Source organism: Mustela erminea, chromosome 1 (assembly GCF_009829155.1).
Source record: "Mustela erminea isolate mMusErm1 chromosome 1, mMusErm1.Pri, whole genome shotgun sequence".
Lineage (NCBI taxonomy): Eukaryota > Metazoa > Chordata > Mammalia > Carnivora > Mustelidae > Mustela > Mustela erminea.
In genome coordinates this window covers 7,379,247-7,635,500 of record NC_045614.1, presented here as the reverse complement: position 1 = coordinate 7,635,500, position 256,254 = coordinate 7,379,247, and the positions used below count along the sequence as shown (strand labels likewise).

Genomic DNA, 256,254 nt, shown 5'->3' with positions numbered 1-256,254 from the left:
CATGTGTCTGCTTTTCTGTTATTCAGAGGCAAAGTGTAAAGGTCCTCCCTACCCCCAGATCAGAAACTAGTGCTTTCTTCCGTATTTCTATGGCCCCTCGTTATTTGTTTTATTTTGTTTTGTTTGGCCCCTCAGTTTTTTGTTTTGTTTTTTTTTAAGATTGTACTTATTTATTTGACAGAGATCACAAGTAGGCAGAGAGGCAGGCGGGGGTGGGGGGCAAAGCAGGCTCCCTGCTGAGCAGAGAGCCTGATGTGGGGCTCGATCCCAGGACCCTGAGATCATAACACGAGCTGAAGGCAGAGGCTTAACCCACTGAGCCACCCAGGCGCCCCAGGTCCCTCGGTTTTAATGTTGCTTCTGTAAGGATGAAAATAAACACCTCAGCTTATTTACTGACCAGGTAACAAATGCACGTGGTGAACACAACAGCTTGGTAAAGTTCCCCCATCAGATTTTATTTCCTGTCAGACCTTCAGTTTGCCCACCTAATTTTCTTTTTTTTTCTTTTTTTACACTAAAAATTAATTTAGAAAGTATATTGTGAGGGGCGCCTGGGTGGCTCAGTTGGTTAAGCATCTTGATCTTGGCTGAGCTCCTGATCTCAGGGTCCTGGGATTGAACCCCGTGTCAGGACACACTGAGCGGGGAGTCTGCATCAGGATTCTCTTTCTCCCTCTGTCCCCCTCTTAAAAAAAGGAAAAAGAAGTATATTGTGAGTAGAGTGAAGTATGTTAAACCTTTTTCCCCATTCCTAAACCCTTTGATCAAGACAATAGAATCCTTACCTCCCGAAGTCCTGCTCTGCCCAAGTACAGCGTGTGCATTTTATTTTTTCCTGCTACGAACAGTAACATTGACTGGAACTACACTTCGAAAGCTATTCTACCTGTGCATGTCTTGCTGGGCCCCTGGTCTGGTTCTGTCTTCATTCTGTCGAGGTCCAATAGGAAACCAGTCCTGAACATACAGCTTGTATTTTGATAAATGAACCCACATCCCTTTTACTACTCTTTTTGCTTTTTTTTTTAAAGATTTTATTTGGGGCACCTGGGAGGCTCATACAGTTGAGCATGTGCCTTTGGCTCAGGTCATGATCCCAGGGTCCCAGGATTGAACCCCGCTTCAGACTCCGTGCTCAGCAGGGAGTCTGCTTTTCCCTCTCCCACTCCCCCTGCTTGTGTTCCCTCTCTCGCCGAGTCTCTCTCTGTCAAATAAGTAAATAAAATCTTAAAAAAAAAAAAAAAAAAAACTTTAGATTTGGCATATCTTCTAAAAAACCTTTGGGTATTTTTATAGTGATCCCATTAAATGTACAGACTTCTGGGGGAGACTGAGCTAATGACAACCCTGCCTTTCTAAGAATAGGGTCTGCCCTGGTTACAGATATTTTTATCCGTCAACATTTCAGTCTTAACATAAACACTGCAGATCCTTTTTTAAGGTTTTTTTGGTTTTTTTTTTTAAGATTTTATTTATTTGAGAGAGAGAGTGTGTGGTGGGGGGGGCGGGGGGAGGAAAGAGGGAAAGAATCCCAAGCCACCTCTGCGCTAAGTGCAGAGCCTGAGGTGGGGTTGGAACTCAGGATCCCAGATCATGACCTGAGCCGAAATCAAGCCCCCTGGCACTTATCCAACCGAGCTATCTAGGCGCCCTGATACTGCAGATTTCTTAACTTGATTCCTAGGTATTTAATCCTTCCATCATCAACATAAATGGGATTTCTTTTTTGTTTTTTGTTTTTTGTTTTTTTTTTGAGGGGTGGGGAGGGGAAGGATGTTATTTTCTAAGTAGTAGTCCTTTGCCTCTATAGAAAGATTGACTTGTATTGATTTTTATTTTTTTTAAATTTATTTATTTGACAGAGAGATACAGTGAGAGGGGGAACACAAGCAGGGGGAGAGGGAGAAGCAGGCTGCCTGCTGAGCATGGAGCCCGATGCGGGGCTCGATCCCAGCACTCTGGGATCATGACCCGAGCAGAAGGTAGATGGTTAACGAATGAGCCACCTGGGCACCCTTTGTATTGATTATTATTTTTTATTTATTGGACAGACATAGATCACAAGTAGTCAGACAGGTAGCCAGAGGGGGAGGGGGAAGCAGGCTCCCGGCTATGCAGAGAGCCCAACATGGGGCTCAATCCCAGGACCCTGAGATCATGACCTGAGCCGAAGCAGAGTGTTAACCCACTGAGCCACCCAGGCACCCCTTGTATTGATTATTGACTTTGTATACTGTGTGGGGTTTTTTTGTTGTTACTTTTTTTTAATCTAGCCAACCTGCTGATTTCCCTTATTATCATACTTTTCCAGCTGAAGTCTTTGCTTCAGGTATACAACTCAATACCAAGAACAATGTGAAGAATCACTTTTTTTTTTTTTTTTAAGATTTTATTGATTTGGGCGCCTGGGTGGCTCAGTGGGTTAAGCCGCTGCCTTCGGCTCAGGTCATGATCTCAGGGTCCTGGGATCGAGTCCCGCATCGGGTTCTCTGCTCCGCGGGGAGCCTGCTTCCTCCTCTCTCTCTCTCTGCCTGCCTCTCTGCCTACTTGTGATCTCTCTGTGTCAAATGAATAAATAAAATCTTAAAAAAAAAAAAAGATTTTATTGATTTATTTGACAGACAGAAATCACAAGTAGGCAGAGAGGCAGGCGGGGGATGGGGGAAGCAGGCTCCCGGCTGATCAGAGAGCCCGATTCGGGGCTCGATCCCAGGACCCTGGGATCATGACCTGAGCCAAAGGCAGAGGCTTTAAAGCCACTGAGCCACCCAGGCGCCCCTGAAGATTCACTTTAGCGTGAGGCATAGAAACTGTTTTGTGCTCTGGCTTGGCGATGGGGTCTGAGCTGGGCAGTGGCCTGTCCCTCCGGGGTGGCCTAAGGGTGTGGTTGCCTGTCAGGTACATCTGCCTTCGTGTACCCCAAGAGCACCGGTCTGAGCCAGGCTGTGGACCACACTCCTGTGGCACTCCTGGGGCTGAGGGAGGGGACATGGCTTCCAGCAACTTCTACCTCTCGGGCTGCCTGGCAGGGAATCTTCCATCAGAGTTCAACTCAGCCTTCTCCCAGGAAGAAAAACCTCGTGGACTTGGAGAATTGACAAGAACACGGGTTGTAGTAGATTTTAGTGTGCCTCTAATCAATGAAATCCACGGGTGGCTCAGAGTCTCGTTACCATTTGAGGTGACTGTTAAACAGGATCATGTACTTCGAAATCATTAAAAGGGGGGAAATCAGGCCTTTCTGGCAAGAACTATATTTAATGAGAAGCTGGTGGTGCCCGCTGGTGAGAAAGCTCCTGTCTCCAACAGAATGGCCGTTAGTAAATCAGCTGAAAGAATAGATTTAGATGCTCATTTTTGTAACCCCTAATCTAATTTATTCAATCAAGAATCTTCGCTGGGTTTGGGGTTTTTTTTTAACGTGGTTTTTGTTTGCTTGTTTTTTTTTATAAAGCATTTAAAGTGTATTATTCAGTTCCCATTTAACTGCATTCACACTGTTGTGCAACCCTCACTGCACTTTCCAGCACATTTTTATCCCAAACAGAGTCGTTAAACACTAACTCCTTATCTGCCAACCCCCTCTACTCTCCTTTCTGTCCGAGCTTGTGCTCTCCCGGCACCTCCCATTGGAATCCTGTATTCGTCCTTTTGTATCTGGTTTCTTTCACTGAGCATGGTTTTGCTTTTTTTATGGCTTTATTTATTAAATCTTACATTTAATGAAGTCTTAAATTTATTAGAGCAGGGGAAGGGACAGAGGGAGGGGGGAAAGAGATTCTCAAGCAGACGCCCCCGCTGAGCACGGAGCCAAATGCGGGGATCAATCCCAGGACCCCGAGATCATGACCTGAGCCAAAATCAAGAGTTGGACACTTAACCGACTGAGTGACCCAGGCGTCCCTCACTTAGCATGTTTTCGACATTCATTCATGTTGTGGCAAGTGCCAGACATTCATTATCTTTTAGGCTGAATAACACCTCATTGTCCGACACACCACACGTTCCTGTGTCCATCAGGGAACTCTTGGTGGTTTCCATGGGCTATTGTGGGCAATGGCCCCGTGAGCACTGGTGTAGGGGGACCCGAGTCCCTTCTCTCAATTTTTTTTAAAGATTTTATTTATTGGGGCGCCTGGGTGGCTCAGTGGGTTAAAGCCTCTGCCTTCGCCTCAGGTCGTGATCCCAGGGTCCTGGGATCGAGCCCCGCGTCGGACTCTCCGCTCGGCGGAGAGCCTGCTTCCTCCTCTCTCTCTCTCTGCCTGCCTCTCTGCCTACTTGTGCTCTGTCAAATAAATAAATAAAATCTAAAAAACAAAACAAAACAAAACACATTTCCACAGTTGTGCAGCCATCCCCACCATCTGTCTCCAGAACTTTCTCATCTTCCCAAACAGAACTTCTGCCCCATGAAACACCTGACTGCCCATCCCCCTCCCCCAACCCTGGCTCCCACCACCTGCTTCCTGTCTCGGTGAACTTGACTCTAGAGAGCCCCTATAAGTGGAATCCTGCAGTTTTTGTCCTTTTGTGACTGGCTTGGTTCACTGAGCACAGTGGCCTTAAGGTTCTTCTGGGTCTTAGCAGGTGTCCGAAAGTCCTTCCTTTTTAAGGCTGAATAACGGTCCATTGGCTGGATGGACCATGTTTTATGTGCCCATTCATCTGTCAACAGACACTGGGGCTGCTTCTGCTTTTTGCCAAAGTGTTCCCTGCTACTTTGGGCACAGGTACAAATATCCGTGTGTGTCCCTGCTTTCAACTCCTTTGAGGGTGTGCCCAGAAGTGGGATCGCTGGATCACGTGCTGATTCTGTGTGGTTTTTTGTAGCAACTTCCCTGCTGTTTCCCACCGCATGACATAATGACAAATGACATAATGACATAAACATGCAAGGCACCGCTATAACCCTTTTGTGTGCCTCCCAGATCCCCCTCTGTGACTTCCCCAGACATAACCACTAGGAGAGCGTTGCTTGCCGTGTCTTCTTCCTGTCCAAGTTTTTCCACCGCTCCCGCATTTGTGAGTCCATAAACCTCATGTGCTCTAGGTCTTTAAAAATATTTGGTTAGTGCTATCTTACCGCACATAGCTATCTGCAACCTGCTTTTCTCTCTCAAGCATGTTTGTAGGGGGGTTTTTTATTGTTTTGTGTTTTTTTTTTTTAATTTTAAAGATTATTTATTTATTTATTTGACAGACAGAGATCACAGGTAGGCAGAGAGGCAGGCAGAGAGAGAGAAGGGGGAAGCAGGCTCCCTGCTGAGCAGAGAGCCCGATGCGGGGCTCGATCCCAGAACCCTGGGTTCATGACCTGAGCCAACAGCAGAGGCTTTAACCCACTGAGCCACCCAGGTGCCCCTTATTGTATTTTTTTTTAAATATTTCTTTATTTAACAGAGAGCTAGAGAGCACGAGCAGGCAGAGGGAGAAGCAGGCTCTCCACCAAGCAGGGAGCCCGACGTGGGGCTCGATCCCAGGACCCAAACCGAAGGCAGCCGCCCAACCCACTGAGCCACCCAGGCGCCCCATGTTTGGAGTTTTTGAAGAAAGGCAAGCTATAGAAAAAATGCAGTGCATCCCAGAATCACCAGAATGGATGGTGAGCATCTGTTTCCCTTTTTAAGTCGTGACGATGCTCCACATCCTGCCGCCATCTGTCAGCTTCGTCCACATTCTCACGTGGTCATCTGTGACTAGAAAACTTAGGTAGATAGTGTCCTACAACTGCTGGCTGCACACCGACTCTATTCCAGACCCGGTGCCTCGTCTGGGCACATGGTGGGATGATAAACCAACAGTGTCCCTTCCTGCTCTGAGACCAAACCAGGCAGACAAAATCCACAACGAACAAGGTGATTTTTTTTTTTTAAGATTTTATGTATTTATTTGACAGATAGAGATCACAAGTAGGCAGAGAGGCAGGCGGTGGGGAGAGGGGGGAAGCAGGCTCCCGGCCGAGCAGAGAGCCCGATGCGGGGCTCCATCCCAGAACCCTGAGATCATGACCTGAGCCAAAGGCAGAGGCTTTAACCCACTGAGCCACCCAGGTGCCCCAACAAGGCGATTTTTAAAGAGAGAAAAGTGCTTTGGATAGAACTGAGATGGAGTGAACAAACCTTGCTTTGTTCCTCTCCAGATTTCATTAAAGGGTACAGATCTTATAGGTGTACAGTTGGATTGCCTTTTACACCTGCTGGTGTCCTCCATGGCTCAGATGGACTTGTAGGAGATTCCCATCACCCTGGAAGGTGCTGGCACCTCTCCACCCTCAGAGCTCATCTCAGTTCTGATTTCATTATCGTTTGGTCTTGCCTGTTTGAGAATTTCCCACAAACGGTACCCTGTGGAATAGTTTCTTTTGTGTCTGGGATACGCACCCCTGTCATTGTGGGTGTTAGTTCGCTCCTTTTTGGCTATATTGTACCTCACTGGAGAGACGGACCACAGCTTATCTTTGACGATCCATTCACATGTGGGTAGACTTCTGAGTTGTGCCATGGGCTGAATTGTGTGGCCCTGAAATTCATGTTTAAGCCTGAACCCAAGGACCTCAGAATGTGAGTGTATTTGGAGATCAGACCTTTACAGAAATAATGATTAAAATAAGGTCATACAGGGAGACCCTAATCCCATATGACTGGATGACTGGTGTCCTTCTGTAGGGACCATGTGAAAACAGAGGGCCAAGATGGCTGCCTACAAAACCAAGGAGAAAGGCCTCAGAAAGACCCTGTCCACTCAGCACCTTGATCTCAGACTTCTGGCCTGTGGGCCTGTGAGAGAACACATTCCTGTGGTTTGAACCCCCTTCTCCCCACCCCACCCTACCCCCCGCCACCCATCTGTGTCCATATTCTAACACCTGGGTTTGTTCGTTTTTTTTTTTTTTTTAAAGATTTTATTTATTTATTTGTCAGAGAGCGAGCGAGCAGGAGCACAGGCAGACAGAGTGGAAGGCAGAGTCAGAGGGAGAAGCAGGCTCCCTGCGGAGCAAGGAGCCGGATGTGGGACTCGGTCCCAGGATGCTGGGATCATGACCTGAGCCGAAGGCAGCTGCTTAACCAACTGAGCCACCCAGGCGTCCCACACCTGGGTTTTTGTAGACAGGAAAATTCGTTTCTTCTGGAAAATACCAGGAAGTTGAATTCTACACCGTGAGATCTGGTGAACGGCCCTAGAGCTGCCAGAGTTTCTGGGCGGATGGCCTACCGGCCTACTGTACATGTCCCTGCAGCCCTCCTCGTGTGCTGGGCGCAGCTGGTTGGGCTCTTGTCCTGGCGGCTGTCTGGTAGAGATTCCGGATGTGGGAAGGATGTTCGTGCTACAAAGAAGAGCTGGAGGAGAGGGACTCACGGGCTTTTTTTTTTTTTCCATCCACCCTTGGACTCCAGCTTCTCCCCACATCCTGTGCTCCCTTGAGACCTCTTCGTTTTCCCTGGGAAATACCTGACTTTTTGTAAAAGTGATATGTGCCTGATGTTTATTTTTTTTAAAGATTTTATTTATTTATTTGACAGACACAAATAAAGAGATCACAAGTAGGCAGAGGGGCAGGCAGAGAGAGAGAAGAGAAAGCAGGCTTCCTGCTGAGCAGAGCGCCCGATGCGGGACTCGATTCCAGGACCCTGGGATCATGACCTGGGCTGAAGGCAGAGGCTTTAACCCACTCAGCCACCCAGGTGCCCTGTGCCTGATGTTTAAAGACAAAAAAGTATTCTATAGAGAAAAATGCCAGAAAGGAAGTAAAGATGAAGCCAGATGGAAATGCCCAGAAGCGTCGGTCTTTAGTGGTTAACGTCCTGTGGGCACCCACAAAAGCGTGGTTTCTCTCCAGGGATTGTGGTTGCCCAGATGGGGCGACAGGTAGCTAATCCGTTGTTCAGGATGCTTGTGCCGTTTTCAGCTTTCCAATCCCTTAAGCCACACTGTGCTGGACCCTTTTTACAGACAGTTTAATGCACTTGGACATGATCTTCCTTAGGCCAATCCTAGAAGAGGGAATGCAGGGTAGTGGGTGTGCAAAACACACTAAAATACATTTATATGTTGCATCTCACGTATATTACACATTTCCGATTTATATATAATGTGCATAATTGGAATGCCTGGGTGACTCAGTCGTTAAGTGTCTGCCTTCGGCTCGGGTCATGATCCCAGCGTCGTGGGATCGAGACCCGAATCAGGCTCCATGCTCAGCAGGAAGCCTGCTTCTCCCTCTGCCTGCTGCTCCCCCTGCTTGTGGTCTCTCTCTCTCTCTGACAAGTAAATAAAATCTTTAAAAAAATTAAGTGCATAATGTTATATGTATATGTATACTTATATTTAAACCAAAATAATGTATACACATAGTAAAAAAATTTTTAAATATAGCAGAAAACTCAAAAAACAAGCTTTCCTCTCCTGATGTCTTCCTCTTGAAACATCCCTCAGAAAGTCTGAAATAGGGGCACCTGGGTGGCTCAGTGGGTTAAAGCCTCTGCCTTTGGCTCAGGTCATGATCTCAGGGTCCTGGGATTGAGCCCTACATTGGGCTCCCTGCTTGGCAGGTAGTGTGCTTCCTCCTCTCTCTCTGCCTGCCTCTCTGCCTACTTGTGATCTCTGTCTGTCAAATAAATAAAATAAAAATCTTAAAAAAAAAAGAAAAAAAGAAAGTTTGATTTTTTTAAAAAAAGATTTTATTTATTTGAGAGAGAGCATGAGCAGGGGGAGGGGCGGAGGGAGAAGCAGACTCCTCACTGAGCAGGGAGCCTGACGTGGGGCTCAATCCCAGAATCCCAGGATCACGACAAGAGCTGAAGGCAGACACTCAACAGACTGAGCCATCTAGGTGCCCCCAGTTTGATATTTCATTTCAGATAATAGTTTGCATATATCTACATATATGTGCACTTTTAAAAAAAAGATTTTATTCATTTATTTGACAGACAGAGATAACAAGTGGGCAGAGAGTCAGGCAAAGAGAGAGAGAGGAGGAAGCACGCTACCTGCCAAGTAGGGAGCCCAATGTAGGGCTCAATCCCAGGAGCCTGAGGTCATGACATGAGCCGAAGGCAGAGGCTTTAACCCACTGAGCCACCCAGGCACCCTTACATATATGTGCTTTTTTTTTTTTAATATTTTATTTATTTGTCAGAGAGAGAGGGAGAGAGAGCGAGCACAGGCAGACAGAATGGCAGACAGAGGCAGAGGGAGAAGCAGGCTCCCTGCCAAGCAAGGAGCCCGATGTGGGACTCGATCCCAGGACGCTGGGATCATGACCTGAGCCGAAGGCAGCGGCTTAACCCACTGAGCCACCCAGGCGTCCCTTTTTTTTTTTTTTATTTGACAGATCACAAGTAGGCAGAGAGGCAGGCAGAGAGAGAGGGGGAAGCAGGCTCCCCGCGGAGCAGAAAGCCCGATGTGGGACTCGATCCCAGGACCCTGAGATCATGACTTGAGCTGAAGGCAGCGGCTAAACCCACTGAGCCACTCAGGCGCCCCCATATATGTGCTTTTTTAAAAAAAGATTTTATTCATTTATTTGAAAGAGAGCGTGAACTAGGGAGCACAAACAGGGGAAGCAGCAAAGGCAGAGGGAGAAGCAGGCTTCCCACTGAGCAGGGACCCCGACCATGGGGCTCGATCCCAGGATCCTGAGATCATGACCTGAGCCAAAAACAGCCGTTTAACCAACTGAACCACCCAGGCGCCCCCATATGTGTGCTATTAAATTTTTCCACGGATCGGTCCCTATAATCTATGCCATTTTTACATTTTGCTTCCTCCTAGTATTTTGGGAGATATTTTTTTTAACATAACCACAAATGGAGATCTATTTCCTTAATCACATAGATTGTGGCATAGCATACCGTAATCTATTTAACCTGTAATGGACAGCTAGGCCTGTACAGTTTTTGCTCTCATGAACAGTACTGCACAATGATTCTTTTTTTTTTTTTAATTTTTATTTATTTGGCAGACAGAGATCACTAGCAGGCAGAGAGAGAGGGGAAAGCAGGCTCCCCGCTGAGCAGAGAGCCCGATGCGGGGCTTGATCCCAGAAAGCAGAGGTTTCAACCCACTGAGCCACCCAGGCGCCCCCTGCACAATGATTCTTACATCGTTCACATACATGTTTACATTTTTCTCACAGGTGGAACTACTGGCTTGCTCAAAGGAAAACAGATACGGGTGAATCAGATGAAGGGGATTAAGAGGTACAAACTCCCAGTTATTTAAAAAAAAACAACAACAGGTCATGGTGGGGAAGAGTACCACATAGGGATTCTAGTCAATAATATAGTCAATAATATTGTGAGCCACCTGGGTGGCTCAGTGGGTTAAGCCGCTGCCTTTGGCTCAGGTCATGATCTCAGGGTCCTGGGATCGAGTCCCACATCAGGCTAAGCCTGTGCCACCATAAAACAAAATACATATGTTCATTTTCAGTTTTACTGAATGTCAAATTTCCATCCAAAGTGTCTGTGTAATCTCACGCATTAATGCGTGTATGAGAGCCTCTTTTTCTACATCTTTGCTACCGTTGGGTAATATCACATTTTTAAAGTTTTGCCCATCTGCTATGTTGCTAAGATTTTGCATTTCTTGGAGTAAATTTGAGTAAGTTTGCCCAAATGTTTATTGGCCCCTTGTACAAACTTTGTATCTTCGTTCTTACTGCCAAAACGCTCTTCTTTGCTTGTTTTCCCAGGCTCCTTTCTCATCTGCTAATTCATTTCTTACCATTCTACCCTCTACAGGCTTCCAGAACAATCTTTCTCGCAAGAAAATGTGGTCGCAATGGGTCACCATTCAAAAGATGTACGTGACCTCAGCCATACAACCTACAGGATAAAGAGCTACACTCCTTAGCTTGGTTTAAAAAGCCCTTTATGGGGACGCCTGGGTGGCTCAGTTGGTTAAGCAGCTGCCTTCGGCTCGGGTCATGATCCCAGGGTCCTGGGATCGAGTCCCACATCAGGCTCCTTGCTCGGCAGGGAGCCTGCTTCTCCCTCTGCCTCTGCCTGCCTCTCTGTCTGCCTGTGCTCGCTCGCGCTCTCTCCCTCTGTCTCTGAAAAATAAATAAAATCTTTAAAAAAAATAAAAATAAAAAAATAAAAAAAAATAAAAAGCCCTTTATAATTCAGTTCCCACCTTGCCCCAAATGCCCATTAATGGAGCACTTAGCATGGGAAGACCACCCCCTGCCCATAGATGCTGGGCACCCAAGAGGCAAACAAAGCAGGGAAATGTCTGCTTTCTGACCTCCTACACAGGGTTTCTCAACCTTTTTACGTTATCGCCCCTCTAAAGGAAAAAAGTGATTAACTTTCAATGTAATTATTTTTTTTCTTTTTTAAAAATATTTTTATTTATTTATTTGACAGAGTGAGAGAGTGGAGAAGTAGGCAGAGCAGCAGGCAGAGGGAGAGGGAGAATCAGGCTCTCCGCTGAGGAGGGAGCCGGATGTGGGACTCGATCCCAGGACCCTGAGATCATGACCTGAGCTGAAGGCAGAGGCTTTAACCCACTGAGCTACCCAGGCACCCCTGTAATTTAATTTCAACCTAATTAATTCAAATTTCTCCCTGACGATGTAAATTAAATATGTAGGAGTAAGATTTTGGAGGGTCACAAGCCATGGTAAAATCCAAGGTGTTTTGCTACCTAAGAATTCATTCTGGCCTCCTTGGGAGCCAAGTGTGTTCCTCTGAGAATAATACTCTTAAAAAAAAAAAAAAGATTTTATTTATTTATTTGACAGGATGAGAGAGATCACAAGTAGGCAGAGAGGCAGGCAGAGAGAGAGGGGGAAGCAGGCTCCCTGCTGAGTAGAGAACCCAACATAGGGCTCAATCCCAGGACCCTGAGATCATGACCTGAGCCCAAGGCAGAGACTTAACCCACTGAGCCACCCAGGCGCCCCGAGATTAATACTCTTAAGGGAGAGCTGGTCAATAAGTAAGTGGAAAAGATTCTATCAGAGAGGGTTGCCTGTGTGGCTCAGTCGGTTAATTGCAGTTGGCTGGGATTGAGTCCCATGCGGGGCTCCCTGCTCAGCGGGGAGCCGGCTCCTCTCTCGTCCTCTGCCTGCTCCTCCTTTTCCCTCTGCCTGCCTCTCCCCCTGCTTGTGCTCTCTCCCTCTCTTTGTCTGTCAAATAAATAAATAAAACCTTAAAAAAAAAAAAAAAAAAGGAAAACTCTTCCCAGACTAGGAAGACCAGCCTTGATTTCTTCAGCTGCAAAACGAAAATGATAATATCCTCCTCGCAGCGCCTGGCATACAGCAAACTCTCAATAAGTGAGCTTTATTGTTACTAGTACATTTTACATTTTTCTAAAAGGTAAATGGAATTGAGGCTCTGTTCAGCCTGAGCGCCAGCGCCCAGCCGCCCCCCCCAGCCGGCACCTCCACCTCCGTCCGCAGGGGGCGCTGTGGGCGCTGGTGACGGGCTGCTCTAGGCGGCGGCACAGGAAGTCTCATCCTCCCCTCACTTCCGCTCTCTGGCCCGGGCTTGTGCTGCGTGGGAAAGGTTTGGAAATGCCGACTGGAGATTTTGAGTGAGTCGGGGGTCGCGGGGCGGACCCTGGGGGGTGGTTTGGGGGTCCTGGGGAGTATCGTGGGGCCTGGTGCGTCGGGCCGGCGGGGGCCTGGCCTCGCTGACTCAGCCTTCCCCTCCGCAAACTTGTCTTTGCAGTTCGAAGCCCAGCTGGGCCGACCAGGTGGAGGAGGAGGGCGAGGACGGTGAGTATGCCGGGTCGTCCCAGGTCACCGCAGCCAGGTCCCCAGGCCGGTCACTGCCGCCTGCTCCAACCCTGGCACCTCCGTCCGATCCCACATCCCTCTTCACGGCCACCCTCTGCCGCGCGCTGTCCTCCCTCCGGGCCCGCCTGTCGCCGATTCCAGATAGTCCCTGGCCAGTCCCTCCTCCTCGCATGCCACCGCCCAGTGCTCAGACCTGCTCCGGGGAGGAAGTAGTAACAGCCTGCCTCCTGCCTTTATACTGGCGCCGGGTATCTTTATGGGCTGCCCCTCCAGTGGCTTTCATCCTAGTCACTGCTCGGGGTTACCAGGGCTCCACGTCCTGGCACGGCTATCCCAGGGCACTTCTTTGCCAGTTCCCAGCCCTTGGTCCCGCCCTCCTCGGCCCCTGATGATGATCCTCGGCATCATCCCAAAGGTCCCTTCATTTTTAGCTTGGGAGCTCCCACTCCTCCAGCTCAGCCCTCCTCCCCACACTCCCTTTCCTAGACAAATGTGTCACCAGCGAGCTCCTCAAGGGGATCCCTCTGGCCACTGGCGACACCAGCCCAGAACCTGAGTTACTGCCGGGAGGTGAGTGATGACATGTGCTCCATTGGGGGCTGCCTCTTCTCAGCGGCATTCCCTCCTGGTCCCCAGCGCGCCATTCCCTCACCTCTTCTCTCTCCCAGCTCCACTGCCGCCTCCCAAGGAGGTCATCAATGGAAACATCAAGACCGTGACAGAGTACAAGATAGATGAGGATGGCAAGAAGTTCAAGGTGAGGCTGGGGGAAGAGGTGGGTGCCCCTGGGCTTGGGGGCATTTGGGCTGGGAGGGGATGGCGTGCAGGTTGGGTTGGGTGGCCCCAGGACCCCCGAGACCCAGAAAGTCCCAAGCTCTCCCCTCCCATCCACAGATTGTCCGCACATTCAGAATTGAGACGCGGAAGGCCTCAAAGGCTGTCGCAAGGAGAAAGGTGAGACCCTTCTCCCCTTGTCTTGGGGGCTGTCCCAGAGCTGACTCAGAGGAATTAGGAATCCTTTTTCTGATACCTTTATTTTTAGACGTGGGGTTTAGCTCTTTGCCCCTATGGTGTTGGAGCAGAACTGAGGTCAAGGGGTGTTTGTGCTCTGTGGGGGTACTGAGAAGTCCAGGGTGCAGAAGGTGGGTGGGCTTAGATTCTTAACTCCTTTCGGCCCGTTTGCGAAGAGGAACAGAGGCAAGCCCTCCTCATGTGGTCATAGCAGCTCCCATTTAACTGGGTTGTGTGCTTAGAAGAAATGATAGTCATAAATTTTCTGTTCACTTCCTCTGTGCCAGACTGCGGTGCCAAGCGCTTTGCAGGAAGTGGTCTCTCTTCCATCCCCCTTGCTGTCCTGGGAGGTGGGGAGCATTTGTGGTCCTCACTTTATAGAGGAGGAAGCTGAGGCTTAGGTTGTTTAGCTGATGGCCCTCACAGTCTGGGTGACCTCTGTGCACCCCTGGACATGACTTCCTTGTGGGAGCTGGCCCCCCAGGAATGATGAACTGTGGGGCTGTTTCCCCCTAGGCCTTCGTTCTCTCTTCTGGAACTTGGGGCCAAAAGCTGTCCCTGCCTCCTGAGCTGGTATGAAGCTAGGAGCTGGCATATGCTAGGAGTGGGACCCACTAGGAAACAGGAACTGTCATTGTCACACAATGGGGGGCTTTTCAGGAGGGTGAAGAATGTGGTTCAAGGGCCAGGCACCCTGAAGGAGGCTACTGTAGGTCTGGGGTGCCAGTGGAGGGGGTCCCACTTGCCCTTACCTGTCCCCCATCCTGCCCTGAGCTCAGAACTGGAAGAAGTTTGGGAACTCAGAGTTTGACCCACCAGGGCCCAATGTGGCCACCACTACGGTCAGCGACGATGTATCCATGACGTTCATCACGAGCAAAGAGGTGAGTGGGGCAACAGGGCAGGCCTGGTGGCCATGATGGTGGTGGCTGGGGTGTGGCAGCCTCGCTCTGACCCCCATTGATTGCTCGGCCAGGATCTGAACTGCCAGGAAGAGGAGGACCCGATGAACAAACTCAAGGGCCAGAAGATCGTGTCCTGCCGCATCTGCAAGGGCGACCACTGGACGACCCGCTGCCCCTACAAGGACACGCTGGGACCCATGCAGAAGGAGTTGGCTGAGCAGCTGGGCCTGTCCACCGGGGAGAAGGAGAAGCTGCCTGGAGGTGCCCGGGCCTGGGATGCGGCTTGGCAAGCTGTGGGGTGGGGAGAGTCATGTGCACCCCTGGGAGAGACCTTGGTCTTGTGCTGTGACTGGGGCTGTCCCCGTTGGGAAGTTGTCATCTCTCACTTCAGCACCAGCACTATAGGTCTGTGGCTGTGACCTATGTTTGTGTGAGAGAGACCGGCTGGGCTGGTGCTGTGACTGCTGGTAGTGTCACCCATCGTTCTTATTGGGGTCTGGTGGACCATTCCTTTGCATGCCCGTTTGTCTACACCGCGTGCACTTGAGACTTGCCAGATTGTGCTGCAGGCTATGACCAGACTTGAGCGCGCTGTGTCCATCTGCCACCGGTGTGCCCACACATCCGTCCACATGGATGTGTGTGTGTGTTGGGGAGGGGTGGCAGGTATGTGTGTGCACCCGTGCAGACTGACACGTGACTGGGGTCCAAGTCTTTTGGTGTGGTTTGCTGATAGTGGGTGAGTTTGGACGGTTCTACACTGTGACTAGGTGTGCAGCACGCCTGTCTTCTGTCCCTGTGGTGTTCTTGTGTGTCGTGAAGCTGAGCAGACCACAGTCCTGTGTTGCCTTGGAACTCCTGTGGGTTCTTGCTCTGACTTTCTGGATGTGATCTTCATGTCACTGCCGCCAGCGGGCCTTGGAACCACCAGGTGTCGGTGGCTTGATAGATGGTGCCGGGGCTGGCTCAGGGTCACAGCATCCTGGGGGTCGTGTGCCTCCTCTGTGCCAGGGTGAGGCTTGACCCGGCTGCTTTGGTCTCCAGAGCTGGAGCCTGTGCAGGCTGCCCAGAACAAGACAGGGAAGTACGTGCCGCCGAGCCTGCGGGATGGGGCCAGCCGCCGCGGGGAGTCCATGCAGCCCAACCGCAGAGGTGAGTGGCAGGTGGCCCCTCTTAGTCTCGTGATTATCCTTCATTCAGGGCCTGGTTAGGGCTCTCCTCTACAAGTTGTTGTCCCTTGCCTATCTAGCCGACGACAATGCCACTATCCGTGTCACCAACCTGTCAGAGGACACTCGTGAGACTGACCTCCAGGAGCTCTTCCGGCCCTTTGGCTCCATCTCTCGCATCTACTTGGCAAAGGACAAGACCACTGGCCAGTCCAAGGTGGGCTGGTGGCCATGGGGGTTGTGGAAGGGGTCACCTGTCCTGGTTGTTCCCTGAGCGCCCCGGACTCCATACCCCTCCCCCAGGGCTTTGCCTTCATCAGCTTCCACCGCCGTGAGGATGCTGCACGAGCCATTGCTGGGGTGTCCGGCTTTGGATACGACCACCTCATCCTCAACGTTGAGTGGGCCAAGTAAGACTTCTGCCACACCCCCGCCTCCCCCTACCTTTCCCAGCCAATACTTGGGTTGACTGTGGGTCCCACCTAGTCCCTAGGCCTGTTCTGAGCTACGGGTTTACTGTCTTTTCCTTCTCGAGGGGCCCACTGCTCATCTGACTGTGTCGTACCCCCCCACCCCCACCCCACTGTCATGGAGGCCCCACGTGTGTGTGGCAAGGGGTCTTGGAATTCCCTTCAGGGCCTGGAGCCCTCCCACTTGCTGTCCTCACCTCCGGTCTCTCTCTCTAGGCCATCAACCAACTAAGCCAGTTGCCACCTTTGCTGCTGCTTCTCGGCCCTGGCCCCAGGACCTCATGGCCCTAGAAGGTAGCCCCCGAGAGCCCGGGGCTCCCGGCAATAAAAAGGCTCCAGTTGTGATATTCTGTCTCGTTTATTCACAGCTGCCACCTGCTCTGTGGCTAGCAGGGCCAACCCTCCCTAAGATCAGTGCTGTAGGCAGAAATCTCCCACTCTGGCTTGAGCACTTGCTGGTCCCCCGCAGCGGGTCTTTCTGTAGGGGAGGAAGCGGTGGTTTGGGGTGGCTCGGGGCTGGGGGCCTCCCAGGCTCTTGGCTCCCATTCTGCTGCTAGTCTCAGTGCCTTGTGGTGAGAAGGTGGCAGCTCAAAATAGGTCATGGGCCAAGCTCAGAGGATTAGGGCCCCAAGGTGTGGGGAGTGGCTGTGGTCTTGAGGGGCAGGACTTGGCCAGAGCTCCCAGCATCCTCCTCCGGCGTTTGGCTCCCCGTGCAGCTGAGGCAGCTCTGGGGGCAGCAGCCCAGGCTGGGTGCCACGGCCATGTAGAGCAGTGGGTGGAGGCAGATGGCCAAGGGCATGAGGCCCCGTGTGACCTGGTGGCTCACGTAGGTCCTCCAGTCCAGTGCTGCCCGGGCCTCAGCCTCGTTGGCGAAGGTCGGGCAGCGGGCCCTCCAGCGCTGCCGCGCGTGCACGTTGAGCACCTGTGTGATGTAGTAGGGCACATAGGAGCAGGCATAGAGGGCTAGGCCGCTGGCCACCAGCACCACCACGCGCAGCTTCTCGGCCGCTGTCATGCCGTGGCTGCGCAGCACTGCCCGCCCGAGGGCTCCGTAGGCTGCCAGAGTGAGCAGCAGGGGCAGGCCACAGCCCAGCACCGCCAGCGCCATGCTGTAGGCTGCGTAGGCCTCCAGGTGGAGGTCCCCTGCCGTCCCCATGCACCTGGTGCAGGCCATGGGCTGGGCCGCTGTGCAGCTGCCTGCCTCCAGCGGCCGCTTCAGGTGGGAGAAGCCGAGCGTCGGCGCAGCCAGCAGGGCTGCCAGGGCCCAGCCTGCGGCACTGACCGCCCAGGCGTGCTTGGGCCGCAAGCTGCTGCGGACGAAGAAGGGGTGGACGATGCCCAGGTAGCGGTTCAGGCTGATGCAGGCGAGGAAGAGGACACTGCCCAGCAGGTTGCAGGTGAAGAGGAAGCGCTCCAGGCGGCAGGCCAGCTCCCCGTATTGCCAGTTTTTGGGCGGGTAGAAGTAAGCGGCCAGCGGGAGCAGCGTCAGGGCATAGAGCAGGTCACTGACGGCCAGCTGGGCTGAAAAGACCACGGCGGGGTGCCACGGGCGCTGCTCCCGTGTGCTGAAGCGGTAGAGGGCCAGGCCGTTGCTGGCCACGGCCACCAGGAACTCACCCACCAGCAGGGGCCACAGAAAGTTTTCCTGGAAGCCGCTGAGAACAAGATCAATGGCAGCTGAGAAGTTGGCTGGGCAGGGCCGCGCACCTGTGGGCAGATGGGGTCCCCCTGTGAGCACTGTCCCTCCTGGTGTGGCTCTCGCTGCCTCTGCCCTGTGCCTGGTCACGTAAGCCCCCTAGGGACACGCTTTCTCAGTCCTTTCCCTGCCCAGGAGCCACCTGCCAGTTTACAGAGGAAACGCGCCCAGAAGTTCAGAAGCCAAAGTCTTCTCCTTTGATAATGACTAAGCTTGCTCTGGGTCCTAAACCCTCAAGAAGGGGCGTGGTCACTGCCTTTGCAGGACACGTGTAAGCCAGGAGCGATAACTCAGACGCACCAGGCTGGGGGGGTGCCCCAGTGCCTCCTCTAAGACTTGGTGCATCAGCAGGTCTCGCTGCCGCCATCTTCAGAATATGGCTCAGCCTCCCAGCTCCTGACCTCATCCCAACCCATTCTCCCCACAGCCTCCCGAGGGTGCCTGTGGACACCCGGGGCAGGTCACATTCCTCTGCTCAGCGCCCTCTTAGCTTCCTCCTCACCAGCAGGAAAACGCAGTGCTCGCTTCTTCCACTGAAGGGCCCCAGGAGCAAAGGCTCCCTCTCCGCAGCCTGCTCTCTCAGGCTCTCGAGGACTCACTCCTGACAGTCCTTCCCACACCACCTTTCAGGCTCTTCTGTAAGGCACATTCCACCTCAGGGCCTTTGCATGGAGTCTCTTTGGCTGACTCACCAGCCCCCACTTATCTCCAGGTCTCTAACCCCAAGAGGCCCCTTCTGACTCTTAACATTGTGAAGGCATCGTGTCCCCCGGATTTCTGCAAAGCCCATACGTCCACCTGACCACTGTTAAGAAAGCCCCAGAACATCTCCTGAGGTCAGGGAGTGCCCTGCCCCTGGCTTCCCGGTGCCCAGAACAAGGCCTGGGACTCAGCGGTGCAGGGAAGGATTCTCTTCCACATACCAACTCTGCATCAGGGTTGGGCAAACAGCCGGTTCCTGGTCTCTCTAGCCAACTCCGTGCCCCTGGCTCCCTGCTCGATGCATGCACCCCTCCCTTGCCTGACTGCTGGCCCAGCCACATTTCTGCCTCCCGGTCCAATCTCTGCTCTGGGAGGAAGTCCCTGTCCAGACGTGATTGACTCAGCTCCCTCCACCTCCCAGGAGCCAGCCGCCCCTACCCTCCATCCTGGGCTGAGGTGCCAGCCGGCAGGACCCAGGACCTCTCTGATGGGCTCAACCAACCCAGCAGCGTCTGCTCCTCACCTGAGGTGGTGGCAGCCATGGCCTGCGTGCCGGCTGCCCTCGCTGTGCTAGTCCCCAGTCCGAGTTAGCAGCGCTGCGGCTGGCCCCTCCCTTCCCTGCAGCTCCACCCACGGCCGGTTCCAGTCCTTCCACCGCCCCCTGGTTTCCTTCCTCTTCACACCCTGCCCTCCAGAGCGGGCCCCTTAACAAGCTTGCAAGTAATCCTGGGGGTGCTGGGGGTAGTGGGGCGGGGGGGGGGGGGGGGGGGCGGCGAGAGGCCCATCAGCTTCACCTGTGCCAGCGGCCCACACTCCCGCTGCTCAGCGTGGGGGGAAAAGAACGCAGGTTTGGGGCAGAATCCCATCCAATTCCCAGACTCCTGGCCGTGACCCCTTGGTTTTATACACAGAACTCCCAAGTTTCTCCATTGCAAATGCAGACTCAGACTTATGGGAAATGAGTCATTTACCACAGTGGGAGGTTGGGGAAATGTCTCCTTTATGAAAGGAAACCCAGGACTACACCAGCCCAAGGCAGAGTCTTGTGGGCCCCAATTTGGGGCATTCCATCTGGCGTTCCAGTTTGGCCTCAGACCACTTTCTTAGGTGGCCGTGGTTGGCCTCGCCTGCGGTCCCAGGGAGCTCCTCTGCGTCCCAGCTTGGTCTGGCCCCGCTGGGGCCTGCTGCCCTTGGCCTTTGGAGGCCTAGAGTCAGTGCCTTGACCAGGCCTCCGCTCCTTTCCTTGCTGCTTCTTGCCTGGAGGCCCAGCAGGCCGTCTTCGTTTGGCTGCCTTTGGGAACATGTCTGTGGGAAGAAAACAGCGTCAAGGCCACCACAGCACAGGGACAAGCCTAAGGTGCCCAGCTGTGACGACCCCAGCCACATACCCTCATCGGGCTCCTCTCCCACTGCCTGGCGGAAATACTCGGCTTCGTCCTCCTCTTCCTCTGGCTGGCCAGCCCCCTCTGACTCTGGGGGGACACCGGGGTCCTCAGCATCACTATCCCCATCGGCCCCTGCTCGTGCCCGCTTCATGCCTGCCAGGCTCTTCTTCCTGCAAAGGGGTGGCACCGAGGGTGGCAACCTGCACCTGGGACCCTGCCCCCCCAGCACAACCCACTGCCACACACTTGTGTGCCTCCCGCTGCTCCCGCTTGCGCTGGATGTTCTGGGCCTGCTGGTCCTGCCTCTGGGTCTTGAGCCGCAACTTCTCTTCCTTGGCTGCCAGAATGGCCTGTAGCTCCTCCTCGGTCTTGTGCACTGGGCAGGAAGAGACAGGTCACCACGATCCAAGTGTGTCCGGTGCACCCCGTGACCCACCTCGGAGGGCCTCAGACTCCCAGCCCCATGGTCGCCAGCCCCGTTCTCACCGAAACTGTGGAAGAGCACATTGCCCTCCCCTACACCCTCCTGGATTTTGATGAGCTGCAGCGTCATCCGAGGCCCGATCTGGAGAGACAAGGGGGAAGAGTCAGTTCTCCCTCAGGGCTAGGGGCTGCCAGTGAAGTTACCTCTGCCCCTAGTCCTGCCCTGGGGCCGGGCCTCACCTCAGTGAGCCTCACAGCGCTCTGCTGGGCCCGCATGTTGCCTCGGCCCGCCACTGCCTGGGGCAGCTCTGTAATGTTGTGCTCGCCATCCGGCTCCGCCTCGCTCTCCGACAGCCCCGCGCCCCTGTGCAAAGGACATGCCAAGGTCAGCAGGGGACGGCAGGCCCCCGGGGACAGCAGGTCCCCAGGACTGAAGTGATCTCCCACCCAGCGCCCTCCTCACGTGGCCAACAGCTCGCTGATGTCCTGCAGACGGCTCATGTTAGGGAACTTCTCCTGTAGAAGCTTCTTCATCCCACGACTTGCGCCCACAGGAACGACTTTGATGCTACTGCAGGAGCCAGGGAGTGAGAAGGGGAGAGCCAGGAGTCAAGAGACGGACTGAAGGTCAGCTCCACCCGCCTACCCTTTCCGCAGTGCGTCAGAGCGTTTACTTTGAGACTGAGCAATCACAGCGCCTCAGCCGCAGCGTGGTCATCAGCCGCACGTGAGGCCCCGCCTACCCCTCGCAGTACTCACTAATGACGGAAATCCAGCTCCTGGGAGTCGGGATTGTAATTGATGAGAAGGCAGCGCTTGATGGTGTTTAGGTTCACCTGTTGGGGGGGCACATGGAACCACGTGAACCACCCATAGGCTTCCCTGTATGGTCCATCAAGCCCAGGCCACGGCCACTCCAGAAATCCCCAGCAAGGGTGCATGGGGCGCTGCTAGCGCTGAGGGCCCTAATGGACTGGCTGGGCTGCTGGCTTGAAATCCTGGTTCTGAGGCCCACTTAAGCTGTGCACACCAGACTCACTGATGATCAGCATCTAACAGCCCAGTCTGAAACCTGCTGGTACCAGACATTAGGAGCTGGGGCCCTGGAACCAAATAAGTTAAAAAATCCAGTCCTGGGGTGCCTGGGTGTCCAAACGTCTGCCTCTGGCTCAGGGCATGATCCCAGGCTCCCTGTTCAGTGGGGAGCCTGCTTCTCTCTCTCCCTTTGCCCCTCCCCCAACTCCTACTCTCTCTGTTAAACAAATTTTAAAAATCTTATTTAAGGGGAGCCTGGGTGGCTCAGTGGGTTAACCTTCTGTCTTCGGCTCAGGTCACGATCTCAGGGTCCTGGGTTCGAGTTCCGCATCAAGCTCTCTGCTCAGCAGGAAGCCTGTTTCCTCCTCTCTCTCTGCCTGCCTCTCTATTTGCAATTGCTGTCAAATAAATACATAAAAAAATACTTTTTAAAAATCGTATTTAAAAAAGAAAGCATTCACTTCTTTTTTTTTTTTTTTTTAAGATTTTATTTATTTATTTGACAAAGAGAAACATCACAAGTAGGCAGAGAAAGGGGAAAGCAGGCTCCCTGCCAAGCAGAGAGCCAGATGCAGGGCTCGATCCCAGGACCCTGAGATTATGACCTGAGCCGAAGGCAGAGGCTTAACCTAACCCACTGAGCCACCCAGGCGCCCCTCAAACTATTTTCCTATTTTAAGATGGAGTCACAACACCTACCACACTGCTCAGCCCAACACTCAATACACATCCGAGAAATAAAGGATGGTCAGCATCATTTTCCATCTTCCGGACAGTAAGGCAGCTCCTGAGGGAGCCTCTTACCCCGGTGTCACAGAACACAAGGGTGAGACTGGACCTCAGGACCTGGATCTCTCAGCCTCAATGCTGGGAGGTGAGGACTGAGCGAAAACCCCAGGGCCTATGTGTGGTACCTTCTGTACTGTCTGCCCATCCACTCTTACCTGCCACCACACCAGGATCCGCTCACCTTGTGCACATTGATGGAGGGGAACAGGTTCTGGAACATGGTGGCCATGAGCTTCACGTGCATGCCATGGGGACCGAAACTGTTGAGGACCAGGAGGGGCGGGTGGGCAAATTGTTGCTCGTGCATGCGGTGCCGGCGCAAGGAGGAGACGACGTCTCGCACTAACGTGTACTGCAGGACAGGGCGAGGAGTGGGTGCCTGCCGACCACATGCGGCTGGCACCACCCCAAACCCATCCTCTACTCAACATGGCCCTCCTACCACCTCCAAACCTTACCTTGTTGATCCGGAAGGTCAAGGTGGGGCCTCCCGGGAGCCGCATCAGCTTCTACAGAAAAAACACTTGGTGAGAGTCGAAGCGTTCAGCTAGGGAGCAGGGAGTGGAAAGCTCTGCTTAACTCTTCAGAGCGTTTACTTTGAAGCTAGAATCATGGCATCTCAGAGGCGTATGGGTTCATCATGAGAGTTGGGGGAGGCACAGGACAGGGCGAAGATGAGGGCTGTGGGTATTAACTCACAAAGTAGATGTTGGTCTCCGTTTTACTCAAGATCAGGAAGTGTGTGACCCCAAGGGGCCCAGCCACTGCCACACAATCCTTCAGAGTGTTTTTCTTGCGTATCTGAGAATTGCAAAAACAAATTGGAAGCATCACAAATCTCTCTTCTGGAGCAAAGACAGTAAGCTGAAGCGGTTATACCCTTCCTTGCATTTAATTTGTCCGAGAAAGAGAAGAAAGGAGTGGAATGCGCTCGACCTCTATAACTAATCAGACTTGAATTCGTCCCTTGTATACTGCCCAGTCCGCAGATGATCCAACTGGGCCGTGCGACGTTAACTTCCCCAGACCTTTTAAGAGAGGCCGTTTCCATCCGAGTCCCTAAACCACCAGCCTTAGGCATTCAGGCAAGCCCCAGCTGAGCGCGTTCATCCGCTGCCCCACACATCCCTGAGTGGCTGAGACGATGCTCCCTCCCCACAGAGCTCCCTTTCTCCACCCGAGACTGAAGCCACGCGGGGTTCCGCGGTTGAAGCCACCTCCGCAGCCGCGAAGACCGGGCCCGTGGCTGATGTAGGCGGGGTGGGTGGTGCAGACCTGCAGGCGGGTGGCGGTCAGGGGCTCCATGACCCTACGCAGATCCAGGCTGAGCTGCCGGACGCCGCGGCCTGCGCGACCCCGCGCGAACACGAACGAGTGTGGCTGCGCGGCGTAGGCCTCGAGGTTGCGGAGCTGCGCCTGGGCGCGCGCACGCTTCTGGTGCCGGGACTGCGGGGGTGAAAGGCGAGCGGTCAACGCCACGGCCGCCGGGGGGACCCCGCCAGCCCCACCCGCTCCCCCGGCCGCAGCGTCTCACCCGCCCCGACTGCCCCATGCCGCCAACTCCTCCAGCAGGATCCTTCTGCCTTGTGCTTCCGGCGCTGCGCCGCTTACTTCCGCCGCCGGCGTGGTGATCACGTGGGGGCGGCACGCGCGATGCAGACGGGCATGCGCACCAGGTAGCAGCAGGCAGGAATCCGCGGAGGGGTTGCTATGGAGACACCCGGTGCTTGTTTCTACGGAAACCGGGCGGGGCTAGTGTCTCGGGGAAGCAGCTTGGGTTGCGGGGAAATGAACCCTGGGTTCGAATCCTTCCTCGGCCCATTTACACCAGCTGGGTGAATTTGAGAGCCAGTTTATCCACTCCAAGGCTCCCTCAAGTGTCCTAAAGTGAGGATGGTGATCACTTCTCCTCTGACCCATTTAAAAAGATGATGTATGCACAATGCTTGGCACGCCAGCACCAGGCCCTTGGGGAACAACCAGAGAAATGGGTAGAGCGTGACAGTTAGACATGTGGGCCTCAGCTCCTGAGGGCCAGCTGTCTTCCCCGGAGGCCCTGTCTGTGGCTAAGAGATGGAAACTCCACATCACCTTCTGGAAACTTAGGGCAAGGCGGGAGCTTTGTGAATAACTCACCTCCTCCTGGTTTCCGCTCAAAGCCCCAGTCTTGGCCTCAGGCCTCTGGCTTCTACCCCAGAACCTTGGGGTGGGGGAAAGGGACGCCCCCAACGTCTCTTTCCCTGCCCCATTGGTTTCCTTCCCCCATAAGCTTCCCCTCCCTCAGCTGTCTCCCCTCCCCCATTTGCTTCCCTATCCTGGTTCTCCTCCCCAATTCTTTCCCCTCTTCTCTTCTGTCTTTCCCTTCCCACCCCTGTCTTCTTCCTAACTCTGTCTGCCTCTGCCCCAGCTTTGTCTCTGCCATTAGTTGTCTCTCATTGCCTTCAAGTTTTGATCTCTCCTGTCTCTGTCTCTATTCCCTTTCCTCTCTTCACACCCCTCTTCCTGACTCCCCCAGTCTCTGTCCATCCCCCCCATGACTCTCTCCTCCTCTGTCTCTTGGACTCTCTCTCCCTTCTGTCAGTCCCTCTCTATGACTTATGAGGTTTCTTCTTTGCCGCCAATGGAGGAAGCTGGAGGGGACTGCGGGTGGGGGGCCATGGGGCCCAGTGTGGGGGGGCCCCAGCCCAGGCCTGGAGCCCAGCCTGGCAGCCTCTCTCAGATCTGGGACGACCATTTCCTCTTTCAGCCCGGGAGTCCACTCGGGTTACGAGTTTGGGACGGTAGGAACTGGGTGAAGAGGACTGCTTCCTGAGACTGTGTCTGCAGGTCGGTGAGGCCTTTGTGCAGGTGGGAGACCCTAGTCCAGGCTCTGGGGGGCCTATACGTGAGTCTCTTTGTACCTCTGAGAAAAGACTGCATGCTTCCTTTTGCCTGTTTTGTCCCTGCATGATTTGGCCTGAGGATGTGACGCTGTGTGTGGGAGACCAATGGGAACATGTTCACTGTGGCGGGCAGGTGGGCGGGTGCCAGGGGTTCACTGTACACCTAGTTAGCACCTCTGCGCTTGCCAGCGTGAGACCCTGTGTGCCTGGGTGTGTATGTGTTTGACACAGAACAGATGTACTCCACCCACAGGGGATTTTCCTTTAAGTCGTGGTGTGTGTGTGTGTGTGTGTGTGTGTGTGTGTTTGTGACTATATTTTGGACACACAGTTGCTGCTGGAATCTGTGCTGTGTTTCCAGGTGTGTCTTGGTATGTGCCCATGCCAGGCAAATCCGCAGACACACACACACACACACACACAGAGATTCCATCTGTCTTTGTGGCTCTGTGCAGGGGTCCCCATGTCTCGTTGGATATCCGTGTGTCTTTGTGTCTGCACTCTTACAGGCGCCTGGGTGTGTGTGAGGGTTGTGGTTATTCGTGTGTGAATGCTGCAGCCAAGTTACTGAGTCCCATCATTCTCCAGCTGTGTGGCTGCAGACAAGTCACTCACCCTCTTGCACACTCAGTTTTCCCTGTTGTAAAATGCGCCTGCCTACAGAAGAGACCAGCGCTGGTTTTGGAAGACTGAGATTAAAGGTGTGGAGTCGAGAGTCGTGTCTGATGCAGCAGGTGCTGCTGATCTGATGTCTGCTGTCGTCGTCTTTCTCTGTGGCGTGTGCGTGTCGGAGGTTGGAATCCCGCTAGCCTCCCGGGGCCTGCAGCCTCCCACGCTCTGTGCTCTGCTGTGGGGGAACGTCCGGAACGCTGACCTGTGTTATCAGGCTCTGGTGGCCTGGGCAGGGGGAGCTGGCAGTTCTGCCTCGGTTCTCATGAGGGAAATGCTAAATATTTACACTTGCAACTCCCGGGCTCAGCACCACAGCTCTCACCCCAGGCTCTGGGGCGACCAGCCTCCTCCCTCCTGCTCTCCCACCAGCCTCTCCCCTTCCTCACTTAGGCGCTCCTGTTGCACCCTCAGCTGCTCCTGGGTCTCCTTGTGCCTGCTTCGAGCCTTGCCAGACGCAGGGTCTTGGTCCTGAGAGGTGAGAGGGCAGAGGGCAGAGGGCAGGAGGGCAGGTGGAGGCTGATTTTGTCTGTTGGGAGACCTGGGCTTCCCTAGGTCTCCCGCTTACCCCGGGGGTTGAGATCCTGGAAGGCGGGATATGCAATCTGGCTCCAAGGGGGGTGGTCCATCCCTGTTGTGGGGGGCCTGGTGTCTTCAAGGAGGGGGCAAGGAGAGCTCCTGTTTGGTGTGCGACTATGAGGGTGAGGAAGCCTTTCTCCAGCTCAAAACCCTCTGGGGTTCCCAACTCATTCAGGGAAAAAGCCCAGGTCCTCTTGAGGCCCACAAAGCCCTGCCGATTTTGCCCCGTTCCCTCCCTGCCCTCACCTCCTCCTGCTCTACCCCTTGCTTACTCTGTTCCAGTCTTACAGGCCTCCCTGGTGTTCCTTGGGCACATCAAGCAAGGTCCTAGCTCAGGGCCTTTGCACTTGCTGTCCCTCTGCCAGGAATGTTCTTACCCTTCTCTCTTTCTACCGGTCTTTCCTCAAGTGGCATCTTCTTTTTTATTTTTTCCTTTTAAGATTATTTATTTATTTATTTGACAGACAGAGATCACAAGTAGGCAGAGCAGCGGGCAGAGGGAGAGAGAGGAGGAAGCAGGCTCCCTCCTAAGCAGAGAGCCTGATGCGGGGCTCGATCCCAGGACTGTGGGATCATGACCTGAGCCGAAGGCAGAGGCTTTTAACCCACTGAGCCACCCAGGCACCCCTCAAGTGGCATACTCTTAGGGAGTCCTGACCCCGTTTAAAATGGGCCCTCATCCGGGGACTCCCACCCCCTTCCTTGAGTGTTCTCCTAAACACTTATCACCCTCTGCCCTACCCCCATCTGCCTTCCCCACTGCGATGTTGGTAGGCATTTTTGTGTGTGTCTGTATTGGTCATGGCTGTGTTCCCAATGCCTGGAATAGCTATCAGCACACAGCAGGCATTAAAGGAGTGCTTGGTCAATGTGTGAACAAGGCAATGTGTGTGACAATGAAGACCCCAGGGCACGAGCCTGTGTGACCGCCAGGATGTCTGGCTTTGGACATAGTGGGACTTGGGAAATACGGGGGTGATGTGTGGACACCTGTGACATGTTCTGAGTGTGGGCAAGTGCATGCGGGAGGCACTGTAGTCTGAGAGGCTGTAGGTAAGTGAATCCCAAGAATGAAGGCCACGGGGGCCAGGCTAGGAGGCCTCCGTGCATGCCCTCAAGGGAAGATACTTACAGGAGCTCACCGATGTGAGCCAGGGAACACGTGGGATGATGTAGCTGACCTGGGGCTTGTGGGTGCCGACGGGTGTGTAGGTGGCACAAGGCACGGGACAAAACCCAGACTCAGCCTCTGAGAGCTGATGTTTTGGTGGAGGAATTCAGATCATAAACAATGGCAAACGAATGAGGCAATTTCAGAGTGACAAATGCTGAAATGAAAAAGTTGGACTGTGACAGGGAGCGCCCAGGAGGAGCAGTGCTAAATGGGGTTGTCGGGGAGGGCTTCTGAGGAGGGGACATGTGAGCTAAGACCCAAATAAGTTAAGAGGGGGAGCCATGTGAAAATTCTAGGAAGAATGTTCTAGAGTGAGGAAATAGCAAAGGCCCTGAGGCAGGACCATCCTTGTTGTGTTTCAGAAGCAGCAAGGAGGTCAGTGTGCCTGGAACAGAGTGAGTGAGGGGTGAGTGGGAGGGAGAAGAGGGCGGGGACCGGATAGGAAGAGGGTGCAGGGCTTTGTGGGGCACAGGACTTTTGCTCTGAGTGAGCTGGGGACCACGAGGGGTTCTAGGAAAGGGAGACACATGGCCTGACTCTGGCAGCTGTGGGAGAAACAGACCAGAGGTTGATGACAGACAACTGGAGGCCTGGGGGGGCAGCTGCTATAAGGAAATCCAGATGGAGTCTTGAGCTGGGATCATGTTGGAGGGTGATGACTGTGTGGGACGTGGAGGAATTCAGGGCCTAAACAGAAGAGCTGACAGGCCTGGCTGATAGGTTGGATCTGCTGTGAAGAGAGAGGAGACAGGGATGATTCTGGGGTTTTGGTCTGAGGACGTGGGAGATGGGGTGTCTGCTACTAGTCTGAGTTAGTGAGACTTAACCTCTCACCCCACCTCACCTCCTCCCACCCATTCTCCCTCTGCTTCTGCTCCAGCCTCCCAGGAACAGTCTAACCTCAGGGCCTTTGCATTTGCTGTTCCCCCTGGCAGGGATGATCTTCATCCTCAGACATCCTCATTACTTTCTCCCTCACTTCCTTCAGGTGTTTGTTCAAATGTCACCTCCTCCAGGAGGTCTTCCCTCCTTTCACACTGCCGGGGCCAGATCCCCACATCTCTCCACTATTTACTGCTATCTTAGCACCATCTAATACACTGTATTAATTCCTATAGTTTATTGACCTTGTTTTTTGCCCAAGAGGGCAAGACTTTTTGTGTTTTGTTCCCTACCGTATTCCTTAGAACGGAGGCTGGCACACAGCAAGCACTCAGTGAACGCTTGTTGAATGAACGCACGACATGCTGTCCCGCAGGGCGCCTGGAACTCAATGGAGAGCCGGGGGTGGGATCCCATTTGGGCATTTCCAGCCAGGTGGCGGGTGGGGGGCTGCGGAGGGGCTCGGCGGGGAGACGAGCCTGCGTGGACCTGGAGCAAAGCAGGTTCGGCCCAGCCGGAGAGCTGGGGGCCCAAGCTAGGCTCCGGGGGCTGCCCTCCTTCCCGTTCGTCCTCTGCCTGCAGGTCTGCCATGTCGGCGCCTCCGCTGCGCACGCTGCAGCTGCTGCTCCTGCTGGGTGCGACGTGGGCGCGGGCAGGTGCCCCGCGCTGCACCTACACCTTCGTGCTGCCCCAGCAGAAGTTCACGGGAGCCGTGTGCTGGAGCGGGCCGTCCGCCGCGCGCCCGGCCGCGGAGGCCGTGAACGCCAGCGAGGTGGCGGCGCTGCGCATGCGCGTGGGCCGCCACGAGGAACTGCTGCGCGAACTTCAGCGACTGGCCGCGGCCGACGGCGCCGTGGCGGGAGAGGTGCGCGCGCTCCGCAAAGAGAGCCGCGGCCTGAGCGCGCGCCTGGGCCAGTTGCGCGCGCAGCTGCAGCACGAGGCGGGCCCGGGGGCGGGGCCAGGCCCGGGGGCGGAGCCCGCTGCGCTGCTGGCGCTGCTTGGGGAGCGCGTGCTCAACGTGTCAGCAGAGGCGCAGCGCGCCGCCGCCCGCTTCCATCAGCTGGATGTCAAGTTCCGGGAGCTGGCGCAGCTGGTCACCCAGCAGAGTGGCCTCATCGCCCGCCTGGAGCGCCTGTGCCCGGGGGGCACGGGCGGGCAGCAGCAGGTAACCTCTAAGCTCGCCAGGAGTCGTAGCCACTTCCTGTGTGCAACATTTGTAAGACGGGGCTCCTGCGACCCCACGCGCGATCTTTGATCCGCAGCTTTGAAATCCGAAAAGCTCCCCAAATCGAATTCCGACCTCTCCTCCCACAACTCATTTGGGTCAGAACGCGACTGTGGCCACTTAATATCATTATTTATCCACTTACTATAGATATTCGTAGAGTCTGTAATCAAGCATATTATTAGGTAAAGACTAAAGACCATGTTATGGAGGTGTTATGCGATTAGACGTCTGTCCTGTGTTACTCTTTCTAAATGCTACCATACTATCGTTAGTTCTGGAACATGGCTGGTCCCAATTTTGAGTAAGATTGTTGCTCTGTGACAACCCACACCTTACAGGGCTGTTGGGAGGATTCCAAGTTAATACTCATTATTGGAGGTACTCAACTCATTGTCTCTACTTTGCAGAAAAGGAGCGTCAGAGGCACAGATCAGTTCAGCTGTGAATTTAGGCCCAGCTCTACTCTTGAAAGCTAGAGTTAGGCTTTGGGGAGTATCAGTTCTAGGGCTGGGACATGCCCCTGCCTGATCTCCCACCTATCTGGGTGTTGGGGGATTTAGGGCCCCAGTATCTTTTCAACTGAAGGCTACTGCAGTCACATCTGAGTCTCTTGGTCATCCCAGGTCCTGCCGCCACCCCTGGTGCCTGTGGTTCCTGTCAGTCTGGTGGGTGGCACTAACAACACCAGCAGAAGGCTAGACCCAGCTCCTGAGCCCCAGAGAGACCAGACCCTGAGACAGCAGGGCCCCTTGGCCTCTCCCATGCCCGCAGGGCACCCTGCTGTCCCCACCAAACCAACAGGTAAGATGAGGGCAGGGCTGTTGAGGGTGTGAGGAGCTAGGGGATTCCAGTGCAGTGGATAGAGGGAAATAGGAGCCAGAATTTTAGTGGCCGATTTCTCTCATGGTAAGGAGACCAGAGGAAACGATGCTTTTATTCTGGTGATGGAACAAGGAGCTATGACTCTCATTCTGATAAAGACCAAAATTCTTACCGTGGTATGAAAACAGGGAAGGAGGTACTCTTCCTTTGATGAGAGGACAGGGAATTTAGGACTGCCCATTGGTGAGCATTTAAGCTAGTTCTGAGTGTCATGTTCAGGATTTCTATTCTAGTGAGACTGTAGAACCAGGATTTAAGTACCTCAGGCTCCGTATTTGCTGTAGTGAGAAAAGAATGAATTAGAGTTTTAACTCAGGTAAGGAAATGGATATTGGGGCTTTTATTTTGGTCAGGGAATGGAAGAGGCAGGACTGCTATTCTGGTGAGGGGATGAGGTAAGAATCAGGACTCATCCCAGTAAGGGGTTGGTTGGTCCGGGCACTGCCTTCCCCGATCTCTGTACCCACAGGTCCATGGCAGGATTGTGCAGAGGCCCACCAGGCGGGCCACAGGCAGAGTGGCGTGTATGAGCTGCGACTGGGCCGGCATGTAGTGTCAGTCTGGTGTGAGCAACAGCTGGAGGGCGGAGGCTGGACGGTGATCCAAAGGCGGCAAGACGGCTCTGTCAATTTCTTCACCACCTGGCAGCACTACAAGGTGGGCGCAGGCAGGTAGGGGGAGGGCTGGGCAGAGGGTGGGGGACCTCTTTCTGACCTTCTGACTTCCCTATCCTGCCAGGTGGGCTTTGGGCAGCCTGATGGGGAATACTGGCTGGGCCTGGAACCTGTGCATCAGCTGACCAGCCGTGGGGACCACGAGTTGCTGGTGCTCCTGGAGGATTGGGGAGGGCGTGGGGCACGAGCCCGTTATGATGGTTTCTCCTTGGAGCCTGAGAGTGACCACTATCGCCTTCGGCTTGGCCAGTACTATGGAGATGCTGGAGACTCTCTTTCCTGGCACAATGACAAGCCTTTCAGCACCGTCGATAGGGACCGAGACTCCTATTCTGGTAAGGAGAGCTCTTATTCTGGTGGGGAGTGGGGACGGGAGGTGGGACTCCTAGGGAGGAAATGAATGAAAAGTGGGGTGAAACTTTCCTCTGATAAGGATCAGGGTAAGCAGGAGAACAGAGAGTACTTTTATTCTGGTGAGGGCATGGAAAGCCTTGATTCCTTCTTTGATGAGGCAAATTCTTTCCTAATAAGAGTCAAGATTCCTGTTCTGGTGAAAGGCAGGGAGTGAGAGCTAGAGAAAGGAAGTAGTTGATTCCCCCCCCCCCCCCCCCCCCGCAATAAAGGTAGAGCTCCTGGTTTCCAGAAAAGGGTGGAAAAGTGTAACCTGTGCTTTGGTAGGGTGATAGGGAAGGAATTAAAGATATTACTCTTTTTAAAAAAGAAAATGCGGGCCAAGGTTCTTACTTTGGGGAGGAGAGAGAGGACCTCAGGTTTGTAATCAGTAAGAGTGAGGAAGGCCAGGGGACACCTGACGGAAGCCTTGCACTAGTGAGGTAGTGGAAGCAACTTTTATTTTGGTGACAGGATATGCGGTTTCTCTCCTCAGGTAACTGTGCCCTGTACCAGCGGGGAGGCTGGTGGTACCATGCCTGTGCCCACTCGAACCTCAATGGCGTGTGGCACCGCGGTGGCCATTACCGCAGTCGCTACCAAGATGGTGTCTACTGGGCTGAGTTTCGTGGTGGGGCTTACTCTCTCAAGAAGGCCGCCATGCTGATCCGGCCCCTGAGGCTGTGACCATCTGTCCATCTGTCCTCTGGGTCCCAGGGAATGTTTGTCAGCAGGAGCCCACATTGTCCTGGCCACACTTGCTTTGTGACTTGGCGTGGGCCACATCCCATAGTCCGCCCTGGTGTGGATTTGCTCCCCCAGCCCTGAAAACGGGACCCAGGAATCCCCCTGCCCATCTCTCAGACCCAAATGGCTCCCCGAGGGCGTTTAGATCTCATATTTTATAACAACACAAAATCTCCACCGAGTGTGTCTGGTTTGCATCTGCCCCTCGTCTGGGGTCACTCCCTAGGCCCACCTTCCCCCCCGTCGTCGTCCTCGCCGTCTTCCTGCTCCTCCTTTAGGTCCTCCAGGATGAGGTTGTCCAGGTCTTCTAGGAGGCCCCCCTGGCTCAGGCAGGTGGCCACCGTGGAACCACTGCTGATGTGGGGGTTGCTGGGGTGCAGGACTTTGGGTAGATGGTTCTGCTTCCGGCTCTTGGGGTGCGCGCAGGACGTCCCAGGCATGTGGGGCTCTGGGGAGGGAAAGGTTCTGAGGCCATGGAGCCTGAGGCCACCCAAGAGTTTGGGGGGCAAAGGGGCCATAGCCATGGGGCGCTCAGGACGGGGAGGGGCCTGGGCCAGAGCCATAGGAAACTCAGAAATGAAAGTCACAGGTATTGAAGCCACAACAGACCCAGGGACATGGGCATTACCTGAGACTACAGGACACAAAACGGGAACCAAGAACACAGACCACAGGGGCAGAGGCTGAGGTCATGAACAGGGTGAAACCACTGAGCCTCAGGGGCAAGACCACAGAATGTGGCTGATGGCTATTAGGAGGATCAGGGTCTTGGGTGGCCTGGTGTTGGGAGGCCACGGAGAAGGGGGGTGGCCATGGAAGATGTGAAAGGAGGGGCCGATGCCATGGGATGCGCTAAGTGGCTCTGGGAATGGAGGCCTTAGGAGGCACATGGAAGCAGCAGGCAGGCACCTTGGTACTAAGGCCCCAGAGGTGGATGTCCCAGGAGTCAAGGTCAAGTAGACTGCCCTGAGTGGAGGGAGGTCATGGGGGACATGCTGGGCCCTCACCTCGCCGGTTGTAGCAATCGGCAGCCGAGCAGGAGTGGGTGTGGGTGCTGCGGCGATCCGTGTCCCGGTCCCAGCGCGGAGGGAGGATCCGTGTTGGATACACAGGGAAGCCACACCCATAGCAGGGGGATGAGGACCCCATTTGTGCCCAGCCCCTGGGGGGGGGGCAGGCAGGGTCATTTGGGTCTAAAGGTAAGGCCGGGGGCAGGGTGGGACCAGGGCAGGGCTGGCGGGGGGTGGGGGGGTGCAGGGAGGGGTGAAGCTGGGGGTTGGGTGGGGGTCAGCACCCTTACCGGAAGTTGTGCCGACATCTCGGGCAGTGGAACTCAGCCACACCCCACATCTTGTCACCGGGCACCGGCTCATAGCGCTTTCGACACTTCCTGCACCGGGACACCTGGGCATGTAGAGTGGGGAGCAGGCTCTTGTCAGAGGGGCGCCCCTGGAACTTGATACTGGCCGCAGTGGGAATAGGTACCCCATGGAAACTGACAAATGCTACAAATCTGGGGTTCTCCCCCCACCTCCCTGCACTAGCTGGGCTACTAAGCATTTACCAGAAGCACACCACTGATCAGGGGTTCCAAATCCAGACTGGGATTGTGGTTTTGGGGTCAGGTTTGATTTCGGTGGCAGCTGTCAAAACTGTGGAGCCAGAGGTCGGGCTCTGCGGTAGGGGTGGAGCTGGAGGGCCGGAGGGATGGGGTCTGAGATGGAGGCTGAGCTCCAAGATTGTGGGTGAGGGATTGGGCTCTTGGGGTTGATACTCTCAAGTCAGAAGTATGGGTACCGAGAAGGGGGGACTGGATCATCACCTCCTTCCGCTGTGGTACGCGCCGCCACCAAACGTGGTCACAGGAGGAGCAGGCGAACTGCCGATCCACGGCGGGAATGAGGTCTTCCTGGGCTCGCTGGAACATGCGGAGGTTGGCTTCCGTCAGGGGCAGGAGGGAGGTCGCCACAGCCTGCAGGATGGGGACAAAAGGGAGGTCATGCCTCACTGTGAACCTAAACACACATCAGCCCTCTTCCCTCTATATACATGTCTCCCTCTCCTCATGCACGGATGCCCTCCACTCTCCCCGCCTGTGGATGTCCTCCTCCACTCTACCTACTGCTGTCCCATACCCTGGACTCACCTGGATGTCCTGGTCCTGCTTCATGTCCTCCGGTAGGTCCTGGGTGGAGACATCAGGGGCAGCAAATGGGGACGCAGCTTGGACCTCTTTTTACCATTATTTGTTGGGGCGGAGTGGCCAGGTTCTGGCCCCATATGAGTAGGGAATCCCTAACTCGGGAGGAGCTTAGAGAAGGTCAGGTGCATGACCTTAGTTATCCTCATAGTCGCCTTGAGTGGGGACACACCTACCACCCCCACTGCCGAGATAAAGAAACAGAGTCTCTGAGCTGGGAGAGGGGTTGCCTGAGATCACCCTGAGTGCGCATGGCCCAGCAGGCCCGGACCCCATGCTCCACACTTGGTGGCGCTGTGACCTGTTGCCTTTTTGAGTCCATGCGGCTCTAGGCTAAGTGCTTGGGCTCTGGATTCAGAGAGATGCAGGTTCCAATCCTGACTCCAGCGTTTCCAGCTGTGGGAGTGGAGCCAAACCACTAATGAGGGGCATCTCAGAGCGCCATGGCTGACATTCCAACTGCCACCTGCTTGCTGTGTGAACCGGCAAGTGACGCCATCACTATCCATCCCGTTCCATCATCTGTAGCACGGACGTGATAACGGGACCGTCTCAGTGGCTCAGTATGGGGATGAAATTCAAGAAAACCCTACTGCAGGGGGAGCACTCACTTTCCTATTATCATTTCTTTTTTATTTGAAGTAGGCTTCATGCCCAATGTGGGGCTTGAACTCGTGACCCTGAGAAAGAGTCTGCATACTCCCCTCCACCGCACCGAGCCAGCCAGGTGCTCCTCTTATTATTTTTATCATACCGTTTACATGAGTAAATGTAAATACAATACGTACCTTATTACACTCTAACACCCAGGGGGGTGCTTTCAGGCAACCAAAGTCATTTAAGGGGTAAAGGAGCCACACTGCACCTGTGCCTCGAAGCCTTTCATTCATTCATTCATTCATTCATTCATCACATGGTGTCCTCTGCCCCTCTCTCCTCCCCCATTTCTGTTTATCCTAGCCTGTCCGCCTGCTGCTCATTCTGTTGCCTCTTCCAGGAAGACCCTTTCCAACCACCCCACTTTCCAGGATCACTATTCCTCACACCCCTTCCAGAAAGCATTTTCTGACCTCCAGGGTCCTCTACAATGACACTAATCCTGATTTGCTTCACTGCCTAGTTTCGTCTCTCTCTCCCACTCAATGCCATCACCATGTAATGAGCGCCTAGTTTGCACACTCCCTGGTTGGACCTGTGTGTGGCTGGAAAGCTAAGTCTATGTGGATCCATGAACTGGGGACTGGTGGTGCACAGAAGGGGCTCATGGATACGCCAGGTTCCTTCGGTTCCCCCTCCTCAGATACCCCATCCTTTGATTGGGGGGGGACAGTTTACCTGGGCATCCAGGTCATTACTCAGTTCCTGTCCATCTTGCTGCTTTACCCCTGGTGGCAAGAGTAAGTGTAAGTAAAAGGTCCTTGAAGGATCTTGTGGGAGTTTCAGGGTCCCCCAGGGGCCCAGTACAGACCCTTCTCAGAAGATCATCTCAGCGCCTTTTCCTACCCTTAAACCAGATCACACCTCTCTTGCGCGCTCCCAGCTCCCAACCCCTACCAGGTTCGGGACCCCAACCGGCTCACCGTACACGATGGAGCGCCCCACTCCCGTGTGGTCGCTGGCAAATCTCCTCATCAGAGTCCCCGCCTTCCTGGAGGATACCTTCCCATGAAACTTCTCCCGGAGGCGCCGGACGCTTTTCTCCAGCTTGGGGGGGCAAAGGGGGGTCCCGATCGCGTAAGGAGAGGAGCGACTGACCCTCCTCCATCTCTAGGCATCCTTCTTCCAGCCTGAACTTGACCCTTGGTTTTGGTCCCCCCCCCCCCCGCCCTGCCATCCCTCTACGGCATTTCCTGGAAAAAGCCAAAGTCCCCACAGGGCACTGGGGGAGGGAGCGGACTGGGGCCAGCGTCCCAGGATAAGGGAGGAGGCTGGCCAGGTAACCCCTGGCCTCTCACCCTTGACCCTGCAGCCCCCGCTTTTCCTTGAGGAGGCCTCATCTCACCCGCGGGATGTGGCGGTCATTCTTTCCGGGGGAGGGGGGACGAGTGCCAGCCAGGCGGTAGGTCTGGGCTTCGGATGGAGTCCCCAGAAACTGCGAAGCCCCCTCCGCGCCCCCGGCCCCTCCTCGGCGCCTCTCGAGAGCCCCCCGGCCCAGCCGTAGCCATCTCCTACCTCCACACCTTCTTGAGACATGGTGGCGCCGGCGCAGGTTCCCGCGAGGGTCCGCACTGCGCGCTCGGAGCCCCCCTACCTGGGCGCGCCCCCGGGTCCAGCAGCCGCGCAGGGCAGGGGGCGGGGCCTCCGGACGGCCCCGCCCTTCCTCCCCGGCCCCCTCTTTCGCTTTCGATTACTGGGGGTGACGGGGTAGACGGGGCGCTCTGGCTCCTCCCCGGCTCCGCCTCTGCTCTTGCGCCCCGGACCCGGGCGGGCGCCAGGGGTCTGCACCCTGCGGCGGAGCGCGCGGACCTCGGGCGGTGGAGGCGGCGCGGCCTCTGCAATCGGTCACATGTCCCCACGCTGCGCGGGGTCCGCGTCTTCACGTCCCTCGTGGGGGCGGGGCCGCATCGGAAGGCCGCCGCGAATCTCCGTGCCCCCTTCAGCTCTCGCTCCCCCCACTTCATCGCTCGCTCTCCTCCCCTCCCTCAGGAATGAGGACCTGGGCCCCGTGCTCGCTCGCTCTGAGTGTCTTAAACGGGGCCGTGTCTTCTTTCCGAACCTCAGTTTACTCCTCTGTAAAATGGGGATGATACAGTGGCTACGTCTTGGTTGTGTGTGTCTGCCAGGATTCGAGACCCGGGGTAGAGCGCGTAGTAGCACCTGGGGTAGGCGAACTCATCACTGGGCCACCTACTGTGTACCGAGAAGATGCTTGTTAAAAACAGAGGTTACTGGTCTCTAACAGTCTGGCGGCAGCAGCCTGTAGTCTAGGGGTTCCTGGGAATCTGTACCGTAAATTGGAAGGTGAAGAATCTTTTCGGCTAGCACTTTCTTTTCCCCTAAAGTAGGCTCCACACCCAAGGTGGGGCTTGAACTCGTGACCCTGAGAGCAGGAGTCACATGCTCCACCCACCTAGCCAGCCCGGGGCCTCTATTACATAAAGATATTCTTTAACAAACGCACCAAAGATGGAGATTTAAAAAATATAGATATTCTAATGTTTTCTCCTTGACCTCCAAAGCTTTGTTTGTGGGTCTGTGCACCCCATCTGGAGCCAATTAGTGAACAGAAACAGTTGACGGTTCTTTGTGGCTGAATGTGGAATTTCCAGCAGGGAGGGGAGCCTGGAGGCAGAGAGTACCTGGGATTTTATCCTGAAGGAAGGGGGGAGGTGTGGAGGGGAATCTCTTGTTCTAAAGGTATAGGATATATAATATATAGTATGTAATTACTACTTATCTAGTGGAGAAGGAGGCTGTAGCCAGGGTGGGTGACAAGCAGGCAGGGAACAGGTGGGAGACCGATCCAGCTCTAACATGAACCAGGTCTGCTAGATCCTTTTTTTTTTAAAGAGATGGAGAGAGAGAGACAGTGAGAGAGAGAGAGCTTGCGCCTGTGGAGCACGCCTGGGAGGGGCGGGAGGGGATGCACAGGGAAGTGGGGAAAGACTCTTAAGCAAGTTCCGTGTCCAATATGAGCCCAACGCGGGGCTAGATCTCACAACCCTGAGATCATGTCCCGAGAGGAAACCAAGAGTTGGACGCCTAACTGACTGAGCCACCCAGGCGCCCCCAGATCTGCTAGATTCTCATAATAACGGTCATCATATCGAGCTCTTACTCTGTGCCAGGAACTGTTCTGGGCACTGAGCATTGAACAGTCTCATAGAGTTTTTGTGCATCAGGAATCTAGAAATGGTTCTGCCGGACTTTCTGGCTCAGGGTCTCTAGCAAATATTGATCACCATGTTGGCGGGAGCTGCAGTCACCTGAATATCTGACTGGGTCGGAAGGGTCCTCTTCCAAGATGGCTCATTCAGTGTGATGGGCAGGTGGTTGCTGTTGGTGGGACGGCTCAATTCCTCCCTCCTTGGGTGCTTGAGGCCAGCTTGGCAGTTGGCCTCCCTAGAGCAGGGGATCCAACAAGAGAAGAAAGGCCAGGTGGGAGTTGCATCTTTTATAACTAGTGTTGGAAGTCACACAGCATCACTTCCACCATGACCTTTTGTATGTTAAAATCAAGTCACCAAATCTGGCTTGTGTTCAGGGAGAGGAGAAGCAAGACCCCTCCTTCTGCCGGCTCCCATCTTCCCATCTCCTGCTGGAGCCTCTCACTGGTTGCACCAGACGGCAGGGAGAGCCAGGGAGCCAGCCCCGCGGTCAGCCTCTCAGAGCAGTGGATTCGGAAGGACAAACAGAAGATAGAAGCAGAGTATTGCATTTTGGCCACGGTGGATGGACAGAGGAGCAAGCATTTCCACTGATCACATGGGGGCGCTGCCTACCCACCAACAGTTTTCCGACTTTGTGGCCATCTTGGCCTGGTGGAGTGTGGCTCGTAGGTGCGCCAGTAGTCGGTTGGGAGTATTACTGCATTTTATCTTTTGTCTTTATGGAAAGGTGTGGCTAGGGAGAAAAGAGATGTGCTGATAACAGCGATAAGAACTAGTCCCAGGGCGTCGAGGTGGCTCAGTGGGTTAAGCAGCCCAGTCCTGACTGCGGCTCCAGTCCTGGTCTCAGGATTGCAAGATCGAACCCCAAGGTGGGCTGCGCGCCCAGTGGAGTATCTGCTTGACATGCTCCCTCATCTTCTCCCTCTGCCCTTCCCCCACCAAATAAATAAATCTTAAAAAAAGAAGTATAGCCTCTGACATATTGGTTAGTTGAGTCAAAGAATGAACCCTTACTGATCTATCCATTTGATGTGGTTTTGGGATGTAGGTGAGGTTTGGGGGAGGGGGTGAAGTCCAGAGCCGATGGCCAAGAAAGAATTCTTGAAACATCTGGTGAAAATGGCAGTTTTATTAACCACGGGTACAGGACCTGTGGGCAGAAAGGGTGGCAGGGGGGTTGTGAGGAGGAATTGATTCCATACCAAGCTGCTGAGGGAGGTCAGGACAAAGGGAGGTGTCCAAAAGGTCCTTCATATGCTAAAGAAGATCCTCAGGCTCCTGGAGGCCTTCTTATTATCAAGCTAAGTACGTTTTCCCCTCTAGCAAAGCATTAAGTAAGTTGGAAGTTTCCTGGAGGTAGGTCACACACATTGAACAGTCTCATAGAGTTTTTGTGCATCAGGAATCTAGAAATGGTTCTGCCGGACTTTCTGGCTCAGGGTCTCTAGCAAATATTGATCACCATGTTGGCGGGAGCTGCAGTCACCTGAATATCTGACTGGGTCGGAAGGGTCCTCTTCCAAGATGGCTCATTCAGTGTGATGGGCAGGTGGTTGCTGTTGGTGGGACGGCTCAATTCCTCCCTCCTTGGGTGCTTGAGGCCAGCTTGGCAGTTGGCCTCCCTAGAGCAGGGGATCCAACAAGAGAAGAAAGGCCAGGTGGGAGTTGCATCTTTTATAACTAGTGTTGGAAGTCACACAGCATCACTTCCACCATGACCTTTTGTATGTTAAAATCAAGTCACCAAATCTGGCTTGTGTTCAGGGAGAGGAGAAGCAAGACCCCTCCTTCTGCCGGCTCCCATCTTCCCATCTCCTGCTGGAGCCTCTCACTGGTTGCACCAGACGGCAGGGAGAGCCAGGGAGCCAGCCCCGCGGTCAGCCTCTCAGAGCAGTGGATTCGGAAGGACAAACAGAAGATAGAAGCAGAGTATTGCATTTTGGCCACGGTGGATGGACAGAGGAGCAAGCATTTCCACTGATCACATGGGGGCGCTGCCTACCCACCAACAGTTTTCCGACTTTGTGGCCATCTTGGCCTGGTGGAGTGTGGCTCGTAGGTGCGCCAGTAGTCGGTTGGGAGTATTACTGCATTTTATCTTTTGTCTTTATGGAAAGGTGTGGCTAGGGAGAAAAGAGATGTGCTGATAACAGCGATAAGAACTAGTCCCAGGGCGTCGAGGTGGCTCAGTGGGTTAAGCAGCCCAGTCCTGACTGCGGCTCCAGTCCTGGTCTCAGGATTGCAAGATCGAACCCCAAGGTGGGCTGCGCGCCCAGTGGAGTATCTGCTTGACATGCTCCCTCATCTTCTCCCTCTGCCCTTCCCCCACCAAATAAATAAATCTTAAAAAAAGAAGTATAGCCTCTGACATATTGGTTAGTTGAGTCAAAGAATGAACCCTTACTGATCTATCCATTTGATGTGGTTTTGGGATGTAGGTGAGGTTTGGGGGAGGGGGTGAAGTCCAGAGCCGATGGCCAAGAAAGAATTCTTGAAACATCTGGTGAAAATGGCAGTTTTATTAACCACGGGTACAGGACCTGTGGGCAGAAAGGGTGGCAGGGGGGTTGTGAGGAGGAATTGATTCCATACCAAGCTGCTGAGGGAGGTCAGGACAAAGGGAGGTGTCCAAAAGGTCCTTCATATGCTAAAGAAGATCCTCAGGCTCCTGGAGGCCTTCTTATTATCAAGCTAAGTACGTTTTCCCCTCTAGCAAAGCATTAAGTAAGTTGGAAGTTTCCTGGAGGTAGGTCACACATATTGGGGGGGGGGGGTGCGAGTGTCAGCTTGTGCTTGGTCCTCAGCCAGGCTTCTGCTCCCTCATCACATCCGTTAATTTGATGGACAGGTGTCAAGTGCATCCTTTGGCAGCGGGTGTGGAGCTGGGTACCATTTCTGCCCTTCTCGCGCTCATGGTCTTAATGGTAAAGAGAAGCACAAAGCAGATGATATCACAAGTAATTATTATATTCGATGTAGGAAAGAACGCTAGGATTTGAAGCCGAGGGCTAAGAAAGAATTCTTGATACGTCTTTGGTGCAAAAAGGTGGTTTTATTCAAGCACGAGGACAGGACCCGTGGACAGAAGGAACTGTACTGGGGTCAGGAGGAGTGGCCCATTATCCACATTCAAGTTGGGAGGGGTTTGGTGATAGCATAAGTCTCTAAAGAATTTCGGAAGCAAGGTTTCCTGGACCTTGAGGGGGCTAGCTGTTGCTGGGAGAAGGTCACTTATTACTGCGTAATAAAACCCTGGTCATGAGACTCCTCAGATATCTATCCGTGCGCCATATGCTTGGGCGATGATTGCCAACCTGTACTATCTTGGGGGGTTTAGAGATAAAGGAAGAAGCTTTCAAAAGAATTTTTACTAAAGTAGGCTTACAGGATGGGGGTTGGGGGGTGGGCTAAGATTGCCTTTTGCCCTTAAGCAAAGTTCAACAACGAGGCAGTTGAGTCCCGAGAGGAAGGTCACTTTGCCTGTTTCAAGGACTTGTTAATGGGTTGTGGGTAGCAAGGACTTTTAATTATTTTTCTTCTGCCTTTGTTTCTCACATTGAATATATGATATATACCCCCCAAAAGTCATTGAGGGGTCTGTGAAAAAGGATAACACATGGGAATCCTGACCTGGGCAGGGTGGCCAAGGAGGGCTTCCTGGAGGAGGTGACCCTCGAGCTGAAATCCTAACACTGTGAAACACTGTACCAAGTGGTTGAAACTCTGTATTTCGTATGATCCTCATAGCACCCCACAAAGGTGGTGAGGTTATTACAAATGGGAAAACAGGTTTGGGAACTTACTCTAGGTCTCTCTGAAAGAAAGAATTAGAGTTTCCTAGTCGAAGAGGCCCAGCCTGTGCACTTGAGGTGGGAAGCGGTTTGGTCCATCACAGGAAGCTAAAGGCCACTGGGGGTGGGGGCAAGTGGACGGAAGGGAAGCTCAGGTCGAAAGAAGCCAATCTTTTAGCCGGATCCTTGGAGGCTTAAGCTGAGTGACGGGTTTAATTGTGGAGGCAGTGGACACAATCGCAGCATGTGTGTGCCTCTCATAATTTAGTCAATTTCCCCTGAATTTAACCAAATGAAGAAAACTTGGGAATGCCCAGAGTTGGAGGTTTGGGGAAGCAGGAAATCTCCAAACAGTGAAGGCATCTCTTGGTAGAACGGTTGGGGAAGGCAACTTGGCAAAACCTACGAAAGCAGTCTGCATGGTATTTGAACCATTTCTTTCATGTTCTGGATTCTGATGCTTTGACATCTTGGCGGGATGGCCCCTCCTTGGGCACACACACCAACCATTTGTGTGTGTTTCTGCCTGGGATCTCCATACTACCTTTACTTTCTGCACTGCATATTTCTCTAACAATTGGATTTTTTTTTTTTAAAGATTTTATTTATTTATTTGACAGACAGATCACAAGTAGGCGGAGAGGCAGACAGAGAGACAGGAAGGGGAAACAGGCTCCCCGCTGAGCAGAGAGCCTCATGTGGGGCTCGATGCCAGGACCCTGGGATCATGACCTGAGCTGAAGGCACAGGCTTTAACCCACTGAGCCACCCAGTCGCCCCTAACTACTGAATTTTTTGTTGCAACAAGCACCCATCACTTTTATCAATGGGACCAAAAAAATACATAGTAAGATAAACCCAATTACTTCTAAAAATAATAGGTATGAAATCCTGGAAATACGTCTTGGAGCATGACACCTAAGAGACGAAAAGTAGCTTGGGGTTTCATACTTGGCCTAGTCCTTAGTAAACGGAATGTTCTTCACGGCACAGAAATCTATTGTTTGAGTTTTGCGAAATCGGCTTCAAACACATTTCCAGGAATGCATTATGTGCAAAGGTTGGGTAACATCTTTGGGGCTCTGCTTAAATAAATTCAGTAAGTGGAAAAATTTACAGCGGCTACAATACCTGGAGTGTATCCAGGGCTCCCTGTGTGGGGTGTCCTCGGGGCTTTGGGGTCATTCATTCATTCCTCTGCCTTCTGGCTTCCGTGTCACTGTCGCTTTTTCAGATGATGAATCTGAGTTTCAGAGTGATTAAGCGAAGTACGCAGGGCACCCCGCTTATAAGCAACGTCATTGGGTTTGAGTCAGTTGCTAACTCTTGCTTAAACTTCCTGGGCCTCAGTTTTCCCATCTCTGAAATGGGAATAGAGTTGTGCCGTTTCCATGAGTTCATAGAGATGAGCCACGTCGACCTGTGCTGTCTGACGGGGAAGCCAGCCACTGGCCACATGTGGCATTAGAGCTCTTGAAATGTGACAGGTCCTAATTCAGATGTGCTGTCAGTGTCAAACGCTCCCGGATTTTGAAAATTTAGGTAACACGTCACTGGCTTTTTTATGTTATTGCATGTCGAAATGATAATATTTGGGATATACTGGGCTAAATAAAATTATCATAATTAATTTCACTGCTTTCTTTTTTAAATTTGAGACACAGAGAGAGAGGGAGAGCACAGGGAGGGAAGGGAGAGGCAGAGGGAAAGGGAGACGCGGACGCCCCACGGAGCGCAGAGCTAGGTGGTGGGCTTGATCCCCGGACCCTGAGATCCTGACCTGAGTGGAAATCAGATGCTTAACCCCCTGAGCCACCCAGGCGCGTCTCACCAGTTTCTTTTTGCCCCATTCATGCGACGACTAGAAAATGTAAAATTTCATATGCAGTTTGTCTTATAATTTTATGGGATTGTGCTGACTTAGAGGATACAAAGCAAACAGTAGCCTTCCGAGGAGCATGTAGCTGTTTCTATCATCATATCCCCTTGGTTTATGTTGCTTTTCCTAATGCGTGGCCCTGTGGGAGGACAGTCCTCTGCTCCAGTCCTGGGCAGGGTGGCCTGTGTTCCGGCGGCAGAAACACGCCATTAATCATTAACCCTGTGTTCCAGAAAGCTCACAGGCAAAGTATCAGGAAAGCGCGTGTGAGGTACCTGCACCAGATCCCGAGCTCTAGGCCAACCCACATGACCTCACCTCTTTACAGTTTGAAATTTCGATATTTTTACATTTGGAAATTTCGAAGATGGTGGATGACTCTCTGCCTCGGAGCAGGACTCTGCCTTTTCTTCTTTCCGATTACAAAAGTATAGTGTGCTTGTACCAAAAAGGAAAAAAAGTTAAACGTTAAGAAATGTTTGGTTTAGAAAGAGGAAGTCTGTACACATAGGAAAACAAAACCTTAAGTTATGGTTTTGTCCGAGACCACTGGCGTGTCCACAAACATGGGGGAAACGGGGGCAGGGTACGAGAAAGCAAACTGTAGATGGTTCTGGTTCGTGGAGAGGGGAAGCGGGTGGGGGCTCGAGATGGGGGGAGGGCGTCACATTTTCTTTTCTATACGTCAGCTTTTTGGGGAATCTCTTTGCTAGGGTGTCCTCATGTAGCATTCATAATAATAATAATAATAATACTCGAAGGGACAGTAACTCCTCATTGCCCTGGGATAAACCCCCATTAAATATGATGGATATTTTTTCCAGAGCTTTGTCCTCTGCTTATTCTATTCTACTCTATTCTACTTTTTATTTTTTTAATTTATTTTTATTTTTTATGATTTTATTTATTTATTTGTCAGAGTGAGCACAGGCAGACAGAGTGGCAGGCAGAGGCAGACGGAGCAGGCTCCCGCTGAGCAAGGAGCCCGATGTGGGACTCGATCCGAGCACGCTGGGATCACGACCTGAGCCGAAGGCAGTGGCTTAACCAACTGAGCCATCCAGGCGTCCCTTATTTTACTTTTTTTTTTTTTTTTTAAGATTTTATTTATTTATTTGACAGACAGAGAGCACAAGTAGGCAGAGAGGCAGGCAGAGAGAGAGAGAAGGAAGCAGGCTCCCCGCTGAGCAGAGAGATGATGCGGGCTCGATCCCAGGACCCTGAGATCATGACCTGAGCCGAAGGCAGAGGCTTTAACCCACTGAGCCACCCAGGTGCCCCCCTTATTTTACTTTTTAAATAAGCTCTGCTTCCAGCATGAAGCCCAAGGCAGGGTTTCAACTCACAACCCTGAGATCAGCCCAGATGCCCCTTGAGATCTTTGTCCTTTGAACTACCTCTTTTTTTTTTTTTTTTTAAGATTTTTAAAAGTTTATTTATTGGAGAAAGTGAGAGGGAGAGAGAGTGAGAGAGAGACAAGAGAGAATGCACATGGGTGGGGGAAGGGGCAGAGGAGGAAGCAGACTCCCTCTGTCCAAGGAGCCCTATGTAGGACTTGCTTTAGGACCCCTAGGATCATGACCTGAGCCAAAGGCAGATGCTTAACCAACTGGGCCACCCAGGTGTCCCAAGAATGACTTATTTTTCTACCTGACTTCATCATGGTGACATTCAAAGAAAAACAAGAATTTAAAAAATATATGTCCAGATTTCTGAACCAATAGGGCTTGGGATCAAAAGAGGAACTTTATGGGCGCCTGGGTGGCTCAGTGGGTTAAACTGCTGCCTTCTGCTCAGGTCATGATCTCAGGGTCCTGGGATCAAGTCCTGCATCGGGCTCTTTGCTCAGTGGGGAGCCTGCTTCCTCCTCTCTCTCTCTCTCTATGCCTGCCTCTCTGCCTACTTGTGATCTCTCTCTGTCAAATAAATAAATAAAATCTTTAAAAAAAAAAAAAACAAAAGAGGAACTTTGTTATCAGGGACTCTGGGAAGGTACACTTAGCACTTCTGTCCTCTCACTTACAAAATGGGAAGAAAACAGTCCCCATCTCAAAGAGTTGCCGGGAGAAGAAAAGGCGTTCATGGGTGAGCAGAGCTTAGACCAGAGCCTGCCCGTAACAAGTGTTCAGTGTTTGCTTTGACTTTATTTTTTTTAAGATTTTATTTATTTGAAAGAGATCACAATTCGGCAGAGAGGCAGGCAGAGAGAGGGAGCCAAACACGGGGCTGGATCCCAGGAACCTGAGATCATGACCTGAGCTGAAGGCAGAGGCTTAACCCACTGAGCCACCCAGGCGCCCCTGTTTTGACTCTTGCCACATGATGTGGTCTCAGACCAGAATGTGGTCTCTCTCTGCCGCTTATCCATGGGGGACCCCAAACCCATGGTTGAACCTCCTGAAGCCCTTTCTTTGCTCATCCACGAAATGGGGAAACAGCACTTGTGCCTATTGTAGCGTTAAACGAGAGAATGAGACACACTGGAGATACCCGCTCTGGCTTCAAAGGGTCCCTAGGGGCTTCAGGAAAGAACCATAATGTTCCATATGTATATCCAGGCAGGCAGAGGAGGGAGCGTCTGGCTGTTGTTCCAGAAGGAGGTGGTATGTGGGATGCTACAAGCTACAGGCATGGAATTGGGTGGGAGAAGGAGGAAGAGCTGAACTGGTTCTCGAACCTCCCAGAACACCAGAAGCCTCACTCGTTAAAAGGCAACTTTCCGGTGCCCACTCCGGATCTGCTGGAGATGCTCCCGCACCTTACCGGGTCTTAGCTATCCAACAGATGCTGAGTGCCAAGTGTTGCTCTGCTCATGAGGAAAACAGACAAAAATCTCTGTCCTGAAGCAGGCTTCTATCTTTTGTCCCCCTGGGGGAGTTTTCCACCAGCACTTCTTCAAACATCTTTTTCTGTACTACGATTCTTCTCTTTCTCTGGGATTCTGATGAGAGGAGCATTGGACCTCTTCCTAGTATGCTACAGCGCCGGCATAGAGATCGGATAATTTCTCTTGCTCTCTCCTCAAGTTCACTGCCTCTTTCCTTTTCGATCTCCATTCTGCTACTTAGCTCATCCAGTGAACTATTAATTTTGGTTATTGTATATTTCAGTTCCAAAACGTCCATGTGGTTCTTTCTTTTTTTTTTTTTTTAAGATTTTATTTACTTATTTGAGAGAGGGAGAGGGTGAAAGAAAGCATGAGCATGGAGGGCTGGGGGGCGGAAGGAGAGGGAGAAGTTGATACCCCTCTGAGAAGGGAGCGGACTCGGGGCTCGATCCCAGAACCCCAGGACCACAACATGAGCCAAGGCAGGTGCTTAACCGACTGAGCCACTCAGGTTTCCCATGTGTGGTTCTTTTTCTAAACAACTTTATTTTTCTATTGAGGTTTTCTTTGTTCCCATTAGTTCAAAAGTGTTTGCTCTTACTTCTTGGGCATAGTTATAATACCTGGTTTATAGTTGATGGGGCGCTGCGTGGCCAGTCCATTAAGTGGCATGATCTCAGAGTCCTGGGATCAGCCCTGCGTCAGGCTCTGTTTGTCTCTCTTTCTCTCTCCCTGCCTCTCCCCCTGCTCATGCTCACTCTCTCTGTCAAATATATAAATAAAATCTTTTCAAAAAATTTTTTTAAAGATTTTATTTATTTATTTATTTGACAGAGATCACAAGTAGGCAGAGCAGCAGGCAGAAAGAGAAGGTGGGGAAGCAGGTTCCCTCCCGAGCAGAGAGCCCGATGCAGGGCTCGATCCCAGGACCCTGAGGTCATGACCTGAGCCGAAGGCAGCGGCTTAACCCACTGAGCCACCCAGGAGCCCAATAAATAAAATTTTTTAAAAATTAAATATTTGATGATTCTAACATCTGCTTTATGTTAGGGCTGGTATATGATGATTTTCCTTCCTTTGTGAGTGTCTGGGAATATCCTACTTCTTCATACATTGAGTAATTCTGGATTGTATTCGTGAAAATTTGAATATTCTATATAACACAATGTTCAATTGTGATATCCTGGGTTTTGTTTATTTTTTATTTTTCTTATTTTATTTTTTAAAAACAGTTTATTTGAGAGAGAGAGTGAGTGAGAGCACATGAGCTAGGGGAGGGGCAGAAAAGCAGACTGTAGCAGGGAGCTTGATGCAGGGCTTGACCTCAGGACCCTGAGGTCATGACCCCCGCCAAAGGCAGATGCTCAACCGACTGAGCCACCCCAGCACCCTGGGTTTCCTTCAGATCCTAAGGAGAATGCTGTTTTGTTTTGGCAGGAAGCCAGGCAATCAACTCAGTTCGGGTTGCAAGTCACAACCCACTTTCTCCAGGATATGGTTCTGTATCAGTTCAGTTTTCTAGGACGTTGCGGTGCTATTTGGATCTGTCCCGTGCGATCTCTCTATGACCCATAGCTCTTCCCTTCCTGCTCTTCAGACCAGAGTTTTTTGTTTTTTTGTTTTTATTTTGTTTTTTAAGAGTTCTTTTTGTTTTCACCTAGTGAGTGGTGCTGAGTTTCGGGCTGCCTTTAAGTCTAGGCTTGGAAATACCAGAGGAAAAATAATGACAAAGTCCTTGTTGGTTTGGTGACAGTTTGAGTTACGGTTTCCTTCCTCAATCAGACTGCTACCATGTACTTAAAAAAAAAAAAAAAAAAGACTTGGGGTGCCCGGGTGGCTCAGTTTGTTAAGCAGCCCTTTTTTTTTTTTTTTTTTTAAGATTTCATTTATTTTTTTGACAGAGAGAAAGAGATCACAAGTAGGCAGAGAGGCAGAGAGAGAGGAGGAAGCAGGCTCCCCGCTGAGCAGAGAGCCCAATAGGAGACTCGATCCCAGGACCAGGACCCCAGCCGAAGGCAGAGGGTTTAACCCACTGAGCCACCCAGGCGCCCAAGCAGCCAACTTTTGACGTCAGCTCAGGTGTTGATCTCAGGGTGATGAGATTGAGCCCAGCCCCTCACTGGGCTCCACACTCTGCAGGGAGTCTGCTTCTCCCCCTCTGTCCCTCCCTCCACTCATGCTCTCTTTCTCTCTCAAATAAATAAATCCTAAAAAAAAAAAAAAAGGATATACAATAAACATTTGTATGCAGGTGGACGTAATTTTTCAGCTTACTTGGGAAATACTTATGAGCGCAATTGCTAGATTGCACGGTAAGACTATGTTTAGCTCTGTGGGAAACTGCCAAACTGTCTTCCAAAGTGGTTATAGCATCTTGAATTCCCAATTCCCAATGAATGAACGTTTCTGTTGTGCCACAGCCTTGCCAGAATTTCATACTCTGTGTGTGTGTGTGTGTGTGTGTGTGTGTGTGTGTGTGTGTGTGTGTGTTTAAGCCCTGCTCTGCTGAGCTGGAGCCCGATGCAGGGTTTGATCCTAGGACACGGGTATTACGACCTGAGCTGAAGGCAGATGCTTAACTGACAGCCACCCAGGTGCCCCCCCCTTTTTTTCTTAAAGATTTTATTTATTTATTTGACAGACAGAGATCACAAGTAGGCAGAGAGGCAGGCAGAGAGAGAGGAGGAAGCAGGCTCCCCGCTTAGCAGAGAGCCCGATGCAGGGCTCGATCCCAGGACCCTGAGATCATGACCTGAGCTGAAGGCCGAGGCTTTAACCCACTGAGCCCCCAGGCACCCCCCCGGGTGCCCCTTTAAAAAATATTTTATGATTTAAAAATAAATAAATAAATAAATAAATAAAAATATTTTATGTATGTATATATGTATAGAATATCTCAACAAGCTCTTTTTTTTTTTAATGGTTTTACTTTTTTAAGTAATCTCTGCACCCAACTTGGAGCCTGAATTTAGAACCCCAAGATCAAGAGTTGCACGTTCTAACGACTGAACCACACAGATACGCTGATAGTGTCGGTGTTTCGGATTTTGGCTGTTTGAATAGGTATGTGGTAGTAGCTCAGTATTGTTTTAGTTTGCAATTTCCTTATGATGTATACGTTGGGCATATTTTCATATGATTGTTGACTGTTTATATACCTTATGTGGTGACTTTTCAGCTCTTTTGCTGATTTTCAAATCTGGTTGTTTTTCCCTCATTGGATTTTTAGAATTCTTTGATTTTTTTGTGTATTTTGGATACAAGTCCTTTATTGGATTTGAGCTTTGCAAATATTTTCTCCCATTCGTGGCTTGTGTTTATATTCTCTTAATCCATTTACTTTTCAGAGTCTTCCGAGAACTGCTCTGGCACTCCTGGGAGGGACAGGATGGAAGGAGCTTTTCCCATCTTGATGGGAACCAGAACCTCTAGGCAGGAATATTTTATTTTATTATTATTATTATTTTTAAAGATTTTATTTATTTATTTGACAGACAGAGACCACAAGTAGGCAGAGCGGCAGGCAGAGAGAGAGGAGGAAGCAGCCTTCACGCTGAGCAGAGAGCCAGATGCAGGGCTCGATCCCAGAACCCGGGGCTCATGACCTGAGCAAAAGACAGAGGCTTTAACCCGCTGAACCAACCAGGCGCCCCTTATTATTTTTTTTTCTTAAGTTTTTATTTATGGGCTGCCTAGGTGGCCCAGTAAGTCAAAGCTTCTGCCTTTAGCTCAGGTCATGATCCCAGGGTCTTGGGATCGAGCCCCACATCAGGCTCTCTGCTCCTCAGGGAGCCTGCTTCCTCTTCCCTCTCTCTGCCTACTTCTCTGCCTACTTATGATCGCTGTCTGTCAAATAAGTAAATAAAATCTTTTTTAAAAAGTGGGATGCATTTAAAAAAAAGATTTTATTTATTTATTTGACAGAGTGAGGGAGAGAGAGAACAAGAAGGGGGAGCGGCAGGCAGAGGCAGAGGGAGAAGCAGGTTCCCAGTGGAGCAGAGAGCCCCATGTGGGGCTCTATCCTAGGACCTGGGATCATGATCTGACCTGAAGGCAGACACTCAACCGACTGAGCCACCCAGATGCCCAAAGGCGGGAGTAGAAAATCCAAGGCATCCTATAATTTTACCTGTCAATATTTCCCATGTTTCTCTAACAGATAAGGACTTTAAAAAAGGCGTGCTCACAATATCATTATCACACACAAGCAAATAACAGTAATTCTTTAATATCTCACACTGAATCAACAGTCAGGTTTTCTAAAGGTGTTTTATTTCCAAAATGTCTTATTTTTGGTTAATTCATTTAAACCAGAATCCAAATAAGTTCTACACATATCATGTGGTAGATGGTTCTCTCAAATGTTTTTTAATATATAATAGCCCTCCTTGCTTTAAAAAATGCCTGTTAAGGCATCTCGGTGGCTCAGTTGGTTAAGCACCTGTCTGCCTTCAGCACAGGTCATGATCCCAGGGTCCTGGAATCGAGCCCCACCTCTGGCTCCTGGCTCAGCAGGGAGCCTGCTTCTCCCTCTGTCTCTACCCCTTCCCCCTGCTCATGTGCTTTCTCTCTCTCAAATAAATACATAAATAAATAAAATCTTTTTTTTTCTACTTTTTTCTACTTTTTTTTCTACTTTTTTCTATTTTATTTATTTATTTGACACAGAGAGAGATCACAAGTAAGCAGAGAGGCAGGTGGGGGTGGGGGGAGCAGGCTCCCTGCTGAGCAGAGAGCCCAATGTGGGGCTCAATCCCAGGACCCTGAGGTCATGACCTGAGCCGAAGGCAGAGACTTAACCCACTGAGCCACCCAGGCACCCCAATATATAAAATCTTTTTTTTTTTTTTAAAGATTTTATTTATTCATTTGACACAGAGAGATCATAAGTAGGCAGAGAGGCAGGCAGAGAGAGAGAGAGGAGGAAGCAGGCTCCCCGCGGAGCAGAGAACCCGATGCGGGACTCGATCCCAGGACCCCGAGATCATGACCCGAGCCGAAGGCAGCGGCTTAACCCACTGAGCCACCCAGGCGCCCCCAATATATAAAATCTTAAAAAAAATTAAAAATGCCCTTTTTTTAATGGAACCCATGGATTTTATGACAGTGGTACCTGTAGAGAAAGCATGCCCACTCTTGACTGCCTGAATCAGGAGGGGCATATCTCTTCTGCTCACTCGATCAGCCAGGCCCCATGTGATGGGAGAGGACTCTGGGAGTCCATGGCCATCAGCCATGGCCTCACTCCACCTGCCCAGGAGTCTGGGACATGTCATTTAATAGAGCGATCAGAAAGCAAGGATACATAGCGCTGTTTCTGCCAGACCTCCTCCTGCCTCCCAGAACCAGCTCCTAACTTTGCATCAAAGGCCATGATGGGAAGGAGAGACCACACGGAAGCCAACCAGTGATGGACAGTAGTAGCAAGATGCAGTTTTCTGAGGCTGCTGGGGCAGTGGGTCTGGCAATAGATCAGGGTCCACTATTAGTTGTGGTTCAACCCAATGGCCATGACGGTTGTATCTTCTTCAGAACTGGTTCTGTATCTTTGAGACCTGGAGCCTTATTTTCCCCTCTCCTGGAAACTCGTTAAGTACCCAAAGACTGTTTTTGAATCTGGTTTATTGAGGTGAGTTTTACATATCACAAAATCATCCTTTTTTTTTTTTTTAAAGATTTTATTTATTCATTTGACACAGAGAGATCACAAGTAGGCAGAGAGGCAGGCAGAGGCAGAGGGAGAAGCAGGCTTCCTGCTGAGCAAGGGGCCAGATGCGGGACTCGATCCCAGGACGCTGAGATCATGACCTGAGCCAAAGTCATAGGCTTAACACACTGAGCCACCCAGGTGCCCCACAAAATCATCCTTTTTCAAGTATACATTTCAATGATTTTTTAAAAAAGATTTTGATTTGGAGCTCCTGGGTGGCTCAGTCAGTTAAGTGTCTGCATTCGGCTCAGGTCAGGATCCCTGGGTCCTGGGATCAAGCCCCATGTCGGGCTCCGCATTCAGCTGAGAGCCTGCTTCTCTCTCTCCCTCTGCCTGCCACTCTGCCTACTTGTGCTCTCTCTCTCTCTCTGTCAAATAAAGAAATAAAGAAATAAGCTCTTTAAAACAACAGCAATAACAAAGAGATTTTATTTATTTGAGAGAGAGAGAGAGAGAGTGCGGGTGGGGGGTTGGTTAGCAGAGGGGGAGAAGCAGACTCCCCACTGAGCAGAGAGCCGTTTCAGGGCTCAATCCCAGGACCCTGAAATCAGGACCTGAGCTGAAGTCAGACACTTAACTAACTGAGCCACCTAGATGTCTCCTCAATGATTTTTTAATAATTTTTCTCAGTCGTGAAACCATCGCTGCAATTCAGGGTTAGAACGTTTCTGTCTCTCCAGGAAGTGTCCTTGCGTCTGTTTGGGTAATTCCCATTCTCACTCCAGCCTCGAGCCACCAGTAACTTCTATTGATTTGCCTTTTCTAGACATTTCATAGAAATGGAATCATACAGAGTGTGAAGGCTTGTGTGTCTGGCTTATTTCACTCACCACTGTTTTGAGGTTCATCTGTGTTGTAGCCCGTGTCAGGACTGCAAGATTTTTGTTTGTTTGTTTTAAGATTTTATTTTTTTGACAGCGAGAGAACACAAGCAGGGGGAACAGTAGAAGGAGAGGGAAAAGTAGGCTTCCCCCAGGGCAGGGAGCCCGATGCGGGGCTCGATCCTGGGACCCTGGGATCACGACCTGGGCAGAAGATGGACACTTAAACATCTGAGTCACCCAGGCGCCCCAGGACAGCAAATTATTATTATTACTATTTTTTTTTTTAAAGATTTTATTTATTTATCAGAGAGAGAAGGGGAGAGGGCGAGCACAGGCAGACAGATTGGCAGGCAGAGGCCGAGGGAGAAGCAGGCTCCCTGCTGAGCAAGGAGCCCGATGTGGGACTCGATTCCAGGACGCTGGGATCATGACCTGAGCCGAAGGCAGCTGCTTAACCAACTGAGCCACCCAGGCGTCCCTTATTATTACTATTTTTACTGCCCAATAATATTCCACTGTATGGATATTTTGTCTATTGCTCCCCAGTTTTGTTTTTGGTTTGTTTGCTTGTTTGTTTTATTTTTTGTTTTTTGTCTGTTTCTCATTTTTGTTTTCCGTCCAGGTTTTAACTATTTCAGTGATGGTAGTAGTCATGTCACAGGGCGGGAGGCGCTGCCTTGGGCATCAGCAGCTTTACTGGGGGCTTTTCCCTCTGCCACCATGCGCTGCTTCTGCCGCAAAGTGGTAATCGTGGTCCCGGGAGGCCTTGGCCAAGAGAGGGGAACGGCTCCAGCTCCTGGGACAGCTCTGCCTGCAGCTGTCGCCGTCCCTCTGGTGACAGGCTTTCAGCCTCTCGTGGATACTGTTGATGATTTTGCGACCGATTTGATGGTTGCTGCCCACTCTGCCGCAAACACGCACGAGATGGCCTTTTGCTACCATTCAGTGACGCAGCTCGCGACAGAATCCCCAGCGGGAAGAGGAACCCTTGTTCTGTGCGCGCTGCTGCTCCGTGAACTCCTGAGGGTCTCAGCCGTCCACAAGGAAGTCAAAGGCCTTCATCAAGGAGGTGATGAGGTTGGGCAGCGAGGTCTGCAGCGAGAGGGCGCTGGGTTCTTGTTCTTTGTCCTTTCCCAGTTGGGCAGGGCAGTGGCCTGCGGGTTGGCCTCCACCCGGATCTTCTGCCTAGTTTGCCTGCTCCTGCTCCTAAATGTTTTTTTTTTTTCTTTCTTTTTAAAAGATCTTGCTTTATTTTATTATTATTTTTAGAGAGGGAGCGAGAGAGGGAGGGTGTGGCAGGGGAGGGGCAGAGGGAGGGAGAGAATCTTGAGCAGCCTCTACCTGGGCACGGAGCCCAGATCCCAGGGAGGGCCCCGTCTCACCTGAGATCATGACCTGAGCCGAAATCAAGAGTCAGCTGCTTAACCTACTGAGCCACCCAGGCGCCTCTAAAATATTTCATCTTTTAAAAGAATTTTTTTTAACGATTTTTATTTTTATTTTTTTGACAGAGAGAGACACAGCGAAAGAAGGAACAGAAGCAGGGGGAGTGGGAGAGGGAGAAGCAGGCTTCCCACTGAGCAGGGAGCCGGATTCGGGGCTCCATCCCAGCACCTTGGGACATGACCTGAGTCAAAGGCAGAGGCTTAACCAACTAAGCCACCCTAGTGCCCCTTATTTATTTTTATTTTAGAGAGAAAGGGGCAGCAGGAGAGGGAGAGAGAATCTCAAGCAGACTCCAAGTGGAGTGGGACCCCTCGTGGGGTGGGATCCCAGGCCCCTGACCTGAGTGGGAACCAAGAGTCAGGCACGTAACTGACCTCACCACCCAGATGCTCCCACTCTTAAGCTTTTTATAAACTTTTTTGGTTAAATTAGCCAGAGTCGGTCGGGTTCTGTGATTAAGCTAATAACCTTTACTAATTTTTTTTAAAGATTTTATTTATTTATTTGACAGAGATCACAAGGAGGCAGAGAGGTAGGCAGGGAGAGCGGGGAGAAGCAGGCTCCCTGCTGAGCAGAGAGCCCGATGCGGGGCTCGATCCCAGGACCCTGGGATCATGACCTGAGCCGAAGTCAGAGGCTTAACCCACTGAGCCACCCAGGCGCCCCAACCTTTACTAATTTTTAAAACTTTCTATTTTGTTCATGTGTGACTGATGTGAGTGGAGAGTGAACAAATGTATAGAGAAGTAGGATTGGAACATCGTGCAGCCTCAGAGAGAGGAATTGTGCATTTACATGCACACATGGGTAGATATGTGTAACGTGTCTATGTTGTATCTGTATGTGTAACCTCCTGGTGCCCTGCTTTCCATCTCCTTGGCCTCCCTGGATTCCAGCTGGACCTGCCAGAGACATTTCCATGCAATGCACATCCTACCTCAAGAAGGCACACACAGGGGCGCCTGGGTGGCTCAGTGGGTTGAGCCGCTGCCTTCGGCTCGGGTCATGATCTCAGGGTCCTGGGATCGAGTCCCGCATCGGGCTCTCTGCTCCACGGGGAGTCTGCTTCCCTCTCTCTCTCTCTCTGCCTGCCTCTCCATCTACTTGTGATTTCTCTCTGTCAAATAAATAAATAAAATCTTTAAAAAAAAAAAAAAAAAAAAAAAAGGCACACACATTTTTCTGTTCTCTTCTTCAGCGTTGCCTTGATTCTCAGCGTGCACAGCTATTAATGCCCTTTGGGGCAACCCTCAACCAGGAGCTGGTAGGTAACCAGGAGAAGAGCTAGCAGATAAATAACACTAGCAAACCAAATCTGACAGCACGTTAAATAGATTGTACACCGTGGCCAAGCGGCAGTTCTCTCAGGACATGTTCAGGGAAGGCTCAAATAGGTATTTGTACACCCATGTTCATAGCAGTCTTATTTACAGTAGTCAAAAGGTGGAAATGACCCAAATGTCTAAGGACACATGAATGGATAAACAAAATATGGTGTATCCGTACAATGGAATATTGTTCAGCCATAAAGGAAACAAAGAACAAAGAACATGCTTCAACGTTGATGAATCTTGAAAATATGCCAAGTGAAAGAAGCTAGAGATAAAGAGTCACATATTGCCCGATTCTTTTTATTCTTTTTTTTTTTTTTTTAAGATTTTATTTATTTATTTGACAGAGAACACAAGTAGGCAGAGGGGCAGGCAGAGAGCCCGATGCGGGGCTCCATCCCAGGACCCTGAGATCATGACCTGAGCCGAAGGCAGAGGCTTTAACCCACTGAGCCACCCAGGTGCCCCATGATTCTTTTTATTCTCAAAAATTATTTTATTTATTTATTTAATTATTTGAGAGAAAGAGAGAGCATGACTGGGGGAGAGGGGCAAAGGGAGAAGGAGAGAGAATCTCAGGCAGACTCTGGGCTGAGTGTGGAGCCTGTCTGGGGCACAGTCTCAAGACACTGAGATCATAACCCGAGCTGAACTCAGTAGTTGGATGCTCAGCTGACTGAGCCATCCAGGCGCCCCGTTGCCTGATTTCTTTTCATGATATAGGCAAATCCATAGAGACGGAAAGCAGATTAAAGTGGTTACCAGGGCTGGGAGGTAGAGGGAAGTGGGGAGTGATTACTTAATGGAGACAGAGTGTTTTTCTGGAGTGAGGAAACAATTTTGGAACTCAAGAGAGGTGCTGGTGGCCTAATATTTTAAATATATTAAGAGCAACTGAATTGTGCACTTTAAAGTGATTAATTTTATGTTACATGAATTTCATCTCAAGAAAAAAGAAAAACCTCAGTTTATGGTGCAGTGAGAATATAAACTTCCAACTCTATTAGGATCTAATTCATTATTTTATTTTTATTTTTTTAAAGGTTTTATTTAGGGCGCCTGGGTGGCTCAGTGGGTTAAGCCGCTGCCTTTGGCTCAGGTCATGATCTCAGGGTCCTGGGATCGAGTCCCGCATCGGGCTCTCTGCTCATCAGGGAGCCTGCTTCCTCCTCTCTCTCTCTGCCTGCCTCTCTGCCTACTTGTAATCTCTCTCTGTCAAATAAATAAATAAAATTTTTTTAAAAAAAGGTTTTATTTATCTATTTGACAGACAGAGATCACAAGTAGACAGAGAGGCAGGCAGAGAGAGGGGGGTAGGCAGGCTCCCTGCTGAGCAGAGAGCCCGATGTGGGGTTGACCCGAGCCGAAGGCAGAGGCTTTAACCCACTGAGCCACCCAGGCGCTCCTAGGATCTAATTTAGTAGTACACACCTACAAGGAGCCCACTGAAAGAGCTCCCATTGGCTAAAGAAAATGATTTGAGCAACAAGGTCAAGTAATATTGAGCTACACTCCAATTAATACGATTAGTGATTAAATAGGTTAATATATGGGGGAGAAGAGTCTAGTGTCCTGTGCAGAAGAATTCCAAGTAATTCATGAAACTATTCTGCCACGAAGGAAGGGAAACATAACTCCCCCTCGGTATGAACTGTACAGAGAGACTTCTTTCTGAAGAGTGCACTGTGCAAAAGGGAACAGAGATAGTAATGTTATGGTGGGGGACCTGACAGACACTACTTCAGTCAGTTGATCAAGGTCAATATCAGTAGTCATGAATCATGCTGATTTATATATTCTTGGTATAATATGGAGATGTCATCTTACTTCTGCAATATTCCTTTTCTAAACCTATAACCCCACAAGTGTAATCATGAAAGAACATCAGATAAATCCCAATAAAAGGTCATCCTGCAATATCCCTGGCCAGGATTCCTCGAAACTGCTGGAGACATAAAAAAACAAGAAGCCTGGGCAATTGTCACAGACTAAATATAATATGATGTCCTGGGCGAGATCCTGGAACAGGAAAAGGACGATTAGGTGAAAACTGAGGAAATCTCAAGTGTGGATTTCAGGGAACAAAATGTATCAATATTAGTTTGTGGGGCACCTGGGTGGTTCAGTAGGTTTAGCGACTGCCTTCAGCTCAGGTCATGATCCTGGAGTCCCAGGATCAAGTCCCGCATCGGGCTCCCTGCTCAGCGGGGAGTCTGCTTCTCCCTCTGACCCTCTCCCTTCTCATGCTCTCTCTCACTCTCTCTCTCTTTCAAGTACATTAATAAAATATTAAAAAATATATTGGTTTGCCACTTCTAGCAAATGTATCATGGTGATGTAAGATGTTGATATTAGGGAAACTGCAGAGTTTCCCTATGGAAACTCTCTCTGTACCCTCTTCTCAGTGTTTCTGTAAATTTAAAACTTATCTAAAAAATGAGGTCTGTTTTACAAGTGTGCCCACCCTTTGCCACTGAGAGACATATGTACTTGGTACTGAATGCAGACTCTGGAGCGAGATTGCTTGGGTTCAGATACCAAACTCTGCCACTAAACTGTGGTTGGTAGCCTTCAAGACAGCCTCCAGGGATCCCTGCCTCCTGACCGTCATGCCCTGTATAGTCCTTGTCCTCACTGAATCAGGCAGGCTCATGAGACCAATAGAGTCGTGGAAATGATGCTGTGTCATTCTTTTTCTTTCTTTCTTTTTTTTTTTTTTAAAGATTTTTATTTATTTATTTGACAGACAGAGATCACAAGTAGGCAGAGAGGCAGGCAGAGAGAGAGAGGAGGAGGAAGCAGGCTCCCTGCAGAGCAGAGAGCCCGATGTGGGGCTTGATCCCAGGACCCCAGGATCATGACCTGAGCCAAAGGCGGAGGCTTTAACCCACTGAGCCACCCAGGCGCTGTGTCATTTCTGAGTCTAGCTCTTAAAAGGCACTGTGATTTCCTCCTTGCTTTTTCTCTTCGATTGCTCACTTTAGGGAAAGCCAGCTGTCATATCATAAGGACATGAAGGAATGCTTTGGAGAGGTTCACACGGTAGGGAATTGGATCCTCCACTAATAATCCCCACCAGCTTGCCCGCCATGTTGGGGAGCTACCTTGGAGGGGGCTTCTCCAGCCTCAGTCGAGCTTTCAGATGAAAGCAGCCCCAGCTGACATTTAACTGTAATCTTGTGAGAGACCCCTGAGCCCAAACCGTGCAGTTCAGCGGCTCCCTGTGGATTCCCAACCCACTAAAACTGTAAATGATAATACTTACTGCTTCAAACCTCTAAGTTTTGCGGTAATCTGTTTCATAGCAATAGATAAAACTAAGTCAGTAATTCAGGGATAGGCAGGTTTTTTTTTTCTCCCATAAAAGACAAGGTAATAAATATTTTAGGCTTTTCAGGTCACACCCAGTCTCTGTTACATACTCTTCTTTTAAAAATTCTTTTATTTTTTATTTTTTAAAAAGATTTATTCATTTATTTGACAGAGAGAGAGATCACAAGTAGGTAGAGATGCAGGCAGAGAGAGAGAGAGAGAGAGAAGCAGGCTCCCCACTGAGTGGAGAGCCAGATGTGGGGCTCGATCCCAGGACCCTGAGATCATGACCTGAGCTGAAGGCAGAGGCTTAACCCACTGAGCCACCCAGGCACCCCTAAACTCTTCTAAAATGTAACAAAACAAAACAAAAACAGGGGTGCCTGGGTGGCTTAGTGGGTTAAGCCTCTGCCTTCAGCTTGGGTTGTGATCTCTGGGTCCTGGGATCGAGCCCCGCATCTGGCTCTCCGCTCAGCGGGGATCCTACTTCCCCCACCCTCTGCCTGCTGCTCTGCCTACTTGTGATCTCTCTCTCTCTGTCAAGCAAATAAAGTCTTTAACAAAAATGTAAAAAAAAACCAAAACATTCTTAGCTTGAGGGCTGTGAGCCCCTCTCCCCCTCTGCTGCTGGCTTCTTTCCTTTCCTTTCCGTTCCCTTCTCTCTTTCTCCTCTCCCTGTCTTCTCTTTCATTTACTCCATCATTAATTCAGCAAAATGAACACCTACTGTGTGCCAGGCCCTGAGTGGGCTGCTGCAGTTGTAACTGTGACTAAATTGTCTTTCTTCCTAGCCGTATGGGAGACAGACAGCAAAGCTGTGAGTAAAGGACCAAGCATGTCACATGCTCTATAGCATGTTCTCTGAAGGAAACAAGCAGGTTGCAGGGAGAGAAAAGGGTCCAGGACATCTGGCTGGGGTGGCTGGAGAAGGTGTCTCTTGAGTAGAGATTGGAGGGATGAAGAGTAAGCAATCATGGGAAAAGTGTTCTGGGCAGAGGGAACAGCTTATGCAATAGCCCAGAGGCTAGAAAGAGCTAGAAGTTTCTGGGAACTGTGGAGGACAGTGTGGCTGCAGTGAGGTGGAGAGTGGGGGGCCATAGGATCAGAGAGGTGACGGGGCCACAGTGCAGGGCCTTGAGGGATGTGGCATTGGAGCAACAGGTGTTGGGAGGGCTTTGAGCAGGATTTGTTAACCTGATTTTTTTCTCTGACCTGTAGATTCTAGCAATTCTGCTCTCTCCCATGGCCTTTGACAAAAGGCCTCATTGGAAGGCCGGTGAGGATTTACTGAAAATTTACTGTATGCTGGCACTCATAATTACTCTCTGAGGGAAGTAATGGTAAAGAGGAGGAAACCAAAGCACAGAGAGGTGACAAACTGGCCAAGGTCACACAGCCAGGAGGAGGTGGAGGCGGAATCTGAACTCAGCAGTGGCTGCCGCGCTATTCTTGTGGCCCCACAGCTCCAGCCTCCTCCCCGGGTCTCCTGCCATCAACTCCGCTCTCATCCATCAACCAGCTGGGCCTTCTACCTCAGGGCTGGTCAGCAACTCTCTTGGTCAAACGTCTTCCATGGCTCCCTGCTGCCCTTGATAATGACTAAGTCCTCTAGCCTGGGATTCAAAACCTTTTATGAAGTCAGAGCCAACCCAGCAGCCTCCCTGCCCCATCTTTCTCTTTCTCCGTCTTACCTCGGTCCCTCATTAAGACCCCAAGATCAAGCCATCCTGGGTGCCTTGCAGTCCCTTGGCAGTTGGGGTTTCCTGGAGACACTGAGTTTCTGCCTTGGCACGGCGGCTCTCCCACTCCCAACCCAGGATGAAACTCATTCACTTTCCCTTGGCCCCTGTCTCAGCTCCCCAGTTGCCGGGGGTTCCCTATCAAATATTCCCTCAGGACCCAGTGCAGGGCACCAAATTCATTCATAATTTATTCATTCAACAATCATTTCCTGAGCACCTACTGTGTACCAGCCCCCTGCTGTGTGAACTGAGAACATATGCAGTGAACAAGACAGACATGGCCCCTGGTTTTAAGAAGCCGACATTGTAAAGGCAGGAGAAATGTCTATTTAACAATCAGACCGAAAATATCATATACAATGTATTTATAAGTGTTATTGAGAGAATAAAGTGGGGTAAGGGGAGAGGGTGAAGGAAGGGGGATCTCTTTTAGATACGTTATTCAATTCCCGAATATTATTCAGCCATGAGGACAAAGAAAGTCCAGATAAGGGAAGGGCTCAACCCATGCATATATCTGGAGGAAGGGTATACTTGGTAGAGGGAACAGTGTGTGTGCAAAGGTCCTGAGGTAGGAATCAACTTGGGTCTTGGATGGCCACAAAGGAGGCCAGTGTAATTGAAATGCAGTAGGAGGGAGAGGGAGGAGGCACATCCTTGCGATGTCAGGGCCCTTGATGAATGTTGGAGCAGGGACAAATGTACGGACTTTGGGTATGATACTCCATGCTCATCATTTGGAGTCAAGGCCAGTGCCCTGTGCCTGCTTGGAAACAACCTCCCGAGGGCGGTAGAGACCTCAGAGTCTCAGGACTCACAGCCATGAGTGCTCATATATTCTGAAAATCTCTCTAGCTGGTCCAGCAATTCCTTCTTGTCCACATCCCCATCAGCCGGCCATTGCATGAGGAATGTCTTCTGGCCCAGGACGTAGATGTAACTGTGGGTGAGACACGGCAAGGAGGTTGAGAGCCCCGGGACCTGGAAGCATGGAGCCCTCCCTGCCATGCTCCTCTGCCCTGATAGGCAGCCTCCCAGAGCCATAGCCTGTCATGTTCACTCCACCAGGACATTTTGGGTCCCCCAGCATGTAGCCCGCATGGCTGGGGATTAGAAAAGGCTCCCCTTCCTCTGATTCTTTACCTCCTTTTGTTGGAAAACCAAATTTCTATCTACAACATCTACATGCAAATGGAGTCCCACTCACCCCCAACCCGCCAGCTGGAGTTGAGCAGTGCGTAGCCTACACCTCCCTTCAGGGCAGCCCTGAAACCTGAGACTTCTGCTGATAGGTGACAGGTGTTGATAGGAATTGTTGACACTAGGGACTGGACTTGGGTAGGGAAGGGGGGCCCCCCGCCTGAGTCCTGGGACAGCAGGAGCCCCCACGCACGCAGATTTGACTTTCCACAGGTCCAGTGCGTGGCCCATGATGAGGTAGGTCTCCTGTTCCTGCAGCCCCAGGGAGTTCCGGCAGGTGGCGTGAGAGATGAACTTCTTCCTGGTGAGGGACACGGCAGAGTCTGTACCTGGAGGAGAGGAGACCCAGCGTGTGAGTGTACAGAAGTCTGGCCCTTTTGCACATTGGGATCCCCAGGGTAGAACCCCGCGCTGCCTCTTCGGCCCCCTCAGACGTACCCCTCTTGATGATGTCTTCGAGTTTCATGTTGTAATAGATGTACGGATTGGAGGCGGAGGACTGCACAGACTCCAGCCTGACCTTGTACACTGGGAAAGCAGGGGCAGGAGGGTGTCCTGTTGGCATGTGGCCTGCAGGCAGACCTCTTCCCCCGCCGACCACTTCCCACACTCACCGAAGTCCACGCCTGTCTCACAGGCTGCTGCCTGGAGCTCCTCCTGCCGCAGTCCAGCGGTGTTCTTCCTCGGAGATGGGCATTGTTCTGGGGGGTCAGGAAGGAGCTGCTCTGGCTGTGCTGAGGGAGGGGGCTTCCTCCCATCTCATCCCCATCTGGCCCCAGGCCAGCCACCTCTGGATCTCTGAGTCAGGGTCCTTTCTCATTTCCTCCATGTCTCTTTTGGTCTCTTTCTCCCCTCCAAGTCTCTTTACGTCTCCCTCCATTTCTGGCTGTGTCATTCTGTCTCTGGGTCTCCTTTTTTGTTTCTCTTTGTCTCTGTCTTCCCGTTTCACTGCCTCTCTCTGTCTAAACTCAGCCTAGACGACAGCCAGGAGCTGATGAAGGGCTCCTGGATTCCCCGCATGGCAACCCCGGTCTCTCGGTCCCCATGACCTCACCTTCCGCACATCTGCAGACATCTTTGTGACAGATCTTCCGCAGGGAAGAGTGTTCTGCGGGCAGGTTGTAGACGGAGCTGCACCTTCGGGCTGAGAGAGGGGCCAGTGCCTGGGGAGGGCTTGGGCCAGCGTCCCTGCGGGCTGGGGCACCCCTGGCTCCGCCCCCGAAGACTCTCCCCCTTGAAGACTCGGTTTTTCCTGCCGCAGGCCGCGCCCAGTCACATCTCCCTCCCCCCCCCCCTTCCAGACTCCCCACAACTTCGACCGGCCGGGAAGGCCACGCCCCTTATCACCACGCCGGTGTCGGTCCCTTTCAGCACCATTCTACCCTTCTTCCCCGCTTCCCCTTGCCCAGGCCCCTCTCAGCCACGCCTCAGTCCTCCTTCCTGGCCCCGCCCCTCATCTCTCCCTCCTGGCCCAGTGCTTCACAGTCCCCTCTCTGGATACCCTTCCACCCCCAACCCCTACCCATGCTTACAAGGCTCATAGTAGTCATATATGGTGACCTGGGCGGCCTGCAGGAACTCCACCTGCAGCATTCGGTGGATCCGGAAGCCCAGCACGGTGTCTTCCCTGTGGGAGAGCTGGGGAGACGGAATCCTGTCTGAGCTGACCAGGGCCACTGACCACGGGGCACTGACCACAGGGCCTTGGCCATAACACTGACAACGTGTCCTTGCAGCCTGGGGAGCTGACCTCAGACCCTGTGGGTCTTTGGCAACACTGTCCAAGGTGCTGACTGTGGATTCTCTGCTCGCGGGGCTACCCATAGGCCTCTGGAGGAGGACGGCCAGCCTTCCTTACCTTATCCAGGTAGAGGACAATGGTGTTGTCAGTGGAATTCATCTTGATCTCATAGTGGAAGGCATACATCTCCATAGTACTTGTAAGCTGGGGCAGAGGGTGAAGATTGCAGGTTGTCAGAGACCCCCCGCTGAGGTCCCCAGCTCTAGGAGCTCTGGTCAGTGTGAAGTAACTCTCAAGCTCCCAGCCTTTGTCCCATCAACACCAGTGTCGGGGAAACTGAGGCACAATCAGGACAAGAATTTGTCTAAGGTCATGGAGGGAGGCAATCAGGTGTGATCATGGCTACGGACCATGGGGCATTAATCTGGGGGTGTAGATCGCCATGCTCACACGGGGAATGTGGGATGTTGCTAGGGCATCCCCACCCTGCTCAGGAGTAGGCAGGTGGGACCTACATTACCTGTTTGAGGTCATTCTCGTTGGGGTAGAAGCCGGTGAGTAGGGAGACTTCTATGATGCTCATTGTGGCCTCTCGATCTCCCAGGAACCTGGGGATTTCACAGCTCCATTATCTCTTCCCACTTTCCTCCTGCGTCTCCCCCAGTGCTCCTCCTGCCATCATCTATCTCATGCCTGGATGAAGGCAGTCAGCAGCCTCCTCCTGGATCTCCCCGTTACTCCTCTGCCCCCAGCAAACTTACAGATTTAGCAAGCAGGAATCTGATGGGTTGCTTCCTTGCTTAACAGCCTTTACCAGGTGTCTTGTCTCACCCTTCCACTTTCCCTCCTCTCAGCCCAGCCTTCATGTGATTGCTTCTAAGTGTCTCTCTCCTGCACTGGACCTTGGCACATGCTGTCCTCTCAGCCTGGAGTCCTCACTCCTCTTTCTGCCCTGAAACATGCTTGCATCTTTGCAATTTCCACTGATCCATCACTCCCTCTGGGAAGCCTTCTCCTGCCCAGGCACCAGGTCGTTCTCTAATTTGCTCTCCTTTGGTTCCTTGGGTCTCTCCTTTGCCATATTTAGTCACAGTTGTCATTTTACATCGATCCTGGGTGATTATTTTGTTATTGTCTCTCTTCCTGATAGGCTGTGAGCTCCACCAGGCAGAGGAGAGCTTCCTGGCTCACAGCTGTGCCCTCAGTTCTTAGAACGGAGCCTGGCATTCAGTAGATGCTCAACACATGTTTTTATCTGGGGCAGACCTGGGTGAAGGCATCTGGGAGACAAAGCAGAACTGGGATGAGGGGTGGGATGTCTTGAGAAGAGGAGGGCAGAGAGAGCGGTGGGCTTGGAATCAGTCCTGGACATCTGGGACATGGAGCAGGTTTGCCATGATGGAGCCTACCAAGACAGGCAGGTTGAGGGACAGGACTGGGGAGCAGGATGGCAGACAAGCATGGGAAGGCAGGGGAAGAGGCCAGGGGGGATGGGCAGGGGAGGGCAGGATGAGTGGTAGAATGAAGGGGCAAGCATGGAGAAGGGAGCTCGGCTGATTCCCACCCTCCATTCAAGACGTAAGGAAAGCTGGTAAGGAGTCTGGATACCAGGAAGGGAGGACTTCCTCCTGCCCAGCCCAAGATCCGGGTGCCCTAACCTTGTCTCCATCCGGAGCTGGAAGGTCTCTTCCCCCTTTTTATTATCTGCAGAGAGAAGGCAGGAGTTTAGAGGCTGGGGAACACAGCTTCCTGTGTTCAATTCCTGGCTCTGCTGTGTGACTTTGGGCAAGTTCCTTAAACTCTCTATGTTTTAGTTACCTAATCGGTAAATGGGGAGCATAATATTCCCAACCCAGCAGAGTTGTAGGATTAACTGAGTTAATTCAATAAAGCACTAATGTAGTGCCTTATTGGTACTTTATAGCTGTCAATTACTCTTACTACCATTACTACTACTACCACCACCACCACCTCTACTACTACTACTATTATTATTATTTAGAAATGCAATCCAAGCCAAAACCTGCAAGTCTTGGGGCTGGTGAGGCTTATTCCCTTCATCCCTACAGTGAGCTCCCAATGGCAGAGTCCTGTCTCTTCTTCCTTGGCACCCCAGACCAGGAACTCTAGAATCTCTTTTTTTATGATCTCTACAGCTCCTTATCCCAGTTCAGCCCCCATCATCGCCTGCAAGACCAGTGTCGTCACCTCCTCCCTGGTCTCCCAGCTTCTGCCCTTATCCTCTACAGTCTGTGCAAACTGTGCTAGGTCATACCCCTCCTTTGCTTAGAGCCCTCTATAGCTCCCGCTTCACTCTAAGCAAAACCCAAAGTTCTCACTATGGCCCATGAACCCCTGCACTGTCTGCCCCCATCATCTCTCCAACTCTTTTTCCTAAAACCCTACCCCTTGCTCCTCTCTGGCTACAATGGCTTCTTCAAACCAGGTAAGCTCATTCTTGTCTCCAGACCTCTGCACCTGCTGTTCTGCCTGCCTGGAATGCTATTCCCTTAGCTCCTTCCTGGCCCATTCTCCACTTTTTTCATGTCTGAGCTCAAATGCCACCTCCTCAGAGAGCTTTCCCTGGACTTCCTCCACATGTGTATCACCTTTTCTGCTTTGTTTTTTTGTGGTACTTATCATCACCTACTACTGTGCTATATATTTATTTTTTTATAATGCAGATTGTTGTCAGTAAATAGCAGTAGGAGTATAATGTATTTATTGTTATATTATTGTTTGTCTCCCCCTACTAGAATGTGTGGGGGGGTATTTTTTCTTGTTCATGCCTGTGTTCCAGGGTCCAGAAACAGGGCAAGACAGAGTCAATGCTCAATAAATACTTGCTGAAGAGTCGAATAAGGCAATACATGTGCTTACTGAATGAAACCTAAAATAAAGTAATAAAAAAAGAAGGTCTGGGAATCTTTGGGTCTAGGCTCACCTTTCAAGGTATTATGGAGAGTCACATTCAGTTGGTACAGGTTGCAGGTGCCCTCCTCGGACTCTGGGGACCTGTGGTACATGGTCAGGATCTGCCAGGGAAGGAAAGTTGTCAAGAGACCATTTCCACCTACTCCCTTCCTCCTCACTCCAGTCCTTGCCTATCCAGGTTCTGTCCCTGTGGATAATTCACAGCAGAGTCTGCATGATCCCAAATTCCTGGGTGCAGTGACTAGAAGACTTTTTAGAGTCTAGACCACCTCCTTGCAGGAGGGCATTCTGTAGTAATCGAAGTAGATTCTCCCTGTGCTCTCTATATGGTAGCAACTGGCCATACGTCGCTACTGAGCACTTGATATGTGGCTAGCACAACTGAGGAACTGAATTTTTACTTTCATTTAATTCAGATTTAACAGCAGCTCATGGGGAGTATGACATGCCTAAAGTCACACAACAAAGGCAGAGATTCAACTGTGACTCCATTGCCAGAAATATGCAAACAGGTTGCTCAAATTCAGTGAACAAGAGCTCTGTTCTCCTGGGCCACAGGCTATGGAGCCAGAAGACATAGCAGAGGGGAAGTGTGGAGTCATTCTCTGGGCATTGGAGGGCATGCTGGAGGGACAATCTTCCTTTTGGGGGAGGGAAGAAAGAAACATCCCTTCAGGGACTCAGCATGGAAGGGGCAAACAGGTCCAAAGACCCCTGGCCTCTGCCTCTCCTGACTCTTGAATTATAACAAGTGAAGATTTTTCTGAGTCTCTATTTCCCCACCTGTTAAATGGAGTCCATATTTTTACCAACTTTCTAGGGGCAGGTTTTGAGATGTCCTTAACTTTGTTCCTAGTAAATAGTATTGCCCTACATGGTAGCTAAAAGTATTGCTGATTTCAATCTTGTCTTGCAATAAACTGCCTCTATTCCCACCAACAAGGGGGATGGTGGTCGTACATGAGGTCTTCCAGCTAAGGACCTCATGGTGGGACACCAGACTTACTGAGATTGTGCCTCTCCCACTGCCACTGGCTTTGATCTCTAGGTCATCCTGGGCAGAGAACTGAAAGGAAGCAAGAAGAGGATTTGAGCAAACAAGAAGCAGCAAAACATGGCTCAATGCAATGGGTTTGGGGAGGAAAACATGCATGGGCAATGAGGCCTCAGTGATTTCCCTTACTTGGGGTCTAGTGACTCACTGCCTCCCTCACTCCACATAGATGATTTTACTTTTTCTTTTTGATAGAGCATTTGTGGTGTCTACACTGTCACAGGTCAACTACTACTGCCAACCCAGGCTGTGTTCTAATGTACATCTGTTCAATCCATCCACTTTACAGTGTCTGCAGAGTTTCTTGTGCATGGAGCCACCACGAGATTCTTCTCCTTGGCATCTATGCATTTACTCTTGTTTCCATCATACATTTCCTTTATCAACCAGAGAAAAATGTTACAAATTCACATCTATTCCCATCACCTCTGCTTAAGCCCCATTGCTATTCTTGGGATGCTTCTGCTTCAGGGCCTTTGCACCTGCTATTTCCTCTGCTTAGATACCCACAAGCCTTACTTCTTCCTTTCCTTAAGGTCTTTGCTCAAATATTACCATCTTGGAGAGAACTTCCCTGCCCCTCCTATCAAAAATTGCAACTCCTTAATGTTCCCATCCCCCCTTTCTGCTTAATTTTTAGCTATAGCCCTTTCCACCATATAACACACTACATATTCTACTTCCTCACATCTCTTTATTGTCTGTCTCACCTATTAAAACATAAAATTCTACATGGAAAGGGATTTTTAATATGTCTTATTCATGGCTATATTCCCAGTTCCTACAATAGTTCCTGGCATACAGTGAGTGCTCAGTAAAGATGAGTCAAAGGATTGGAGGTAAATATCTCTTCCTCCATGGAGTAAGATCATGATTACCTCCTTCCTCACACCCAGGGTATTTTCCCCTTTACACATTATTTCTTTTCTGTATGTCCAGAAAGCTTAAAATAGTTTTTGTCTTAGTTTCTTTCTATGCTATAAGTTTCCTGTGAACAGAGGCTTCATAATGCATCCCCCTTGCCCAGGAAAGTGACTGACACACAACAGATGCTCAAGAAATGGTGGAATAGGGGCACCTGGGTGGCTCAGTGGGTTAAGCCTCTGCCTTCAGTTTGGGTCATGGTTCCAGGGTCCTGGGATCTAGCCCTGCATCGGGTTCTCTGCTCAGTGGGGAGTCTGCTTCTCCTCTCCCCCTCTGCCTGCCTCTCTACCTATTTGTGATCTCTCTCTCTGTCAGATAAATAAATAAAATCTTAAAAAAAAAAAGAAATGGTGGAATAAATGAGTCAATACATTGACAATATAGACACTGGTTGTGAGATAATCTTAGAGAGGGACACTGGCAGGAACATGACTCTTGGCCTCACCCCCAGTGCCACCTCTGTATGACCTTCCTGTCAACCCCTCCATGCCCTACCTTTGCTGACCGGAGTTGGTAGGCGTTGCTCTGATCGATGACCCAATCAAAGTTCACAGCCTTCTTGGGCACTCTTATCTGGATCCGGAGATCCTGGCCACCATCGTGAGGGACAGCTTCGCGGAAGAGAGTGAGGGCCTCAAGGGCCACCACAGTGGTCTAGGTGTTGGGTTGGGGCCTCACATCAGCACCACTGACAGTGTCCCCGTACTGCGCCTGGCAGCAAATCAGCACCATGGGAAGCTCCTATCAGTGGGCTGGCCTTGTCAGCACCTCGGCTAGCGTCCCTCCCCCAACCCCCTCTTTCCGTGGCCCCGGGTCACCTGGGTGGACTTGAAGCCTCCGCCTAGCTCCCGCTTCTCCAGTAGCCACTTGGCAATGGCGTGCGTCTCATTGTGCCGACCCAACACCACCTTCTGCATCAGCGCATAGGCCGTGGCCTCAATGGTGTACAGGGAGTTCCTGTCCACTTTGTTTTGGGGCCAGTGGGTTTTATCTAGGAGATGGATGACCACTTTGTCTTCCCAAACTGGGCCCATTCACCAAAACCTGTCCTCTCCTGTGTTATCTGGCCCCAATTTTCTCATCCACTGTTTTACTGAGCACTTACTTTATATGAAACTCTTTGAGGAAGCATATGGACATTCTATTTTTGGAACAGATGTCTCCTAGATGTCTAGGAGACAGGGACTCTAATTATTTAGAGATGGGGAAATTAAGGTTCAAGGGTCTCCAAGTCCCACCATTTCCACTGCAAGTGAGTTTTCCTAACTCCATTCCTCTTGACTTGGAGGACGATGGGATAAGGATCCTTGGGCAGGCCAAGGGAGGCAGACCCTCTCAGTTAACCACATTTTATGATCTTATTTCCATCTTTGACCATGTCAAGCACTTTCCCAATTCAGGGCATTTGCACATGCCATTCTCCTAGCTTGGAATGTCTTTGGCCTTTCACACAGGTGGGCCTTCTTATCTTTTACTCCAGCTATAGAGTTAGTTCTTTTTTTGGAGAGGCCTTGGCAGTTCTCCAATCCATACTCCTCTTTCCTCTCCATCTCTCCCACCCATCTTATATGTTATCATCTCTGTGCTTATCTCAGTTTGTAGTTGATCTGTTTGTCTTTTGGCTGATCACCTAGAGTAGTAGGACCTCTGAGAGCAAGGACCATATTAGTGTTGTCCACCTTGATTTCTCAGAGTCTGAACTCAAGAGTTGGCACACCATAGATGCCCAATAAATGCAAAGTGATGAATCACACATTGCTGAATTTTAAATCACACAATTCCCCTCCCCTGCCCCCATGACTATGGTTCACACACAGCTGATTAAGAAGTGGCCCACACTCACCACGGCTGGCGAAGCTGTCCAGGCGGTCATTGGCTCGGGGGCTATTGGTGAGGGCCAGAGCATAGGAGACTATGGCTATGGCAAATGTTGTATTAATTTTGGGAAGGCGTTCCTCCAGGAAGCTACGGGCTCGTTCCATGCTGGCAGGCAAATTCTAGAAAGTTAGAGAGAGCTAACTAGAAGGGGGGCAATTAGAGGGAAATGATCTAGGAGTTGGAAGAGAGGGATGCATGGGGAGGGACATGAGGATGGGGGAACTTCCTTTGGGCAGAGGATCTAGAGGGCTGGGCTCTGCAGAGCCTGCACTCCCCTTTGGGTCTTACCGGTATCTCCTGGTGGCACAAGTCCTTCCCCTCATCTAGGGCAATCAGAACAAGAGCTGTGAGGGATATGTCTGCTTCAGAACCTCGGTAGCCGCCCTGTGGAAGCAGGATCACACCATGATCCCCCTAGTGTCTTAGAAAGACTTTCCCCAACCTCTCCGGTGTAACCTTGAAAAGCTCTCCTGTGTGACCTTGAAAAGCTCCCAGGTGCTCAGCTCTGGGCTGGAGGATGCCAAAAGCAGGATGGGGAGAGAGAGAGAGAAGGAGGAGGAGGAACCACCTCAAGATTTGCCTGTGTAGGGTCTGTATTACCAACCAAAGCCAACACTGTCGAAGGTGATGTGTTAAACTCTACACTATCTCAAAGCATTCTTTCAGCAGCTCCCTTTTGCCGATGAGGGAAGTCGTGGTCAGAGAGGTGGTCTTTCCATTGGTTGAATAATGTCCCCCGCCCCCAAAAAATTCGTGTCCACTCAGAATCTCTGATCTTACCTGGAAATAGGGTCTTTGCAGATGTAATTAGTTAAATTAGTAGGAGGTCATACTGATTAGAGTGGGCCCTACTTGGTGACTCCTGTCTTAAAAGGAGGCCATGGGAAGATTCAGAGAAGGAAGGAAGGCAAATGAAGATGAGGACAGAGGCTGGAGTGGTGCAGCTAGAAGTTCAGGAATGCTAAGGACTGCCCAGAGGCCATCAAGTCATAAGAGACAAGGAAATATTCCCCGCTAGAGCCTTCAGAAGGAGCATGGCCCTGCTGACACTTTGATCTGGGACTTCTAGCTTCCAGAACTGTGACAAAATAAATACATTTCTGTTGTTTTGAGCCATCCTGTTTGTGGTACTTTTTACAAGAGCCCCAAAGAATTAATTCGCACCTCACAGTCTCTTCTTCCCACGGTGGCCAATGAAGCCTGTAAACTCTTGAATCGAGTTGCGTCCCTCCTTGGTTCAGAACCCTCCATGGCTCCCATCTCAGAGGAAAAGCTCAAGCCCTCCCTGAAGCCCAAAGGCCCTGCACCATCTGTCCCACCCCCTCCCTCAGCTCTCCTCCTCCTCCTGTCCTCCAGGGTTGCTCACTCTGTCCCAGCCTCCTCGCTGTTCCTCAAACATAGTGGACACTTCTGGTCTCAGGGCCTTTGCACATGGTGTTTCTTCCGCTTGGAACACTCTTTCTCTGATTACCCAAGTGACTTGCTCCCTCGCCTCCTCAGGTGTCTAACAAACATCATCTCTTCATGAAGCCTCCCCAGATGACACCCCATCACCTTGATTCCCCTCTCCCTGCATCTTTCCCCATGTCACTTCTGCCATGCATGCCACACCATTTAGGTTTCTCTCATGCCCATTGCCTGTCCTTCACAAAAACATCCACCCCACATGAGAAGGGTCCGCAGTGCTTAAAGCAGTGCCTGGCATGTTGTAGGTGCCTGATAAGTGTTTGTTGGTAGGAAGAAACTCCTTTCTGTGAATCTGTGAACCCTGTTTGTAATGCCTCTCTGTGCCACTGTCCTGTACAGCATCTGGCTCCTGCCAGACAGGCCTCCCAACCCCTTAACTCCTCCCTTCATCTGGGGTTGCAATCTGTCTTTTCTAGGTTTATGCACTCAACCAGAGTTTTATTCAGCAAACATTTGCCAGCTATGATGAATCAGGCCTGCTTCCCCCAACTGGAAGGACTCATAGTGCAGGGAAAGCAAACTTGGAGCAGACTATTTCAAATCTTCACCAAGGTGAAGACTTTCAGCAGCAGGTTTTTTTTTTTTTTTTTTTAAAGATTTATTTATTTATTTATTTGACAGAGAGAGAGATCACAAGTAGACAGAGAGGCAGGCAGAGAGAGAGAGAGAGAGGAGGAAGCAGGCTCCCTGCTGAGCAAAGAGCCCGATGTGGGACTCGATCCCAGGACCCTGAGATCATGACCTGAGCCGAAGGCAGCGGCTTAACCCACTGAGCCACCCAGGCGCCCCTCAGCAGCAGGTTTTAGGGCCTGGCATCTCTCTTCCCTTTCAGCCTCAGGACAGGCTACCTGCTTTCCCATCTTTGGGCCTGCCGAAGCCTCAGCACTTTTGCATGTACTGATCCCTTTGCCTGGAGCTCTCTTTTCCATTCTTCCTCTACTATGTCTATCCCTTCTTCAGGTTGCTCCTTTGTTGTCTCTTTGGCGGTTCCCTGACCAGGCATGGTCCCTATTAAATAGTTTCTCCTATTATTTCTTTCCCATGGAACTCAGCACAGTTGTCATGTAAACAATCATTCGTTGTAATTACTTGGCTCACTTCCATCTTCCTCCTACACCCCAGCTTGTGAGTACTACAAGACAGGGGCTGTAGGTGTCTTGTTGACTGCTGTGTCTCCCCTCTGTCTGGGACAAGGCCTGGTACAGAGCAGTTGCTGGATAGATGTCTGTTGAATGAGTGAATGACACCCCTACTGTGGTAGGTACAATAATAGAGACAAGCACAGGGCTGGCATTCAGGGGAGACCCCAGGAGGAGGTGGGTTTGAGCTTAAATCAAAAGAGAAAACACAATCTGGCCAGCCAAGGAAAAGCAAAAGGGATGGGGCTTGGCTATTCCGTGCAGAGAGAGCAGCTTAAGCAAAGACAGTGAATTGGAGGAATCCGTGATCAGGGAGTAGTGAGGGGTAAGTCTTGGGGGAGATACAGAAGAGAGAGAGATACTGTCATAGACAACTGTGAGCCATAGAAGGTGTTTGAACAGGGGAGAGACATCCCACAGTGTTTGAAAGCTATTTCTGGAGGCTGATGTGCAGGAATATTTGGTAAGGATGGCTGTGTTGGCCGGGGGGTTTGAGAAGACTCAGCTCAGAGGGAAGAGAACCAGGACTGGAGCCTGCTCGAAGTGGGAGTGAGAGAGGTACGGGGTCCCAGATGTGCCCAGCCTCTCTGACATTGTAACAGAGCTCGGAGAGGTCCAGAGCAGGGAGATATGATGCTGGATGCTGGGCCCTGGCTTTTTCCTGTTCTCATTTTACCTGCAAACAGGTCAGGGGTCTGAGGTTCCCGCTAACAGTGCACAGAGCCCTGGGTTTGAATAGCCCAGGAACAGGGAGGGCAGTGGTCACCTGCATCGATGCCATGATCACGGGGCCATTCTCCAAGAAGTGCCCGTCCTCTGCCTGCCTCTTGGTGATGATCCAGTTGGCAGTGGCACAAAGAGACCGCAGATCAAGCGTGCTGGTCGTCATGATGGAATAGGCCAGGGAAAAGACCCGGAACACGTAGCTCGTGAGCCTGTCCAGGGATAGATGCGATGGGTGATGACTGGGAATGGCAGCCAAGGGGATTCAAGGGCAGGGGCGTCTACACTAAGGGGAGTCCACACCTGCTGCTCCAGACTGTTCCAGACTGACCGTTCATTTGCTGCTCTCCAGGTGGGCTGGCATGGACACCAACCCCTCTCTCTGACATTCAGACACCAACTCTCTATTCAGGTGCTCTCAACAATAACCCCTAGGTAACCCCCGGACACTATCACCCCCACAGTTACCCCCGAACCATAAACTCCTGGGTAATCCTTCAGGTAAAACCCAAGTAGCAATCCTTCTGGCCCAAAGGCTGCCTGCCCCGAGCCCCTGCTGCGTGGGCGCCCCTGGGGTCATCAGGCCCCAGGTTGGCCCTTGGGCTTCATTCAGGGTGGCGGTGGCAGGCCTGTCAACATCCTCGTCCTCACCAGGTGCTGCCCGGGTGTCCGTTGCTGATGTGGTAGGTGCCGTGCGCGCTCCGGTGGGTCAGCATGTGGGTGTAACCTGGGGAGATGGGTGGAGGAAGGCTTTCTGGGAGATTTGGCATTTGGGTGTGGCCGTAAAGGGGAGTCGGTCATCAGGTATGGACATGGGTGGGGCAAGATGTGGGTGTGGCTTGGGGGCTCCTCCTATCAAGGCGTAACCATAGGAGGGGACTTGTCTAGGTGTATCAGGAGGTGGCTGCGGGGCCCAGGTGTGACCATGGGAGCCAGTGTCCAGGGTCATCTGCGAGTAACCTGTGAGAAGGGTATGACTAGGAATTTCTGCTCAGACGGATCATGGAAGATGGAACCCAGGAAAGGGGGTACTTTGGGGGCCACTACCTGGCAGTTTCCTTGGGGGTTGTTTCTTGGTTGTAAATTAGGGGTATCACTGTGTCTGTGTGGCTTAGGGGAAGCTACTCCTGGGGATACCTCTCAGGTGTGTTCTGAGTGTTGCTACTCAAGTATGACCTGAAAGTTGCCTGGGAGATTACCGTTTGGGAGTAACTTTGGGGGCGATAGTGTCAAGGTGTTACCCGAGGGTTATGGCTGAGAGCACCTGGAGGGAGAGATGGTGTCTGAGTGCAACTGGGAAGAAGGGTCAGTGCCCTGATGAACCTGAGGGTCTCTGTCTGGGTAGAACTAGGACTGCATCTCTGGTTGTTACCGGGAGGTGTGGATATAGCCTGGAAAGGTGTAATGGGTGTGAGACCACCACCTGGGGTTATCCTGGAGCTGTCTGTTTGGGGGTTCTGTAGGGGTATAACCCAAGGCATATCCCTGGGTGTACCCTAGGACAGTGTCTGGATATAATAGAACTTGGGGGCTCCTGCTTTGGGGGTAAACCAGGGTGTTTGTTGTCAGACTGTAGCCTGTGAGAGGGGTCCAGATGAAGGGGTACCGGTGGGACTTGGTACCAGTTTGCATCCTGGGAGATGAGTCAGAGTATGAATGCTGTTGTCAGGGAGAGTCCCATGGGGTCCACACCCAACCCTCGGGGTACCCCAGCTACCTTTCCAGAGAGTCCCAGGAAGAAACCCCTCTCACCTCTGACAATGTTCTGTATCACCTGCTCCCTGAGCTCCACTCCAACCTTGCCCCACTGGCCAGCAGCGTCCAAATAGCGGGTCAGGATGACCGCAGGTACCAGTTTGCTTAGTGTCTGCTCAGGGCAACCAGTCGGCACCCTCAGCAGCTGCCATTTTTCTCCAGGTGTCAGGGTGCCCAGGATCGTCTCGCCAAGGATGTCCCCTATCAGATGAACAGAATCATCTCAGGAATGGCATAAGCCACTATGGCTCTCGGCTCCCCCAACATGGACACCCCAGCCCCTCCTCCCCGTGTGCCCAGGCAGGCGTTGGGGGAGCCAGCTCCCCGGTCTCCCGATCCCTTCCCCCAGGGGTCGTCTCTGTTCCAAGCACCTTGGACACTGACAAACACTTCTGCTTCTGTATTGGGCACCATGTTGAAAAAGTTCTGTCTTGGCACCACTTCAATCTGGGTTTGACCTAGGTTAAGCCGACACAACCTTCTGTGACAAGCAGATTCTGGGGTTGGGGAACTCAGGGTGTGCAGACCCCAGAGGAGCTCGTACTGCCCACCTGGCTGGACCCCCTCATTTCAGCTCCTCCCTCCCTCCTGATGTGGCCCTAGGATCCCACATGCTCCCTGCAGACCCCACAAACCTTGGGGGTTCAGGAGGATGCTATGGGACCTTTGCTGTATCTGCCCTTCTGCCTGTGAGAGGCAATGATGAAACAAGTTAAAAACAACAGCAGTAACAGTAATGATGACAATCACAATGACAGTAGGAGGAGGCATTGGTTAGCTGTAGAGAGCACAGACTCTGGATCCCAAATATCTGGGTTCAAATCCCAACCCTTCTATGTTCTAGCTGTGTGACCTTGGGCAAATTACTTAACCTCTCTGTGCCTCAGTTTTCTCATCCATAAAAGGTTCCTACTTCACATGGTTGTTCTGATGGCTCAACGAGTTACTATTCTTACAGAGTTTATATCATAAGCGCTGAACATGTGTTTGTTAAGTAAATAAGTTAAGTAAATAAGAGAAGTAAATAAAGTATTATTGATGGGTTGTGCACAACCAGATATGAGATATAATTTTCACAGCTTTCTGATTATTACTCATGGCTGTGGGTGTGATGATTATCACACCTTGCAAATAAGGAAACAAAGGCTCAGAAAAGTTAAGTAAATTGTCCAAGGTCACACAGCAGAGACAAGGCTTGAACCCACTGTGACAACAAAGTCCCATAGTGGAGGCTCTGTGATTGAACTTTCTTTCTTTTTTTTTTTTTTTTTAAATTTTTATTTATTTATTTATTTATTTGACAGAGAGAGAGAGAGATCACAAGTAGGCAGAGAGGCAGGCAGAGAGAGAGGGAGAAGCACACTCCCCGCTGAGCAGAGAGCCCGACATGGGGCTTGATCTCAGGACCCTGAGATCATGACCTGAGCCGAAGGCAGAGGCTCAACCCTCTGAGCTACCCAGGTGCCCCTGTGATTGAACTTTCAAATCCATTCTCTTGCCCCTCACTCCCATCTGAGAGCTCTGTTTGTTGATCCTGGGCATACCTGTCGGTCCTGTGATCACAGCTGGGGACCCCCGGGGAAGCCCCACTGTCTGCACCAGTAACAAGAGGTGGGGGCCCCCATTACCTTGACCAGAAGTGTCTTCCTTATGTGGTCCACAGCCTCACTTGTCCTGATCCTGACCTCCACATCCACTTTGCCTATCTCAAGTGGGAGAAGCACAAAGGGCACCATCTTGGAGGAGGTGGGAGGCAAGATCACGACCTGGCGGGATGGGGCTCCTGGCTTTGATGCACTGCACAGTGGCTCCTTGTAGGGGAACTCCACGTGGACCTGGGCAGGGTGGGCAATTAGGGGGTCCTGATGCATGGGGTCGTCTAGGACCCTAGTCACAATTACCTCCCTCTCCTCACCCTGAAAATCCCAAGGAGGTGACAGCACAGCATAGTGGCTGAGAGCAAAGGCCTGTCTGCCACTTATGGGCTGTGTGACCTCAGGAAAGCCCCTTCACCTCTTTGTGCCTCAGTTTCCTAACATGTACACCAAAAGCAATGATAGCAGCCATCTGCTGGGATTATTGTGCATTTTAAATGAGAAAATACCACAGGATCTTTTCAAAAGGGCAACCACTTGGCTGACCCCTTTGAATAATGGACACACTCCAACCCCTTTATGAAACACACTGATGGATAGTTTGAGAGGAGGGGAGGGCTCAGGCTTCACCTTGACCTGATCCGTCCTGAAATTGTACAGCATGGCTTGGATCTGGACCTGCTCATTCCTGATCACGGCGGAGGGCAACTTGAGATCCACAAAGAGTGATTTCATAACTATCAGCTCAAAGGGGTCTGAGATGCAGAGACCTAGAGCCCGGGGGTATGTGGGCATTAAGTAGAGGCCAGCTGTCCCGGGGCTGGGCAGGACCACCATTCTCCCATCTTCTCAGCCCTGGGCTTGTGGGGTCACCTTTTCCAGGCTTGAGGCTGACAGCCACTAACTCCCACGTGGTGATGGAATCTGGCACGTTCACAGAAAAACTGTATTGGGAGATGCCTCTGGAAGTGGTGAGGGAAGGGGGGGGGCATAGGGGAGTTTGTGGTCAGAGCCTCTGCCCTGGGGAGTCACTGTCCAGGGGTCAGTGGGTCACCTTATCAGAGACATCATCACTAGAGGGTCGTCCTTGGAGGGGGGGAACCACTGGGATTTCTATCCCCCTCCAGGGAGGTTGTAGTGACTATACTGAGCTCAGTGTCACCATTGGGGGCACCGGCTATGACTGACGTCCACTGATGCCTGGAAGGGCCAGGGACCAGATGCCGCCAGGGACGAGGGGGCTGTGGTCCTACCTGGATGTACTTTTCGGCAGTTCAAACTTTGTCCAGAGCCAACTCTCGGGGAACCAGGTTCGGATAGGCTGGTCCTCCAGGAGGATGTCACCTAAGTCCTCATCTCCATCCGCTGCAAGGAGAGGATGTGGGGCGGTGTCTCCGGTGCAGCTTCCCACCCCGTCCCCTCGGGGCCCATATCTCCCCATGACTTGTCCCACAGGACTTCATGCCCCTCAGGCAAGCCCCAACCCCCACCCCCTCACCCCCCACCACAGCCTCCTCACATGTCCCCAAAAGCAGCTGCTCCTCCCGAGCCTCCTGACTCAGGGCCTCAGACAGACGGCAACAGCTCAGGAAAGCAGCGACACACGTTGGCCCGTGGCGGACATGCCGTTTCCTCTCTTCACATGACAGCCCGATGGGGCTCTCCTGGAGCCCAGCCTCGCAGCACTTTCGCTCCAGCTCTGTCTCAAACTTGTTCACTGTGGGCCAGAGGTAGAGGGACAGAGGAGGGGCTGAGAGGAACTAGAGGAAACTTGGACTCATCTACCTCAATGCCACGGACACCTGGTCTCTATTTACCCATAACCCTGGCAGATGCTGGTCCCAGCACTTTGCCTGTATCTTCCTCTCGAAGCTTCACATTGAACCCATATGCTGGGTTCTGAAGAGGAAGCTAAGCAACAGAGAGGCTAATTCATTGGCCCGTGGTCACACAGCTCCCAAGTGGCAGAGCCGGAACTAGAATCCATGCTGCCGCTGCTTCTCATTTCCCCCTCCTCCTCCTGTCCCTTCTTCTTCTTCTTCTTCATTTTTTTTTTTTAAGATTTTTAAAAAATTTATTTGCCAGACAGAGATCACAAGTAGGCAGAGAGGCAGGCAGAGAGAGAGGAGGAAGCAGGCTCCCCGCTGAGCAGAGAGCCCGACGCGGGGCTCGATCCCAGGACTCCGGGATTATGACCTGAGCCGAAAGCAGAGGCTTAACCCACTGAGCCACCCAGGCGCCCCTCTCCTGTCCCTTCTTGACAGGATTGGTAATGCCATGTTTGCATATTAGAGATGCCATTTCAACTTCTATTTTTTTTTTTAAGATTTTATTTATTAGAGAGAGAGAGAGCACACAAGCAGGCGGAGGGGCAGAGGGAGAGGGAGAAGCAAACTCCCCACTGAGCAGGGAGCCCAATGTGGGGCTCGATCCCAGGACCATGGGATCATGACTTGAGCTGAAGGCAGAGGTTTAACCAACTGAGCCACCCAGGTGCCCTAACATTTCAACTTCTGATTTCCATCATGTGGTTTTTTAAAAAAATCAAAACATAAGCCATGTTATAAAGCATGATGTCAAGTTGAATGCTTCTAAGTTAGGAAACTGAAGGAATACACTTAAAGGTAAAAATATTCAGGGGACCTGGATGGCTCAGTTGGTCAAGGGTCTGACTCCTGGTTTCAGCTCAGCTCATGATCTCAGGCTCATGGGATTGAGCCCTGCATGGGGCTCCGCACTCAGCATAAAGCCTGTTTGAGATTCTTTTCCTTTTTCTCTCCCTCTGCTCTTCCCCTTGCTCACACTTGCTCTCTCCTGAAAATAATAAATAAATGAATAAATAAATATATATATAATATATAGCAATTAAAAACTCTTATTGTTTACTATTAACATAATTATAGTTAAATTTTATAACTCATCATTATCATAAATAAAACAAGAGTTTATATTATGAACTTTTCCCAGGGGGTTAGCACAATTTAATACCAAAATTAGAGTCAAGGTTTTACCTCAATTTCTATTAGGTTTCACTTACTTTCTCTTTATTTAGATTCACAAAGTCATGAGCATTGCTCTAGGAGACAGAAAAATCTAGTATTTGCAAAACCCATGCTTCCAACACCACTCAGTGCTGCCTCCCATCTTCCCTTTACCCCAGGCTCAGAGCTTCTTATTCTGGTCCACACCCTGGCCTTGGGGATGGCAGGTTTGTTATTATCTGTGGGCACCCAGCACCCATCTCTCCTTTTGTCTACGTTCGTTTTTGTATCACAGAGCCTACATAGCTTGAAGCTGCATTTCCCAGACTCCCTTGCCGCTAGGGTTCTAGATGAGATAAGGTTCTGCCACCGAGACACTCTTGTGTAGGATCTGGAGGGTGGAAGAGGTGGAGGCCATTTTCCCTGGCAGTGGTAGCTGAAGGGTGAACCCCAGTCTATGTGTGTTTTTGTAATGGGCACATTTCTGCACTTCATTACTGACCCACCAGCATCGCACGAGATATGGGCAGCAGTTTCCTGAGATGTCACACATTACAAAGCTGCAGTGAGGTGATTTTTGAATCCCAGCAAGCAGCCACTCCTACAGACTCTCTAATGACTTTGAAAGCACCAAACTCCCATCATTAAATCCCTCCCTTTCTGCCTGAAGTACCTAGAGCGGTTTCAGTTTTTCTCTTCTAAGCTCTTATGAATACAGTAGGTTAGGAAGCCAGGAGGGACATGTCCAGCTTTAGCTCTGACCTGCATTCCTTTTGGTCTCCAGCCTCTTCAGAGAGCGGCGGCGGCGGCGGCTGGCAGGGGGACTCTGAGGGCACTGCCAGTCTGAGGGTCAGAAGAATGAGGGGGTCGCTGTCATCAAGATCATTATCAACATCCCTGATATTTATTGGGTGCCGACAGAATGCCCCGTGCTTTCTAAGCATCATTTCTTTTAATCCTGTAACCTCCTCATGTTCATGATTCACCACTTAAAAGCTGTGCAATCTTCAGCAAGTCGCTTAACCTCTCTGGGCATTAATTTCTCCAGCCATGTAAATTGGCATAATCCTAGGTCTATCAATGAGATCATTCATATGAAAGTACTTAGCACAGTGTCCAGCTTGTAGTAAATAGAAACTGTTACTGATATCATTATTTCTGGCTGAAAGAAGACACTCCTAGTTGTCCCTAGTATTCACTCTCCCCCTTCATCCATGGGTACTAAACCTCCCTCTTTTGCATATCACTCTAGAATGAAGACTACATTTCCCAGCCTCCCTTGCACCTAGGCAGGGCTGCATGACTGAGTTCCAGCAAATGAAATTTGGGAAAATATCTCCCCTTCCCACTTCCCTTCATACTCTTGCCTGGCAGGAGGACCTGACGAGGTGCCATCTTGTAGCAGAGCAACAAGCTAGAAGGAGCTTGAGCTCCAGAATGACCTCAGAACTCTTACTGAGTGAGGAATAAACTTCTACCTTGTTTAAGCTATGTTAGTTTGTATCTCTGATACCCATGGCCAAACCTATATCTTAACTAAGACATAGAGTCACTTCTGTTATTATCCCCATTTTACGGACTGAGAAATTGAGCCTCAGAGAGGAAATGTAACTGACTCATGATAAGTAGGATGCTTCTAGATTTTAGCAGGTCTGACATCAGACCTCATGTTCTTAACCACTAGACAGCACTGCCCCCCGCCACCCTGCCCCTGGCATGTTCCTTCCTGTACCTGAGCTTGTCAGGGTATGCATCCCTGTGCTCATCTTCAGGTCCAAGCCAGCATCCTTGAACACAGCAAGTCCATCTTTCCCACTGCCCGATGTACAGCCAATGTCATGTTCCTCCACCACATCCCAGACCTGGGGGTTTAAGATAGGAACCTAGCTTTGGAGCCTGGGTGACCTTTTCAGGGAAGGAGCAATGGTGCACTGAAATTGCTGGGTCAAATAATAATTCTCACACCGCCTCCCATTTACTGAGCTCTTATCACCTTCTAATCTCTAGCTGTGCACTAGCTCCTTGAATCCTTGAATCCTTGCAACCATCAATGTTGCCCACTTTACAGCTGAAGAAGCTGAAGCACCAGTTTTAGAACCTCTAGGCAACCTCCTGGCCCAAAGCCCATGTATTCTTACCTTCTTCTGTGTGAGCTTGTGTTTACTGTTCAAGACATAAACAGCCTTGTCCACGGCCACCAACCCCACTGTGGCCTCTTCATCACCCGTCACCTTTAATTCCACATCGCTATTGGGTTTCAAAATCTGGGAGTGTCTTTCTTTCTTTAAATCAACCTTCAGCTGACCCAGGAAAAAGAGAGATGTCAGTAAAAGGCCCTCATATGCTACCAAGGGATTTCCCCAAGTCCACTTTCAAGTTTATGCTCCTTATGGGTCTGATGAAGCATCTAGGAACTTCACCAGGCCAATCCCAACTCCACACATTTGTTTGCATAGTCTCCATGCCCTAGGCTGAGCTTTTTATTTATTTATTTATTTTAAAGATCTTATTTATTTGACAGAGAGGGACCAGAAGTAGGCAGAGAGGCAGGCAGAGAGAGAAGGGGAAGCAGGCTCCCTGCTGAGCGAGAGCCCGATGTGGGGCTCGATCCCAAGACCCTGAGATCATGACCCGAGCCGAAGGCAGAGGCTTAATCCACTGAGCCACCCAGGTGCCCCACCTAGGCTGAGCATTTAAGGGCACATCTCCTCTTCCTCTCCCCGCCCCTAGACTTGGAGCCCTTCAACTTGGACAGACGTTTCTGCCCATCCAAGCTTTATGATGTAATGTACAACTTCAAGGAATTTGGCTCACCATCCCCATGCATCTGTCTTTCACGTCAACCCATACGGAGTCAGCCACCAGTTCAGGATCCTGACCTGTTCCCCTGGGCAGTATATAAAAGGCCAGGATGCGGAAGGAGGGCAGCATCTCTGAAGTAACATCAATAGTGGCTACTGTGTGGTCACTTTTTAACTGATGTTTGACATCCACAATCCGGCCCTTACTCAGAACCTTGGAGATAAGAGAAGACAAGAATGAGAAGGGTCGGGTCAACCTTTTCCGGAGACCATCTCAGCTCACAAGGGAGACTCACAGTTCTTTTGTTTCAGCTCCTTAGTCTGAGGCCACCCCAAATGGTTCCCACCCTCACACCATTGTTCAAAGTTTCTCCAAACCAGCTAGCCAAGGATGTTCCAGGGAAATCATTCCTTGGCTTAAGTATTAGTCCTAGCCAACTCACCAGGATGGTGAAGTGAGTGATCTGTTTCTTGGTTTCATGATTCTGATGTCCTGTGACAAGGCTCAGGTAGATGCTGCTGCCTACCTCTGCGACTGTGTTCACCTCAATGTGCAACAAGTTTCCTGACCCACCCTGAGTCGAGTAGGGCCAAGCCGTCATATTGGCTGAAGCTTGCTCTTCTGGCTGGAGAGGTTCTTCAGTTTCTACCTGGAGAGAGTGATGGGCAAGTAAACTTCCAGCTCTTCTAGCTCACAGTGCTCCACCATCCCTGCCCCATTAGGTTGGTACCAGGATAGGGAGCTTCTCCTGATTATTTGCATTTGTGTTGATGGTCAAAATGGCCTCTCCACTGGCTGAGGTTCGGTCTCGTTTGTCTTGGCATCGGACAAGGACTCCAGAGGCTGGGGACCCATCAGGATTTGAGACAAAGACCTGAGGTGGAATAGGGGTGAGATGAAAGACAGGCCTGGTGGTGGCCTGGTATGAGAAGTGGGTACTGGGAATCTGATATGGACAGGACTGCCTTGTATAGCTGTACAAGTTGTGCACTGAACAACACTGGGGGAACTATACATATTAGAGTTTTGCAGTGTGCAGTCATATGTGGTGGCCCTGGGGGTTGGTGTGCTGGGGTAATGGGGGTGGAAGGGATTAGAATGGAGAGATGAGGAGGGCTTGGGGAAGTCTTTAGTAGGACTGGCACCAAAGGATGTCTCTGGTTTTCCTAATGTCCATCAGACTTCTCAAAGTCACCTCAAATGAATGTATGTAAAACCAGCATTCTTGCTGTGCAAATGTAGCCTAAAGATGACTCCCTGTGCACCACCTTCTAGCCTGACTGTGACCACTAAGCCCCCCACAGAGAAATTATGGAACCATCACAGTGCTTTGGGGCAACTTGGGTTGAGACTTGAGAGAGACTTGGGATTGGCCTGAGAGGCATGATGGATTCAGTTCTCAAACAGATGTATTGTGGGGGACAGATGAGCCCAGTGTGTTTTTTTGTCTCCTGAGAGGGGTCTGTTAGGGGAAGTGAGCTCCGAGTCCCTGGGTGGAATGAAGTCAGACTCTGACCTTAACGTGGAAGGGCATCCCAGGCTTGAAATACTGGGGAGTCCTGATGAACTTGATGTTGTATGGGCTCCGGACAATCTTCACCCCTGGGGTCTCAGCCTGGACCATCTCACCCCCTGGAGAGACAGGGGACGGTGAGGTCTGCAGAGGACGTTCAGTTTCTTGGGAGAATGACAGAGCTGCTGGTATGGGAAGCCTGTCCTGGTGAGGACATGGAAAGATAGTAACACAATCTTAGCTCCTTCCACCCTTTCTGGCATTTTTGCATTTCTCTGATGAGGAAACAGGCTGGGAGGTGGCCCGTGGTCACACGGGTGGCATGTCTAGTTTGGGTAAGGACACTGTCCTGACTTCAGCCAGGAGATTGGGTAAAGGTGGCACCTGAAGAGAACACGGTGACATTGACAAAGATAGAGGCCCCAATGAAGTCCTCTTCTGGGCCTTGGAATGTGGACATCAGTGTGTTCTTCTGGAGGGATACGTGACCCAGGCCTTCAGAAATCTGCTCTCAGGGTGAGAGAGAGAAGAGGAGACGGTTTCTTGGGGAGTAGAAAAGATTTGGTGGAGGGGGAAGTTAGGTGAGGGTGAGGTCAAGACTCAGTTACCTCCACTTTCTGCAGGGAGCTTTGGATGATCATCCGACGGGAATGCAGCTTCACCCCGAAGATGGCCAGAGCCTGTCCATTCACTGGCTCTTTGAATACATAACTGCGGGTGTGTGGAGGGTCATTGCACTGGGCTCTGAATCACCTATACAACCTCATGTGGTTGCAGAGATGTCCTGTATGACCTCATGAGGCTGCTTGGATGGTGCTAAAACTTTGGGAGGGGCAGAGGTGGCCCCTGGAAACTCAGATGGTTTCACTGCTTACCTACACAACCCTGGGAAGTGATATATGTGTTCCATAAAGCTTTGTGTTGGGTTGCAGATGTGGCCTGTGCAACCTCACAAGATGGTGGAGGTAGCCCTTAAAACCTCATCAGGCAGACTAGGGGGCATGCATAGCAAGCTATAGGGATGGTCTGCAAAGTGTTAAGAAGTGGCAGATAGGGCCCTTACAACCTCAGGTGGACAAATGGTCTGTACGACCTCATAGTACTGTGGAGATGGCTTGAACAAATTCATAAGATGACAAATGTGCCTGTGCAGCCTTGTGGACCTTCAGAGATGGTCTGAGCTGTGAGACATGGCATGACTTTATTTGGTGGACAAGATGTCCTATACAACCCCAGAGACCAGAAGGAATGATCTGTACTACTTACATGTGGCAGATGTGGTCTGGACAACCTCACAAAACAATGTAGGTTTCCAGGAATACCTCATGGGTGGCAGTGAGTACCTCTACCATACCTTAAATGCCATAGAAGTAATCTGCTTCTCTACCCATTCAGTTTCTTGGCATTCCTGGTCCTCTGGCCAGGCTGGGGACAAGGGGACTTACCAAGCCTCGATGTCCACACCCAGAGCCTCATCGTTGAGGTGGAAGAAAGTCTTGTTTGGCTTCAGCTGGACCTCAAATGATGGGAGCACTGGGTGGGGTAAAGGCAGTGGACACCCTCCATATTTTGCTGTCCCCCTCTATGTCCCCTCCCTGTTCACTATTTCCTCAGTGACTCTTGCAATCCCCAAGGATTGGAACACATGGTTCTGTTCACCAGCACCCAGCTTAGGTCCTAGCACACAGTAGGTGCACCACGATCCCTCTTTTCCACTTCCAACCCTGTGTCTTGCATATCCCACCGCGCCCTGCCCATCACACCCTACTCACCATAATCCCTGACTTCAAAGGTTGCCTTGAACTTCTGCTTCGCTGCACTTTGGTAACTGGCTTCGATGCTCCAGGTCCCAAAACTGAGACGCAGAGAATTAGAAGAGATGGAGACTGAGGAAAGCCTCCAACCCTCCTTCCACAGGGCTCCCAGCAGAGCACCTGACAATCTGTGGGAGTTTAAAGGATTTTGCGAAGAAACCGTCCTTGGCTAGCAGATCCTGGCTGATCACAGTGATCCCTTCCGGGTTCTGTGGGGACAAGGGGTGTAATTCATGCCCCAGGCCTTCAGACCATGATAGAACCTCATGGGTCTACCCAGTAGGATCCACCCTCCCATCAGGAGAGGCCACCTTGATGTCCAGAGTGAATATCCTTTGGGCAGGATCCATCTTGTGGTCCATAGCAAACACCCGGTATTGAACTGGAGGAAGAGGAAAGACTCTGAGTTCTGGGTAGAATCTGAAGAGGAGGTAGTCGTTAGGATCTTGGGCATTAGGATATAGGGGTCTTTGGGCAGAGGGTGACCTTGGGATATGACAGGCACTGGGGGAGGTGGGGAATGAGAGTCAGCGTCTGCCCGAGGCCAAGTGCCTGGGCTCTCTACCCAAGTGTTCCGGGGTGTAGAGAGGCTTGTCTGTCTGGATGAAGATGTAGCCAGCATGGGGAGCCACTGGGACTATCCTCTCCATGGATGAAGTGGTCAAGGTGGATGCCCAGTTTGCCCGGATGATGACATGCTGCTGTCCAGGTTGTGGGGGGTATATCAGGCTCTCGGGAATCTGGGGAGAGAGGTCCACACTCTTCAGGCTCTGCAGAGGTCCCCATCCCTGGGAGCAAAACCCTGAGCCAGATCTTGGGAGAAACAACTGAATGGGGGCCCTCTGGCTCTGGGGCTGGGAGCAAGGTGGCCTTGCAGCTTGCTCCTACACAAGAGCGTCCCGCCAAAGTGGGACTGCAATCCAGTCCACAGTCCGGCTCCCAAGCCACCAGCAGAGGGCGCCGCTTATTAATTCTCCCAGAGATCTCTTACGGGCTAATCGCTGCCCTTCTTGGAGCCCGGATTCAGGGGACTTTGGATTTCTAGACTGCACAGGACAGAAGAGGAGCGGTAAGTATATCCAAACCCTGCCTCGATTCTCCAGTGCTCCTCGTGGGGAGTCCCTCTGGAGTCTGCCCCTCTCCATCCCCGCCGCTGACCCAGAGCCTCCCTCTGCCGCCACCCATCCCATCCTGGCCTGTAACCTACCGTCACAGACGCCTGTTTCATAAAGTTGTTTGCTTCTGAGAGAAGGAGGTGGCTCTTAGCCACCACTGTCTTCTTCATGGGGAAGTCCCATACGGTGAGGTTCACCTCGAGGGTCCCTTTGAGGGACTGCTGGGAGTCCGAGTGAGCCTGTACGTGGATGGTCTCAGGGCTGCCGACCCGCAGGGCGCGGGGGGTCACCAGGATGTACCTGCCAGTAGACAAACGCAGGAGCATGGGGGCGGTGGGACTCCAGTTGGGGAAGCAGCTTCGGAAAGCAGGCGCACGCGTAGGGAATCACTCAGGCAGCGGCTGAGTGCCCTCTGTCTCCCAAACTCACAGCGGCTCAGCATGGCCAAGAGGGGTCCCCAGGAGGAGCAGAATCAACCCCACAGGCCAGGGCACGTCCATGGCAGTAGGGGGGTGATGTGCAGCTCCAGGCCACGGACACCTGTCCTCTTGTCTACTCTGTTTGCTTTGGCCTCTTCTGGCTCAGTTAATATCTAAACAGGCGTGGGGAGGGAATCCCCATAACTCCAATGGGGGAAGAGGGAGCTTCTCCTCCCTTCTCAGCCCATCCTCCACGGGAGGCCGGGGACAGCTGCACTAGGAAGTATCCCAGGTGCCCCCTTGGAGGCCAGAGTGGTGGACGGGGGGGGGGTTTGTCCTTTCCATGACCCATAAGGTCTTACCTGGAAGCCTTCCCCTCTACCAGCAAGAAGCCTAGGGTTGGGAGACTTGGCTCAGAGCTTGGTTTGGGACTGACCCAGAGGGGCAAGAAGAAACAGAATTGTTCCCACCTCTGCCCTTGTGAAATTGGTGAGTTTCAGGGGGTAGCTGCTCAAACGGGGGCAGCCCAGGGATTATATCTTCATTTCCCCAATCACAGAGCATGAGCAGCCATGGCATAGAGCCATCCGGCCCCGGGACCCGCCATAATGGAACCTTCTCAAAAAGGCACAGGTCGAATCCTCTTGCTGGGCTCCAGATCTTTCTGCATAATTATGCTTGGTAAATTGTGACCATTGTTCATTGTTCCTAAATCACGCCAAGCTCCCTGGGCTCCTTTTCCAGAAGGCAAATTATACATATTAAACCAGGGACAAAAACACATCTTGCTTGAGGCAATCCTGGAAGAAGGCTTTCTCTGTCCCGAAATAATTTTCACTGCCTGTTTAATATGCCCTTTAAAGATGTTGGACCCACTTTGTGGTGTCTGCCTCTTAGAAGCAGACAAGTTTGTCTGGTTCTTTTTTTTTTTTTTCCAGTTTTTTTTTTCACTGCCAATCTGGACAGTCTTGCTTATTGGAAAGCACCAGATCTCCCCGAAACAATGATAAAATACATGTATTCCACAAAGATTCATTAAGTATGTGTTATGAGCCCAGCCCTCCTAAGCATGCTGGGAACACAGCAGTGTCCACCTTCGCCAAAATCCCTGCCCCTGTGGAGTGGACATTTAATGAGGACTTACTAAGGGCTTAAGGTACATTTCTGCCCTAAACCTCATAGCCTCTTGTTAATTAGGTTCAACCTGTGCCTTCTTTCCAGACTCTATCTTTGTAGAGAGCTCTAAAACCAGTGTGGATCTAGTCATTTATTCCTCACTGTGTGCGAGATGCTGTTCTACGTGCTCTGTCTGCACTGACAGAAGAACCATAAATGCCCCTTTATGCTAAAGTAAGAGTTCCCACCTATTATTTATTTATTTATTTGACAGAGAGATCACAAGTAGACAGAGAGGCAGGCAGAGAGAGAGAGAAGCAGGCTCCCTGCTGAGCAGAGAGCCTGACATGGGACTCGATCCCAGGACCCAGAGATCATGACCTGAGCCGAAGGCAGCGGCTTTTCCCACTGAGCCACCCAGGCACCCAGAATTCCCACCTATTGTACAGATAAGGAAACTGAGGCCTGGTGAGTGAAGGCAACTTGCCCTGGGTTGGGCAGGGGAGCCGTGAGGCTCCAGGTGATGCTCTAGAGTCCAAGGTCAACAGTCCCTTGTGAAGCAAAGAATTGGCAGAATCAAATTAAGACCTGGATCGGGGAAGCAGGGGAGACCTAATTTGGAAAGTTCTAGAACATTGGTGTCCACGTTGCTGGTGTATTCCACTGTTGTCCCGTGCCCTCAGGGAATCCCTGCTGGTTCTGTTCAGCCCTGTCTCAGCTGGGTGTGAGCTCTCTCCTTCACATCTTGGTCCCCACGTGAGGTGTCCACATCCCCCCGCTCTGTCCCAGGGACTCCTAGGTGTCCAGAACAAGGCGCGGTCCAAAGGTGAGGGATTCTCAGTCCCTCCCACCTTCTGTCCAGTCTGGGCTCCCGCTCACTGTGCCAGTGTCTCTGTCTCCCCAGTGGGAAACCTGGTCAGGGAAGCCTATCTGAGGCTTTTGAAACATGCTCAAGCCTGCAGCTTCCTTGAGTTTTGGTTTTGTCTTGGGGGTGGGCCCAGGAAGGGAAAAACAGAGGAGGTGGGAACTACTTTGAAAACAAGGTGATACAGCTTTATCATCCGATGAACAAATGCATGGAGGTGGAAGTGGGTGAATGAGTGACAGGAGCTCACTCCTCATACCTCTGTCCCCTCCTCCCCACCCAGCCTCAGGTCCCTTAAACGAAGAGGCAGCATTTGTTCAATAACTAATACAGAAAATAACCGGGAGCACCATTTGCATGCCTGTCCTTGCTGTAGGTGCTGGGGACACAGCAGTGAAGAGGACCGAAACCCCTTCCCCTTAGGGAGTGGGTGTCTACTGTAGCTGCCTTCACCTGGACCGTCCCTTCTCAGCCTCTCGGCATTCTCATTAGAATTCCCATTGACCCACTGTGCAGATGGAAAAAACCTAACTGTGTCGTTAGGAAACGGAGGCACAGGGAGGTTAAGTGACTTGCCTCAGATCACACGTCAAGTTAAGCGAACCTGTGTGGAGAGGGAGCTCCAGGAGGGTAGGGGGTCGCAGACCCGCTGTGGGATCCACCCAGGACGGCTACAGCAAGTTAATGGTCAAGTTCAACCTTTCGCACTTGGCCGCGAGAGGGCGCGAGCGAGCCTCCAGCCGGACTGAGGAGCGCTCGGCCTCCTCCCGCAGGAATGCGGGCGGTGGAGGGAGGGGACGTGGGCCCGACGCCCGGAGCAGCTGCTACCGCCGCTCCGATCCCGCCCGCCTTCCCCTCCCTGGGACCCCGGGTTTGCAGGGCGGGAGGGACGACTTTGCAGGGATGTGTGGCCTCTGTTTTCGCTCCCTCCTTCTCCAGGCTTCCAGCCCAAAGCTTCCCGGGAAAGGCCGGGCAGGATCCAGGAGGCTGGGAGTGATGCCCAGAACAACATGGCCGTGAATGGCTGTCACTTCTGAAACACCTAAGTTCCCGCACTTAGTAGGGACGTTCTCCCCAGCAACCCTTCCATTTTACAGGCGAGGAAACCGACGCTCAGAAAGGTGACATTTCTTGCTCCGGTAGGAGGTATCAGGAGCGTCTTAACGTCTTACCCTGCTGGCTCACTTCCTGTCTCAGCTCAGGCTCCTCCGGTCGTGGTCATTTCTTGGTCCCTGAGGGCTTCTGATCATGCACTTGTTTTCCCCAAGGCTTCAGGAACTGGCCTTGCTTCCTGGTCCCGAAGGGCATCCATCCCATGCCTCCCGTCCTGGTCCAAGGAGGTCTGACTCGCAGGGAGAATTTTCAGGGGGAGCTTGTTGCTTGCTGTGGGAGGAAAGGGAAGAATACAGCAGTCACGTTCGGGGTTGATTACTGGGTCTGAAAGCGGTGTGATAGGTGCCACAACAGAACTGACAGCCTGATCAGGGAAAACTGTCCCAGAATAAGCAGTTACGAGGGTCCAGAGAAACCTCCTAACCCTACCAGGCTGGAGAGTCAAAGAAGGCATCCTGGAGGAAGTGGTATTTAGGCTGACACTCGAAGTCTAGAAAAGTAAAGATAACCCCGGGAAAGGATTAGGGGAGGGAGACAGCAAGATGGTTTTGCTTTGGGGGAGGGAACAGCCCAGGCAGAGATCGGGAAAGGAGGTGATCTGAGGAGTAGTAAGGAACGGGTCTCGAAATCCTTCTTAGGCCATGGAGAGTCTCATTTGGATGCATTCGTTTATCCACTCATTCTTTCCTTTGTCAAATATGTGGATATCTACCTTGTGCTGCATTCTCTTGTAGGTGCTAGGGATGTAGGTGAGCCAAGTCTCCTCCCCATGGAGCTGACTTCTAGTGAGTTCTTGTTTCAAGCAAAAACCAAATAACTAACATATGTCAGGTGATGAGAAATAAAGCAGGTTCAGGGGACGGAGGGACAGGGTACTGTCTTGTGGCCTCTCTGAGAAGGTGAACTGAAGGAAGGAGCCATGTGGCTGTCTGGGAAAAGGGTTCTAGCAGATGGGGCAGCAAGTACAAAGGCCCTGAAGTAGGATGTGCATGGAGGGTGCCCGGGAGGCCCAGTCATTAAATGTCTGCCTTCGGCTCAGGTCATGATCCCAGGGTCCTGGGATCAAGCCCTGTGTAGGGCTCCCTGCTCACTGGGAAGCCTTCTTCCCCCTGTCCCACTGCCCCTGGTTGTGTTCCCTTTCTCGCTGTCTCTCTCTCTCTCTCTCTCTCTCTGCCAAATAAATAAATAAATAAAATCTTAAAAAAAAAAAAAAAAGGGAATGTGCACGGAGTATTTAAGAAACAGTAAGGAGGTCAGTGTTCTAGAACGAAGTCGGTGAAGTGGAAAGAGTGGGAGATAATTTGAGATTAATATCAAGGATCAGATCATGTAGGAGGCCTCATAGTTGTGGATTTGAATCTAAGTAAGGGGTGAACCGTTGGAGAATTTTGAAAAGAAGAGTGACATCATTTTTCTGTTTTAACAGAATCGGTGGGGTAGGTCCTTTGTTACTCTGACTTGGAATTCAAAGGTAACAACAATAAGAAGGACAGATAATTCCGTGACATGAAAATAAGGCCAAAGGCACCACAGAAAAGTTGAAAAATTAGGGGGAAAGTGCACTTCATATTACAGTCTCCCTAATCTCCATAATATGTAAAGAGTTTCTAGGGATTACTAATAAAAATATAAACAATCCAACAGAAAAACTTGAGCAAAACGCGCAGTCAGAATGTTCACAAAAAATGAAATACAAAAGGCTCTTTGTTACGTGAAAAGATAGTCAACCTCACTCATAATAAGAGAAATCCAAGTTTAAATAAGAGAAATAGGAGATAGTAATTTTTACCCATTAGAATGGCCAAAATGTAGGAGACTAATCATGTGCAGTGTGGTGAGGCTGTGGGGAAGTGACCGTGCTAACATATGGACATCAGTTTTTCCCAATAGAGTTGAATTTGATAATGTTCATAAAAATAACAAATGCATAGTTCTTTGGCCAAGTAATCCCATGACAGAAACACTTGCACATGTGTGAAATAATATATGCACACAAGGTTATTCATTGCAGCCGTTTATATAATAGGAAAAGATTGGAGAGAGCCTAAAGATTCATCAGTACAGGACCAGTTCCATAAATCATTGTCCATGTACACAACAGGATATATCACAGCTGTGCAAAAGAATGAGGATGTCTGCTTGGGCTGATATGGGAACACTTCTAAGACATATTATTCAAGGAAAACTGAAGTTCGCATTTAGGTGTAAAGTATGCTGATTTCTGTGAAAAGTTTAATAAATATATATATACGTTTATACACATGTGTAGGTACCTATATATTCTGTTTTTCCATTAGAATACTCCATATTCGTTTTTTAAATTGTGGTAAAATCTGAACACCACGAAACTTACCATTTTCATCATTTTCAAATGTGCAGAGAATGCTGTCAAACGCATTCACATCACTGTGCAACCGTCCCCACCACCCATCTCTAGAATGTTCCATCTTCCCAGACTGAAACTCCGTCCCCATAAAACACTTACTTCCCACTTCCCACCCCCGCCAAGCTTCTGTTAACCATTGTTTTACTTTTTGTCTACAAATTTGCATATTCTATGTACCTTAAATAAACGGAATCCTGTAATGTATTTGTCCTTTCGTGTCTGGCTTATATCACTGGGCATAATGCCTTCATGTTTCATTCCTGTTGTAACACGTGCCAGAATCTTCTTCCTTTTTAAGGCCGAATAACATTCCTTTGTATGTATCTGCTGCGGTTTGCTTATCCATTTATCAGGTTTTTCCCCCCTGGTATAATCAGAAGGAAAATCTGGATAGGTAACTTGAGGTTGGGGGTGTTTATCAGGAATTAGGCAGTTGAGGGAAAGAGGAGGCTGGCAGAATTGCTTTTATTTTATTTTTTTATTTTTATTTTTATTTTTTTAAAGATTTTATTTATTTATTTGACAGAGAGAGACACAGCGAGAGAGGAAACACAAGCAGGGGGAGTGAGAGAGGGAGAAGCAGGCTTCCTGCCAAGCAGCGAGCCCGGTGCGGGGCTTGATCCCAGGACCCTGGGATCATGACCTGAGCCGTAAGCAGACGCTTAACGACTGGGCCACCCAGGTTCTGAACTTATAAAATATTGCTTTTAAAATATTCTTTTATATGTACATAGACACATACGTATTGATTTTTAAAAGCACTGAGATTTTATCAATTCAGAAGGTGTTTTTAAAGGGTCTTCTGGGCTGTGGTGTGGGGAATGGATTGCAGGGAGCAGCAAGAGTAGGAGGTGGGAGTGGGGAGGGGACTGCTGCAATTCTCCAGCTGAAAAACGATGGTGGTTGGGGCACCTGAGGGGCTCAGATGGTTAGGCATCTGCCTTTGGCTCAGGTCATGATCCCAGGGTCCTGGGATGGAGCCCCCCATCAGACTCCCTGCTCGGCGGGGAGCCTGCTTCTACCTCTCTTTCTCCCCACTGTTCCCCCTGCTTATGCTCTCTCACTCTCTCTGTCAAATAAGTAAATAATTCTTTAAAAAAAAAAATGATGGTGGTTGGATTCGGGTGGGGACCCAGAAGGTGTTGCGAAATGGTCGGTTCTGAATATATTTTGCAGGTCCAGTGAACAAGATCTGATTAGCTGTGAGGTATGAGAGAGAGGAAGTAGAGATGACTCCAGGATTTTTGGCATGAACAACTAAAACAGACTTATCTTTGCTAAGACGGGGAGGACCTAGGGGCAGGTGGGACTGTAGAAATCAACAAGGGTTTGTGCGTCTTCAGCCCCTTCTGAACGTTGGCCAGTTTCTGCTGGTCGGCAGTGGCATCCCGCTAGACCATAATAACATTTCTTCCTCCTCCGCTGAATTTGCTTTTATGTTGCCATCTGGATTGGTGATGATTCTTCCTTATATGCAACTGAAGCTGACTCAGGGTGATTTAAGCTGCAAAGGAATTTATTGGGTGGATATTGGTGGCTAATGAAATCACCAGCCCTCGAAGACGGAAGGGGCAAAGGAAGGGCGCAGGCCAGCAGCTAAGACCAGCCGGCAGCTCTGGCTTTCGCTGACGGCCCTGGACATTTGCAATGCCCCTGTCCCTTCTGCTACCTCCCTTTCCTGATCTCTCCTCCTTTGGGTGGTGGTTCTCAAATCTAACTTTGTACCTGAGTGGAATCAGGGTGACAGCCTCACTCCCTAGTTGCAAGACAATCTGGGAGAGAAGGCCAATCTGAGAGAGATGTATTTTCCTGCACCAAGAGCCTATGAGTATAGGATTTGGAATATTGTACGCCCCGCCTGTAAATACCGAATTTGGCCTCACTTATGGTGACTATGATGGCTTTTCCTTCTTGGGAAGAAGATAACTTATCTTTTTTATTTTTTTAAGATTTTATTTATTTATGTAGGGACGTCTGGGTGGCTCAAGTGGTTAAGCATCTGCCTTCGGCTCAGGTTGTGTTCCCAGGGTCCTGGGATCGAGTCCCACATTGGGCTCCATGCTCAGCGGGGAGCCCGCTTCTCCCTCTGCCTGCTGCTTCCCCTGCTTGTGTTCTCTTTCACTCACTCTCATTCTCTGACAAATAAATAAAATACAAAAAAACCTTAAAAAATATTTTATTTATTTATTTGAGAGAGAGAGCATGAGTTGGGGGAGAGGCAGAGGGAGAAGCAGACTCCTCACTGAACAGGGAGGGAGCCCCATGATGGTCCCCCAAGGGGCTCAATCCCAGAACCCTGGGATCATGACCTGAGCAGAAGTCAGCCGCTTAACCGACTGAGCCATCCAGGCATCCCAAATTAGTCACTTGTAATAATTTATTTAAGGGAGTTTCTTGAAAAACAAGATAATGTTGCACTTAGAAATCGGGATGGCGGAGACCTTCGGGGTAAGGCAGGCAGTAAATATCCGTACCGTTCTAATGGTGGAGTCTGACGGTGAGCTAGTGTGCATGCGTTTTGCTCCCCGGCTCTTTCACACACATACACTGGGTCTGTCAGAGTCCCGGATGGAAAAAGAGAATATATTCAAAGTGGGTAATTTGGAGGTCAGTGAAGACAGGGACAATCGTAAAGGTGAAGACAGAAGGTGTGTATCCCTAGGGAAGATAGTGCAGTGTCATCCTGATGGCAATAGTGGGGGTCCCAACACCATCACTGGCTGGAGGGGGCGTAGGGAGGGCCTTGGGTGGATGGAGAGATGCTGCTAATACATGAGACCCCCATGGAATACTCTGGTCTTTCTCCTCCCTGCCTCTCAGCTCGTGCTGAGGCCTCCTACCGGCACTCCAAAGACCTCTCGCACATGTGTGCTTCATATATTCCTTCAAAAGAATGTATTTAATTTTAAAATTGAGATATAATTCATATACCATAAAATTTGCCATTTTAAAGTGCACGATTCAGTGGTTCTGGTATAGTCACAAGGCTGGGCAACCATCGTCATGATCTATTTTCATATATTCTTTTTAACATTTTTTTTTTTTTTAAGATTTTATTTGTCAGATAGAGAGAGAGAGCATAAGCAGGGCGAGCAGTAGGAGGGAGAAGCAGGCTCCCTGCTGAGCAAGTAGCCCGGGCTCCGTCCCAGGACTCTGGGATCGTGACCTGAGCTGAAGGCAGATGCTTAACCAACTGAGCCCCCCAGGGACCCCATTTTCATGTACTCTTTTCCGTATTCCAGCACAACTTCAAAAATCCAGTGTCGGGGAAGAGAACGGAGGGGTTCATTTGACCAAAAATATTAAGTGGCCCCAGTATATGTGCACTGACTCAAAGAGACCTCTTTCACGGGCCCTGGACTCAGTTTCTCTTGTCCTAGAAGAGGTTACTAGAGACCCTTAAGGCCCAGCATACACTGAGCTGGACAGACCTAGGCTTGAGTCCTGCCCTCCCCTCTGCTCTGGACAACCTCAGTTTCCTCATTTATGGACCGGGCTGGTTCCGAGAGCCTCTATCTAACAAGGCTGCAAGAGCAGACATTAATTAAAACACCTTCACCCCGAGCCTGGCATTCCAAGGAGACAGCTAAACAGGAGCCACACCAAAAGCTCCAAGCGAAATGGAACACAGTGCAGGGTGCTTCTCCTGTCATTTCACTGCCATTATTGTTAGCTCCCAGGATGACACCAGGAAGTCACCTGCCCAGGGTCACCCGGTGAACAAGAGACAAGGTCAACCTTTATATCCAGAGTCCATTTGCTTCCAAACTCTCCACACGAGGGCCAAGAAACTTGGACCCCAGTTGCTTTTTAAAAACATTTAATTGTGATAAAATGTACAAAACACACAATTTATCATCTTGACCATTTCTGAGCGTACACATCATTAGTACTGAGGCCACTCGCGTGGCCGTGCAGCCATGACTGCCGTCCAACCACAGAACTCTTTGTCTTGCAAAATTGCAACTCTCTCCCCACTCAACGTTGACTCCATGCCCCACCCTGCCTGGCTCCCCCCATCTCTACCTTCTGTCTCCGTGGATTGGACTCCTCTAGGGACTACATCTAAGTGGGATCAGACAGTATCTGTCCTTTTTCTGTCTGGCTTATTTCACTGAGCATAAGGTCCTCAAGGTTTACTCACGTTGCAGTAGGTGTTGGAATTCACCTCCTTTTTAAGGCTGGATAATATTCCATCTTGTGGATGTCCTCATTGAGTTTATCCAGTCTTCTGTTGATGGACCCATGGATGGAATGGCTTCCACCTTTTGGCCATTGTGAATAAAGCTGCTATGAACACGGGTGTGCAAATATGGGCTTTGAGACCCTGCTTTCAATTTGTTTGGTTAATACCCAGAAATGGGATTTGTTGGGTCACGTGATAATTCTGTTTCTTTCTTTCTTTTTTTTTTTTTTTGAGGAACTACTATATTCTTTTCCACAGTGACTGCACCATTTTACATTCTCAGCATCAGTGCCTAAGGGCTCTAATTTCTCCATATCCTCACCAACACTGGTTATTTTGCTTGGTTTACTTATAGTAGCCTTCTAATGTGTTTGAAGTGAAACTTATTTTTAAAAATTTTTTTATTTTAGACACAAGAAATTGAGCTTTATTAAATATTTAATATAGTGATTACTCATGGATATAAATACATATTTTATGAAAAAAATATACTTGCACTATTGGTGAGTGTACAAACATTTTGTTGACAGAGTGTGTGACCAGAAAAGTCCAAAGACCCGTTAGTCAACTCAGTTCTATGTGGAAGGGGTTTTAGATCACCCTTATATTCCCAGGCCCAAGATAATAAAGTCCAGAGGTTGAATGAGGCAGTCTATCTCATCTTTCAAGGTCCAGCAACAGTGTTGCCTCCTCCAGGAAGCCTCCCAGGAAGGCTCTGCTCACCGGGGCCATATTCGGAAGCGGAGGCAGCCACAGGCCAGACATCGAAGGCCAAGGTTGAGAAGGCGTGTCCAGCGGAAGAGCAGGCAGTGGGTGATGCGTACATACAGGCTGCCTGAGGGGTCCACAGTCTTGAGCACAATCAGTGGGGTGTAGCGGGCGTTGGTCTGTCGGCGCAGGGGTGGTCTGGTGGAGCTGATGACCTTGACAATGACCTATGGGGTGGAGCCCTGAGCTCTTGGATTCAGGGAGGGGGGGTTTGCAGGGTGGGTACCCTCACGTATCTGAGCCATGTCTTGGGACTCTGGGTTCCCCACTCACCTGGGCTACATCCTGTGGGCTCTGTCCTACAGAATGAAAGAGCTCCCTGGAGGCAGGGAGGTAGAAATCCCGGAAGTAGTGCAAGGTGTCGGGGTCAGTGTCTGGGAACTCGGCTGTGGAAACCTGCTCCAAGAGCTTCCCCTCAAAGTTAGTGACCACTGGGCCAGGTTCCACCAGGGTGATGCTGGAGATATCCGTAGGGGTAGGGGGTCTGGTAACCCAACCCACTCTCAGCCCCATCACGGTCCCTCTTCTCCTCTCTCCCCCGATTTTTCTCAACATTACTTCATCCTTCCTGGTTCCCCCAGCTTCTCCTCTGCCCATCCCCCATCCAGCTTCTCCTCTGCCCATCCCCCAAACTCCTCCACTGCCTTCCGGTAACTCCCTTGCCCTCATTCCTGATTCCACGTTCTCACTGCTGCCCTGTTTTCCCACCATCTCGGCCTTCCCAGCCCACGCCCTCTCACCGCCTCCCCTTCCCTCATCTTTCTCCACCGCTGCCTCCCGTTCCTCCCCCTTCACGACCCAAACGCCCGCCTCACAAGATGTTGAACTGCAGCAGCTGGACAGCCAGACTTTCGAAGAATCCCTCCAGGGCAAACTTGGAGGCTGCATAGGCTTCATTGAACACCACACCTGAGAGGATTGGAGGAGGTTGGGCCCTTTGGGGTCTGGGCGACAGGCTTGTGGGTCCAGAGGGACATGGGGTCTTCGGGAGACTGAGCGAAGAGGGTTTAAAGATCAGAATGTGGGGGGGGGGATATCTAAGGCCAACAGGATGAGTGTACGTATGTATGATGGGAGCATATGTTGAAGGATGAACCCATATGCTTAGGATGAGATTGTCTTGGGGTGTCACGTGCTGCCTCTTCCCTGTGCTCCATTTGCCCTTGGCCCTGGAAAACCCTCCTTCCGTCCATCCTCTAAACCTCTGGGCCCCTTGAGCATAGAGTTGCCAGGTACTATTCAGCAGCTTTCTTATCTGTCCTTATTGAGAGTGAATGTGGCTCCTGAGGTCAGGAGCTACAGCTGGAAGAGGGGCCAAAGGGATGGGACTGATGGGTAGTTATAGTTTCCCCATGGTGGGGTAACAAATAAGGTAGATTCTTAAAACAAACAAACAAACAAACAAACAAAACCAAATACTGTGGATTCTTCAGGAGGCTGCTGAGGAGGTTAAGGGCAGATCCCAGGGAATTTCCAGGGAGAGGAAGGGCATCTAGAGGGGATCAAGGAAGAAAGACCCAGGAGCATGGATGGCAAATAAGTGGCCTCCATAGTAGGCTCACGGCAGATGTTGCTAAACAATCACTGCTCTCTTTTTCTGCAGAACCTCAGAGCTCCAAAGCTAGGCATCTCTGGGGCTTGGTTAGAGGTGTTTGACCAAAAATGTCACAGGAAAGGAGTTCTGGGGCACCTGGGGGGCTCAGTTGCTTAAGCGTCCGGCTGTGGATCACAGCACAAGTGTTGATCTCAGGGTTGTGAGTTCGAGCCCTGCCTTGGGCTTAGAGGTGTCCAGAAGTAGCACTGATGCTGGATGGGGATGGCCGTTGCAGCACTTACAACACTACCGCTTAGCTCTCGCAGCATGGCCGACATAATCTAATCTGCAAATGTTTTTCCTCTAGAGCTTCAGAATCCTTCTCAACACAGGCTCATTTGGAATATGAGCTAAAACCTATTTGCCATTCTTCTAGCCTGGGGAGGGTCAGATGCGAGGAGATTCCAAGGGGTGGGTCCCCAGGGCTTACCCTGCAGCCCCATGACACTGCTGACCACCACAATGTGGCCCTTTCGCCTTCTCTTCATGCCAGGAAGGACAGCTCTGACCAGACGGACAGCCCCGAAAAAGTTGGTATCAAAGACGTTCTGCATGGCAGCTAGGCTGAGCCCCTCCAGGGGCCCCACCAGGCCCACTCCAGCATTATTCACTAAGGAGGAGACTGAAGGTTACTTGGAAGTCCCCCCAACCCTTCTAGTGTCACTCCTCTAGGGACACTCCCTGAATTATCCCACCCCTTACTCCAAATTCAGGGCCAGTCCAGAGTATCCTGAGTGGACAATTGTGGAACCCTGATGATCTTTACATATAGTTTAGCATTTGTTATGAGGACCCTGAACTCCAGGTGGGGGGAAGGGTTGCTGGGAGCAGCCTCCCCTTAATGCAAGAGCAATTCAGCTCTGACCCCAATTTGCATCAAAACAGCCACACCCACCTTCATTCGAAGGTCTTTGAGAGATCATGTGTTGCTTCTACATCATGCTCCGTTCCCCAAATAACTCATCAAAGTAACTTTTCCAAGTTTTCCAATATATGGTTTTTGGAGAAAAACCAAATGTAACAGAACACCATATGGTGTTCTTCTATTCAGTAAAATCTACCCTACCCCCGGGACTCAGTTTATTTCTTGTAACCCTAATAAACTGGTACCCTGGGCTTTTAGCCATCTTGCCTACCCCTTCTGTCCAGGGATAGAGGTTGCTGGTGAAGCAAGAAGGCTCGTGCTCAGACATTGGAGAGGATTCACTACAATGAGGACGTGTGCTTAGGTCAGGGAAGTGGGGGGGTGACCCCAGGGGCTGTTCAGTCTCACCCAGCACATCCACTTCCCCTCCTTGGATGCCGCTGAGACACTGGGCCACTGACTCGTCGCTGCACACGTCCAGCTGGGCCACGGTGAGGGTCTGCCCCAGGGCTTCCCCGGCAGCTGCCTCCAGTGTCCCCTTCTTTCCCAAGTCCCTCATGGTGGCCACCACTGGGGACAGAAAGCAGAGGGTTGAGGCAAGCACTGGGTTCCTTTCGCCTGTGCATTCACTTACATATCTCCATGATATTGCATGAGCCGTCACAGAGGGATGGAGACCCACAGGTTTACACCCCTGTTTTACTATACAACCCCAAATGCATACAGTGTGAGTACATTTACATGTACTTTCATCACTCCAGCCCTCCAAGCCTCCATCCAACATTTACTGAGCATGGACTTAGTACACATTATGCTCTATTCTTGGTGCTGAGACGACTGCATGAAATAAGATAGACAAAGTCCCTGACTTCACGGCATTGATAGTCCAGTGAGTAAGGAAATAAAATAAATAGAGAACACACTGCCTTGAGAAAAGAAATGCATGCATATTTAGGGTCAATATATGTGCGTTGTGCATACATGGAAATACAAATAGCCACATCTACATCAGCCACAGAACTGGCGATTTATTGAATATCTACTATGTGCCAAACACTGTGCTACACACTTTTATAAGCATTGTCTCTACTCCTCACGAGAACCCCATGATAAGGTAACGGGCTTATTTTCAAAGGTGGCCACAGCATCTTTCATCGTATATGCTCTTTGAGAATTTTGCTGTTCCCCCTCAAGACATTTCCCTCTCCTCATTTCCCTCATTTCCCTCTGGTGTCTAGCTGGTGTCTAGCTGGGCGCTAACAGAACACGGTGAAAGTGACATTGTGTGGCTTCTGGGATTAGGTCAGAAAAGGTATTGCAGTTTCTGCTCTGTTTGCTTTAATGTTCATTCTTTTTCTTTCCCCCCCCCCAAGATTTTATTTATTTATTCATGAGAGACACAGAGAGAGAGAAAGAGAGAGAGGCAGAGGGAGAAGCAGGCTCCCCACTGAGCAGGGACCCCAATGCGGGGCTTGATCCCAGGACCCCAGGATCATGACCTGAGCTGAAGACAGATGCTTAACCATCTGAGCCACCCAGGAGCTCCATTCTTTTTCTTTTTAAAAAGATTTTATTTATTTATTTATTTGAGAGAGACTGAGAGAGCAGGAGTAGGGGGAGCGGCAGAGGGAGAGGGAGAGAGAGAATCCCAAGCTGACTTCGCTCTGAGTACGGAGCCTGATGCAGGGCTCAAGCTTATGACACTGAGACCATGACATGAGCCGAAATCAGGAGTTGGATGCTCAATTGACTGAGCCACCCAGGCAGCCCTGTAATCTTCACTCTTAAAATCCTCGGCCACGGGACGCCTGGGTGGCTCAATGGGTTAAGCCGCTGCCTTCGGCTCTGGTCATGATCTCAGGATCCTGGGATCGAGTCCCACATTGGGCTCTCAGCTCAGCAGGGAACCTGCTTCCCTCTCCCTCTCTCTCTGCCTGCCTCTCTGCCTACTTGTGATCTCTGTCAAATAAATAAATAAAAGCTTAAAAAAAAAATCCTTGGCCACTTTGTAGCAGCCCAGCTATCCTGAGGCCACCATGCTGGGAGGAAGCCCCAAGCTAGCCAGACAGAGGAGCCACATGAAGAAGACCTGACATTATTAGAAGGAGGAGAGATGCCTGCCCAGAGCTGTGACTAGTCCCCACTGTTCCAGTTGTAGCCTTTGACCCTGAGCAAGAATCACCTAGCTGCCCCCTTCCAAATTTATGGCTTTTGTAAACCAAAAACCATGGTTTTACAAAACCATGCGTTTTGTAAACTATGACTTTTGTAAACCGTGACTACCATTGTCCTATTACACCAGAAATTTTGGAATGATTTGTTCTTTAGCAATAGTAGCCAGAATAAGTAGGTAAAGTTACTGTCCCTATCAGAGATCAACACACTGAGGCTAAGAAAATGAAGTTCCTTGCCTGTCCCACCACTAGTAAGTGTTCGAACTGGGATTTGAACCTCGGTTTGTTGGGAGTGCTGAGCTCAAACCCCTGTATACATGTTGTATCCTTCATGCGTGTACCCATGATCATGCATGCACAGCGCCGGGAGCCGTGTTCATATAGTCTGTGGGCCTGTGTGACTCATGGGTGTCGCACAGATGAATGGGAGCACATACATCTCCATACAGTGACAACTGTGGTCCCAGGGTCTGGGTTGCCTGGGCTCAAATCCAGGCTCTGCCACTTTCCAGCGGGGCGACTTTGGGCGAGAATCTTTGGCACTCTGTGTCCCAGTTTCCTCATTTCTAAGGTGGGGCTAATGTTAGTGGCCACCTCATAGGGGTGATGGGGGAATTAAATGACTTACTAGATGCACGACACTTAGATCAGAACCTGGCACATTGTAAGCACTCCACAAACATCTTTCAGTTTTATACATTCATCTGCCTGTCCAGGGCTGTGACTAGTGTCCCAGGGACAAAGGGACACACACAGCACAACTACTTCCCTGCGCACTGGCACTTGGTCTGTCCCATCCAAGCCTGTGTGTGTCTCTAAGACAGAGGGCAGAGGGTTGGGAGAAGCTGCTCTGCCAACTGGGGCAATGCCCTCGCCCCCTGCAACCTTCTTGTAAGTAGCAGCCCTTTGCCCACTTCAGCTGCAGCCTGCTCTGGGTCAGAGGTTCCCATGGGTGGAGTGCAGACGGAGGCATTTTTAGAGGCCCCCTTTAAGCCCCCAAGGTCAGGGTCGCTTAAGAGGCTTATCTTGGAGCAGTAATCTGGGGAGGGGTGGGGGAAGGGAGTCCTAGGGAATGCCCAAGAGGAACCTTAGGGAAGCCCTCCCCACCAGCCCTTTAAAAAAATCACCTGCTCCCCCCCAACTTCCTACCATATACCACGCTTACTTTGCTTCTTAGCACTTATGAGCATTAGATATATTATACAATTTTTTAAAAGTCTGTTTATTGTCTGTCCTTGCTCTGCTCCCTCCTTACACTGAGGACAGAGATTTTTGTCTGTTTTGTTCACAGCTGTGGTTCCAGCACCTAGAACAGTGCCTGGCACCCAGTAGGTGCACAAGAAATATTTGTTGGATGAGGGGATAATTCCTGAGCAGAGGTGGGAAAGGGGCTTCCATGTGTCCTCGGTCCTCCTCAAGCCCATACATACAGCTGACGGGATAGGCTAGTGGAAATGGTGCCAGGAGGGCTGAAGGTCCTCAGAATGCCCACCCCTGCCCCTCCCAGCCCCAACCTGGGCCTCTAACCTTGGTAGCGGTGCCTGTGGTCATGAGCCAGCTGCACTGCAAGCTCCAGGCCAATTCCCGAGGAGCAGCCTGAGATCAGTACAGTCCGGGGTGCGTCGGCCATGTTGATCCCTCCCGGGATGGGTGACCTCTGCTGGCCAGCACCTGACTCCTGCCACCCATCCTAGCCTCATCCCCCCTACCTCCTAGACACCCTCCCATCTTTCCCCTGCAAGGTGAAGGGGCCCCAGAAGACACCAATTCTGAACTGACCCTGGGCAGGCAGCTGGGCGGGGGAAATCTTTCAACCTCAAAATAGCCTCTTTCTTTTATCTGTTAAAAATCTCTTCTCACTGCTACACTCACAACTAGGGTCTTTTTATTATGACTATAAATCATCCGGGGGTGGGGGAATCAGCAGGGGCATTCTCTTCCTGTCGATTCTGGGCAAAGAATCTCTGATGCGAGGGAGAGAGTGAGAGAAAGTGGCAGAGCGTGTGGTCCCAGAAGGCTCCTCTCAAAGACGAGAATGGGTGTAGATATGTCACATGATTGGGGAAGACTAGGAAGAACTTCCCAGCAAGGCAGGGCTGGGCACTCGATGAGAATTTTTAGCAGGAGAAGTCTTAGTCTCTGAGGTCCCTGAGGAGGGAGAAGCAGCAGCTTGGGGAAATTCCCTTTCTTCTCCCCACCCCACTGCCCCCTTTTCACCCTTAGGCCAGATGGGGTTCCACCCCTCCTCTCTAGGGAGACAGACACTCTTTGTCTGAAGAACCAGAGGCTGGGAGGGAGACACTGCCGGCTTCTCCCTCTTCCCCGTGGTGGGGCAGTTCTGGGCCCGAGGATACGCGCCTTAGGTTTCTCCCTGCAGAAGCTCCCTCAGATCCCACAAGTCTGTGCTTGTTCAATTGCACAGACAGCTCCATGTGACCCCCTGGGGGGGGGATGAGGGAGCTTCACAGTGGGGGGTCCCAGTAGGGTGAAGGGTAGCTCTACCTCGCCCCAAGAATGGCAAGTATCCACCTCTCCCTAAGGCAGTGCCCTGCTTTGAAGTAGGGCCAGACTTCCCCCACTTAATGCGGGCATATGTGAAGATTTGGAACTGGGGCTAAGACATCTATTTGGGGACCTGAATCATGGAGAGGGGAGGAGAGGGCTAGGATGGAAATGGGACCCTTTATTTGAAGATTAAGAGTTTGGGAGAAATTGAGGACTGTGTTTTGGAATCTGTGTCAAAGGTTTGGTGGGTGAGGCCAGGACATCCAATTCTGGAATTTGGGTGGAGAAATGAGGGTTTGGGGTAAGGCTGGGAACGCCATTTTGTAATCTGGTATGAGGCTGGAGGTGGGATGAGGTTTCTTTATTTAGACACCCAAAGGGAAGGCCTGGGATGAAGCTGGTACCTTCCATTGTGTCTAAGCCACTGGGATAAAGCAAGTGGGTGAAAATTTGGCATCAGGCTGGGACCCCTTCTGGGGGCCTGGGTGAGACAGAAAATATTTGATATAAAAAAGCTGCATAAAGCCTTAACTCCAGGGCCTGGGTGGAGGCTGATGGAGGCTGAAGGTTTGAATGGGGCTAACATCTGTTTTGAGGGGGCCTGTTAGGAGGAAAGGGTTTGGGGTACGTTTGGGACCCCGAATTCTAAGGCTGGGTAGGAGTGACCCTTTTCCTCCACTGTGGGGTGGGGCAAGAAGAGCCCCAGCTCCCGGCTCAGGGCTCCAGCCCTAGCCGGCCAATCAGCACTCGGCACAAACTTTCCCAACTCCCCCACCAGCTGTCAGCCACCCCCCCCCCCTCCTCCAGCGAGCCCCGCCCGGCCGGGCGCGGGAGAGCAGGGCGAGGCCAGGGCGGGGTCTCCTGCAGTCTCCTGCCGTTGCGAGTGGAGCCGGCCGCGGCGAGCGAGTGCCCGGAGCCCGAGGAGTCGCCGCGCCCCGTAGACGCCCCGGCCGGTCCCCGCCTTGCGTGTGGGCCCCGCCGGGATGGGGAGTCGCGGAGGCCTGGGCCAGCCGCGGGCCGGCCTCTGTCTGCTTTTGGCCTCGCTGCAGCTTCTTCTCCGGACGCAGGCGGGTGAGCCGGAAAGAAGGAGATAGGAGTAGGATCCAGAGGGCAGGATCTAGCGAGCTCCCAAAAGATGGGGTGGAGTCAGGAATGGGGGGCGTGCGAGGGGGGCGTGAGTGTAGCAAGTGGCTGGGGTGCTCTGTTTGGGCGCGCGTATCCGACTCTGGGCAATTTGTGGGTGTGACAGCTGGGGGGAGGGGGGATACGTGTGACCGAGTTTTACTGGTGGATGCCTTGGAGTGAATGCAATTTGTAGGTGTGTGTGTAGCAGTGTGTGTGAGGCCATTTGAAGTGAAATTGTGTGTGGGAGTTGACGATTATGGTGTATGAATATGTGTGATGGGTGATCCCTGGCCAAGTGTGTGATTGTGAGTTGTGGGTGTGTCTGTGTAGGGCTGACTTAGAGAATAACCGTGTTACGCGTGTGATTGTCTTTGGGTGACCCGATGAGGGGTTTGGTTGTGATTTGGGGGTGTAAAAAGTGGTCCATGAGGACGCGAGCGGATGATTCTGGGGGTGATGCTGAGTGGGGACGAGTATGGAGGGGGCTAATCGGGGATTCAAAGTTTCCTTTGCATCGCCCCTAAAGTCTTCATCGTATTCTTCCTCTTCCTCCTCTGTCTCCAATTGGCGCGCCCCCACCTCCTCTGCCCCCACTTCTCCCCTCCCCCACCCTGCTCTCCCCAGAGCCGCGATCAGCACCATGGACAGGGCCTCGGGAGGGCCGCGGTGAGGGGCGAGGCGGGGCGGGGCGCGGGGCGGGGCGAGGCGGAGCGCGGGCGGGGGCGGAAGTGGAAGTTCCCCCCCCACCCCCAGCTGAGCGAGCCGCGGGTGTTTTTCCTGAGGAATTTCTCAGGGGCCTCAAGGGGTCCCGGGGGCCGTCGGACGAGTGAGTCAGCGCTGACGCACGCCCAGCTGCGCGCTTCTGGCTGGACGCCGCGCTCCGCCCCAAAGGGTTCTGGGTTGGGGGCGCCCAAGGGTTTGGGAAGGTCATGGTTCTTCAAGTGGCATCCCTGGTCTGAGAGAGGCTGGGCTTAGGCACTTCTGGAAGTCCCTCCCTAATGTTAACTCAGCTCCCAACACACACACACACACACACACACACACACACACACACACACACACAACGTCCTACACTTTCTCACTTTCTCTGGAGTCCAGGGAGGTGCCTTTTCACGTGGATTGTCCCAAACTGGCCCATGTCCCATTCCCATGCTCACACATCCCCACAGTCATGCAATCTTAGGCATCCATTCAGAATATAAGCCCTCGGGGACACCAGGAATTTTTAAACACCGGTGCCCACGCCCCAGGCAACCCCAGCAGCCACCCGCCACAGGGTCACAGCCTTTGTCACCCTCCTACGCCTTGCAGCCCTGGCACAGGCTTCCACTGGTATCCACGCAACCCTGTCAGCATTCACAGCCAGTCAACCGCTTGCCGAGGTGGCCATACTCTCACGTATAACCACATTCCCTCATCTCCGGTCTCATCTGTTACAATCACAGACTCACTTGCTCACTGACAGGACCCGAGCCCACATGCCTGTCCAGTCACTCACCGAACACCCGCACCTAATCTCCCCACTGGAGGCCAGATACTCGGCACACACCACACATCCACAGATCGCATGCTCAGCCATTCCCTGTTCCATATAGAGTCAGGGACACACTTGCACAATCTCATGTACTTGTACAATGGCACATACACTCACTCCTATGCTCTCCTACCTTTCTGAGGAGATGCCAACCTAGGGCCTGCCTGCCTCCCTTCATATCCTAGACCCCATCCAACATCTCCCTGGGGCCCTGACCAACACAGGGGAGAGTGTGGGGGAAGGTCAGGCTGGGTCCCTGGCCGACCCCCACCCTCTGGGCCTGCAGGCAGGACTCAATGCCTCTTGTGTGTCTTCTTGTCACAAAGCCAGCCATGAAAAGAAAGGGCAGTCAGTTTCTGAAAGGTCATTACAGAGGAGATACAAGATTGAAGCAGGAGACATTTGGGTTAGGTGATGGGAAGGACTTTTTCAATGTGAATGAGCAGCTGGGCGAGAGGCTACCCCTTCCCACAGCATGGGGACAGGGGTCTGGGTGAGGGGAGAGCCACACTGCATGGGGTCATGGATCTCAGCTGTCCGCTGGGCTGCAGCCTGGAGAGGGGGCAGCTGGGATGATCATTCTGTGGGGGAGTGACCCTTGTGGTTGACAGAGCCTGGGAGCTCAGATCTTAGTCCCAGGGGACTGTAACCCAAATACCTCTTAATAACAGCCCAGCCAGAGAACAGGCAATTAGAGTGGGGGCTGGTGGCGGCGGCAAAATTGGGGGGGCGTGGATGGAGAGAGAGAGAGAGAGTGAGGGATGGGAGAGTAATCTACACAGATATATATATATGAAATACCAATAGACAGAGAGTTAGGAAGTAAGAGAGAAAGAGAGACACTGATTCAGAGTTGGACGCAGAGAGGAGCCTGGAAAGACCAGCAGAGAAAGTGGGACAGAGAGTGAGGGCAGGGAGGGGGAGAGAAGAAAGAAAGAACAGGAGGTTGGGGGCAGGAGTGAGCTGAGGCTGGAATAGGTGTGTGTAAGTTTTGGAGAATGAAGGATCGGACCCAGGAGGAGCTGGATGGGGGTCCCTCATCCAAGCCCCTATCTCCCCCAAGTCTGGCCCCCCACCCTGACTCCCAATGGTGAGATCAGCAGAAACTTCCCCCAGATGAGGTCATGGGTGGATTTGACAGAACTGGCTTCTGCCAAGAGGTTGGGTCAGGGGGTCAGTGGGACAGTCTGCTGGGGGGAGGGGAGAGCAGGCAGGGGCTTTGGGCCCAGGGGAAGCCCCCACCCTCCCCGCTCAAACCATGTGGTTCCACTTAGCACTGGCCCGCTCTGTGGGGTGGGGCTGGTAGGATGGCCTGGTTTCGGATCTGGTTGGGCCAGACCAGTTCCTTTCCTGGGACGAGAGTAATAGGGTCAGAGGGAGGAGGTCAGGAGGTCATTAGCCAGAGGTGGTCATAAGGAGGAGGCTAGAGAGGGTGATAAAATGGGGAGGTCACAGGTCAGATAGAGGGGACTGGGATAGGCAGAAGGAGGAGGTCATGGGTGATAGTGATCAAGGGGGAGGTCAGAAGGAAGAAGTCAGGAGAGGTCGTGGTCAAAGGGCGCAGATCACGGGTGATGGTGGTCAGGGAGGAGGCGTTCAGAGGAAGTGGTGGTCCAAGGAGGAGGTTGGAGGCAGAAAGTGGAGGAAAAACACACCGCACTGGGAGCCCCTCCTCTCCAAGTGGGTTTTCCGTGGCAGGGGGCTTCAGGCTGGGGAAGAAGCCCCAGGGAGTCAGTGGGTGTGTGGGAGCACAGAGAAGGGGACAGTCTGGCTCCGGGGCTCAGGCCAGGAAGCCTTGATTCATCCCAGAAGTAGGTCAGCATTTTTTTTTTTTTTCCCTCACCAAAAAACCAAGGGGGAGGGGGGAAACCAACCCAAACAGGAGTCAACAGGCTGATGAAGCTCGAACAGCTGTGGGGTGGTGAGATGGGTGCAGGTCCCAGGCCTGCTCCTTCTCCCGGACCCACAAACACAGCGGGAGGCTGAGTTCCCCAAATCTGAGCTACTCACTTGAAGTGCTGGGTCTGTTTTAACTGCCCTGCACCCTGGCTTCTCTCTACAGCAGGCCCTGTGGATGTGCTGAAGGCCCTGGGCGTGCTAGGGGGCCAGGCTGGGGTCCTTGAGGGGCCTGGCCTCTGCCCCCAGAGGGCCCCAGAGGGTGATCGGGCATTCAGGGTTGGCAAGGCCAGTACACTTGGCATCCCCACGTGGGAGCTCTTTCCAGGTGAGTCAGGGCAGGAGGGGTGGGAAGGGGTCATTCTGGGAGCATGGGTCACTGCTAGACCATCTGAGATGCCCCTTTCCCTCTGCCCCTTCAGATGGGCCGTTTCCTGAGAATTTTTCCATGCTGATCACCCTGCGGGGCCAGCCAGCCAACCAGTCTGTCCTTCTCTCCATTTATGATGAGGGTGGTGCTCGGCAGTTGGGCCTGGCTCTGGGGCCAGCTCTGAGCCTCCTAGGGGACTCCTTCAGTCCCCTCCCCCAGCAAGTCAATCTCATGGATGGCGGGTGAGTATAGGGAAAGTTGGGGTCCAGAGAGAAGTGGGGTGAGAAGCACCGCCCACTGAGACTGTCCCCTTGCAGGTGGCACCGTGTGGCAGTCAGTGTGGATGGCAGGATGGTGACTCTGGTGGCTGACTGTGAGCCTCAGCCCCCCGTGTTGGGCCAGGGGCCTCGATTCATTAGCACAGCTGGACTCACTGTGCTGGGGACCCAAGACCTCGGGGAGGAGACTTTTGAGGTAGGGCTTCAGTGATCGGGGAAACCGAGGCAGAGGATGGGTGGGAGTTTTGTCCACAGCCTGAATGTGGAGCAGATAGGAGAAGGGAGCTGTCCAGTGTGCATCTTCATGGTGTGCGAGATTGTAGAGTCACAGAATGATAATGCATGATGGCGCATACTTGACTTGTGGGGGGAGAGTAAGCTGGGGACACGGACGGCTCTGGTTGTTATGTGTAACTGTGTGTGGGTGGTTATGATGCTGGGTGCTGGCAAGGCGTGCTGTTGGGTGGCTGGTGACAGAGGTGTTTTTGGTGTGGTGACTGTGCTGTGTGTGGTTGTGATACGTGTCCCCTCCCGTGTGGCCAGGGCCACATCTGTCCTGTTCTTCTCCTTAACCCCAAAGCCGGGAAGGGCACCTGGCATGTATTAAGGGTCACCATGTGCCTGAGAGCAAAGGAATAATGTGCCTCTGATGAGACAGATGTCGTGGGGTGTGGTTTGCCGTTGTGATTTGGTGTGACCTTGATAGACTCTTCCTACTCTCACTTTTGACAGGCAGAGGGATTGCCACCCCCTCCTTGTACTTAGGCCGCTCTGGTTAGAGGGAGCCTTGGTGCTTGGGATGGGGTGTCCGAGTCAGCCTGTGTCTCCCTTCCCTGACCCGCATCCTCTCCCCAGGGAGATATTCAGGAGTTGCTGATAAGTCCGGATCCCCAGGCTGCCTTCCAGGCCTGTGAGCGATACCTTCCTGGCTGTGACAGCCCGGACCCTACCACCACAGGGGTGAGTGAGGCACTTGTTCTGAGGTCACAGGCTGAGTCATCCCTGGCTCCAGGTCCCAGGAACGAGTGAATTCTGACCCCTGCCCTCAGAAAGATCCTAGGCATGAGAGACACTGACCCAGGTCACATAACAGTGATTCCAAGCCCCAGATCATATGATTGACCTTAGGTCACAGGGCTGAGTGAGCCCTGGCTTCAAAGCATAGGACCAATGGGCCATGTGCCAGCATGGTCCCAGACGACAGAGTAATGGAGCCTCCACTGTGGGGCTCTGGACCTGATGGGGGTCATCTTCCCAGATTCCCCAGGGCGAGCCAGAAACTCCTCCTCCTCGACGGAAGGGAAAGGGAAAAGGGAAGAAAAAAGGGCGAGGTCGGAAGGGGAAGGGCAGGAAGAAGAAGAACAAGGAAAACTTGACCCCAAGCCCACCTCCTGGCTCCCTGGAGAAAGAGGTAAGGGATCTGCGGTTACTCACCTCTGCTTTTTGCCTGACCTCTGGTCTCTGATTTGCACTGATTGCTGGTGCCTAATCCAAGCTCTCTGCCTTTGGTCTCCAGTCCCTGGCCTTGACTCTTCTCAGCTGACTCATAACTCTGTGTGTGTGTGTGTGTGTGTGTGTGTGTGTGTGTGTGTGTGTGTGTGGTGGGGGCTGGTACTGTCCTATGAGTTTTCCCATATCTGACCCCCAACATCCAGTTTTAGGGGCTGGAGGAAGGGGACATACCCAGATGAGTACCTTATTGTTAAGGGGTTCTTGATGAAGGTTACTAAGGGCAGCCATTAGCTGGGGTGAATAATGGGTTCATTAGTTAGAGCATCATTGTTTGGGGTTGACTCATTGGGACCACTGGTGAGGGTTATTCATTGGGGGAGTCTAGTGTGGGGGCATTATTTGGCTTCAGTGAAAGAGATTGCTGCTTGGGGGGTCACCATAGGGATGTTGATTGAGGTCGATGTTTGGGAGGTTCCTAGGTGAAGGTCATTGTTGGAAGTCATTGATAGAGACCACGGTTGGTGTTACTGGTATCACTGATTTATGGTTAATGGTAGGAGGTCATTGCTAGGTATCATCAATTGGGAAGGTAGGTCATCCGTAGGGGACCACTGATTAAAAGGCGTTTCTGGGGTCACCAACTGGAATCATCAGTTGAAGGGATGATTTTCAAGGGGTCCTGGTTGAGATAATAGGTTTGGGAGTCCTTGGTGAGTTATTAGTTGGGAAGTCATTGATGGGTCATTGGTTAGTGAAATTACTGTTTGGGGGTCTTTGGTTGGGGAGTAAGAGTTGGGCTCACTCATGGGTGTTCATTGTTAGAGGATCGCTGGTTGGGGAATAATCAATTAAGGGGTCACTAGTGGGGCTTATTAGTTGAGGGGCCACTAGTTAGTGCTTATTATGGAGGAGGTCACTGGTTGGGGTCATTAGTTGGGGAGGTCACTGGATGGGAGAATAACTGGTTGGGGCCATTGACTGGGGGACCTCGGGTGGGTCACTGGTTATGGGAGCAACTGCTGTGTGGTCAGTGATATGAGTTATTAGTTGGAGGGGTGTTTGGTTAGGTCCTTTAGTGGGGATCATTAGTCAGGGGTTATTGATGGGGGTCATTAATTGGAGTTATTGGAGTTAATAATGGGTCACTGGTTGTAGGAATAATTGGAGGCCATTAATAGGGGCTTGTTAGCTGGTGGGTCATCCTTGGTGCAGGCCATTGGCTGAGGTCCAGGCTGGGGAGAGTCATTGGTTGCACTACATCTGTTCTCAGCATCAGTGGAGAGAAAGAAATGACCACTCAGGCCCAGAAAAAGAACCCCTCCCCAACTCCTTCCTTAGTCCCAGCCCCTCACCTGGGCCTCTCCTACCCTCTTTGTGCCCTTGACCAAATTCCTCTGCAGCTGTCCAGGCTTCTCTGATTGAGGCCTGCCTGCTGACCACTGAGATCTGCCTTGGGAGAAGACATATAGCATCTGCGTCCAGGAGTCTGGCCCTGAGTACTAGACCTTGACTCTGATCTCCGGGCTCTGGAGCCAGTCCTACTCTGCCTTCCAGGTCTCCAGACCTAGCTCCCCCTTGCTCCTCTTCCACACTAGAAGCCTCCCCCTGCTGGCTCTTCTGGTCTAGTCAGCACACATTTGCCTCCACTGGGCAGCCCCCTACCTTATACCTCTCTGGTGTTTTCTGGGGAATCCTTTGTTCCCCTCCCCAGACTCGGCACTCCTAGGGGGCAGAGCCTGTCTCCTCTTTTTGTCTTTATTGGACTGAACCCCAGAACTGATACCCCTGTTCCTGTTGCAGACCTCCAGCGACAGCCCCAAAACAGAGACACCAGCTTCAACTCTGCCTCCGACTCCCACACCTTTGGTCATCACCACCACTGTGACCATTGGCCACAATGTCACCATACCAGAGGTCAGTGGGAAGTGGACAGGGCTGGAAGGGAAAGTCCTGGGGCAGTGGTGGTGGTGGACAATGAGGAGGCCAGGGGCAAACTTTGGTCTGTTTCAATGTCCTCAGGGGGACCTGGACCCTGACAATGGAACTGAACTAAGAACACTGGAGGCTAAGTTAGCCAAAGAGGACAAAGAAGGAGATGGCCCCACCATGGGCCCTGACTTCCAGGCAGCAGAACTGCCATCACAGCCTCAGTTCCACATCTTTCCTGTGAGTCTGAGGATTTGGGCTGTGGGGGGATGGGAATTGTTAGGGAGTCCTGCCTGGAGCTGCCTCCCACATTTTCTCTTCTGCTTTCTTGTTGTTTTGCCTAGAATGCCTTCCCACCACCCCACTGTAGTCAACAAATATTAGCACGATGCTAATGTGACAGGAGCTGTGCTAACGGATGGCTCTGTGGGTAGGATGGCACATTTGGCTTTCAGTCCAAGCAAGATGAGAAGTCACTTGAAAGGGAGCATGATCTGATCTGGAGCTTTCAATTCCTTCCGGCTGCTGAACAGCATATGGACTGTAGGGGGAGCCAGAGGGGCAGCAGGGAAACCAGTGGTCTATGCAACAACAGCCTGGGGACCTGGATGAGGGTGGTGGCAGTGGGGATAGAGAGAAGTGGACAGACTTGGACCATGCTCCATTTTGGTCTTGCTACTGGAGATGAAGAAAGATGCAAGGATGACTTGGTAGATGCATGGTGGCGCCTTTTAGTAAAATGGAGAAGCCTAAAGGAAAAGCGAGTGCGGGGGGAGAGAAATCTTAAGAATCTCGTTTTGGGTGGGCTAAATTGGCAGCCCCTGCTTGGCACCCAAATGGAGATGTCAAGTGGGTGATAGCTTAGAAGATTCGGGAGTTCAAGGGACATGATCCAGGCTGGAGATAAGACTTGGAAATCAACACCAGAGTGATGCTGCCTTTAGCCAAGGGATTGGATAAGATTGCTTAGGAAAACAGTGCAGACAGGGAAGGAGCCAAGTTCTAGCCTTGACGTTGGACAGGAGAGGAAGGGAATAATCATAGCCAACTCACCCTGAGTGCTTGTTATGTCCTAACCATTGTTTTAATTTATTCTTCTTCCAATGGGATATATACAGTTATCATTCACCTACTGACTCTACAGGTGAGGCCATAGGAGTTGAATAAGTTGCTCCCCATCATCCAGGTAGTGAGAGGCAGCTCCAGGATTAGGACCCTGCAGGATGTTCCAAAGTCCACACTCTCCTCCTTGGTGATGGCCAGGACTCACATCGTTTTTTCTCTTTATTCCCTTGCCTCAGAGTGCTGGAGAGAAAGGAACAAAAGGCGAACCAGCAGTGATTGAACAGGTGAGGGGTCTGGGGCTAGGAGGAGGTGGAGGGGTCTGGGCTAGGGCGGGGATCACACTCATTTCTCCCCCAGGGACAGCAGTTTGAGGGACCTCCAGGAGCTCCAGGACCCCGAGTGAGTCATGGCTGCACTCTGCCCCTTTCCTTTCTCTTCTAGTTGGGGTGTTTGAGCCCCTGGGGTAAAGGGCTGGGGTATAATGTTGCCATATCATTAAAAGATTATTACATGTTTGAAGCTCACAGGATGAGTCAAAATAGGGGTTGGGATGTAAAGTGGGGGTAGATGTGGGTCAGTATAGTTTTGAGGGGTCAGAGAATGGCTCAGTGATGGGTAAGGAGGTGTGTATGGGGTCAGGGTCGATGGTGGGTTAGAAGTTGGCTTGGCTCAAGCTTTGCATTTCTTACGACTTTGGTTCCTTTGTCCTCAACAGGGGGTGGTTGGCCCCTCAGGTCCCCCTGGTCCCCCAGGATTCCCTGGAGACCGTGGTCTACCGGTAAGAAACACCCTCTGGATTATATCCTTCTGGGAGGAGTGAGGTTTCAGGCTGTGAAGTGGAAATTGGGAACTCGCATATCTGAACGTGGATCTGAGAGTCAGGGACTGAGGACATGAGGTCATGCTGAAGATGGCATTGACCTAACCCACTCATCTCTCTCCCCGTCTGTGAATTGTCACCCATCTTCTTTCTCTGGGGGCCTTCCCCTGCTTTTCTGTTCCATCTGTCTCTATCCTTGCGTGTCTTTCATCTTTTTCTCCCCATGTCTCTGTCTTTCTCTCCTGTCTCCATCCCTCTGCCTCCCCATCTTTCTCTCCTCCCTCTGTCTTTGTCTTTCCCTGTCCCCTTTTCTCCATCTTTCTACCTCGGTCTTCTGTCTCTCCATCTCGGCCACTTTTTATGACTCTCCCTCCTTCTCTCTGTCTTTCTCTTGCCTACGCTCTTTCTTGCTCTCCCTGCCTCTGTCTTTCTCCATCTTGCTCCCCTCTCCCCCTCCAACTCTCTTATCTCTGTCTATGCCCATCTCTCTCCCTCCATCCCCCGTTGTGTCTCTCCCTCTCTCAGGGTCCGGCTGGCCTCCCAGGAATCCCTGGCATTGATGGGATCCGGGGTCTACCAGGCACTGTGATCATGATGCCGGTAAGAGGGAGATAGGGTGGCACATCCTTGGGGGTTTAGTCCTGACCCGGGATGGGACCTCTCCTTGGGCTTCCCTCACGACTAGCTGCCCCCTAGTTCCAGTTTGCAAGCAGCTCCCTCAAAGGACCCCCAGTCTCCTTCCAGCAAGCCCAGGCTCAGGCAGTACTGCAACAAGCTCAGGTGAGTAGAGGAGAATCAGGGACCAACAGGGGCTAATGGGAGGACATTGAGAGAGTGACAGGTTGGGAATAATGAAGGCTAGCCAGGAAGCAGGGGGGTATTTTTCTCCTGAAGATGCTTTTTGGAAGGGTGTTGGTATTTTTGGGAGACCTGATATTCTGTTCCCCTCCATCTTTCCAGCTGTCTATGAAAGGTCCTCCTGGCCCAGTAGGGCTCACTGGGCGCCCAGGCCCAGTGGTGAGTAAGGAGTCTTTATGGAGGAGGGGGGAATACCTCAGTGGAGGGGGAACCCTCCTTCTAACTCCATTACCTCATCTCTCTTCCTCCAAGGGTCTCCCTGGGTATCCTGGTCAGAAAGGAGAGATGGGAGAAATGGGGCCACAGGTGAGATTGGTGGGGATGGGGACAGGATTGGATGGGAAGGACCTTCTCCCAGAGAAGTGCTATTTGAGGACAGTGATAAAGGGGCTGAGGATACCTTTGTAATTATTGCCCTTCCTAGAGAATGATTTAAAGTAAGTCCTTCCTCTCCTTTTTCTTCCTCCTTTTTTTCTCTCCTAGGGTCCCCGAGGCCTTCAGGGACCTCTTGGGCCCCCTGGCCGGGAGGGAAAGATGGTGAGTAACTTGTAGGTCTTTAGGTCATCCCTCATCCGTCCCTCAACACCCAATGTAAGCCTTGGCTCCTCGCCCCCAGGGTCTGTTGGTGTCATTGGTGGGATAAGGGCTCTGAGAACAGAGAATAGCAGCTCTACTGAGTGTGTCACAAGGTATCTGGCCAGGACACAGAGTCAAGGAGGACTTTCTAGAAGGAATGGTGCTTGAACTGAGATCTGAGGTATAACCAGGTAAATAGGAGAAAAAGGGTATTCTAAGTAGAGGGAAGAGCACGTGCAGAGGAAAAGACTGGTGCACTGAGGGAGATGATGAACAAGATAATTCCAGACAGTTTTAAATGCAATGAGGAACACAGAGCTGGACACTTAATGGAGACGGAAGATTTTAATTTTTGTGATGGTGGTGACATGGACTAGAGCAAAGACAGGTTCGAGATGTATTTGGGATGTTAAACTGGTACACAGAGAATCCCCCAGGATTCTGCAGGAGGAAAGTACTCAACAAACAGTGATAGGTATCTTGATGCTGTCACCTCCCTGATAGGGCCGCTCTGGAGCAGATGGTGCTCGGGGCCTCCCAGGGGACACAGGACCTAAGGTAGGTGATAAGGTCAGGACTGGGATGGGGAGGGACTGTCAGATCAGGGATTCAGGGCTCAGGTGGTGTCTCTTTGTGCAGGGTGATCGGGGTTTTGATGGCTTGCCAGGGCTGCCTGGAGAGAAGGGCCAAAGGGTGAGTGTGTGAGGTCCCTCCACCATACCAGGCCTCCCGATATCCATGGTACCCTCTCCACCCCCAGTATCAGAGGCTCCATCGCTGTGGGTGGGCTCTCATCCCATCCTTTCCTGGACCAGCTCCACGTTTCCACTCTGAACTCCCTCTGTTCTCAACTCCAGGGCGACTTTGGCCATGTGGGGCAACCTGGCCCCCCAGGAGAGGACGGTGAGAAGGTAAGTTTGGAGGAGACAGAATGGTCTAGAAGCTAGAAGGCCAGAATGAAGGTCAGAGAGAAATAGAATATTCAGGGGACAGGGTGAGAGGCGTGTGTCATTAGCCTCGGTGGGGCTCCAAAAGGTACATGGAGAGCTGGGGGCTGGTACCAGAGTTAGTAGGGGAGACTCAGGATTGCAGGTACAGGATTGGGGTCAGGGGCCTGGACTGAATCCCATGTGCTCATTCTGTTGGTCACTGCCTCACGCGCTGACTCTGGGGTGCCTTGGAAGAGTCTCCCCAGACAAGGGAAGGTGGTTTTCTGAGTGTTTCTCTTCCCCCCTCAGCAAGTGATGAATGCTTTCTTGCAGGGAGCAGAAGGACCTCCGGGGCCCACTGGCCAGGCTGGGGAGCCCGTGAGTATCAGGGACCTCTGGATCCTTTGCCTGGCACAGGGGAAGAAGTCACGATTCATGGGGCGTCGGGGCAGTGATGCTGGAATAATGCTCCTACCTCCTTGCAGGGCCCCCGAGGACTGATCGGCCCTAGAGGCTCCCCTGGTCCCCTGGGACGGCCGGTGAGAATGTCACTTTCTGTCCTCATCCCTGCTTGTCCTTTTCTCACCTCTGTCCCCTCTGCATGTCCATTTCTGTTGCCTGGTTTCTCTGCCCGCTCATCTTTCCACCTGTGCCTCTCGGTGTCTCAGACTCAGGCTCCTGTGTGGTATCTGCCCGGGTCTCACACCCTCTCCTCCCCCAGGGTGTAGTTGGAATTGATGGCGCTCCAGGAGCCAAAGGAAATGTGGTACGTGTTCTGCCTTCTGACACTTCTGATGCCCTGACTCCACGATCATCCAAACGTATCCCTGTCCACTCTCATGACCCCTATTTCAACTTCACTGACACTTCAACACCATGACCCCTTCCGGCTTCACAGCACCTCCCCTTTCTCTGCAGGGTCCTCCGGGAGAACCAGGCCCTCCAGGACAGCAGGGAAATCCCGGGTCCCAGGTTTGAGCTATCATTTTCAATAATTAGGGGTGGCAGTAGTCAGCTAAGGTCATAGACCACTCTCAGCCTTTCCACTTCCCAGCTCACTACCCATTTTTGCCTTCCTTTACCCTTTTTTTTTTTTTTTAAAGAGAGAGAGCAAGAGGTGGAGGGACACAGAGAGAGAAAATCTTAAGTAGGCTCCATGCTTAGCATGGGACTCAATCCCACAACCCTGAGATCATGACCCAAGCTGAAATCAAGAGTCAGACACTCAACAAACTGAGCCACCCAGGTGCCCCACCTTTACCTCTTTTTTTTTTTTTTTTTAAGATTTTATTTATTTGAGAGTTGGAGAGAGAACACAAGTAGGCAGAGAGGCAGGCAGGCGGAGAGGGAGAAGCAGGGTTCCCGTCAAGCAGGGAGCCTGATGTGGGGCTCGATCCCAGGACCCTGGGATCATGACCTGAGCCAAAAGCAGAGGCTTAGCCCACTGAGCCACCTGGGTGCCCTCACCTTTACCTTCTTTTTTTATGTCCCTAGGGACTCCCTGGCCCTCAGGGACCTATTGGCACTCCTGGGGAGAAGGTGAGTGACAGCCCCACCCACCATCACCCTTTCCTGTCTTCTTCCTTCAACTCTGTCTGCAGGAAAAGCTCCCCCACTAGGACCCTTTTATTAGCCCTGGTTAATGATAAATTGTAACTTTCCTTAAACAAGCCCAGAGTTTAAAAAATATTGTTGGGGGGAAGGGTTGGTTGGGAGAAACAGAAATCCACCAAAGCTAGATCACATAAGGGGATATTCTCAGAATTTAGGGGAACCCACAGATGCCAGTCATCACAAATATTAGTAAGACCCAGGGGCCAGGAGAGTCCTTTCTCTGGGGTTCTGTGGTGTCATCTTATTCCTGTGCACATCTGTTCCATCTCCCCCAGCAGACAGGCTTCTTTCTCCACATATCTTAGTCTGTCCTCACTCCCAGGTTCTATTTCTACACAATTTAGTTCTGCTTTAATCACAATTTCCGCCCCTAGCTCCTTCTGACCTTACAGTTTCTTTACCCAAATCCATCTGATTGTAGTTTCTATAAAGTGAGGTGTTGCTTACCTCAAAATTTCGGAAGAAAATCTAATTGGCTTAGTTGGGCCAAGGGGCCGACTTCTGGACCTATTCACTATTTGTAGAACATAGGGGGTCGCCCCATGCCTTCCTGGGCTCACCTCTCATCAGATGAAGGCACTTCTAAAGAAAAGGATGTGGCTAAGGAGCCTCCCCCCACTATTTGTTTGTTTTTTACCCGTCCACACTGTTTTTACCTCCCTTGTCTAAACTCTCCCAGAGATGGAGGATTCCTGAGGCTCAGAGAGGGAAGGGGACTTACCCAGGGTCACACAGCAAGTCTGAGCAGAGCTAGGAAGAAATTTCCTAGCCTGTGGGATATGCTTGTTCTGTTACCTTGAGTAGCTGCAGGTCTGAGTAAGGTTGTTCCTGGTGAGATGCCAGACTCTCCATACTGTTCATTTTCTTTCAGGGTCCCCCTGGGAACCCAGGAATCCCAGGCATTCCAGGATCTGATGGCCCTCCGGTGAGAACTGGGTGCAGGCAAAAGGAGGGAGAAGAAGGAGGCTTGGGAATTTGAATGGCAAATCTGTCTCTGATGAATTCTTTCCCCAGGGTCACCCAGGCCATGAGGGCCCCACGGGAGAGAAAGGGGCCCAGGTGAGTGGCCTGTAGAGAGACTGGGTTGGGGATGAGCTTGATAGGCAAGACTCATGAGGAGAGAGATGAGGGCACCGGGACCATGGAGCGGGGGAAGAACAGGCTGGCACTGATCTTATCTCCATCTCAGGGTCCACAAGGGTCTGCAGGACCCCCGGGCTATCCTGGACCTCGGGGTGTGAAGGTACGTGATACTTGGTGCCTGCAAGTAGGGATGGGTCATTGGCATTGGGTCTGGGGAACCAGCTTCATGGGAAACGTGTGCACGTGTGGTGAGAGGTATCAGTCGGCCAGGAGAGGTGTGGTAGGAGTCGGGTTTCAATCTGAGTGACAATAGGTAGAATTATGTGCATTACTTGGAGCTGAACAGCCAGGGAAGTATTGCAATGTAGCTGTTGCCCTGTAGTTGAGAATAGCTAGGCCTGTCTGAGGCTGGACCCATTTCACTGTAAACACAGTCCAGGTCAGCACACCGTAGTGAAGCAGACAGTTGGGATTTAATGCAAGCCCAGGGCCATGCAATCCTCAAGCACAGAAATAGCTCTACTATTGACCAAGGGCGGGGACATTGGAATCATATCTAATATAAATTTAGTTACATTGTAGCAAGATTGGTACCTGTGGTCTAACAACAGAGTTTGGTGGTAGCCAAGAGGCAACTCATCACATTGTGGCTTTGTAGGCAAGCTCAGTTATACTATAACCAAGGAAGTGGCTCTATTATAGTCAGCCACAGTGTCCTGTGGGTTGCCAAACTAAGAGTTACATTGTAACCAGGCATAATTATATATAGTTAAAGACTATGTTGTAACTGAGTCTAGTAGCTACATTGTAGCCAGGGTGGCCTAAGGTTGGTTGGATACATGGTGGTCAAGTGAATCCCCTTGTGACTGGAGATAGTCATGCTATTGTCAAAAGAGTTATATTGTATTTAAGTACAACTTCATTATAGACATTGAGCTCAGTTACATTGTGTCTCTCTGTGGCTGGAAACAGTCGTTCTATTGTCAAAACACAGTTATGTTGTATCCAAGTGCAATTTCATGATAGTCTCTGAGCTCAATTACATTGTATCTCTCTGTGGCTAGAGACAATCACGCTATTGTCAAAACACAGTTACGTTGTATCCAAGTGCAATTTCATGATAGTCTCTGAGCTCAGTTACATTGTATCTCTCTGTGGCTAGAGACAATCACGTTATTGTCAAAACACAATTATGTTGTATCCAAGTGCAATTTCATGATAGTGTCTGAGCTCAGTCACATTGTAACCAAGTGCAATTTTCATTGCAACCCAAGCTCAGGGTTTGGGCACCTGGGCTTGAACAGAGCAGCCTTGCTGTAGCTAAGCACAGAGTCGCCTTGTTGCCAGGCACAGAGTCTCATTGTAGCCAGCACAATGGGGAACATTCCTTTGCCTTTAGAATGAGACTGGGGCCTGGAATGTTCATCCTCTTTCTCCTGCCAGAAGGAACTGTGGACACAGTGTCCCCGGGAGATTGGAATCAATTACTCGGAAATTTGGCCTTCCCTGCACACCCCCACACAGATGACCCTGGGAGGCTGCCAGTGGGAAGAGGGGTGGAGAGCCAGCCTCTTGCACACCACACTAGCAGGCTTTGGAGAAAGGTCATTTCCTCTAAGGCTGCCCCCTTCCGCTCTTGTCCAGTATCCTTTTGGGCCTGTCCTGACTTGTTTTGGGGCAGGGGACTGAGTTGGAGGGCCCTTCTTAAGCAGGGGAGGGACTTGAGATCTTTTTTATTTTTCAGGGTACCTCTGGCAACCGGGGCCTCCAGGGGGAGAAAGGAGAGAAGGTGAGAAGGGAGGGGGTTCCTGGTTGGGGGGAGCCCTAATAATGGAGCTCTTGTAGTATCCCTTCCCTGAAGCCCTGACCTCTGACCTCTGCACTTCCTCCCACCCAGGGAGAAGATGGCTACCCAGGCTTCAAGGGTGATGGGGGGCTTAAAGGAGATCGGGTAAGATGCCTTCCAGATGAGGGATTCAGTGGTTCTGGGGCGCTTGGGGAAGCCAGTGAGGTGGGAGGATGCTAGGGCTAAGATAGGGGGCTGGAGGGACCAGGAGCAACACAGGGTCTAATTCCTCCTTTCTATTCCAGGGGCTCCCCGGACCCCCTGGACCCCGGGGAGAGGATGGTCCAGAAGGACAAAAGGGGCAGGAGGGGCTGCCTGGCGAGGAGGGTCCCCCAGGCTCAGCTGGGGAGAAGGTGACTGGACCTTGGTCACCCTCTCCAGTCTACTCACAGCTTCCCGTCCTGCAGCCAAGATACTCCCTGGCCCTTTGCCTTCTACCCTTGGCTCTTTTATCTCCAGCCTCAGGAGGCTGCTACCACACTTACCATCTCTAATTTCTTAACTCAGCGTTACAGAGCAATTTCATGCACAGTATCTGATTTTATCCCCATAACCACCACAGGCAACAGGCATTTTTATCCCCATTTTACAGACAAGGAAACTAAGATTTGGAATAGAATAGAATAGAATAGAATAGAATAGAATAGAATAGAATAGAATGTGTTGCCCAGAGACATGCTCCTAGCAGGCAGGAGCCAAGATTTGAACTCACGTTTCCCTGAATCTCACCCTATTGCCCCGTCACCATGTTCTAGCCATTCTGTCCTTTCTTTTCTGACCTTGAGGTTGCAATTTCTGACCTTTGTCCCATAACTTCTCTGCAGGGCAAGCTTGGGGTGCCGGGTCTCCCAGGTTATCCGGGACGTCCAGGCCCTAAGGTAAGAAGCTAAGGGGTTGGGAGTAGGCAAAGGCAACATTCAGATATTCAGGGCCAGGTTGTGGTCTAGGGGAGTGAGCTATCCACCCCTTGGGTCACTAAGAGACAGCAAAAGATGTGAGCTTTGGTATCAGATTTGGATTCAAATACCCACTCCTTACCTGCCTAGTGACCGTGGGCAAGTCTCTTGAGCATATTTACTTCTTTGTAAAATGGAGATCCCAGTAGTCTTTATCTCATCAGTTTGATTATAATGACATTGATAATTTTGATAATAAAACTCTAGGATCCTTCTTATCTGGTGTGATTGAGGCTGGTTCAAACCAAGCCAGTAAGGAGGAGAATCACAAAAAAATACATATCTTGCAATACTGAATTATAACTTACAATAAAATGCACTTATATAAAAAGATACATTTGTCTGCCAATTTTTTAATGGATGAGGCTGCTGATTAGACAGGTCTTTCTGCCTAAGCCACACCCACATTACATCACTGAAGATTTATAGTTTGGGTTTATATAAAGTGGAACAGAAACTTGGACACTTGGGAAGGAATCCGAGCGCCAAGTCCTTCCAGAGTTCCACACTTTTGTCATCTCCATCTGGCAGTTATCTTGTGCATGCCTCATCTGACGTGACTTTTTTTAGTGACTTCCCTTTTTATTGAGTCTTTTCCATTTAACTTAGATTTGGTAGACATCTTTCTTTTCCTTTCTGCATCCCATCAGTTCTGTACACTTTCCTTAAGTCACATGACTCCAGTAGCAAGGGCAACTGACAAACAGATTGGGGAGTAAACTCAAGGCACCATACCTAAGAATAGAACTCAACCGACTGGAGCAGGAGTTCATGGGAGTTAGAGCAGAGCCTCTTCGCCAAGACCAGTCCATGTGTTTTGGACAGCGAGCAACACACGACAGAAGGCATGATGTGTTGTTTAAGTTGAGGTTGTTGTCTTAGCTGTTATAACAAAAATACTTTAGACAGCGTGGCCTAGACAACAGAAATTTATTTCTCACTCTTTTGGATGTTGGGAGTCTGAGATCAGAGTGCTAGCGTGGTTGGATTCTGGAGAGGACTCTCTGGTTTGCAGACAGCTGTCTTCTCTCTGTGTCCTCGAATGGTGGGGTTGGGGCGGGAGAGGAGGACAGAGGGAGAAAGAGAGACAGGGAGAAAGAGATGGGGGCAGGGGAGGAGGGAAAGAGAGAGAGAGAGAGATCTAGTCTCCTTTTCTTTCTTTCTTTCTTTATTTTTTTAAAAGATTTTATTTATTTGACAGACAGAGACCACAAGCAGGCAGAGAAGCAGGTTGTGGGGGAGGGAAGCAGGCTCCCTGCTGAGCAGAGAGCCCAATGTGGGGCTGAATCCCAGAACCCCAGGATCATGACCTGAGCCAAAGGCAGAGGCTTTAACCCACTGAGCCACCCAGGCACCCTGAGTCTCCTTTTCTTATAAAGACACAGATCTGGGGTGCCTGGGTGGCTCCGTTGGTTGAGTGTCCTCCTTTAGCTCAGGCTGTGATCCCGGAGTCCAAGGATCGAGCCCCATGTCGGGCTCCCTGCTTAGCAGGGAGTCTGGTTTTTTGTCTCCCTCTGGTCCTACCCCCTGTTCATGCTCTCTCTCTGTCTTCCAATCACTCTATTTCAAGTAAATAAGTAAAAAAAAAACAAAACTTTTTAAAGACACTGATCCATTTCATGAGGGTTCCACTGTCACCACCTACTTACCTCCCAAAGGTCCCACCTCCAAATGCCATTCTTCAGCATAGGGCTTCGACATATGAATTTGAGGGGACACAAATATTTGGTCCATAGCAGTCAGTAATAATCGGCCTGAAGAATGACAATTAACGTGCCATAAACACTGTATGCCACACGCCACGTATACTTTCTATACGTTATCCTAGTTAAGCCTCACTAAAACCTTGTGAGGGAGGTATTATTGGTATCCTCAGGCTACAAGTAAGGAAACTGATGCCCAGAGAGGGTAAGCCATTTGTCCAGGGCCACACAGCTAGTCTAGTGATAGGTCTGGGATTCAAAACATGGTGAGGGGTGGGAGGAGATAGCAGAGCCTGTGATGTCCTCCCCTGGGTGGATGGATGGTGCCTCCAAGATGGGCAGGACAGCATGGGCTGCAGCCAGTTAGTTAACAAATATCAAGTAAGCTCTGACTATGTACCAGGTTGAGGGGAATAAGACTTGAGCAGCATATCCTAGCAGAAAAACCAGACAATGAGTAAGTAGGCAAGTGAATGAGGTTTTTTTTTTTTTTAAGATTTTATTTATTTATTTGACACACAGAGAGAGAGATCACAAGTAGGCAGAGCAGCAGCAGGCAGAGAGAGAGGGGGAAGCAGACTCCCTGCTGAGCAGAGAACCCTATGCGGGGCTTGATCTCAGGACCCTGAGATCATTACCTGACCTGAAGGCAGAGGCTTAACTCACTGAGCTACCCAGGCGCCCTGAACAAGGTTGTTTCAATATAAATATTTTGGGAAAACAAAATAGGACAATGTAATAGACGGCAAGTGACTTGGAGGGTGTGGTGGTCAGGACGGTGGCTCAAGGCTTCTCTAAGGAGCTGACATCTAAATGAAACCCAAAGGATGAAGAATAGCTCCGTCTATGGGGGCCTGAGAGAAGAGCAGTTTAGGCAAAGGAAAGAGCCAGTGCAAAGGCCCAGAGGCAGGAGTGAACCAGTGTCTCTGAAAGCATGGAGGGGCCAGTGTGGCGGGAGTGGAATGAGCAAGGGCTGAGGCTAGGGAAAGAGGAAGCCTTGGAGGAGGATGGGGCTGGAAGGACCAAAGAAGCTTCTGGAAAGGATGGAGTGGCTGAAGGGTGAGGGGTCAGCTTTACTCACCACCCACTTTTTACCCACAACTTTTCTCTCTGATTCTCTCAACTCAGGGATCTACTGGCTTTCCTGGGCCTCTGGGACCATTAGGAGAAAAAGGGAAGCGGGTGAGTCGTGATCCAGGGGTCAGGGGAGAGGGTAGGGCTTGGCGAGGAGAATGACATGTGTGGCTCTGCGGGACAATGGGGAGGCCCCTGGGTGGCTGCATGTAAGCCTAGAAACACTTTTCTGCACACATACCCGCATACACGGTGCAGGGCCCATGTAGGTGACCCCACCTGGCATCCCTGCCCACATGCTTGCGTGTGCCAGTGGGCACACGCCTCACAGTGTGGATCAGATGGGGTCTGGGGGCTGCAGCCTGTGGGCCTGCGGTCAGCAAGGACACGGGCCTGCATGCACGTGTGTGGCCGCAGACGTAAATGTGTGTGTGCGAGGGTGGGGACATGCTCACAGGTGCCCGTGTGTCTGCGGACATGGCGTGCAGACACGTGCATGGTGGGTGTGTGGCCACTGTGTCTGCGGACACCGTGTCTACACACAAGAATCTGCGTGTACGGCTGTGCTTATAAGGACCGTGTCCTCCTGTGAATCCGTGTGTGCGTGCGTTTATGTTGAGTGTGCACATGTGCAAGGAACAGATTGCACGGGGAGCTCCAGGTGTCGATCCGAGGCTGTGGGTCACCCAACGTGTGCTGCTGCGGCATGAAGTCTGGGATAAGTGGGTGTCCTTCCGGGCGGACACACCTGTGTTTGGACCCTGTCGATGCATTCACAGGTGTAACTGGGTGTCTGTGATCTTCGCACGGTGTGTGTGTGAGTGTGTGTGTGTGTGAGAGAGAGGAGAGAGAAAGGCTTGTGAATAAGCGTGCAGCAGACCTCTCTCTGGGAGTGTGTGTCAGGTCTGCAGCGTCGCTGTCTTCCGCTTCCCCCTCACCTGATTTATTTTCCAGGGGAAGGCGGGGCAGCCAGGCCTGGAAGGAGAGCGGGGACCACCAGTAAGAAGATGGCTCCCCCATTCTGCCTGGCCTGGGGGAGGGGGCGGGGCTGGAGGGAGGGGCTGCAGGAGGAGAGGCGAGGGTGGGGGTGGGGTGAGGGGGGGAGGTTCTGCAGGCAGGCAGGGGAGAGGGTTAGGGTTCTGTTGGTGTCCCTGGGAGGGCAAGAAGGGATCCCAGAGGGAGGGGCCCAGAGCACTCGGGTTCACCTCCTAGCTTCCCCCACCCTCTCGCTTCTAATCTTTGCTTCTTTTCTACTCAGGGCTCCCGCGGAGAGAGGGGGCAGCCGGGTGCCACCGGGCAACCAGGCCCCAAGGTATGGGCTGGCGGGTGATCAGGCCCCCACGTGGGCCCCCTCACCCAGGCTTCCCAATGTCCTCCGGAAGCCCTCCCAGTTGGGTTTGTCCTGCAGCCTGAATCTTATGCACTGTGTCCTAGGGCGATGTGGGCCAGGATGGGGCCGCTGGGTTCCCAGGAGAAAAGGTGAGTGTGGGTGTTTCTGGATGGGAGACAAACCCAGGAGGGAGGGAGGCTTTGTGACACGGTGGAAGGAACAGCCTCTAAAGTTGGGAGCTGTGAGTTTAAGTTCCAGCTCTGCCACTTGCCTGCTGTGTGACTTTGGGGAAGTCACTCAGCCTCTCTGGGCCTTGTTTTCTCCCTCTATGAAATGGGAATAAACGCAGTCCCCGCCGCAAAGGGCTGCGGTGACACGGGAAATGACTGAGTGTGTGTCACGGGTCTGGCTCCATGCCCGGTGTGCACAAAGTGTTCAGTATGCTTGTCCTAATGCGGGGCTCAGACGGCCAGGCAGGAGGGGTGAGGCTGTGGTTTCTGGTTCCATTTCAGGGCCTCCCGGGTCTGCAAGGCCCTCCTGGATTTCCTGGGCCAAAGGGTCCCCCTGTAAGTGAGTGCATCTTGATTAGGGGTGGCCTGGAGGGAAGCCAGGGGGTGGGAAGACTGCTTAGTCATGGCTTGTCTCTGTCCTACCTTGTTCCCAGGGCCCCCAGGGGAAAGATGGGCGTCCTGGGCACCCTGGTCAGAGAGGAGACTTGGTGCGTAGCCTCTGGACTTCTGACCCCTGACTCTGTTAGGCTCTCTAGTTCTTCCTCCCATGGGACACCCCTTTTAATTTTTCTCCCCAGGGCTTCCAAGGTCAGACAGGCCCACCTGGACCGGCTGGTGTCGTGGGTCCTCAGGTCAGAATGGACCCCACAGGTCTTCCCAGTTTTGCACCAGTTGGGAGATATCTGGGAGGAAGCGCATCTCCGACAGCCCCCTCCCCCATGCTGGGCCACCTCCGTTCAAGATAAGCTTATCTTCCTTCCTCTTCAGGGGAAGACAGGAGACGCAGGACCTCTGGGGGAGAGGGGCCCCCCAGGCCCTCCTGGACCTCCTGGTGAACAAGGTCTTCCAGGCCTGGAAGGCAGAGAGGGTGTCAAGGTGGGACGCTACCCCCTGGAAAATCTCAAGTTGAATGGCCCCAAAGGTCTCCCAATGGCCCCATGCCACCCCAAGGCTCAGAATCACCCCCAGATTCACAGACTAGGAGGAAACACCCCTTCTCTGGAGCCTGACCTTCCTCCTCTGCCCTCCTGCAGGGGGACCTGGGGCCACCGGGACCTCTTGGGAAGGAAGGACCACCTGGTCCCAGGGGCTTCCCCGGCCCCCAAGGAGCCCCTGGGGATCCAGTGAGTATCCTTTGCGCGCGCCCCCCCCCCCCCCCCACACAAATGTACCTGGCTGGACTCTGAAGCAGAAAAGGAGAAGGGTGCTCTGGGGAGGGACATGGTGGTGGCATCCTGGGTGGGGACAACCATGAAAGTAAAGGAATGACAGCAGGCGGGACCTGGAGGAGATAGACCCCTGACCTTCAGTGCCCAGGAAGAAGTGGAGAACTGTGAGCCCCCAGAAGGAAGACAGGACCTGGGCACACCCTTGGGCATCTCTTAACTGAATCATCTCCTCCCTCAGGGACCTATTGGCTTAAAGGGTGACAAAGGCCCCCCGGGCCCTGTTGGAGCAAATGTAAGTATAAGCCCATCTGCTGGGTGGGAAACAGGGTGGCGGTGCCTTGGGGCAGCTAGGGAGCTGGACATTGCCATGATTAAGTCCCCTGTCCTGGGTGTCAAACAGGCTCACACCCATGACCTCAGTTTTCTCACCTGTGACATGGCCCCATCCATGAGATGATCCATCCCACACTTACTTACCTGCATGCCAGACATCAACAGATTAAAGACCTCCTTTCTCCTGGAGCTTATTTCTAGTTGGGGAGATAAGGAATCAGTGGCACGAATTGCACGGAGAAGGCGGGTAGGGAGAGAGCTGCTGAAATGAGCTGCTCAAGGAAGGCCTCCTGAGAAGGTGATATTGGAGCTGAGACCTGAGGGAGGTTTGGGAGGAGCCGTGTGGGTATATAGGGGAAGAGCGTTCCAGGCAGTGGGACTAGCATGTGCAAAGGCCCTGGGGCTGGAGTGTGCGCAGCATGCTGGAGGCAACGGTGGGACCTGTGTGGCTGGAAGGAAAGGAGCGAGGCGGTCAATAGGAGGCAGAGAGGGCAGGAGGTAATGGGGCAGGTTGTGCAAGGCCTGGGGGCTACCAGGAGGATTTCCCATTTCGTGAGTGAGCTGGAAGCTGTGGAGGGTGGTGAGCAGGGGGATGTGTGTGCCCTGACTCAGGTGTCCCTCTGGCTGCTGTGGGGAAGGGCACAGAGTGGCCAAGACAGCAGTATTGACCTGACTCAATGCCAGGCAGCTTGAAAGGCCTCTATCAGTGAGAACTACTTTTGCTATTTTTCCTGACCCTTTACCCCTGTTTTCAGGGCTCCCCGGGGGAGCGGGGTCCACTGGGCCCAGCAGGAGGCATTGGGCTTCCTGGCCAAAGCGGAGGCCAAGGCCCTGTTGGCCCTGCAGGCGAGAAGGGGTCCCCGGTGAGTGCCTGCCCGCTACATTCCTCAAGCATCCTCAGGACTCCACATACCAGGACCTTTCCTCTGCCCTGACTCCTGACATACCCCCATCTACTCCCCCATCAGGGCGAGCGTGGCTCCCCTGGCCCCACAGGCAAAGATGGGATCCCAGGCCCCCTGGGGCTTCCCGGACCCCCTGGAGCTGTTGGTCCTTCTGGCGAGGATGGGGACAAGGTAAGCGTTCACGGAGCGGGCAGGACTCAGGGGCTCAGGGTACGGAGAGTCCAAGTTGGTCCCCCTCATGCTCTTTCCCCTGCAGGGGGAAGTGGGTGCCCCTGGTAACAAAGGGAGCAAAGGCGACAAAGGGGATGCGGTGAGTGTGGGGCCCCAGGGAAGGAGGTGGTGCTGGGGGAAGGCAGAGGGATGGGGAGGATGGGGGGGTAGCTGGGATCTCGAGAGCTTGGGGAGGGAGCTGAGGTGGTTACCTCCTCCTCTCCCTTTCCTTGATGGCATCATTCTCTCTGTCTGTGACTCTGGGAGGCTCTGAGGCATCACAGTCCAGCTTCCCCCAGGACTTCAGCCACAGTGCCTACTGTCTGTCTGTGAGCCAGCTCAGTCCCTGGAGGGACTTCTGGGGAAAAGTCCTGATGAGCCAAGCTCAGGATGATGTCTGTGTCTGACCCCATCAGTTGATGGCTAGGAAGACAGGGCTGTGGGGGAAGCAGCTGTTGCTTCCTGGTGGGTGGAGAGGGAGGGAGTGATTGTCATCTTGAGGGTTCTCCTAATCTTGAACTTGAGATTTTTTTTTGGCTGTGTCCCCTCCCCCAGGGCCCACCTGGACCGACAGGAGTACGGGGTCCTGTGGGACACCCAGGCTCCCCGGTGAGTGCTCCTGGCTTTGTGACCATCTCCTGGATCGCAGGTGGGAATGGACAGTGTCCTCCACCATGACCCAGACCCAAACTCAACCCCAAACTCAACATCCAATAGGAACTCACGCCGGAATCTGGCTCAATCCCAATCTCAACCTGAATCCTGAAGGCCTTCACAGGCCCAGTCTTAACCCTATCCATGACCTTAACGTCAACCCTAACTCAAACTTTATCTTTAAATCTGAACCTTGACCCCATCCTACCCCTAACCCCAAATCTGACCCACCCTCCAATGCTGACCCCAAACCTGAACTCAAACTTTGAATCTGACCTCAGCCCCAATCTCAAACCCAACCCTAAATTCCATCTCAGCCATATCATGACCTTGACCTCAACTTACCACCCAATGCCCATTCACCACCCAATGCCCATGTGAAAACTTTGACTCAGCTCTTGACTTAATTCCCAAAATCTGGCCCTTAACCTGCACCCCCGATGCCAAGTCCAACCCTGACCCTTTCCAAACTTAAGCCCAACCCTGACTGTAATTGTTAACCTCGGTCCTGACTTTGACCCAGAGCCTATCTCCAACTCTTCACTCAGACCCCACTTGTACCCTGCTTCTGTCCTTCTCCAGGGAGCAGATGGGGCTCAGGGACGCCGGGGACCACCAGGCCTCTTTGGGCAGAAAGGAGATGATGGAGTGAGAGGCTTCGTGGGGGTGATTGGCCCTCCTGGCCTGCAGGTGGGTGTCTGAGTTTGGGGATGTGGCCTCTTTCCCTGCACTCTGTGCTCCAATCTTTCTTCTTTTTTCCACAGGGGCTGCCAGGCCCTCCTGGAGAGAAAGGGGAGGTTGGAGATGTAGGGTCCATGGTATGGACAACCTGGGGAAGGTGGGAGGGAGAAAAGGATGGGTCATTGGTGGCCATTAAGGATGGTGTTTGTGGCTAGTGGTGCCTTTGGGGAGTCATGAGGTCACTGGATGCTATTCTGACTGTCCCACAGGGTCCCCATGGAGCTCCAGGGCCTAGGGGTCCCCATGGCCCCAGTGGATCAGAGGTGAAGACTTGCTGGGGGGTGGGTGGGGCAGGATGTCTGAGAGGTGGGGACCTCCATTTCCCCAAAAGGGGCTGTTGGGATCCCACAGTCCCACTTCTACTGCTTGCTGTCTCTCCAGGGCCCTCCAGGGCTGCCTGGGGGAGTTGGTCAGCCAGGCGCTGTGGGCGAGAAGGTGAGAGAGAGGGGGTAGGGGGCTGCCTAGGGTAGGGGAGGCACAGCCAGTCTGGCTTGGGGATGGCTGTTCTGGGGAGCTCCTCCCTGTCCTTCATAATCAGAGCTCTCCCTACCCTGACTTTGCCTCCTGCAGGGTGAGCCAGGGGAGGCTGGAGATCCAGGCCCCCCAGGAGCCCCAGGCATCCCTGTGAGTGACTGTGTTCTATACCCCTGCACACGTCTCAGGGAATCCCTGACCTCTGGGCATCTAGGGCCACCTTCACGAAATCTGGGCAGGCCTGAGTCAGACCTATAGGTATCCCTAAGCCCCGGAAGGTCTCAGATAGGGCTGCTACCGAGAGTTCTTCAGCTTGTACACCTACAGGGTGCAGGTGGGGGCTTGGGTCCAAACCATAAACCCTACTGTGGGGTTCATGTGGGGGTTCGTGCGGGGGATGAACTTCCCGGAGGGATCCCCTTTCCTAATTCACTCCAGCATGGCGTGTGGGCTAGACCAGCCTTGGTTATGATCTCTGAGCAACTGGACCATCCCGGCCCCTGACTCGAATAAACCCTAGATGCCTTCGACATCTGACCCTTGGACAGTCTAGGCTCTTCTGACCCCTGACCCCAGGAAAGTCCCAGACCACTCTCGATTCCTGAGTCCAGGGAAGCTAACCCTTGACTTCTGAAGAGTCCCGGCTGACTCTGACCTCTGACCTCTGACTCTTTCTGCAAAGGGGCCCAAGGGAGAAATTGGTGAAAAGGGGGACTCAGGCCCATCTGGGGCTGCTGGACCCCCAGGCAAGAAAGGCCCCCCTGGAGAGGATGGAGCCAAAGGGAGCGTGGTGAGTCCCGGGAGAAGTGGAGGGAGAGATCGGGGAGGGGCACTTGCATCCTCTTGAACCTGCTCCCCAACTTCTATCGAGGGGTTCCTCCTCCAGTGTGCTGATTCCCCAGGCAATCCAGAACATGACTGAATACTGACAAATGATGGTTATAGCTCACTGTATGGGTGCAACTTGCTTCTACACAGAATCATTCTGGAAGCGTTGGAACTGCTGAGATAGATGCCCAGAGTTGGGGCTGATGTGGGATTTGGCCTTAGGGTGGAGGTTGAGACCCTCCTACCATCATGGTGGGGCTTGGGCTGGGCTGGGAGGGCAGTGAGGACCTTCAGGGTCTGCGGAACCTCAAGTTGGATCTGACCCCTTTCCGGAGGGTCAGTCCTACCTGTGAGTCCCGAGCTGGGAGGCGCCTGGAGGACGGAGTGAGGTGATGTGTGTCATGGGTTTAGCTCAGCACCTGTACACCTTAGACTCTAAAATGTTCACCCTATGGGGGGGGGGCTTTGTGTTTTGTTCACAAGCATATCCTCAGCAACCCAGGCTGTGGGGACAGTTCATGTGGCAAATAAATGAATGAATGCCCGATAATTCAGAGAGGTGCTTTGTCCTTGTTCTGTCTTCCAGGGCCCCACTGGGCTCCCAGGAGATCTAGGACCCCCCGGAGACCCTGGAGTTTCGGTGGGTATGAGCCCTACTCCCCCATAAGCCCCCATATAGTCCTATTTCTGTCCCCATATCTCCACCCTCCATAGACTTAGGCAAGGTCTGTGGAGCAAGTAACCCTCACGTTTCCCCGTGTTTCACCCCTAAATCCTTAAGTGCCTCCACAACCCCTGCCTACCCCACAGGGTATCGATGGCTCCCCGGGAGAGAAGGGAGACCCTGGTGATGTTGGTGGACCGGTGAGTGGCGGAGCAGAGGATGTGGTGCTGGTGCTGGTGGGGGGGTTGGGAGGGTGAATGGGTGAACTGGAGTGAACTGGGGGACAGAGAAGTGGGTGGATGAGATGCCTAGGGCCCTGTCGATGCCCTTGCCTCGCCTCTCTGGGGCTTCCCCAGGAACACGAGCGACTCCAGTGCGGAGGCGGGAGATGGCAGCTGTTGGCGTGGTGTATGGGGGAGGCCGTCTGGTCAGAGGCGTCCTGAAACCTCGTCACGCTCGACCAACATGAGCTAATACTATCCTGGTGCTGTTCTGTATTCGTAGGGTCCGCCTGGGGCTTCTGGGGAACCTGGCCCCCCTGGGCCTCCTGGCAAGAGGGTGAGTGAGACCCGCCTCCTGGCTCTCCTGGGCCCACCCATGCCCCGCCCATCTCCACTGGCCTCCCTTCACTCCCACAGGCCCCCCTAAACCCCCACAGACCCCTGTCACCCCAACAGGCTCCCTTTACCCCTAAAGCTCCCCTCCCCCACATCCTGTTTCCCTCCTCAGGGTCCTTCTGGCCGCATGGGTCGGGAAGGCAGAGAAGGGGAGAAAGGGGCCAAGGTGAGTACTCCCCAACCAGGGAAGGGTCCCTGTGCTGATGCCTGACCCACAGCTGGGCCATCAACGGCCATCAACACAGGAGGTCAGGGGGAAGATTCCCTCTGACTTTTTTGGCCCTTCCCTTGCCCTGTTCTGTTAGGGGGAGCCAGGTCCTGATGGTCCCCCAGGGATGACAGGCCCAGTCGGGGCTCGAGGACCCCCTGGTCGTGTGGGGCCTGAGGGTCTTCGAGGGATCCCCGGCCCTGTGGTGAGTTGGGTGGGAATAGGGTTGGGGTGGGGTGGGGTCAGCTCCTCCCTTATAGTTTCTCACCACAATCTGGAGCAACTGACCCTGGCTGGGGGTGGGCGTCGGGGGTGTGTGTGGAGGCCAGGGCACTCACACCGAGTTCTGGCCGAGGGCAGCGTCCCCATGTTTGGCTTCATCCTAGGGTGAACCAGGCCTCCTGGGACCACCTGGACAGATGGGCCCTCCTGGACCCCTGGTAAGAGACTTCTTTGTCCCTGATGTCCTGGCACTGAGAACCACACTGGGTGTCCTGGGACCGTCTAGCGACTGTGGGTGCTGGTGGTGCAAGCTGACTCCTCACTGACTACCCATCCTACAGTCCACCGTGACCATCTGTACTAACCATCTCTCTGATCACTTATCTGGATGGTCTACACTGACCACCCACACTGACCCTCCATCTTGGTGGTTCATACTGTCCACAGTGACCTTCCATCTTGATAGGTCAAACTGACCCTCTATCTTGCTAGTCTACCCTGACCTTCCACACTGATCCTCACCACTGACTGTTCCTATTTACCGCGCTCCAACCCCTTCCTTATCCCTTGTCACCCCTCCTCTCTCCTGACCATCCCCATAATCGCATCCCTGGTAGTTCCCACTTGAAATCCGAGTAATTTCCCATTTGTCTCTCCCCTAATTACCCACATGAACCTTGAGATTTCCTGTTTGAGACTCACTAACTGAGCCTCCCCTTCCTTCCAGGGGCCCTCTGGTCTTCCAGGATTGAAGGGAGATGCTGGCCTCAAGGGGGAAAAGGTAAGGATACGACCTTCCATTATTCTGCCCCAATCACCTCCATGTCCTCCACCTTCACCTGCCTCCCTGGCCAGAGGGCTGGCAGGTTGGGGTCTCCTCTGCTCCCACACCCACAACCCCAAGGCTCTAGAAGCATCCCCCCCCACCATATTTTTTTCCCCATATGTGCCTCTTTTGTCTTACAGGGCCACATTGGATTAATTGGGCTCATCGGCCCTCCCGGGGAAGCTGGTGAGAAAGGGGATCAGGGGTTGCCAGGCGTGCAGGGCCCCCCTGGCCCCCAGGGAGAACCTGTGAGTTCTGTCCCAAGCGGGAAGAGTGTGTTCAGAGGACGGGGTGGGTGGGGAGGCAGAACTGGGGCTCATTTGGAGAGCGCACATTTGGGAAGCTGGGGTCTAGAATGAAAGGGGTCGTGTCTGGGGAAAATGGGGGCCTCTATCTGGGGATTTACAAGTCAGAGGCTGTGTCTGTGGCTTGTTCTCTTGAGGGGACTAGAGGCTTGTCTGGGGGATATGCCTGGATCATAGGGGTGAACCCCATCCGTGATAACCTCGATGTTCCTTTCTCCAGGGTCTCCCTGGTCCCATCGGCTCTCTGGGCCACCCTGGGCCCCCAGGCGTGGCGGTGAGTAAGAGGGGTTTGTGGGGTGGGGTCACCATGGTGGCCCAGCTGGGACTCCAGCCCTCCCTGTCTCTACCCCATAGGGTCCTCTGGGACAGAAAGGCTCCAAGGGGTCCCCGGTGAGTATATGCTGTCCCTTGGGCCCCTACATCCTGGCTTCCCACCCCCTTTCAACATCACCGCACCTCGGTGCCTTTGCATTCGTTTGTTTGTTCATTCAATCACACATTCACTGAATATTTATCCAACACTTACCGTTGTATTTTATCAAGTCTAAGATGCCATCAATTTTAACAGGAGCCATTATTTTAGAAACTACTATGAGCGAAAGCAGTTTTGACAAGGAAACTGAGATTTGCCAAAGATGTTAAGATGTTGCTTTCAGAGATGTTAAGATACGGAAAGAAAATGTGCGTGTTATACTTGGTGCTAAGCAGTGCACGTCCCTCCCCCGGTACTGCGCGTGCGAGTGTGAGACTGCGTGCGTGTGAGAGCGTGTATGTGTGTTGGCAGGAAGGGGTCTCCACAGACAGAGCTCACTCCCCAGTGACTTCTCCCTACAGGGATCCTTTGGTCCCCGTGGTGACACTGGCCCCCCAGGTCCCCCTGGCCCCCCGGTAAGTTCCCCAGGGAGTATGTTAGAGGGTTCCCCTGGGTCCCCCAGCGCCCAGAACTGGGTGGAGCCCACAGCAGGTGTTTGTGGCATGCAGGTGGGGAGGAAGGTGCCTTGAAAGCCGGAGGGGGGTCTGGGCTGTGTTGGGGGTTTAGGGGGATACCCCTGGGGGCCCTGATGGGTCTCGTCTTGCTTGGCTCGGTCTCCCCGTCCATCTCTGTCTCCCTGTCTCTCTCCACCTCCTGGCCTTTTACTGTCTCTATTCCAAATTCTTGTTCCCCTGTTTTGTCTCTGTTTCTCTCTCCTTCCCGCTCCCTCTCTGTCTCCGCTTTCCTTACACCCCCTGTGAATCTCTCTTTCATTGTGTTATTACTTCGGCTTTTCCCCAACTCTGGGTCTTTCTATCTCTCCCTCCCGTTTATCTCTCTCTGTCTCTGTCGGCCTGTCTCCTCGGCCCCTTCTCCCCTTTCTTATCGCTCGCCACAACCCGTGTCTCTTTACCTCCCGTGACTCTCTCATCTTTGCTGTGACTCTCTCATCTTTGCTTGTCCCTCTTCCTGTCTCTCCCGCCTCTCCGCTCACCTCTCCTCCATCCCCCGCCCCTGCTCAGGGTCCCCGAGCTGAGCTGCACGGGCTGCGCAGGCGCCGGCGCTCTCTCCCAGGCCCAGGGGAGCTGGAGAGCGGCCTGGAGGAGGTGTTGGCCTCACTCACATCGCTGAGCTTAGAGCTGGAGCAGATGCAGCGCCCTCCGGGCACGGCTGAGCGCCCGGGCCTCGTGTGCAGTGAGCTACACCGCAACCACCCACACCTGCCTGATGGTGAGGTCCCTCCCTGGCGGGGCGGGCGGTAAGCCTATGGGGTCCTGGCCATGCACACTCACCGGCCTGGCTCTGCGGCAGGGGAATACTGGATTGACCCCAACCAGGGCTGTGCGAGGGACTCGCTCAGGGTTTTCTGCAACTTCACTGCGGGAGGGGAGACCTGCCTCTATCCCGACAAGAAGTTTGAGATGGTGAGTGCCTGGAGGAGGAGGGTTGCCGGGGAGAAGGGGGGCTTCGGAAACCACCTCAACCCCTCCCCCACCATCAAAGCTGTATCCCCTATCTCCCTTCCCTGCCCAACGCACACACCAGACTTTGGATCCTTATCCTTCCTTCAGCCAACATTTATTGAGCACCCGCTGTATGCCAAGTCCTGTGAAGGGCTGGGACTACAGCAGAGAATAAAAAACCAAACAAAACTCTGCTTTTATGGGGCTCACCGTCCGTGAGAAAAGATAGACCAAAAAAACCTGATTAAGAAAACAGAAATGGTGGAAGCCTTTAAATAGGGGATAAATGTGCCAGACTGTTCCGAGCACTTAGCTGCGTTTGCACTGAGTCCCAGCCACCTGGTGTGGGGTGTGGGGGCCATCATCCCCAGAGAGGGAAACTAAGGCAGAGAAACTAAGGTAATCCCTTGTGGGATTACCCCAAGGCAGGCTGGCTCCAGAGACACAGCCCTTAACCACCATCTCTCGACCTGCTATTTCATAGGCCCGCAGATTCATTGCCCTCTGTGGGTTGGGAGGGGAGACCACCTGGTTCCCCAGGAATACTGGGGTGCTCCATCAGGAGCCCTCAGCCTCCCAGCCCCAGCACCGGGCTGAGCAGCGGAGGGCAGCGGGCCAGCTGCCCCTGCTCTAGAACGCTGGGTTGGGAGAGAGGTGTCACCTCAGTTGTTTTTATCTGTAAAATGGGATTCAAGACAGTATCTGCCTCAGGATGGTTGTACCATCGGGGTGTTGACGGACGTGTCAGGCTCAGTGATGAGATACACGTGGGCCTGTGCTAATGCCTCCTCCACGGCCGGTAAGATCTGCAGCCAGCACAGAGCCTGCAGAAAGGCATGGCCATGTCCTTCTTGTTGCTTATTTTTGACTAGTCAGAGCCCTGGTTTGGTAGGAGCTCAACCCCCCCATCCCGATGGGAATTTAGACAAGCTCAGGACCCCCAAGTCATGTAGGGCTTGACCTCTAAATGGTTGCTGGTCCCTGAGACCTGAGCCGTTCCCACCAGCTCACCTTCCCTGCCCAAAGGGACTGGGGAGGGGACTGAGGAATGATCCAGAGTTGGTTCCCCAGACACAGACCCTGAGACAAGGATTTGAGGGCAGGTCATTGATTTAGAAGGACATCTCAGGAGGCACCAGGAGAGAAGGAAGGGGGGGGGCGGGTCTGGGGGAGGTGGCCAATGAGGATTAAAATGTCACTCTTGGGCACTAAAAGCTCAGTTCTACTGGGGGACATGGGGAGACTGCATTGTCCCACACAGGGGGAGAGGGAGAGGGAGCAGGAGCGGGCATTTAGCCACCAATCTTGTCAGTCATGGGTTGTGGGCTGCTTCAGAGGGCGTTCAGAGGGCAGGGACCCCTGGTCCCTTGGGCTGCCCTATGCACCAGCCAAGCTCACCTCCATGGCGAGAGAACAGCCCAAGAGTCCTGGCTATACAGGCTGCAACTTTCAGTGTGGGGTAAATGCAGGAAAGACCTCGCGTGCACCCAGGGCATCTACGCTCACTACACCCCTCTTGTCCCCAGGTAAAAATGGCCTCCTGGTCCAAGGAAAAGCCAGGAAACTGGTATAGCACATTCCGTCGAGGGAAGAAGGTGAGTTGCTGGAGGCCAAGCGGGCGATAGTATGAAAACTGGTGGGAACTGGTGCAGGGGGAGTTGGAGGAGAGGCTATGAGAACTGAAAGGAAGAGGGAAGACTCACCCCTGCCTTCATGGTGATTGCAGGCTTAGTGGGGGTGGCAGATGGGGCAGGGGCAGCACTAGATGTGTGATGGAGGGGATGCAGAGTATGGCGGAAATCCAGACACAGTGCTGGAAGTACTAGAGGCTTCCTGGTAGCAGTCACAGATCAGTGGAAGCCTAAACAATGAGTTGGGTCAGCAAGTTAGGGAGGACAAGGAAAAGTGTTGCAGGCAGAGGGAACAGCATACACGAAGGCCCAGAGTTTAAAAAAAGAGAGTCTGGTGAGGCTCAGTGGGTTAAAGCCTGTACCTTCAGCTCAGGTCATGATCCCGGGGTCCTGGGATCGAGCCCCGCATCGGGCTGTCTGCTCAGCGGGGAGCCTGCTTCCTCCTCTCTCTCTGCCTGCCTCTCTGCCTGCTTGTGATCTCTGTCAAATAAATAAACAAAATATTAAAAAAAAACAAAAAGAAAGGATTGAGAAAGGAGGTGGAGTAGGAAGGTGAGGGTTAGGCTTACCACCCCCCAGAAAGACCTGTGAGGCAAAGGGAGCCATAGAATGTGTTTAAGTGAAGGAAGGACCCAAATCTAATCTCTGTTATAAGAGTGCCTCCGGGACTAGTAAGGGTGGAGTGGGTGGAGGGGACTGGTCTGTTGGTCTGGGAGAGTGAAGAGGTGGTCCAGGCTGGAGCTTCTGCTATTGGGGGTGGGGAGGAGGGCATGGCCTGGAACTTCTGGAAGGGAAGTCAATGGGATCTAGTCATTGCTGAGATGGAGGGCAGGGAGGAGAGTGTTGGTGGGCGCGTGCCTGGGAGGGAGTCTGAGATATGTAAATGAGAGGAAGAACAGCCTTGACGGGCGGGGGGAACTTGGGTTCAGTTTGGGATTTGTTTATGTAACATACATGTATGTGCTAAGCACTGGAAATGTGGCAGCAAATAAAACACGGCTCCTGACTTCATGAAGCTGAACAAGGAAACAGGCAGACAATAACCAAAGAAACAAAGCTCTAATATAGCGTGGGGGTACTTTGGTTTGGGTTCCCTCAAAAGAGACCCTTCAACAAAGACTCAGTTGCAAGTACTTTACCTGGGATAGGATTCCAGAAAACATCAGTCGGGGAACTCGGAAGTGATACAGAGAAGACAGGGAAGCCAGAAGAAACGGATTGACCAGCCAGTTATCTCAAGCCCATGACACGCTAATAATATATTTTATTTGACCCAGTGCATCTAAAAGAGTGTCATATCAATATAAAGGTTACTGAGGCATTTTAAATTCCTTCCCTCCGAGTTCTGCAGAGTCTGATGCGTATTTTACATTTATAGCACGTCGTAATTTGGATACTAAATTTCCTTGGAAGCTCTTGATCCGTACTTAGATTTCATAAAATCTGCAGTTGAAAAGGTAGATTCGTATATACTCAAGCTGTTCCACACCCAAGTTTTCTGATAACTGGATTGAGCCTCAGTTATTAGTCATGAATCAAGTACAGTAAAACAAAATCATTAAATAATGTAAAATCCAACAATGAATTAACATTTTAAGCAGTTTCCTCCTCATCGGGTGCATTTCAAGTGCTCAGCAGACCCGCGTGAGTGCCTCGGGGCTCGCCAGGCACCCGTGGGTGCTGGATGGCTGGTGGGCCCACCCAGAGAAGGGGCGAGGCAGAGGGGCAGGTCGGTCGGGGGATGGAGAGCCTGAGAGGTAGGTTCCTTAGAAAGAAAGTAGGGGTCAATGGAGCACTCTCACCTCCTGCTTGGTCCCACCCCCAGTTCTCCTATGTGGACGCTGATGGGTCCCCGGTGAGCGTGGTTCAGATGACCTTCCTAAAGTTGCTGAGTGCCACAGCCCGCCAGAGTTTCACCTACTCCTGCCAGAATTCTGCCGGCTGGCTGGACGAAGCTGCAGGCGATCACAGCCGCTCCGTCCGCTTCCTCGGAGCCAACGGGGAGGAGCTGTCTTTCAACCAGATGGCAGCGGCCACCATCACTGTCCCCTATGATGGCTGCCGGGTAAGGGGAGGAGCAGGGGCTGGCCGCAGTGGGGAGGGACCTTGGCTGCCTTCCTGCTCACCCGCCATTCTGTCTTCCCCGCGGTCAGCTCCGGAAGGGACAGACGAAGACCCTCTTGGAGTTGAGCTCTTCGCGAGTGGGCTTTCTGCCTCTGTTGGACATGGCGGCTACTGACTTTGGCCAGACGAACCAGAAGTTTGGGTTTGAACTGGGCCCTGTCTGCTTTAGCAGCTGAGAGTTCTTGGGGTGGGAGGGACAATGAGGGAGCCCCCGATGGGGTACTTTTGGTGCTGAGGCCTTGAAGCCATCATATTTATCGTATCCTGTGACTGTGGAGCCCGGGGAGAGTCTGCTCCTCACGGTCAAGCAATATCCCTTCTCCATTCCAGGCGGCTGGGGGCTGCACACCCCTGGCCCAAGGGTCCGGCTTCCTCCTCACTGCACCGTAGCTGACATACTGTAGTCTGGCTCTTTCTCCCTTCTGTGCCCGCCCATCCCTCAACTCCCCACCCCCGGTGCCCCATGCAAGGAACTTCCAACTCACAGCTGACGAACGCCCCCCACACCTGCCTCCCCATCCCCTGGGCAGTGCTCTCAACACCCTGTGGTGCTACCCTTTCCCATAGTTAAGCACTGGATGTCTCCTGATCCCAGGCTGGGACCCCTTCACTCATTCCTGTTTTCAGGTGGGTTCACAGTGAAGGAACTAAAGTCAGACCACAGGGGGAAGTGAGACTTCCCTGGACTGAGCTGGGTGCTCCTTCTGCTGCCTCTGCACAGCTCTGAATACCGCCCCCCACCCATATCTCCCCAAATGCACCTTGCCATGCCAGGTGGGATAGGAGCCAAGATGGTGGGGGTGAATCAGGATCCTAATGGTGCTGCCCTATTTATACCTGGGTCTGGATGAAAAGGGAAATTCCCCTCTGTTGTATATTTAATCTGCTTCCTCCTTAGGGAGGGCTGGGATATGATGAGACGGATTCTAGCATGTTCCCCTCCCCTCCAGGGCCATAGGGCATATTTGGCATCTCAAGTCTGAGAATAAACCAGTGAACTGTGTCCCTGTGCCTTTCATCTAGTGCTGGCTACATCCTTCTTAAGGTCAGGCTCTTGGGTCACCTGCGGTATCTGCCCCCACCTTCTTAATTGGGTCTTTGGGTACAGGTGGCTTTGGGAGCTGGGGAGCATCTGATTATAATGGCACTCCCTGGAGATGTTGGATCTGTTTACCAATGCAGGTCCCTAGAAGAAAAGTTGGAAGTGGCCGGATCTCTAAGAGAGATCGTAAATGTTTTCACCATAAAAAAGAAATGCTAATTATGTGATGTGACCCAGGTGTTAGCTAATGCTATCATGGTAATCATTTTGCAATATACAAGTGTACCAGATCAACAGGTTGTATGTCGTAGACTTACACAATATCGTATGTCATCAATTTTGTGTCCATAAAGCTGGAAAAAATGGTGAACTTATTAGGAAGACCTCAAACTTTGAAGAAGAAAGAGGAGGGGAAGGAGGGAGAAGAAAGAGGGAGAGAGGATAGCTAGATCTCCACGTTGACCTTGATTAGTCCTGGAGTCGCTGGCTGAACTGAGGGTGTGGGAATGGATCAAGAGGGGACGTGGGATGTGGTTTGGGTTTGAGATAAAAATGACTAGAGGTGAGGGATGCCTGGGTGGCTCAGTTGGTTGGACGACTGCCTTCGGCTCAGGTCATGATCCTGGAGTTCCGGGATCGAGTCCCACATCAGGCTCCCAGCTCCACGGGGAGTCTGCTTCTCTCTCTGACCTTCTCGTCGCTCATGCTCTCTCTCACTGTCTCTCTCTCAAATAAATAAATAAAATCTTAAAAAAAAAATGACTAGAGGTGAAACATCTGGGTGGCCATTCAGGAGCTGAGTTGAGGGTAGAGAGGATTGAATTAGAAGAGGAGCTTTGAGGTGTGCTGGATACTGGGGGGTAGGGGTTGGGTGAGATATGTTGAAAATGGTTTGAAGATCAGTCTAATAGGTTGGTTTGGAGTGAGTTGAATGAGTCTGAGGTTGTGGATTGATGATGGAATCTGCTGAATTGGAGGTAGGGCAATCAGCGGATTGAAGTTAGGGTTTGGAATTAGATGTTGGATTGACATGAATGAGGGTCAATTTGGGAAGTAGGATGAACGGAGTAGAGGTAAGTAGGGATTGCTATGAATGGGGACTGGGGATTGGCAGTTTGGGAAGTCAAGACAGCATCAGTTAAGATGAGAGTTGGGTTTGAGGTAGCTTGAATTGGGGGTTAGATGTTGGGTTGAGGTTTTCTTTCAAATAGATTTATTGAGATGTAATTCACTTACCATATAATTCACCCATTTAAAGTATACAATTAAATGGTTTTCAGTATATTCACGGACTTGTGCAACCATCACCACAATCAATTTTAGAACATCTTCATCACCTCAAAAACAAATCGCATATCCATTAGCAGTCACTTTCCATTTCCCCCAAACGTCTCAGTGGTAGGCAACCGCTAATCTTTCTGTCTTTATGGATTTGCCTGTTCCGGACATTTCATATAAATGGAATCATATAGTATGTGGCCCTTTGGATCTGTCTGCTCTCATTGAGCATAATGATTCAATGTTCATGTTGCAGTGCATATTGGTACTCCATTCCTGTTTATTGTTGAACCATATTCCGTTGTCTGGCTATATCACATTTTGTTTATCCATTCATCAGTTGTTGGACATTGCCAAATTGAGTTGAGTTAGGAGTGATGGAGGGCTGGTGTGAGTTGAGTTGGGTCAGGTGGGCTTGCGTAGTTATGGGTTTTAGGTTGGGGTGAATTGTCTCTCCAAAAGCCAGGGTAAGCCCTGCCACCTAGGTCCCATAAAGCCATCTGAACGCGTGTCCTGGATTCCCTCAGGCATTCAATAAACATTACTGATGCTATGAAGAATATTGGGGTTCAGGAGTTGACTGATGAGTTTATTTTCCATTCACTTACTCATTCACTTGTTTCATTCTCTTGATGGTTTACTCGGTGCCACACGCTGTTCCAAATGCTGGGGTAGAAGAAAGATGCGGCGTCTGAGGGATCTTACTGCTGAGGGAGACAGAGTAGACAAACATATAGCTATGTAGTGTGATTTCAGGAAAATCAAACAAGATGCAGAGTGATGGAGTGGTGGCTATTTGAAAGAAGGTGGTTAGGAGAGATCTCACTGAAGAGGTAACATTGGAGCAGAGAGACCTGAAGGATGAGGAGTAAAGCCATGTGAAATTTGAGGAAGTATCCTCTACACAGCGAAGAGTCCAGAAACCCTAAAATACCGATGCTGACTCTTGAAGGGATGGTGTTCCCTTGGTTACCTCTTCTCCCGATTTGTTGCTTTTGCTGATTTTTTCACACTGTTCTATCAACCCAAATGTACACCCAGGCCTGCTTCCCATTTAGTTCCTCTCCCAAACATTCTTAACTCAGTGCACATGGTAACATAACACCAAGGCTATGTGTTGTTTTCCTCTTCCTGAGCACTCCTAATTGGGAACACATTTCCCAGCTTTCCTTGCAGTTAGGTTGGGGCACGAGCCTGGGTTTTGGCCAGTGGGGATGTGGGTAACCATAAAACCTCCCGCTGGATCTTCTGAGCGCTTTCGGTCTGTGATGACCTTGGAGATCACAGTAAGTAAGTAAGTAAGTAAGATGGGAGTGTCTCCTATGGAACTAGAAAGGGGCCAACTTCTCTGAGCTACTGCTTGGAGGAATGCTACAGGGGAATTCCATCAAACAAGTAACTTGATTGCATTAAGCCCTTGAGATGTTTAAGAATTGCTTGTTACAGCAGCTATGATTAATTATCCTGACTAATATAGCAAACGAGCCCAATTTTTACTGAAGATCAGCATGTAAGCATGTGTGCAAACCGGGAGGTCCCACTGTAGCAACATTGACAGATTAGAATTTAATATTGAATATCCTTGTCCTTAAAAGTCCCTGGTGTCACTGGTGGTATCTGGATTTCCCATGATTCTGCTTGCCGTCTGCCATCTTTCCCTCCCTAATGCCTCCTCTTGCCTTCTCTCCTCATTCCCTTCCTCTAAGACTGCACACTTAGATCGAATTTATCTCACTTTCTTACGAAGAACCATGCACGACATTTCTTATACACCAAATCTTAAGATTTATTTATTTGACAGACAGAGATCACAAGTAGGCAGAGAGGCAGACAGAGAGGAGGAAGCAGGCCCCCCCACATTGAGCAGAGAGCCCAACATGGGGCTTGATCCCAGGACCCTGGAATCATGGCCTGAGCCAAAGGCAGAGGCTTTAACCCGCTGAGCCACCCAGGCGCCCCCTTATACACCAAATCTTCATCCCCATGCAATCCATGATTAGTTCAACTGACACTGTTAATAACAAAGACTACTGATTGAGCATCTACCTGCCAGGTCTTGTTCATCAAACATTTTCCCTAGATGAGTTAATTTATTCTTTATTACAACACTTGAGGAAGGTTCTGTTATTATCCCCATTTGCAGGTAAGGGAACTGAGGAACAGAGAGGTAAAGTAACTTGCCCAGAGTCTAGAGCTAGAGCTCTAGTCTAGAGCTCAACAAAAAGCCATTATCTTTTAGAGGAATTTTTTCCATCGTTTTAAAAAAAAACTACATTTAGGGATGCCTGGGTGGCTCAGTCGGTGAAGCGTCTGACTCTTGATTTTGGCTCAGGTCATGATCTCAGGGTCGTGAGATTGAACCCTACGTCGGGCTTTGCATGGGGTATAGAGCCTGCTTGGGATTCTCTCGCTCCTTCTCCCTCTGCCCCTCCCCCCCCATCCCACTCAAAGCTGTGTGCTTGCATGCGTACGCTGTCTCTCTCTCTCTCTTTCTCCCAAATAAATAAATAAAAATCATTACATCTCTACACAGCCCAGGATTTTATAAATGCAGGTCCACTGGGCTCTGCTTTTGCAACTGGTGCAGGTATTTTAGAGGGGAGGAACAATAAATAGGGTAATGAGTACTCTTTAATTAACTAAAAGCTGGTTAAAGTGTTGGACTCTCGGCCCTACTGAATTAAGGTAATTGACAAAGGTGTAAGAAGGGAGCTCTGGGCCTCACGCTCAGCTCTGTGTATTTACCCAGCATCATTGCCGGCACCCAGGCGGCTGCAGGGGGAAAACCCCCAGCTGATTTGCATATCCAGTGGCCATAATTAATCCCACCACTTGTGCTTCCTGAGCAATTACACCTTCTGTGAACTGGGGTTGGGGCACGGGCAGCCGGTGTGGGAGCCGCCTGTGGCTTCATTCAGGGCTGTAGGAGGTGGGTGGAGTAGCAAATTTTGCACACACAGGCAGCCTCACTGGGGACAATCAGGTTCAGCGACATACATCGACCAACAGCCCAGAGAATGAGACCCTCATTGTGTCACATCCCAGATCCACAGGCGGTCTCAGAGAGGCAGACCCGTGTTACACACACCCATTCACCTTCAGCCAGATCCAGACACGCTGACGCGCATAGCAGCCCACACACACAGTTGTGCACACCCAGTTGTGCCTGGACACGCACCCAAAGCCACCCTCACACGGCCACATAGCCATGTTCATAAACCCACACTCAGATGTGCTGGCACACCCAAGACCCCCATTGTCACACCAAGAACTGCTGCATCCTGGGGTCTGGTACATGCTAGGCAGGCAGAGGGACACACAGCCCCACCCAGACAGACATGCCACCAACATACAACCTACACACACAGGCTCAGGTAAACTGATGTCATTGATGTTTCTAAGATCCCCTCCCCGACTCCGCACATTCAACCATTCATTCAATCAGCAAATATTTATAAAACACCTACTTGAGCCAGGCACTGTTATAGGGTCTGGGGATCCAGCAGTGAATCAAACAAGGATCTCTGTCCTCGTGGAGTTCACACTCAGGTGGGGCCGACAGGCAGTAAGCAAGTATGTATATGACGTGTCGCATGGTGCTATGATGAAAAATAAGACAGAGGAGGACAAGAAAGGTGTTCTTTGAGACAGTGTGGTCAGGGAAGCCTGCCTGGAGGAGTCATCCTTGAAGAACAGGCTCATTCAGAGAGAGGGAAGGTGCAGTATGACTTCTCACACAGCCAGACCCAAGACAACAAGCTCCGGGCTCAAACAGGTACAGACCACACAAGCTTACAAAGGCCTGTCCCCATGAGAGCGCATGTGTGCCCTGTGTCTAGAGTGCTCTGCACACCAGAGTTTCCTTTTAAGAGGGTGGGCCTGGGGCGCCTGGGTGGCTCAGTGGGTTAAAGCCTCTGCCTTCAGCTCAGGTCATCATCCCAGGGTCCTGGGATCGAACCCCACATCGGGCTCTCTGCTCAGCAGGGAGCCTGCTTCCTCCTCTCTCTCTGTCTGCCTCTCTGCCTACTTGTGATCTCTGGCTGTCAAATAAATAAATAAAATATTAAAAAAAAGAGGGTGGGCCTGTACCCTAAAAGGGCAGTGGGGATACTGGGGAGACAAGGGACCCTGAGCAGAGAGAGGACCAAACCGATCTTGAGAGGCTGTTCTACCTCTTATTTGATGCTGGTCTTGTCTTTCCATAGGCTTTCCCTGCTCTTGGTAGATCTCTTTTATTATTTTATTTAATCTTATTTTTGTGGTAAAAAGCATATAACAACATTTACCATCTTAATCATTTTAAGTAGTACACTTCATTAGTGTTAAGTAGATACACATTGTGCAACAGATCTCTAGAACTTTTAAAAAAAGATTTATTTATTAATAATAAATTAATAATAATTTATTTATTAATCCCCAGCAGACTCCCCATTGAGCGAGGAGCCTGACACGGGGCTCCCACAACCCTGAGCTCATGACCCGAGCCGAAATCAAGCGCCCCATGCTTAACCAACTGAACCATCCAGGCGCTGCTCTCTAGAACTTTTTTACATTGCAAACCTGTATCTCTGTCCTCAGTGAACAATTCGCCATTCCCTCTCCCCCAGCCCCTGGCACCCACCATCTATTTTCTGTCTCTGTGAATTCAACTCTTCTAGGGACCTCATATAAGTAGAATTGCACGGTGTTCGTCTTTTGTGATTGGCTTATTTCACTGAGCATAATATCCTCAAGGGTCATCCATCGTGTAGTGTCAGAGCTCCTCTCCCTTTTAAGGCTGAATGCTACCCCGCCTAGCCTGTACCCCACATCTTGGCTCTCCTCTTACCCCGTCAACAGACCTGGGTTGCTCCCAACTCTTGGCCGTCGTGAAAAATGCTGCCGTGAATGCAGGTGTGCAGGTATCTCTTACAGACCCTGCTTTCCGTTCTTTGGGACCTATACTCAGAAGTGGGATTGCTGGAGCCGGTATATTTCTTTTTAAACATTTGTTTGCACGGATCTTCAGGGTTCCGTTTGATGAGTTTTGACAAATGTCTACATATCCTAAACAAGATGCAGACTTGTTTCCAGCACCCCAGAAATTCCTCATGTCCCTTCCCACGCCCCCTCCAAGACACCACCTCTTCTTGGATCCATTTCTAGTGTTACAAAGCCGATGAATGAAATATGGAAGGTGTATGGAGGCGGTGTGCTATCCCGGCTAGAGCCAAGCCATCTGGTCCAGTACCAGCTCCTCTGCGGGGGCAAGTGTGACTTTCACTGTTGTGAACCACGGTCTCCACCATGAATGACAGCACCTAAGCACTGGGTTGTGTGAGGGTTAAATTCCTTAAAATAGGTCACTTAGAACAATGTCTGCCATGTGGTAAAATGCTAAAAGACTATTATTATAAAAAATACATATAATGCGGGGGCACCTGGGTGGCTCAGTTGGTTAAGCGTCAGACTCTTGATTTCAGCTCTGGTCACGATCTCAGGGTCATGAGATCGAGCCCCGCCTTGGGCTCCACTGGGCGTGGAGCCTGCTTAAGAGTTTCTCTAGGGGTGCCTGGATGGCTCAGTGGGTTAAAGTCTCTGCCTTCGGCTCAGGTCATGATCCCAGAGTCCCGGGATCAAGCCACGCATCAGGCTCTCTGCTCAGCAGGGAGCCTGCTTCCTCCTCTCTCTGCCTGACTCTCTGCCTACTTGTGATCTCTGTCTGTCAAATAAATAAATAAATAAATAAATCTTTAAAAAAATAAAAAGAAGGGTTTATCTGTCTCCCTCTGCCCCACCAGCTCGTGTGTGTGTGTATGCCTGTGCGTGCACACTCTCAAAAAAAAAGAAAAAAAGAAAAAATACATATAGCAAGAACTTTATAATAAACATGTGCCCACCACCCCGCCTAAAAGACAAAGCATCACACACACATTTGATGCCCCTGTATACATTTCTGCCATAGACTGCTTTTCCTTTCCTCACTATGGGTAAAAGAGTATGAACTCAAATTTTTAAAAATTTATTTATTTATTTATTTTAAAAGATTTTATTTCTTTATTTGACAGACAGAGATCACAAGTAGGCAGAGCAGCAGGCAGAGAGAGAGGGGGAAGCAAGCTCCCCGCTGAGCAGGGAGCCCAATGCGGGGCTCGATCCCAGGACCCTGGGACCATGACCTGAACCGAAGGCAGGGGCTTAACCCACTGAGCCACCCAGGTGCCCCATAAAATTTATTTTTATTTTTTAAAAGATTTTATTTATTTATTTGACAGCCAGAGATCACAAGTAGGCAGAGAGGCAGGCAGATAGAGGGGGGGAAGCAGGCTCCCCGCAGAACAGAGAGCCTGATGCAGGGCTCGATCCTAGGGCCCTGAGATCATGACCTGAACCGAAGGCAGGGGCTTTAATCCAATGAGCCACCCAGGTGCCTCTCAATTTTTTTTTGAAATTGAGATAAAATATACCTCACATAAAACTTACCACATAGCCATTTTTAAGTGTCTAGTTTGGTGGCCTTGGGTACATTCCCATTGTTGTGCATTCATGACCACCGTCTGTCTTTGGGACTGTGTCATTTTCCCGAACTGAAACTCCATAGCCATTAAACACGATTCCCGCTTTCTCTCTTCCCTTGAACATGGGAACTTCTGTCCTTGGAGTATTTCTCCATGTTTACTGCATCCCGGGGGCCCATATCCATGGGTGACGCACATAGTTTGGCAAGTTCTTGAACTGTCTCTAACTGGTACAACATTGAACATGTCTTTGGCAACTTGCCTTGCGAGCGAATCCTGTCATTTTAAATGCTTACCTCAGCATAGCTGTCTGTTGTACTCATGAACTTTTAGGTGCTTTCCATTTTGTTCCGTTTACACATGCTGGCATGTGTCTTTGTGCACATGGATACATGTCTCTGGGGTGTATGAATATAGGCGAATGGAAATTCAGGGTTATGGGGAAGACACATCCTTAGCTGTCCTGGGTGCAGGCTTCATGCTAGTTGGCCAAACAACACCATTCCCCTTCCCGCTCACCACTCTCCCAAGCTTCCAGGACTCCCTGTCAGGCCCCAAGTCTTTCTGTCTGGCAGCTCTGGCCTCACTTGTCATCATCCCTCAACAGGCGAGCAAACCTCTTGCACTCTGCAGCCTCAGGGCCTTTGCATCTGCTCTTCCCTCTGCCCACTGAGCCCTGCCAACTCTTACTCAATTTTTGGTCCTGACTTGCCCTGCCCCCAGGCTAGATCAGGGCTCTCCAAACACGCTCAGGGTTCAGAGAGAACTCTGTCCATCTGTGCATACTCCATACTCTCAATTACTTGAGGGCAGAGGCTTTCTTACTCATAGTCACAAATCCAGGGCAGGCTGGACCTGGAGCGAGTGCCTTGTCTCTACTTGTGGATGAACGGGGGAGTCTTGTGTCTACTACGGGGCTTGAGTCAGGGCCGCCCAGAGACCTGAATTCCAATCCTAGCTCCACCACCTCCTAGCTGTGTGACCTCAGGCAAGTGGCTTAACCTCTCTGCGTCCCTCACTTTCCTCTCCTATGAAACCCTTCCCCGGACTGCTACAGGGGTTGAAGGGAATCCCAGCCAGGTCTGGCTCAGGCTCGACCCTTCTTGGTTGGAGCTGCTGTGATTCCGAGCCAAGTTCCGGGCCTGTAACCTCGATTAGGGCCTCGCTCCTTCCTGGCTTGGCAGGGCTGGGAAGCGATGCTGGGTCTCCTTGTCCCGCCAACTCATCCCTCAATTCCCAGGCCGGTAATGGGAACCACATGTGCTGGATGCAAGCCTACCCTCCCTCCTGCTCCCCCCCTTCCCCCAGAGAGGCCTCCTTAGTCATTCTGTCCCCCTCCCCCTTCCCACAGCCTCATTCCCACGCTGCCCTGGCCTGGGCTTTGCGTGTCAGAGGGTGTGTGTGGATCCCCTATGGGTCCGTGTGTGTGTGTGTGTGTGTATGAACTGTGTGCCTTGTACCATGCATCTGGGCGTGTGACTGGGTCTGAATCACAGGTCACTGGGTGTTTCGGGTGCCAACCATGTTTCTCTTTTGTGTGCTTGTGTAGGAAGTGCCTGCCTTTCGTGTATGACTGTCCTGGAGCCTGGTATATGTGTTTGTGTAGGAGCTATGTGCTGTCCATATGGGATGGTGTGTTCATGTGGGGTTTCTCTGTACGGTGTGAACTCTGTGTCCACACTGGGGATCTGTGTGCATGTGCGCTATGTGGCCAGATTGTGGGTTTGTGCATTTTTTTGGGTTGGGTGGGTCTGTGTGTGTTGGACCTACTGTATTCATGAGTGCCAGGTCTTGGGTAATTATGGCTGTTTTGCCTCTGATGTTCTTCTACTGTCGGATCTTGCGTGTGCATTTCTGGGCGCCCTCGGGCCTGGGAGGTGTGTATTGGGTTGTGAGTCGCATGTGCTTTTGTGTGCCAGTTCCAAACACCACTACTTTATCCTGGTGTGGTGTGGTGCCCCTGGGTGACTGTGTGTCCGTGGTGTGTGTGTGTGTGTGTGTGTGTGTGTGTGTGCGTGTGAGAGAGAGAGAGAGAGAGAGAGAGAGAGAGAAACCCTGAAGGGAGGGAGTCCCAGGGGTGGCTGCAGTTCCACAGTGAGTAACGGCCCAGAGAAGGAGAGAATGGGGCTGAACAATGGAGACAATCTGCGGGGAGCTCCCAGGGTTGAGCATGGAACTTGGGAACCTTCTGGGACATGGAAGGGGGGCTGAGCTCCCATTCTGTGGGAGCACGTGGGGGTGTGGAGTTGGGAGCCCTGGACCTGGAGCGCACTGGAACGATGCCCGTGGAGACGCATGGGCTTGGGAGGCATAGAGGTGATGCTCGGTAAGCTGAGCAGCCGGGCCTTCTCAGTGCCGTGACCACCACCGGGTCTGGTCCAGCTATTCCCCTGCAAACACAGCATTAAAACTCTCATGTCTGGAGTCAGACATGAACCAAATTACGGTCTCAGCTGTGCTGTACATCCTCTCTGTGGCCTTCAGCCGGTGTCTTAAGCTCTCTGAACCTCAATGTCTCCAACTGAAAAATGGGACAAAGGCAGATGAGGTCAGTGCCTTGCCCACATCCCTTTGGCCTTCACACATTCCTGTGCATACTTCTTCCTACCTGAGGGCTATCTCAGTTCACCCACTGGACAGGCTAGAAATGCTAAAGAGTGGGCACCCCCAGGGAAGGGCCCTCCCTCAACGACATGTAGGACCTGGAGAAGAAGCACCCACCTCCCTCGCCCTCAGGTGGGGCAATGGGAAGGTTCTACCCTCTCTTGAGACCAAGGGTGCTTGGCAGGACTGACCCTCATTTGCCCATGTGGATTTGACAAGAAAGGAAAGATGTGCAACAAATAACCCAGTACAATGCTTTAGAGACAAGAAATGGAGAAAGAATCTGGATGGTATAACAGGAGCCCTGGATCCAACCATGCCTGAATTCCGTTACCCCTGAAATTTTTTTTTCAGTTACATGAGCTGATATTATTATTATTTTTTGTTAAGACAGTTCTAGTTGCCTTTCTTCCACTTGCTACCAAAGGCTCTCTGAATAATACACAGAGGGACCCACATGAGCAAAAGCATGAGTAGGCATGTGTGGCATTGATTCATTCACTCATTAAACTCCTTTTGGTCATCTCTGTGTGGGCCCTGTTCAGAGGATGGGAAAACAAAGGCCTGGATGTGTCTTCCTCTGGCTAGACCCGGGAAGGGGTCACAGGAGAGTAAAGTCAATGGCTGCCCAAGCACTAATTAGGAAAAGCCAATGGTGAGCTGGTGAGAGCTGGCGGGGACCCAATGATCCTCTGTCCTGCCTTCACACATTGTGGAGATCTAAAGATCTCTCTTTAGAGATGGTCCGGAATTCTGACCACTACATTAACCATGGAGGAAGGGAGACCTGTGCTCATCACAGCTCTGGTGGTAGTGCTGTCCTTGAGGCTAACAACAGCACAACCAGGACTCTGGGTAGACCCTGATCGCGGTGTGACCTGACCGTAATTTTGGCCATACCACGGCCAGGTCACCCTGACCACTGCATGACAGGACAGTGATTGTGGCTCTGAGCACATCAAAGCCAAGAAACTGACCAGCACGCGGATCCCAACACCACCAAGAATGACCCATGGAGACCACAAAACTGACCACTCTGCTGACCCCAGTAGAACCAGGATGCTGATGGTTAGCACAGATCGCACATCCACAGGACACTGACCACAGCGTGACTGGGACACAAATTATTACTGACCATGGCTGTGGTCTTGACCACAGCACAGAGTGTATTGGCCAGGATCCAGTTAGGAAAACAAAACTCACACCGGGTGGTTCCGCAGCAAAATCTCCTATGGGGATTTAGCCATAGAGATGTTAGTTGAGCTTTAAGAATACATGGGAGAGGGCATCTGGGCGCCTGGGTGGCTCAGATGGTTAAGTGCCTGCCTTAGACTCAGATCATGATCCTGGGGTCCTGGGATCGAGCCCCGCATAAGGCTCCCTGCTCAGCAAGGAGTCCGCTTCTCCCTCTCCCTCTGCCTGCCACTCCCCCTGCTTGTGCTCTGTCAAATAAATAAATAAATAAAATCTTTTTTTTTTAAATAAATAAAATCTTAAGAAAAAAAAGAGAATATATGGGAGAAGGTGAATTGACTCTAGAGTGAGTAGCCAACCACCATCTTCCCGAGAGCTGGTGACGCTGAAGAGAGGAGGGACTTACCGGAGTCCAGAGCCTGCCGCCCCTTGTCAGGACCTGAACCACAGTGGGGACTCCCATCCCAGGGTGCTGAGACTACAGAGGAGCCTCAGCTGCCACTGCCAAAGTGGAAGGAGAGGGAGAAACACTCTGGCTTCTCCCCACTCCCCACCCCAACCTCTCTTCAGGCCTCCCTCCGGCTCATTCTAACTGGATGCAAGGGAGCCTGGGAAATGTAGTTTGCAGGGGCCCCACCCCTGAAACAGAGCCGAGCTGGGGAAGGATGCGGCACGGACCTAAGGGCACACTGACCACTGTCAACCGCGTAACACAGGCCATGTTGGACCATGACAATGACCATCTCAGGGCGCAGAGGGTATTGTTCGTGGTCCTGAGACACAGCTGTAACAAGGGTGCTGCTCTGTGATAAACAGACATGGTGAGAGTTGGCAGGGACACCCCCTGCCTACCCCCCCAGTGCTGACCACAGCTCACACTTGGCCAAAAGCTTCTGGTTCAGACCAGCCAACATAACGTCCCTTCCTAACTCTACACCTACTTGGGGCTGGGTCCGAGGAGTCAGCAAAGGACCATCTTCCATCTGGGGAGAGGACGTTGAGGGATGAAGGAGATGCCTCCCCCGGCTCAGATTCTGTTCTGTGTCCCGCATCCCATGGCACGTCTCAGCTCCATGCCTCACTGTGGTGACTGAGCGCTGGTTGGGTGCCCTATTTGCTCGAGGCTCACACATGTCTCCGGACCCTCCCAGAACAAGGACGCCCTTCACCTGCAGACGGTTCTCCTTAGAGAGGGTGTTAATATTTTGATCCTCTGGAGGTCTGGTCTCCCAGCTGGTTGAACCCGGAGTGAGAAACTGTCTCAGGTGTGGCGGGGGAGGGCGGACTTGGAGGAAGAGGAGCCTGGAGAATGGGGTGGGAGAGGGAAAACAAGGTAGCCCCGAGCCGGGCCCACCCAGCTGGCCCTCCCTCTCGGTCGCTGGTATCTCACTTCTCGTTCCATCTCCGTCCGACCTCCCTTGTCCCAGCGCTGACCCCCTTCCCTCAACGTCCCATTTTAGAAGCTCTGCCTCAGTTTCTCTGTTGACTCTTGAGTTCTTTTAGGAGGGGGCCTCTCCATTTCTCTTCCACGTTACCAGGTCTTCCTCCTACTCTCCCTGCCCCTTGACCCTCATCCCACCCCCATTTCCAACGTGGGAAAGATCCTGGGAGGGTGAAATTTACAAACACGTGACGGAACCCCCTCCCCCATCTCCGTGACCCGTCCCCATAGGGCCTAGGGAACTGCCGGGCCTGGTCCCCAGCTCTCCTCCCGCGTGCCAGCTCCTCCCCCTTCCCCGCCCCCAGACCCAAGCGGGGTCCGCGCCCGCAGACGAGCTGGGGGCGGGGCGGGGGGCGGAGCCCGTAACAAAGACTGGGAGCGCGCGAGGGGGGCGGGGGTGGGGCGGAATCCCAGCCGCCGGCGAGGCGGGGGAGGCGGCGGCGAGGGTCGCCCCGGCCGGGCGGGCGGGGTCGCGCAAGGTGGCGGTCCCCGCGCCCAGGCGCCGCTAGGGCGGGCGGGGGGACGGGAAGCCGGGCCGGGGGCGCGTCATGTGGCCGCTCACAGTCCCGCCGCTGCTGCTGCTGCTGCTGCTGTGTTCAGGCCTCGCCGGACAGGTAGGGGCCCGGCGGGCAGGTGCAGACGCAAGGGGCTCCAGGAGGGGAGAGGGTCTTAGGGGGTCCCGACGGAAAGGCGGTTTGGGGCTTCATAAGCGCCCCGGGGCTGAGAGGGGCGGGGGTCGCAGCGGGGGAGGGGCTGGGACATCTACCCTGGTTTTGGGGAAAGAAAGGGGGCTTCACATCCAGCCCCGAGCTGAGATGGTTTGGGGGACAGTCTGACCCCAGCTTCGGGGTTCTCATCCTCTCGGTGACCCGGAGCCCACACCCGCCATCTCACTGAAGCTGAGTGGGGTTGCGGGGGCAACTTCAGGGGGGCCTGGGGTGTTGCTTACCCTTCACTCCCCCCCCATTATGGCAGGAGGTGCCCAAATTTTGCAGCCCCCCTCTCCTTACCTGCACCCCTAGTGTGGGGAAGGGGGCGGGACTCACGTGTGAGTGACTGATGGGAACGTGTGTGAGGTGCTGGAGGGGTGCTGGGTAAATGTGTGTGTGTCTGTGTCACGGCTGGGTGTGACTGAGAGTTTGTGTGTTCGGCTTTGAGTTGGGGTGTGATGGGAGAGGGTGTTTGTGCGTGAGGGAGAGCCTGTGTGTGACAGTGGGAGGTTGTGGCTGGAGGGGTGATGTGACAGTGCCAGGCTTGTGAGCCTGCCACCTGGAGTTGTGTGTCTGTGTGGCTGGTGGTGTGACAGTGAGTGAGGATTGTGTTAATCCCGGCCGTGTGTGGGCAACTGAAGCCGTGTGTATAAAGGTCTGTGTATACACATCTGTGTGTGTCCCCATGATTCTTTCCGTCTGTCTGGGCGTTGTACAAAATGTGCATGACCAGGTGTGTGGCTGTGTGAGAGTTTGGGGTGACTGTGTGCTATTCTGTGCCTTTGAGTAAATCGCTTTGAAAGGGAGGGGGAAGACCAGGAGCTGTGTGTGCAAACGGGTACATCCATGCATGTGTGTGTGCGTGTACGTGTGTGTTGGTGCCTCGTACGCCCCATTCATGCTTTCCCAGAAACAAGTCTTCCTCTTCATAGTTCCCCCATCTCTTGGGCAGGCTTGGGGGGCCTTGTAGAATGGGAGGGGGTGTCCCAGTTTTCTTCAGCTGTTGGGAAACCTCTTTTCTCCTCCATCTTGGAGGCGGGAGCCCCCTCAATTCCCAGATCTGTAGGAGCTCAGAGGGAAGCTGGAGTCTAAAATAATAATTATAATACAGCTAACATGTATTAAGTGCTCATTATGTGCTGGGCGCCGTTTGGAGCACACAACCAGAAAGAAGGCCCTCCTGGCACCCGCCCGTGGGCGTGACTTTTCCCTTCATTTTGCAGACGAAGAAACGGAGGCACAGAAAAGTTAAGTCGCTTGTCAAGCTGAGACAGCTCAGGAGTGGCAAGACAGAATTGAACAAAGGCAGTCCCGTGCCTGAGCCCACGCATTTACCTTCTTGTTAAATAATCCACTCCGTGGGTGTGGACAGTGCCTGTGTAGAAACTAGAAGAGTGTTTTAGGTAAACTGTCCTGGCACCTTCTCTTTCCCGGTCAAGAGAAGAAATGCCCACCGCAGGGGGCCATGGGAGGGCTGGAGGTCCGACTTTAAACAGACCTCCAGGCCATAGGGAGAGAGGTTGTGGGGCCCCAGCCCTCACTTCTTGGTTTCCCATCTCAGGACCCACATCCTGGCTGGGATGGGGAGTGTGACCAGTGCCTGGCATCAGGCCGCACACAGGAGACGCTCAATTGAGATGCCAGCCAGAGAGAAGTAAAGAGAGACCAAAAGAGGAAGAAGGTTGAGAGAACGCTGGCACAAAAATGAACCAGGAGGGAAGGTGAATTTGGCTTCCAAGAAGGACCCTTGGGAATCACCACCTCTGGATTCTCCTCCACCCCTGCTAGCCCTCGAGATTGGCTAGTGGTACTGGAGAGTGCAGAGAAAGGTGGGCGGGGGTGGGGGGGGTGGGGTGGTGGGGGGGGTGTGAGTTTATGGACCCCCTGAGGCCAAGGGAGTTACTTGGGGGGCGGGACTAAACTAGGTTAGGAAGGCGGGGCTAAACTGGGGTGGTCAGTTGGAGGTGGCGGCGTCCTATAACTAGCTGCAGTGCCTCCAGGCGGCCACCACGGGAACTACAGCGTCCTAAACTGGCCTCAGCACCTAGCAGGCCCACCCAGTCTGGCGCTCCAGAGAAGGAAAGACTCTGAAGAATGAATGCTCTGTCCTTTGTCCAACCCTCATCTGGTCCCAGAGTCCTCTTCTTAGTCCCTGATGGGTCCTGGGCTCCACCAGCGGTCCTTGCTGGAAATCCTTTATTTGTCCATTTGAACAACAGATGTGGTTAAGCACTGGGGAGATCAAGTTATCAAATCCCCGCCCTCTTGTGTGTGTGGGGGGGAGACAGGCAAGACCTGAGTAAATGTGTAATACAGTGTCAGCAACAAAATGAATGTATAATACAGTGCAGGTGGCGTGAAGAATAAAAACCAGGGGATTAAAGAGGGATAGTGGTGGTGTGGGCAGCTATTCTAACAGGTGTGGCCAGAGATGATGTCTCTAAGGAGGTGGTATTTGAGGTGACCCCTGAAGGAGGTCAGAGAGGATAACTTCTGAGGATCCCGGGGAAGAGCATTTAAGGCAGAGGGAAGACAAGTGCAAAGGCCCTGAGGTGCAAGCATCTTGGCATTTTTGACGAGCAGATAAGGAGGCTGGTGTGTCTGGAGAGGAGTGAGGGGAGGGGACATTGCCGAGAGATGAGGCCAGGGAAGCCAGCAGGGGCCAGATGCAGTGGGAACTTGTGGGCTATAGATGGGAGTTTGGATTTGACCCTGAGAACAGGGAGTAGCACCTGTCCAAGGAGTCATCCATCCATCTCTCCATCCAGGGTTTGTGTCAGATGTTCTGGGTCTGGCCTGTGACTGCCTTGGAGACTACCAGATAGCTTTCCCTGAGTGAAAGAGGCCCACTTCCTGATTACTGGGCAGTCCTCCCTAAGATCTAGCTATAGATCTGGACTGGCCACTCTGTGGATCTGACATCATCTCTTCCCTGGGATCCCCACAGGATGGGAGGGAAGAATAATTCAGTTTGTACTGCATACCTCGGGGCCTTTGCACTTGCCATTCCTTCTGATTGGGACACTGTTCCCTCCCTCTCCTTCTACTTCAGTGACACCTCCTCCAGGAGACCCACCCTGACTAGCCTTCTAAAATGACCTCCCCACAGCCACTCTCTGAGCTCTCACTCTGTTGTTTTTCTTCATAGCCTGTCACTACTTCTCCACAATTTGTTTATTCATTCATTGTCTGACTCCCCATAGAGTGGCAGCTCCTCAGGGTCCGGTGGACTTTGAGCCAGGCACCCAGTAGGTGCTCAACAAGCATCTGTTAAAATAAAAACTTCAATGAATGAATGAATCTCCCTCCTCCTCCCACAGAGTTTCTTTCTTTCTCAAACAGTGGGACTCTTGTACCAAAGGAGGAAGGAGGGAACAACTGTCCCCTTGGGCCATCCCCTACCCATTTCAACTCAACCTCCGCTCTTGGATGGGAGGCATCAGGAAACCCCACCTTCTTCATTTGTGCCTCAAATCCCACCATTATAGGGCACCACTCTTTGGGGTTAACACCCTCTTCGCTTGGGCTCCTTTAGAAAATGTAAATGTCCCAGGGGGAAGGAAGTAAAAGGAAATCTTGAGGACACTCAGATAAGTGAATTGGACATTTTCTTCCTAGGGAAGGGGGAGGGGGGCCGGGAGTCAAACCCAGGCTCAAGATGAAAGAGCTGGGGTGACACCTAGTGGTAAAATGAGGTTTGTGCAGGGGTGGTGTGTGTCCGCGCGTGGCTCTCCTGAAGGTGTGCAGGCAGAAAGTGTGTCAATGCCCCGGGCCAGGGTGAGGTAACTGAGGCACTAACCTCAGGTGCAAAATTGAAGGGGATGACCAAAAAAAAAAAAAAGTTAGAAACTAAGATAAATAATATTTTAAGAAAATCAAAATTAATACAAAAAAAATCTGTGATACAAAATATCAAAATTTTAAATAAACCCTGGAACTCTTTCTGCCCTTGAATGACTCATATCACTTGCCTCACGACCCTTGGCCCTACAGGAGCTCATCTGTGCTGTGCACGGGGGTGTGCATATGTTTCAGGACCCTGTACTTGGCATTGACAGAGCTGGGCACAGGGGCATGTGTGTGCCATAATCATGTACGTGGGTAGGTGTCCACAGTGACTATCTTCATATGGTTTGACCACGTGCTTGTGGATGGGTTTCTTACGAGCCTGGCAACTGGTCTGGGCAATGACTTTTGTCCCCAGAACTCAGCATCAGCACCCGGGAGGCGGTAACTTGCTGTTTTCACTTATTTAGAAAGTGCTCATTGGGAATCTTCTGTGTTTTGAGCCTCACACCAGACACCAAGGTCTGGGTGAGGACGTGAGCCCTCAAGGGTGGGATGGTAGATTGCCCTTCTCTGAAGCTGAGTCTGGCTGTGCTGGGAAGAAGGGGGTTGTGACAGGAGTGGGAGAGCTTGTTACCCACTTTTCGGGAACTCTCGCTTGAGAACACGGATATGTCTTTGTGCTGTGTGGAAGGCCCGTGCATCTCACAGCGAGCTTCATCCGTCTCGGGCTCAGCCACAAACCAAGGAGAAACCAGGAAGAACAGAGAGGAGTCAGAACAGAATCTATGAAGTCTGTGTCCATTGCTTCTGGGAGTCCCCGTAGGCTTTCTCCGGGCCTGTTTACTCTCACTTACGCATAGCTCTGGACATCCTGGACAGCTCGCATCTCAGCCCTGCTTAGTAGACGAGAAGACGGGGGCACCTGGGTGGCTCAGTGGGTTAAGCCTCTGCCTTCGGCTCAGGTCATGATCCCAGGGTCCTGGGATTGAGCCCCTCGTTGGGCTCTCTGCTCAGCAGGGAACCTGCTTCCCCCTCCCCCCCTGCCTACTTGTGATCTCTCTCTCTCTCCCCCATCAAGTAAATAAATAAAATGTTAAAAAAAAATTGATGAGAAGACAGGGAGTCACAGCGGGAGAAGCAAGAAACCACAAGGCAAAGTCCGTTAAAGCCACTGGATGAAATTGGCAAATAGCTCCTCCCCTTTTTGGCCCTCAGAAAGTCCCGGTTATTCCCCCCAAAATATGTGATGAACACATGGTAAACTGGATTCTTTGTCTTCCTCATGTCTCTAGTCATTTCTATGTGAAACACACCAAGTGAGGACTTAGAAGTGTGTGATGCAGCCCACCGTGCAGTAGTTCTCAGGACTAAGGAGGGCATGTGTGTGCGTGTATGTGTGTTTAAAGAAGATTTTTTAGGGGTGCCTGGGTGGCTCAGTGGGTTAAACCTCTGCCTTCAGCTCAGGTCATGATCTCAGGGTCCTGGGATCGAGCCCCGCCTCGGGCTCTCTGCTCAGCAGGGAGCCTGCTTCCTCCTCCCTCTCTGCCTGCCTCTCTGCCTACTTGTGATCTCTCTCTCTGTCAAATAAATAAATAAAACCTTTAAAACGAAAAAGAAGATTTTTTAAAATTGTGGCAAAATACACGTAACAAAATCTACCATCTTAGCCATTTTTAAATGTACAATTCGCCGGGGCTCCTGGATGGCTCAGTCCTTTAAGCGGCTGCCTCCGGTTCCAGGCATGATCCCAGTGTCCTGGGATCGAGCTCCACATTAGGCTCCTTGCTCAGTGGGGAGCCTGCTGCTCCCCCTGCCTGCTGCTCCCCCTGCTTGTGCCCACTCTCCCCGCCCCACACAATAGCTAAAAGGCGGAAGCAACCCAGATGTCCACTGAAGGATGATGGGATAAGCAGAATGTGGAGCAATTGTGAATAACGCCGCTGGGGACAGGAGGCGGGAATAGCTCTTGGAGACCTGGTGTCCAACTCTTTTGGGCGTGTGCCCGCAAGTGGGGTTGCCTCCTGGCTGTTCCCCACAGCGGCTGCACCAGGTCACACTCCCACCACCTGCGCCCGTGGGCTCCACTTCTCTGCGTCTCGCCGGCAGTGTTGTTACTCCTTGGCTTTTTGACTTGAGCCCACGGGTGTGACGTCATCTCTCGCTGTGGTTTTGATGTGCACTTTGCGAAGAGATGGTGATGCCGCGCTTCTTCTTACGTGTTTATTGTTGCTTGTGTGTCTTCTTCCGAAATACGTCAAGTCTTCTGTCCATTTTTAAATCAGGTTGTTTGTTTCTCTGTTGCTTAAGGAAAAGGCGAGAGAGTGGACGGGGAAGGGCAGAAGGAGAGGGAGAGAGAGAAGCTTTTTTTTTTTTTTTAAGATTTTATTTATTTATTTGACAGAGATCACATGTAGTCAGTCAGTAGGCAGGCAGAGAGAGAGGGGGAAGCAGGCTCTCCCCTGAGCAGAGAGCCCAATGCAGGGCTAGATCCCAGTATCCTGAGATCAAAACCTGAGCTGAACGCAGAGGCTTAACCCACTGAGCCACCCAGGCACCTGAAAGAATCTTTTTTTTAAAAGACTCTATTTATTTGTCAGAGAGAGAGAGAGAGGGCACGTGCAAGCGAGCACAGGCAGGCAGAGTGGCAGGCAGAGGCAGAGGGTGAGGCAGGCTTCCTGCCAAGCTAGGAGCCCAGTGTGGGACTCGATCCCAGGACACTGGGATCATGACCTGAGCCGAAGGCAGCCGCTTAACCAACTAAGTCACCCAGGTGTCCCAACGGAAAGAATCTTAAGCAGGCTCCACTGTGAGCACAGTCAGGGGGCTTGATCTCACCACCCTGAGATCATGACCTGAGCCAAAATCAAGAGCTGGACGCTTAACCTACTGAGTCACCCAAGTGCCCCTAAGTAAGAGATTTTAAAGCCCAGAATGAGACCTGGTTGGATTTGGGTGAGGGCCAGAGCCTCTGGCTGTAACACGGAAAGACATTGTAGTTGGGAGAGTGAAGGCAAAGAGACAGGATTACCGCAGGAGCTGGCAGTCCTGGGGCAAATTGGTGGCAGCCAGTGGCCTAGCAGGACTAACATTTGGGGCATGGAAGGAGCGAACCTCTCTGTTCGAACCTCTGTCTGGGATCCTTAACAAGGACAACTGTCTCCTTCCCAGCCTCCTCCTGGAATTCGGAGCCAGGCAGGAAAGCAGAGATGACAGGCGGGGTGTGGGGTCTGAGACTTTCGGGGAGACGGAAGCGAGATGTGTTTCCACACCAGTTCCAAACACTTGCTGTCGCCAAGCAAAACGCAGAAAGCAGGCTCGGGCCAGGAGAGTAACGCCATTTGTGTTCTGAGGCGCGCCAAGCTGTGTGTGTGTGTGTGTGTGTGTGTGTGTGTACATGAATTCATGACTTCCTTATGTGTGAATAAGGGAGGCCACAGGGCTTCTTGCAGAGGACACTTAGTTTCGCTTGCTTTGTGTTTTGTTTTTGTATTTTGTTTTCTTTCGGGTTTGTGTTTCTCAGCTTTTCTGCCGGCAAGTTCCATCGTTTTTACCTGCTGCACATCAAACAGGGAAGGAACTTAACACCTGAATTCATATATCGAGTCAATTTTCTTATTGACGTGAAACCTATCTACCGAGAAGTGTGCAGATCATAAAGGTGCAGCTTGAGAAATTGTCTTGAAGTGACATGGTGTTACCAGTCCCCGGTAAAGAAACAGAATTTTTCACATATCCAGAAGGCCCCCTCGTGCCCCGTCTAGTTAGCACCTGCTCCCCACGAGTTAGCTCTAAGCTAACATCTCTCACCATGCACGGGTTGGGCCAGCTTTGTAACTTCGTGAAGTCAGGAGGTATGTTGTTCTGGGGACCCAGCTGGTCTCACTTAACATTATGTTTGTAAGATGCCTCCAAAAATATTACCGTTTTGTGGTCTTTGTCTGTTGTCACCACTTTATGGCTTTCCATGGTGTGACTCTACCGTGATATATTTGTTCTACTCTTTCTGGGCATTCGGGTTGGTGAAGCTTGCGGCTGACACAGACAGTGCTGGTATAAATATTCTGACACTCCGTCTTCAGCAAATGCTTGTTTGCATTTCTGTTGGGTTTTCGCGAGTACCGACTGAGACTGATGGCGTGGGATCAAAGCGGGGTTAGAGTTCTGTAAGCCTCTGGTTGCATATTTTGTTGACCAAACAGGATGCCACCTAGTTTTATGTATGTTTCTGCTTAAAAAACACCTTATTTAATATGTACTGTTGGTCGATTAACATCAGACTCATGGCCAAAGGCATTATAACTCAAGCCTGAACGAAGCTTATTGACAAGATGTGTTTTCTTCCAAGACATGTCACAGCTTGTGTGTACTTTGTAACACGACAGAGCAGTTAGCACTCTGCTTGGTGGCCATTTAAAATAGTGAAGTCACTGGGCACCTGGGTGACCCAGTTGGTTAAGCGACTGCGTTTGGCTCAGGTCATGATTCTGGAGTCCCAGGATCGAGTCCCCATCGGGCTCTCTGCACAGCAGGGAGTCTGCTTCTTCCTTCTACCCTCCCCGCTCTCATGCTCTCTCCCTCTCTCTCTCAAATAAATAATAAAAATCTTAAAAAAAAATAGTGAAATCACCAATGATAATGAAAAGTACACCAAAAAAATGAAAACCTTGGCACCAAATAACCAGTGAAAAAAATGCTTGTTGGGGTGCCTGGGTGGCTCAGTAGGTTAAAGCCTCTGCCTTCGGCTCAGGTCATGATCCCAGGGTTCTGGGATCGAACCCCACATCAGGCTCTCTGCTAGGTGGGGAGCCTGCTTCCTCCTCTCTCTCTGCCTGCCTCTCTGCCTACTTGTGATCTCTGTCTGTCAAATAAATAAATAAAATCTTTTTTTAAAAAACGCTTGTTGGGCGCCTGGGTGGCTCAGTGGGTTAAGCCGCTGCCTTCGGCTCAGGTCATGATCTCAGGGTCCTGGGATCGAGTCCCACATCGGGCTCTCTGCTCGGCAGGGGGCCTGCTTCCCTTCCTCTCTCTGCCTGACTCTCTGCCTACTTGTGATCTCTCTCCGTCAAATAAATAAATAAAATCTAAAACAAAACAAAACAAACAAACAAAAACGCTTGTTTACAGTTTTAAGAGTTGAAGCAAGAAGGCAGAGTATGTCTGTGTTGGACTTCAGTTGGGAACCTGCGGGTTGGTGACTCTATATATTTTTTATTTTTTGGTGCCCCTGTATGCATGTCCAGGAATGACCACAAAAGCCCCATGAGTATTGACTTTGGGGTTACACATAAATCGTAGCACGTTGGTGAGTTTGCCAGTAGGGAATCCGCAAATAATGAGACTCCACTGTATACATCAAGGAGCAGAGCGCCGAGCTGGAGGGAGGAATATATGGAGCTTTAGGAAATGCTGCCATTCCTCCAAAGTCTCAAAGACTCTTCAGTCTTTCCATTTACTCTTAGGATTTGAGCAATCCAGCTGCTTCGCATTGTCCGCAGCACTTGGTGGTGTCTCTCCTTTTTCCTTTAGCTGTTCCGGTGGGTGTGGAGCGGTAACATGTTTTGGATTTAATTTACATTTCTTGATGATTAATTTTAAATACCTTTTCACATGTTTATGGACCACTCAGTGTTCCCTTTTGTGAAATGCTCTATTCCGCTGCCTGCCTTTTTCTTACTGATTTGTAGGAATCTATGTGTCCCTGTGTATCCAGATTTTAGATATGGATCTGTATTTATCTATACGGACCTCATAGAGATTAAATAAGATATGAGTCTCTGTCGGACGTAAGGATTGCAGACATCTTCTCCCACTCTGTGGCTTGTCTTTTCATTCTCTTAATGGAGTCTTTGATCAATAGAACTTCTTAATTTTAATGTAGTTCAGATAATATTTGTCCCCTTTTAAGGTTAGTGCTTGTTAGTGTCCGGTTTTAGAAATCTTTGCCTACCCTCAGAGTAATGAAGATGTTCTTCTGTATTTTCTTCTAAAAGATTTATTGTTTGACTTTCACATTTAGATACACAATCCATTTGGAATTGATCTTTGCATAGGATATGAGGTAGGGATCAACATTTTTTCTTTCCCCTGTGAATAGACCTAGTTGACCAAGCACCATGTAGACTTGGGAGCCTTACCGTCTGGGATCGTATCCTGGGGGCCTTCAGGAAGTCTCTTAGCATCTCTGTGCCTCTGTTTCCCCATTTTATTTTATTATTTTATTATTTTTAAGGTTTTATTTTGTTTATTTGACATAGAGAGAGAGACAGTGAGAAGGGGAATACAAGCAGGGGGAGTGGGAGAGGGAGAAGCAGGCTTCCCACCGAGCAGGGGGCCTGATGCGGGGTTCGATCTTAGGACCCTGGGACCGTGCCCTGAGCCGAAGGCAGCTGCTTAATGACTGAACCACCCAGGTGCCCCTGTTTCCTCATTTTAAAAATAGGAATTGTAGTCCTATCTACCTCTGAGGGCTAAGTGAATTATTACACGTACATTGCTGCCTATGATACCTAGCATGGAATTCGTACTCAGTAAACCTTAGCAACCATGGTAATTATTTCCGACAGTTGTCAACTTGTTCCCTCCGGAGAATTTTCAGGTCAGGGGAAAAACATTTCTTTTTTTTTTTTTTTTTAAAGATTTTATTTATTTACTTGACAGAGAGAAATCACAGGTAGATGGAGAGGCAGGCAGAGAGAGAGAGAGAGGGAAGCAGGCTCCCCGCTGAGCAGAGAGCCCGACGCGGGACTCCATCCCAGGACCCTGAGATCATGACCTGAGCCGAAGGCAGCAGCTTAACCCACTGAGCCACCCAGGAGCCCCAGGGGAAAAACATTTCTTGACGTGGCTCCTGGTCCCAGTGCATTCAGTTTGCTCTAACAGAATACCATGGATTGAGTGACTCATAAACAATAAAGATGCATTTCCCACAGTTCTGGAGGCTGGGAAGTCCAAGATCAAAGTGCTGGCAGATTGGGTGTTTTCTCTCTGTTTTCTTATATGGTGGAAGGGAGACAGAGCTCTCTGGAGCTCTCTTTCTTAAGGACACTAATGCTTTCAGCCACTGTCATGACCTAATCACCTCCCAAAGGCCTCATCTCCAAATACCATCACATTATGGGGATTAGGTCTCAATATAGGAACTGGGGGGTGGGCCACAAACATTCAACCTAAGGCACTCCCCACCACAGTGCTTAGAGTGATGGTGGTGATAGGGAAGAAGGGATACATTCTTGGGGCGCCTGCCTGGCTCAGTTGGAGGAGCATGTGACTCTTGATCTCAGGGTCATGAGTTTGAGCCCCACATTGGGTGTAGAGATGACTTAAATAAATAAATATCAGGGGTGCCTTGGGAGGGCGCAGTCGGTGAAGCATCACACCCTTGGTTTCGTCTCAGTATGTGATCTCAGGGTTGTGAGATCAAGCCCTGTGTCAGGCTCCAAGCTCAGCATGGAGTCTGCTTAAGACTTTCTCACCCTATTCCCCTCCCCACCTCTGTAAAATAAAAAAAAAAAAAAAATCTTATATATATATAAAGAAAGAGAAAGAGAAAAGGAGAGAGATAGAGAGAGAGAGGAAGGAAGGATCGTTTCTGGAGACATTTCTGCATCAAGATCAGTGAGCGTTGGTTTGAATGGAGTAGGGGAGGAGAAGGAAAGATATGGGCGCAGTCCGTAGCTTCTAACCGAGGTAACATCTGGGCCAGGACCATGGCGGAGCAAGCAAGGAAACGGGGCACAAAATGTAAGGACTCCTCACATCAGTGCAATTGCAGGGCACATCAGGGGAGGGGGCTTGAAGGGACAATTTAAGAATGCTCCCCCTGAACAGTTTTGTGGAGGTGTAATTTACATGCCAAAAAATCGACCTGTTTAAGTGTGCAATTCAGTGACTTTTTAGTAAATTTTCAGAGTTGTTCAAATATCACCCCAGTCCAGTTTTAGGACATTCCATCACTCCCAGAAGATCCCTCATACCCATGTGCAGTCCATCCCCACACCCACCTTTAGTTCCACGCAATCACTAATCTAATTTCTATCTCTATTGGTTTGCCTTTTCTGGACATTTTGTATAGATGGAATCACACAAAATGTGGCCTTTTTTTTTTTTAAGATTTTATTTATTTCACAGAGAGAGAGAGAGACAGAGAGGTCATAAGTAGGCAGAGAGGCAGGCAGAGAAAGAGGGGGAAGCAGGCTCCCTGCTGAGCAGAGAGCCCAACATGGGCTCGATCCCAGGAGCCTGGGATCATGACCCAAGCTAAAGCCAGAGGCTTTAACCCACTGACCCACCCAGATGCCCCAACCTTCTTTTTTTTTTTTTTAAGATTTTATTTATTTGGGAGAGAGAGAGAGGGCAGGAGCCAGAGGAGGGGCAGAGGGTGAGGGAGAGGGAGAAACCGACTCCCCCCTGAGCAGGGAGCCCAATGTGGGGCTTGAACCCAGGACCCTGGGATCATGACCTGAGCTGAAGGCAGATCCTTAACTGACTGAGCCACCCAGGTGTCCCAAAATGTGGCCTTTTGTATCTGGTTTCTTTCACTTGGTGAAATATTCTCAAGGTTTGTCCATGTTGTAGCACATGTTTGTTCTTTGTTTCTTTTTATTGTTGAGTGACGTTTCCTGTATGGATGTACCACAGTTTGTTTATCCATTTGCTACTTGATGGGCGTTTGGATGGTCTCCTTCATGATGAAAAATGTTGGCATGAATATTCACATACAAGTCTTGGAATGGACTTATTTCTCTCAGGTATATGGTATTGTTGGGTCTTGTGGTAAGTTTCTGTTTAACTTTCTTAAAAAAAAAAAAAGATTATTTATTTATTTATTTTAGAGAGAGAGTGCAAGGAGAGAGTGCAAGCAGGGGCTTGGTGGGGGAGGGAGGAGGAAGAAGAAAAGAGGGAAAGAATCTCAAGCAGACTCCACACTGAGCTCATGACCCTGAGACCATGACTTGACCCAAAACCAAGAGTCCAATGCTCAACGGACTGAACCCCTACGCACCCCTGTGTAACTCTTTAGGAAAGGGCTAGATTATTTCTCAAAGTGGCTGCAACATTTTATATTCTCCGTAACAACAGGTTCCCATATCTCTACATCATCAGCAGCACTGCCCGTCTTTCTGACTGAGGTTGTTCTGGTGGGCGTCATGTGCTATAGTCTTGTGAAACACAGGTGAGAATGTTCAAGAAGCAGATGGGCATAGCGTCTGAACTCCAGCTGAAGATCTGAGCTGTAGATATACCTTTGGGAGCCTTAGCTATAGATTCATTTAGTCAGTCAATCAACAACACTTTTTTTGAGCACCTACTATGTGCCAAGCACTATTCTAAGCCCTGGGGTTTCAGTTGTGAAAAATACGGCTAGGTAGGTACCCTTGTGAAACTGAAAGTCTGGTGGAGGAGACAGACCATAAACAAAAATCATATCACATGGGGATAAATGCTATATGAGAAAATAAAGAAGAGTAGGGGACAGAGTGTGGTGAGGGCTGTTATCGTCAATGAAGTGGTCAGGGAAGGTCCTTCAGACATGATGGCCATATCACTCAGACTTCAGCTGGGGAAACAAACCACTCTAGGTGTTTTAAGGAGAGGGAATTTAATACAGGGAATTGGTTAAGTGTAAGATGAAGAGTTGAGAAGCCAAACTGATGGGGTTGATCAGGGCGTCCAGCAATAGACCAGAGTACAAAACTGCTTGAGGGACCTGACAGATGGGTGTTGTGATGAGAAGGGGGCTCTTCTGTGGGAGCTGGGACCATGGTGGGGGATGTAGCCCCCACCGGAAAGCACCACAACCCCAAGCAGAAAGAGCAGGGAGAAATACCCTGGCTTCTCCCTCCCTTCCACCCTCCAGTCTCCTTCCAGTGCCTCCCATTGGATAAGCCTAACAGGAAGCCAGTGTGTAAGGGAACCTGGGAAATGTAGTTTTCTGGAGAAAGGTAGGGCATGCCTCTGACCTACACAATGATAAAGCAGAGATATAAATAAAGGAACAGCTAAATGTGTATCTGTGGTAATAGTTCTGGGGGGCACCTGGGTGGCTCAGTCAGTTAAGCATCTGGCTCTTGGTTTTGGCTCAGGGCATGATTGCAGGGTGCTTGGCTGCAGCCCTAGTCTCTGAGTTCTGTGGGGAGTTGGCTTGAGGATTCTCTCTCTCTCTCTCCCTCTGCTGCCCCCACTCGCATGCATGCTGTCTCTCAAGTAAATTAATAAATCTTAAAAAAAAAGTGTTCTGGGTAGAGTGGACAACAATGCACAGCAAGTACAAAGGTCCTGAGGTGGGAGTGTACCAGACAGAACCAAAACTTTGGAAGTGGGTGTGATGGTCCAGGCACCCTACACAGAATGAGATGAGTGGGGACCCAGGACAAAACCCTGGGAGACATAGACATTTAGGGAAAAGGCAGGAGACAGTAATGATGCAGCCAGAGAGGGGAGAGTGGCACTAGGAAATGATAAGGTGTTTGTGAAGTCAAAAGAGAAATTACTTTTAAGAAAGAAGGAATGAGGGGTGCCTGGGTGGCTCAGTGGGTTAAGCCTCTGCCTTCAGCCCAGGTCATGATCTCAGCGTCCTGGGATCAAGCCCCACATTGGGCTCTCTGCTCGGCGGGGAGCCTGCTTCCCCTCCTCTCTCTGCCTGCTGCTCTGCCTACTTGTGATCTCTCTCCCTCTGTCAAATAAATAAATAAAAATCTAAAAAAAAAAAAAAAAGAAAAAGAAAGAAAGAAAAAAGGAAGAGGGAATGATCCATGAAGACTAACCTATGGGATAACTAAATAAGGGCTCATGTGAGGCTGTGGGATGGGCAGATTGGAAGGCCACTCCTGCCTTTGGTGAGAGGAGTTTGGGAGCATTCAGGAGGCAGGAGCTGAGGCAGTAGAGACAGCAAAAGCAGCTGTGAGGGTAGACCACTCCTTGGAAGAGCCTGACGGGAAGAGCTATAGGGCATGTTCCCACAGCACCAGTGGTGAGTGAGAGAATGTCAGTGGGTTCCAAATTCTCTAGGCGGGGAGACCTTGGAGGCCAGAGTCTGAAATCAGACAGGCCTGGATTAAAATCTTGAGCCCCTGTTTACCTGCGGGGTCGCCTCAAGTTGGTCCCCTCTCTTCTTCAAGCCCAGTTTCCTCACCTGCAAATAGGGATGTTGCTGTACTTTTCCTGGGAGGTTGCAACTGGGGCTCAGCCAGCACATTTGCTAAGTGTTCAGCACTTGTAAATGCAAGCTGTAGTGCAAGGAGGCTAGGACACATCTCAGTTTTTAAAGTTTATCATTAGTTGCAAATAATAATAAAGGCAGCTGCTACTTATTAAATGCTTGGCACGGCCCAGACACACTGCAAAGTACTTTACAAGCACAGCACCCACTCCCCTAGACACACACACACATGCTCTCCCAGCTCACTCTGCTCCAACCACACTGGCCTTTCCTTGAAGTTATCTTAGTACCTCAGGGCCTTTGCACTTGCTGTTTTCTTTGTAACTCTTCCCTCAGGTATCCAAATGGCTTCCTCCCTTACGTTTTTCAGGTCTCTGCCCAAATATCACTCTCCAACCATCCTGACTAAAGTTTACTCTCCTGTTTTGACTGGATGTTCCTTCCTCCCCTTACCCTACCTATTTTACTTTTTCTTCCTCCTCCCCCTCCTACCTCTTGTCTACCTTGCCCCATACAGTGTTTAGCTCCACAAAGGCATTTTTTATCTGTTGTTCGCAGTTCCTTGCACATAGTAGATGTTCAGTAAATCTTTAATTTGATTCTCAGGACAGCTGAGCCCTTTACACATATTAGGTACATGGGTCCTCACAACCACCCCCATTGCAGTTGCAGATGAGGAAACTGAGGCGGAGGGGTCTTTGCTGGGGGTCACCAGGGCTCAGCACCTGCCTCGGAGTTAAGCTCAGAAAAAAGGGCAGTTCAAGACCCCTACCGCCGTGTTGAGTGCTTCTCCCTCGGCGAGCCCTCGGCTAGCGGCCACGGCCCGGAAAGGCCTGAGTCATCGCCGCCTCCAGACGGCGGCGGCGGCGGGCTGCGGGCGACGGCGGCGGCGGCCGGGGCGGCAGCGCGAGGTGATGCGGGGACGCCGGGAGGGGGCGTGAGTGCAGGGAAAACAGAGGAAATTAAAACCCGCCGGGTGCTCCTCCCGGCCGCCTTGCCGCCCCCGCCGCCGGCTGGTGCGTGGGTGGGTTGGGGACCGCTCTGCACTCCCCCGGCGTGGAAGGGGCGGATCCCCGAGCCCCGAGCCCTGGGGCCTGGAGGAAGGTCCCAAGTGTCAGTTTCCCGCCCCCACCCCAAGTTCGAGTTGTGAGTGGAGACCCGCCTGGGACTAGTCTGCAAAAGGCTGGCTCCTCTGTCTCAGCCGCCCCCGGTTACGATGCGCCCCTCGGTGTAGTGGGAAATCCTCCGGGCTGCCCGGGTGACCCCCTACTGCCGCACCGTCATCCAAGCGGTCGCGTCCACTGGCTCTAGACCTACCACTCTGGGCTTCCCTGGTCCCGAATCCACCGAGGGGTCCCCAGAGTGGTACCGGGGAAGCCCCTTCCCCGAGGGAAAGGAGACCCTGTGCTGCCCGGTTCAGGGGCGCGCACGGGTCTCGCCTCCACGGCCCGCGACGCCTGCGCTCCCGGGTTCCAGAGAGCCGGGGTCGGTGTTCTAACCGTAGGAGGGTGGGGGCTTGCGACTCCGGGCCCCTGCCAGCTTCGGGTGGTCCGCGTGGGGCAGCTGCCCACTGAGCCCAGGGGTTGGGGGGGACGGTCGAGCCCCGAGGGCTCCGAAAGGGACTGTGCGCGGAGGGTAGCCCGGGAGTGCCGGGGGCTGGGGTGGGGGGCGGGAACACCAATGGGGGGGCGGGGCTGGGAATGCCGCGGCGGTGGGGGTGGGGCAGGTGGGGAACACCGCTGCAGGGGGCCTTCACCCGGGGGGGCGGTCCCGGCGGGGCGGCGCCGGGGTCTGGGGAGTGGGGGCAGTCTGGGCGCCCCCCGCCCCCGCCGGGCTCCGGGCCGGAGCCGTGACGTCACGGCGGCTGGAAGTGCCCGGCGCGGAGGCGCGGGAGGGGGTGGGGGGCCGAGCCGGCGCTTTATAAGCGGAGCCCGCCAGGCGCGCAGAGCCGCAGCCGGCGTCCGCGAGCCCCCCGGCCGGCCCCGGCCCCGGCCCCCAGCTCGCGCTCGCGCCCCCGGGGCGGCTGGGTGGCGAGGGACCGAGCTCCAGGCGGCGGGCCGGAGAAGGGACGCGCGGCGGGCGGCCGCGGGGCATGAGGCGGGGGCGCGATGTCGGTGCCGCTGCTCAAGATCGGGGCCGTGCTGAGCACCATGGCCATGGTCACCAACTGGATGTCGCAGACGCTGCCCTCGCTCGTGGGGCTCAACGGCACCGTGTCCCGCGCGGGCGCCTCGGAGAAAATCGTGAGTGGCCGCCGCGCGGGGGGCACTCCCGGGGGGCGTGGTGCCCGCGCCGGCGCCGCCGCAGCCCCCGGGGGCCCCCGCCCCCCAGCTTCCCAGAGCCCCCGGCCTGGGGGCGCCCTCCCGGGGCTGGGGGCTGGGAGCTGGATGCGGAGGAGCCCCGGGACCCCGAGCCCCCCACCCCGCACCGTTTATTCTTGTTATTATTATTACTGCTTCTCATTATTAGTGAGCAGTGTCCGAGTGGCAACAACGTACTAGGCTCGCTCCGCTCCCCGCGCAGGCGGCAAGGGCTGCGCAACTGAGCCGGGTCCGGCCGAGTGGGGCGGAGCGGGAGGGTAGATTCGGGGGGCTGGGAGGGACCTTGCCTCCGAGTGGGGGAACCACGGGGTCTCCGAGCGTCTCCACCTTCAGGATTGCTGCCTGTTTCTGAGTCGTCCCGTCTCCTTCTCTGTCTTTTTCTCTCTGTCTCTATCTATTCTTTCCCCTCTGGTTTGCTTCTCACTGTCTCTCCCTGTCTTTGTCTCTATCTCTTTTGCTCTGTCTCTGACTTTGTATCTCTTTTTGTCTGTCTTTTTCTTTCCCCTGCACCCCCTACCCCCACCGCAGCATCTCCTTCCTGGTTATCTGCTTCACCATGTGCCGAATATTTATTCCCAGAACTTGCTCTCTCTAGGAGGCAGATGGCTCTCAAGACTGGGGTAGGGGCAGGGGCTGGCACAGCCCCCAGAAGCACAGGTTGGCCCTTCCCTCAGCCCATCCTGTCCTGCTCCATCACCTTCATTCTCCAGCTTCCCTTGCCACAGAGGTTTTTTTGGGGGAAGGGGCTGGGAGGTTCAGTGGTGATCAGTAACCGTGTTCCTGGTGTCCTGGGGAGGGGGAGAAGGCACCCTCCGCTGCAAACTTACCTCGGAGTCCTCCAGATATGGCCTCCCCCTCCCACCGCCTCCCCTCTTCAGTCTGTTTGTGGGACTCCTCCCAGTAGGTGGAACTGGAGCTCCCTCTCCTGCCCAGTATTTCCCTAACTTCACCAGCTCCCTGGTTCAGCCCCCCAGCGGCCACCCCCCCCCACTTCTTTCTTTCTCCTTGCTGAAAGGAAAAGAAGTCTTTGCTCCCAAGGGTTGAAGGCAAGTTGGGGGGGGTGGGTTGTTGGTGACCCCAAACACTGTGCCCAGGCTTTGTCCCACCCCTGGGGGGAAATGAGATCGGGCTTGGCACGGGTGAGGGCTTTCAGTCCAAATTCTCAGACTTGAAGCTAATGTGTGAAACAATGTCTTTATTTGTGTCTGTCACATCCCGTGGTATGATTCAAGTATATCCTGGTGTGTTTATTTCGGCATGAGTTTCGGTGTGTGAGTGGGGTTGGGGGGGAATCAAGGGAGAAAGTTTAGGAGCTTTGCCAACGTGAGGGTCCAGGTGTGTCTTCCTGTGTGTGAAGGTGTGTCCCAGGATGAGCGTGTCCCTCATTGTGTGTCCCTGAATGTGGCTGGGTGTGGATGTGTCTAAGTGTGTGTCTGCAGTTCTGTGTCCCTGACTGTGGGTTTGCATGTGTTCCACGATTGCATGTGCATGTAGGGATTTGTGACAGCCTTCTTGCTCTTGCCTTCTGAGGGGGAAGAGAGATGGGTCTCACTGAAATCGGAAGCTGCTTCCCCCCCCTCACTCTGACAGAGTGTGAGTCTGTGTAAATGTGTGCGTGTAATATGTCTAGCATATGGTGTGTGAGGCAAGTGTGCATAAGTGTGGAAGAGTATGTCTCTGAGTTATGATTTTGTCTGTGCTAATATGTATGTGTGTGTGTGCGTGTAAGTGTAGACATGTGTCTTTAGAAGGGTGTGCATATGTGTGTGTATGAATGGTGTGTGTGCCTACCTTGTATGCATGTGAGCAGATTCCTGTGTGAACCATGGGTTTTCTATAAGTGTGTGTACATGTATGTGTACCCAAATAGAACTGGTCTTCATTCTGACCTATCTGTAGCTAATAGGACCACAGTCTAGTGCTTCCATGAAGTTACCGTCGGAAAGTATTACTCCCATCCCTGATCCCCACCCCATCCCTCAGTCCCACTGAGCCTGGCACAAGGCTCTCTAGAGTGGGATGCCAGGAGACTTAGGATAGGACCTGAAGGGGGACTGTGACAAGACAGTGCTCTAGAAAGGGTTTTGGGAGTCTGGTAGGCTAAGGTTGGAATCCACTCTCCCCCATCTTGCTCTATGACTTGTTCTTGACTCTAGGCACCAGTGAGTTCATGATTCCGAGTTGTGGCTTCTTCATATATAAAATGGGATGATAACTCCTACCTCACAGAACTCTTGTGGGTAACAGATCTATAGCCCAGCTCCCCGCCCGCCCACCCACCCACCCACCCCTCCATCATCTCTCCATCTGACCGTCTCTTTATCCACCCTTACATCTCTCCATCCACCTGTCTCTTCAGCCAGCCGTTGTCCATCATCTGTCTCTCCATCTCTCCTTCCATGCGTCCATCCCTCCATCCATCCATCTCTGTCCGTGTATCCAGCCAGCCTTCTCTCCGTCCATCATGCAGCCATCTCTTCATCTATTCTCTATACACCCACCCTTCCATCCATTTTGTTTATTCAGCAAAACTATTGACTTGCCTCCTCTGTGTCAAGCATGTTTATGCTTAAAATCTCCAGCTCAGTGCCTGACATAGTAGATGCTCAGTTAGTGATAGGGCTCTAAGTCATACATACCTGTATCTGAATCCTGGCCCTGCGCTTTACTAGCAGTATGCCCGTGGGGAAGTTATTTAATCTCTCTAAGATTCATTATCTTCATTAGTCAAGGAGAGTTTAGAGTCCCCATTAGACTATGGGATCCATGAGAAACCACAGAGGACTCCTGTGCTTTGCTCGTTACCAAACCCTAAGACCTGATGCATAGGAATGCTACAATAAATATTTGCCAAGTGACTGAACCAACATCAGATCTTCATAAAGTTTCATGGATCTCACCTTCACGTGGAAGCCAATGGCCAGGAGCATAGTAGGTGTTCAGTAAGAAGGAATTGCTTTGTTTGCTGTGATAGCCAAGTGCATAGTAGGCACAGAAGAACTATCTGTCAAGTGTCTAAATCAAGAATCTGCCCTCCTGGGGCTCCTGGCCGGCTCGGTCAGTGGAGCATGTGACTCTTGATCACGGGGTTGTGAGTTCGAGCCCCATGTAGGGTGTAGAGATGACTTAAAAATAAAATGCTAAAAAAAAAAAAAAAAAAAAAAGAATGCACTTTCCAAGGGTTGGGGAGAACAAATGGAAATTACTAGGCACATCCGAGGTGCTCAGTAAGGAGTTGTAGAAGAGTCTAGTCCACGAATATGGGTTAATGGAGGGGTTTAGGGACTGAGGTAGCAAGAATTCCCAGTCATAGGGCAGAAGATTGGATGCCGGTGTTTGACTTAATAAAGGGGTTCCGTGCTGAGGTGGGGGTGAGCCCAGACCCTCTGGACATTCTTGTCTCAGGATTTCCCTCCCTGATTCAATCTAGAGAAGCAGCTTAGCATTCTAGGAGATTCTAAGAATGCTATTTTGGGCCGTCTCTGGAAAGGAATGGGGAAGAAGCTTCCACCGCTTCTACCTTTGTCCAGTGCTCAGCCATAAACCATCCCTGTGGGGTGGGAGCCCTCGGCGGAATGGCTCCTCACCTGGGCGTCATAAATCCAGAACCAGACTAAAAGCTGTCAGCCCCTTGCTAGTGGCTGCTGTCATTACAGCGACCGAGGAGAATTACCTGCATCTTGTACGTTATGCCCTTGCCCATCCACTCACCCTTCCTTAAAGGCTAGAAAAAGGAAGGGGAGATGAACAAGAGGTATTCCGTTTCGGAGGACTCTTTTCCTCATGGGAGGAATGGGGGGGAGGGTCTGAGCAGCTATGTGCAGATTCCATGTCTTTTCTTGGCAGTTTCCTGGGCGGGGTAGGGGTGGGGGTGGAGGTGGGGGTTGGGGTGGAAGGCACCAGAGACTCCATATCCGTCAAGAGAGATCAAGGTACACAGGGTACCATGTGGTTTAACACAACACAGGTTCGTTTCTCCCTTGCACTTTATATCCATTGTTGGCTGGAGAACTTTATCCACAGTAGTCATTCAGGGACTCGGGAGGATGGAGGCTGTGTGGCGAATGATCACTGAAACAGAAAAGGGAGAGGCACAGCAAATCCTGCATCAGTTCCTAAGGCTCTACCCTGGAATGTTACTTTGTCACATTTCCTTGGTTCACACAAGCCACATGGCATGCCTAACCTCAAAGAGGGCGAGAAGTGTGGTTCTACCTTGACCTGAACAGAGAGAGGGGTGGCCAGATCCTTGTGAACAGCCCTAAACAGCACCCTACTCTGCTGATCCCTCCCCCTCTTATCTGAATTAACAAGAGCTCTCTTGGAGCATATCTCCACTTATTCATTCACTCATTTATTCAACAAATTCTTAACGACCACATACTTTATGCGTGTCAACTATTCTAGGGACCAGGGGCAAAACAGTGAACAAAACGGACAAATACCCTTATCCTCAGGGAGCTGACATTCTAGAGCGGGGATAGGGAGAAATAAATAACCATATAGATAAATCTATAATATTTTAGATGGTGATGCATGTACAGTGAAGAAGCATAAGAGCAGAGTAAGGGGAGTGGAGAGTGAGGAGGGATTATTTTAGATTGAGTGGCCCCTCTGAGCAGGTGACATTTGGCCAGAGATCTGAAGGAAGCGAGAGGGGGCTCGTATCTAAAGGAAGAGAGTTACAAATAGAGGGAAGAGAAAGTGCAAAGGCCCTGAGGTGGGAACATGCCTGAAATTTTGGAGAAACTGAGGAAACTAGTGGCCAAAGCAGAGTGAGAGAAGGGAGGAAAGCAGTTGGAGATGAGGACAGGGAGGTGGTAGGGGAGCTGCGTCATGTTCAGGGATGGGACAACCTTGTAGGGATGTTAGTTATTTTTTATTTTTTTAAATTTTTTATTTTTTAAAGATTTTATTTATTATCTGACAGAGAGAGAGACACACATGATGAGAGAGGGAACACAAGCAGGGGGAGTGGGAGAGGAAGAAGCAGGCTGCCCACTGAGTAGGGAGCCCAATGCAGGGCTTGATCCAAGTACCCTGGGATCATGACCTGAGGTGAAGGCAGATGCTTAATGATTGAGCCATCCAGGCGCCCCGGGATTTTAGTTTTTAACCTGGAACTGCTCATGCTTTCCATTCCTCCTTGCAACCTTCTAAGATCCTCTGGACAGTCCATTGTTTATCCTGCTACCTGGTTCACTCCCGCTATAATGTCAGCTCCACGAGGGCAGGGCTTTTTAAAAATTTAATTGAATGTTGTGGCCCTAGTGCCTGGCTTAGGGCCTAGGAATAGTAGGTGCTCAGTAAATACTTGTTGAGTGAATAAGTGGAATTCCAGGGAAGGTTCTGAGCAGAAGAGGGATAGGACTTGGCTCAGATGTTCAGTTTCCTGCTGGCCCCCATGAGGAGGGCAGACTGGGGCGGGGGGGGGGGGAAGCGTATGAGGGCGGGAGCCAGAAGACCAGGGAGGAGGCCACTGTGCTGGTCCAGGTGAGTGATGATGGGAGCTGGACCAAGGTGCGGGGCCAAGGGAGTGGAGATAAGTAGGCAAACAGTGGGTTTGAGCCCCCACCTACCGTATTTACCTGCTCCTAAATTGTGAACTTCCAGCTTTTGCTCAAACACTTCAAAGCAGGAGGAAACATTTATTGAGCACCTACTTTGTACCGGGAAGGGTTCTGGACTATGGGACATAGAGATGAATAACATCCCCGACTTCAGTCAGATTGCAGCCTTTTCAACAGTGACGTGACATGGTATGTGTGAGAGTAAGCATATGTCTGGAGTGTTATAGGGGTGCAGAGGAGGACACTGAAACTAGCCAGGGTGCGGCTGAGGTTTCCTGGAGGTGATGGTACTCACACCAAGTCTTACAGTTGAGAAGGAATTGGCCAGGCAAAGACAGAGCAAGAAGGAACAGAATGAACAAAGGCTCAGAGGCAAGGGGCATCCTGGTGTGCACAGAGAGACCAAGCAGTTCAGAGTTCCTGGAGATCTATGTTTTATGCTGGGAGGAGTGTGGGAGTGGCCTGAGGCACCACAGGGGTCCGTGTCATGAAAGGATTTGGTTGGAGAAACCTGCACATCATTCTGAGTGTCAAAGGATGGCAGATTTGGAGGGATTGGGAGCAGAAAAGGAATATGAAGTTGCCTGTTGCCTTTTTTTAAAAAAAAATTATTTCCTTATTTTAGAGAAAGAGAGTGAGCATGAGTGGGAGCGGCAGGGGGAGAGGGAGAGAGAATCTCAAGCAGACACTGCACTGAGTGTGGAGCCTGTCACGGGGCTCTATCTCACCACCCTAAGATCACAACCTGAGCTGAAACCAAGAGTCAGCCCTCAACTGACTGTGCCACCCTGGCGCCCCTTCCTGTTGCATTTTTAAAGAGCCCTCTAGTTGTTAGAAAATCCTTCTAGATTGTGAGTGTGAAATTTGCCTCCTTTGAACTTATGCCTACCTTACTTGAACCAAATCTAAACTGCTGATGCTGGTCCAACTTACTAAGCCTCAGTTTCTTTATCTGTGAAGTGGGGATAATGGTAGAATGTTCCATGTAACACTGTGCTTAGCAGTGTACCTGACACATGGAAGGTGCCTATAAAGGTTAACAATTTTAATTATTATTGCTGTTATTATTTCAAGACCCTACCTACCTGAGTCTCAGGTCTTGGACCACTCTTCCATCCCTCCTCTTATTCCTGTCACCTCTGGAACTTTGCATTTGCTTTGCCATCTCGGGGAATGTCTTCTAGCCTTCTCCTTCTCACCACGCAGGTCCCAACTCAAATGTTACCTCCTCAAAGAGACCTCCTTTGACCACCCCAGCTAGAATGTCCCCACACTGTTATTTGGACCTGTTCTATTTTCTGCCCAGCACTCATAATTATCTGAAATCATCTTGATAATTATTTGCCACCAACAGAATAGAAGTGCCATGCAAGCACTTTGTCCCTTTTGTTTATTACTGGGATTTTCTCCTTTAGGGCAGTAGGTGTGTCCTCAATGGTCTCAGTTCTTTCTTCCCCCATGAGACTACTTCCCCTTCTTCCTCCTGATGGCACCTCTGAACTTTGAAGAGTATTTCTGTGATTTCTGAATCTTTTCCTATGGATCAGAAGTGTCTGTTTTTCTTTCTTTCTTCCTTCCTGCCTGCCTCCCTTCCTTCCTTCCTTCCTTCTTTTTAAAGATTTATTTATATTTAGAGAGAAAGAGAGAGAGAGAGAGAGAAAGCGGGAGGAGGGGCAGAGGGGGAGGGAGAGAGAATCTTGAGCAGGTTCCCCACTGAATGCAGAGCCTGGTGTAGGGCTCAACATGGGGCTCAGTCTCCCAACCCTGAGACCATAACCTGAGCTGAAATCAAGAGTTGGACGCTTAACAAATTTGAGCCACCCAGGCATCCCAGAAGCATCTGTTTCTTCAAGCTTCTTTTCATGTGCCCTTGTTTTTCAATCCTTCTCTGTTTGAACGGATGTCTGACGATGTGCACTTTGCCAACTTCCCACATCAAGGCATGGAGTAGTCTTGCCATCAGAGAGCAGAGTCATTCCCACCCCGCAATCACTGAGTCCCTCCATATGCCAAGTCCTGTGCTAGGGACTGGAAATAGAGCAGTGAAAAGGGAGACTGTCTCTTCCCTCTTAGAGCTTCATAGGGAGACATAGTGAATGTGGAATTGTGCAAATGGCTATATAATCACAGTTTGGTAGGGGCCACGGAGGAGAAGATATGTAGCCGAGATTGCAAAGGGGTGGTCAGGGAAGGCTTCCCTGAAGAGGTGACATTTGCCCTGAGATATGAAGATTCAGTAAGAGTTGGGCAGAGACGGAGCTGGTGAGGTGGAGGGAGGGAGGCCGAGAGAACAGGGTATGGGAAGGTGTTGAGGTGGGATGGCAGGTGGTGTGTCTGAGGAGCTGGTGAGTAGGTAGCGACCTGAGCCCAAAGGGTGTTCCTGACTACCTAGGTCTTGTGCACCCCAAGTTTGATGCCAACATAAGAAATGGCTTGAGGTGCAGCCTGTCTCTACAGTCAGCACCATGGACAGCCACAAAGGGATGGTGGTCTAGGCTTTAGGGCCACTCGCGTGTGGCTAAAACTGTCGTCTTTCTCTTCCAGAGGGAGGATCTGGTTTCTGTTTCTTGGTGTCTTTCATGCCCCCAGCATCCTTCTCCCCTCTGACTCTGGATGGCTGACACCTCTTTGTGCAGTACCAGTGGGGAGCAGCCACAAAGCTGGGCGAGGAAGAAAAGCAGCCATCTGGGGGAGCCCCAGGCGCTTTAAGAGAGTTTGATGTGGGCTCGGGTCTTTCTGTGTGTGGGAGGGAAGAGGCTGCCACAGGGAGACCTCAGGGGGCAGGCTGGTTCCCAATCTTGTCTCTCTCTGCCTCACCCTGGATACTTCACTGTTTTTAAATTCTGTCTTTTGAATCTCTGTTTCTGTCCATCTTTTTCTCACATTTTTGTCTCAGCCATATTCTCCTCTCTTTGTCTTCACTGTGTATTTACAACACATGGTTGACATTCAGTAACTGTTTGTTAAGTGAATGTTGGTGATTATCTCTGTCTGCCTGTGTCTCAGTGTCTGCCTCTCTTTCTCATACTCTCTGTCTTCTCTCTATGTTTCTGTCTGTCCCTAAGTCCTCTCTGTGTGTCTCTGTCTTCGCCTCTCTGTTTCCCTTCTGTCTCTGATGCTGTCATCTCTGCCTCTTGGTGTCTCTGTCTCTATATCTGTTTCATTCTTATCTCTAGGTCTATGTCTGTCTATCTGTGTGTCTGTCTGTCTCTGGGATCCTATGTTACCATAGTTGCTGTATCACAGTCCAGGTCTCTTACAGGGGTCGGGGGAGAAACCGGAATTCTCAGACCTGAGAGGGCTCTTGAGACAGGACAGAGCCAGAACCCGTGGTGGGTGTTGGCAGGATTCAGTGAATGGGACAGGAGGAGCCAGACCAGTGTGAGCCCATGAAGGCCCTAGAGGGGGCCTGGGATATCTGGACCCCCAGGGGTCCCCGGGGATTAGAGCCAAGCTTTCATGGGCTCTCACGGTGAGGTGTGGGTGGGCGCCTGAGCTCCAGGTGAGCCCCTTTCCTCCACCCCCCATTCCCCCTCCCCTGCTGCCACCTAGGAAGGCCTCCCTCTAGGACCCAGCCATCAGGCCCCAGCCATCAGGCCCCAGCACTGGCTCCAAGATGGAACAGCTGTCTGGGCTGCAGCTGCAGAAGCTCATTTTGAACAAGGGAGATGATTGCAGGGGTGATTGGGGGAGGGAGAGAGAAGAGGAGAGTAGCAGGGGCCAAAGAGGAATCAGGCTTGATTGTTGCTGCTGCTGCAGTGGCTAGTTTGCCCAAGAGATGAGGAGACCAGGTGAGGCAGGAAAAGGCAGAGGAGCTGTGGTCCATCTGTCCCCACTTCTGGTCTCCCTGTTGTGAAGTTTCTCCTCCTGTCTCTGGCGGCCTCTCCCCCTTCCCTCATTTTGGGGCCTGCATCCTGACTCTGCTGGCATCTTGTGACCCCCCCCTGTTGCCTGCTGTGCTGTCTCCTGCCCTGTGTTGTTTCCCCATCTCTCTCCACCCATATCTCTTGGTCTCTCCGCCGCAATTCCGCCTGGATCTCTGTCTCTCCGAGCCTCCCTGTCTGTCCCTCGGCGCTGCTGTCATTGTCAGAAGCACGGCTAGGGTTCAAGCAGCCCTTTGGATTGCTCTTTCTTTTCTTGTCCTTTCTGCGATACTCAGGGGCTAGAGATGGAGACAGCAAATTCCCATGAAACAATGGGTTCATGTCCTTCAATAAAGGGATATTTACAAAGATATCTCAATTAGGACTAATTAATTAAATGAGCCACTTCCCCTGCCCTCTTCCCCACCCTGTGGTCCCGCAGCCTCCTGGGAGAGAACCAGCCAATGAACAGATAGCAGGAGTCTGGTGCTCAGGCGGTGTCTCAATGTTTAATTTATAACCGCCTTCTCCCTGCTGCCCCATCCATCCATCTGGAAGGGCAAGGTGGCCACAGGCGTGTGGCCTCAGGGGTGGAAGCTGGAGACCTGCCAGCTCCCCCCGAGCCTGCTGGAGCACATGGATGTCTGTTGGAGACTGCCCTGCATGCTGTTATGTGTCCTAGCGTGTTTGAACGTGTCAGGGCATGTCTTCATGGCAGGCATGCCCCTTTGTAGAAGGAGAATCTGACGGCGGCCGGGCATGTCTGAGCCCATGGGACGTGTTGGAGCAGGGCGGAGCGTGTCTCTCATGTGGGAACGTCTGAGCATAGCACGCCTGAGTGTGTCGGGGTTCCCCAGGACACATGGAGCCCAGCAGAGGATGTGGCTCATGCCAGGGCCTGTCGTAGCATGCACGCTCACATGCCGTGCTCTGGAGCTCTGCACTGGCAGGCGAGGCGTCTGTCCTCGAAGGCAGGACAAGATGTGTCTTGCAGACCTCGGTGGCAGGAATAGCGGAGGCATGACGGTATCTATGGCTTCCAGGAGGAACTAGTCAGGCAGCCCTGCAGCTACACACTCGGAATTTCCCCAGCGCCTCCAGCATCGCTGGGCCAGCAGGGTTGAATTCCAGCCCTCGAAGTACCATGTGCTCCTCTGTCTGCAGCAGCTTCCCTTCCCCAGTGCATCGCTTCAGGATCCCTGGTTCCCCCACTGCTGTGGTCCTACCGGTTCCCTTAGGATTACTTCTCAGCCTTACTCAGAGGAGTTATCAAAGCAAAGGGAAAAAGTTGCTTCTCGAGTTTTATTTTCTGGCTAGTAAGCTCCTCAGTATAATGCTCATCAGCCTGGGATTGGGGCCCTCAGTGTTCCGACCGAAAGGATGAGGCCATCTTCACGTATAAAGACAGGTTTGATGATGTAGCCCTCAGTGTAATGCCCGACAAGGTAATGCAGCCCACAGTATAATGACCCATCTGTTGATGCAGCCCTCAGTGGAGCACTCTGATGGGTAGTGCAGTCTTCTGTACCATGACAGCTCTGGAGATGCACCCCTTTCTGCAATTCCGTGGTGGTTTGGGGGCTGTAAACATCTCAACAGGCAGCGGCTGGGACGCCTTGGTGCAGTGAGAAGGAAGAAGAGTTTGCTCATTACGGTGAGTGCATTCTCTGGCTCTTCCAGGAGGCCAGGATTCCCCAACCCTGCTGGCTGAGGCCGGCTCTATTAGCCCTCGCAAGTGCCATGTGACCTCAGCAGGACATCAGGCTTATTAGTAAAGCATAGATTCTGCAGGAATATTTCAGGACTGACTGCAATGCTAATGAGTTAGTCAGGGAGACCTAAGAGCGCCACTGACAGAATGTGCACAGATGTCAGTTCCTCTCAGTTCCTGAGAGAAGGGTGCGAATGTTCGTGGATGCAGGTAGACACAGAAGGACATCGAGAATTATACGTGCGAAAGCGTGACTCTTCTTCTTTAACGTTTAATTCCAGTGAATTCACCTGTTTCACCTGGTTTTCTTGGATGGATGCAGATCTATGACATGTTCGTGGCTTCTGGGGAGACATGCATGTGGGGTCACGTAGAGGGTCATGGGTATCTTATAAGGAGGCATTCACATGCGTGATCACACATGGTGGTGGAACTGGTTGTGGGAATAGGCAACATGCATTTATGGACGTGGATCTAGAGCCGCGCGTGGACACAGACGCGGACACTCAGGGAGAAGGCAGGAAACACAAACATATGTGTCTGTGCACACATGAAGACCGATTATGCAGATTGACTTGGGGGCTTGTGAATTGTGCTCAGAGCATATGGGAATAGAACGCTGATGACCGTTTCAGAGTGAAGGGAATGTTCATGGCCAGTCGGCGACAGTGTGAGACACACACACTTGCACTTGTCCACTGAGGCACATCAGGCTTTGCCTGGGTTTACACGAGTGTGCACCTGTAGACGTGGCTGGTCACAGATGAGCCTGGATGTTCTGAACACAGATGCTCACCGGTCCCTGTAGATAAACACGGATGTCTACACAGTCAGAACTCCTGTGTACCCCAGTGTCCACAAGCTACTTAAAAAAAAAAAGATTTTATTTATTTATTTGACAGACAGAGATCACAAGTAGGCAGAGAGAGAAGGGGGGGAGGCAGGCTCCTTGTGGAGCAGAGAGCCTGACCTGGGGCTCGATCCCAGGGCCCTGAAATCATGACCTGAGCTGAAGGCAGAGGCTTAACCCACTGAGCCTCCCAGGTGCCCTCCTCCTTTTTTTTTTTTTTTTTTTTTAAAGATTTTTATTTATTTATTTGTCAGAGAGTGAGCACCAGCAGGGGGGATGGCAGGCAGAGGGAGAAGCAGGCTCCTCTCTGAGCAAGGATTCCCAGCTCAGGACTTGATCCCAGGACCCTAGGATCATAATCTAAGTGGAAGGCAGATGCTTAACTGACTGAGCCACCCAGGTGTCCCTCCACATGCTACTCTTTTGGGAAGTGAATGACCAAGATCTCCTCCCCTCAGTTTCTTGGATTCCTGGCAAAGTGAGATCTCAAAGCCAATAGGAATGGCCGTGGAGTCCCCAGGTCCTTTTCAGAAGAACAGGGAGGGGAAATCTAAAGTCACCTGGGGACCTTGGTGGCCCAGTGACACCATCCAGGAATATAGTGTCCTGAGCCCAGCCTCACTCCCCAGACTGTCTCAGTTGAGATTCTCCCCTATCGATGCCCTCCTCCCATCAGAGCTAATTATGGTGGCCAGTGCTGGCAAATGGTTGGAGTGCTTGGCACAAGGAAGAGCCCAGTGAATGTTAGGGACCATAATTATCACTGAGCAGCATCATTATTACCATTATGAATATTCTCCTTGAAATGCAAAGAGATCCTTGTCCTTTGTGTCTTGTTTTCCAGCCTTTTCTCTCATGCCCCCGATGGTCCTGTCCTGGCACCCAGCGCAGCGTCCCTCAGGGCTTCCAGCTTTGTCTGTTTCTCTCCTGCTCTCGCTTGAGACAATCAGTCCTTGAAGGCCATGGTTTCCTTTCTCGTTGGTTGGTTCTTCCCTGACATCCCTCTTTGTTCTCATTTGCCTCTAAGCATCACAGTCTGGTCTGTCTGCCTCGGTTTGGGTGGGTGTCAGAATGTGTTTGGAATAGAAAGCCCCCTAAAATGGCCTGGTTTAAGAGGAGCTTTAGATAAGGAATCCAGGGAGTCTCACAAAACCCAGTGCCCAGGGCTCCAGGACCTTGGAAAGCCATCGCTCACACACTCACTTCAATTCAGTAGCAAATGCTTACTGCGCACCTACTATGCACCAGGTAGAAAGAGAAACAAGACGCTTGCTCTCGTGGAGCTTGCATTTTAGTGGTAACGGGGAGAAGTTATAATCCTGTAATAGCACTGTGCCAAGAGTTAAACCTGGGCAAGGCATGGTGGCAGAGGTCGGGAAGCTTTGGATTCAGGAATGAATCCCTTCTCTCCTATCCCCCTCCACTCTGGGTGCCCCTCAGTCCAGCAGCCCCTGATCCCCTTCAATGCCACAATCCCACATCTTTTAATTGCCTTGACCTTCACGTTCTAAACCCATCTCCCTGGAATAGAGAATTTGCCTGTTTCAATGTGTATCAGGAATCAACTTGTCCAATTCGCTGAGACTGGATACCTTGGGTACCAGGAAACATGTTGTTATGGAGGTCTCTTTCTCAGTAGGGATTTACAGGTAGGAGCCTTCTCTTGGAAGGGGACCTGGGAGGGGGGAGGCAGTGATAGACACCCATCTTTTACTCATGCATTCATTCATTCACTGGACAAGCTGATTGGACATACCTAGAGTCCCAGATGCTATTGTAGATGCTGAGACACAGCTGCGAATATGATGGATCTGTTTCAGTCTTGCAATGTGTATTTTATACTGGACACAAACTAAACATGTAAGCAAATAAATATAAACAGGTTCATTTCAGATAGATAAGCGCTGTAAAGACAACAAGGAGATGGGGAAGAAAGTAGCCAGGAGGCTTGTTTTGTCAGGACATCTGGGCAGACTCTCTGGGGAGGTGACATGTTTTTCCGTCTTCATTGAGATGTAACTGGCATCTAACATTGTGCAAGTTTAAGGTGTACGATAACATGATTTGATACACATATATATTGTGAAATGATTACCACAATAGGGTTAGTTAACATCTCCATCACATAATTACCTGTGTGTGTGTATATGTGTGTGTAGTGACAACTGAAGATCCACTTACTTAGCAACTTTAAAAAAAAAAGATTTTATTTATTTATTTGAGAGAGAGACCGTGCACAAGCAGGAGGGGAGGGTCAGAGGGAGAGGGAGAAGCAGACTCCCCGCTGAGCAAAGAGCCCAAGCGGGGCTGTGCCTGGTCCTGGGATCATGACCTGAGCTGGAGGCAGACGCCCAACCAACTGAGCCACCCAGGAGTCTGAGTTGTTGGTTTTTATTCTAAGTGCAACCAGAAGTTGCTGGACCAGTTGCAGTGGGGAAGAGTGCCATGATCTGACTGACTCACATTGTTGGAAGATCCCTCTAACTTCCTTGTTAGGGAATGGGTTTCAGGGAGTGAGGGTGGAAGCAGGGAGGTGAGGGAGGAGGTAACTACAGGAGTCCAAGCAAAACCAGTTGTGGCTGTGCCAAGATAGAAGCATCCAGAATGGTGAGCAGTGGGCAGATTTGGTACATGTTTGAAGTAGAGCCACCAGGACTTGCTGATGGATCATATGTGAGGGTGAGAAAAAGGAACACAGGAATGGGATGGTAGCTGGAGAGAAACATGAGGCCCAAGGAGAATTTCTTTTCTTTCTTTCCTTTTAAAAAAGATTTTATTTATTTATTTATTTGGGGGTGGGGGACAAGCAGGGGGACAGGCAGAACGAGAGGGAGAAGCAGGCTCCCTGCTGAGCAGGGATCCCGATGTGGAACTTGATCCCAGGACCCTGGGATCCTGACCTGAGCTGAAGGTAGATGATTAACTCACTGAACCACCCACGTGCCCCCTAAGGAGAATTCCTAAAAGAAGTGGGGACCAGAGCTGGCCAGATGACAGCTAGGTCATCCTATCTCTTAATAGCCAGGAAGAGATGATGGTCTGCACCCCTTTCTGTGCTCTATGGAAAGCCAGTGTCTCCACAAGATTTCCCCCCTCCCAATAGGACGTATATTCTCTTGATCATCCCTTGTCTTCAATGCCTTGCTTCTGCTGAATTATTATTCTCTATTTGGCATCTTGTGCCCTTTGGTGTCTGCCCTGACCTTTTACATAGACTGAGAGCTCAGTCCTCGAGGTGATGGAGAGCCTTAAATGCCAGGGAAGACACTCAAACTTCATCCTGAGAGCAGTGGGGCCATTTTTCCACCCATGTATTTATTCAACAAGTACTTGTGAGGACCTACTATGTACATCACAGGAGAGAAGAGGTGAGTCAGGCAGACAGAGTGCGTGGGGCATCCTTCAAAATGGGGAGACAGGTAATGGTCAAATATTCACAAATAAGTATAAATGGCAGCTATGATAACAGCTTTCAGGAAAAGATCCATGGTGTTATAAGAGCTTCTAATAAAGGGATTTGAGGTAATTTGGAAAGGTATAGAAAGCAAGAGCTGGGATCTGAAGCTAAGAGCAAAGGGTGCTCTGGACAGAGGGAACTTCTTATGGAAGGCAGCTATGCTCACCACTATACCACCAACGCGGAACTTCTTATGCAAAGGCTCTGGGGTGAGAGAAAGTGTGGACAGTATGACAGATTAAAGAAGACCTTGGAGGGTAAGGACTGTGTGGAATGAAAGCAGAGATAAGTAAAGTTACGGTAAACCTGCAGGGCTTTATGGTTGTGTTAAGGACTTTTGTCTGTATTCTAAGAAAAAAGAGAATCTACTAATGAGGTTTCGGTTGGGAGGATGTTATAATCAGATACGCATTGTGAAAGTTCCCTGAGGTTCTCATCTGTAGAGTAGAAAGGCAAAAGAAAAGGTCTATCAGGGTAGACCAGACAGACTTTCTGAACTGTGAGAGTAGACCATTTGGACTCAATTGGACTACTGAGTGGTGATAAAGATAGAGAACCAGAGTGCCTGAGTGGCTCACTCTGTTGAGTGTCTGACTTTTGATTTCAGCTCAGGTCATGATATTGGGGTGTGGGATTGAGCCCCCGTGTCAGGCTTCACGCTCAGCAGGGAGCCTGCTTGAGATTCTCTCTCCCTCTTTTCTGCCCCCTGTCAAATCAGTCAATCAATCAATCAATCAATCAAACTTAAAAAAAAAAAAAAGATGGAGAGCCATGCATGAACACAAAATACCAAGAAGTTAAAATCAGTGAGACTTGATGAGGGAATGGAAATGGCGGTGAAGATAACGCCCGGGCATCTGAACCACTGACTTGGCGGCAGTGGGAGGGGGAGGTGCTGTGAAGATGATGAGAACTAGGTTCAAGAGAGGAGATCTTGCATTTCATTTTGAGTATGTTGGGATTGAGATGCTTTTGAGACAACCAAAGTGGGGCAGGTCAAAGAGTCAGCGGTATATGTGGGTTTGGAGTTCTGAAGACATTTACGCATGCAGGTGGTGATGGAAGCTTTGGCAAGGGTAAGTGGTTCTCAACTGGGAGGCGATTTCACACCCAGGAGACATTTGGCAATATCTGGAGACATTTATTGTCACAGCTGGGATGGGGTAGTTCTGGCGTCTAGTGGGTGGAAACTGCTGAACACCCTACAGGGTGCAGAATTGTTACCAGCCAAAATATCACTAGTGCTGAGGTTGAGAATCCCTGGTTTAGAGTAACATTTAATGACTAGGCGGATGATGAAGAAAAGGAGATGTGTCGATGTAGGAGGGAACCGTGCAAGCGCGTGTCATAGTGTCCAAGGGAAGGAAATGTATCAAGAAAGAGAACACTCAACAGAGTCCAATCCTGCTGAGAGGTCAAGGAAGGTGTTGGGCTGAGAAGTATGTCCATTGGATTTAGAAACATGGAGGCTGTTGGTGGACTTCGCAAGAGCTGTGTTGGTCATATGGTGGGGTCAAAAACTAGGTAGGAGTGGTAGAGGAGGGAGTTAGTGTAGGCAACTAGGGAGAGGGAAGAAGTAGGAGACAGATGGAGGGAGGAATCAAGTAAGGTATTTTGGTTTTTTAATAGGAGAGACTTGAGTTCTTTAAAAACTAATGAGAGAGATCTGCCTGAAAGGGAGAAGTTGAATATGCAGGACAGAGCAGGATATTGATTGTGTAAGACTCCCAAGAAGGGAGAAAGGGACAAAACAAGAACAGCTGCGTGAACCTTAAGATGCAGGGCAGTTCCTCCACTGCAGCAGGAAGTAGGGGCCAGGTTGGGGAAGAAGTTTGGAGATAATGACAGGAGAAGAGGGATTCTTTTTTTTTTTTTTTAAGATTTTATTTATTTATTTGACAGAGATCACAAGTAGGCAGAGAGGCAGGCAGAGAGAGGGAGAAGCAGGCTCCCTACTGAGCAGAGAGCCTGATGCGGGGCTCAATCCCAGGATGCTGGGATCATGACCTGAACCGAAGGCAGAGGCTTTAACCCACTGAGCCACCCAGGTGCCCCGGGATTCTGTTTTATGCCTCTAATTTTCCCTGGGAAATCAAGGAAGGTTAGAGGAGAATGGAGAATGTCTAGAGTCTTTCTGCTTAGTTCAAGTGGCCCCATGACACCTGTGCTGCACCACCATGAAGAAAGCCTTCTTCAAAGTCCCTTCCTGAACTCCTGGCCTGAGGGTTGGCCTCTGGGCCTAGAGAGAGCTCAGATGTCCAGCTCCAGAATTTATGAGGTAAGACTTGTGATTGGTTCCCATAAAGTCCCCTGTTCTTGAAGATTAATGCCGTTTGTAATAGCCCATCAAGAAAGCCTTGTAATAATCCTTGAAAAAGACCCATAAAATCCACTTTGATGAACTTCAGGTAATGGCATTGGAAAATAAGGTTCTCCTACCCTCGTTAATCCCAGGACACAAGACTCAGTTGCAGTGGACATTCAGGGGCCTGAGCTCCGTGAGTGGGGGGATGCTCAGGAAGAGGAAGCTTCAGCTAATGGATTTCTCAGCCATTTATGAAGTCAAGCTCAGTGAAGGTGGAACCCGATACTGAGATAGACCAGGCTCAACTCAGGTTCCAAGACTGGGGATTAGTTCAAGTCCTGGGACAGAGCAGGGATATACCCTTGAGGTCTTAAGATACTCCATGGTTGACTCTGAGACAGATGAGGGTCAGCCCCAAACCCTGGGTACACAGAGGCTAAACTTGGGGTCTAGGGAAAGACCCAAGATAAGCCTGAACAAATTCAGGTCCTGAGTATATCAGAGCTATAGTGGAAACCTGAGATAGACAAGGCCAAACCCAGGTCCTGGGGTAGACCAGAGCAGAGCTCAGGATGACAGAAACAGAGAACAGGCTTATCTTGGGGCAGATGAGGGAGAGCAGATTTGCTTTGTGGGGATCTCCCGGCTTTTTGAGACTCCTCCCTTGAACTGTTGAGTACCTCTATGATTAATAGCCATTGCAAGTGACATGGCAGGTCCCAGGACTAATGAGGGGGCATGGATTTTATTTTCCGATGTAAGATCATCCTAGGACCTGAGTTTGAGCCAGTGCAGAACCATGAGCTGGGAAACACGCTCAGTGGAGCCGACAGCTCGGGAATGCCGAAGGCGGCCATCCATCCTTCCATGTTGACTGTGACCTGTCTGGTGCAGACTAGAGCGGTCCCTACATTCCACAGGCATGTAACACACAGGGGCTCACACATGCACACTGCAGCAGACACACACACACACACACACACACACACAGAGCCCCAAACGCATGCCTGTGCCTCAGACACACAGCAACATGCTTTGCACAGATGTACACAATGACACAACAGCCACACACAAATCCTCATGTACCACATGCAGAGACCACATCGGTCTCACAGACACACGGTCAGCCGACCAAGGCAGCACACTCAGACACTGCCTCCCCCGTGACGACACTGTCGTATTTGTGACGATGGCATGATTCTAGGGGAATGGTGTGCTCTGAGAACAGTGCCCCCTGGAGGTGTGCAGTGCAGTGCCTTGCCTTTTACACTCACAGTCTTTCCCCCACAGTCTTGCACGCTCTTCCTTGTCTCTGGTTGACACGTGCATATGTGTAATTTCACACACTCGCTGATGCTCACACACTTGGGCTTATAAGTGGCTATGCACTGTAGTGTGTTCTCGGCCACCCAGAGGTGCCACACGTCCATGCGCTCTTCAAATGAACTCATGCAGTTGACAGGGGTCTCTACCTTGTATGGTTACTTGGGGACCCCAGCTGACACAGGCTTCTCATCAGCACACACTTCCACAATGGCTGAGACAGGAAGGTGGCAAATCACGCAGTGGCTCTTAAAGCCGTCACCGGCAAGTCACCGACACTCACGTGGCATTGGTTAGAGGGAGTCATGGGGCCACGCTGGAGAAGCACAGCTCTATGATGCGCCCGAGAGAGAAGAAATGGGAAAGTTGTGAATAGTTGAATTGACCGTCACGGTCACTCACACTTTCAGAGAGTTGCACGCTCACGCCTGCAGTGTCCCACGCACATGCTTAATCTCCTCCTGCAGGGACCCACCTTTATGACCCGTCCCTCTCCTCGGGGCCAGGCACGGGGCTCCACATGCCCTCCCGGTGGCTTGCCTGCAGAGAGCCTTTGCCTCCTGGCACATCTGAGGGTCCTCCCCCTCCCTCCGGAGCCGGGGGTCCCAGGGTAATGAGTTTCCAAGCCGGAGCTGAGAAAACAACGCAGACACCTTCTCTGCCCCCGGAGTGGGCGGTATTTTTCCACAGACACCGGGGAAGAATAATAATAGGCATTGGGAGATCTCTGTATTGGCCGAGAACCTTCCCTGTCTTGCCAGCTGCAGCTTGGAGGGGGAGCCCGGAGGGGAGAAGGCAAATCCAGAGAGACCCCCCGTTCTCCCCACCCGCATGTCCTCCAACAACAACGGAGACCCCCCCCTTCCCCTCATGGCCCACCCACTCCTCCTTTCAGCTACTTAAATATTCCAAGGCAGGAAGCTCATGAATATTTATAGGGGCCTGGCAGTGAGAGAGATAAAAAAAAAAAAAAACATTTAGAATTTATGAACCAAGATCCGTCTATAAATAACAGGCCTGTGGCTGACGGGGTTCTTCCCTCACCCACCACATTCCTTCAAGTTCAGTTCCAACCCCATCCAAGCCTCCTGGAGCTACCCCTCTGCACGCACGCGCGCGCGCACACACACACACACACACACACAGAGCTTGGCTCTGGTTGCACAAATTCCCATCCTCCCCTGCACTGTCACACACCCACAGCGAGTACACAGACACGCGTTTGCACCTGCCTGTGGTCTGGCCCGCTGCCTCCCTTCTGCACACAGAGACTCATGCAAAATCCGTTTGAACGTGTCCGGGCGGCTTCCCAGGTCCACGGTCAGGCAGTTACAGCCCCTCAGGCTCAGACCAGCCCACATGACACACAGTCACGCACCATCTCACACACCAGGGAAACGTCTATGGCCCCAGTGCATGGGCCACTGCCTGACCCGTGACCTCCCGCTGGGCCTTGGTTTCCTCATCTGTGCAAGGGGGACACTTCGAGTCCCTGCCTCAAAGCGTGTTTGTGCAGAATTTTAACAAACCAGGTACCAAGTACCTGTTGTGTGTGAGGCGCTATTGTAGGTGCTGGTGACATAGCAGTGAACAAAAACAGGTAAAAATCCCTGCCTGGCGTTCTGGAGGGAAGAATGATTATACATGCAGTCCGTGTGCAAACGTGTCAGAAGCTGGTAAGGTAGCAAGGGGGTAGGTAGTGGTGAGACGCTTGTACTTTTGACCCCGGGTGGGAGCCATCCAGGAAGGGCTCTGGAAACCGTGACATTTAAGTAAAGATCTGAAGGAGGTGGAAGGACATTCCAGGCAGAGGGAACAGCCAGCATCAAGACTTGAGGGAGAAGAAGCAGGCTCGAGGTGTTGCAGGAGCAGGGAGCAGACACGCAGGGCTGGGGCAGAGTGGGGGAGGGGAGAGAGGGACAGGGGCAGGACAAGGCAGGGAAGGAACAGGACAGATTGCTCAGGGCGCTGTGGGTTTGTGGTGAGGATTTTGCCCAGAGGAGCTAGGAGCCATAGAGTGTTGTAGAGAGCGGAAGAATATGGCCTGAGGTTCTCACAGGCGCCCTCTGGCTGCTGTGGGGCCAGGCTGGCAGCAGGGGCATGAGGGCAGAGGCACCTTCCCCCGGGAGATGACTGCTGAGATGGTGAGAAGTGAGTAGAAGAATGAGAAATTGTAAAGCTGTACAAGAAAGAGGCGATTAAAGCAGTCTCCAAGCGAATGCATTCAAGGATTCCTTGTTTGAGTCCAGAAGTGTTTATTGAGCCCGTACCGTGTGCTGGGCACTGTTCTAGTTTGAGAACGCAGCAATGAGTAAAGCAATAAACATCCCTGCCCTGGGGGAGCTGATGGTGTCGTGGGGGAGAGAGACAAGAAGCAAGATTCATTTTAAAGCAGGATCAAGGGGTAGTGCCCTTTTATGTGAAAAATGCAACAGAGCGAGCCTTGGAGAGTAGTGATGGGGCTGCACACGGAGACTGGTTGGACTGGGCAGAACTTGGGATGCATTTTGAAGCCAGAGCTGCTCTCAGGGTTGGCAGGCGGATTGCCTGTATAGGTGGAAATGACAGAACGTGGTGCCTGGGTATGAACGTGAACTTTGAAGGGACACCCATACAGATACCGTTAGGTTGAATGTTTATTGTTTCCCCCCATCTTAGGTTGGGTTCCCGAGAAGCTAATCCCGAGTCAGGGATTTGGAGCACATGGTTAACTGTGAGTGGAGGGTAAGGAAAGCAGGAGTGGGGGGGAGCTGGGTGAAGCCTCAGGTAAATTCCGGTTTTTCCCTGCTCCATGGGGGTGGAGGTCCCTCTGCAAGGTAACTTGGATTGCAGAAGGGTGGGCTTCTGGACCACCATGTCAATTCTGATTTGGCTGCTCTGGGGGGCGGGTGATGCCTCTCAGGGTCTCCAGGGAGTGGTGATTACCCAAAGCCCAGAAAAGGTCTCCAGGTCTCCAGAAAAGATCACAAGTGCTGGGAGCTCCCACTCAGCATCTGTGGGGTGGGTGTGCCCAGTGAGGAGACCTGGGCAGAGACCCAAGAGCATCTCCTATACCCCCAGGCTCCCATGAACAGGGTCACAAGAGCATAGGGCATTTATGCCGATCATAGCACGGATGTCTGACACCAGAACTGTTCCCAGCTCTCTTGGGATGAAAATCAGGCCAATTTGGCACCAGGGCTCCCTTGACACAGCTGAGATCCTTTCTGGATTTATTAACTGCTGGAGACTCAGCCCTCTGCTTCCCAAACTTGTCTGGGAATTTCAGATGGGAACTGAGAGGAAGAGATGCTGCTCTGAAGCAGGTCACGACAGCTCATTTAATTCTCCCATGGTCCTATCGAAAGACACTGCTCTGCTACCCATTTTGCAGGTGTGGAAACAGATGCACAGAGAGGTTAAATCACTTGCCCAAGGTCACACAGCTAGAAAGCGGAGCAGCCAGGATTTGAACTCAAGTTTTTAGGCTCCAGGGTCTATGTGCTTCCAAACTGCCCCCATCTGCCTTAGATCCCATGACTCCTTCAAAACCCAGAGCCCTCATACCCACCCTGAGAAGGAGAAGGAAGAAGGGAAGTGAGCCTGAGAGAGGGTGGGCACAGAGAGTGGAAGAAGGAGGTCCCTTGGAGGACTCGGAGCGTGCAGGAGGCATTTGTTCATTCATTCATTCATTCATTCATTCATTCATTCATTCATTCATGTCCTGATGAGGCTTGCCTGTTCTGTCCAGCATGTGCTAGTTTGGGGGCCCCAGTGGGAAAGTAGATGGAGCCCTGCCCCTGTGGAACTCACAGCTTAGTAGGGCAAACAGACGCCCACCCAGGCAAGTAAAGGTATAAAATGTAAGAATCTTGTGAGAGGGAAGGGGTAGGGAACTATGGAGACACACGATGGGAGAGGTCCCTGATCTGTCTGTAGGGATAGAGCAGCTTCCTGGAGGCGGTGATGTTTACTCTCAGTGCTGGAGGAGGCAGAGTTTGGGTAGCTGGCTGGAGGGCATCAGAGTAGAAACACCAGCATCTCTGTAGCCCCACAGACCTCTGTTTGTAATTCTAGCCCCACCGCTTAATATATAAACCAGCAGCATTGTAAACAAAACAAAATAAAAAACATTGTACGAACATTTATTGAGCACCTACTATGGGCCAAGTGCTGTTCTAGGCATTGAGAACATGGTAATTGCCAAGACCTGAGGTGTTTGTACTTGTACATTTACTTCCTTGTGGGAAAGAGCCACAGCAGCCAGCAAATATATATAGTAAGGCATCTGCCATGACAAGCGGTAGGCACGGCGATGGGGACTGAAAAGGGCTTCTTTAAGGAGGTAATCAGGGAATGTTTCTTGTAGGAGGTGAAACTTCACTCTTAACTATGGACAAGAAGGATCCAGCATTATTTCTGTCCCATCAGACTTATTGTGGTGCAGGAAATGGGAGAGGTGAGCCGAGCAAATGTTCTGTAAGTTTGTAGCTTGGTGGTTAAGACAACTTCAGGGAGAGGCGGCACGGGGCCACAGACCTGTGGGCTGGTCACTTACCTGGTGTCCCTCAGCTGTGTTCCTTGCCCTTTCTTTGTTCTCTGTACTGCAGGACAGGTGACCCCTGAAAACTACATCTCCCAAGTTCCCTTGCTCCCTGGTTTCCTGTTAGGTTCAGCCAATGGTAGGCTGTGGTAGCAGTTGGAGGATTTCTCCCTCCTTTCTTTGCCATAGGCTGTGGCCTTGTCTCCTCCTGGGTCCAGCTCCCACCTGCCCTCCACTCAGGGGGTCACGAGTCCTGCTTAGTGGTCCCAGCTCCTGGGCTCCTCCCTTTGCCTTGCCAGCACTGAAGCTTCTTGCCTTTACTATTCTTTTGATCATTCACTCCCCCCACTGCCCTCTTTCAGCCTCTCTGGCTCTTCAGTCTTACACTCGCCATATTAAATCCCCTCCATGGAAACATCCAGCATGGCACCTGTTCCCCCCTTTTCCTTACCAGACTCAACCTCTTGACTTTTCCTCCCTCACCTTACATGGTTCTTTGTATGGTTCAAAGCTCTGTGCACAGGCACTCATTTACATCCATGACAACCCTGATTCACAGATGGGGAAACTGAGGCACAATGAGTTCCAAGTCACTTGCCCAAGGTCACGTGTCTAGGAGGTGACACTAGGACGTCTCTTGCGCATGCACTGTGCATGAATAGTGCCTGGCACACAGGCGGTGCTTGGCAAGGCTGGGGACGATAATAATCATTACATGGGGAGCTGGTCTCTGCTTAGTACTGAGGCTGGAGGTGATGCCGAAATGCCACCTGGGATGGACACCACAATGCATGCTGATTGAAGGCCCTTCTGGGACCTGCCACCTGGCAGAATAATCTTCAGGCTCCTGCTGGCTCCCGTCCCAGACCTGGAGGAGAAGGGGCAAAGGGCCTCTCTCTGGAAGCGTTGGCTGGGAGCAGCTGCTCAACGCTTAGCTGGGATCGATTTCCCTTCAAGTGGCCCATTCTCGCTAACAAAGGGCTCCGGTGACCCTGGTGGCTGTCACTGCCCCCTCCCCTCTGAAAGGAGGAAGTGTCTCGTGGCTGGACCGTTTTCTGTCTTTGAGATTCATTTCTTTGAGAGCTCTGGAAAACTTACAAGGATGGGCCAAGTCAGCCCTCCAATGTGCTCACCTGGTGGACTTCTCTGTGTCTCTGTCTTGCTTGGGCCAGTCCATCCTCCACGATGTTCCTGACCAGATCTTCCCCTACTCATATGTGGTTATGGGTTGAACTGTGTCTCCCCCCACCCCCAAACTCTCTCTCCTCTGCTCCCTGTTTCTGATGGCTGCCATCATTGACCAGCTTCCAGTGGAGGGCAGGGATTTCTGGGAGGCAAGGGCTGCAGGGATCAGCCTCCCAGAGCACAGAGAGGTTGCAGGAGTGGGGAGAGGGGATCTGGACAGACTGGCAGAATACCCAGCTCACCTCCTGCCTCCCGATTTGAGGTTTGGCACTCCATTGCACAGCTTTTGCATGTGCTGCGTCTCCTCTTACCAGAGTGGAACTGACATGAGGGCTGAGATCTTTGTCTCGTTTGCTGCCGTGTCTCCAGTGCCTAAAGTGTGCCCAGCACATAGCAGGTGCTCAGTAAATATTTGTAGGATGCCCATTTCTCCCCCCGACCCAGGTCTTTGCCCACACAGCTCCTTCTGCCTAGAACCCTCTCACTCACCCTGTGGACTCCTGCCCATTCATCCAGTCTGTTTGGTTCTAGCTTCTTCCAGAAAGCTGTCCCTGAACCCTTACAACCAGGGTCCGTAGCCAGCAGCCTCTGCTTACAGCACCCCATGCGGCCCCCAGTACAGCACTTGTACTGTTTTATATTCACCCCTTCCCTTGTCTTTCAAATACATTAGCTCCCTTAACCCTCAAAACACCAACATTGTCATCACACCCCCCCCCCCACTTTGGAGAGACAGGCTCAGAGAGGATAAGTACCTTGTCCAAGGTAACACAGAGCCAGGATTTAAATGCAGATTTAAAGGTCCCCCAGATACTTGGCTGCCTTTTTGTGTTCTCTGTCAGCACCTATCTGCTTATTTTTATTCCATAATCAATTTTATCACACTCCCTTGTGTATGACATTGCCTGTGTTAAGCCATCTGAATCCATTAACAACAATCTCAATAACATCACTCCTATTCTTAGCCCCACATTACAGTTGGGGAAACGGAGGCTTGGGCTGCCTGTTGCTTGCCCAAGGTCATAGAGCAGAGCTGGAATTTGAACTCAGGTGTCTGGCTCCAGAGTTGGAGCCCTCAATGACCAAGCTCTGTGACCTCCCCGGAGCTGGAGGAGCTGAACGCCATTTATGGCTCACTTCCTCAAAACCCCTGGATGTTTGTCAAAGATGCAGCCAAATGACAAAAGGTTTGGACCCCACATTAACTCGCCGCCCCCCAGGGTCATACACGGAGCCAGTGGAAGTGGCTTTTCAGGCAGTGCTGGCTGCTGGCTGTCCCTGTGAGTTATTAGCCAGCAGGTTGGTCTCCTGTCACCTCCTGACCACACTCTCCAGCCTTCAAGGTTTCCTCCCTCCAGCCCCCATCTGGGAACCTCGCAGCAAACACCTCCATTTTGTGCAGGGGCGTCCCTGGCTATCGGCGTGAAATGCCTCAGCCAGCTACGGAAGATAAATTTCCCCCATGACGACCTTTTCCACATGCCGACGGATTGATTTCAGAAATCCATCCCCGGCCAATATGCCCAGCCCCAGCCCCCACCGCGGGCGCTGATGGCTGCAAATTTATGCCCAGTCTAGAAATTGAATTCCTGTAAGTCGAGGGAAGTGTCGGAAAAGCTCACCAAGGCTCATTTTTACTTCTGACAAACTTCAGGCGAGAGATTAAACCCGGGCCAGTGTCTTCCAACAGTGGGGACTGTTGGGGGGGGGGGTGGGGATTGACCTCGACAGGGGCATTTTTCTCACGTCCCTGCATTCAGCATCCCCTGCCAGGGCTGAGAAATAAAAAGCAGCCAGACCTGCAGGCCTGCATGGCTAAAGGGAGTTCCCATTTCTGACCTGCTAATGTTAGAAAGAGGGCACACTCTGTGTACCCAAAGGCAGGCCTCCAAGTCCCCGTGGCAAATATTGAGCCATTCAGAGGGATGGGAAATAAAGCTTCTAATTCATCTCCGTCACCAGCCAGGCTCCTGCACCAGTTCCTGAGGCTGGTTTGGTCTCGGCAACTTTGTGGAGTTCTAATTAAGCTTCCTTGGGCTGTGACAGAGAGGACATCAAAGTATGGATGATTCCAGAGCCCCAAACCCCCACTCTGCCCCTGCCAGCGGCCCAAAGGCTGGGGAGGGAGAGGCAGAGAAATCAAGTGACAGCTTGGGGAAGGAAGAAACCCATCTTGCAGGAAGGATCTCTCTCCCTTGCCTTGAAAAATGAGACGTCTGATGCAAATGTAGCTGCTTCTCTTTGGTACAAAAACCCCTAAATATTAAAGAAATGAATCCTTGATGTCTACAAAGAAAGGATCAAAAAGGAACCCTTCTGAAAAGAGAAGAGCTTTTATTTCACTGTGAACTTTTCTAGATCTAGCCTCTGGCAGGGATGCCTACAGAACACGGGGTGTGGGAGAATAAAGAAATAAATGATTGCCATTCATGTATTCATTCACTTAGGAGGAAGTGTCTGTGAAGCAGCCACTGTGTGCTAGGCATCGGGCGGTGTGCCAGGGAACTGCGGGGAGAAATTAAGACCTGGTTCCTGCCCTTCAAAGCCAGTGGGGCATGTGCAAAGTCCTTGACCACTAGTCCTAAAAACTGCCAAGGTCCTGAGAAAGGAAAGACCAAGAAACGATCACAGACGTGAGAGGAAGATGAAGGAGATGTGGGGACTAAACGCACCGTGGGATTCTGGATGGGACTCTGGACCAGGAAAAGGACATGGGTGGAAAACCTGGGGAAATCCCATAAAATCTGAAATTTCATCATAGTGGTGCACCAGTGTTGCTTTCTCAGTTGTGACAAGGGTACCATGGGCATGTAAGATGTTATCAACAGGGGAAATTGGGTGGAGGGCATATGGGAGCTCTCCATCCGATCTTCACAACTTTTCTGTAAGTCTAAAGTTATTCCAGAATAAAAAAATGATTTAGAAAAAGTCAGCAGGGGACATGGAACTATTCTAGAACATCGGTGGTTCCAGGTTGCTAGAAAAGGTCCTCCTGACTGAGCATGCAGTGTGCTGGGCGCTACAGTTGACTCCTGACATGTTCTAACTCCTCAACCTGAGGACAACTGAGTGAAGTCTGGCTGTTACAACCACAGCTTCTAGATGAGAAAGCAGAAAGGTTAAGAAAGGCACAGAGATGGGGTGCCTGGGTGGCCCACTGGGTTAAAGTCTCTGCCTTCAGCTCAGGTCATGATCCCAGGGTCCTGGGATTGAGCCCCTCGTTGGGCTCTCTGCTCAGCAGGGAGCCTGCTTCCCTTCCTCTCTCGCTGCCTGCCTCTCTGCCTACTTGTGATCTCTGTCTGTCAAATAAATAAATAAAATCTTTAAAAAATATTAAAAAAAAAAAGGCACAGAGGGGTTAAGCTACTTGCCACAAGTCGCACAGGAAGGAACAGATTGGAATTTGGACTGAAACCAGCCTGTGCTGTCAAACTCTAGAGCTCCCTGTCTGTGCACATGCATTTATTGAGCAGCTACTGTTTCCTTCAGGGTCTGACTAAAGAAACATCTCTTTGAGGATCTGTAGGGATTTTAATTTGGAGAACTGGATACAAAGATGATGGAAGAGATATAAAACTAAACAAGGATTGGAGATGAAACCCAGAGATTAGCAACAGCAGAGAGCCTGACCCCTGTATCTGGGGTCAGATGAAAAGGTGGTACAGAGCCCAGGAGTGGAACTATTAGTGAAAGCTGAAGCCACAAAGGGGATGTAGGTAGGCCAGAACACAAGACACAACAAGGGGAGAAATACCCCTGCTTTTCCCTTTGTCCCACCCTCAGGTCTTCCTCGAATGCCTTCCATTGGCTGGACCTTCCTGGAAGCCAGAGAGCAAGGCAGTGTGGGAAATGTAGTTCCCAACCATACAGAGCAAGGGGGAGCTGTCCAGCAGCTTACACCTAAGTGTGTGTGCGCATTTGGGGAACAGAGGACAGTCTTGATCTCCTTTTTACAAATGACAGAGGCTAAGTGATCAGCTTCGGAACTCACAAGGGGTAGCCGCATATCCAGGACTTGAACATTTATTTTGGTTCGACTGCACAGGGTTCTTAGGAGGATTGGTGAAAAATTAGCTGCAAAAACACCCAGAATAGGGTCTGGCTCACAGGATGTATGCCATTGATGTCAGCTTTACTGATAATGATGATGATGCTATTATTAGTTGTTATTATTATTACTACTACCACTCTCATGATGCTGAGGGACCTCTCTGCATAGAACGGGCTTGTCTCATGGTCACAGGACTCTGTGTGTGTATGTCTTGTGTGGGCGATACTAAAAATGCCATTTAAAAGGGCGCCTGGGTGGCTCAGTCATTAAGCATCTGCCTTCAGATCAGGTCATAGTCCCAGGGTCCTGGGATCAAACCTTGTGTTGGGCTCTCTACTCAGCGGGAAGCTTGCTTCTCCCTCTCCGGCTCCCCCTGCATGTGTTCCTCTCTCTCTGCCAAATAAATAAATAAAATCTTTTTAAAAAATGCCATTTAAAGCATTGAAACCAGAACACCCCACTCTCTAAAGGCCCTAGCAGGTTTTCCCCATGTGAAGGGGAGGGGGAGAGTGTCCTAAGCAAAGAACAGAGTCCAGAGGAACGTCCAGCGGCAGGAAAAGGAAACTAAAATAACTGTGGGGCGGAGACAGGCAAGTGGGGAGGCTCAGAATTTAGCTGGGCTCCTCAGGGTAGGACTAATGACTGGCTTTAGGCGGAGGGCACCTAGAGCCACAAAAGGTTCAATGTGGAAGTGACATGTCAAAAGCCAGCTCGGGCTTTTCGGGGAAGAGTGGATCAGAGCTGCAAGTCTTGAGGCCAAGCTTCCGCGGAGGGAGAGACTCTTCTCCCCTGAGCATCGTGGCTAAGATTTGAGACTCTGGATTTGAGGATTCAAGGATTTAAGAGTCTGACAGGTCAGGGTCCAAATCCTGGCTTGGATACTTATCCACAGCGTGGGTTGGGACAACGGACGTGCCTCTCTGTGCCTCAGTTTCCCCCTCTGTAAAACGGAGCTAGTGTTGGTACCCACCTCGCTGCGCCAGGGGAGGCCGTGAGGGCTTGGCATGTAAAGCAGCTTAGTGCCTTCGTCTGTGTGGGCTCTAGAACACACGGGTACGGATGGAGGGGCTTGAGCAGCCAACCGCGGTTTCTCACAGTCCTGGAGGCTACAGAGTCTATCGAGGTGTGTGCGGGCGGATTCAGTGTCTGAAGAGAACCGGATTCCGGATTCCGGGCTCGCAAACCACGCCCTCTCGCTGTGTCCCCGGGAGGAGGAGGAGGAGAGAGGGAGCTCTCTGCTTGCTCTTGCTCCCAAAGGACTCACCTTCAAATGCCATCACGTTGGGGGTGGGGTTTCAACAGACGAATTTTGGGGAGACAGAGACTTTCAGTCCATAGCAAAGGGCAAGCTCTATGGGTGTTAAATAAAATATGAGGCCTTGGTGGGGGTGCTCGGTGTCTGCTCCTTTCCTTCCTCCGTTCTGTGACTTTAAATCCCATCTCTCTGCAGGCAGCCCCCAGATGCACATGTCAGGCTGGACTCTGGATTTCCATCCCCCCACCTGCCCCTTGGTCTGCCACAGGCCCCTCCTCCAGCCTTCTCCATCTCGGTAAATGACGCCCCGTCCGCCCGCCCTATTGTTCATCTTCCTCCTCTTTCCTTCCACCCGGGTCCGGCCCCTCAGCAGATCCTGAGCTCGGGCCTCCCTGTCCCAATTGCATCTACCCTGGGGAGGCCCGCATTATGGTTCACCTGGACAACTGTGTGGTGAGCAGCAAGTTCAAAGGCCCTGGGGTGATAAAGAGCTCAGGAGTCATAGAGGACATGAAAGGAGGCCTGGGAGAATCAGCAGGCTCAGGAGAAGGTTTGTTCCCGCCCCAAAAGTTCTCAAATGGGGTGTCCTCGAGTGTTATGGGTGGGGATGGTGGGGACTTGCACTTCCTCAATGCAAGCTTGAGTGATGACTGACGTGACCCTGATATGAGAATCCATGGCCTTCATGCAAACCCCTGCCCATACACCCTACTTTTAGGGCTGTCTGCAGGAATTCATGGTGGTTCTAATGCAGTGTAGGCCACACTCTGATGGAGTGGACTGAGTGTGTAAATACCTGTACAAGGCAAGCCTTCCCCACACCGTCCTTGGACTTGAGTGGCAGAGGTCAGTCGGACTGAACGACCTGGGTCTCTTCCTGCATTTCCCAAGAGAGTCGGAGTCATTGATTACTGGTCCCCATTGGCACTGTGATGGCAGAGACTAAGACATCCTGGAACATTAGTCCTGGCTTTGCCTGGGGCTCAAGTGCTCAGGGTCTTCTGTCCCCAAGGTGTGGGTGGCTTCAGAAGGTAGAAGGTTGTGCTGCACTACTGGCCTGAATAGCCGCTTGGGGCAAGATGGGAAGGAGGGAATGAATGAGTGAATGAATGATGGGCTCACAGTCGCCCCCAGCCACAGGCTGTCGCAGGAAAAGCCCCAGGGGCTTAGGCTCTGGAGGCACGGGTGAGCTGATAACTGTCTTTAAGACCTGTCAAGCTTATCACTCAGGGGGGCATTTGCCCAATATCTCGAGGTCTGACAGGAGCAGACTGGTGTTATCTCAAGCCCTCCGAAGGGACGCGGCCCCTGTCATGGCTCAGATGTGGCAGACATGTCCCTGAGTATTCATCACGGCCCTTCTGCCGTCCCTGCAGTCAGGGAGAAGCTGTGACCACTTCTGAGCCTGCCGGGTGCCTGTCTCCAGCCTGATACCACACAATCTCTGATTCTTCCTGAGGACAGACAGAAGCTATTTCGGTGGCGGAATGGGAAACGCATGGTGGCTCTGTCAAGGGCTTTGCTCTCTGTCCCCCCCGGCCACCCACGGTCCAGTCATTCATTCAACAAACATTCAGCATGCTAGGCCCCAAGGAATGTGGTCGGTGAGCCAAGCAAATAGGGGCAGAGGCAGGCAGGCGGAGCCAGTGGCCACCCTGTGAGGTCCTAACGGCCACTGTGATCAGGCCTTGAAGCAGTGCTGGGAAGGGAAGGCATGGAGGTGTAGACTGGAGATCTGAACCCTCTGCCCCAGTTTCTTCCCCTGTCAAAGGCCCGAATGACAATGCCTGCCAATTACCTACTTTTGGCTGGTTTTGGAAGAGATATTTACGCGAGAGCCCCCAGGAATGGGAAGGGTTAGCCCGGCCATGAGATGGGACAAGAGTCTTCATGGCAGAGGGTCCAGCCAGGGCAAAGACCTAGAGGTGGGAAAAGCAGGTGTTTCAGGAAGACCCAAGGATGGACCAGAGACAAGGACCAGCAGTGTAGACTTGTTGATTGCCGGCTGGCCAAGATGAGACAGGACTCCCCTCCAGGACAGGGAGCCAACTGAGCCACATGGGGCTGAAGACAGAGGAAGCATCTCCCATCTTCCACAGGGCTCACTCCTCTCCAACACTGGCCTTTTGCGGCTGTTCCTCATCCCATGGCCTCAGCCCCAGCTCCACGGGACTCTCGTCAGAGATGAAGTAACTTGCTCCAGAAAGAGGACGAGCCAGTAGCCAAGCCAGGACCTAAACCCAGGCAGCCCGAACTCCAGACTCTGCTCTACCATCTGAGTAGGAGTGAGAAACATCTAAAGGAAATGAGTTGTTTCTGTCAGAAGCCCCCCCCCCCCAAGATTTTATTTATTTATTTGAGAGAGAGAGAGAGAGGGCTTGCACACGCATGAGCACGAGCAGTGGGGAGGGGCAGAGGGAGAGGGAGAAGCAGGCTCCCTGCCGAGCACAGAGCCTGCCATAGGGCTCGAACCCAGCACCCTGGGACCATGAACTGAGCCGAAGGCAGACGCTTCACCGACTGAGCCTCCCAGGTGTCCCATGGCATACATTTGTTTAATTGAAAAAATATATAATGTGATATTAGTTTCAGGTGTACAACATAGTGATTTGATAATTGTATACTTTATGCAGGGCTCACGATGAGAAGTATAGTCACCATCTGTCTCCATATGACGTTGTTACAATAGATCAACTACGTTCCCTATGCTGTGCTTTTCATCCCTGTGACTTATTTATTTTATAACTGGAATATTGTGCCTCTTCATCCCCGTCACCTGTTTTGCCCCTCCCCCCACCACCCGGGATAAGAGTGTTGCCGGGAGAGATGCTGGTGACATCACAGGGACTCCTTTTTGGGAGGATCGTGGGAGAGATCCTTGCCTGTTCTCGGTACCGAAAATAGGGAAGCCAGCCCCTGAGCATCTGGCGCGTTTTGTTTCGGGACACTGGGAGCCGCATAAATGACCAGCTTTTCCTTTTTGAGTTGGCTGCTAAGGAACTTGGAGCCAAATTTATGGCCTGACCATATGCTGGTTGTTCGGGTTTTAAAGGGATGAGTTGTTCTTAGCCTAATTTCTGGCTCAATGTCCCCACTTTTCCCTTCCTTCCTTGTCTCCCTTGCAAAAAAAAAAAAAAAATTTTTTAAAGGATCAAGAAATTTAGAAGATAAGACCAATCTGAAGATGACAATAAAAATCGCCCCTAAACTCCCCTTTTCATGGCTGCATAGTATTCCCTGCTGTGCATGTGCAAAAGCCCCCTACCCTCCAACACTGCAGGGGGGAAATTCCAGTGGTCCAATTTGAAACAGTGCTTTAAATGAGCATCCTTGTAACACTTGCATGCTAGTCCACACGATTCCCCTGGGCTAAATTCTTCCTCTGGGATTGGCTGGGTTAAATGCAAATGCAGGAACCTTGAGGCTTTGGCTCGGGATTGGCAGACTGCCGTCCAGAAACATCGAATTCCTTCTCAGCTATCTAATTGAAGCTATCGTGTGGTAGTTTACATATCCTTGTAAACCACTTGGAGTCCTCTGGAACAGGGCAGGGTACAAATAAATACATAAGCTCCAAGCCACTTCTGCCTCCTGATTAAATTACCCAGCCTCAAATGCAATAATATCCTTGTCTTATTAAGAGGCAGCCGCTCGCTCTCTTCCTGCTGGCTCACCCCGGATGGCCAGTTCTCCACGGGTGGCTTCCCTGAGGTTCTATAGCTGTCCCCCCCCCCCCCGCCCCTGGAGGAACCAGGGACTGTGTTGGAACCAAGAGGGAGGTGGCAATGCTGGAGGCTGAGATGATGATTCCAGGTGTGACAGTGAGAACAATTTTTCCTGTGTGTCAGTCCTGGACCTGTTACGGGGACTGCTGCTTAATTGGGGCATCATCCTCAGCAAAAGTATTTGAAAGAAATCCCAGCCAGAAAAGACAATTTGAGAAACAGCTACTTGAGCTCAGAGCTTACCCGCTTAGAGCCCATTAGCAGGAATATCAAACTCAGAACCAGCAGCTCAGCCAAGAGAGCAGCTGGCTTCGCCAGTACATTTGCCACTTCTGAGGTGAGACAGGCCACCTGATCGCAGGTTTCTGTATCTGGACAGTTCCTGGGTTCTTGCACCTGCTGTTAAAAGCATTTTTCTTAAGACGGGCCATTCTCTGTCCCTAGGGCTGTTACCTCCAAGAGTTCATGACCGAGGTTCCAAGCTAAACCCAGTTAGAGAGCCAGCATTTGCACTCTTCAAGAGGGAGCCTTTCAGGACATTTCCAGTGGTTCCCGGGGACGTGAACTTGACTGTGGATTTGAACTTGAACCTGCCAGGCGAAACTCGGGGATCTCTGCTGTGCTCAGATTTGGCAGCCAAGCCCCAGGCATTTAATTACACTGCTGCAGAGAACACTTCAGCGAGGTGCGTCCGACGCAGACAATTATTTTAGGAAAGCCGTGGAGGCCTTCTCTCCATGCCACTTAAATCTTGGTTCTCTTTTACAATTCAATATTTCGTATGTTGAGAGAAAATGGCTTGTTTGCTTCAAAGGACACACTAGGAATTGTAGAAAGGAGATGTTAATTATGTTGAACCAGGCTGCATTGTCTCTGCACAAATGAGAATCTTGGGGGGGGCGGGGAGGGGGTTCTGTCCAAATTGCTTGGAGATCAGAGCCAAGGGAACACGGATGGGGGTGCTTAGGCGCCAACTTCTTTGCTTTGTTTTGTTTTAAAGAACCGGATTTGTGATGAAAAGAGACAAAGCTAGTCTCACATTCTGCTGGAATTGAGGCGGAAGGCGTTCTTGGGTCCCCCCTTGTCTTAGGTGAGACTCCCTCAGAAGCAGAGCTAGTGGAGGGGGTTGAGTGCAAGTACCCACCTAGGAGGTGATACCACCAGGAACCGATTGGGGAAGTGAAGGACCCCCATGCAGAGCGAGCTAAGGAGGAGGGCACCACCATGGGCACCTGGAGCACAGCTCCCAGTGGGGTCCCCTGGAGAATTGTCTGCAGCAGGCCCATCAGAGCCTTCCTACCGGAGAGGTGAGAGGGCAGCTGACATCTATCAATAACTCCTATGTGGCACTGTTGGGGACTGCTGGGGGGTGGGCGGGGGGCCTGCTGCACTGAAGGCCTGGAGAGCCATGAGTGTTGGCTCTACCTGTATCATCCCTGTGTGCGAGAAAGGCTGAGAAGGTGGGTGACTTCACTGCTCCATGGAGGAGACGTGGACTGGTAAAAAGGGGGATCTCCCCAACTTCAAAAGGGTGAACCCAAGGCACAAAGAATGACTAATTACAATAATTTCAGATGGCGTTTATGAATGGTTTGTTTCCCTTATAAATTAGTGGAGGAGTCAAGCTCATCTGTACAATTACATCAGTTTCTCACATTACAATCAGCTTTAAAAAAAAGACTTTATTGAGTGGAAGAGAAAAAAAAAAGGTGCGCTAATAGCTGGCATCTCCAGCATTGCTCATAACTCACAGCCCGGCTTATCTCTGCTACAGCTCATGGGAACATCTTCTGTGGGGCGATCAGTTAACAGCTGTCCAAATGAACAATTATTGTGGGGCTTTGTTTCTCTGTAAAACACTTGGGTTTTATCAAAATTTCTTCCAGGTATGTAGGAACACATCCTGGTTAGGACCAGAATTTTCCGTTGCCCACCTCTACAGCCACCACCCATCCTGTTCACCTGGACCTATGTGGTCTCATTGGCCTTGGTCTTGTTCTTGCTCCCCAGCCTGTCCCCCCCCCCATAGCCTCCAGGGGGCGCCGGTGAGCACCTGAATCTGGTGACCTCCCTCCTTGTTCGGAAGCATCTGTGGTTCCCACCTCCCTCAGGAAAAACCACGAAGTTATTCCAATAGCCCACAGGTCCCTCACAAGCTGTCCTGTTCCCTCCCTCTGCCCCACTACCTTTCTCCCTCCTCCAGCCATGCCAGCCTTTCCCAGGTTTCCTTAACATACCAGGCATGGTACTGCCTCAGGGCCTTTGCACCTGCTTTTATCTCTGCCTGGAACATGCCCAGGTATCTGAATGGCTCATCCCTCACCTTGACTCAAATGACACTTTCTTGGAGGCCATCCCAGGCCACCTTAAAATTGCAACCCCCAACCACAGCACCCCCCCCCCCAATCATTACTTCCCTATATTACTTTTCTCTGCGGCACTCATCACCCTTTAAATATTTGGCATTTACTTGTCTATTTCTGTCTTTGTCTAACGTAAGCTTCTAGAAGAGCTTTTGTGTTTGCGCATTTTGTTTACTGCTGTGTTTTCAGTGTCCACAATAGAGCCTGACACACAGTAGGAACTTACCAAATATTTCCTGAACAAAGGAGACCATTATGCCCTGATAAAAACGAAAAGATTGAGACTTATGACTAAGTCCAGAATGTTCTGGGGAAGTTCAAGGGGGCCTGCTCTGGGGGCCCACCATGTTCCATCCAGTGATTATTCAGTGCTTTTTTTTTTTTTTTTTTTAAATTTGACAGAGAGAGAGAGAGAGAGAGAGAGATCAAAAGTAGACAGAGAGGCAGGAAGAGAGAGAGAAGGAAGCAGCCTCCCCGCTGAGCAGAGAGCCTGATGCGGAGCTCGATCCCAGGACCCTGTGATCATGACCTGAGCTGAAGGCAGAGGCTTAACCCACTGAGCCACCCAGGCGTCCCTACTCAGTGCTTTTTGAACAATCTTTCTTTCTTTCTTTCTTTTTTTTTTTTTTTAAAGATTTTATTTATTTATTTGACAGAGAGAGAGATCACAGGTAGGCAGAGAGGCAGGCAGAGAGAGAGGGGGAAGTAGGCTTCCTGCTGAGCAGAGAGCCCTATGCGGGGCCCTATCCCAGGACCTTGAGATCGTGACCTGAGCCGAAGGCAGAGGCTTTAACCCACTGAGCCACCCAGGCAACCCTAATTAGTGCTTTTTGAGCAATGTTTCTTAAATACCTCCAGATATTGATTTGAATTTGTGCTATCAAAAGTGTCCCTTCCCCTATCCCCTTCTCCTGGCTCACTCATCCCTCAAGTTCAACTCAAATGTCCCTCCTCTGGGGTACCTCCTCTGAAATCCCCAGCCTGAGGAAGACTCCATGTTACTCCTTGCACTTTCTTTGCAGCATTCACTGCTGTGAGTAGTTCTGGAAGTACTGGGGGGGGGGTTACTTGTTTGATGTCTGCCTCCTCCATCCACAGGCAGTGGCCAGACATTGTCTTCATTCCTCTCTTCCTAGCCCTATCCCAGACCCTATGCCAGGCATAGAATGGGCACTTGTATTTTCTAGTAGGTGTAGAAAATTTTGGAGTTCCCTGATGCACATTAGCCTTCAAGGGCTCTGATAAGTCCTGCATCAAAGGGACTTGTTTTACCCAGCAATGCCGGGTTTATTTGCTCACTGCGCATGCCTGGAAAGATGGCCAGTGTTCCAAGGAGTGTGGCTTGGGCAACAGCCATGATTGATCCCTGAATTATCTAAACCTCTAAACCTATAAACTGACCTGAAGTTGAATGTAGGAGTCTGCCGTGATGCTTTCTTTTCAAGGGCCTAGAAGTCCCTATAAGGAATCTGTCACCCTTTGGCCATCATCTTACTTGGGCTTCTCTGGAGCAGGGGTGGGGTGAGAGATAACAACAGTAGGGTTGCACTTAGCAGCCCCTGAGTTGTCTGCAGAATCCATGTTTCACAGTGCTCTGGGAAAGCCGAGAGGGAGGTCCAGGTTTGGGGATCAATACCAGTGGGTCTGTGCCCTATTGACAGTTATGGAGGCAGTGCTGTGTGGATGTGAGCATGCGGGAGAGAATGAATTCCTGTCTTGCGGAAGGGCTCGAAACCCTCAGTTCCTTGCCGTGTTCCTTAACAGCCTGTACCTCAGTCTCATCATCTGTAAAATGGGTTTCCTTGAGGAGGGATTGGGATCACACGCATCAGGTATTCGGCACATAGTCCAGCACATTCCAGGGGATCTGTTATTTCCCTGGGTCCTCTTTCTCCCCCAGCACGGGCAGGGTGACTCCCCCATTGGGTTCCTGCTCTCTGACCCCTGACTTCCCTACAGACCCTCTTCCAAAGCCCAGAGGAAGGCTGGCAGCTGTACACCTCGGCTCAGGCCCCCGACGGGAAATGCATCTGCACGGCTGTGATCCCCGCACAGAGCACCTGCTCCCGCGATGGTCGGAGCCGGGAGCTGCGGCAGCTGATGGAGAAGGTAAGAACTTTCCAGGTTCCCCAGAAGACCGTGAAAATCTCCCAATTCCCACCCTGCCTTCGGCCCCCATCCAGGCCAGCTGGGGGCTAGATCTAGCCATGCAGATTGTTCAGAGCTGGTGGATCACCTGGCTCCCCTTCACGTGGATATTTTAGTCAATATCTGTTCGGGGCTTCTTTGGAGAAGCTGAGGGTTGTGTGGGGACGGGACAGACCGCATCCGAGTCTCCCATGTGTGATCTCGGGCCTCACCACACACGCCCTGCTCAGCTTTTCAGCTCCCCAGACTCACCTGCTTAGGAAACTGTCTTGTGTTCCTTGGGGAGGCGTCTCACCCTCCAACCCAAGAAGCACACAGGGCAAGAGAATTCAGTTCATTCATAGCTGAAAAGCACTTACTGAGCATCTAATTGAGGCCAATGCTGGGCACTGGGGATTTCGCTGGGGACAAGCTAGACACTGGGTCTGCCCGTGAGGATCTCACCGGAAGGAGGCAGATGAGTAAGAATGTTCCAGGTGGTAGGTGTAGCTGGGAAGAAGATAACCAGGGAGAAAGGATGGGAGAAAGGATGGGGGGCTGCTGGAAGCAGGGGGTCGGGGAAGGCCACTCTGAGCAGGTCATGCTGGAGATGAGGCGGGAAGGATGAGCGAGCCAGCGTGGCAAGAAGAGGGGAAGCAGCGCTCGGGGTAGAGGAATCGACAGGTCGGAAGGCTCTGAGGAGGGAAGGAGCTTAGAGTCCATGAGAGGAAAGGGGCTGGTGGTTGCCATCGAGGAACATGGTGAGGAGGCAGGACTGGCCCGCAGGGTCTTCCTTTTAAACAGCTCCCTCTGGCGGCTGTGTGAAGAACTGACTGGGGGCCATTGGCCTCCGTCCGGCTCCACCAGGCCTCATCTGTGGCATCTCAGGGCTCGGGGAGGGCAGGAGCCTGGCTCTCCCTAACGTTCCCAAGCTCCTAGGTCCAGAACGTCTCCCAGTCCATGGAGGTCCTTGAGTTGCGGACGTACCGCGACCTCCAGTACGTGCGCAGCATGGAGACCCTCATGAGAAGCCTGGACGCCCGACTCCGGGCAGCCGACGGGTCCCTCTCAACCAAGAGCTTCCAGGTGGGTCCTTCTGGGTCGGGTCAGAGGCCACGGGAAGAATTGGGATCGGCGTCCGTTAGTTCTGAGAGTGGGGTCATGTCCGGGAACGACCAAGGGTATGCTGGGCTCCAGGGTCTACTGTGGACCAAGTGTCAAGGGCCAGGTGTGCATCAGAGATAGGGGGGTGAAGTTATGGGTCAAAGGCTGGGTCAAAGGTCAGGGGTTATGATCAGTGAGGGTTCCCTTTTGGTGGGCAGGAGCTGAAGGACAGGATGTCGGAGCTGTTGCCCTTGAGCTCAGTCCTGGAGCAGTACAAGGCGGACACGCGCACCATCGTGCGCCTGCGGGAGGAGGTGAGGAATCTGTCCAGCAGCCTTGCGGCCATCCAGGAGGAGATGGGCGCCTACGGCTACGAGGACCTGCAGCAGCGGGTGATGGCCCTGGAGGCCCGGCTCCATGCCTGCGCCCAGAAGCTGGGTATGCCTTGACCCTTGACTTTGACCCCTGACCTCCATGCTCATCCCTAATACCCCCTGGGGGCCCAAAAGCTGGACATAGTTTTGACCTCTAACTTATAAACTTTGACCTTTGACTTCTCTATCCAATGCCTAAAATAGACTCCCAAACTGGAAATGGCCCTGACCCTTGACTCCCAGTCCCTTTACCTGCAACCTAACTCCATCTTGGGATCAGGTTTCTGGATCCCCCCTTACCCTGGTCCCAGCTCTTCCCAGTTGGATCATACCACGTCATCCTTGCCCTGTTCCACTTGGGCTCGTTCCATCCTTTACCCTTATCTACCCTGTTCCTGCCTCCCAGGTTGTGGGAAGCTGACTGGGGTCAGTAACCCCATCACCATTCGGGCCATGGGGTCCCGCTTCGGCTCCTGGATGACCGACACAATGGCCCCCAGTGCGGATAGCCGGGTGAGTGACTGTGCCCACTCTGAGGGTCAGACCCTGGGGGAGACAACCTGTGGCTGCCCACAGGTGCCCCGTAATTCCACACCAGTGCCTCTCTTGTAGCCTGAAGTGTCCTAGGATCTCCAGGGCCCTTGGCCCTCCCCTCTACTGTCTAGCAACCACCAGGTGATGGAGGACCTCCCAGCCCCGAGAATAACCAAGTCTGTTGACCTTCAGACTTCCAGTGGTCTCTATGGTCACGAATGCCCATCACCTCTGACCCACAGGAACCACCCACTAACTGTCCAGTGACTATCCTAGTGACTGACACCGGTCACCAGGCCGTCACTGAGTGTCACAGACTAGAGGTCGTCAATAGCTGGTGTCTCACTAGGATCACTGGCCTCCCCGGGATTATGGTGGTTCACCCAAGTGGTGAAGAGCTTGGGTTTGGGAATCAGACTTGGATTTGCATCCTGCTGCCCCCGAATTCTTAGCTAGAGAACCTTGGGTAGGTTCCTTAGTGTCTTTGAGCCTCAATCTCTGTACCTTCAAAATGGTCATGATTGCGTTGGCATGAAAGTTTTTTAAAACGCTTGGCCCGATCATCAGCACTCAGGGGGGCACTCACGCCTGCTAACTGACATGGCGACCATAGGTGGCGATGGGAGAGGAGCCGCTGCTGGCAGGCGAGGTCATCCTGTGGCTACAGGGCTGAATTCAAGTGACCTTGTCAGCCCAGGCCTGTCCAGTGGCCACTAACCATCCCATCTCCAATGAGTGGTGAATTCCTGGGCCCCGCGAGTCACCATGGACCACGACTTCCTCTGATCCTTAGGTAACAAGTGTCTGGTTTCAGACCAGTGGTGTTTCCTGATCAAATGATGTCATTCCTGGGACTATGACCGGTCAGGAATAGCCACTGGGCATCCCACGACTGACTCCTGACCACTTAGTGACTGTGGCTCCCTGATGACCTCGGGTGATGCCCGCGTGGTTGCTGGGGCCTTTGGGCAGCTGGGTCCGGGGGCGGCTGGGCAGCGACGAGCGGCTCTCTTGTAGGTCTGGTACATGGATGGTTATTACAAGGGCCGGCGGGTCCTGGAGTTCCGCACCCTGGGGGACTTCATCAAAGGCCAGAACTTTATCCAGCACCTGCTGCCGCAGCCGTGGGCGGGCACCGGCCACGTGGTGTATAACGGCTCCCTCTTCTACAACAAGTACCAGAGCAACGTGGTGGTGAAGTACCATTTTCGCTCGCGCTCGGTGCTGGTGCAGCGGAGCCTGCCGGGGGCCGGCTACAACAACACCTTCCCGTACTCCTGGGGCGGCTTCTCGGACATGGACTTCATGGTGGACGAGAGCGGGCTCTGGGCCGTGTACACCACCAACCAGAACGCGGGCAACATCGTGGTCAGCCGGCTGGACCCGCACACCCTCGAGGTCGTGCGCTCCTGGGACACCGGCTACCCGAAGCGCAGCGCCGGGGAGGCCTTCATGATCTGCGGCGTGCTCTACGTGACCAACTCCCACCTGGCCGGGGCCAAGGTCTACTTCGCCTATTTCACCAACACGTCCAGTTACGAGTACACGGACGTGCCCTTCCACAACCAGTACTCCCACATCTCCATGCTGGATTACAACCCCCGGGAGCGGGCCCTTTACACCTGGAACAACGGCCACCAGGTGCTCTACAACGTCACCCTCTTCCACGTCATCAGCACCGCGGGGGACCCCTAGCGGCTGCGGGAGCTCTGGCTGCCCGCGCGGGGGCGCTGGGGGTCCCTCCAGCTTTCTGTCTCTGTCGGGCCCTCTCTCTCCCCTCTCCCCTCCATTTTTCCCCTCTCCCTCCCTTTTCGCCAGGCTTTCCTTCTCTGCCCCCGTATTTCTACTAGTGCTTCTCTCTGTGTCTTTCCTCCTTTGTTGGTCTCTGATTTTGATACTTCACTCTTTCCGCCTTTTTATTGATGTCCCTCGTCTCTTTCTTTTCATGGATCTGACTCTCCAGTTCTTTCCCTGTCTGCGGCTCCGGCTCCCTCTTCCCTCCCCCTCCCATGCCGCCCCCCCTCCCAGGCCCTCCCTCTGAGTCCCCTCCTCCCCTTCAAGGATTTGAGTGCATGAATGTTTCTTTTTTAATTTACACTTTCTTTCCAGGTTGCTGGAATAAACGGGACCTTTGACATTTGATGCTTTGGTTGCTCTGTGTGTCCCAGTGGGGCAGAGGAGGCAAGGTGGAGGCTAAGTGGGAGCCTGGAGACCCATCCCAGCTGGGTCCCCTGGGTCCCAGGCTGACAAGCCCAGCCTGGGGGCCAGGTCGGGGGCATGGCAGGGCGAGCCCTTGGGGAAGACAGGTGAGGAGACCCAAGCCAAAGTTGTTTTGTCCGAAAACAGTTTGTCTGGCGGCAATTTGATCCAAACAACCGAGGATTCTATCACAACGAGGAAAACAGGCCTCTAATGAATAGTCTTCATCACTGGTTTTTCACTCACTGATCACACTGGTGCGTCCCTGAAACATCTGGCGAGTTTTAAAATTTTTTGTTTAAACAATTTGACTGCTTTTAAGAATTTGGGTGTGAGAGAGTAGGGCAAGTAGATTTTTCCTTTTCTTTTTGCTTTGTAATTTCAAAATCATTTTAAATGAGTCGCCTGTTCTAAGTTCACTACAAAAAAGATAGAAACAGCCGGAAGGAGGCTCTGGGGGCCTTCGGCGGAACCCACACTCACCCCACGCCTGGAGCCCATTTGGTGAAAGGGGCTTGGGCCGAGATGGGCCGCAACATGAAGACCAGAGCTTCTGGAGGGGAAGGAGCGGCCAAGCTAGGAAGTACAGGAGGCAGGAGGCAGGAAGGAGTGTGAGGGAGCAGGGAGGAGGTTGGAGAAGCCTTGGTGATGTGACTGCGGTGGGGAGTCGGGGGGGGGGGGGGGGGGGGCACAGAAGGGGGAGAACAAATGGCCTTATTTTAGCCAGGCCCTGGTGGCCAAGGTGAGACTGCCAGAGTGGGGAGTGTCCCCTCTGGGGTCAAGAGTGGTAGTGCTGACCGCCAGCGCCCCACCCCCCGCCGTTCGCCCCACCACATGGCCCCTGCTCAGTCTGGAGAAGAATATTATGTTAAGAGCCCCAGGGGCCTAGATCCCACCCCACTGAGACCACGGAGGAAGCCAAACCAGCTCTTCTGGGAGCTACCATCCCCCCCCCCCCCCCCCCCCCCGCCCATCTCTAATTAATGGCTTCTCTGATTAAATCATCTCAGCTCCGTGCTGGCATCTCCGGGAACTCGGGACACGGGGCCATACTGCAAATGAAACCAATGAATAATAAATGTGACTGCCTAATGCACTCATTTAAAACCAATTTTTAAAGAAATCTTCAAGAAAAGCAATTAATTTCCATTTAAATTAACAAGTTTGACATTGAAAAAGAACTGATTCCCAGATAAGCCCATTGAGGCACTTTGTACCTGCTTTAAGAAAAAAAAAGGCAGAGAGTTGGGGGCCACTTAGGACCTCTGCAGTCCAGCCCTCCTATGTGTTTATTTGCAGGCAAATCCCCCAAATGAGCCCGGTGCGGGTGGAGAGTAGTTCACTGGTCTCTCCTACTCCCGAAGTAGGGCTGGGGACCAAGGGCTGCTGAGTTCCACTGTCTCTGTCCTTTCAAAACACTCCCAGCCTTGGAGACTCGCACAGAACCCAGGGCTGGCTGTGGGTGTCCGTGTCACCTCTGCACGCCGGTCCCCCAGCAGATGCCAAGCACTTGGCATCAGAACAGCCCTCTCACTCTCTCACACACAGGCAGGCCCTGTGCCCCTTAGGCTTTTGCGTTTGTGGCTTTTCTTCCAACCAGGGATGGGCGGGAAGAGTAACTGTCCATCCCCGACCCAGGCCAGGATCCCTGTGCACCTTTGGCTGCCGGCCGCTGGCCCTGATGGGCTCCCTTGTGGACGTGTGCACGACTACAGTGGGAAGTGTCATAGCCCATCCCGTGGCAGTGCCTGGGTTACCCCAAGTTGAGGTGACCCATCTTAGGAACCATGCGTGGCCGCAGAGGCCTGAGCTGGTGCCCTTGGCAGAACTTTGGAAACGGTCCCCACCCCCAGGGCATTTTGGGCTGGGGAATGCCAGACCAAGGGGACAGGTGGGAAGACTGCACTGCTGTCACATCCAGAAGGCCTGGGATTTATGACCCCACCTCCAGGCAGGAGGCAGGTGGGGGGTGGGGGTGTGGAGCAGGTGAGGGAAGCCGCAGCTACTTAACCATGAGCCACGCTTAGGCTGAGTGCACTCGGGGGCACATCTACTGACTGGGTTTGGCAGCTGCACAGCTAGACAAAGGAGGAGGTCTGTGCATGGAGGCGGTCACAGGGACTCCCTAGTGTCACACAGGACACACACCTAGGGATAACGAGAGTCCCATGGCCACAGGCATGCTTGGGTGCTGGTGGAGATGTGCGTGCCTGCATGAGCACGAGCGCGCGCGCACACACACACGCCTGGATGCCCAAGGTGACAGAGAATGCCACAAAGACCATTTCCCTGCCAGCCTCACACAGGAAAACATACCACGCTCCCCAGCAGCGTCTCCGTGCCCCTGTCCACTCCCTTCGTTTCTGCTCCATCCCAGAGGCTCCGGGGGTCAGGAGGAGTGTGATCACTCCCCGACCCCACAGAACTGTTGGTGCTGCGGGCCCCCACAGGTGATGGGGGATGCCGTCTGGAGGTGCAGTCGGCCCGCAGCTCCCCCTCCAGCCTGCCAGAGTGGAGAAGCAGCCCATTAAACCTTCCTAATGACAGACACTCTGGCAGGCAGCAAGCAGACGGCGATTGCTCTAGAAACCAGCCAGATGGGAGCTGGCCCAGGTGACTGTTACGAGGCAGCCCTAGAGGCCTCCCCTGAGGTGGGGCTGGGCAGGCTTCTTTTGTTCAGGTCCCAAGCCCTACTGGCCTGCATGCCCCCGCCCCCCATTTTGGGCTGGTTCCCATTAAATGAGGGGGAGCAGACTGGGCTAAGCCCATAAACCTTTTGATTCAGCTGGGGCTCTGCCCCAGGCCCCGGCACAGAGGTAGCCAGTGAGGAGGTGACAGAAAGCAGGTGGGGCACACCCACAGGCCACACGGGAGTAGCCCCCTCCCTTCGTGGCTGGTCCCCTGTTGCTAAGGTTAACGGCACCTGAGAAGGAGGCAGGACCCAGGAACAACCTGCCAGAGACATTTGTGGTAACAGGAAAGCAGGCCTCAGGGTGCTGGGTGTCATTTGTTCCAGCTGGAAGTGGCTTGTGGGGGTGTGTGGGCGCGCAGAGGACAGCCAGGGCCAGGGGGCTGTGGTCTGTCTCGCCAAGGATCCCCTGCAGATCCCCAGCTCCACCCTGACCCACTGAATCCAGATATGTGAGGTGAGGTCAGGGCACTGCCCCTGCATTCTAGAACATTCTTAAACACCCAAGTTTGAGGACCACAGACACTGGTGCCCCACTTCCCTGCTGGGACCCCCCTCACCTCCACCCTGGGCCCAGGATGAAGGGGGGCTTCTCAGGGATGAAATGCAGCTTGGATACTTGGGACGCTAGAGACAGTAGAAGATGGTGGCCCCTGACAGCTCCCCCCTCACTTCAGGGCGGCAACGAGACACAGGACAGCACAGTAGTGGTTCCAAGTTTAATCGAGGGTGCGTAGGGGGCTGCACTGCCCCCCAGTGAGGGCCCCGAGGTGGTGGGCAGCCTGGGCCCCACGTGGATCATTTGCTTTTTGCAGCTGAACAGAGGAATATAGCATAACCAGAAACAAGGCCGTCCTGCCCCCGTCCTGGACCTGGGTGGCGAGGAGGGACACAGAGGGCAGCTCAGCTGACGAGGCCTTCTCTCTGGGACAGGTCATCCCCACCCCTTCTGTCCGGGAGCCTCCCCACCCACCTGCCCTTCTGAAGTCAATTCCTAAAGGGGAGAAGAGTCTGGCAGGGACAGCCCCAGCTGGGGGCAGAGGGGGACCCCCAAGGGCGAAGCGCTCCCCTCAGCCATTTTGGGAACAATAAATACTGTGACGTCAGCAGGGAGGGGCACCCGCTGGCCAGCCGACAGCAGGGAGCAGAGTCTGTGGGCCCAGCCACCCCCGTTCCGCCCCACCCGCCCCTGCAGGCCAGGCCTAAGCCACCCAGAGCCCTCACTCCGTGCGTAGGATGATATGGATGCCGGAGTCCGTGAACACGGGGCCGCTCATCTCCCCCGTCCGCAGCGCAAAGGAGGCATCTTCGAATGGCTTCTGCATCTGACCTGGAGAAGCGGCAGGGGTGGCGCGTGGGGGTCAAGGCTCGGCCACAGGCCAAGCCTGGGTGGGGCGGGCAGATGGGGCTCCCACCTGCGCCGAGCCCCACGCTCATTTGTCATGCGGTTTATGGCCCTGTCAGTGGGGCGGCAGAGCCATTAAGGCGGCCCCAGGAAGCCCAGGGACAGCATGAGGGATGGCAGGCAGAGCGGCAGCCGCCGCCGCGCGCTCGGGAGGCACATTTCAGTGATGAACTCGCCTCCCAAGGCCCCCGGTGGCAGCCCCTGCCGCATCATCCGTCCGCCTGCCTCCTGGGGCGGGCAGGCGGCTGACAGCCCCGTGCCAGCTCTCCCCGCCCTCCTCACCCCATCCTGGGCCCCTCCCTGATGCTCTGCAGACCCCAGGATGGAGGTGGTGGAGGAGGGAGAGGAGGAGGAGGTGGCCTGATCCGCTCCTGCTCCTCCCTTCCCACTGACCGAGCCAGAGGCCTACACTCAGGGCCGCTGAGCTGAACTCTCTCCTCCCCACTGCTGTCCCCGCTCCGGAGGGTGGCGCTGGGAGGGGCATTCCTAGGGACAGGCCCCAGGGCTCTCCGGGGACCCAGCCTTATACTCCTCAACCTGAGGAGGGACAAATGGCAGCCAGTACCTGTTTTGCTGGGTCTGTGCTGGGAACAACTGCCCAGAGAGACCCTCAGACCCACTCCCCACCGCAGGAGGGAAGGACACCCGGCAGCAGGCTCTGCAGCATTCCCCCTCCCCTCGCCGCCCCCCTGCCAAAGCAGGGCAAGTCCCTCTGAAGCTTGCAGGACTGTGCTGCCACCTAGTGGACCCTGAACGCCTGTGTAGCCAGGGCTGTCCCTCGCAACTGATGGGACAAAGGCTCCGCTAAAGCTAGGTAGGGCCCGCTCCTCGCGCACCTCTGCTGAAGGCACCCAGGTCTCCCCTGGCCTTGGCCGAGCTGCAGTCGCTGAACTGTGAGGCCAGAGATTCAAAGTCTTCCTCTCCTGACTTGATCTTCTGGATGTAGCCTGTGGACACACATGACATGGGGACACACAGGGAGACGTAGCATCAAAAGCAGGCAGGACGGGGCGCAGGGCTCCAAGTGGAGGACGGCTCTTCACTCGGAAGGAAGGCGTGCAACCCAGCCCAACTCTGCCCATGCGCACGTGTGAACACTCGCCTCACACACGTCCACAAATGCCGCCCCCCCCCAACATGCGGGTACACCTGACCCCGCGGTGGCCTCAGTGCTGGTCTCACACCCATTCCTCCAGCCCCCCCCTGCCGCTCCCCACCAACATAACATGAAGAGAGCATGTTCATAGCACACCCCCCAACACATATTTTGGGGGAAAAAATCTACTTCCAGGCCCTGTTGGGGAGGAGAACAGAAGGCAGGGCAGACACTGAAGAGGGATGCTGGGACCCAGGGCCCCCACCAAGATCCCCAGAGCGGTGATGGGGAAATTTTCTAGAGGCTTCTAGGAGAAAGGCAGGAGGCTGGGGCACCAGGCCAGCTCTGCCAGGGGTGTCGGCTGAATTCTCAGCCCCTGGGCCTCAGCTGTTCAACATTACGGAAACTGCGAGGAAGGCCTAGGCTGCTTCCTGGGGTGTCCTGAAGAGACCACGAGGCAGCTTAGGTAGGACACCTGTCACTCCCATGGGCCGTGGCCCCAGAAGCAGCTGACAGTTCTTCTCCCAGCTGCCCAAAAAGGCTCTGCTGGCATCACACTGGCTTCACCCTCTGTGTGGCACAAACTGCCCTGTTGGGGACCGATTCTCCCTGGGGGGCGAGGGAGGTCAGGGGTAGCACGTGGGGAGCAAAGCGCGCAGGAGGACTGTGTGTGCCTGGTGGAGAAGAGCCCCCACTCGCTCTGGAGTTCAGGCAGGAGCCCTTGGAGCCAGAGCCCATCTGTTCTTCCCCTAAGTACTCCCCGTCCTGCTCCAACCAGCTGCCCAGCACACGAATACCATTCTCACTGGTCTTGTCCCTGTGCCCACCGGGGCAGCCACTGGGTGGGCTCCCAGGACACCCAGTTCCCGACCACCAGAATGGCCCCTCACCCCGAGCTGGTCCCTCATGGCTTCCCAGGCAGCTACTTTCCCGGGGACATTCCGCACACCCACCCAGCCACACTGAACGTGCGGCTCTTCCTGTCACACCCGCCGGTGGGCTTCTCAACACCTCTGTGACACTTCCGTCCACTGCTCCTGTCTGAGCACCACAGGGACACTGCTGGCTAATCCACCTGTGCTCTGAGGCCCAGACACCCAGTCAGGTCATCTGCCGGATGCTGAGCTAGTGCAAACCTTGCAAGGACCACAAATGAACAGCAAACCATGACGACAACCATACACGACACGGCAGCGACCAGCATCCTGGTGTCTGATCTGCTTGGTTGCTTCCACGGCTGGCCCCATCACCCCTGCATTCCCCAGGTTCCCGTCACTCCTGTCCTGTCCTGACCATCCCTTTGCCTCTGAACCATTAGTCCCCTGCCAGCAGGCCACAGGGACACGCAGCACAGCGCCTGGCACGGAGACCTTGAGAGATGACACTCGCTGTCACAGTTCTCCCTTCCATGAGGGCTGCACATCTCAGTGGGAAGGTTCCCCCTGTGTCTGGGTGATGTGCCCATCCCGGGGCCCCCTTGCCTGTAGGGCTCACCCTGGTCTGGTCATCAGTGTGATCGGCTGCTTGGCCAGAAAGGCTCGCCAGCGCGACACAAGCCCCGCCCTCTGCAGGCAGCGGTGATGTCTGCCTGTCATGCGCCGCTGGGGCTGCTCGGTGGCCCCCCCGTGCCAGCTGCACCCACCCGTGATCCACCCTGAGGCGGACGACATTAAGACACCCCCCCATCTCCGCTCCTTGGACTTCTGGCCGTCTCTCCGCCTCACCTGGGAAGCCTCAAGATTCCTCCTCCTCTCCCTTCTGTCTGGACCTCGGTTCGCGGGCTGGAGAATCCTGGGCACATAGGGTTCCCCTTGGTCTCGGTCCACTGTCCCTGTCCGCGCATGCCCAGCACCGGCTGCGCCCCGTGCCCCGCCCCCGCCCCACCAGGCCAGGCTCTAGGAACTGGGACAGAGGGGCAGCAGGGACCCTGAGACTAGATGGCCTAGCCCAGGTACACAGATATCAGCCTAAAAATCAAATAAAAGCCAAGCTTTTGCCCGCCATGGTTCACAGTGCCCAAATCTTCCTCTGACCAGCCAACTCTCGGGAAACTTTCTGCTTGGATAGGATCCTCAAGTGATTAAAAACAAAACACCTCACTCCTTTCTGATCTCTCCTTTCTAGAAGCTCATTTTCAGCAGGCTGGCCACAAGCCAAGATGCAAGGGGAGCTTCAGACCCCTGTGCGTCCCCTTGGCTCAGGATTCCCCCATCCCCTGGGGACATCTCTCCCAGCCCCGCCCTGCTCCCACCACCTTGAGGCCACTGCTTAATGGTCTCTTCCCGCAGGAAGCTCATGCGTCGTCCTCTGGCCTCACCCGGGAGCCTTTCCCCAGACTGCTGTGTGAGGTGCCTCCCTGCATTTGCCCGTGCCCCGTCTGTGTGTCTGTCACCCGCCTCGCGCTGGGATGGCAGGGCCGGCTGGCCTTGGTCATGGCTGTGTTCCCAGCACCCAGCTCCGTGCACAGAACAGGTGCTCGCGAATGCTGAAGGAATCCATCAATAAATGAGACAGAAACAGGGCACGGGCAAGGAGGGGGAGGCATCCACCCCTCCGCTCTTTAGGCAGGAACGCTGAAACCTCGTTTTTCCTCCGTGCACCTCAGATCAGAAGGCTCAAGAGGGGGAGAAAAGGGAAGCACCTACCAGATACTCCGCCCCCACGACACCCTGGCCTGCCTGCTCCCCTCACCAAGACAGCGCCCATCCAATGGGGCTCCGGATGAGGGAGGCAGACCCGGGGGCGGCCTCTCAAGGAGCTCGCCGTCTGAAGCAGGGAACTCCCACCCGCTTCAGGGAGCTCAGGAGACCCTGAAACTGGCTGAATGACAAAAGGGCACCTGTGGTCAGATCACAGGCTGGCCTGCTCAGTGTGTCTCTGAGGCTGAGAAAGGCAAACTCCAGGCCACCGATGCCGCATTCGGACCTCAGGTCTACCCCTCCTGAGCTCCATGACCCGGGTGGCTGACTGCCTCTCGAAGGCTTATTTGCCTGGCCTGTAAAATGGGCTAATGATAGCAGCTCCCACCTTGGAAGGCTCCCAGGAGGGGTTGTTCCTGCTGGCACAAGAGCAAGCTCCTGAGAGTTACCAGCTGTCCGTCCCTACGTTACGGACTGAACTGTGTCCCCCCAAATTCATACTTAGAAGCCTCAATCCCCAATGTGCCTGTTTTTGGAGTGGGGCCTTCACACAAGTGATCAGGGTTAAATGAAGTCATAATGGAGGCCCCTGATCCCACAGGATTAGTGTCCTTACAAGAAGAGATCCTAGAGAGCTCCGTGGCTCATTCCCCATGTGCACACACCAAGGAAAGCCCAGACGAGCACACAGTGAGAAGGCAGCGGTCCACCAGCCAGAAAGAGCGTCTTCACCAGAACCTTCATCTCAGACTTCCAGCCCCAGAACTGTGGCAAACAGACACCCAGCCCATGGTATTCTGTACAGAACCCTGAGTGAATGCACCACAGTTATTTAGGGGAAAGTGAGTAAACAAAGGGGGTGGTCTCTGACTCTTTTTTTTTTTTTTTTTTTAAAGGAAGGGAGGCACAGAGGGAGAGGGAGAGAGAATCCTAAGCAGGCTCCGTGCCCCAGGGCAGAGCCCAATGTGGGGCTCGATCTCACAACCCTGAGATCATGACCTGAACTGAAATCAAGAGTTGGGTGCTTAACCAACTGGGTCACCCAAGCACCCCTAAAAAAGATTTAGAGACAAACTAGGGAAGGGGCCCAGAGAGAGAAAAAGGTGACGGGATTAATCTGCTGTCCTAGAACACCCAAGATCCAGGGGGAGGCGCCCACAGAGACCAGAGACCCAGCCTGAAGCCAGCAGTCTGGAAGGGACTCCCAGACCTTGGGTGGGGACACTAGGCCAAAAGTGCTCACTGACCCTCAGACCCTGGGTATGGGTATGTCTGAGGGGATTGCTGCCTCCCTGAGACCCTCAAGTCCTGGGCATGGCTGTGTGCTGAGGAGCTGCTCCTTGCCCTGGGGCCTCCCTGGGACCCTCAGGCCCTGAGCACATGCGGGTGGAGGGACGGGGAACAGGTGGAGAGGGCTTCTCCACAGCCTGGTCTCCTTAGGCACACTGGCAATGACAGGCAGCTGGTCCTCAGATCCCTGACAGGGCCTGGCCGCAGCCCAGCAGCTGCAGAGGAAAAGGAACCTCAGCAGAAAACGCAGACGCGCTGGCTCTTACCGCAGGCAGCCTGTCCCCTCAGGGCAATGGGGAGAACTGGACCTAACTGGGTACTGATGAGATTCGAGCCCCAAGCCTGATCTTTTGATTACCCAGAACAAGCCCAGGACAGAGGGAACATCCTCTTTCATGGAAGAGAACATCGGGCCCGGACGCCCCCACCTTGCGACCGAGCACACGAGCGTCCGGTTATGAGGCACACCGTGGCCTGGGCTGTCTCACTGAGCCACCTAATGACCCCTGAGGGGGCCCACCCCAGCCCCACCTCAAGACACTGAGTAAAAAGGCCAAGGTCACCGGATGGTCTATACGTGGAGCCCATCAGGCTGCCCAGAGCTCTTTCAGCAGATGCACTGTCCTGACCTTGGCCACCAACCACACATGCCTGAATGCCTGGGGTCCCCACGTAGACACCAAGAGCCTGGCACGGAGCCCACTGCTCCGCTGGCCGGCCCCTCATCTCACGGCCATCCTGCCCCTGTGATGATGCAGCCAAGGAAGGCTCTGAGACACTTGCCCAGGGCCACATGGCTGGCACAGGCTCCGTCTGTGTGTGACTGCAGGAGGAGTCTCACGAGTTCTGACCTCACCCCGCCCCGCCCAGCTAACCCGCTACCCAGTCCTGATTCTGCCTCCGGACCTCTCCGGCATCTGCTCCCCTCACCCCTCCGTGGCCCCTCGAGCAGCACTGCCTGTACCTGCACGTCCTCTCACAGCTCTCCCCAGGCCATCTGCACAGCCCCTGTGTCCAGCCGCTGCTAACATGCCCGAGTCTGCACCGACCTAGGTTAGGCCCCGGCACCTGATGCTCCCGGGAGCACCTCCCCGATCCTCAATCTCCAAGACCTAAGCTGACCTCAGCATTTGCCACAGCGTCAGCCCAGCAAGAGCACACCCCGTCCATCCTGAAGACGGGGAGGCACTCTCACCGGCCCCTCCCAGGCGGTCCCCGTGGCCTGACCGCCATGCTCAGATCTCCCCGTGCCCTCCTGCCTCAGCCTCCGGCCATCTCTTGCCAAGACTGTCCCAAAGGTCTCCATCTCTGGCCTGGCTGCTCTGCTGAATCTAGACTCTTTCCCAGTCGCCCCCCCAACGGCTCTTCCTTGGACCCCTCAGACTTAATGAGTCCCTCCCCAGACTGCGCCTCTTCCCAAGTCCCCTCCAGCAGCGACGGCACCTCTTACCACTCAGTCTCCAAGTGTCTCTTGCCTTTTGCCCATTCTTGTGGGTCCCAAAGCCTCAGAACAGGGACCACTTGAGCTGGGAAGACCCAAGTCACCGTGTGATTCTCTGGGCTTTCCCCACTCACTTCCTCCTCTTCCCCTGGGACAGGCAGAACCCCCTCATTGCTCACTGATAGACCCTCCCGGCCTGGGCTCTGGGCCTTCCAGTGTCCCTGGCCCTTCACACTCCAGCCACACAGCTCTTTCCTGAGAGCAAAGTGCCTTCGCCTCACTCAGGGGTCCCCTTAACCTTGCTGGGACGTGCCCTTGAGGCTCTCATCCCATCGCAGTCCCCCTACACGGCCTTCCTGAGTCCTGGCTATGGCCTTGCCCCATGCCTTTACTTGTGCCACTTTCTCTGCTAGGAATCCTCGCTTCCTGCTGGTTCCTGACACAAGGCTGTGAGCACTGGTGGCAGGCCAGGCTGTGTGTAGAGCGGTGGGACTATGGAGGGAAGAGAGCCAGTCCCTGTCCTCACGGAGCTCATGAGGTGAGCTCTTTCATCTGCCTTCCGGATCTGTATGTGAACTCTGTTCCTCTTTATAACGGAGAGGTGTGAGGCTCGCAGGGGCCAGACATTGTACGGGGGCGGGGGGGTGGTGCTGTGGGTGGGTGTAAGTAATATCCTGGAGGCCAAATCCTGGACCAAGCGATAACTGGACCAGTAGAACAACAGTCAGTACTGACCAAGTGTGCACTTTGCCAGGCCTGTGCTCCTAGCAACAATCATCATGACCGCTAGCAATTCGAGAACTTTTACTAGACACCAGAACTGTTATTCACGCTTTACTGCCCTGGGTCAGAGTCTTCACAACTACCCTATGGGGTGTAGGTCCTACTATCAAAACACAACTTCTGGGGCACCTGGGTGGCTCAATGGGTTAAGCCTCTACCTTCGGCTTGGGTCATGATCTCAGGGTCCTGGGATCGAGCCCTGCATCAGGCTCTCTGCTCAGCAGGGAGCCTGCTTCCTCCTCTCTCTCTGCCTGCCTCTCTGCCTACTTGTGATCCATTGTCTGTCAAATAAATAAAATCTCTAAAAAAAAAAAAAAAAAAGCAGGTCTGGGGGTCTGTAGTGGCAGAGCCTGAATGGGGACACCACAATGAGATCCAGACCAGCCTTGTCCCACAGAACTTCCTGTAAGGGTGGAAGTGTTTTAGATCTGCGTGAAGATGACAGCCGCTCGCCCCATGTGGCTACTGAGCACTGCAAGTACAGCAGTGTGAGGAACCCATCCCTAACAGGCCTTAGTTTTAATTAATTTAAATGGAAACAGCCCCATGGGGGTTGTGGTGGCCATGCTAGGCGGCTCTATAACAGGGTTCTGTAACTGACGGCCATAATGAACTAAATGCTGCTGTTTTCATAAAGTTTTACTGACACACCTGCTTGTGTACATATTATCTCAGGCTGCTATCAATTATAAAGCAGACCTGTACAGCGTACGGCCTACAAAATCTAACTTATTTATCGTCTGACCTTCTTAAAGAAAAGGTTTGTGTACTCACCAGTGCTCTAGACTCTGGAGGAAACACAGAGCAGAGACAGGAACAGCTTCCTTTGTCAGGGCAGAAGTAATTCACTGACTCTGCTAGCAAGTTCTACGTTGCTAATTTTCCAACCTCGCTCCCGACCCACCCTATGTGTTCCAGAACCCGCTGGATGACATTGCCATCAACAACAGCTCCCACTTACTGAGGGCTACTGGGACCAAACACTCTCACCTGGGCCTGAGGGGCAGGTATGTGAAAATGCCCATTTTATAGAGGTGAAAACTGAGTCTTAAGGAGCTTACCCAAGGTCCCCCAAGGTCCTGGAGCTTACAGGGTATAGCTACCACCTGAACCCAGGTCTGCCAGCCCCCAAGGCTGGGTCCTTCCTGTCTAACCTGGCTCGCCCTCAGATGCCAGACAGAAAAAGAAAAAAAGGACAGGGAGCTGTGTGGCCCAGGCTCATGTCATGTTTAGGCACTTCCGTGTCAGTCCATGCGGACGGCTGAGCTGGCTGTGGGGTGCAGGGTCTGGTGTGATTTCTACGCTCCCCCCACTCACAACTTCCCCCAACCTGTTTCCAGCCCTGCTCACCATTAATCAGCTCCAGGGCCTCCTCCTTGGTCCTGGTGATCTTCTCCTGCCGCCAGGACGAGGGCCGCCGTGACTGGCTGTGCTTGACAAGCAGGTGTGAGCAGCGGACCCTGGTGGGCTCCCCCTGTCCATTTTTGCTGCCACTGCTGCTGTTGCCACTCGGCCGCTCCCACTGGCTGGCGTTAGTGATGTGATTGAAGTAGTACACCCGGCCTGGAGAAGGGGGGAGGCAGGGATTCAGCGGGGACCTGCTCAGAGGACACCACCCCGAGGCCAAGATAAGGTGCTGGCCAGTGGGATGCCTTCGTTCAACAAATCCAGTGTCCACCACGTGCCACAGGCCCTTAGGGAGCTAACATTCTCAGTGTCGGGACAGACAGGCAGCCGACAAGCAAATAAGACAATGTAATAATTCCGTTACTGGTGATTTCAAGGAGGAAAACATCCCAGAGTGACAGGAGAGAGAAAGCCGGGTGGGGGGTCAGGCAGGGAGTGGTGTGGAGCACGCCCCCAGCGGCTGGGCTGCCTGTTCAAATCTGGCTCTGACACCTCTGTCACTCACTGTGTGAGCTACCCTCTCTGGGCCTGGATTTTGTCACCCGTAGAATGCAGATCACAACAGTCCCTGCCTGCAGGGTCGTTCTAAGGATGGAGGAAGCTCACAGCTCTCCCCACACTTAACGGTAGTGGCTAGGACCCTGTAGGAGTCTAACAGCTACTACGACAGAAAGGAGGCCTCACTTTCCGTATCTTTGGTAATGCTTCCTGAGGGTACACTCTGCTCCAGGCACGCGTGGTTGGAGGCAGGAATTACTCCCAGGTTGTCAAACACAAAAGCTCCGTTCTTAACCCACACCCAGGGCCCTGCACTCCTGGGGGCTGGACGTTACCCAGGGCCTGAGGAGCAGGAAGGAGGGAAGGCTGCAAGCGAGAAGACTGAAGTAGGACCCAGGAGAGCCCAGGCATCGTTCCAGGGGCTGAGATTTTGCCTGGGTTGCATGGATGACTCGCACCCAGCCCCGTGAAGAGCTGACTGTCACCACTGAGGAAAATCACTACGGTGGAATCAAGCAGAAATGGCAGGAGGGGCCCAGAACCGGGCACGAGATTCGTGCTGCAGATTGCGGCCACAGAGCAGAGCTGGCGCACACTGGGGGAGAGCTGAGCAAGGGACTGACCTTAAAACCTTAGCAATGGCCTCTGCCTCCCAGAACCCTGGTTTTCTCATCTGAAAAGTGGGGGTGAAGTGACAGAATTAAGGACATAACTTCCTAGCGTTAATGTGGAGAACAGTGATGTTATCCGGGAAGTGCTCACCAGAGGGCCTGGCACTCAATTAACAGAAATTGCTGTGACTGTGATTTTTATGGGTTATGGAGGCGGTGCGGTGAGATGCTGGGCCCTCCTCACTCGTCTGCGGTGACAAAGGGCAGGGGGCTCTGCAGCCACACTTCTAATCCAGCCCCCGCCCTGGAATGAATGACCTTGGGTGAGTTCTTTAAGTTTTCCGACTTCAGTCTCCCCACCTGCAAAATGGGGGTAATAACGACCTACCTCCCAGAGTCGTGGTCATTCAGAGAGAACACACTTAAAACACACTTGGCGCATTGCTGGGCGGTGAGATGAACGTGCCCTATTACTGATATATTATTATCGAGGATAAGCCTTAAATCGGGATTCCAGCACAGGGTCCATCCTCAGGCAGACCACCGGGCCAGATGCGGCCAACTCAGCACGAGATGGGGTGGGGATGGCAGGCGAGTTAGCAAGAGTAGGCTGTGGGCCCGAGGCCGGGTAACACCCTGGGGGCCACGCCCTGAGCATGGGGTTGGGGTGTCTTTCCCCGGGGGTGCCCCCCGGGCCCAGCGGAGGGCAGAGACGTTCCCCGGGGACGTCAGGTGCATCAGGCCAAAAGGTGTCAGCCGGATCCGCAGGGCCAGAGCCATCACCCGGGGGAGTGCAGCGGGATCACCGGCCCTTCACCGCCCCCCTACCGCCCCCGGCAGCGCGCTGGGTCTCTCCGGCCCCGCCCCTTGCCTCAGTTTCCTCCGGCATCCCCGCTCCTGAGATTCGCAGCCCCCACGGGACGGGCCCGGGCCGTTACCCTGGGAAGACGCGGAGGAGCCAAGACCCCACGGGAATCGGGCGACGGCGCCGCGCCCGAGGGGCGAGCTCGAGCCCTGCTTCCGCGGGCCCGCGCGGCCCCGCCCCAGCCCCGACCCCCGCGGCACCTGAGCTGCGGCTCATGCGCTTCTCCCAGCCGGGCGGCAGCTTCTCCTCGTCCGCCATCTTCCCTCCTGCCGCAGCGCCCGCTCCGCCTCCACCGCACCGCCTATGCCGCCCGCGCCCGCCCACCGCCGCCGCTGATTGGCTCGGTGTGCCTCGCGCCCGGGCCTGGCGACGATGCTCATTGGGCACCCAAACAGTCCGGAGAGGCTTTCAGGCTTTCTATTGGGTAACAGAGAGACTGGGCGGATCCTCCCCGCAGTTTACCTGGGGCTCGCCCCCGTACCGCCTCACCCGGATCCCGCCTCCTTCCTCACTCGGCCCCTAACTGGTAGGGAAGGGGCTGGAGCCCGTCCTTCTCGACATCCTTTGAGCTTCAGAGAAGTCCGGACCCCTCCTTTGCGTCCTTCGCCGCAGGCCCCATCCGATTGGCTACTGCGGCAGTAATTCCCGCCTTCTTAAGCCGTTCCGAGCGGCCCGCACCCCCGTGCGGAAGTGTCTGGGTGGTTTGGAGGTGACGGCAGCCCACGAGGTAACTTGAAAGAGGCGGTGCTGCCTTAGCTGTTGCCGTAGCAACGTGGTTGCCTTGGTGATGAGCAGCTAAGAACCCAGAAGCCTAAATTTGGCTCCTCCATCCTCCCTCTTCCCACCTGTTTCCTCCAGATGTCCAAAGCTATACCCCCACCTTTTTTTTTTTTTTTTTTTCTTTTGCAAGACTAACCCTTTCCCTATGCCGCTGACCCAAACATCTTCTACTTCCTTTGGAACCTACTTTACCTAACTTATTCCCTCTCAGTCTGGCTCCTGCCTCCGTCCTGGGTGACTGGTGGGTGTTGGCATGGCCACTTAGCTGGGGGGACAGGAGTACGCGCCGACAGTAGGATGATGAGCTGTTTGAATCGATTTATGATTGAGTGTGCAGCACCTGTGGGACACTGAGAAGGTGCCTGGGGACAGGCTGGAGATAGATAGGAGAGGCAAAAACACCAATAGGGAAGAGTTCAATGATAATTCATCTATAACTAGACCCCATGTGACCGACCATTAAAAAGAATGAGGCGCAGTCATATGAAACGCAGGGAAACACATCAACAAGAAATCTGAGACATGATGTAGTAGGTTAAGAGCATTCAGGAGCCAGATTGCTGGATTCAAAGCCTGGCCCTCCATTTGCTATGACCTTGAACAATTACTCTGTGCTTCAGCTTCTCCCTCTGCAAATGAGGATAAGAATATATATCTTGGCGCCTGGGTGGCTCAGTGGGCTAAGCCTCTGCCTTCTGCTCAGGTCATGATCTTAGGGTCCTGGGATCAGCCCTGCATGGGGCTCTCTGCTTAGCAGGGAGCCTGCTTCCCCCTCTCTGCCAGCCTCTCTGCCTACTTGTGCTCTGTCAAATAAAGAAATAAAATCTTGGGGTGCCTGGGTGGCTCAGTCGGTTGAACGGCTGCTTTCGGTTCAGTTCATGTCAGGGTCCTGGGATTGAGCCCCACATCTGGCTCCCTGCTTGGTGGAGAGCCTGCTTCTCCCTCTCCCTCTGCCTACTGCTCTGCCTACTTGTACTCTGTATCTCTGTGTCAAATAAATAAAACCTTAAAAAAAAAGAAGAAAATCTTAAAAAAAAACCCAGTATATATCTCATACATTATACCTTTGATGCAAAGATTAAATGAGTTAATCTGTAGAATGCTCTCAAAAGTGTCTGGCCCATAGCAGGAATATGTGTTTGATAGATTAAAAGAAAAGCTAGTCACAGTATAATGTTGCAATTATAGTATGTATGAAAGCATAGCAAAACAAAACAAAAAAATAAACAAAAATCAATTGAAAAGAATTAGATCTGTTATAGAAAGCTATCAATGCTTTTAAAAAGCATAAAAAGGAAGCTGCTGAACAGTAGGAGTAATAGAAAATGTATAATTATTTCAATTGTGTAAAAACTAACAAAATTTCTGGATTCATTCAAATATGTTAATGATTACCACTGGTAATTCAGGCGAAGGAAAAATTGAGGAATGTTAATTTCAATGTAACATTTTGATTTTTTAAGAAGCACATAGAATAATCATAACCATAATCTTTTTTTAAAAGATGATTTTAACTTAGCACAGAGTTCCAAAAATAGTGTAGATTTTTCATATACCCTCTACCCAGACATCCATTATGTTAACATCTTACATAATAACAGAATGGTGGTGGGGTTCTTGGCTGGCTCAGTTGGTGGAGCATGTGACTCTTGATCTTGGAGTTGTGAGTTCATACCCCACATCCTATGTAGAGATTGCTTAAAATCTTAAAAAAGTAATAGAACAGAGATCACCAGGGGTTATTTTTGTTCCCCAGGGGACATTTGGCAATGTCTTACATCTTTTTCGGCTGTCACAAATGGTGGATAGGGAAATGCTACTGGCATTTAGTGGATAGAGGCCAGGGATGTTGTTGAACATCCTACAATGCACAGTGACCCCAATGAAGAATTATCTTGCCCCAATATCAACAGTGCCAAAGCTGAGAAACCCTGCCATAGAATAATTATCAAACATTTGTAAATACTATTGGAAATCAACATTAGTACAATACTATTAATTAAACTAGACTTTAGAAAAGAACTTCCTATTTTTCAACTAACATTGTTTTTATGTTCCAGGATGCACATTGGAAGTTTCTTGCACATTGTTAGTTTTCTCCAGTACATGATATTTTTTAGGTCTTTTCTTACTTTCATTACCTTTGATACTTTAAGAAAGCAGAATGTCCCTCATTCTGATGCTTTGCCATGATAGTGTTTGTCTGATATTTTCATAATTTGATTGAAGTTACGTGTTATTGTTACGTGTTATACAATGTGCCCTTCTCAGTGTGTCAGAGCAGGTGATCAATGATGTTGCAAGGTTTCACTTTCATCTGCTGCTGCCTAACAAATTATCTCACAATTTAGTGAATTAACATGTATTGTCAGTTTCTATGGGTCAGGAATCCAGGCACAGTTTAGACGGTGTCAGCAGGAATGGCTGTGGTCTCATTTGAAGGCTTGACTGGGGCAGAATCTACTTCTAAGCTCCTTCACGTTCTGTGCAGGATTTAGTTGCTAAGGGGATCATGGACTGAGGAACAGAGCTCCTCACTAGCTTTGGCCAGGACCTCTGTATGAGGCAACTGGCTTTCATCAGTGAACAAGTGAGAAAGTAAGACAGCAAGCCACAGTCTCTTTGTGACTTAATCCCAGAAATGATATCCCATTACTTTTGCCACCATTCTATTTGTTAGAAGCTAGGTCTGGTCTATGCTCGAGAGGAAGAGATTACACAAGCATGTGAATACCAGGATAAGAGGATCATTAGGGACCACCTAATTTGTCTGTGATGTTATTAACTTTGATCACTTGGTTAAAGCAGTATCTAAACTTATTTTTCTTTGTAATGAATTTACTATTTTCCTCTTCTTTGTCAACTTACTCTTCTTTTTGGGAGATACTTGGAGGCTGTGCTAATATCCTACTTCTGCTTAAACTTTTGCCCGATTTTAGCATCTATCAATATTTGTCTACGGCAGTTATTACTATGGTGATGCAGTGGTGATTTATTTCCCTCCTTCCTTCTACATTTAACTGCAATCTTTTGTAATAAAGAATTGTCCTTTCTCCCCCATTTATTTACACACTTAATTATTTCTTGATACAAGCATGGGCTCAAAGATACTTATTTTATTCTTTTGATCATAGCCCAATACTACTATTTGGTTTTTCAGGTTGTTCCAAATTTGGCCACTGGGAGCTCTATCACAGGTTGGCTTCTGTGCCCTTTCTACATGCTCCGATCCTTTCTGTTAGAGCACTTTCTACTTCGTGGCACCACAAGATATTCTAGGCTCAGTTTGTATATTCTCTGCCCTAGTTCTAGGAACCAATCACTTCTCTAAGGCTTGGTTCCTTCCACTGGAGAATGGTACTTAGAAACCAAGATCTAGGTGCTGGGTATGTCCATTGCTACTGGAGTATCACTGCTTCTGGTCCAAGTGGGTAAAGCAAGGAAACACAAACATACATATCTGCATTTCTGCATGTCTGTATACATACTAAAAAGTTTAGTTTTTGTATGAATCCATACTGATGCCTCCAACTCTAATCCAGCTTCACAGGGTTTACTCTAGCGACCTCCTTTTTTTTTTTTTTTTTTTTTAAATCACACCTTGTTTTATTTGTAACTTCTTCCAGCAGTGAGTCTGGCTCTACGGCAGGCTGTGAGCTGTTATTTGTAACTTCTTCCAGCAGTGAGTCTGGCTCTATCTGCAATATATCTACCCATTCGTCCAAGTGTGTGTGTGTGGTTGTATATGTACAAAAGTAGTTCCAGAATTTCTCGATCCTAACACTGATGAATTTATTTAACTAGAGTACAGGGCTTGCATATAATGCCTTTTTTTTTTCTTCTTTTTTGTCTTTAGCCTTACAGTATCCAGTTAAAATACTTTTTCAAAAGTTACTTAGGTCAGCTCTTTTCTTCCCAATCCCTTTTGGTGTGGTCATGTGATTCATTTATAATACAGGCAGATTCATTCCACAGCCATCTTTCTTCCTACATCCTGGTTGACAAATGCAAAGTCCTTCATCTACCACCACAGTTCTACACAGGGGAGTTCCATCACAAAAATCCCTCCATACTTCCTTTTTATGTAAAAAGAGAAAAACAAGCAAGTATCAATAAACTAATGAAAAGGAATGAGGTAATTTATGTGGAAAGGTGAAAAATAAGGCATAAAAAAGCAAGCTACTGGGCTGCCTGGCTGGCTTGGTTGGTAGAGAATGTGATTTGATCTTTGGGTCATGAGTTTGAGCCCCACATTGGGCATAGAGCCTACTCAAAACAAAAAAGCACCAAATGGTGTATATATAATAGTGTATATTATAGAATGCATATTATCCCAATTATATAAAAACCATAGGCTGAAATAAATAAATCTTAAAAAAAAAAAAAAAGGGATGCCTGTGTGGCTCAGTGGGTTAAAGCCTCTGTCTTCGGCTCAGGTCATGATCCCAGGGTCCTGGGATCGAGTCCCGCATCGGGCTCTCTGCTCGGCGGGGAGCCTGCTTCCTCCTCTCTCTCTGCCTCCTTGTGATTTCTGTCTGTCAAATAAATAATCTTTAAAAAAAAAAAAACAACTATAGGTTGTATTTTAGAAAATTTCTGGATTTAATAAAATATGTTAAAAATTGCTACTGGTGGGGCGCCTGGGTGGCTCAGTGGGTTAAGCCGCTGCCTTCGGCTCAGGTCATGATCTCAGGGTCCTGGGATCGAGTCCCGCATCGGGCTCTCTGCTCAGCAGGGAGCCTGCTTCCTTCTCTCTCTCTCTGCCTGCCTCTCAGTGTACTTGTAATTTCTCTCTGTCAAATAAATAAATAAAATCTTAAAAAAAAAATTGCTACTGGTGGGAGGGGTGCTGTTATTAAGAAACTTATTAAACAAAACATTTGGATTGTTCTTACAAGTAGATATTAGCATGGTCATTTTTTAAAAATAAGAATGAAGTTTCTATAAATGTATGGGAAAAGACCTGACTTCAGGAGAGAGAATGGGACAAGAAGCATTTTACTTTCAGCCTGTACTTTTCTATGCTGTCTGAAATTAACAAGTAATCACCTTGTTGTGTTATCAAAAAAATCCTGTCGGGTTTATTTTTAAATAGACAAATATGGGAGAGAGAGAGAGCTCTAAAGAGTAGGGAGAGCAAGGTATCAGGAAACAGACACTTCTGGCATCAGGAGGGAGCTGAGTCCTAAAGACAGAAGGGAAGCCAAGAGGACAGGTAGAGAGGTGTCTAAGGAGAAATCATCCTCCATGAGGTACAGGCCAGCAGCACCCTAGGCATCTGGCAGGTCCACCTCCCAAGAAGCTTGGTAGTGAAATGAAGGCAGAAGACTGGGTGGCGTTTAGGGGGAAGGGAAGGAGCAGTACGCTAGACTTGAGCATGTTAATGTACTGCAGGAAATCAGCCAGGTCAATACTGTAGAGGGGAAAAGGGATGGGGCAAGTTTCTGCGTGAAACTCTGGAGAAAGGCTCCAGAATGCAGCTCCAGGGAAAGGCCAACATCGACCCTAGGATCTGTGGCCAGGGAAACACAGATGGGGTGTTTGGTGTCCTGTCTACTCCCACCTGGGGGAAGGCTGAAGACAGCTTAAAAAACACTTTGTGCCAGACACCCTGCTGTTTTGACTGCATTATCTCATTGAGATGTGGGTGCCACCACGGTGCTTTATTGATCTGAAGATCAAAGGGCTAGCTTCCCCAAATCCCACCACTATAACCAAAGTTCAGCCTATGCCACACTGTCTCACTCTCTCCACTAGGATTTCCAAAGTCCAGGAACTGTGGATGCATAACCCACCACGCTTTGGCTCATCTGCATTTCATAACATGGCAATGAAGTAAATACTGTCAGTTCCAGTTTGGATAAGGAAATGAAGGTGTAGATAAGTTAATTACCCTGCTCAGAATCACTCTCCGTGGCAGAGCTGTGATTCCAACCATACTTGGTCTGAATCCAGAACCTGTATTCTACTATATCTACTGTCTGTACCCAGACAGCCCTTGGTCTATTAGGACCTTCAGGGACCCATGGCAAATCCCAGAGCTGTGGACGGGGTTCCCAGGCTGCTCGCTTACTCTTCCCTCATCAACCCAGCTGATCCTGCATTCTTACTGAGCAGCTGCGTACGGAGAGAACAGTGACAACCAGACGTCAACCCTCCCCACATTAGATAAGGCCTCACTCAAGGATGACAACAATGAAGCAACTTCTAGGATTTTATTAACATGAGTTTTTAAAAACAAGTATCCATATCTGTGTGGGGGTGACGATGGGAGAGAAGGGATTGGGGGAGAAAGAAGAGGGGAAGGGAAGACAAGGCAGGGTACAGCAGGGGGAAGGAATTCTCCTCTACTGGTAATAAAGCTCCAGGTTCATCCCATCGTGGATTTCATCTGAAGGAAAGGTGTTAAGGAATTCTCACTGTGGCCTCCATCTCCACCCTCTCACCTTCCATGGGTAGGTCAGGGTGGCCCGAGGACTCCACCCCGGGCCAAGGAAGCCATTTGGAACTGGGTCATTCTGATGTGGAAAGAACCCAAACTATGAAAAAAAAAAAAAAAGTTCGTGCTCCCTTTGCACAAAAGACCTGCCTGAGTCTCACTCCACCCTGACCTCCTGTCCACACTCAGAGTTCAGTAATGTATACATTTTGACCTTAGGGTCTTCTAAGCCAAGTCAAAGTATTTCACCAACCACCCTCCTCCCCCCACAAAACAAAGACATGGCTCCCATTTTCCAGATGCTTACCATGTGCCGCCTACTAAATTAAACAATTTATGTGCACCATCTCATACAGACGCACTGCCAGCCCTGAACAAAGAGAACCAAGTCTGGTATGCAGACCCTTCCTCAAGAAATCACACAAAGGATACAGTCCCCCAGAGACACGTGGTCCTTAAAAATCGTGTACCTGCGGGATAGAAACCTTTCAGACAGAAGTCGAAGGTGGCTTTTCACCCTGGAGGCAAGCTGAGGACCCTCCGCCCTGAGCCGGCAGGGCTCTCCAACCCAGACCTGACCTAGTCCTGCCCAGCCCCCAGCTCTACCACGGCACTCACCACTTCTTCAAGACGATCTTGTTCCAACGGGTACCAGTTTGGGCTGCGATCAGCTTCTTAAGGTCCCCGATGGTGTCATCAGTGCTGGGCGCAGACGAGTTAAGGAGAATGGAAGGGAGAGGGAGAACGTGCAAGAGGACATTCCAGGGCTGAACGCCCTCTGCCAGGACCCCACCCGCCCCCTCTCCCGGGTTTATCTCAAGTCACCGTACAACACAGACTGAGTTGCCGGCCTCGTGTCAAGCACCCCGGGAACCACTGCCTCCCCGCCGCCGGTGGATACTTGCACTTAACGCGGACCTTCTTCCCTAGACGGTCGTTGCAAACAACCTCGATCATCCTGTCTGGAGCTACACACGGTGTGGGGTGGAAGGCAGCAGAGTCAGGACTTCAGGGGTCTCCAAAGACCCAAGATTCCGGATTTGAGTCTTATGTTTACCCCTCCTCAACCTCCCAGATCCGAGTCCTTCCGGGCCTCAACTCCCGGGACGGCGGACCCCAGGCAGCCGCGCCTCCCCACTCAGGTCGCCTGAAGGCTCCGCCTCGCCGCTCGCAGGCGCGCACACCCTCGAGAGCCGGGTCGCATCAGTTTCCCCCGACTCCGGACCTCTCCACGCAGCCCCTCACCTCGAAACGCCTGGAACCAGCAGACGCCACAACCTCCTCGCTCGAGGGCGGAGCCGGGGTCGGACTGCGTTCTAAGAGCCGGAAGCGGAAGTGGACAACCGGAAGTGCCCTTCCCTTGCTCCCTGCTCCACACCCCTCCGACTTCTTTCCGGTCCCAAATTCCAGGAGGGGTTTGCGGTTCCCAGGCACGGCTTCGGGGCCCCCTGCGGATTCCTGTACGTCGCTGCGTGGGGCCACGTTGGGGTCCCGGGCTGTGCGTGGCGGGGGAAGTGGCGTGAAAGGGAAGTCAGAGGTCAGGGGTCGGCGCCCAGTCTGTTGGAAGCTGTTGGTTGAGGCTCCTTAGATGTGGGGAGACGTCGTCATGTGTGGGATTTGACAGGAACATCAGGGGAGCCCGGGGACGTCCCGTGGGGGGTAGTGACTGCCCGTTTCTGAGCCCGACGAAGCCTCCTAGTTGAGACTCAGCCTCAGGGCTATGGGGAGCGTGGGTGGAGCCGTGCAGTCATCTCGTCTGGTCCCGCTACCTTCCTTCGGAGCCGGCCGGGCCTTGGAAGCATTTTGCTCACCCCTCTTCTTTGGCTATCGCTCCTGACCCCCCGGGACACTGGGGCGCAGACTACAGTCAATAAGCAGGGGGGCCGCCTGATCTCGTGCTGGATCCCAGCATTTATTAGAATGGAGCCCAAGTTGCACGCCGACCAGTATCTCAGGCAAGTAACCTGGAAACGGCACAAGGGCAAAATCACCCAGGTTTGTGTCTTCAAGGCAGATAGCCCTGGCCCGGCAGGGAGGTCCTTGTACCGGATCTCAACCTTGCTTTGAGTCCCAAAGCAGCCCCTCGACTGGTCTGCTTGTCCAGAGCTGGTGGGACAGGGAGCACCCTTCTCTAAGTTCAACCAAACAGTTGCCCGTGGAGCCATTCAGCCGTTCTGTCTCAGCAGACAGGATTTTCCCAGTCTGGTGAGCCTAAAGGGATTTGCTCTGAAAAGGAGCCACTGCTTCTGATTTGCTGAATCCACCTTCTCAAACTGGGATGTGAGATTAGGTGGAAGACGTGAGAGACCATCCTGTGGAAAGAGAGGATGCTCTGTGACCCTTTGGGGGCTGACCTGACTTAGGGAGCTGGCCCAAGAGGTCCTACCACAAACACTAGACTCAGGGGCCTTCCTGCTCAGAACTCGGACGTGTCATTTCTCCGAGAGTTCTGTGCGCGCCCCAGAGGGTGGGAAATCTGTATGGAGAACTTGCTCAGGTTGGAGACAAGGCTTTGAATTTGGACAGATGAGTGAAAAACCCAATCTACCCCTTAATATTAAACTGTATGATCTTAAGCAAGACAGTTACCCTCTCTGATTCTTACTTTCCTTATCTATGAAAATGGATAGCAAATCCCACCCTAGGATTGTAGTAAGGATTGGTCTCGGACCAGCTTCTGACGGTTTTTAAAGAATTTGCACGAGAACAGATGGGCCAAGCAGAGAGGTTGGAATGTCAAAGGTGAGCTGAGGGAACTTCGGAAATCACTGCATTTACATTATTTACTGTGTCCCGCAAGATGTTAATGGTGGTTACCATTGTGGAATTACCATGGTGGAATTGCTGAATCTCCTGTTCCTCCTTGGCACTTTTTGGTTTTCCCAGATTATCTACAATGAACATATATTACTCTTGTCATCAGGGGGAAAAAGTAAATGTAACGTTTTTAAAACGAGAAGTTTCTAATTTCTCAATAATTGATCCAAAGATTGTTCAAGCACAGGATCATGATGCTGAGTTACAGGCTGGTGGAGGGGCAACGGGAAGTCTGGGGATGAGAATAAATCTGGGATTGTTGGGGGTTTGAGCTCCAGTGGGAGGTGGTGGGGATCCACTGGGCGGTTGCCAACCCCAGCTGGGCTAAGCCATCCTGAGGGGGGTGGTGGGCAATGGGAAGTCCAAGGACTAGGCTGTCACTGCTGCATGACAGTGCCCCCCGCCCCCCCACTCTGCCCCCTCATCCCCGCCCCTCCACCCCTACCCCCATTCAGGTGAGAGGGGGAGGGGCCTTGAGAGATAGGGCACCTCACTTTAGAGACCCCTCCCCACACCCTGGTAATTAGAATTTGGAGCATCCCATGAAAGGCCTCAGTGAATGCCCCTTGAGGAACAAGGGCAGCCCCATCCCCCTGTCTGAGCAGCAGAAGGTTGGCTGTCAGAGGTGCTGGGGTGAGGAGGAGATAGGTGCTTCTTGAGAGGGAGAGTTCTGGGTACGGCCCAAGGAGAAAGCTGGGAAGGCCCTCTCTCCCCACTTGTTTTTTGGGTTTCTGACCCAGAGGAAGGAGTTTATATGTGTGTTTTCCTTCCCTCCACCCTTGTATGCTGGTGGAACCCTCTGTACCCACCCTGTAACTGAGCCCCAGGGGCAGGAGCACCTGGGTTTTGTTGAACTTAAAAGCTGATGCCCCAGGGGTGCAATTTAAACCAAATTTGGCAATTTTATTTATTTTTATTTCTTTTAAAGATTTTATTTTGTCTTATTTGAGAGAAAGTGAGCTAGCAGGAACAGAAGGATTGGGGGCAGAGACAGAGGGAGAAGCAGAGTCCCTGATGAGTAGGGAGCCTGATGTGGGACTCTATCCCAGGACCCCGAGACCATGACCTGAGCCAAAGGCAGATGCTTAACCAACTGAACCACCCAGTTGCCCCCAAATTTGACAATTTAATTTTTTAAAAAAGATTTTATTCCTTGATTTGACAGGGAGAGAGACAGTGAGAGAGAGGACACAAGTAGGGTAAAGTGGGAGAGGGAGAAGGAGGCCTCCTGCTGAGCAGGGAGCCCGATGTGGGTCTTGATTCCTGGACTCCCAGGATGACCTGAGCCGAAGGCAGATGTTTAATGACTGAGCCACCCAGGTGCCCCCCAAATTTGGCAATTTTGTTTTATTTATTTTTTAAAAAGATTTTATTTATTTATCTGATAGACAGAGATCACAAGTAGGCAGAGAGGCAGACACAGAGAGAGGAGGAAGCAGGCTCCATGCTGAGTAGAGAGCCCAATGCGGGGCTCAATCCTAGAACGCTGGGATCATGACCTGAGCCTAAGGCAGAGGCTTTAACCCACTGAGCCAGCCAGGTGCCCCCCAAATTTGGCAATTTTAAACCAAATCTGGCTCAGTCGGTTGTGTCTCCCTCTTGGTTTTCGGATGGGGTCACGATCTCAGGGTCATGAGATCAAGCTCCGTTTTGAGCTCTGTGCTCAGTGCCTGGTCCCCTTGGGATTTTCTCTCTCCCTTTCCCTCTGTCCCTCCTTCCCTTCTTTCTCTCTCTCTCTCATAAATAAATTTTTTTTAAAGCAATTGCCCTGCCTAGGAAGCACCAGAGAGGAAATAATCTTAGGTGTGGAAGGAATTGTTCAAGAGTTTCCTTCTCCCAATAGCTTAGCCTTTCAGCAGGCCTTGGAGATACAGCAGTGACCAAGGCTCACCCACCACCCGAGAATTCAGTCTCATAGACGAATAAGACAAGTGAAGAGGTCTTCAGTACAGTGCTGTGAGGGGGAAGCCCAAGGCTCTGGGAGCAAAGAAGGCATTCCCCATGCATGATGGCATAGGCTTTCCAGAAGGAATCAAGACCACAGAGTAGTGTGGTAGAGGGATACACTGTGGCATCAGATCTGGGCCTGTGGCGCTGGCAAGTGATTTGACCTCTGTGGGATTCTTTTGGTCTTTCCATAGTTGCAGGATTGCTGCCAAAGCATGAAGCATTTTTTTCTGTGCTTTTGTTAGAGGAAAAATATCAAAGGGGTTTGATTGGTGAATAAACATTTGGAACTTACTTTTTTTAAGGTAATAATTGCATATGGCAACAATTAAGCAGTATGAAAGTATATATATGGCAGCCTACAGTGTCCTTGCCTTCAGATCCCAGCCATCCCCAGGGGCAACTACCATTAAAAGTTTCCATTTTCGGGGGCGCCTGGGTGGCTCAGTGGGTTAAGCTTCTGCCTTTGGCTGGGGTCATGATCTCGGGGTCCTGGGATCAAGCCCTGTATTGGGCTCTCTGCTTGGCGGGGAGCCTGCTTCCCCTCCCCTCTCTGCCTGCCTCTCTGCCTGCCTCTCTGCCTGCTTGTGATCTCTCTCTGTCAAATAAATAAAATCTTAAAAAAAAAGTTTCCAGTTTTGGAGATAGTTTCTGCATCTTCAAATGTGTGATGTGGAGCCTTCCCCTAAAATGATAAAACTTTTCAGACATTAACACATCTCAATGGAGAGAGACTTTGTATTTTCAGGTAACATACAATATTTTAAGTTATGTCAAAGGGCAGAAGCGAATGACTTGGGTTTTTTGGTTTTGTTAAGACTTTTTTTTTAAGATTTTATTTATTTATTTATTTATTTATTTATTTTAAGATTTTATTTATTTATTTGACAGAGAGATCATGAGTAGGCAGAGAGGCAGGCAGAGAGAGAGAGAGGAGGAAGCAGGCTCCCTGCCGAGCAGAGAGCCCGATGTGGGGCTTGATCCCAGGACCCTGGGACCATGACCTGAGCCGAAGGCAGAGGCTTTAACCCACTGAGCCACCCACGCGCCCCAAGATTTTATTTATTTATTTGCCGGAGAGAGAGTACAAGCAGGGGGAGAGGCAGGCAGGGGGAGAGGGGGAAGCAGACTCCCCGCTGAGCAGGAAGGGAGGGGGGATATCGCACTCTATTCCAGGACCCTGGGATCATGACCTGAGCTGAGGACATGCTTAACAGACTGACCCCCCAGGCATCCCAAGACTTTTTTTTTTTTTTTTTTAAAGTAATCTCTACACCCATTGTGGGGCTTGAATTCACAACCCTGAGATCAAGAATCACATGCTCCACCAAGTGAGCCATCCAGGAACCCTTTGAATGTTTTAGTTTTCATACAGGCCTTGTATAAAGGGTGAAACACAATAAATTGTGTGTGCATTTTTTGGAGGTATGTATATCTCCAGTGAGATCAAATTATAGTCCTTGATCTCTACACCTTTTGCTTTTTAAAGCAAACAGTATCCTGAAGATTGTTCCACACAGCATAGAAAGACCTACCTAATTTTTTTTTTTTTTAACATTTTGGGATCGTATTGTTGGGTCCAACAGAAGCTGTAATCTTATATTACTAAACTAGCTTCAAAGAGTTTGAATCTATCCTGCCCCTTCTGCAGGGTTGAAAGGGCCTGTTACCTCACACCAAGGCCAGTGTGGGTATTTTCCAGCTTCTTCATCTTTTTGTTTGTTTTGTTTTGCTTTTAAAGATTTTGTTTATTATTTATTTGAGAGAGAGAGTGTGCATGAGCAGGGGGAGGGGCAGAAGGAGAGGAGAAGCAGACTCCTCACTCAGTGGGGAGTCCTATGCAGGGCTTGATTGATTTCAGGACCCTCAGATCATGACTTGAGCTGAAGGTAGCAGCTTAACAGAGCCACCCAGGCGCCCCTTCTTCATCTTTTTTAATCTGATAGGTGAAAGCCCTGGTGTTTTTGTTTATGGATAAGCACGGGCATACAGATATATACATTTTTTAGCTTTATTGAGGTATGGTTGATACACAGAAATTGCACACATTTAACGCATACATCTTAATGAGTTTTGCATTTTTTATTCAAAGATTTTATTTATTTGACAGACAGATCACAAGTAGGCCGAGAGGCAGGCCGGGGTGGGGGGGGGGCCCTTGCATTTCTTTTTAAGACAGTTTTCAGCATCTCCAATTCCTGCCTCTGTGTGTGTGTGTGTGTGTGTGTGTGTGTGTGTGTGTATGTGTGTATTGAAAGCATTGTATTGCCGTTATGGGCTCTTGGGGGTGTGATTTAGCAAAACCTCACAGTTAAACTTCATGTGTCCTTTGACTCATCAAACTGGTTCCTGGTTATTTATCCAGTAGAAAAAAAAAAAAGAAAAAAAATATATATATGCGCCCTATCAGTTGATAATTTTCTAATGAATTGCTACTTTAAACATTTTTTTAAACATTTTTTTTTAAAGATTTTATTTATTTATTTGACAGAGAGAGATCACAAGTAGGCAGAGAGGCAGGCAGAGAGAGAGGAAGGGAAGCAGGCCCCCTGCTGAGCAGAGAGCCCGATGTGGGACTCGATCCCAGGACCCTGAGATCATGACCTGAGCCGAAGGCAGCGGCTTAACCCACTGAGCCACCCAGGCGCCCCGAATTGCTACTTTAAAAATGAGTGATGGGGGTGCCTTGGTGGCTCAGTGGGTTAAGCCTCTGCCTCTGGCTCAGGTCATGATCTCAGGGTCCTGGGATTGAGCCCCACAACCGGCTCTCTGCTCAGCAGGAAGCCTGCTTCCCCCTCTCTCTGCCTGCATCTCTGCCTACTTGTGATTTCTCTCTGTCAAATAAATAAATAAATAATCTTAAAAAAAAAAAAAAGAGTGATGGGGTATCTTGCCAGCTCAGTCAATGCAGCATGCGATCCTTCCTTGGGGTTGTGGGCTCCAGCCCTGTGTTGTGCATAGAGATTATTTGAAAATAAAATCTTAGAAAAAAAAGTGATATGGGGCGCCTGACTGGCTCAGGGGTAGAGTATGCGACTCTTGATCTCCAAGTTGTAAGTTCAAGACCCAGGCTGGGTGTAGCGCTTACTCAAAAATAAAAACTTTTAAAAACAAATGAGTGGGGGCGCCTGGGTGGCTCAGTGGGTTAGGGCCTCTGCCTTCAGCTCAGGTCATGATCCCAGGGTCCTGGGATCCAGCCCCAAGTGGGGCTTTCTGCTCAGCTGGGAGCCTGCTTCACCCCCACTCCCCCCGGCCCGCCTGCCTCTCTGCCTACCTTTGATCTCTGTCAAATAAATCTTAAAAAGATTTTATTTATTTGACAGAGATCACAGGTAGGCAGAGAGGCAGGCAGAGAGAAAGGGGAAGCATGCTCCCTGCTGAGCAGAGCCCGATAGGGGGTTCGATCCCAGGACCCTGACATCATGACCTGAGCCGAAGGCAGAGGCTTAACCCACTGAGCCACCCAGTTGCCCCAAATAAATAATATCTTTTAAAAAAATTTCTGAAAAAAACCCACAAATGAATGATATATTTGGTGGGCGTGTCCACTCAGCCTCTTTGGATAACAGTTTGGCGCTATCAAAACGAAAAACAGAGCACACCCTTTGTTAACCAGCTATTTCGGTCCTACAAATTTATTCTTGTTTATAGGCATCAAAAAAGCGGTATTAAGTAGAAAAGTTGGGGCCTCGCTCTCCCTTAGCACAACCGCTGGTCGTCCCCCAGCAGCACTGCTCTAAGGGCGCCTTCCAGGCTGGGTCCTGGGGTCTGCAGCTCCGCCCTCCCAACACTGGCGGAGACGCGGGGCCGCTCGTCACAGCCCTTGGCCCCGCCCTTGGGCCGTCCGGCCCCGCCCTTGGGCCGTCCGTCACCGCCCCAGGGCGCTTTTCCCGAGCTCGATTCCCGCCCTCAGTCCCGCCCCACTAGCCTATTGCCCGCCTTTAGCCCCGCCCCCAGCCTAACCCCAGCCCCGCCCCAGCCTCGTCCCAGCCCTTAGCCCTGTCCCCAGCCTCTTCCCAGCGGGTAATCCCGCTCCCAGGCCGGTTCTCGACCCAAACAAGTCCCCGGGTCTCCAGTCACCGCCTCGGGGCCCCTTGTCCCTGGCCCAGCCCCAGCCCCGCCCCCAGCCTCGTCCGCGCCCCCAACCCCGCCTCCGGGCTGCGTCAGAGCCTCAGCCACGCCTTCCGAACGCGGGCTTGGTTCCCAGTCCCCGCCTCCCGGCTCCGTCGTGGTCGCCGGCGGGCCTGTCGCCGGGACCCAACCATGTCCCTGTCAGAGGAAAGCTGAAACTCTCCGCCCGCTGTCGGAGGCGGCGGCCACCGCCCTGCCGGCACCCCCGTCACCCGCTGGCGCCCCCCGGGCGAGATCCCGAATCCCCTCAGCCGCAAGCGGAAGTGCGTGTCGCTCGGATCATGGCGACTTTGGCGGACCTGCCGGACTCAGTCCTGTTGGAGATCTTCTCCTACCTCCCGGTCCGGGACCGGATCCGCATCTCCAGGTGCGGCCCCGGCCCGCGGGGGGCTGACGGGAAGGTCGGGGGGCGTGGGGCTGCCCCTGGGACGCGGATCGGGTCCCCGCGGGGCGGGGTGGTTCTAACGCCGGGTCCCCTCCCCCAGGGTTTGTCACCGCTGGAAGAGGCTGGTGGACGACCGGTGGCTCTGGCGACATGTCGACCTGACGCTGTACACGGTACGCGGGGCCGACCGGGCGGGCCTGGGCCGCGGGCGGGTGTCTGGGTCTCGAGCCCCACCCCCTCGCCCCCTAGATTTCTAGCTCGGCGGTCCGGGGTGCATCGCGGCACACTCGCTGCTCAGCGCGTTTCCCCATCTCCAAAGTGGGGATAACCAAGTTCCTGGAGGGAAAGACCTTAGAGCCGAGTCCCGCCTACAGTGAGTATAGGACAAACGTTGGTTGCTTACATGATCTGTTAATGAGTTTTCCCGGAGCAATCGTTTTCCAGATTCCACTTAATTTCCACAGTTTATTTCCTGAGTAGTGCAACCGAACCTTTTCCACTTTTCCCCATTTGCATCGTATTTATTTTTCTTGTTTGAGTATGAACTATTCCACATATATATATAGCAACGTGTAGAGGATAGTATCTGAAACGGCTACGTACTCTTCACCTATATTTAACCCACTTTGACTTTTGGTCATTTTTGCTGCAGATTCTGTGAAACATACATGCAAAGGTTTTTGGGTACATGTAGGCACACAACATTTATAAATAGATCGTGGCGTTTTTTGAAACCCTCCTCAGAGGTCACCGCTATTATAAAATGGAAATGTAGTCTTCTAGAAACTTAGGTTTCTCACTTTCTCATTTCTCACTCGCTTCCTGTGTGAGTGCCAGGAGGCAACATATAGTTTTGTTCATGTGTTGATCGAAAGTTTAAGTAATGGTATTCTGTTGAGGTAATTAAACGCTATTTATTGTATATCCACCCAAAACTAGCCTTATTCACACAACATTGCTTTTGAAATTTATTGTAATTGAGACATGGAACTCTGGTTCGTTCCTTTTAATTTGTTAAATGAATATACCACAATTTATCTGTTTTCCTGTTGACATTTAGTTATTTCCAGCTTTTTACTATTACAATCAGTGTTACAAAGGAGTGTCTCAAACTTGCCTGTGTATATGAATCATCTAAGGATCTTGTTAAAATGCTGATTCTGATTGAGTGAATGCAGATAGGGCCCCAGATTCTGAATTTCTTTTTTTTTAATATATTTTATTTATTTATTTGACAGATAGAGATCACAAGTAGGCAGAGAGGCAGGCAGAGAGAGAGGGGGGCTGGATCCCAGGACCCTGAGATCATGACCTGAGCTGAAGGCAGAGACTTAACCCACTGAGCCACCCGGGCACCCCTGAATTTCTAACAACATCCCAGGTTTTATGCTATGCACAAATTTTACACTATGCAGTTTCTTTTTTCTTCCATTTTTTAAAAATTTTTTTTTAAAGATTTTATTTGTTTATCAGAGAGAGAGAGGGGGAGAGAGCGAGCACAGGCAGACAGAATGGCAGGCAGAGGCAGAGGGAGAAGCAGGCTCCCCGCCGAGCAAGGAGCCTGATGTGGGACTCCATCCCAGGACGCTGGGATCATGACCTGAGCGGAAGGCAGCTGCTTAACCAACTGAGCCACCTAGGCGTCCCCCCACCTTTTTTTTTTTTAAGGTAAAGTGTACCTACATTAAAATGCACAGTGCTTCCAGTTACTTTGCTTTCTAGTAATTAACTTTGCACGGTTAATTTTTGCAGCATTCATCATCACCAGGTTGTGATGGTGATGATGATGATTTTTAACACAGGTCTAATTTACTCTAGGCAGTTCTAGCCTTTTTCTTTTCTTTTTTATTTTTTTTATAAAGATTTTTATTTATTTATTTGATAGACAGAGAGAGATCACAAGTAGGCAGAGAGGCAGGCAGAGAGAGAGGGGGAAGCAGGCTCCCTGCTGAGCAGAGAGCCCAATGTGGGGCTCGATCCCAGGACCCTGAGATCATGACCTGAGCCGAAGGCAGAGGCTTAAACCACTGAGCCACCCAGGTCCCCCAGTTCTAGCCTTTTTCAATTTGCTTTTGTGTTGCTTATTTCTGTTGGCGGTGGTCATGAGGAAAGGGATAAAATAAAATGCCGGTGAGTTGCTCTGCTTTCTTACTTCAGGTAATGAGAAGACAGATCTATTCTGATTTTCTCTTTTCCCTCATTGCTTTTGTTCAAACCTAGAAATCAGAGTGAATGGGTTATATTGTCTTGTTACTCTTGGGGAGGCACAGGGTCACTTGAGGCTGGCAGGGGAAGGGCAGAAGCCCAGGGGAGCACTAGAGCCCCAGCTGGGGCTTGTTTGTCTCCAGGCAGGCAGGGGCTGTGGAATATTCTCCATATCTCTCACCCTGTCACCTGCATTTCTGGCTCTTACAGATGCGGCCTAAAGTCATGTGGCACCTCCTTCGCCGGTACATGGCATCCCGGCTCCATTCCCTGCGGATGGGTGGCTACCTGTTCTCAGGCTCCCAGGCCCCCCAGTTGTCCCCCGCCTTGATGAGGGCCCTGGGCCAGAAGTGCCCCAATCTGAAGCGCCTCTGTCTGCACGTGGCTGACCTGAGCATGGTGCCCATCACCAGCTTGCCCTGCACCCTGAGGACCCTGGAGCTGCACAGCTGTGAGATCTCTATGGCCTGGCTCCTCAAGGAGCAGGACCCCACCGTGCTGCCCTTGCTTGAGTGCATCGTGCTGGACCGCGTCCCTGCCTTCCGAGACGAGCACCTGCAGGGCCTGACACGCTTTCGTGCCCTGCGGTCATTGGTGCTCGGCGGCACCTACCGTGTGACAGAGACAGGGCTAGATGCGGGCCTCCAGGAGCTGAGCTACTTGCAGAGGCTGGAGGTGCTAGGTTGTACCCTCTCAGCTGACAGCACCCTCCTGGCCATCAGCCGCCACCTTCGAGATGTGCGGAAGATCCGGCTGACCGTGAGGGGCCTCTCTGCCCCTGGCCTGTCTGTCTTGGAGGGCATGCCAGCCCTGGAGAGTCTGTGTTTGCTAGGCCCTCTCATCACCCCAGAAATGCCTTCCCCGGCTGAAATCCTCTCTTCCTGCCTTGCTATGCCCAAGCTTAGGGTCCTTGAGCTGCAGGGTCTGGGGTGGGAGGGTCAGGAGGCTGAGAGGATCCTGTGTAGGGGGCTGCCCCACTGTATGGTCATCGTTAGGGCCTGCCCCAAAGAGTCCATGGACTGGTGGATGTGACAACCACCTGTCCATCTCAGCTTTCACTGGGGAGCCCCACACCCTCTGAACGGCACCTTGCGAGGGCCTGTAGTCAGGCTGATGGGGCCTGAAAGCCACAGATGGAGAGAACCAAAGCCTTGGGGCCTCTAGACAATTGGAATCCCTGTTTGCCAGTTGTTTGGCCTCTGTGACATCAGCCAGCCTCCTGGAGGGCCTGTCCCCACATCTGGAAATGGGGGAGATCATAGCTACCTCATGGTTACGTTGCAAAGCCTTAACTCTTTACCAGCCCTGGGCTGAAAAGGTCCTTGATGAAGGGTTGTTCTCAGGAACAGGATGGATGCAGAAGGGTGGTGTTAGGAGTTAGGGGGACCTGAAGGGCCGAGGCCCCTTAGGAGGCCTGGAAAGACTGTCTATGCATGTGCACCCACACACCCACACACCATTGATATGCCTACTTGCACACAAGGGACATGATGAGAAAGCCAGCAAGTCTTAGGCTTTGATGATCGAAAGTGTTAATGAAGGTTCTAAGTTGTATTTTCTGTACTTGGTATTCTGTATTTTCCAATTTTTCCACAGTATATATTATTTTGCTATTAAAGAATTTTTTTTTTCCAAAAAAGCATTTGGTTTCTTATTCGGCATTTTCTTGAATGCCCACTCTATCACACGCCGTGTTCTAAGTCTTGGGGCCACAGCAGTAAACAAAACAAGCCCTGAGTAGAAGGCAGGACGATCAACAGGTGAATGCATCGATGGGATAGTTTTAGAGACAATAAACCAAGCTCACGTGATGGAGGTACCCGTGTCTGGTAGAGTGAGCAGAATGAGCCGCTCAAGTCTGGAGACCTGAGAGGGGATGAGGAACCCACTCTGGGAAGCGCTGGGAAAAAGAAAAGACCAAGACACTGAGATGTAAATGAACTTGACATTTTTCAGGATCAAGAAGAACCGTGTGGCTGAGGGAACAAGAGGTGAGCCATAGAAAGTGAAGTCAGCTGATAGGGTGAGGTTGGGGGCTCCTCACAGGTGGCATGGGTTTTGGAGGTTCAGTAAGTAGCAATGCTTTTCCTGCAGGCTGAGTTTGAGCCACTTGAAAGAAGCAGGTGGCAGGCTGATAGTGATCAGGAGCGCCCACCCTTGAGGCCCCCCAGCCCAGCCTGCCTGCTCTGTGGTGGGAAGAGCCAGAAGAGAAAACGGCTGAGCTAGGACCCTTGGTTCCTTGTTCCAAGCTCACTCACCAGAGACTGGGTGTCTCTCCCATGCTTTCCCACTAGCAGGTAGAACAGAAATTCCCCATCAGGCTGTATGAGGACTATGGTATGAGTACCCCCTCAGTGTGGCCATGGCTAGGGTCTACTTGTTCCATGCCATGCTCAAACTTGGCGGCTCCAGCTCAGGGCACCTGGTGGGCTAGACTGATGCAGCCTGGAGCGTTGGGACTGGTAAAGTCTCAGGTTGGGGAAAGAGATCTGCTTAAGGGTGTCTGGACACCTGAGATATGTTGTGGGCAGTACGATGGGGTGGCCAACCCCAGTCTTATGCTGGGATCTGCTGGTGGTCCTGGACTAGGCTGCCGATGCCCCACCTGGAGCAGCTTGAGGAGGAAAAATAATTTCCTTCCTTTATTCTTGCTTTTCCTGCAGAAATGGAGTAGCAGGCATGAAATTGGAGACAGTGGTAAACATGGAAGTGTTTAATGGCCAGTGCTAGCAAGTAATGATGGGGCAGGGGAGCCCTAATTTGTAGTGTTTGCCCATTTCCGTGATGTGAGTATCCCGTCGTGGCTGGTTTCAAGCTACCAACAGTCTAACAACTGGCTCACAAAATCCTTGCAACTTTAGCAATTGGCCCTCCTGACCTGGCATGAGCTGGCTTCAGGAGGCCACGGGTTCGTGGTGTCTTTCTTCTAGGTTCACCCAACTTTAGTGACCCTTTTCCTGAGTGTAGGTCTGAGGGGCGATAGGATTATGAGACATAAGACAGAGCTCCTTCCACCCCTGACCGCTGCCTTCTGGATAAGGGGCTGGGAGCGTGAGGATGCCCTTTGCTATTAAACGTACCTGAGACTTGTTTTAATCACGTATGATGATAGATATGGAGACAACTGTCTTTGAAAGAAAACTTTATTACTTAAAATTCCCAAGAGCAGGGGGCTCACCATGCAATGAAGAGCCACTATGGGGGGAAAACCAGGGTCTGTAGGAAGCAGGAGTAGGGGGGAAAGCATGGGCCTGAGCCTTTATTATGGTTTTTGCAGGAAGAAATGGACAAGGTAGGGGAGGCAAGCTGAGCAAGTTTAGAATTGGCTAGTTTGAATAATTTTGGTGGGCTCTAGGCTCTAGAAGTGGTCCCTAGTTGTCTGCTACTTGGCCCTGGGGTGATTTAGGGCAGAGGGAATATTGGTTTGCATGTAAGACTGAGATCAAGGAGGTAATTGTATTGGTTGGCTTGAAGGGTGGTCCTTATCCAGGTTTGCAAGACCCTAAGGTGTCGAAGCATCACAAAACATAGAAAATAGGGGCGCCTGGGTGGCTCAGTGGGTTAAAACCTCTGCCTTCGGCTCAGGTCATGATCCCAGGGTCCTGGGATCAAGCCCTGCATCGGGCTCTCTGCTCTGCAGGGAGCCTGCTTCCTCCTCTCTCTCTCTCTGCCTGCCTCTCTGCCTACTTGTGATCTCTGTCTGGAAATAAATAAATAAAATCTTTAAAAAAACATAGAAAATAAAAACATGACTAATACACTCTCCATTGAAAGTAAAGATAATCACAAGAGCAAACTTTAATTGAGTGTCTGTTTTGTGTCAGTCCTTCATGCATGAATTTCCTCTAGCATCCCAATGAGGAGCTCTAATTCACACAAATAAACAGCAAATATTTAGGTGCATAATTTGATGGTTCTGACACATGTGTACACTTGTGAAACTATCAAGATAACAAATATTTCCATAACTCCCTAAAGTTTCCTTGTGGCTCCTTTTAACCCTTCCTCCATTCCTGTCCTCAGGCAAACACTGGCCTCCTTTCTGTCACTATAACTTATTTTTATTCTCCTAGAGTTTTATGTAAGTAGAGATGGATATTTGTGTTTAAACATATGTTTTCCTTAAAATAATTTTTCCTGATATTAAAAAAATAACATATGTTTGTAAAGGATTTTAACATTATGGAAAGTGAGGGGCGGCTGGGTAAGTCAGTCAGTTACATGTCTGACTTTGGCTCAGGTCATGATCTTGGGGTCCTGGGATGAAGTGAGCCCTGCATAAGGCTCCCCACTCCATGGGGAGTCAGCTTCCCCCTCTCCCTCTTCCTTTCCCCCAACTTGTGCTCTCTCTGCCTCTCTCTTTTATTTATTAAATAAATAAAATCTTTAAAAAATTATAGAAAGTGAACCTCTTTCTAATCCCAGGCCCCAGAGGAAATCACTGTGAGAAGTTGGATGTACAATCTTCTAGGATTTTGTCTACTATTGGGACTCTGGGGAAAAAATCAAAGGCATTACTTTTTTTTTTAAGTTTAAAAAATTTTTAAAGTAACCTCTGGACCCAACGTGGGGCTCAAACTCATAAACCCGAGATCAAGAGTCACACGTTCTTCTACCTGAGCCAGCCACACACCCTAATCAATGACATCTCTTAATCTCCCTTCTGAGTTTGAGACCAATCATGGAAGTTAGATATGGAAACATCAGCTTCATGAGTAACAAAACTTGGATTGAAGCATGCTGGTGTGCTATGTATCCCCCGTTGGCCTTATGATGTTTTACTGCTGCATTTGCCAAATATACTTGGGCATGGTCCAACTGGTTGACCACAAACCTCCTTTGGACGCTTACTGTATGGCCCCAGCCTGATCAAACTAGCCCTTCTCTGGAGTCCCTTAGACTCCCAAGCAGAGAGAGAAAGGGTGAGATACAAAGACCCTCAGTTCTTTCTTCCAAATCTGCTAGTGAGATAAAGGGTTTAAGTGTGTATGTGTAGAGGTCACTTTAGCTGACATTTGCCCTCTTTGGATATGGAAAGCCAGAGGAAAGATGTTTTCTCCCTAATGGACTAAAATAGATGCATACCTGTTTTGTGTCAGTCTCAGCCTGTAATAGTGATGCTATTGGCTGGGAATGCCGGGGGCATTCATCTGGGCCCCTACTTCTGGCAGTGAGCCCCCACAGGCATTACCCTGACTGGAGCCAATGTTGTGGCTGGACCCACCCTTGTGGTTCTTACTATGATTGCAAGACACACCTCAGCAACAACTATCAGATAACTTTGAAAAATGAGACTTATAACTTAGGAGTCCTGGAGGGTACATGGCATACCTAAGGTTGCCAGCAAAGAGAGAAAGAGAGAAAGAGAGAATGAACAGTCTTGGAGTTCTGTCTTTATTGGGGGTTAAGGATGGGGTGGAGGGCTTAAGGTTTTGTGGATTCACCTTTATTGGTGAATTTTGTTAACCTTAAAAATTAAAGTTATTTTTGCCAGCAAAAAAAAAAAAAATGGGTTAATTCAGGAATAGCAGAGAATTACAATTCATGACATGCAGGTTATGCCAAAACCATAGGCAAGTCTGGAGAACAAAGGAGAGGAATGCCCTTTTATAGAGGAAAGAGGGGATTTGGGAAGGGTTATTATAAGCAAAAAAGTCCATTGGAGTAAACGGAGTTTGAAGGATAGTGGCTTCTCATTGGCTGAGCTGTGCAAGTCTCTCATTGGCTGGGCTGTTGCTGAGCTAGGAGTAAATCTTTCCTCCAACTGCTGGGGTAGTAAATGTGCAGGCTTCTTCCTGTTGA

At 51.7% G+C, this 256,254-nt stretch overlaps 11 protein-coding genes, 1 long non-coding RNA gene and 2 other non-coding genes across 24 annotated transcripts; 6 read left to right on the top strand and 8 right to left on the bottom strand.

Annotated features, from left to right (window-relative positions):
• Positions 1-12,440: 12,440 nt before the first annotated feature.
• EIF3G (eukaryotic translation initiation factor 3 subunit G) lies at positions 12,441-16,651 on the top strand. The gene is made up of 11 exons (XM_032310633.1): positions 12,441-12,546; positions 12,684-12,730; positions 13,238-13,321; positions 13,420-13,508; positions 13,646-13,705; positions 14,542-14,646; positions 14,739-14,928; positions 15,712-15,819; positions 15,917-16,053; positions 16,140-16,246; positions 16,523-16,651. The coding sequence occupies exons 1-11, from the start codon at positions 12,527-12,529 to the stop codon at positions 16,536-16,538; spliced, it is 963 nt and encodes a 320-aa protein (XP_032166524.1). The 5' UTR covers positions 12,441-12,526; the 3' UTR covers positions 16,539-16,651.
• LOC116571987 (suppressor of SWI4 1 homolog) lies at positions 16,649-24,278 on the bottom strand. 3 transcript variants are annotated; one of them, XM_032310624.1, is made up of 13 exons: positions 23,871-24,278; positions 23,612-23,782; positions 23,036-23,137; positions 22,795-22,845; positions 22,518-22,688; positions 21,272-21,348; positions 20,976-21,083; positions 20,753-20,876; positions 20,576-20,654; positions 20,336-20,465; positions 20,093-20,259; positions 19,929-20,009; positions 16,649-18,013 (listed from the first exon to the last, which is right to left on the bottom strand). In XM_032310624.1, the coding sequence occupies exons 1-13, from the start codon at positions 23,886-23,888 to the stop codon at positions 16,926-16,928; spliced, it is 2,367 nt and encodes a 788-aa protein (XP_032166515.1). In that variant the 5' UTR covers positions 23,889-24,278; the 3' UTR covers positions 16,649-16,925. The 3 variants fall into 3 exon arrangements, with proteins under 3 accessions (XP_032166515.1, XP_032166505.1, XP_032166499.1); XM_032310614.1 differs by lacking the exons at positions 19,929-20,009; positions 20,093-20,259; positions 20,336-20,465; ... (7 more) ...; positions 23,612-23,782; positions 23,871-24,278 and adding exons at positions 18,303-18,443; positions 19,499-19,780; XM_032310608.1 differs by lacking the exons at positions 19,929-20,009; positions 20,093-20,259; positions 20,336-20,465; ... (7 more) ...; positions 23,612-23,782; positions 23,871-24,278 and adding an exon at positions 18,303-19,780.
• Positions 21,164-21,243, bottom strand: LOC116581845. The gene has a single exon (XR_004282258.1). It is a non-coding gene; the product is annotated as a small nucleolar RNA U105B (small nucleolar RNA).
• LOC116581836 lies at positions 22,905-22,990 on the bottom strand. Its single transcript, XR_004282255.1, has one exon. It is a non-coding gene; the product is annotated as a small nucleolar RNA SNORD105 (small nucleolar RNA).
• On the top strand, positions 23,997-32,462 carry ANGPTL6 (angiopoietin like 6). Of its 3 annotated transcripts, XM_032310585.1 has the most exons (8): positions 23,997-24,012; positions 25,083-25,162; positions 26,281-26,365; positions 29,105-29,687; positions 30,374-30,551; positions 31,102-31,289; positions 31,371-31,641; positions 32,193-32,462. In XM_032310585.1, exons 4-8 carry the CDS (start codon positions 29,112-29,114, stop codon positions 32,381-32,383), a joined length of 1,404 nt encoding a protein of 467 aa, XP_032166476.1. In that variant the 5' UTR covers positions 23,997-24,012; positions 25,083-25,162; positions 26,281-26,365; positions 29,105-29,111; the 3' UTR covers positions 32,384-32,462. The 3 variants fall into 3 exon arrangements, with proteins under 3 accessions (XP_032166476.1, XP_032166486.1, XP_032166469.1); XM_032310595.1 differs by lacking the exon at positions 23,997-24,012 and having other exon boundaries at positions 24,934-25,183; XM_032310578.1 differs by lacking the exons at positions 23,997-24,012; positions 25,083-25,162; positions 26,281-26,365 and having other exon boundaries at positions 28,852-29,687.
• A 121-nt stretch (positions 32,463-32,583) lies between these two features.
• Positions 32,584-37,141, bottom strand: SHFL (shiftless antiviral inhibitor of ribosomal frameshifting). 3 transcript variants are annotated; one of them, XM_032310643.1, is made up of 8 exons: positions 36,816-37,137; positions 36,224-36,347; positions 35,979-36,028; positions 34,590-34,628; positions 34,266-34,415; positions 33,744-33,847; positions 33,451-33,605; positions 32,584-32,891 (listed from the first exon to the last, which is right to left on the bottom strand). In XM_032310643.1, exons 1-8 carry the CDS (start codon positions 36,834-36,836, stop codon positions 32,659-32,661), a joined length of 876 nt encoding a protein of 291 aa, XP_032166534.1. In that variant the 5' UTR covers positions 36,837-37,137; the 3' UTR covers positions 32,584-32,658. The 3 variants fall into 3 exon arrangements, with proteins under 3 accessions (XP_032166534.1, XP_032166542.1, XP_032166552.1); XM_032310651.1 differs by lacking the exon at positions 33,451-33,605 and having other exon boundaries at positions 36,816-37,141; XM_032310661.1 differs by lacking the exons at positions 36,224-36,347; positions 36,816-37,137 and adding an exon at positions 35,110-35,165 and having other exon boundaries at positions 35,979-36,034.
• A 24,373-nt stretch (positions 37,142-61,514) lies between these two features.
• On the bottom strand, positions 61,515-88,591 carry LOC116571965 (complement C3-like). Its single transcript, XM_032310564.1, has 41 exons — positions 88,400-88,591; positions 88,063-88,270; positions 87,421-87,595; positions 87,167-87,237; positions 86,976-87,064; positions 86,814-86,896; positions 86,487-86,574; positions 85,650-85,752; positions 85,426-85,546; positions 85,045-85,160; positions 84,259-84,402; positions 83,971-84,177; positions 83,541-83,741; positions 82,865-83,026; positions 82,459-82,588; positions 81,489-81,569; positions 79,265-79,462; positions 78,999-79,110; positions 78,619-78,707; positions 78,376-78,515; positions 77,779-77,985; positions 76,786-76,837; positions 76,522-76,608; positions 76,148-76,351; positions 75,047-75,122; positions 74,439-74,607; positions 71,355-71,450; positions 71,032-71,185; positions 70,007-70,179; positions 69,684-69,842; positions 68,217-68,276; positions 67,221-67,311; positions 65,935-65,980; positions 64,797-64,884; positions 64,394-64,480; positions 64,068-64,173; positions 63,590-63,679; positions 63,150-63,236; positions 62,974-63,063; positions 62,729-62,864; positions 61,515-62,275 (listed from the first exon to the last, which is right to left on the bottom strand). Exons 1-41 carry the CDS (start codon positions 88,468-88,470, stop codon positions 62,143-62,145), a joined length of 4,980 nt encoding a protein of 1,659 aa, XP_032166455.1. The 5' UTR covers positions 88,471-88,591; the 3' UTR covers positions 61,515-62,142.
• Positions 88,592-98,500: 9,909 nt separating this feature from the next.
• RDH8 (retinol dehydrogenase 8) lies at positions 98,501-105,086 on the bottom strand. The gene is made up of 6 exons (XM_032360458.1): positions 104,984-105,086; positions 101,691-101,852; positions 100,848-101,027; positions 99,639-99,732; positions 99,097-99,280; positions 98,501-98,990 (listed from the first exon to the last, which is right to left on the bottom strand). The coding sequence occupies exons 1-6, from the start codon at positions 105,084-105,086 to the stop codon at positions 98,775-98,777; spliced, it is 939 nt and encodes a 312-aa protein (XP_032216349.1). The 3' UTR covers positions 98,501-98,774.
• Positions 105,087-106,773: 1,687 nt separating this feature from the next.
• COL5A3 (collagen type V alpha 3 chain) lies at positions 106,774-143,475 on the top strand. 2 transcript variants are annotated; one of them, XM_032310552.1, is made up of 67 exons: positions 106,774-107,032; positions 110,686-110,844; positions 110,939-111,128; positions 111,204-111,360; positions 112,020-112,124; positions 112,423-112,575; positions 114,417-114,530; positions 114,636-114,782; positions 115,844-115,891; positions 115,965-116,006; positions 116,323-116,385; positions 116,953-117,027; positions 117,124-117,207; positions 117,388-117,444; positions 117,538-117,591; positions 117,769-117,822; positions 118,366-118,419; positions 118,501-118,554; positions 118,719-118,772; positions 119,124-119,168; positions 119,276-119,329; positions 119,512-119,556; positions 119,709-119,762; positions 120,285-120,329; positions 121,276-121,329; positions 121,419-121,463; positions 121,594-121,647; positions 123,232-123,276; positions 123,385-123,438; positions 123,579-123,686; positions 124,158-124,211; positions 127,121-127,174; positions 128,021-128,065; positions 128,325-128,378; positions 128,501-128,545; positions 128,909-128,962; positions 129,061-129,114; positions 129,205-129,258; positions 129,395-129,502; positions 129,661-129,750; positions 130,034-130,087; positions 130,884-130,991; positions 131,097-131,204; positions 131,290-131,343; positions 131,799-131,852; positions 132,480-132,587; positions 132,662-132,715; positions 132,848-132,901; positions 133,020-133,073; positions 133,209-133,262; positions 133,795-133,902; positions 134,527-134,580; positions 134,751-134,804; positions 135,109-135,162; positions 135,334-135,387; positions 135,527-135,634; positions 135,816-135,869; positions 136,379-136,432; positions 136,618-136,725; positions 137,003-137,056; positions 137,137-137,172; positions 137,617-137,670; positions 138,277-138,484; positions 138,566-138,678; positions 140,244-140,312; positions 142,174-142,413; positions 142,502-143,475. In XM_032310552.1, the coding sequence occupies exons 1-67, from the start codon at positions 106,945-106,947 to the stop codon at positions 142,646-142,648; spliced, it is 5,238 nt and encodes a 1,745-aa protein (XP_032166443.1). In that variant the 5' UTR covers positions 106,774-106,944; the 3' UTR covers positions 142,649-143,475. The 2 variants fall into 2 exon arrangements, with proteins under 2 accessions (XP_032166443.1, XP_032166437.1); XM_032310546.1 differs by having other exon boundaries at positions 110,683-110,844.
• A 13,464-nt stretch (positions 143,476-156,939) lies between these two features.
• OLFM2 (olfactomedin 2) lies at positions 156,940-216,985 on the top strand. Of its 2 annotated transcripts, none has more exons than XM_032310517.1 (6): positions 156,940-157,142; positions 212,646-212,795; positions 213,753-213,899; positions 214,136-214,355; positions 214,698-214,804; positions 215,843-216,983. In XM_032310517.1, the coding sequence occupies exons 1-6, from the start codon at positions 157,077-157,079 to the stop codon at positions 216,518-216,520; spliced, it is 1,368 nt and encodes a 455-aa protein (XP_032166408.1). In that variant the 5' UTR covers positions 156,940-157,076; the 3' UTR covers positions 216,521-216,983. The 2 variants fall into 2 exon arrangements, with proteins under 2 accessions (XP_032166408.1, XP_032166397.1); XM_032310506.1 differs by lacking the exon at positions 156,940-157,142 and adding an exon at positions 174,106-174,428 and having other exon boundaries at positions 215,843-216,985.
• LOC116571948 lies at positions 195,517-202,336 on the top strand. The gene is made up of 3 exons (XR_004278060.1): positions 195,517-196,309; positions 197,934-198,023; positions 201,740-202,336. It is a non-coding gene; the product is annotated as an uncharacterized LOC116571948 (long non-coding RNA).
• A 3,432-nt stretch (positions 216,986-220,417) lies between the features above and the next one.
• Positions 220,418-232,079, bottom strand: PIN1 (peptidylprolyl cis/trans isomerase, NIMA-interacting 1). The gene is made up of 4 exons (XM_032310531.1): positions 231,949-232,079; positions 229,718-229,930; positions 221,955-222,065; positions 220,418-221,043 (listed from the first exon to the last, which is right to left on the bottom strand). Exons 1-4 carry the CDS (start codon positions 232,004-232,006, stop codon positions 220,934-220,936), a joined length of 492 nt encoding a protein of 163 aa, XP_032166422.1. The 5' UTR covers positions 232,007-232,079; the 3' UTR covers positions 220,418-220,933.
• Positions 232,080-238,728: 6,649 nt separating this feature from the next.
• Positions 238,729-240,324, bottom strand: UBL5 (ubiquitin like 5). The gene is made up of 5 exons (XM_032310489.1): positions 240,213-240,324; positions 239,869-239,935; positions 239,586-239,669; positions 239,400-239,437; positions 238,729-238,919 (listed from the first exon to the last, which is right to left on the bottom strand). The coding sequence occupies exons 2-5, from the start codon at positions 239,922-239,924 to the stop codon at positions 238,876-238,878; spliced, it is 222 nt and encodes a 73-aa protein (XP_032166380.1). The 5' UTR covers positions 239,925-239,935; positions 240,213-240,324; the 3' UTR covers positions 238,729-238,875.
• A 7,569-nt stretch (positions 240,325-247,893) lies between these two features.
• FBXL12 (F-box and leucine rich repeat protein 12) lies at positions 247,894-252,091 on the top strand. 3 transcript variants are annotated; one of them, XM_032310458.1, is made up of 3 exons: positions 247,894-248,229; positions 248,348-248,420; positions 250,663-252,091. In XM_032310458.1, exons 1-3 carry the CDS (start codon positions 248,144-248,146, stop codon positions 251,482-251,484), a joined length of 981 nt encoding a protein of 326 aa, XP_032166349.1. In that variant the 5' UTR covers positions 247,894-248,143; the 3' UTR covers positions 251,485-252,091. The 3 variants fall into 3 exon arrangements, with proteins under 3 accessions (XP_032166349.1, XP_032166357.1, XP_032166364.1); XM_032310466.1 differs by lacking the exon at positions 248,348-248,420 and having other exon boundaries at positions 248,150-248,229; XM_032310473.1 differs by lacking the exons at positions 247,894-248,229; positions 248,348-248,420 and adding an exon at positions 248,427-248,620.
• The last annotated feature ends 4,163 nt before the right edge of the window (positions 252,092-256,254 follow it).

Excerpts from the sequence above, each read along its gene's own strand:
- EIF3G (XM_032310633.1), top strand. The coding sequence starts at position 12,527 with ATGCCGACTGGAGATTTTGA. Across the intron at positions 12,731-13,237 it reads GGAGGAGGAGGGCGAGGACG|ACAAATGTGTCACCAGCGAG; the intron begins GTGAGTATGCCG and ends TCCCTTTCCTAG. Across the intron at positions 16,054-16,139 it reads AGACCACTGGCCAGTCCAAG|GGCTTTGCCTTCATCAGCTT; the intron begins GTGGGCTGGTGG and ends CCCCTCCCCCAG.
- LOC116571987 (XM_032310624.1), bottom strand. Across the intron at positions 20,260-20,335 it reads GAGCAGCGGGAGGCACACAA|GAAGAAGAGCCTGGCAGGCA; the intron begins GTGTGTGGCAGT and ends ACCCCTTTGCAG. Across the intron at positions 18,014-19,928 it reads AGGAAAGGAGCGGAGGCCTG|GTGCGCGGCCCTGCCCAGCC; the intron begins GTCAAGGCACTG and ends ATCTGCCCACAG.
- ANGPTL6 (XM_032310578.1), top strand. The coding sequence starts at position 28,872 with ATGAACGCACGACATGCTGTCCCGCAGGGCGCCTGGAACTCAATGGAG. Across the intron at positions 29,688-30,373 it reads GCACGGGCGGGCAGCAGCAG|GTCCTGCCGCCACCCCTGGT; the intron begins GTAACCTCTAAG and ends TGGTCATCCCAG. Across the intron at positions 31,642-32,192 it reads GGACCGAGACTCCTATTCTG|GTAACTGTGCCCTGTACCAG; the intron begins GTAAGGAGAGCT and ends TTCTCTCCTCAG.
- SHFL (XM_032310643.1), bottom strand. The coding sequence starts at position 36,836 with ATGTCTCAAGAAGGTGTGGAG. Across the intron at positions 34,629-35,978 it reads GTAATGACCTGGATGCCCAG|GACCTACCGGAGGACATGAA; the intron begins GTAAACTGTCCC and ends GTCTCCACCCAG. Across the intron at positions 32,892-33,450 it reads CGATTGCTACAACCGGCGAG|AGCCCCACATGCCTGGGACG; the intron begins GTGAGGGCCCAG and ends TTCCCTCCCCAG.
- LOC116571965 (XM_032310564.1), bottom strand. The coding sequence starts at position 88,470 with ATGGACGTGCCCTGGCCTGTGGGGTTGATTCTGCTCCTCCTGGGGACC. Across the intron at positions 87,238-87,420 it reads CTACACCCCGGAACACTTGG|TTCAATACCGGGTGTTTGCT; the intron begins GTAGAGAGCCCA and ends CTCTTCCTCCAG. Across the intron at positions 85,161-85,425 it reads TGTCACCGTGTTCTCTTCAG|GGGGTGAGATGGTCCAGGCT; the intron begins GTGCCACCTTTA and ends CTGTCTCTCCAG.
- RDH8 (XM_032360458.1), bottom strand. The coding sequence starts at position 105,086 with ATGGCCGACGCACCCCGGACTGTACTGATCTCAGGCTGCTCCTCGGGA. Across the intron at positions 99,733-100,847 it reads CAGTGTCATGGGGCTGCAGG|GTGTGGTGTTCAATGAAGCC; the intron begins GTAAGCCCTGGG and ends CAATCCTCTCAG. Across the intron at positions 98,991-99,096 it reads GCCCACAGGATGTAGCCCAG|GTCATTGTCAAGGTCATCAG; the intron begins GTGAGTGGGGAA and ends TCCACCCCATAG.
- COL5A3 (XM_032310546.1), top strand. The coding sequence starts at position 106,945 with ATGGGGAGTCGCGGAGGCCTGGGCCAGCCGCGGGCCGGCCTCTGTCTG. Across the intron at positions 132,588-132,661 it reads TTGGCCCTCCTGGCCTGCAG|GGGCTGCCAGGCCCTCCTGG; the intron begins GTGGGTGTCTGA and ends TTTTTTCCACAG. Across the intron at positions 135,163-135,333 it reads CTGGGCCTCCTGGCAAGAGG|GGTCCTTCTGGCCGCATGGG; the intron begins GTGAGTGAGACC and ends TTCCCTCCTCAG.
- OLFM2 (XM_032310506.1), top strand. The coding sequence starts at position 174,294 with ATGTCGGTGCCGCTGCTCAAGATCGGGGCCGTGCTGAGCACCATGGCC. Across the intron at positions 174,429-212,645 it reads CGGGCGCCTCGGAGAAAATC|ACCCTCTTCCAAAGCCCAGA; the intron begins GTGAGTGGCCGC and ends ACTTCCCTACAG. Across the intron at positions 213,900-214,135 it reads TCTCAACCAAGAGCTTCCAG|GAGCTGAAGGACAGGATGTC; the intron begins GTGGGTCCTTCT and ends TTTGGTGGGCAG.
- PIN1 (XM_032310531.1), bottom strand. The coding sequence starts at position 232,006 with ATGGCGGACGAGGAGAAGCTGCCGCCCGGCTGGGAGAAGCGCATGAGC. Across the intron at positions 229,931-231,948 it reads GCGCATGAGCCGCAGCTCAG|GCCGGGTGTACTACTTCAAT; the intron begins GTGCCGCGGGGG and ends CCCCTTCTCCAG. Across the intron at positions 222,066-229,717 it reads GGCCCTGGAGCTGATTAATG|GCTACATCCAGAAGATCAAG; the intron begins GTGAGCAGGGCT and ends GTGTGTCCACAG.
- UBL5 (XM_032310489.1), bottom strand. The coding sequence starts at position 239,924 with ATGATCGAGGTTGTTTGCAACGACCGTCTAGGGAAGAAGGTCCGCGTT. Across the intron at positions 239,670-239,868 it reads AAGGTCCGCGTTAAGTGCAA|CACTGATGACACCATCGGGG; the intron begins GTATCCACCGGC and ends GTCTGCGCCCAG. Across the intron at positions 238,920-239,399 it reads CCACGTGTCTCTGGGGGACT|ATGAAATCCACGATGGGATG; the intron begins GTATCCTTTGTG and ends CCTTTCCTTCAG.
- FBXL12 (XM_032310458.1), top strand. The coding sequence starts at position 248,144 with ATGGCGACTTTGGCGGACCTGCCGGACTCAGTCCTGTTGGAGATCTTC. Across the intron at positions 248,230-248,347 it reads GACCGGATCCGCATCTCCAG|GGTTTGTCACCGCTGGAAGA; the intron begins GTGCGGCCCCGG and ends CCCCTCCCCCAG. Across the intron at positions 248,421-250,662 it reads TCGACCTGACGCTGTACACG|ATGCGGCCTAAAGTCATGTG; the intron begins GTACGCGGGGCC and ends TGGCTCTTACAG.